At 32.0% G+C, this 211,381-nt stretch overlaps 18 protein-coding genes, 7 long non-coding RNA genes and 1 pseudogene across 50 annotated transcripts; 13 read left to right on the top strand and 13 right to left on the bottom strand.

Moving 5' to 3' along the window:
- Nucleotides 1-1,513: 1,513 nt before the first annotated feature.
- On the bottom strand, nucleotides 1,514-11,769 carry LOC126916544 (leucine-rich repeat-containing protein 15-like). 4 transcript variants are annotated; one of them, XM_050722458.1, is made up of 4 exons: nucleotides 10,742-11,144; nucleotides 10,331-10,642; nucleotides 6,702-7,097; nucleotides 1,514-5,405 (listed from the first exon to the last, which is right to left on the bottom strand). In XM_050722458.1, the coding sequence occupies exons 2-4, from the start codon at nucleotides 10,357-10,359 to the stop codon at nucleotides 3,761-3,763; spliced, it is 2,070 nt and encodes a 689-aa protein (XP_050578415.1). In that variant the 5' UTR covers nucleotides 10,360-10,642; nucleotides 10,742-11,144; the 3' UTR covers nucleotides 1,514-3,760. The 4 variants fall into 4 exon arrangements, with proteins under 4 accessions (XP_050578415.1, XP_050578418.1, XP_050578416.1 ...); XM_050722461.1 differs by lacking the exons at nucleotides 10,331-10,642; nucleotides 10,742-11,144 and adding an exon at nucleotides 11,655-11,769; XM_050722459.1 differs by lacking the exons at nucleotides 10,331-10,642; nucleotides 10,742-11,144 and adding an exon at nucleotides 11,376-11,540.
- Nucleotides 11,770-15,110: 3,341 nt separating this feature from the next.
- Nucleotides 15,111-51,775, top strand: LOC126916547 (carboxypeptidase N subunit 2-like). The gene is made up of 2 exons (XM_050722465.1): nucleotides 15,111-15,916; nucleotides 41,868-51,775. Exon 2 carries the CDS (start codon nucleotides 41,900-41,902, stop codon nucleotides 43,763-43,765), a length of 1,866 nt encoding a protein of 621 aa, XP_050578422.1. The 5' UTR covers nucleotides 15,111-15,916; nucleotides 41,868-41,899; the 3' UTR covers nucleotides 43,766-51,775.
- Nucleotides 51,776-52,381: 606 nt separating this feature from the next.
- Nucleotides 52,382-54,825, bottom strand: LOC126916561 (CD2 antigen cytoplasmic tail-binding protein 2 homolog). The gene is made up of 6 exons (XM_050722500.1): nucleotides 54,145-54,825; nucleotides 53,920-54,083; nucleotides 53,461-53,644; nucleotides 53,214-53,395; nucleotides 53,033-53,141; nucleotides 52,382-52,960 (listed from the first exon to the last, which is right to left on the bottom strand). The coding sequence occupies exons 1-6, from the start codon at nucleotides 54,287-54,289 to the stop codon at nucleotides 52,731-52,733; spliced, it is 1,014 nt and encodes a 337-aa protein (XP_050578457.1). The 5' UTR covers nucleotides 54,290-54,825; the 3' UTR covers nucleotides 52,382-52,730.
- A 2,154-nt stretch (nucleotides 54,826-56,979) lies between these two features.
- On the top strand, nucleotides 56,980-58,250 carry LOC126916581 (uncharacterized). The gene is made up of 2 exons (XR_007710660.1): nucleotides 56,980-57,270; nucleotides 57,767-58,250. It is a non-coding gene; the product is annotated as an uncharacterized LOC126916581 (long non-coding RNA).
- On the bottom strand, nucleotides 57,428-60,067 carry LOC126916577 (uncharacterized). The gene is made up of 2 exons (XR_007710654.1): nucleotides 59,657-60,067; nucleotides 57,428-59,534 (listed from the first exon to the last, which is right to left on the bottom strand). It is a non-coding gene; the product is annotated as an uncharacterized LOC126916577 (long non-coding RNA).
- Nucleotides 60,068-60,081: 14 nt separating this feature from the next.
- LOC126916574 (uncharacterized) lies at nucleotides 60,082-62,361 on the top strand. Its single transcript, XR_007710650.1, has 2 exons — nucleotides 60,082-60,319; nucleotides 61,773-62,361. It is a non-coding gene; the product is annotated as an uncharacterized LOC126916574 (long non-coding RNA).
- On the bottom strand, nucleotides 61,146-68,998 carry LOC126916554 (uncharacterized). The gene is made up of 9 exons (XM_050722489.1): nucleotides 68,205-68,998; nucleotides 67,719-67,927; nucleotides 65,261-65,371; nucleotides 65,063-65,144; nucleotides 62,369-62,416; nucleotides 62,114-62,284; nucleotides 61,896-62,040; nucleotides 61,674-61,833; nucleotides 61,146-61,602 (listed from the first exon to the last, which is right to left on the bottom strand). The coding sequence occupies exons 1-9, from the start codon at nucleotides 68,543-68,545 to the stop codon at nucleotides 61,547-61,549; spliced, it is 1,323 nt and encodes a 440-aa protein (XP_050578446.1). The 5' UTR covers nucleotides 68,546-68,998; the 3' UTR covers nucleotides 61,146-61,546.
- Nucleotides 68,999-71,267: 2,269 nt separating this feature from the next.
- Nucleotides 71,268-72,092, bottom strand: LOC126916575 (uncharacterized). Of its 2 annotated transcripts, XR_007710652.1 has the most exons (3): nucleotides 71,849-72,092; nucleotides 71,608-71,734; nucleotides 71,268-71,456 (listed from the first exon to the last, which is right to left on the bottom strand). It is a non-coding gene; the product is annotated as an uncharacterized LOC126916575 (long non-coding RNA). The 2 variants fall into 2 exon arrangements; XR_007710651.1 differs by having other exon boundaries at nucleotides 71,608-72,092.
- A 219-nt stretch (nucleotides 72,093-72,311) lies between these two features.
- LOC126916563 (uncharacterized) lies at nucleotides 72,312-100,740 on the top strand. Of its 3 annotated transcripts, XM_050722505.1 has the most exons (5): nucleotides 72,312-72,555; nucleotides 77,926-79,886; nucleotides 80,016-80,349; nucleotides 97,207-97,412; nucleotides 98,863-100,740. In XM_050722505.1, the coding sequence occupies exons 4-5, from the start codon at nucleotides 97,232-97,234 to the stop codon at nucleotides 99,576-99,578; spliced, it is 897 nt and encodes a 298-aa protein (XP_050578462.1). In that variant the 5' UTR covers nucleotides 72,312-72,555; nucleotides 77,926-79,886; nucleotides 80,016-80,349; nucleotides 97,207-97,231; the 3' UTR covers nucleotides 99,579-100,740. The 3 variants fall into 3 exon arrangements, with proteins under 3 accessions (XP_050578462.1, XP_050578461.1, XP_050578460.1); XM_050722504.1 differs by lacking the exons at nucleotides 72,312-72,555; nucleotides 77,926-79,886; nucleotides 80,016-80,349 and adding an exon at nucleotides 87,425-87,577; XM_050722503.1 differs by lacking the exons at nucleotides 72,312-72,555; nucleotides 77,926-79,886; nucleotides 80,016-80,349 and adding an exon at nucleotides 87,432-87,587.
- On the bottom strand, nucleotides 74,392-77,610 carry LOC126916564 (uncharacterized). The gene is made up of 2 exons (XM_050722506.1): nucleotides 77,086-77,610; nucleotides 74,392-76,896 (listed from the first exon to the last, which is right to left on the bottom strand). The coding sequence occupies exons 1-2, from the start codon at nucleotides 77,278-77,280 to the stop codon at nucleotides 76,435-76,437; spliced, it is 657 nt and encodes a 218-aa protein (XP_050578463.1). The 5' UTR covers nucleotides 77,281-77,610; the 3' UTR covers nucleotides 74,392-76,434.
- Nucleotides 82,200-83,822, bottom strand: LOC126916584 (uncharacterized). The gene is made up of 2 exons (XR_007710662.1): nucleotides 83,288-83,822; nucleotides 82,200-82,525 (listed from the first exon to the last, which is right to left on the bottom strand). It is a non-coding gene; the product is annotated as an uncharacterized LOC126916584 (long non-coding RNA).
- Nucleotides 100,741-103,779: 3,039 nt separating the features above from the next.
- On the top strand, nucleotides 103,780-107,308 carry LOC126916972 (uncharacterized). Its single transcript, XM_050723344.1, has 3 exons — nucleotides 103,780-103,893; nucleotides 104,469-104,653; nucleotides 106,891-107,308. Exons 2-3 carry the CDS (start codon nucleotides 104,648-104,650, stop codon nucleotides 107,257-107,259), a joined length of 375 nt encoding a protein of 124 aa, XP_050579301.1. The 5' UTR covers nucleotides 103,780-103,893; nucleotides 104,469-104,647; the 3' UTR covers nucleotides 107,260-107,308.
- Nucleotides 107,309-108,316: 1,008 nt separating this feature from the next.
- Nucleotides 108,317-111,450, bottom strand: LOC126916971 (flightin). The gene is made up of 3 exons (XM_050723343.1): nucleotides 111,282-111,450; nucleotides 109,499-109,722; nucleotides 108,317-108,598 (listed from the first exon to the last, which is right to left on the bottom strand). The coding sequence occupies exons 2-3, from the start codon at nucleotides 109,708-109,710 to the stop codon at nucleotides 108,355-108,357; spliced, it is 456 nt and encodes a 151-aa protein (XP_050579300.1). The 5' UTR covers nucleotides 109,711-109,722; nucleotides 111,282-111,450; the 3' UTR covers nucleotides 108,317-108,354.
- A 5,190-nt stretch (nucleotides 111,451-116,640) lies between these two features.
- On the top strand, nucleotides 116,641-134,264 carry LOC126916969 (meckelin). 6 transcript variants are annotated; one of them, XM_050723339.1, is made up of 13 exons: nucleotides 116,641-117,062; nucleotides 129,119-129,277; nucleotides 129,601-129,738; nucleotides 129,818-130,012; nucleotides 130,106-130,357; nucleotides 130,493-130,638; nucleotides 130,770-130,935; nucleotides 131,022-131,306; nucleotides 131,383-131,847; nucleotides 131,930-132,189; nucleotides 132,303-132,483; nucleotides 132,565-132,763; nucleotides 132,837-134,264. In XM_050723339.1, exons 2-13 carry the CDS (start codon nucleotides 129,218-129,220, stop codon nucleotides 133,058-133,060), a joined length of 2,571 nt encoding a protein of 856 aa, XP_050579296.1. In that variant the 5' UTR covers nucleotides 116,641-117,062; nucleotides 129,119-129,217; the 3' UTR covers nucleotides 133,061-134,264. The 6 variants fall into 6 exon arrangements, with proteins under 6 accessions (XP_050579296.1, XP_050579298.1, XP_050579295.1 ...); XM_050723341.1 differs by lacking the exon at nucleotides 116,641-117,062 and adding an exon at nucleotides 128,824-128,880; XM_050723338.1 differs by lacking the exon at nucleotides 116,641-117,062 and adding an exon at nucleotides 128,824-128,880 and having other exon boundaries at nucleotides 129,437-129,738.
- LOC126916973 (NADH dehydrogenase [ubiquinone] 1 beta subcomplex subunit 3) lies at nucleotides 134,142-135,519 on the bottom strand. 2 transcript variants are annotated; one of them, XM_050723345.1, is made up of 2 exons: nucleotides 135,360-135,519; nucleotides 134,142-134,582 (listed from the first exon to the last, which is right to left on the bottom strand). In XM_050723345.1, exon 2 carries the CDS (start codon nucleotides 134,561-134,563, stop codon nucleotides 134,246-134,248), a length of 318 nt encoding a protein of 105 aa, XP_050579302.1. In that variant the 5' UTR covers nucleotides 134,564-134,582; nucleotides 135,360-135,519; the 3' UTR covers nucleotides 134,142-134,245. The 2 variants fall into 2 exon arrangements, with proteins under 2 accessions (XP_050579302.1, XP_050579303.1); XM_050723346.1 differs by having other exon boundaries at nucleotides 135,256-135,360.
- Nucleotides 135,520-136,416: 897 nt separating this feature from the next.
- On the top strand, nucleotides 136,417-140,467 carry LOC126916760 (fizzy-related protein homolog). Its single transcript, XM_050722868.1, has one exon. The coding sequence runs from the start codon at nucleotides 136,685-136,687 to the stop codon at nucleotides 138,143-138,145; it is 1,461 nt and encodes a 486-aa protein (XP_050578825.1). The 5' UTR covers nucleotides 136,417-136,684; the 3' UTR covers nucleotides 138,146-140,467.
- A 171-nt stretch (nucleotides 140,468-140,638) lies between these two features.
- On the bottom strand, nucleotides 140,639-143,583 carry LOC126916759 (nucleolar protein 58-like; annotated as a pseudogene).
- Nucleotides 143,584-143,805: 222 nt separating this feature from the next.
- On the bottom strand, nucleotides 143,806-144,271 carry LOC126916766 (uncharacterized). Its single transcript, XR_007710727.1, has 2 exons — nucleotides 144,138-144,271; nucleotides 143,806-144,049 (listed from the first exon to the last, which is right to left on the bottom strand). It is a non-coding gene; the product is annotated as an uncharacterized LOC126916766 (long non-coding RNA).
- Nucleotides 144,272-144,378: 107 nt separating this feature from the next.
- On the top strand, nucleotides 144,379-146,046 carry LOC126916763 (DNA-directed RNA polymerase III subunit RPC7-like). Its single transcript, XM_050722881.1, has 2 exons — nucleotides 144,379-145,787; nucleotides 145,993-146,046. The coding sequence occupies exon 1, from the start codon at nucleotides 144,702-144,704 to the stop codon at nucleotides 145,308-145,310; it is 609 nt and encodes a 202-aa protein (XP_050578838.1). The 5' UTR covers nucleotides 144,379-144,701; the 3' UTR covers nucleotides 145,311-145,787; nucleotides 145,993-146,046.
- A 61-nt stretch (nucleotides 146,047-146,107) lies between these two features.
- On the top strand, nucleotides 146,108-154,228 carry LOC126916757 (WD and tetratricopeptide repeats protein 1-like). Of its 4 annotated transcripts, none has more exons than XM_050722864.1 (14): nucleotides 146,108-146,310; nucleotides 146,629-146,669; nucleotides 146,877-147,007; nucleotides 147,155-147,266; nucleotides 147,415-147,801; nucleotides 147,975-148,092; nucleotides 148,207-148,386; nucleotides 148,623-148,726; nucleotides 148,980-149,107; nucleotides 149,182-149,262; nucleotides 150,485-150,627; nucleotides 152,940-153,084; nucleotides 153,172-153,364; nucleotides 153,487-153,758. In XM_050722864.1, exons 4-14 carry the CDS (start codon nucleotides 147,180-147,182, stop codon nucleotides 153,688-153,690), a joined length of 1,770 nt encoding a protein of 589 aa, XP_050578821.1. In that variant the 5' UTR covers nucleotides 146,108-146,310; nucleotides 146,629-146,669; nucleotides 146,877-147,007; nucleotides 147,155-147,179; the 3' UTR covers nucleotides 153,691-153,758. The 4 variants fall into 4 exon arrangements, with proteins under 4 accessions (XP_050578821.1, XP_050578820.1, XP_050578818.1 ...); XM_050722863.1 differs by having other exon boundaries at nucleotides 146,552-146,669; XM_050722861.1 differs by adding an exon at nucleotides 153,818-154,228 and having other exon boundaries at nucleotides 146,191-146,669; nucleotides 153,487-153,715.
- Nucleotides 154,120-159,386, bottom strand: LOC126916761 (Bardet-Biedl syndrome 5 protein homolog). Of its 5 annotated transcripts, XM_050722869.1 has the most exons (9): nucleotides 159,362-159,386; nucleotides 158,424-158,487; nucleotides 156,930-157,078; nucleotides 156,595-156,644; nucleotides 156,395-156,522; nucleotides 155,084-155,219; nucleotides 154,914-155,015; nucleotides 154,620-154,811; nucleotides 154,120-154,537 (listed from the first exon to the last, which is right to left on the bottom strand). In XM_050722869.1, exons 1-9 carry the CDS (start codon nucleotides 159,369-159,371, stop codon nucleotides 154,334-154,336), a joined length of 1,035 nt encoding a protein of 344 aa, XP_050578826.1. In that variant the 5' UTR covers nucleotides 159,372-159,386; the 3' UTR covers nucleotides 154,120-154,333. The 5 variants fall into 5 exon arrangements, with proteins under 5 accessions (XP_050578826.1, XP_050578830.1, XP_050578828.1 ...); XM_050722873.1 differs by lacking the exons at nucleotides 158,424-158,487; nucleotides 159,362-159,386 and adding an exon at nucleotides 159,107-159,355; XM_050722871.1 differs by lacking the exons at nucleotides 158,424-158,487; nucleotides 159,362-159,386 and adding an exon at nucleotides 158,054-158,272.
- A 139-nt stretch (nucleotides 159,387-159,525) lies between these two features.
- LOC126916758 (uncharacterized) lies at nucleotides 159,526-170,202 on the top strand. Of its 2 annotated transcripts, XM_050722867.1 has the most exons (7): nucleotides 159,526-159,923; nucleotides 160,632-160,942; nucleotides 163,207-163,615; nucleotides 164,256-164,709; nucleotides 164,842-165,275; nucleotides 165,920-166,021; nucleotides 166,187-170,202. In XM_050722867.1, exons 3-7 carry the CDS (start codon nucleotides 163,237-163,239, stop codon nucleotides 166,801-166,803), a joined length of 1,986 nt encoding a protein of 661 aa, XP_050578824.1. In that variant the 5' UTR covers nucleotides 159,526-159,923; nucleotides 160,632-160,942; nucleotides 163,207-163,236; the 3' UTR covers nucleotides 166,804-170,202. The 2 variants fall into 2 exon arrangements, with proteins under 2 accessions (XP_050578824.1, XP_050578823.1); XM_050722866.1 differs by lacking the exon at nucleotides 160,632-160,942.
- Nucleotides 170,203-175,351: 5,149 nt separating this feature from the next.
- Nucleotides 175,352-177,923, bottom strand: LOC126916762 (tRNA selenocysteine 1-associated protein 1). Of its 5 annotated transcripts, none has more exons than XM_050722875.1 (6): nucleotides 177,654-177,917; nucleotides 176,898-176,983; nucleotides 176,605-176,802; nucleotides 176,177-176,499; nucleotides 175,893-176,092; nucleotides 175,352-175,562 (listed from the first exon to the last, which is right to left on the bottom strand). In XM_050722875.1, the coding sequence occupies exons 2-6, from the start codon at nucleotides 176,937-176,939 to the stop codon at nucleotides 175,438-175,440; spliced, it is 888 nt and encodes a 295-aa protein (XP_050578832.1). In that variant the 5' UTR covers nucleotides 176,940-176,983; nucleotides 177,654-177,917; the 3' UTR covers nucleotides 175,352-175,437. The 5 variants fall into 5 exon arrangements, with proteins under 5 accessions (XP_050578832.1, XP_050578834.1, XP_050578833.1 ...); XM_050722877.1 differs by lacking the exon at nucleotides 177,654-177,917 and adding an exon at nucleotides 177,469-177,543; XM_050722876.1 differs by lacking the exon at nucleotides 177,654-177,917 and adding an exon at nucleotides 177,285-177,407.
- Nucleotides 177,367-178,266, top strand: LOC126916765 (uncharacterized). The gene is made up of 2 exons (XR_007710726.1): nucleotides 177,367-177,489; nucleotides 177,602-178,266. It is a non-coding gene; the product is annotated as an uncharacterized LOC126916765 (long non-coding RNA).
- A 3,453-nt stretch (nucleotides 178,267-181,719) lies between these two features.
- On the top strand, nucleotides 181,720-188,337 carry LOC126916764 (ras-related protein Rab-35). 2 transcript variants are annotated; one of them, XM_050722882.1, is made up of 4 exons: nucleotides 181,720-181,883; nucleotides 182,208-182,496; nucleotides 184,909-185,333; nucleotides 186,626-188,337. In XM_050722882.1, the coding sequence occupies exons 2-4, from the start codon at nucleotides 182,445-182,447 to the stop codon at nucleotides 186,752-186,754; spliced, it is 606 nt and encodes a 201-aa protein (XP_050578839.1). In that variant the 5' UTR covers nucleotides 181,720-181,883; nucleotides 182,208-182,444; the 3' UTR covers nucleotides 186,755-188,337. The 2 variants fall into 2 exon arrangements, with proteins under 2 accessions (XP_050578839.1, XP_050578840.1); XM_050722883.1 differs by having other exon boundaries at nucleotides 181,720-181,969.
- A 4,521-nt stretch (nucleotides 188,338-192,858) lies between these two features.
- LOC126916979 (F-box/LRR-repeat protein 14) lies at nucleotides 192,859-195,584 on the top strand. The gene has a single exon (XM_050723356.1). It carries the CDS (start codon nucleotides 193,092-193,094, stop codon nucleotides 194,547-194,549), a length of 1,458 nt encoding a protein of 485 aa, XP_050579313.1. The 5' UTR covers nucleotides 192,859-193,091; the 3' UTR covers nucleotides 194,550-195,584.
- Nucleotides 195,585-211,381: the final 15,797 nt, after the last annotated feature.

Here is a 211,381-nt window from a genome sequence, read left to right as displayed (position 1 = left end):
CGTGCCTTTCGGCTTTGGACGGCTTTCGGTTTTACATCTCTTATACCTATTTCGCTTCTTATATATCTACCTTCCCTTTTATCCACTCTATTATATTGCACTCCCTTAATTATTCTATCTCTAAAAACTAAAACCAACAAAAACTAAAAACTAAAAACTAAAAACTAAAAACTAAAAACTAAAAACTAAAAACTAAAAACTAAAAACTAAAAACTAAAAACTAAAAACTAAAAACTAAAAACTAAAAACTAAAAACTAAAAACTAAAAACTAAAAACTAAAAACTAAAAACTAAAAACTAAAAACTAAAAACTAAAAACTAAAAACTAAAAACTAAAAACTAAAAACTAAAAACTAAAAACTAAAAACTAAAAACTAAAAACTAAAAACTAAAAACTAAAAACTAAAAACTAAAAACTAAAAACTAAAAACTAAAAACTAAAAACTAAAAACTAAAAACTAAAAACTAAAAACTAAAAACTAAAAACTAAAAACTAAAAACTAAAAACTAAAAACTAAAAACTAAAAACTAAAAACTAAAAACTAAAAACTAAAAACTAAAAACTAAAAACTAAAAACTAAAAACTAAAAACTAAAAACTAAAAACTAAAAACTAAAAACTTAAAACTAAAAACTAAAAACTAAAAACTAAAAACTAAAAACTAAAAACTAAAAACTAAAAACTAATGACTAAAAAACTATTGCAACTTTGGTCTTTTGCCTCCTTGCTGTGCTTCCTTCCTGTCGTCCTTCCCCGTCTTGTATTGCCCTTCTCTTCTCTATTATTGCTTTCAGTTCTGTTAGTCCTTCTCCAGTCTCATTTAGTGTTTTTTCTGTGTCCTTTGGTCCTTCTGTTATTGCCAATTCTTCTATTACATGTCTCAGGTTTTCTTCTTTCCTTTTACATAATCTGCATCTTTTTTCTCTCTCTTCTTTCCAGTATTGCCTTGCCTTGGTCTCGTTTCCACATTTGAATCTTGCTAATATTTTTCTGCCCTTCCACTCCATCCTCCCTTCTAAGTACTTTGGTAATTCTTCTTTGGCGATTAAAATAATATTGTATAACTAATATAATAATATTTTATCTATATATATATATATTTTATTTATTATATTTTATCTGTATAACTTGTGTTATAGCTGTGTCATAGTCTGTGTTTATTTTAAGAAGCCGCTAATGATATTGAGTTACAAGATAATAAAATTCTTATTACCATGAGTCGGTAAAATTTGTCTTTTGAATCATCATAATGAAAACATTACGACAAAACTAGTTTCAAAATGTACAATATTATACCTACGGAACAGGATATGAAACTTTATAAAAGGAAAGGAAAAAAATGTTAAAATTAAAGAATATTTTTTTAATGTATTATTATTTTGATTTTGAAAAATCATCGAATAAGTAAACATTTAACTCCGCTACCGATAAACTAAAATCGATAGACAAATAAAATATTGAAAACGATAAAATATTTTATAATTTATCAGGTTAAAAAAAAAGATATAACGCGTACCAAGAAAAATGACTCATTTATTAAATACAGTCTTATACATTTCATGAACATAGTGAAATCGTATCGGCACCTGAATTTACTCATGCTTAATTTAAGCGACAGCAAGATTAAAAAAAACCTCGCTTACATACCTATTCTCTTATAGACCAATATGCACGTATATTTTATTTGATTTCGTACTAGGTATGCTAGCAATGTGCTTTTTCGACGAAAAAGTCATCTTGGTATGTAAACTAGACTCAAATCGTCACTGTCTGATCTAAGGAAGAATGGCCCGGGAATGAGAGTACTCTAAGAGTATCTCATATTTGTTTATACATGGACACCGCCAGAGAATCAGAGAACACTGCGATTGTTGCACATTTTCATTGAAACGGGAAGATAGCGTTTGATTACGGAAAGCACTAGTATACATCCGTGCAAGCAAACATCAAAGTAGTTCAACTTCAAAAGAAGCAAATGTCTCTTGGCGTGTGTCATTAATCGAAAATTAGCAACAAGTGTGAAAAGTAACGTTACTTGCGACAATTATAGTCTAAAATAAATATATTTAACGATTTAACTTAACAAATATATAAAGGATAACAAACGATAAATTTTATAACACCGATCGATCCTCGACTAGTAAAGCGAAGCAAAAATAATTTAACATCATTAAACTAAAGCATGAATAATAAATTAACAATTGAAGAGAAAAAACGTAATAAATCTATCTTTTTGAATAATTTCGTTGTCCATTGATGGTAAAAGTAACTGAGGAGGAAGTAACATATCCAATTAAAAGATATGTCTCCTAAAAACAGATAATGTTTTGGTAACATGATATTGATTATTGAATTTTGAAATTACTGATTATGTTCTTTCTGTAGTCTCTAATTATAATTATTGAAGAGAATACGAACAGGAATAACAAAGTAAAAAATTGCTATAGATCTAATCTATGTTATATAGCTATAATTATTACAGATAGAACTCTGTTAACAATTCTCTGTGAACTGGATTGCACAAACTAATAAATGTCAAAAGAATACATAAAATCGCGTATAATCTCAACTGCACTGCGTTTCTAGTCGAGGGTCAATAATTCGAACAGATAAGTTTGTTTCTGAACGGATCATATTACCTAGCGATGTCCACACTCGTACTTACGTAACACACGCTCGCATATAATAATACGAAAACAATAGATATGTAAGAGTGTACGTACGAGCATGTAAGGGCTTGGTAATTATTAACAATGACGTGGTTACGCGAGGCTAGCACGACTTCACGTCGTTCATCAGCGTTTAAATAGAATCTATGTTCGGTTTCATACAGATAAAAGTTCGGTTTCTTCCTAGAACTTCGTGACTTTATTATGGATACTTACTCTTGACTCAATCGATATTTTCGATTCACGTTTCATTTGAATCTCTTCTGTTCTAGCCTTCGACACTTGTCAATTCAGTTCAACATTATTAACTTCTCGCAAGAAAAAGAGAGTAAGGGTTGGTTCGATCGTTGAGTGAGATTAATTAAAGACATGGCACCATTGTCATGGGAACAACGAATGGTCTTAGACTGGTTTTCGACCATTAATTCCCGGCATCAATGTGAAAAAAGTGTTGGTGAAACACAAAAGAGACTCGAAGCAAAAGGGTGATTGATAATTCGAGAACCTTCCGTTATTCAGGCGATCGATAAATATTTCTTTTTTTACTTTATCACCCCTCGTTGCATTAATCATTCCAACTGACGCTAGACGGATTGCACCACTTTCCAATAAAATACGACTACCGTTTCAACGTATAAACATGTTTCCCTCGAACAGAGGAGGGTTGTTTGTCGGAGATGGTCATCGTTCCTACCTAAGAACGATCGATCACCATCTCCCGTATTATCGTGATTCCATGAAGATGGCGATGCCCATACAGGGTTGAATACAGATTCCATTTAAATGAAACGTACACGAGGTCATATTCTAAACTCCACGTAGAAAATTTTTCAACATCCTGACGTCTGGCACCCGCGTATTACTAACACACCTTAATCCTATCTTGGCTGACGTTGTTAGCTTTCTTCGGAGTAAAATCTTGATAAATTACTTGACGATAGCACATCTTGTACATAGATATACATATGTACATGTGTATGTGCGTATACACCTCGCAATTTCAAGATACGTTACAACTCGCTCTTATGTTTGCCGTGTGTCTTGTCGTAATAGACATTCAGTATCGGATGTTGAAATTTACTCGCTATATATCATGAACTACGACCGCAATTCGACTCGCGAACGTATTTCGCCCAGGTACGGGTGGGAGTTAGGTCACCCTTTCTAGGACGTCGCGGCTCGCTGCTGGTGCGCGCCTGTTCCACGATCTTGCGATAAGTCTCGTCGTCATAGGTACAAGATAAACTCTTTCTCAGTTTCACCCCACCAGTTTCGAAATTCGCCGGCTGACTGCCCACTAGCACGTGCAGATCGTTCTTCACCTGTATCGCCCAGTCCCACATCTCCGTGATGAAGCAATTGCACACGAATGGATTACTCAGCAAATTGACCGACAACAGACGTGGATTCGATCTGAATACTTGTGAATAGATAGTGTTCAAACTGTTGTTACTGAGATCTAGGTGTTCCAGCATTTCTAGCTTCTTTAGAGAGGCCAGATTCTCCGTGCCAGAAATACTGTTATTGGATAAGTTTAATTGGGTGAGACTCCTAGTTGTAGAAAAGAGGTTTTCATTCAGATGTCCCAAGCTGCAGTTGCTTAAATCTAGCATTTCGAGATTGGATAATTGTGTTGGAAGCAGGGGACCATCCTGAGGTACTTCCAGAGCGTTTCCACTGAGCTTGAGTTCGATAATATCGGTACTGACTCGGTCGCCGAACACCTTGGGGTCGATGGGAGTCTTCAGGTCGCAGTTGTTCAGTTCTAAACTCTCCAATCTCGTCAAGTTCGCGAACAATCCCTCTTCCAGGGTATGCAACTTGTTTCCGGATAATATTAATTTCTTTAGCGAAGTCATGTGAGCGAATGTGTTATTTCCAAGATGACCAAGATTACAAAAAGACATATCTAAATATTCTAATGATTCCAGTGGATTTAATAAACTACCAAACGCATCTGACAAAGGATTATGCGAGATATCTAGCTCCTCCAGATGTTCGAATACGTGGAACGTATTAGGCAGACGTTGCAGGCTACAATTACTTAACGAAAGCTTGTGAAGCTTTGGCAAATGACGCAACACGGCTGTCAATTCATTAGCGAACATTGGATTGTTGCTCAAGTTTAATACACGTAGTTTGCTAGCGTTTTTAAAAGCTTCTTCCGATAGACGATCTTGTAAATTGCAATTCGATAAATCTAACGATTGAAGACTGTGGAGATTATGACCCAGCGTGTTTCCAACATCCAAATGGCACAATTCATTATTAGCAAGCACCAACTGCCTGAGGTACAAATTTTTTGCGAAAGCATCGCCTGGCAAATTGGTGATGTTAGTCTTTTTGATGTTCAAGTATTCAAGACGAATCAGAGGTGCTAATACGTTTGTCCAGCTCAATGTATGTAGATCATTTTCCGCCATTTCGAGTTCTCGAAGGTTTTCCAAATGTGCAAACACATCTGGAGAGATGTGGGTTAAGTTGCAAGCGTTTAACTTCAGATATTCCAGATTAGTAAGGTGATCAAAAGGGCCGGGCTTGATCTGTCCGAGTGAATTATGGGATAAGTCGAGTTTATTTAGGTTCGTAGTATTGTAGAAGAATTCCGTATTCAAGTCATGGATGCCACATGAGTTCAGATCGAGGTAGAGCAGAGTGCGACAATTTAAGAAGGGACCTTTTACCTCGCCCAAAGGATTGTTCTGAAGCTCCAGCGAAATTAGACCAGGACTGTCCCTGTAGAAATATTGAGTTTTCATTTATAACGTAATTAGAAGGGCTATAACATGAGCTTAGTTCTTGTAAGTACATAAAATAGCTGATTTTTGTTAATTCTGAAAAAGCCAGAGCGTTCAAACGAAGCAGATTTTGAGCGGCAAATTCGAATTAGTTTAAGAATAAAGCTTCATTATAGCGCTAAACATGAAGGAAAAAGCTACTTCGAAAACCTTCAAACAAAGATGTGATGAAGCTAATGAAATAATAATTAATTGAAACATTAGATCGATATCTGTTTATTGAGTGAAAATGACTTTTCTCCTATGTTACCGATCACTTAATTAAACACATATGATGTCTATACTAGATTTTGTGATACTAGTTGTTTCTAGCGCAGCATTGTTAAAATAGCATGCAACGATTAGAATCGAATTATGTGAAAGATACTCAATTTTATGAAATCAGATTTATTACAGTATGTAATATGTTTGTTTTATTGTATTAACTAAATTTTTCTAAAGAATAAAAATTTCTAAAAAAGGTCAGGCATATTATTTTGAATTTAAGAAATTCAATTCAGGCACATATTTATTATAGTGCTGCAATAAATATACGATAACATAAAAACGAGGAAAATCTATTTCTCTGTATTGTAATAGGTAGATTAATTGATTACGAAATCAATTTAAAGTACATATTTGATGACATATTTTACCAATTTTCCAATTTTCATTTAAAATAAATTCTATGGTTTACTGATCAGTAGTACTTCAATATTTCCTTGGAAATATGTATAATAATCAATGTAAATGTAGAGCAGCAAGACAATGCACATGATTTCGTTATATATGTATAGTAATATCAAATATTACAAGAATAAATTATTCCTAGGTAATATTAAAAAATATAAGCAAGAATAATAGAACTGGAAATTATTAAAATTTAATAATTTAATTGTATCATAAGGTCCTGTAATTTATACCTAAAATTGAATAAAAGTCAATTAACTAACATTTTCTGTTTCAAAATTTCCTGATTTTTAAGTTTAAATATTTTACACAAATTTTCTTAAATTGATTTAATTGAGTAACTGCCAATTTGAAAAATTGAAAATTCCTGCGTTTTATATATAAATCACTACCTACTCATTATGAATAAAAAGTTACAAATATTTTGTTACTACAGATCACTATCTCTAATTTCGTCTTTATATAGCAAACAGGTGCGACGATTCTTATTTATGTACGTACGCGCGTGTAGCAGACGTTATACGCAGAAAATGAACCGAAGAAAAAAATCCGAAAGTGCTCTTACCTAAATGCCTCGGGATCGACATGAGAGATCGCGTTTGATGAAAAGTCCGCCTCCAGTAGATAAATTAATCCAGCAAAGGATTCATACTTGAGCTCGGTCAATCGATTATGTGCCATCTGAAGACGCCTTAGCTTGATCGAAGGTGGAAATGGACCGACCTGTACGATATTGTTACCGTTCATATCTAGAACGTAAATGTTCGGGCTGAGCTCGTCAATCGGTATGCTAGTTAAATTGCTTTCGGAGCAGTCGGTCACCCAGTTGATGCGAAAATAATGACAATGACAGTCTACAGGACACTCTTGTTCCACCAGATCGCCATTATAGGCAAACGTCGATGTACCAAGAATGGCTACTAATAAAAGTAGTCCCAACATCTTGGTAAACACGGGATATCTGTAAATAAAAATAATTGTAAGTAGTTTTAAATGCAGATTTTTATGCATTTATGGGAAATTTAAAGATGTAAAAATGCACAGTATGCAAATAACATATAAAAATATGTAAAATATTCAGAGTATAATGCTCGTTATGGAACAAACCTCCGTCTGGAACAAACCTACTCTTTTATCCGTATTCATAAAAATATGAATTTGCATAAGTATCCGCAAAGATCGTTTGTATAAGTATTTTCATAAATTTAATTATAAGGATCTCAAGCGCTCAATTTATTTTGTACATGCAAAAGGAACAAAATGTGTTCTTTAAATGTTAATGTAATTATTAATTCAAACATAGCTGATATTTATTCGCAGAGAAATTGTCGTGTAATATCAAGAAAAGAATTTAGAATTCAGATTTGGATTCTAATCTGATCGGTTGGTTCTTTTATTCCTTATATTTAATATACAAAGTCACTGCGAAAGTTTGTAAGTTTATCTCCGCAGGCATTCTCGCGAAACTTCACCACGAGCAGGAACATCCTGCTCGACATTTTAAAAGAAACTTCCCCCTGTCTGCAAATACGAGATTTCGTCGTCTTCAAACAAAACGTTCGGCGTTTAAATTTGAATAAAGTTCGATAACTTACAGTTCGGTAACCTACTTCAATAGTTACTCTATATCTATATAACCGTATCTCCAGCATGCGCGTATCTGTGATGTAACACGAGCATAGTCATATAATACTGAAATCTTATTAAAATTACCAATTTCCTTATTTCATTAAGTATTCAGCTGTAAACATATTATATGATACCGGTATGCATTTAATGAATAAAGAAATTAACGAATAATGGTTTTTGTTATCTTATCACGTACCTATTATATACATGTATATACAAATTACGAATGAATACATTGTTGGAGAAAGGAAGAGAAATCATCGCCACCGAGAGACGATGAGATTTACTCTAACCAACTATGACGACGACGATGTTCATTGTAGTGTATTGCCAACAAGATAACTGGCGAGTACTAATGGTTTAAAGCAAGTGGAGCAATTGTCAGTTAGGAACGGACTTTGCAATTGGCGGTCGGTAATTCCGAGCAACAATGCACGGCGCTACAGGTCGTTGAGCCAGAATCGTTAATCGTTCCCGTAAAGCGCTCTTCACTGGTCTTTTCTGATGTTTTCAGATACCTGTTCCCTCTTTTTTTAACAATACAAAAGTATACCATTGAAAAAGTCCTTGTTCGCTGGACAATTATTATCGTTTAAATTCGTTGGTAATTGTAGTTATCTGTTACGAGACTGGAATTTAATTGCCGTGCCATTCTTCTATCGGTAACGATTATCGTCGAAAGAAAAAGCAAGATTTTTGAGGATAAAATATTTTTTATACGTAAATGTAAAATATAAGCCGTTGATTCGATGGAATACAGTGAAAATATTATTATGGAAGACATCCCATTTACAGTACCATCAAACGTACGTTTCTATTCATTACTGTCGGTTCGCTGGTCAAACATATACGCTTGACAGAGGTAATTTTGTATGTATTAAATTCCGAGCACAATCATCTTGATTATGGCGATGAATAACATTTGAGTAAGTTTTCATGTTGGCTACGGAGAAGCGGCTACATACGTACAAAGAAAGGTGGCGACGCTTCTGGCCAGTAGTCAACTTCACAAACGAAGCCCAGAGGAAGGCTTTCCGCCAGAATGCTACGCGTTGCACGCTCTACTGCCCCTTCAGCTTTCTACGTATAGTTTGCCTTCGGCCTAGACCATTACTATCCCCCAAAGAGTCAAAGGGAGTCGAGGGTGTACGAGGAAGTGTATTTTCCCGTTTCGATTCCTCCTTGTGTTTCTCGCTGTTGCCTCGCCTTTGGCGCCATAGATCTTTCGTTTTTAAATTCCATCCGAGCTAGGAGTCCATCTCTCACTGACGCGACGATAGAGACTGTGCGTGAGGGGATCGAGTCATTTGCATTGAGTCTTCCGGCAAGAGCTTCAATTCAATTCATACTTTTTGCAAATACCATCTCCTTTATATATCTATTCTATCTTTCGCACTCGAGATTGTCAAATATTGGAGTGGAAGGGAATACTTCCAGCCGAATTCAAAGGAAATCCGAGTGCTTTCTTTGGCCAGAGTGATTCGGTTTTTCTCATTCTTCAACAGTATATCAACCAGTTTCAGCAGTCGGCTTTTTCCGCTAAAACTTTCTTATCCATCTAAATCGGTAACGTATCAACGATATGTCTCATCACTATGATATTCAAACTGAAATTGCTACGAACCTTGCGCTTGTATTCTCTTAACTCTTTTGACGAGACAGACGATTATGCAACCTATGATATGCTTTATTTCCTGCAGCTTGCAATTTGAATTATTTTTTCAGTGTTTTATCTATTTGATTTCGTAGAATAATATTTAATAATTGTCAAATAATAATGTTTGAGATATTTAATGATATAAAAAGTTGTAGTTTTTCAATTTCATACATTATAAAATATTAACTTCGTGGTACTGATATATATTTATACATCAAAAGTATATTAATATATTTATATACCAAACATGCATCTTTTTGGAAATTTTATATATGTATAAAAGTAGCACACTACTTGTTTTTTAATATAAATTTTATTATTTTTACTTGTATTATTTTTATAAAAATTATAATATAAATTATTTTTACGTTCTTACTGAAATAATAGAGGTAATAGCAGTATTTAAACTAAAAAAACAAGTAGTGCTGCTCTTGATAAGAGAGTAAACTTCCGGTCATTATCAACTGAAACTAACGCACGTAGGCTACATACTTCACTATAGCAAATAAAAAGCAAACACTTTTCGTTACTATCATTCTAAACGAGATATAAGTCGAGACTCCTAAAATTATAACTTTATGAACATGAATTAAACGAAAAAAGAATGTATTATTAGTACATCTTAACTTCGATGCCATCGTTGTTGAACCAAATCAAATAATTAATTAATCGTTCCTTACAATTGCACGAAAGCAGGAATATTTACATTGATTATCATTTTCATGAAAAAAAAAAACCAGTATCAAATGAATATTCATCGTGAAAACCTGGTACAATCCGGGTCATGATGCGAGATTCTAACGATTTACTAGAGAACGTTTCGTCGAGCACGAGTCAATCGGATTCGAAAATACTGATGAGATCGTATCTAGAATTCGATATACAAACTGAAAACACACTTTACATACCGGGAAAGTAGCGTATCCTTCCTTCCCATGGAAGAGTGAGGTTAAATCGCGAACGTCGTCAGGATTTGAACGTGCCACTGGACAAAGATAGATTGAACTGTGAGTTTGCAGGGATCCGGTTAAATTAAACCATGTCTGCCTGACCGAGGTCAGGGTAAAACGTACTGACGCGCACTCTCGTTCTTTCTGCGTCGTATAAGTTTCGCGACGCGCGTCTTTTCGGGGTGTTATGTTTCTCTCTCCCCTCTTTTCTCCTTCACATATGATCACATACACACATAGGCACTGTATTTCATCCTCTCTTGTTGAATACTAATTGAATTATTTAGCCGGTAAATAATAAACAGAAATCTTACGTTTTTGGGTTGTAAGGTATTCTAACCTCCTTAGTCATGAGAAGGCAAAGTTTACCTGCTGAGGAAAATTTGATATCTCGTACACTCTCGAACATCTAATTCGTTCACTAGCTTTATGATTCGACGTTATTTTATGTGATTATGTCCTCGAATCACGGTTAATAATCTCTTGTTAAATGAGAGGGATTCGCAACATGAATCTCGAAATTGTATACACACGAAACGCATGCGCGTTTCAGTTAACCCTTTTCGAAAACGTGTTTCATTCAATTTGTATAATCTTGAGGTTAGCATATAAGACGTGTACTTTCTCGTTTACATAATATATTTATCGCGAACATTAGTGAATTTCTTTCTGGACGTTTCATCATTAGGCAATTTTTAATATCTTCATGATATGACGATATGATGATATTCTGTTGTGCAATCACATTTGACACGTGTTTATTGATTATTCATTATCTACATGAATTACAGTGTACATAAATTTTTTGTGTACTGTAAAATAATTAACAATGTCTCATGTTCTGATTAGATGTGTTCAATGTATCATAAATACGATAATAAATGTGGAATAATAATTGAATCGATTGGTATTTATTTCACATTTGGTGTATATTTGTCACATGAAGCTAAATACCTACATGTTTTTTAGTAAAGGTAAAAATATACTTTTATTAGACTCGTACCTTGTGTATAATTTCTGCTTCTCTATCGATATCTGTTAGTTTATACTACTTAATTGTACAATAACAATTTTAATACTGAATGCTGGAACGATAATGATTAACACTGAAGTAGACACCGGTGACACACACGCGCATGCGTTCTCTATCACTCTCGATGTCCTTAGCAATACATATTTAAATTGAAGATGAATGTCTTAGATTTCATAACTATGCTAGATAAATAGCCTACATGATATTTTTAATCCACGAGTCTTGTTTGCGCATGTAAGATTCACTTACCAAGTATTTTTTTAACGAGATAAACATATACGCAACTTCCGAACAACAATGAGTATCACGTTTCTTTTTCGCATGTTTATACGAATTGTACATACAAGACATACATCCATATAGATATACACATATTCAAGGTGTACAGTGCACAACTTAGGTTAGGGTCAAACCGAGAGATGGGGCAACCAATTGTCTTATTCGAATACCGACTAAAAAATATTTGAAAATTTTCTGTGATAATGATATGTATGTATTATATAAAATCATACTGTTTTTATTTCTATATCGAATAATATTGACCGAAATTGTTTTCTTTAATAGCAAATAAACTTAAGAAGTTATTTTATCAATATAATTACATATACATTTCCTTTGTCAATAAGATAATACATATATGATGCTAATTGCATTAGTGTAATATTTTTGCATCAATTGTCGTAACACAACAAAGGTGCGCATATATTGAATGTCTGTAGAGGACAATGGGAAATCGATATGGCTTGGATGTGGTACGTGTCACTCGTACGTCTGAAAGCGTTTGTTCACGTAGTCAATGCGTGATTGAGTGATGAGTGCAGCACGTCGAATTCTGAAGAATTGCATTCGGTAGAATTGGAAGCGGAGGTCAGGCATTACGCCAGCATTGCGAAATGTCGGGAATAGGGATCTCATGATCTTGACTAGGAACAACGACCTGCCAGTCCCACTCGTATTTCTACGGCAAATGAGAGAGAGAACATTGATTAACTTTGCAATTGACATTAGGTTTCTCGATAACATGGCTTTGAATTATTGCCTAAGATTAATTTCGCCCTTACAACAAGCACGTCATGGTGTTGACTTCATTTTTCCAAGTTTCAAACGAAAGGATTACGAAAACATCGAACATATATTTAATGGCACATAACATGTTTCTTTCTTTCGTAATTAACAACTGGAAATGTTACGTACAGCGTTCGAAGTCTAAACTTTTTTGCTAAAACTAATAAGTGCTTCGTATACATTTTATATTTTACAATCGTTTGTGCTAGTATTTTATATAATTAATTTTATTTATATATATATGTTTATTTAAAGTAATAAATTTTATTGGGAAGTTATTAAAAGTTTCAGTAAATATAACATATTGTTACAATATTTAAAAACGTCGTATTTAAAATCTTTTATGGCTGTTTTATTTAGCTTTTATTTTATTTTTTTCAATTTATTTTATTCAATTTATTCAATTTATTTTATTAAAAAAAGAGAGAATGCAAGAAATATAGCTTACTTATTGACGTATTCATGTACTCACATTAATGAATTAAAAATGTTTAAGCAGTAATATATATACATATATATATATATATATATATATATATATATATACATATATATATATATATATATATATATATTTGGTCAATAATTTTATCTCGTACTATTTGACTCTTCATAGTATATAGCCTGTCATACGCGTTTAAAAACAGATCTTTACGTATATTTCACTTGATATTATCATGTTTATTCATAATACACTAATATAATTATCAAAGCTTTAAGGTCATTACATTGACTTCTGCTTTCATTTATATGTACTCAATAATTAAAAATTAGCATAAATATCTTTGCGGAGAGCGATATTTATTCTATATCTTTGACGTTTCCTTTCTTTATTTTGTCATTTTTAATATTATGTACGCAATAATTTGACAATATAACACATTTCCGAACTGTGCATCGTATTCTGTTATTTCTCCTCTTACTTATATAATTGAAAAATCTACTGTAATTAATATTATTTTTAATATTTTTGATTCATTATTGATGAATTTGAGATTTGCTGGTCTCAAATACATATAAGTTAGTTGTAACTTAAAGAGAAAATACGTACATAATATATAATATGTACATATGTAATCATGAAAAAGAGACATACGGTAACATTATCGACGCAATGAAAATACATATTCATTTGATATGTCGGAACACCAGGTGGCGCTGACTATCTCGATCAGATGTATTCAAATCATTTTTTCATCGGCAGAAAAGAATAACTTCTTTTTAATTATTTTAATCACAGAGGAAAAGTGGACATTTACCAGTTTAGCATTAGATATAAGCGTTATGGTAGAAGAATAAACTATCATTTATCTCTTTTTTCACAACACATGTATTCTTTGCTATCACGGAGGATAATTAGCAAAAGTATGATTTCATATCATACGATCTGCAGCAAAACAAGAGTAAATGAGTAGGAGGTAACCTTTCGACGTGCACACGCCTCGGTGATCTCGGTGAATTAAAACGATAGCCGGTATCGCATGAATGTATCAAATTTAATTAAACCGAGTCACGTTAACGTTTTACTACTGCAAGAACCAGAATGGCGATTATTCTTCTGCTTATAGATTTATGCCGGAATTATAATCGTGAATTCCGTATATTTTTTGGCGCTTATATTCCCCTGAAATTATGTGAGAATGACTTTGGCAAACAGCCAACGTTCCGCGGACTGTGCGGAGACAACATGTACGGAGCAACGAACTTTAGGAAGCATCACTTCGGACAAGATTCTTTCTAGTCGTCCAGATTTTTAATCGTACAACTTATTGGCAGAATACGATGCTTCCTTTCTCCTCTTCCAATTTTAATTATTGTAGGTTATGTTAAGCAAATAGTGTATATAATTTTCTTGCCTTCTTGCTTATTGCAATAACAATAATTAGTAATCAATTTCTCAAGAATTATACAAACATCACTAGATTACAAAGAAACAATCATGAAAATTGTTTTCGAGATTATCATGGTTTTCGATAAGAAACCAAAGATTTCGCTTAACCACCGGTTATTAGAGGTATTGTTCCTCCAACGGAAGCGAGAAACCGCCTCGGGTCATAATATTCCCGGTGTACACGTTACGAATGTGTGAAGAGATAAAGTATTCTCAGTAGTGTGCTCGGAAACATTCTTAACATGGCACGCGAGCAGCCGTAGCCACGAGTATTCAGTTAATTCCACGCAAGTGGTTGCTTTTGTGCCATCAGCGGCGTAACGGCATTGTTGCGATAAAATGAAATTACTCGTATGTGAGTATCATCAAGCGACGTTGAAACTCTTCAATGGAATGATCGTAAGGCGGCTGTGGCTGTAATTCAAGCCGCGACGTGCATCGTTCTTCAGGCAGGACCGATTGCATCGATTTCCCGCGACGCAGCGGTCGATTTTGAATTGTAATTACCGCATTCATCTCGCGTAGCACGTAGCACGCTTAAGCACGCTGCAACGGCAACATACATGCCGCATCCCGGTGCATCTACATAGATGTAATCCATGGACCGGTAACTTTGTTGGAAGTAATTTTCGCCGAGTAAGAATAATTTCGTGTTCACACGTCGCTTGGAGCTTTCGTCAGTCGAAGTTAGGGCGCTGCCTAGGCTGGAGGTTAGGGTTGGCTGGAGTCGAGAGAGGAGCCATGGAGGTTTGGGGTTAACGGTATGGTGGTACTGGCGACGACGGTGGTGGTGGTGGTGATGGTGGTGGTGTGGTATGGTAGTGGTGGTGGAAATGGTGGTGGTGAGAGAGCAACTGCGCAGATCCCAAAGTCTTTCAGCCGCGAGTACGTAGGCAAACTCCGATTCAGTAAGGACTGACTGTTCCCGTTTGCAGTGCAGCTCGAAATCTCAGGGAGAAACCGCGGTCTTTCGTCCTCTCTTTTTCCTTCTCTTTCTCTCTCTGTCTCTGTCTTCCTATCTTTCTATCCACTCTGTCTTTGTTTTCCGTCTGTACCATCCTACTCTAGCCATCCACTCTCTTCTCTCGCGTCTTTTGTTGTTAGTTCCTCTCACCGCGGTAAAGTACGTGTTTAACTTTTTCCGTTTGACCGACTGTCTGTCTGTCTCTGACACGAAGTTCGTGGCACGAACTACTGTTTCGATTCTTTTTCGAAGCCATTCCGGTACACGCTAGATTGCTGTTCGTGGACCGATGTACTACACGAGCGAGCGAGGCTCGTGTCTCGCGCAAATTCCAACTGTTCCCCATGGTTAGTCACGTGGCTGGCCAGTGATTCGAGGAAATCTGGTTGGCTTCGTTTCGGGATACCGTACGAACGGTGCGTTCCGGATGAAAGGTGCGTGTGCCAGTTGATCAACGCTCGTTCGACCGTTCGACTCGGCTCGTACAACTCGGAATCGAAGTCCCGAGGACGTGTGTGCAAAATCGACGGTGGACCGCAGGTCGATGTGCACAACTCTGGAGAGACGTACTGAAACTCCACGTCTGTCGGTGTAAGTATATCTAACCACCCTTTTCTTTCACGCTGACAATGAGTCACGGACGTATCCGCCTCTGGCGGCGAGTCAGCTGTACGCCAAATGAAACGATTGTTTTTCTTTTCTCACGTAATCATATAAAATAAATTTGTACGTGTTCTGTTTAGTTAAATGTAATTGTAGTTCTATTTCGTTGGCTTCTTTTGTTACTAAGAGTGTATTTATATGGTTCCAAAAGACCTCAAAGCAATCGTTTGCCAAAGAATAGTTCAAAGCTAAAGACTAATTTATAGAAAATCGAACTACGAAATTTTTGTACATGTTAGAAACATGTTATTCCTCTCGTTACAAAGGGCGTATTTATACAGCCTCAAAGGTAATCATCAACAACTATTTACTAAAGAACAGTTAGTATTTATTTGCCTCAAAGGAAAATCATTTGTCAAAAGCGTATATATACATTTTCTTTAATATAGAATCATCTTTATTTACATTTACATCCATTATACTATAATTAATTATACGAATATATTTTTATTATGTTAACAAAAATAATTTCAACTTGCATCGAATAGTACCGTAGTAAAAGAGTTAACAACGTATTATCACATAATAAGTTATTCATTCTTTCCATTGAAGATTTGAATTAATTGTTATAAGAGATTAATTATACTTTATCTCGTTTACCGAGCGTATTTTAATGTATCGGCTACATACATAGCTCTATCCCCTCATAACGACCTTTCAGAGCCATTAACTTATTAAAAGATTAATAATCATGTAATATACATTATACGATGGTAGAATGATTTATAAAATTAATTCTCATATGATAGTGTCCACAAATAGGACGTTTCATCCCCTACATGATAACCAACGGCAAAATTCGATTCAGCAACACCTGCCGGTGCAGGGCGTCGATATTTTATTCGAGCAACAAACCCTCGCTGCATCGACGACGCGATTAAGATCTCCTTAACCGGCGGCAATTTTCGATGAACGATCAAACAGGCGCGGGAACGAATATTATTACCAGGCAAAGGTTAATATGATTTCGCAAAAATCCGTGGTCACAAAAGCCGACACGGTTCAATGGTTTATCGTTAAACGTGAATATAACTGCAGGCAACGGGTGAATCGAGCCAGCCAGTCACCGATTCCGTGGACTGTTAAATATATTACATCGCTTCTATCGCGAGAAAACATATAAGCTCGAACTTCATAATTATTATAATTTCCTGACCCGTTTTGCGCATAGATCGAACTGATATTGTTAGCGAAATTCTGCAAGTTACAAATACTAATAAATACCATTACATAACGGTAACTACAAATAAAGTTCTGCAATAGTTAATTTTAGCAAGATAATTGAAGAGATCGTAACGAAAGTGAGTGAAAAATTATAAAAATTATTTATGCAGCATATGTCTATAATCGAAAACCTGATACTTGTCGATTCACTAAATTTACTAGTCAGTAAATTATTGTGCGAGAGAGCTCCGATATCGAGAGAGTGGAAGAGGGGATGGTCGACCGTACAGGGGAATGGAGATATACTTCTAATCCTGATAACTCTCTTTCACAGGGGTGGAACCCGTTAATGAAATGCACCCTTACCCCGTTCTCTGGATATTACTATTTTTCCATGGAAAAGCCGACCGAAAATATTCTTGGCGATTATTAACATCGGCTTATATCGCGCTGCCAGGTATTAAATACGCAACGGAATGCGCGTTTTCGACCTTCCCTTTCTTCCGTCCTTCGCGTTGTCTCTTCCCCTTTTTCATTAATCCCTCCGTGGAATTAAATTGTTGCCCGTGTTACATGGTGGTTAACGGGAAAATCGGTGAAGTTAGAGGACTTTGGTGCTGTGACTCCCTGAGACGATACTCCTCCAAGTAGTCTCAGCGAAGTTCATAAATCATGCGTGCGTCCACTTGCTCCTCATCGACAAACACTTGCACCCGTGCCACTTCTGGTTTGAATGTCTGATTAATAATGCCCGATGTGTACTCTATGCGAAGCAAATTGCCTTGGTCTCGCGGAATTGCGTTTAATATCGCGACGGGAAGGTTCTCCCCTTCCGGCCACCGATCTTCATCGTCGAACATGCTCGTCCTATTGTTTGCCTTTCTTGCTCACCGTCTACTTGGGCCTCGTTCTTTACTTGGAAACAACGAGACGTAATGTTTAATTAAATAATGGTTTAGAAATGATTTCGTGTTTAATTGGACGTGCTGGTTTAGTACTGTTGTTAAATTAAATATCGAATACTATGTTGTCAATAACAATACGGTATTGGAATAATAGTACGTTCAATTAAATCTCATTTAGCGATAGTAATACTAAATGAAGGTATATTCTAAGTACGTTAATATGTAAAAAGATTATAATCGAAATGCTACATAAAACTAAAACATTTTGTTATAGTATTTTTAAAGGCTTCTATCTTACGTATATTTTTCTAAGATTTTTACGGGAAATGAAACGATTTGTGGATACGTAAATATTTGATTTTTAATACACGGTCACCACTATACGACTAGACACATTTTTTTCTACGCAAAAAAAATAAATCCACAAGGCAGAATAAAATTTTGTCGGGTTCGATGATATCGCGAATTAATTTCTCTGTATATTTGTATTATTTTTTATATTTCCTACGTTTGATAATTGGCAAGGTATCAAGTGATTCACTTTTGCAATTCGTTTTATTAGTTCAACAGTGTAATCATTTTAAGGAGATTTTGTTGGGATTTCTGGGTTTGATATTGCTCGATTTTTATCCATGGAATCGCATTAAATTCATCGTCCATTGCAATAACGACTGTCGAACAATTAAAAGGAAAAATATGAATTTGATACTTGAAAAAATAAAAAAACAGAAATGAAATACATAAAAATGCATTTATTGAGAACAGCTCTCGCGAAGCGCTTTAACTTTCCTTTAAAATCGTTTTTTATATCATCGATAATTTTATATTCTATATCTTTATATCTGACGCTCGATGAATTTTCTTTATACTACAAACATAAGGATAAAACTGATGCATTTATTTAAGAACACCCCCAACAAATTGTAAGAGATATTTTGAATTTTATCTTTTAATTTATTATCGTAGAAGAATAAGCTATGGTAAATAATCGCTTTTTTAAATTGAGAAACAACTTTGCTATACACAATGTAAACCGCAAAGCTTAGTCACCTTAAAATTAATGAAAAATATACGAAAGTTATGGATCGTACTGATCAAACGAGATTTACAAAAAATGTACTAACACTAAACATGTAAAAAATATTCGATCGTAAACTTATGAAATCAAATAATTCTTCCAATCTGCAAATCTACCGGGAATCCATTCTGTCCAATTAAAAACAGTAAGCTCTCGTTGCAAACAAAGCCAGCAGATTTCACACAATTAAAGCGGAGGTTTGAATGCAGCATCCGATACGATTGCTTTCGAATCGATCTCCGAGAATTGGAAGAGTCCAGAACGAGCTCTCTAGTCTCGCAGTAAGACTAAAGAAACGGATTCAAGGTATGATTATCTGGAATCTCGCGCTTGTTTCGTCGTTGATGTTTTTATCGTTAGAGGTAAAATACGATGAAAATATGGGGAATGGAGGAATGAAATAAAAATTGCGAAACAGTGAGGGTAGGAGCCCCCCGAGAAATTTTAATAACCGCAAGGGATATCGGCCCTGGCTACTTTTTCGAACCCGGAATGGTCGATCGACTTCCAACTCACTCGTGGTAAATCACACAACTCTAACACCTGGCCTCTGTGTGTTCTTCGCTCATGGATGAACGCATTCGCCTCGTGCACGCTCTGCACTCTGATTAGTTTCCTCCTGGTTGGAGAAAAGGTATTCCTGAGAGCGATCGCATTTAAAAACCGTGGCCTGTGAAAATGGGCCACAAATGCGCCGGGCAAAAAGGCCCGAAGGGAGAGAGATGAAAGTGCACCGAGACAGTTTATGTCCGCGTAGGAATTTTCGCAGCTTCCAACCGAGCGGCAGCGCCGTGTTGCATCCGGCAGAGAGGGATGAAAGAAAGAAGCGTTTTCACTGTAGTTATAAACGTAGGACGGAATAGATGTATCGTGGCTTCTTCTTACGCTGTGTATTCAACGTTGTTCGGAAACAGTGAGACGATTGTCAACATTTAATGACCACTCTATGATTTTCTTACGAACACTGCTTGTAGACTCGTATACATTTTTCGACATTTGTGAAAAAAATATTTTATGTATCTACCATACAGTATTTACAAGTATTTTGGTATATTTCGCTTTAGGGGGCGGAAATTTTCTTCCATTTTGTGAATCGATTAGAAATCGGATAATGCTTTGTTGAAAGAATTTTAGCTTGTCGAAAAGGTCGCAAGCTGAATGCTATTACCTGTTTTTTATTCAAGATATAAATCTTCTTTGTTTGCGCTGTTGGAAATGAAGGAGGTTTTGATGGATGTATTTAGCCGTTGTCGAGTATTACGAGAATGAAAACGAAAAAAGAGAATAGGATTTCAATGGTGTTTGATACAGGATCAGGAAGATTTGTTGGCAAGGTATCGGAAATTTGTAGTTGATTGTTCAAGATTTATTGGTAAATATAACGGTATAGGGCGCCAAGGGTATTTAAAGTGTCATAGAATTTGCCATCTATGATACTCTTTTCTAGTACGTTCGACGACTTTTATAAAAAATTCCAAGTGCGAAAAATAACATTGATTGAACTTATACTGTTCTCATAAAAAACTAGTTCAAGGGACTTATATACTGAAATACGGGCAACTTTTGACAAGTAACAATGATACGTAATTTTCTAACTCGTCTGTATCCTCAGGCGATACGCAATAAAAAAGCAGAATAGCAATAAAAAGGACCGGTCTTCAGAGAAAATCTGATTGCATCTTTTTTGCACGTGTCCGTTCGTAAACTCAATTATTCGTTCCTTTGTCGACTTGATCGAAGAACAAGAGGGGCGTGGAAAAAAGAAATACCGGCGGCGGCGGTAAGGGACGTAAGTAGCAAGGAAGTCCACCTGGTGTCCCTTGATGCATCCTCGTTGGAAGGCATTTGCTTGTGGCTATTGACGCCGCCTCGCCTCTCGACCGGAGAGGAGATTGTATTCTCGCGAGCGGTCGAATTAAGCGGTCGTAGGGCGCGAAGCACGGTGGAAAAGCCGGAGGGCTATAAATACAAGGATAGGGGAGGGTAGGTGAAACGGAGGTGGAGAGACAGTGTCCTCGGCACAATGCGTGCCGCACCAATCCTATTTTCAGAGATACACATCTCTCCCTCCATTCGAACGGAGAGAAAAAGCGCGAGACAGAAATGAGAGCGGGGAACTTGGAAAGAGAGAGAGAGTGCGAATAGAGGACACGAAGAAATAGAGGATGGATAGGGACATAACCGCTTTATCCCCGCGTCGAATCGTTTCTTCGAGGTGGCTGCAGCTGTCTCGACGCTTCTTTAAAGTTCATCTTTCTCTGACTTCAACATCCGATCTCCGGGAACATTAGAAATGTAGAGTACGCGATCAAGGATGCCGAAATCGTCGTTTCCGTCCCCGAGACACCCGTTCAATCGCTCTTAATGCCTTTCAATGCACGCCACGCGATTCGTTTCCGTTTTTCATGGACGTGAGTATTTTCGTTCGTGCGTACGGGCACCGAATTCTTCGGAGCAAGCTACAAATCGACGCTCGTAACGTGAATTTTGTTAAAGCATACAAATTAACGATGAATTAATGATTAGAGGAGAAGTTTGTGTTCGTTTCATCAAACCATGCTTCGGTAAGCTTGCTTCTTTGTGTAATATTTTGAAGCAAATGGACATATATAGACACGTAAAAAGAGAAAACGATTTCTTAGCATCTAAAATACCGCACGATATCTGAGAATCGCGGCGCTACCTGTTGTTCATGGAATGTCTTCAAATAGCTAGCAGTCTCCTATATAGAAGGAAGTCTTTATCAACAGGGATAGAACGAACGACTTCATAATTGAAATTATTTCCACGTCGGTGTTGTGGGTGAGATCTCGTTCCGTAACAGATTTCGCTGTTTTCACTTGTCTTTACGTCCATGTTACACATGTACATACACACGTACGCGCGCATACACACACACACACATACACATGTACGCACACGTAGCTCGTTCATTCACGCGTGCACACAGGCACACGTAAATACACGTGAGAAGCTCGATAAGGGAAGATTTATCGGCGAACTTGCCGTATATAGAGAACGTACACATACGTTTTAACTGTTACGGCAGTTCGCAGTCACTTTTCGCGGCTGGTGTCCTACGATTTAAGTTTCAGGGGAACGGCAGAGGCGGACGAGGATAGGTTCTCCCGTTGGTGAACTTGTACCTTGCACTTCAACTTTATGCACGACACTTTGAAGGGCGGATATCGTGTTTGCCTTTGTTACCAACTTTGTTTGCCGACTGGCTTTGTTTACAGCCCTCTAGGTGGTAGGTCACGGCTCAGGAAATCCACTTGAGAAAGATTTCTTTTGTCTACGGCAATTGCGCCATTAATTGACTCGGGGGCCCACAACAAACGAGTCTCCGCGTATTCTACCCCCGTGGAACAATGCGATTACTTACCACACGACCAACAACATTGTGGAATCGAACAAAGGAATCGGAAAGAATCTCATGGGAACACACGCCCTGATAGCCAATAAAATAGCCGCGAGCAACGTACGTCTTGCGGTTTTGTAAATTAATCGTTCGCTCTAATACGATCTTTTTTGGAGAGAAGGGTGCTTTCTTCTCTTGTTTTCTTGGGGCTTCAAGATGGTGTATTGTGCATTGTAGACGATTGTTCAGCCAGTACGTGAATCTTTAAAGGTATATAGCTGATAAAATTCGTCATGTTGAATGTTTGTACATTAGTAATGGAGAAATGGTGGGATTGAAGTATCGTTTCAGGGCGTAGTAGAATTGGTTGATCGTTGGAAGGTCGATAAACGAAATGCTGATTATACGAGTATCAATTGTTCAAAGTAAATAAGCAAACTATGCATGCGTGCATTTATTTATAAATATAGCAGTGCTATTTTTCAGCATATCGTAGAAAATTGGCACTATCGAAACTAGTACTTTGTGACTTTATGACACTGGGAATTTCTTCGTATTTAAATACAATTAGGGAGTTCTCAACAAAAATTTTCGGTAAACAATTTACATAAAAAACATTGAAACGTACAATTCAGTTAAAAATCCCATTAAAATCCAGCGACTATATACGTAAAAGCAACATACATTGTATTCGCAAAGTCATAAATTCATATTTAACGCGATAGTAAAAACCGAAGCGGTAAAAAGCCCGCCGGTATTCCGGCTTTGGGCCGCAAAAAAACTAAGACGCACCACCGTTGTCAGATAACGGAAAATAGAAGTTGCTTGTTTCGCTCGTATTGCGAAACGTCAAACGCAACAATGGGGCATTAACGTTTAAAAGCGGGACAACAATGAAAGATAGTAATTATTTGATAATAATCGACGATATCCATCGACTATCTGTCTACGATGTGTCGTTTGCGCGACAGCATTAAAAGGGAAAGAAGCAACGCGTTTAATCTCCGGTTTCCCGTAACCGCAACAAACTAATCGAACAGCCCACAAAATACACCTGTAATTGGATCCACTGCATCCTGACTGACAGATGGAGGGTATTCCCTGTATGAAAATAGGTAGCAAAAAAAGAAAGGGAAAAGAAAAGAAGAATGGAAGGTTCTGAAGGCGAGAGACAGGAAGTTCTCGGGAAGACAGGAAACAAAGTGCGGTGAGGATGGCAACAGAGGGAGAAAGTTTGTAGTTACACTTTTAAGACGAAGGCACATCAAGATTTTCTGCTGCTTCAGTCATGGAACTTGTCTTATTAGATGTTTAAGACTGTCCACTTGGACGTACTTAGTAATAATATGAATAGAAGAAGGTTCAGAGTCATGATTTTTATATTTATGATTGGTATGATATGAATTTTATTCTAATGAAAGAAATTGTAGTTAGCTAACTACTTTTTAATTTAGTTGTAACTTCTCATATTTTTATCCGAAATTACTGAGTTGAATAAGAGCAGGAATATTTGTTTGGTATTTAATTTGTTATGACTTTGATAATGTTATTCAGTTTTAACGAATTAAATAAAGAAATGAAATTTATCCAACTTGAATACCAAAGAGAAATTATATTTGCATCCTTAAAGTGATAATCAATTTATTACGCTTTTTTACACTTACAATCTCATTCTGAAATGTACATGAAACGTGAAATGAAACATGAAATTTACATGGAAATGAATCTTAACTTTTCACATGACAGCTAATCTATTAAAGAAGAAATTTCAGGAAAAATTTATTACGGTAATATATCAGGAAAACAACACGTCATATTAATTCGCAGAAAGAACCGGGCAGAAAAGCTGTTCGTCGAAAGGATTTACCACTACCCAATTGTACATAACTCAAACGTTATAGCTTCATTTTTATACATCGGCTTACATCGAAGCACGAAGTAACGACATTGTAACATTTACCGAATTAAACCGGCTCTCTAACACCCATAGCTTCCCTCATCGTAATTTTTTCGTCATACAAACGCTTCCGTTCCCCGCTGTAAATCACAGCGTGGAACGTCGTACGCGTGAACGTTCCTATATTTCATCGCCGATAAAAACTGGACTTATCGAGCGTAGAATAAAAACGAAGAAAGGGGAAAAAGGAAACGAGAGAAAATCACCCAGGGAATTAACATTCGGGTCGTAAAGTAAATCATACGGCGTAAAATTAGGGGCCGTTAAAAACTCCTCCCTCGAAACGTTCGGGCGATACATGGAAAAAATGGCTGGACGATGAAACACGATAAATCCGTGACTTCTAGACCACTCGGATTGCATACATCGTGAATCTAAATTCGTGGTACAGGTGAAATCAGACGGATTCTATAGATGAAAGTGAGATGAAAATAATTCCACGTGTAGGTAAATTTCTATAATTGAAGAATGTTGTCCTATATGCAAAAAACAAGTTAAAAGTAAAATTGTTTCGTTTAAGGTCTTGTTATGAAGAAAATAGAGTTTGAATATGTTTACACGTACTAAAAATTTGTTTAAAAATTAATTTTCTCGGGAACAAGTTTGAACGAATAAATTTTGTTCTGCATCTCTGATTTATTTTTGCATACAGAATAACCTCCTATGGATTGTCTATTGCTAGTTACGTATAGTTAAGAAATGGACAAATTCACGCTATAAAATTTCCCTAATTTACACGATCAATTGAGACCCATAATATAGTGTATACAGTATACATGTTGTCCAGAAGAGCAAATAAAGAAGTATGAATGCACAACTAACGTTGTCATCGGCGATTAATGCAATGTTAATTAGCCGTGTCTCGCAATGGGGTGCGTACCGTACCAATTATATCGCGGTTGTATTAGTACCGCTTTTCGTTCAGGCTTCGTGGCCTGTTGCGATCGAAACGCTGCTAAATAATTCAACAATATAGTTGCAGCGTTAGCAAGCTAGCGCACGCTGGCTGATAAAGAGTTGAAAATCACGGAACGGGTGGAAAAAGGTGATTTTTTCAGCGGGAAGCCGGCCGCGAGACTATCGATTGCGTCTTGAAACGCGCGTACGACGACACGCGGAGCGGATTACACCGGAAAGACGCGTCGCGATCGCGTTACCATGCAAACCAACTTAGCACTCTGTCTGTGCGGCGGCATTTTCGATCTCTCAAGGCTGCAGGATGTCGTAAATATTTGTTGTTCGATGGAAAAAAAGAGAAGAAGAATAAAAGAGCAACGATTCTTTCGTGGAATGGGGGTCGTGATTAATATTCATTAGAAATGGGGAAAAAAGGACAAAGGAGGGAAATACAATAAAAGGGAAAACAGGGGGGCAAACGAGGAGAAGGATAGAGGCGACCACTGAAAGAGGCACTCGCGCGTCGACAATAAAAATGATATCGCGCACAGTATGAAAAGCAAAGGGTGTGACTGCTGGACGACGGAGGTGGTGGTCGTAGTACGAGCATGCAGCCGGCTCGAGAGAGGATGAACGAACCGGGAACTCGCGCGGATTCTCTACGGGTATCTTTAATATCTTTAATCCACACCCCTACGCGGGAACGCTGAACAGAGGAAGTATGCATGTGCACAGGGAGCACCCCATGCTATACATCGTACAGAGAGCTCGTAGACATGCTCACGGGGGGTGAGCTCCTCTGTGTTTGAGCTACGCAGGCGCGGTTTATCGACTGCCGCATATATATACACGGAAGCAGAGAGAAAGAGAGAAAAGAGCGAGAAAAGCGTTTCGTTTCGTTTCGTTTCGTTTCGTTTCGCAGTAACCCGAACAATTTCTCTGGCCGTGCAGGATCCTCCTCTCTCTTCTCTTTGTTCGTCTACCGTTCGTCTCGGCTCCGGATATTTGTCCGGATTGCAATTGCACGGGGCTTTTTCCTACTCGTTTTCCACCCCCTCGTGGGACACCACGCTTCTCCGCCTTTGCTTTCTTCGGTCATTCTTCTAATGCTCTCGCCTATTTCCCCTGTTCTTTTTCGGTGTTCTTCTTTGCTACCTCCAACACCACTCTCTCCTCGGTTTTACGCGACGTTTTCCTTCCTCTGGCATCGTCTCGATCTCCGCGTAAAGCAATATTTCACAGAGAATGGACGCGAAGTCCAACCAGGAGTTTACGATACTGCGGTAAAATCGTTTCGAGATGCTCGATGACCGATCAAGCGGCGGCATCCCTTCTCGAAATACGAACCGAATACAGGTAGCTATCTGCTTGGTTTTTTATCTGAGTCTACGTATATACGGGGTGTTCTGTAGACAAAAGAGGGATGAATAATAGGCTTATAAAATATATAATATCACGTGTTCTCTTTTATTTAATACAATAAACACAAACGTAAATAAAAATACTAATCTACTAAGGAATCCCCTAATACTCAGACAAATATTCAAACTTAATTTTCTCTAAAACAAAATCACGTGCAAAAAAAGATGTCTTCTACGTTTTCTGCTTATTTTTTAAATTACCTCTTCCATTTGTATCACCAGTTAAAAGACATCCTATATACATATAGATACAAGCGCGTGTTAGAGAGAATGAGTCGCGAACATTGCGCATCCAGTCCTTTTCTTTCGAGACCATTCGCATCCCCTGGCTCTATCAGGATACCAATTTCGCTCGAGTTCCACGCAGGGCTGATGTCGAGTCTCGTGATTTGCATAATTTTCTGGCAACCACTGGGAAGCATCTTCGAACGGGAGCACGGATGACTTGGACGACGGAGCTGAATAACGTTTTCGACGGACCTCCTCGTTCTCCCTCAGCGCGCCTGTTGATCGTTTTATGAAAATTTCATGACACGGCCATCGTGATGGGATGGGTCGTTCGACCTCCTCGTAATACCTCTTCGCTCTGTACGCGTTATAATATTCGATCTGGGCTAGAGAGGGTTCATTACGAAAATCGCCGAGGGCGATTGCCGCAATCGTGCGCGCCTTTTCGATTATATCGATATAGGATGGGCCTGTGTAAGGTATAAATCGCTCGGGAAACATCTGTCCTCCGGCGTAGAAATTCCAGCCTCCTTCCGTTCCCTCAAAAATATTGCCCTTCTCCCATGACCACTCGGTAGGACCGGTAAATTAATAGCCGTTTGGTTCGTTAAACGGCGTTAAATCCGAGGGTGTTCGCTGTCGAACCTCTTATTCGAACCTTGTAACGAGTTATCGGGGCCCATTTCGAATCGAGCAGCTGTCTCTCGAAAATGTAAATGTGCCTGGTATTTATTGTTTCCACTCCCTTTTTCTTCTTCCCCGCCTTCTTCTTCTTTTTTCTTCGTCCAAGGGTTCGTGACCATCGAAGAGAGACCACATGCAGAAATTTTCCTTTTCTCTGAAAACTCTCTCCCTTCGTTATTTTTATTCATTAGAAATAAGAACTGCCCATGTTGAAAGGATATGTGTCGTAATTAAGACAACATTAGTAATTAATCATTTTCGTTATTAGAATTCTCTCTCGTCTCCCAATTTCACGAAAAAAGATGAAAAATGTTAAAAGCTTCAACTTAACTGAATCGAGTTTAATTCGATGGTCAGAGAGTGCATTCTATTCTCCAGCTGTCAAATCGAAGAAGGAAAATCCCTTAGGAACAGGTGATAGACCAGGGACCAACAGGTAGGAATCCGAGTCCATCAGTGCGGGTCAAGAAATGCATAAATTAAAGTAGGGGCGCGCGCTAAAGGGTCCACTTCCCTGGCTGAGAACCTGTAATTTATTCTCGACGACTACGTCGTCGTTCAACGAGGCTAAGAGGACTATTCATTAAGACGAGCCAGCGTCTGCTTAAAGCGAGAACCGTTCTCATCTTGGTTTTACCGATTTCGCGGCTCTCGATTTGGGGCTAGTCTTTTCTTTTTTTCTTTTTTTTTTTTTGTTTCTTTTCCTTGGTTCCCTAAGTTTTTTAACTCTCGATAATTTCGTTTGACTTGGAAGTTACACGATTCCTGTGTCTGGATTGGGTTAGGCGAAATAAACTGTTGCTAAACTTTCAGAGATATATATATCATACTTACGAACCTGTTGGCTCATTTGATGGTCGGAAACTGCTTCAGTGCGGAATTAAAAATTTATAAAATGTGATTAATTTTTGTTAGCTCTTTTGATTTGACTTTAACAATTTCGATTTTGACAATTAAATTTAGAATTTATAGTCTACAACCAAAGAAGAAAGTGCTGTTTATTAACAGTATTTGCTACTAATCATTAATTGCCTATTAATTTGTACATTTTGATAAAATCATATACCGTTACCATAAATTTACTGAAATTTGTACTAAACAATAGTTTAAAAAACTATATATTTTCGAGATATTTTGATAGAACACTCATAATAGCTAGCTCGATAGACCAATCGTATAATTCACTTCACATTGACTATCTGTAATGTATCTTAATTTAAAAATTAGTACGAAATAATTACATATTGGCCAGAAAGCATATGAATCAAATCGGCCTATGGGATTATGAGGGTTAATTCTAGTAAATGCAAAATCTGTTTCTGATAAAAACGTAACAGTGTATTGTAAAGCAAACAGGCTCTGAGAATTATTACGTTTAAAATATCCATAATAATCCATGTGACAAATTAATTCGTTTTTTTTTCTTTTTTTTACTTGATCAATTGAAATAAAAAAATACATGCATATGTTTGATGAAATATGCGTACAAAGACCATTTATCTTCAAGGTATAAGGCATTGTAGTCTATCTATGATTATTTATGGATCTCCACAAAGGAAGAGGAATTCATCGTATCAATCATACGATGTATCTATCGGTGTCAGAACGATAAACAGAAAGGTTGTCTAAAGATGAAAGAATGCTATGAGATAATCTATGTAGCCTACCTTTAGAGATTAGGTCTAAGGAGATGGGTTCAACTGTTTCTAAAAATGAACGGTAGATATTTCGAACATCTATTGTAGAACGAAGTTTTGTGTTGTCCGACTAAATGGAATCTCTTGTTACTTTGGGACAAACAATTTTTATATTCAGTATTTTTATTAAGCATTATTCTTAGTTAAGTATGTTGTTATTCAGTATTTTTATTTACCTTCATGTATACTAAGTGTCTTTAGAACTTGGCATAACCGTTTTTAAAGCTATACGTTTTAACTTTTTAATACTTATTATTACCGTGTCGTAATATTTTACCATAATATGCCATTTTTGTGCCAACAAGCGATCTATTTATAATAATTGCCCCTATTTATTTAGAGTGGGGGAAAAGGTGAAAAGAAAATATTAGAAAAATTGTGACAGACAATATGGACTTAATTTTCGTTTTCTTTTTTTTTTTTCTTTTTCTTGTAAGAAAATATTAGAAAAATTGTGACAGACAATTGGACCTAATTTTCGTTTTCTTTTTTTTTTTCTTTTTCTTGTAAGGAAAAGAAATTCCAATCACAAAGGCTTAACTAGGGAAAGGTGTAATAGAGCGAATATTTCAAATGGATGAAACCTGCGATCTGTTTAACCAGGAAATATCCATAACGGATACCGATCCGTTGGTGTTTTTACACGAATAACAAACAATCCCGATTTCGTGCAAAGTGTCCAATGATATTAACGTTTAATCAGTTAGTGTATACGCTAGATCTAGGGTAATTGCTATACTGGAGCATTTATAACATCGCGTTCTTTCGGTTTCGTGTACACAACGTACGTGGCTCATGCATATTCGCGTTTTAGCGATAAGCAATAACGAGCACCTTTAATTTCGCTATGGATTCGAATAAAGCGAGATAGAAAGGTATTTTCAATTCATAACGACTGTGTTTTCATTTGCATCGTTCTGTTACGTTGTAAGAGTAATAATTAGTTTCTAAATTGCAATTATGTTACGAGTGCAGTACGAGTTGCTGCTCTCCCGATGGAGATCTCGTGAATTTAAAGAGAATTTAATTTCTTTCTTTCACGTTTTGTTCCAATTCATATTGTGATGTCATCGTGAGGTAACAGATTTTAAATTAAAGTGATTAAATGAATATCTAAAATCTTGCATAAATTATAAATTCAGATCAATAACTCTTGTATATCTGCTAAAACATTTATTTAATCTTTAAATCGAAATAAAATGCTTTTACCTTAATTCGTGCTCGCAATGCGCAACACATTTTATATAATTTAAATGGATTTTATAATCCGTTATAATTCATATCTCTAAATAATCTTCTATCTGTTCAAATGTGAAAAATCAAGAAACTCATAGCACATCACGCATCCATTATACCTACATTAAATTGTAATTTTCCAGTTTACAATTTTATGAAAATTTTGCATTTTCCTACAAAACTTTACAACTTTTCTTTCTTTTAAATACAAAGAAATATATTAGACAAATTACACTGTTCAACAAATTTTTATTTTTTTCCGATTTTGCAAACTTCGGTACAATTTTTGCACAATTTTTCGAACTATACACGAGCCTGCAAACCGTTTTTTCTTTAATGTTACTCAATGCCGGCGGGTAATGGTCGCGCGCATTTAGCGGTTTCGTTATACCGAATGGCATGCGAGGCAACCGCTAATGTTGAGTACCACTGCCACCGCAGCGTGTGTTGTCAAACTGTTTCATCTTTTTATTGGAATCAGAACATAATTTTCTAGTTTTTCTTGATGCTTTCCTTAGCAAAGATACCTGTTCTATCGCGTGTTGTAGCTAGATTTTGTGCTGAATTTTTTAAATAAACTGAAAAATATAAGCAAAAAATGCATTTTATGTGTTATTTTAATTTTTATTATTATTTAAACATATTCAAATGTTTATAATGCAATGACAATACGATATTGTAAAAGCACATAATGCTTGCAAAATTGAAAATTTGCAATCGTTTCTTTTAAATTGATTTTTTCGAAAGCTATAAGTTCTAGGAAAAAACGGTTTAGAGATTTGTGTTTAACTCGCAAAAGTGTTCTAAGAAGCAAAATTTCTTTACGTATAATAGAAATATTATATATAATAAAATATTAAAAATATTAAAAATTAAATATTACATACAACAAAAATAAACCATCGAAATTTACGCAAAAATAGTTAAAAAAGTAAATATAATAATCTTTGAACAGAATCCGCCTCATCTTTGTAAATTTTGTCATATTAATTCGAAAGAATTTCAAAGACTATGTACTCGTGTGATAACAGAAGACGCTGAGAAAGCATAACCTTCGAGTAAATTAAATAACTCACGAGTGCCTCGCGTGTCGCATCAATTTGCATCCCGTTATTATTCCAACGGAACGATCAACTTCCGAACAACAATGTTACAAGTTCACGGACCATTAAGCGAGCAAATGAATTTTACGTACAAAGCGCGTCGTATCGCGTATACGTAGAATTTTACCCATCCCGACAACCTAGTTCGAAGTTAGTCGTCGCTTAATGACTTTTCTTTTGACGCGGCAAGAAAATGGAGCGTGTTGTGGATTATCACTCTCGTTCCGCCAAAAATTGCGCTTAATGACTTTTACCGCCGCCTCTGTGGCGACGAAGATGCCCGAATACGAGCCCAAAGCATCTATTTCCTCCTTTATATTCGCTGCTGGTCAAAGATTTTCACTTTTACGATGTTATATACCAAAAAATAATTTTACATACAATACATATTTTTATACTGCGAGACTTTATATACGTAGAACTCACGTAAAAAGCGTTATATACTTAAGAAACACTCCTCCTTTATAAGTATTAGGATTCCTGCTGATCTCATGCAATACATTTCTGATAAAGTGCACCAAGTTTGCGATAATCTTTCGTAGGATTTTAGTTGACTAAAAATAACCTTTTTATAGAGTATACAAAGATTTGTTATACGCAGTGAACGTGTTAAAGAGTATTCGATGACACTCGAGACGTGTAGAATGAATAGGGATCTTGTATAAATTGAGATTGCTGCCTACAAAAATTAGAACCATTCATTGCTCACATAGACAGATGCTTATTTGTCACTAGAAGAGGCATGAAATGCGGTCATGGAGCATAATGATTCCTCCAATTTGGTAAATTGAGCCGACTGCGTTTCTTTTATATTTGTGGAGCTGAAACTCGAAGTTTTTTTTAGAACGAGAGAGAAAGAAGCTTATGAGGACAAAGAAAATAAAAAATGTTCGAGGACGTCACGATTGTACCGTGTGATTAATAAACTGCGAATATTTACGTAAATTAATATCTTTGCGAATTATAACAATGAAAGAGATGAAATCTAAATAGAATAGGATTTGTACACATGTTGCCAAACCAGATCTTGATTATTGTACGTTGCAAAATATTCTACGTTCTTATAATTTCATATCTAAACTAATTCTTCAATTTATGGAGATATTCTATTTACGTCGAGAGCTCATCCGGGCAATGCGTCCGCTTTGACAAAGTGTTAGACATCGATTTCTTTACTTTAAATTGACATCGCAGTAATAGGTAAACGATACTGTATCTAGGACAAGTTAATGGAATAATCTGCTGAAAAATGTCTAAATTTTCTTACAATTAAATACAGAAACTCTTCACATTATCCAAAAAAATTCCATAAAATAAAGAAAATAAATTCTCCGTGTCTTAATCTTCATCCTTGTTACCTACATAATGGAAATGATAATATATTTTAGCTCCTATTCTTTAAACAAATCTGTCAATATATTGTATAATCATCGTGTCCCAGAAACTGAATAAAAAAATTAATAAAAAAATAAAAAAATTCTTGTCGTTCGAACAAGAAACACGTCGATCTATTACTGAAACGTCGATAAAGCGAAAATAATACGCTCACAGAGATCCAAGGTGTATTAGAAGTAAAAAGTGAATCAACTCTAAAAGTTCTACAAAACACAGAAAAATAATTTTTCCGACAACTTTTTCTTCCACTATTCACTTTATAAAAAATATCATTTACCATTTATTTTATCTTGAATCTACGTTTCTGATTGTATCTCAGGACCACCCTATCGTAAAAACCAAGCTCAACAGGACAGAAAACTTGTTATCGTTCCAACGAGAAGCCAGTCGGTCTCTTGAAATCGGTATCGAAATTGGTATATGCACCAACGATAAAGGAAAGTTGGATATAGTGTTCAGAGCGCGAAAAGCCTGTAGCTCGTGTAGCTCGTAGCCATCGCTGCGGGGTGTAGCCTACACCACCCTGCGGTTAGCCAAGAGCTGGTATGAGTTTGGCTCATCTTCAGTTCAGTTTCGGAGCCACCAAGGCTGGAACGAGATGAGTTGGAAACGGAAAAGAGTGGAGGGGATCCCTGTAAATTGAATGACTTGCCCCGTTATATGTTGCCCTCACCGGTTTTCTTTGCTTTATACCATTCTCAGAAATTGGCCAGAACCCGCGCTCAGATTCCATTATAGACAAGAAGTCAACGCACAACCTAGCCAGCTCGTTCGATGCCATTTCCGTATGTATTATGCATGGCCCAGACAAATTTCGTTATCCGTGGGCAGATAAGAAAACGCCGTCATTTATTATTTATTTTCCCTCTATCGGTAAACGGGAAAAATCCCCGATCCGGTCGCGACTACTGAATATTTTAAGGTGCTTTTCATGGGGAAAAATGGGAACTAAAGAGGACAACTATAACACGAAATACAAATTATTAGACATATCTGGAAGCTTTGATTATGTGAAAAGCCATTATTCGTTCGTTCGTGGATCTGTTCTTAATGCGTCGATTGAAAATTGAAAACGAGACCTTTTGTCCCGAGGGCTTATGACACTTTTAACCGGTTTCGTTATATCAGTTCGCTGAAATCAACCGCTCGAAATTGATCGCTCTTTAAGCGCGATTTAGACGAACGATTTCCCGGCAATTTTATTCGTTTTTAATTGAAATTTTAACGCCGAGAATTAAAAGGGGATAGAAAGTCGCTTTGATACGAAAAATGGCAAATTTTTGGTGTATTTAAAGATCACAAAGGGAAAGTACGATGACCATTTTTTTTTGTGTTAGGAGAGAAATTTTTATATTCGATATACTGTCAATCAAACATGTATTATCAAAATCCATTTCCTGTTTGATTTTAAGGTTGAATGTATTTTTTCATTGTCCCTTTGCTTTATAAAAGACAAAAGTCCTTAAAATGGATTTTTACCTTAAAAACTTTTTTCATCGTCAACAAATTAATCGCTATCGTGTATTGATGTCTGTGGTATTGGTTTCGAATTAATAATAAAATCATCCAAATATATAATGTTAATAATATTTATCGTATTCGATACTAAAAGCATCAACGTACATAGAATGGAAATTTGATCTGTACTTTTCCAATAGAAAGATAGAAAATTTCTGATTAACAAGTTGAGTGCCGCGCTATTTTCGTCCGATTTTTAGCTCAAGCTACCTGCACCGCTAATGGTAATCTATCACTCTATCACTTGGTTTACATGCGCTGAAAACATGGGTGGTTTGAATCGAAAGTTCAGCGTGGCCTATATATGTACACCCCACGCAATACTAAACGTATTAAAAACAAAACTTGGTCGAATCGAATCAAATAATATGAACCACTTTTTAAATCGTAAAATAGAGACTGGCAGTTGTGTTTTTAAACGTAGGAGGATCTTATTAAGATACCGTCTCAAGATGTTGTTAAACCACGTAAATGTGCCAAAACTATCGTACGTCTCCACGGTGGAGCCAAGTTTTATAAGCTATTCTAAGCAATCTGATGTTTGCCCGAAGTTACGAATTGTATCATGCGAACTCGACAACTGTAACAGCTAAGTTTCGCCACTCAGGTCTCGGTACAGTAACGGTCCAGTCTTTTTGCAAAACTTGCTCAAGAAAGGTCTTATCTTTGGCAAATAGCGCGCCCAGCAGAGTCGTTGTAATTAAACTTGTTATTAACGTACTCCTTTGGCAACATTAATGGAAAGAAATACTTCGCTTATTCCCCTAAAATAAGTATGACGTTCGACTTGATATACATAGCTTGATCTACAAATAAGAAATTGAAACTCATAATGACGTAGCGTGATATAAGATAACGTTTCGATTATATAAATTATATTTGTACTGCGGATGTTTATGCAATATCATATTTTTATGAACGTAACTAAATAAGTGTAACTTCAATAGAGATTTAGCGCACTCACTCGATATTATAACAACTTCTTTATTCTACACGTGTTATATATTTTTGCATATTATGTACATTCGATGCATTCTCGTACTTTTCCATAAATTTTCCATAAATGCATAAACATCCTTAGTCTAGTAAGTTCATCTAAACGCAATAATGAGATGTCATATAACACAACAGAACGCGTTCAAAAGGTATCTCAGAGAGCAACAACTAAAATAAACTAATCGAACGAAGCAATAAAACGCTATAAGGAGGTACCTACTCCGTCGTTGAAAGCCATGTAATACGGACCTAATTTCACGGAAGCGACCAACACAAATATTTTCCCCAGGCAAGGATCGTTTCGGCTAATACAGCAGCCCTTCACCCTTATCGTCCTCTGCTCGTAGACAAGTGTTGTTTATCAGACTGATGTCACTTATAGCGATGGCCAGAAAGCCCGAATTTCGAGGTAATCACGCTCCCCTTGATCCGGGCTTCGCGGGCACCCATCGGTTTCACCCTCGTCTTCACGACTTTCGTCGTCTTCCTCCATCCCCTGCGAAGACATCCTCGCTTCGTGGAAAATCCGCTGTCTGGTCCAGCTACGACTCGATAGCTAGGACGAGAACGAAAAAGAGGAGCGAGAGAAAAAACCAGCGACTGATTTCCCGGAGAAAATAACGCTCGACCTGCCATACGGGATATTACATACTGCGGATGTTAACGTTCACCCCTGTTATATTTTTGTTCTCTCTTCTTTTTTCCCCTTTTTTTTTCTTTCTCTTTTGCTTTTTTCTTTCTTTCTTTTTTTGCTGCCGCGAGGTCGCGGGTCCTAGGAGAGGGAGCAGAAACAGAGAACGGGGGACATATAGCTCTGTCAGATAGCGGAATGCTGTAAATCTGTGCATTATACATGACAGCGAGATCAGCGCCATTTGTTATTCCGGGTTAGAGAGAAAGGGGGTGCAGGGCGCAGAAAAGGGGACGTGAAAAATTACTGGCACGACCAGCACTTACCGAAACGAGACGTTTTCGGATTCGTTGGTTGGAACACTTGCCAGGGGACTAGTTACGGAATTGAAATTATCGACAATGGCCACGCGTTAATGTTTCGTGGTGGTGGTCGTCGACGGTGATCTCGCGACCGCGTTCCTACAAAATGCTCCTTTTGTGAAACGCGATTCCTTTTGTCCACGCCATCCTGCAACGCCGAGTGAATCAAAGTGTTTGAACGCCCGTGGTTAGATCTTTGTGTTGGCCTCTCTAGTCTTTTTTCTTTTCTTTTTTTATTTATTCAATGGGTCAATGCTGGGGGCTGATCGTTTCGATGTAAACGTTAAATCAGATTCCGTAGGAATGGATTCCTTTGGTCCATTTTAAACGCCTCGATCAGCTTTCGAGGTTTTGGGATTCGATATTATGGTAATGATATTATAATTCGTAATTTTAATAACTTTAGTATCTGGACACTGTACAACTTTTACTTTGTCGCACTGTAATTCTGACGTATTCACATATTATGATTTTGATACATTTTTACGATGAGGAAAGAAAATGTTTAATCGCAAATTGCATTAACGCATATGGTCTACTTGGGAAGAGTATAATTTTATTTTACTGAAATTGTATTTTACTGAAATAAACGATAATGTTTCGAAACTGTAGTTAAAATATACACAGAATTCGTTTGATGCATTAATAAATTCAAAATATATTCATATATTTATGATAATAATTCAATATTTCACATATTCTATTAAACTTTGTTTTCAGAGTACTTGGTTCCATTATTCCGTCATTATTGTAGTTTATTATGCGACTCTACATTGTAGGTTAAAAATAACGGCAATTCACTACTTCTGAAGAGTTGGTAGAAGACTAGTCAGAAAATATTCATCGAATCAATGAAATGGCTCTGGACTTGAAGTTGTAGGCTGGGTTGAAGTAACTTTCAAAGTTAGAAACCTTTGCGATATTACTAACAATAAGAAGATTTACAATGGATGCAAAACAACCAGTTTGTGTATATTTCCAAGTATCTTGAAAATAGACATCGTGGAAAAAAGATGAAGCATTCTCCAAGTTTAGAAAATTGATTTAAAAAGTTAAAAAATTTATTATAATTAGTAATTATATTACAATAAATATCACATTCTATAAAAGAAAATTGATCGGAATGAATAAATATTTCTATTTATTTCGATTTACTGTTTAACCGCAAGCATAATAAAGATATAAATGTACAAATAGACGTTCGTTGATTTAATTAAACTCGCATAATTAGTTTTAGATCATCGTTGTTTCCCAGCATCCAGCGAATTCGGTCTTGGAAAGTAAATATTCAATAATTCTCGTGCAATTTCCGTAGTTATCTCATTCCATAACTATTTATCACTCTCAAGCGTTCGTAATCAAATTAAAAGCGTTCTACCAGCAAAATTCAGATTAAAAGCTGCTCGTTGGCTCGATTAGGCGTCAGGCGTCCCTGACATCTGCTGATCGCCATTATTTCCCAACACTAAACTTACATCAATAACTTCTCGAAATTCAACCACGTAACGCATTACCATCACAAGGCTTCCATAATTTTGGTACTTCTCTCGTTTTCGTATACGCCACGCTTTTCATTTTTAATTTAATCCTTGACTTTCCAACTTCTCAATCGCAAAGTGTTTTCTATAGTTCCCCGCGGTTAAAGTACACATTAGAGCATGTTTATTCCGGCGTTAAAAATGTTTTCAACGTAAATGTAAATGCCGGTGACCGCAGGTTGACTTGATTAAAAGCGAATCGCGACTCGAGAAATATTCAGAGACACTGTCAGAAGAACCCGCTTAACCGCGCGTCCTCGAGGAAACTCAAATCGTTCTATCGCTAAAAGACTACCTCTGAAAAAAAGAAAAAGAAAAAACTGGCCGAGCAATTCGAGCAAATTTCGCGTTCGGTTTTCCCAGTTATTCCCGATGATGAGTACTCGAACGAACAACTTTACTGCTCTGTGTTCGCCATGCACACGCCCGCGTTCACACACTGTCGAGATAATAAAAACGACCGGTCGAATAAAGTTTTTATCGGCTTGTTAATTTTCGAAGCGGCCGCGGCAACGAGGCTCACGCGATTCGCTTTTGAAACTATTCCTCGCTGCTTATCATTGTTCCTTTCGCGCCGTATTCCCCACGAGGGACTAATGTTATTTATTCTGCAATGCATGGAAAAAAGTTAACACACAAATGCTTCGCTATTCTGCGTAAATACCAATATACATATGTACATACATACACACACGTGTACGATGTATTATACACGACGGAGTAGCCGGACGCAACGGTGGACGGGCAAAATCTGAACACGAATTGAACATGCAGGTGTCCGTAAATAAACTCGTTGCATCGAGTTTGTTGCGGCGAACCGTTGGAACGTGAAGGGTGGTTACGCTTTCGCGGCTTGTTCGCCCGCTACAAAGCCTCGCCCGTGGACCGGGGCTTTTTATTTCGCGAAACTGTTTAGCCCGGTCCCAACGCCTTCGGTTGGGGAATATCGTTTACATAATTACAACGGCCAACCAGCGAGCGCGCCAACCGGAAGAGCCGCTCTTCCACAGCGTGCGTGTATGTATTATATTGCGGACCAGTATGCAATAACGAAAGGAGGAAAGGTTATTTTAAGTCCAACAACTTACGCGCAACCATTAAAGGTTATAGGTCTCTATTCAATATTAAAGCACTGGCTCTCGTGGTATGGTAGACAACGTTCCTATTACACAATAGCAAAGAACAACAATCACATCGGAAGGTGGACGTTGCTGAGGATGGGACGGAAGTTAGCGAGTTGTGATTCAAACATAAGCAATCGTGGGAAAACGTCTTTATCCGAGGGAAAGTATAGGAAAGCGGCGACTATGGTTATAGAAAGTTGAGTGGTCGCGTAACTCGAAACTTTCGCGGACTTAGGGTACGATTCTAAGGTTCTTTTAGTTCCCGTATGCGACTATGTATACGTGTGGTGAGCTGGCCTTCTGGCATTGGACCAATGACATGTTGTTGAATTCATTTTATAAAGGGAGAGACAGGCCAGCCAGTTTCTACGTGGACTGTTTCCAATAGGCGCGATTCGATCGTTGGTGGATAAAAAAAAAAAAAGGAAAATTGATTCGATGTTTAGCATATTGAGAATGCTCGACGTGCTTCGAATGGATAAAATGGCGGAGGCGTTGGTTATAACCGGCCTGTAGTACTTCGTGCTATTTTTTCCCTTTTTTTTCATGTAGTTGGTCAAGCTGTTTAAGTGTCTCTGGACGCTATTATCTCGTTGATGGCAGCGGGGGGAAATACACGGAATGGCAATGAGAATGAGAAATTTATGAGCAAAAGTCGAATGTGTACTTATATATAATTTAATAACTCTATAAACGTGCATACCATGATATTGATTTGCTGATGGTAATCAATATTAAGATACCGTTGTGCCGATCCCATTTTCCTTCGTTTACGTTACGGTACTACCTATTTTATTACAGTACCATGACTCCGTTTATACGCTCTCTCTCTCTCACACACACACACATAACACTCTCACTTCATCTCTCTTTCTCTCTCTCTTTCTCTCTGTATACACATAAGCTGGATTTCTATTACTTTTCTTAGAATTTGCGCCTGTAATTTGTGAACCGTATCTCGGGTAATTTGAATCAGCGCTGGAACGAAGCACGATCTCTTCATCTTACAAAGAGCATAATTTTCTCTCGCGCAGCGTGTCCCTGAAAGTAAGGACAAAACAACGTTAGATATATTTAAAACACCGATTTAAAATGATTAAAAATACAAGAAATTATTCAGTTCCTTTTTTATTTTCATTTATTTGTATATTTTTCTCTGTATTAAACGCAGTCAGTTTTGTGTAAAATGTTCTCCGGCAACAGATCTGCAAAACTGTCGGCTACACGCGTTGTCAATCCCACGCAGTGTCATGAACTGTTTTCTATATATAAACACTCTGTTAATGTAGATGTTTTTAATAAAATGATATTATAAATCAAAGAAAAATTCACAAAGCTTTTAACACGATTTTTGGCAAGAATAACATTTTTTGCATTATTCTCTTTTCCTTTTTCATTTCACACCTATATAGATACATTATACGATAACATTTCCTAATTAAACCTTCATTGTTTCATAAATTGCGGGCGTTTATTTTGATATTACCATTTGTATGAGATTTTTTGCCATGTTTCTCTGAATATTCATTTCAAATGGGGTAGTTACGTTACGGTCTACAAGCTGCAACATAATATGTGAGGCTCATTTGGAAATTGTATCTGGCACTTGAAAACAATCATTTTTGCTTTCCAGTAACTCGCGTCCGCTTATCTGTGGCACCAGGTGTTCCAAATGACCACCATGTATTTTAACAAGTCTTATTCTTTTAACATATCCAGCTGTTACTAGAATTTGCTGGCAGCCTTGTTTAATTCGTTACAAGACTCCCTCCTGATTATTAATGAAAGCTGTTGCAGATAACGCGTCTAAAATAGGGTCAACGACTAAAATTCTGCTGAATTATTTCTTACAAAATAACTGAATAACAAAATTATAGAAATTTGTAAATGTTTAATATCTTTAATATTTAAAATTTGCTAATAATTTTCTATCAGTCATTCGCTTTATATCTCCTTTAAGGGGTCTTTGAGAAATATTTATATTCAGATTGATTTTATCTCATTAATTGGTTGAAAATATAACCCTTTTTAGCGACTACCTAATGAAATTACGTGGAAATTATTGAATGGGAAAGTCCTTCGAGTTGGGTTGTTTCCCCAGCAATCCTGAAAGAAAAATAATGACTCGTTTCGAATTTACGATGTCTACCGTGATTACAAGTTCAGCCGAGTTTTACGTCTCTGTGCCTTGCCAACGGACAATGGCAGCCTCGGCAAACACTCGTTTCAATTACATACAAACATGTTAGGGCTTGATTGAGCCAGAGATATTTTAAAGTGAATTTTTGTTTTCTTTTATTAGCAATCTGACGTTACCGCGACTATGTAGAATTTATATTTTATACATTAATTAGCAGTTTAAATTTTAGGTTCGGTAGAAAATAGGGCGAATGTAAGATACAGAAGATAAGTGTAAAAACAAGGTCATTTTTTTGCAAAAACGTCGAAATAAATTACTACTATATAGCAGTAGAAACGAACTTACTTTTACTAAAGAATTTACTTTGAATTTATTATCCACATCTACTTGAATTTTATTTTGTTGGTTTATTTACTATATTATCGTTTTATTACAATGTTACAGGGCAGTTCCAGTCGAGGAGGAGTTCATATGGAATGGCATCACGTGGACCGTCGACGACGACGCTGCCAACCGCGATAGCGTTGGCCGTCGCGATGTCAGTGATGGCGAACGGTCTTTGTCCAACGCAATGCCATTGCGACGACGAGAGCTTGCACGCGTCCTGTGCTTACGCAAGCCTCGAGGTCGTTCCGATCCAATTGAACCCGGAGATCAGACACTTGGATCTGTCCAACAATCGTGTCGGCAATATTCACCTGTCGTTCGGTTTCTACGGTAACCTGGAAACGCTTGATCTCACGTCGAACGCTATCCACACGTTGGGCTCGGACAATTTCGTCTTCCAAAAGAATCTGGTCACATTGAACGTAAGCAGTAACGCCGTCAGAGCCTTGGCCAAGAATTCCTTGCAAGGTTTAGACTCTTTGAAGGAATTAAACTTAGCCAGCAACAATATCTCCGATATGGACGAGCAAGCGTTCAAAACCACCAGTGAACTAGAAATCTTGAATCTAAGCGACAACTCGATCACCAGTTTGCCAGAAGGATTATTAAAAAATCTGCACAAAATCCGGACGTTGATCTTGCACGGTAACTTTCTGTTAGAGATCCCCACCGACAATTTAGCTCTGGCTCCGAGCTTGGAGAACGTCGACCTATCCGACAATTTGATCCAGGAGCTTGACAGGGACTCGTTGCCGTCGTTGCCCTTGTTAGTATCGTTAAACCTGGCGAACAACGTTATCAGAAATATTGCTGACGACGCGTTCGACCGATTACCTGACCTACTGCACCTAGATCTGTCCGGAAACAATCTGACATCCGTACCCACGTCCGCACTGGCTAGGCTGAACGTTTTATCGAACCTGATTCTTAGTCGTAATCCACTAGGTACTTTAGAAGCCGGTGGATTTCGCAATCTATTTGAGCTAAGAAGCCTGGAGCTGAACGATTGCACGATCATTAACGTGCACGCGCGAGCGTTCGCTGACAACGTGAACCTGGAACGAATCTCGTTGGATGGTAATCGAGGTTTGAAAGAGCTACCAGCAAGGGTTCTCTATAGCGCCAGATATCTGAAATGGGTCTCTCTACGTCGATGCAGCCTGTCGACCCTGCAGCCCACGCAATTCCCTGTGGACGGCCTGTCGTCTCTTCGCGTCGGTGGCAATCCCCTGGTCTGCAATTGCTCTGTGCACTGGCTGTGGAACGTTATCAGAGCGGAAGAGCGGCGGAACGAGTCGAGGCTCGAGTTAGATACCCACGATATCATCTGTACCGACGAGGAATTCGCCGGGAAAGCCCTAATCGCTCTGTCGGAGGGTTCGTTGCGGTGTCGGCTCAATCCTCTCTATCTGTCGTTGTCAGTAGCCGGTTGTGTAGCCGCGACGGCGACTATTATGGCGCTGATAGCGCATGTGACGCGGTCCAAGAGGAAGAAACGTCTGGCGTACGCGGCGCCCAATCGACCGGAATTCCTTGTCTACGTGGGCAGGAACAACGACGAACTGGACAAGAATGCGGAATCGTACAGCAGACGGCTGTTGGCTCGGAACGAGGACACGCCGTACGATACTCCACGCGGGAAGCCGGGACAAAGAAGCCCGCAACCGCAGGATACGAACATCTACGAGACGCCTAGGTACACCAGACCGACGACTAATCGTCGCGATACTGGCACCGATCCGACGTTTGCCAGGCAGGCGGAAGAGGGTGTATACGCGGTGGCTGACGTCACCGATCTTCGCGACGAACCACCGGAAGTGCTGTCGCTTTATCGCATGCAGAGCCCCGCAGCTCCCAGATCGAACGTTCACCGACTGGATTATGGTTATGATTACGAGTACGATTACGATTACGAACCGCCGCTTCCTCAAAAACCTCACGTGGTGTTCGTTTGAGAGAACGGCAGCGTCTTAACGCTGCCCGATCTGTGAGAACAGAGATGGTTCTCAACCCTCTGGAGATTACCGAGATCCGTAACACGAAGAAACCGAGCCGCTAGCTCTTCGTTCAGGGAGAAGATACTTTCCGAATCCCACGGAGAAGATTCATAGAGGAAATGGATTACCTAGTGACGCGTGCTAGTTTCGTCTTGTACTTCGGTCACGTCCGGGGATTACGGAAGAAATTCCAGTAGCGACAGTCTCGCGCGCTAGATCTATCGTTGTTGCGAGCTAGTAGAGAACAGAGGGAGGGAGGAGGGTGCTTTGGACAAGACCTTAATAGGGCTGGATCTATTCTGACTGATTGGCCAAGATCAAACGTGATACGGTAATCCTTCCTTCACCGAAAGTATCGATTCTGTCGTCCATAAGAGGTATGCATGGAGTCGAGGCATACTCTCTCCTTCTATCTCTCTCTCTCTCTCTCTCTTTCTCTCTATCTGATCCTTCTCTCTGTCCGATGAAATTTAACGCGTTGCTCGCGGATGGTAAATCGGTTAAAATCATTCGACTACGGATATACTATGCCCACCATAGAATCTTCAGCATCATCAAGAGAATAGCATTCCATCGTCCATCGCGCAGAAACGGGGACAGATGGTGGACTAGACTCGTGGTGGACGAGCTGAAAATGAAATGTCTTCCGAGAGATAGTCGCGCCGCTGGAGAACAGCAGAATGCATTTTCGCTGGGGGAACGCAATCTGACTCGGAATGTAAATTGTACGGCGCATAAACGTGGCCACCGTTGTATTACACAGGGACTGGGAATAGGGAGGCTACGGGAACGTATTTATTTTCACGGATTGCGTCGGATTCCGTTGGTTCAGTGCAAATGCTGGGCGCCGTGTTCCGAGGCGGGCGTTCATTTCGCATTTAAACGTAGTGACAAATCAAATCAAAGCAGCGTCTCGTTAGTCCGTTTAAACCCTCCCTAGACTAGCATCCCAAGATTACTCTTCCTCTCTCACTCGCGTCTTCACCAAACGTGTATCTGTCTGTCCCTTTCTTAACCCTAATTTCGCTTTTCCCCTCTTTGTTCGTTCGTCATTCCTTTAACTGTCTGTCTATCTTCGTCCACGTTTCCCTTTGTCGATTCACCGTTCGAACAACTGTCCGCGTCCTTTAGAGGAACATTGACAAGATTTTTGCGAGACGGTCGGCTACCTCAAGCACAAGCGATTTACATAAGCAAGAAACGAGTTGAAAGAATGAAGGATCGCTGGGCGTTGTTAAATCCGCGTTCCTTCATCCTTTCGTTCGCTGTTTCTTTATCTTTCTCTTATCTGTCTTTATATCTTTGTATAAGGCGTATACACACACTTACAGATACGTGTATTAACGAACACACACGCTAAGCATAACCACACGTTAAAACATACACCGAAGGGAGCAAAAGACACAATGTTAGAATTCGTAAAAACTGGACGGTTCCTTTTTCCTTTCCGCTTGAACCCGCTGAAGTCGAGTGAAGAGGGCCGTTTTCAGATGAACATTGTAAATTGAAGCAATAATAGACGCGACCTTTACCGTTAGGAAACACATTACGATCGCACCGAGGTATATTTAGACACGAGAATTTCACGTTTATACAGACTTAAGCGTACTATATATGATGATATATATAAATGATATATATATATATTTATTTATTAATTTATGATGTTAAGTTTGGAAAAGATGTTACGTTTTGAATACGAGAAAAAAAAATATACTTGATGCATCAACAAGAACATGCGTACGTATCCATCACGAAGCATCGATCGAACTTTCGAATTCGTGTATCAATGTGTACGAGTATGCTTTCAATCGTAAGTAACTGGACCTATAATAATAATCGTGGTAGATTTTATTTATTCATCCTGCATCGTTCATTATCACAGGTTAATTACCATATTTAATTTAGACCTAAAAAATATAAAATATGTAAAACAGAAAAGAAATTGGCAGAAGATATCTAAGTTAAGAAGCAATCAATCTCAAATGTAAATTCGTTCAAATTATTGAAATTATCCTAAATTTATTGAGTGTCCAGCGACTTATGGAGGGAAATATATTTTTTATTTACATAAATGTACATTGTGCACCCAGAAAATCGTAATTCGTGACACGTAATGTGTCGCAAGGATTACTACGCGGACTCCGTTAGTACGATCATCTGGATAACTCGGCCGTGTGCGTATTGCCGTCGTTATGCGCGTCCTCGAAATGCAACGCGTCTAGAAATTTAATGGAATATCGAATTCCTGCTGATTAAAGTCTCCAAGCGCGATGGCTCCTCGAAGGAGAAGGTTGAAAGTTAAATATTCAATTCGCCACGGTAAACCTTCGCCCGAGCCTTCGTTCGCTCGCTCGAAAACCTCGGATTGCTGTAAGATTTCGGGAATAACAATTCCATCGTGAATTTGCCGGAATAATAGCGCCTCGATTCGCGGAACGAGGTCAGAGCGAACGGTATTATTCTCTTAGAACGTCACGTCCGATTGGCTTAGGCGATTTTTTATTATGTTTATCTTCTATCGAAATATCAGGACTAAACGGATGATAGATTAAATCGACTGTTCCGAGTTAATTAAGTTTTATTTAAGAATAACTTTATTTTAATAATACATACGTAAATTCAATTACTTAAGAATTTAAGATGCCTTGTGAGAAAAATGAAAGATCATTCGATTTTAACAAAATAGATAAAATTCGATTGTTGAAACTTAAAAGTTAATTCGTTTTATATTTAATTACACCTTCTTATCAAAAATATAACTTTACAATAATTTAGTGAAATAATCCAAGTATTAGTATGCAAACGTAAATATATGAATTTATTATTTAAAATCGCGTCTGTGTATCATTTCGCAGAAGGCTATAGCGGTTAAGCCATATTTACGTTTATAGGATCGATATAGAAGTTGTTTTGGTAATAACAATTTACCATAGGCTTATTATTTTGTGAAAAATATCTACGACCGTGATTCTACTTTTTCGCGATACATTTATCCTTAAACCTCTCAGGGCGCAATGTAAACCAATATCTCACGCTTTCCTTAAAACCTGATTTCAAGGGGTCCGTAAGTAGTAAAAACGATTTTTATCAGACCCGTATAGAATCTATCGATCGAGAGTTAAATTCTCGATGGAATAACCTCCGTATAAAATAAACTCGCATAAAACTTGAAAACCCTGACACACCAGGATACGAAACGGAATTCAAAAGCAAAAGAACTGCCAACGATAAATAATAACCGTATTCCATTGAAGTTCACCACAAAGCTTTGACTTTATACTATGTATTTATACCGTGTGTTCTAGGTTTCTCCCGTAAAATGGTATTAGTATATTCTGTGAGTAAAAGTAAGAAGAAATTTCAATGAAATTCCAATAAATAAATTTTCAAAATCTATAAATTCTAATCAAACTTGCCGATAAATGATTTACAAGCCCATTTGTACGACGATTTTTTTCTTATTTTCACTCACAGTTATCTTCCGTTCTAAATAGAAGTTTTAATAAAATTCCAATTGATAAATTTTTTGAATACAAAAATCCAAATTAAACGTTTATTACGAGAAGCTACGTTTATACAACACTATTTCTTATTTCTACTCGCACAATGAATATCGGTCTGCAAAAAGAAGCACACACATACCGGGACATCCCGCAATGTCAAAGATGTACAAATGAACGAAGCGCAATCCGGAAAAGGGGCTCAAATAGAATTTACGGAGCGAATCCAGCCGGGGCGGCCGAATTTGAACAGTTCCCCCGACGCTCGACCGTTTAATTTACGCCGGGATCGAATCGTCCCGATAGCCAGCAGGCTACATAAAGAATCGGAAATGGCTAAGCACAGCCGAATGAAATATTCGTGCCACCTGTAAGAACGCGATCCTGACGCGCTGGTGAAAGCGGTCAGAATACATCCGACGATCCCTTTCGCGTATTACTTCCGCGCCCCTCGGTGATCGGCTGGCAGACAGCTGTGAAAAATTAATTTTCCCCGAAGCAGCCGATCCCTCGGCAGTCGACTCGAATCGAGGGTGAAAACAGTGAAAACAGAAAACAGCTACGGTCCCACTGACCCAGAAGCCGTGGTTCTCCCGTTCATGGACCATCGTCCGACCGTCCATCACTTTCAGAAAACTTTCCAAGTTTCGACAGCGAAGTTCGCAACCGATTGTCACGGCCAGGCCGGAAACTTACTCGCAAGAATAGATCCGCCGGGTATAGAGGCGATTTGATAACGCGGCGATTTTTCAATTCCCGTTTCATTTTCCGCCGATCAACGACAATAGAATCAAACTTCCCGAGCTGTCCGGAGTTCTATAATCTGCACGTAAAATTACAGACGTCTGACATTGCCAAGTTCTTCGTGTATGATCGCGTAAAAGTGCTTCAAGGGAATTTAAGTTGGAAATTGAACATACAGATTTGCTGATTTAAATGTTTGCATTAAATTGTTGTTTTAACGAGGAAATTCGATGAATATCGTGCAGTTATAAACATAGTTAATTTATATTTAATCGAAATGTTATAAGAATAATGTAAGGAAAATGAGAATATTTAACAAAGATATCTAATATTGTAATATTCCCTAAATCAAACAATCCTGATACAAGTAATATTTCCATGTTCTTAATAACCTGAGAATAAATTTCATGCATACGCCTAAACCGATTACACCACGTGATACATAACTTAGTCCCATTTCGACCAGCCTGCTACACCCAGATTAATTCGATTCGGATTAAGCAAGCGTTCGAAGGCACGACTAAAGCGGGGCAAAGAAAATGAGCCCAGTAGAAGGGAAGTTTCGACCGAAGGAAATCTAGATTAAAGAGCAATCAGAGAAAAAAACGAAGAGAAAGGGAAACTGAAAATGAAAAGAACGAACGGGGAGAAAAGAAAAAGCGAGTCACCGGACCACCCTCTGACAAGCCAAAATATTAGATTTGAGAGCATTTCATTGGACCCACTTTCCCGGTCGGTTAGCCAAGATTCCACGGTGGCATTTCGCCCGACTCGTTAGTCATGGTAGTTAGTCATGTTACACGGATCTCGCCCAAGGAACGAAGAAGAGAAAGATGAAAAAGAGGGAAGCTGTGCTCGAGCAGACGGAGAGCCGGTAGGTCGCGCGAGAAGAAACCAAAAAACGGCCTACCTCTGTTCCTTCTTCGTTCTTCGCGGTGTCCCTTTCTCTGTTTTTTCCTTTCTCCTTCTCTCTCTCTCTATCTCTCTCTCTCTCTCTTTCTCTCTCTTCTCCCTCACCTTTTTTCCTTTCCGGTTTCGTGTCACGGGGATCTCGATGCGTTCGAGGCGCGCCCCATCGACGGCTATTTTTGTATGTACATAGAGACAAGAGCTGCGCAACGTCGAATGCACATCACGTTCCTCAGACGCGTAAACGTCCATCTTCAATGTCCGTTGTTTTTTGCTGTTCATTACTCCCGGCTCCTTTTATCTTGTCTGTCTCTTGAACTTTGTCCATCTGTCTGTCTACGATAATATCTCCGCCGGTTTCATAACAACGATGCGAGAAAATACAGTTGTTAAACGATTTCGGGATTCTCTCGAACGCAGCTTCCGCTGCTTCGTAACGAACCAAAGCGTGACAGCGTGCCGCGTATCACGATGAAGATGATGATGACCGGGCGTCGTCGCTCGATCGCTCGAGTGCTGGTCCCTCGTTCACTCGAGTCTTCATCGATGCTAATGCGGCGGTGTCGCCTGGGTTTCTTGCTGTGTTTGAGAAAAGTCTGTCGAATATATCAGTGACGTGCAATATTTTATACTTCGTTCAGAATATTGCCTATCTGCGATATTAACTTAATTATACAAATACGTACTTGTACTCGAAACATTGCCAGCTAGACGAATTATAGAAATTTTGAAAAATTTCATCTTTGGAAAATTGGCGATTATAGATATTGAAAATGAAGATCACTGCAATTTTTCTATAAATATTATTGAAGTATGGTTGTATACTTGAAATTCTTTTCACTTGTTAACGTATTCAGCTTGCAAAAAAAATAAGTAGATTGCCGCTCTACAAATGACGATATCGCATGCGATTAAATTTCCAACATTCCCCAGAGAATAAGTGTGAATTCGAGATAACTGTATCGTAATCTGCTGTCAGTTTATGAAGTACGAGATACCTCGCGATTCGGAGCAAATTAATGCCGATTTATTATATTAATCCCCGAATAACAACTGAAAAGCAATTTATCCCGATTACAACGATTCTCTATTTACACGCGAGATTCCACAGTATATTCGAACGATACTTTCTCAAACACTAGGACACCTGTCTAGTTCAGCCGCGTATTCATGTATCTGACGTTTAATGGAGCTATAGTAACCTGTAGACTACTTAAGATTAGAGTTAAGACAATATCGACGCGGACGTTTCATTTTCCTCGAGCGTCTATCACACAGTTCGTATACATAATTACTTCGTTACATGCAATTTGGGTATATTACGTGCGTTTATGAAACCGGCTTACGAATGCGTCCACTGTTTGTGCCATTTTTACCTTTTCTTCGTCCCCTATCTGATTTATTTCCTAGGCCCCCTTGCACAATTATTTACCAACTAATAATATCAATGAATTAACAAGTTACAAGTTATAGGATATAGACGTTTGTTTTATAATTTTACTTGTTAATTGCTAAACTTACTTGTAGAATTTTATTTATCTCGTTAGTAGACTGCGGATTTTTATGTATATATGGGAAAATTAAAAGTGCAAAGAGACACGGAATGCGCATAATATGCAAAAGTAAATGAAATATTCAAAGTGCAACACTCGTTATCATATTTAGTAATTCTTTAGTTGTGTTAATAAAAATATGAATTTGCATAAATATCCGCAGCCCACATTTTTTCTCGCTCATTACTAAACTCGTTCCTATTACTGGACAATTTATTAATGCTGATAAATTATAATTTGTAACTTGTAAAATGTCACGAATAATATTAATTTAATTGCGCACGAGGGCCGTGATCATTTGTATCCTGATTGTGCTGCGAAAATCAAAGAGAAAACTAGTGTAACTTGTTTCGTCGTGAATGTACCGCCTGTACCTATGTGAATTTTTCCTGTAAATATTAGTATAATAGTTTCGTGTGTTCATAGAGTTCATAGCTGTTCTTTATGTACAGCCTCTAGCTTCGCCTTTTCTTCTCGCTTCCGTTATTCTTGTTTCCTTTCGTCTGTTATTCTGTTCTCTCCTTTTCTTTTCTTTCTCGTCAAACATAGAGACGAAAATTGAAAATATCGACACGAAGTCGGTGATTTTTGCATTTCGCTGATTCGCAGAATTTTTCCGTAAAATCGCTGAGCATGGAATTGGTCATTTCCGCGGGAATATCGCGTTGAACTATTATTTTTCCTTGACGCGGTATATCTCTGAATTTAATAATCCTTTCGAAAACTTTCTGCCACCTTTTTCTTAGGTCGAGCGGTGTATAGCGAGAAATGGCAAATCTCGAACACAAACTAAATAGACCGACTGATCTTTTCCGACGTTTAATATAACTTAGACATACTGCATCGCATACGTGCACATTCGTATTTTCTACAAACGACCGTGCGTAGGATTTTTTCAAGTTTTGATTAGTTGAGAAGTTGACCAGTCAACTTTTATCACAAAGCTAACATTACTAGAACGAACCCTCGTCTTGTGTACCGTTTCAATACTCTCCGCGAAATTTCCATTAAATTTCGCGGTGGAGCTACGAATTTATACACTTAATAATTATATATAAATTAATTATAATATAAATTACAAAATATATACATACTACTACCATTATAGTAGTACGTATATACATGCATACTCACGGGTAAATATGTATGTACGATTTACTTACATACACGAAATATTTTAAGTAACCATATAGAAATTTCATACATTGCTAATAAAAATGTTTAAGATATCTAATAAAGTTATATTGTATATTCAGTAATATGTGTGCTATTTGTCCGGTATGTAGATGAAATGCCTGTTAACTCCCTTTTATTTTGCGTTGTTTTATTACGTATGTATACATATGGAATATTACGTGTAGATATCTCAATCCTGTGTTTTATATATCTCTATGTGCTTATCTTGTAACGTTTAATTACGATATTTTTACGTTTTATCGAATGTTTACTTATTCTGATTTTATGTTGAACGTACTAAAATAAAAGCCAAGAATCAAAGATTTTTCAGAATTTATTTTCTTGAAGATCTAGAAGCTCGAATGTAAAGAACATCGAGTTGCACTCTGTTGAATAAACAGGGGTAGTCGCAAGGTTTTTATGCGCGGTACAAATAGATTTACTTTAGGGATAAAATCCTATTTAAAAATACCACGTCGTGTGGACCATAAATTCTGCCACCCCTATCTTACTATTGGGTATGCACAGGAAGTTCCCAAAGTGTAAGTTCTTTTCTTTTCTCTCGATTTAAGTAGCATACCGGATGGTCTTTAGTCAGGCATTAATAAAAACATCTGAAATACATCAATAAAGGTAGATGTCTCTAAAATTTAAAAGAGCAAAATAACAGATACATAGAAAAAAGTAAATAGGTTTCCACGATAGTTTTATTTATGCGATATGTATCAAGAATGGACAATTGTTATTTTATACAATTTAGTCACATGGAATGAGTTATTACTCGGTATTATTACTAACAATACTTTTCTTTCTTAAATACAGAGAAACACAGTTTCTATATTTGATATTTGTTATATTATAGTTTCAAAATGCCAGAGTATGTGTTCATCAAAGTATGTAATTATACTGTACATATTGACAGGTAGTTAGCCTATATTTTATTACATAAAACATTGTTTCTCATTGTATTTATCATCAAAAAATTACAGTTATATACTAGTTCTTTTATCAAATGAGGTATCAAACAAGAACAAAACATCACAGATAAAGTTCGAAATCCACTCTTGCAGCATCATAAAACTGATTATTTTGACCCGTTCTTCGCACCCAAGCTCCACTTTTAAAATAACCTTCCCTTGCCCATGCATTCATTTCCTCACTTGTATGAGGACCATAAACTTCTGCATTTTCATCTTGTGACCATTTTAATTCCCATGTTACTTCTTTAGCTTCGTCTGCTTCAGAATTATCAATTCCTTTATTATTACCTAAAAGAAAATAAACATAATATATAATATCAGAAAATTATATAGGATAACATTCTCAGAAAAAATAATTACTTTCATTCTCATCCAATTTTGCTTTCTCTTTTATGTCAAAATCATCAGCATACATATCCAACTCTGCTTCCTGTTTTGAAGGATGAGCATGTTTATCTCCTAGCTCAACCTATGAAAACCATATTATAGTTAGGTTATTAAAAGTTTTTAATATCTATCATATTTTGTCATGTGCAATTACCTTCTTTTTTATTTGCTCGTAACTTTCTTGATATATATCCATATTTCCAGTACGAGTTAACAATTCATTTGCCAATTCTGTTAATTTTGTTATACTAATAGAATTTTGATCATCCTCTATCGGTTTCTTTTCCTGTTTTCTTTTCCATCTCTCTGCAGTAGTTAATCTTTTTTTTCCTTTTCCTTTAAATAATTGTAATGATGAACACATTCTTTCAAATGTAACTTAATCAACTAAATATAGCTACCAAGCCTGCACAAAGCCTTAGAAACAGTTTCTCCAGGTTGTAAGTATTCCAATATTTGTTTATAAACCTGAGTTGGATTGAACATTATATCTGGATCTTCATCTTCACTATCGCTATGTGCCAGTCCAAGTGTTTTACTGCTTTGGCTTTCCTTCTTTACACTTGCTGTAGAACTCGGTTTGATCTATCAAGATTACGCCTTAGTAATGTTTTGCATTACTGAGTAAACAAGGCAGGTTTACAGATAATTTTATTTGTTTGCTGTATGGAAACATATTCTGATATTTCAATATGCAAAAGTCCAAGAGCAAGAAAAACATTAGAAACATGAAAGCAAATTTACATTTTATTTTAAACTACCAGGACTTCAATTCGTATTATACAATTATGCAAATTTAGGGGATTAGTTCTGTCACATATTCTAAGATTAAAATCATTTGACCAACTAGTTTTACAAACCTGCATCCAATCAATGTTGTCTAACCAATTATCTCTAATTTCTTTTTCTTTGTTCCAAAGATAATGGCCTTGTTTGTCAAAATGTCCTTCTTCTAATTCCTCTTTCATATTAAATGCTGTAAACCCCACATTTGTTTCTGGAGCACTTGGTCCATCTTCGGCACCTAATAATCATATACAGATGTTTTACATCATGTTAAACAAATTTTTCATATTTTTACGTACCTTCAATTTCATCATCGCTCATTATATTGTAATTATCCTCGTTAGCATCATCATCTTCTTCATCCGAATCTAACGAGTTTTTTACTGGTGCTTTTCTAACATTATTATCTTCTAATTCATCAAATTTACGTTTATACATTTTCATATATTGTGAGTAATGTATTGTGAGTAATCGATAATAAAAAATATCCGTCTTTTACTTTATCGTAATAACTTATTATTGACTCTTCCAGCACGTACAGTGAAATATAATCTTTTATTGGACGTTTTTTCACAGTTTTCGAGAAAAATATTATTTAATTTTGTATAATAATAATTATATTGTATTTCTAGAATGTCTAACAAACAAATTTCAGGAAAACATATTTAAATACAAACGGTAACAGTACAATTTAAACAGTACAATTATGTATAAAGTATTTAACTACGTTCAGGTTAGGTTAACTTTTGGGCAGAGTAAGTAAGCTGGTAACCACGGTCCACGGTCGTATACACAGATCTGGCACAATCTCAGATCTTGAGCACAATCAAATAAACAAGTTTGGACACACGCTAGGGAAAATCGTCCATTTTTTGAATTAAAAAATGTCAAGATGGAGGATAAAAGAAGGTTTCGTTATGCGAGACAGACAGAAATGAGTAGAATACCTCTGTCTCTGTCTGACACACTCATAGCATGTCAAGCATGCGCAGAGCAAAATCCTTCTTATTTTCCGCGTTGATTTTTTACGGCACAACTTTCGAATGAGTTTTTCTGTTTTCGGAACGAATATACAAGCAGAGGGGAAATGACAGTGTGTTAATACCTATAAGGTTCAATTGACCCTCGAGAAGTATTGCACCAAGCGGCTAAGTATTGTACTGATTCAACTCTAGCATAGACAAAAACCTATTTATTTCCACACTAGTGTGTAACGTACATATAACAAAAACCTATTTAATTTTATGGTCGCACGTAAAAATTCATATTTTTCTATCCGAAATATACAAGTATAAGAATAACAGAATCGCGTAGTAATCAAAATGAGTTGACCTAAGAAAAAGAAATTAATTTTTTACTATATCGCATCGCGTCGATGTTTTTGTTATAATAAAACCTAATTTCATTTTAATAGTAATCTCACTAGTTGATGGCCAGCGAATAATACATATTTCTGACATATCTGTTTGCAAAACAAATTGACTGTAGAAAGATTTCACACGTAACGATTGATTTGTGATCCACGACTTTTACCCATGTTACTTATATTAACTGAGTAAAATTTATTAATTTCATGAATTTTATATGAATTTGACACTATGTTAATGTGCTATAGTGTATCATGTTCGTGTTTCTATCACCCCTTAAACATCCAAGGTTTTGTCCTAACAGTTAGGATCTAGCTGGCTCTATTGCGCTGAGACAAATTCGACCAACCGATCAGCAGTCAAAAGAGAAAGTTTAATAAGCCCATTCAATGCCTCATTTCAATCAGGAAAATTTTACCAATATGTTAATGAAATTTTTATTACCAGAAAATTAAAAATAAAAATTTTTCGTCGTTGTATTAGTGTTGCCTCACTGATACAAAAGCGTAAGCGATCTTACTGTGCGACCTTCTTGAGTGTCTAGGATTTAGTCAATGTTTAGAGCACGCCATGAAGCGATCAACGATCCTAGTCCTGGAACGCAGGACGTGCGATGGCTGTCGAATAATATTTGCGACTGGTTTTCAAAATGTTTTTGTCCGTAGCATTTACATATTAATTAATTGGGTATATTAAATTTTGTGTCATTTAGTAGTACTTTCATATGACTATGACTCATGTAAGAAAATACCAAAAGCGAATTCAAGGGAGTCACGTTTACAGCACGTTCTATAAATTCAGAAATGTCGAACTCGCGTAGTTTTATTTTGACGTTCGTCCACGTCGATGATTGTACAAAAGATACTCGAATATACCAGACATCGCAGTTGCAAAATGTCGGAGCCCTCTGGTTCATATCACCGTACGGGGAGGGCTTAATTTATGGCACCCTCAAATGTTAATGCTTCTCTTTTCATATCCGAAAGTGACGAAGGCCAGGTGGCCATCCCAGGCGTTCGAATTTCACATTTTCTTACAGTCGTATATTTTAATAAATATAAGAATAGATAAATCACGTTGTGGGCTTTCGTGGGCAAACGTAACTGCCGTACCGACTTAGAAACTCGACATTGATTTAAGCATCCTTTACTCATAAACGATGAGCATTTGATAAAGTATTTACTAAAAAAGAATTAGTAGAGCCAAACAGCACACATAGCAAATGCGTGTGTCCAGTAGAGATGATAGATAATTGCTTAGGTGCTTCAATAATACGTATGAATATGTGTGTATTGAATTACAGATATATACATATAAAGAAATAGATGAGTGAACAAAACTGCGGCGACGACATCTCGTAGGCGTATCAGTAATGAAAGTAAAAGGTAAAAATCGTGGATCACAAATTAGTTATGACATTAAATCTTGTCTGCATAAAATCATACAAAACAAATAAATCACGTCAGAAATATTATTCGCAACCTATCAACTACTGAAATTACTATAAATATTGAATTAAATATTAAATTAATAAACTACATTGAAATAATATTTGAATTTTTTTATAACAAAAACATCTTTACAAGGAAAGTAACTTTAATGTTAAATGTAAAAACTATTATGTATGGAAAATATATTAAAATTACTGTACCATTCCATTAATCCATTACCTTTTCAGGGGAAAGATTTTCTTTTCTTCTCCAAAAAAAATATAATAAGCTAAGTTAAGTTTAATTATTGTGCGATTTTGTTATTCTCATACTTGTCTATCTTGGATAGAATAGCATAAACTTTTCTGTAGAACCGCACAGTGAAATAAGCTTTTGTAGTGTGGAACCACAGCGAGTATACCTCGTTTGTGGTGGAACTAAACAGGTTCTTGTATATGCTAGCGTGAAACCAAACAGTGCAAATCACTAACTTTATCGGTTCTTGTATATACTAGCGTGGAACGCCTTCAGCACTTGACCGCTTGGTGCAGCACTTGTACGGTGAAATAACTAAAATAATGGGCGTGAGCTATGGTCGTATACACAAGTCTGGACTCCAGTGGAGGAGGTAAGGCTCTAAATATCGGAAGCTACGTTGTACATATCGGCCATCATAGAACACTGCCATCGTGAAGTTACGATTTTGTATTCAACATCATCGTTATATAAACTAAAGAATATAAACTAAACCATTGAACTTACTCAATGACTAAACTAAACCAATCTTCATAATTTTTCACAATTTATTTAAAATAAGTATGTATACAGGGTTTCATTTGGTACAGAAAACTGCTGTTTAAGTAAATATTAATTATAAATCATTATTAAATATGCATTATTATCTTCAATAAAAAAAAAGTTAACAAAATTGCATCCCCTAAATCAAGTATATACACATATATTTAATGTAATGTAATGTTGTTTCGTATAGTAATTCAACTTGTGAGGCTCCAACATCTTTGAATTTCTTCGTTCGTCTTTGTACGCAATTTGATTCTAAGTAAAACGACTGGTAATATCCCCACTCAATTTTCATTATTGTGACATCCTAATGCGGTTTTCAGTGAGCGACGCTACCGTTCGACCAATCCGTTTGACGCTAGGTGGTAGACAGTGGTTGGTACATTGTTGACATCCGACGATGGAGAACCTTGTCCTTGAAAACCCTATCAGTTGTGATAGTTTCGGGTATTCCGGATCGTGAAACCTACCCTTTGAAGAATTTTTCAGCGTCCGCCCTCACAAAGTCGCCATTCACCATTCTTTTTGGATATCATGTAAAAAGGGCTCGCCCATTGATTTGAGGACAGTTGGCAAATCTCCTTCCTGGTCGCATCCTCAAATCCTTCTTTCCCGCGTTTTTTTGCGATTGGTTATCCTTTAGTGCAAATGAAATACTGATGCCACCTGTTCTGAACACGTGTCTTTGTGATTTAGTAATATCGATAAATTTTTATAACAGTTTGCTGTACTTATTTGAGGGGTCTATCGTGGAAATAATATTTATTCGCCTAATGAAACCGAATGAAAATGAAAATGAAAACTTAATTGTGTGTTTCCGTTGATAATTCTGTTACTGCTTAAATCTACCCATAGATTTTATATATCATCTTAAAAACCATAACATCTTAGAAAAAATCAGCGCCTATGGTACTCTGATGAACCTCTTCGATACGATGCGCCACTATAGTGGCTTTTGCGGGTATTATATTACGACGCGCCAATATAGTGGCTCACTCTACTGACTCATTCACTTATCGTTTGAACTAAATGACGTATTTCATTTGTCTTGCTTCACACTTTTTTTATCCTTGCAATGTTTTATAACAGTGTTAACAATATGCAGCCAGAATATATAGTCTTTATTTTTGATACACCAGTGTCAGATGTCAATTGTTACTTTTCGTTAAAATAAATATACCATTATTAGATACTCTGTTTAACATGTCGATCCGTATCCTTGTAATTTTTTAGAATCCTCAACCTCAGAATGTCGCTTCAAAATAGAAAATGAAGAGCAATTTGAAAAACACTATCGCGTTATAAATGTGAAAATTGTGACGTGGTTCTATGTGTCGTACCGTATTTTAAAATATATCACATTCAATTGTATTATTAATTATTAAAGTAAATTATTAAAGTTAAAGTATATGCATTATCTATCAGATCTTTAAGAAAAATTATAATTTATTTATCAAAAACTTCATTCCAATGTGTTTGCGTAGAGAACAGCATTATTAGTCAAACATTGCAGTGCTGTATCGTTTACGCGTCAAACTCTGAGATACAGAGAAACAGCCCCACACAAAATTCAACCGTACCTAAGAGGTTAATGTTAGCTATTAGAAATTCCTATGAAAATCGAATTTCTACGAATATCGTCGTATGTCGAAAGATCGGGATTTATTTTTTCGGCTTGGTTTTTCCTTCATGGAAATTGCGTATATCAATGATTTTAAGACCCCAGCGATTTCGTCCGTTTTATGGGTTAGTCGTGACAAATCTTGAACATCACTGATTGCAAGAATCGCCCGATCGTTATTTGGAGGTTGTTAAAGGATGAAGGTCCTAAAACGCTCTCATTACATAACCCATCCACTAGATTTCTTAAGCGTTATAAAAAATGGTTTTTCGTCCAAAAATTCATTATTGCGAAGAAGAGCCCTCAACTTGGATTCGCTAAACTTATCAAACGAAGATATAATACGCGCTTTCAGAGTCTCATATTTATCTCTAGTCAATGGGTTTCTAAAGATTTTCGTGACAAGACATGTTATCTTGTTATCATGAAAAGACATGTTATCTTCTTGATTGCGAAGGCCGACTAAATTTCTGTAAATCACAAAATTAAGGTTCTCTTTTCAAAAGAGAGATTGTTTAACCATCGACAATGCGTTAACTACGTTTCATATCAGACATTGCATTTGTTAAAACTCTTTGAGGAAATGTTTTACCTCTTGTCGGAGAATGGTGTAATGGCATTTCGAGGAAATCATGTCGAGATCACCAATTTGTGGGGGTCTTGACAGTTAATTCTAATGATTCAATAACTCTTATAATATAGTAAACACTTTATTTTATAACTTAACTTATTTATTTAACACTTTAACGCTGAACTGAACTTTACAATAGATTCCGATCAAATATTATGTTTGATACGTCTCGATACTTTAGATTCTCGTCTCTAACTGACTAGTTACAAAAAGAATTACGTTGATAATAAAATAGAATAGTTAAAATACATGTACGATGTGATAAAATAACATATAGTAAAGTATGAATATAACAAAGTATTATCATTAATAATTTTGATAACTAAGTTTTCTTTTTCGGTTGATAAAGTAGGGAGTTTCTTTAACTTATTGGTACAGTTGGTAAAGTTGGTACACCATACCTCAATCCAAAGTTAGCGTGAAGTGGCTCTGAAGTCCGCAGCAATCATAATTTTTTAATTGAAGCGCTTTCCTGCAAATAAATTGATCAATATCATTTGATCACTAACCTATCACGAGAGTTTCCAGACGTATATACAGACCTATATATGACCGAGATCAGGAGTCCGGACTCCAAATGTGGAACACGAAAAGGCATTGAATGTCACGGCTATTATTTACCTCGTACGTCATACTGTACATTATTAATTCCAGTGATAATTTATTTTACTTAAAATATCTGTATGTTCTATATATTATTAAATAACTCCAAAAAGTCGTGAAGAATAACTAAATTAGTAACCTGATTTTATCTTATTATATCTTCGTTAAATATCTTCTATCCTGAACTTGCAATTTTGAAAATTTCAATTTTCTCCGATTTTTTGTGCTATGAGAATTAAATGAAACTGATTTAACATAAATAAACGATATTCTCATAAAATGAAAAATAATTACGTATTTGATACAAACTCTTGTAATTTTAGATTGCGATCGCTTATATAAACATGTATTTTCACAAACACAATTACGCAAATAAAACCTAAATAGAGAATGATTTTGTCTTCTAAATATTATAATAAATAGTTTGTTTTGTACAATTTTGCAATTCACATACATTCTATATGTTATGCATTTATAATTCTTATAAATGTATAAACATCCATAATCTAGTCATTAGTATATACTTCAAAAAGGAAGACTTTTAATAGGCTTCTTAATCAGCTCTCTGATACAACGAAAATTAATAAATTAATAAATCAGTATAACAAAAATTTATTTGGAAACTAACAAATTTTTAATAAATATTTTATTAATACATCATTTTTTAATATATCAAATTTACATGAAGTCCACTACCTAAATAAATTTTTAACTCTACTACTATTATATATACCAAAAATAATGAAAATGTATACTAAGGAAACCAATTCTTTTTGTCAAACAACCTCCTTGAAATATATGAACGTAAAGTCTGATATACGATAAATTATTATATATAAAAACTATACACATAAACTATATAAATATATTTTTTAAATTTAATAATACACAATCCATTATCAATTAATACAATTTGAACACAATATTATTATTACCATCTAAAAACATATAAGCAAGTTTCATATACAAATACATCAAATATAAAAAAATTTAAAAAGATTTTGGAAATAATATTAAATATGCTTAAAAATGCACATATTACATTATAATCGGTATTTAAAAAATCAAAGGTCAAAAACAGAATTTCTTTGCCTTCACGATTTTTAAAAATTCTTATGGCTGATAAAAAAATATAAAACATATATCTCATACATTTATAACAATATTTTGAATTAAAGATAATTTGAATTAAAGATAATTCACACTGATACTTTGAAGAATTTTTAATTTTTGTAAAATGTCTGATATTTAATGCGGCAATTTTCCATTCATCATAAATCCTCCATTAATACATTGGCCTAAATCTTATATAAAATACAAATAATTAACACAGTAACTCTTCATGTACTTCATTATGAATTAAAAAAATACATACTAGGATTTGGAAGTGAACAAAATCTATATATATCTGGCTGAATAAATCGTGGTGGAAATGGTCTTAATGGACTCATCATATGCCTAATTCCTCCTAAAGGTGGTACTTGCCTTCGAATTGGAACCAAATGTCCAACCATTATTGGTCTCGGAGGAAAACCCTAATGACCAATGAAATTTAATGTCAGAAGAATTATATTCCACATATAAATTGAATACTTACTCCATAATAAACAGGAACAGGAATGGGTTCAATATAATGTGATGAAGGCAGTGTACGTTCTCCAGACTTATCCCTTTCTCTTCTTTCTCGGAATCGCTCTCTCGATCTTTCTCGATAAGGTCTTTCGTGTTTAGATGATTTGTTGCTTCAATAATATTTATAACATTTAGTTTTCAAGAAACATCATTTTACATTATTTCATATGTTTTATTATGTACCTGTTGTGAGAATCTTTGGCCCATGCTCTTTGTTCTCCTTCCCTTGAATGTGAATTATCTCTATGACTTTTTCTTTTTCGCAGATGCTTTTCCTCTGCAGTGTGCAATTGACTATGTGGCCTGACTTTTTCTTTATACTCTCTACTTCCACCTCTACTATGATCTCTGTCTCTAAATAAATTATACAACACTACAATAAAACTGAAAAATAAACATATTAAACAAATATACAAAATTATAACAAATAATTGGTACCTATCATTTCTATAACTATCCCTGTTATTATGTTTTGAATCTTTATACCTAAAAAAGAATACTTAAGTAACAGAAGTTCAATTTGAAACTTTACATTAAATTAACTTTTAACTAAACATTGTTATATTAAAACATAAAATATAAGTACCATTATTATTAATATATTAACATAATATATTAACGTATTGATTATATTATATAATTTTTATGTTTTAATACAGCAATACTCTGTAAATAATATCTATATTTCACCAAATATTGAATTTATTTATATATAAATTATATAAAAATGGTATAAATTACTAAAAAGAAAAAATAGTTAATAGTAGTAAATATTGATGAATAATCGTGCATTATAACAAGTTAGAAATTATAAGTGCTGAAATTTACTATAAAATGTAAGTAAGAGCAAATAGAATAATTCTCAAAGTAATATTAGACATAAATGTAAAAAATAAACAGATTTGTACAATATTATAAAAAATAACAATTTTATATTCTATTTGTTATACATTTAATTGATTGCTTTGCATAATCCCTAATAACGAATTACGGATTAAATGGCCAAGACAAATGATGATTGGTACATATAGACATTAAATTTACTTTTAGAACTTCAATTGCTTACCTTCTCATGATTGTTATTAATCATTACATCCATAATACTTCACCTGAGCAAAAAACATGTAAAAGTCGCATATGATACGCTAATGTTGGGATAGACAAAAAATATCACTAATAGATTCCATTTATATTAACATGTTAATTAAAAAACCTATATTATAAAGTAACATTTACTAGAAATGACGTGTGAAAATTTTATGAACTAAATTGTTTTTACCAACTAAATGGTTTTTAGATTTCATGAAGAGATAATTACTTTGTATTTATTGGCATGAAAATGACTGATTATTTATAAGATATTTTAACTGAAGTTTATGAGAAGAATATCTATGAAATGCAAGTATGAATTTGAATAGCAATATTGTCATGTAACTAGTTCTAATTCATTCTTTATTCATATGATAGAAATTATTCTATTATATTATTACATTTTTCTTGAAGAAGAAAAAAGAAACGAAATGTATACTCTGTCTAATCAACAAAACTTGATTATATTTACTACCTCGTATCGTTAAATAGATTATATATAGCCAAATTAAAAAAGAAAACATAAGCATTGGTAGTGACATTATCAAGCATATGCATACAGATATATTGCGAATCAAATTCCTTTTACTCTTTTTATACCAAAACTTCATTGAAGTAACAATTACACCATATCCCTCCACTTAGTGGAGATGGAAGAGAAGTCGAGCTTTTAGCAGCTTAGAGTTACCTTTTTCACCGAGTTTCCACTTCTGATACATTCAAAAAAAAAAAAAAAAAAAAAAAAAGAAACAGGCATAAGCTGGAACAAAACAGACTATAGTAACACAAAGCATATACCTGAAATAAAAGTCACATAGCACAATTAAATATAAGATACGAATTTAGTAATACATGTTCATTATGATCATAAATGTTCTAATAACATTTATAAATGTTACATACATTATTTCTATATTCCTATATGTTAAATATATATGATAATGATTTATTACTTACTTACTAATCTAAATTTGTGAAGTATAGTATTTCAATAAAATATATAATATTAAATGAAAATATTACTATTAATAATAAAATATTATTATTATTATTATATTATATAAAAATGTTATATAAGTAAATAATTATATCCATTATTTTTATAAATATATATATATATATATATATTCCATTTTGTGCAAGAGGTCATGAAAATAAGCAAATTAATACTAGTCGAATCATAATAAAAATTAAGTTAGTATATTGCGGTATGTTTATATACTGGGTATATATGTGTGAAGTATGTAAATATTAATATTTATGTAAGATATATGTAATAAGTATCAATAACCTTTTTTTGTAATAGGCTATGGGCCTAAAATGCAGATAGCGGTACTATATAACCATTTAGTGATTACTAAAGGTGTTTGTGCAAGATGTAGAAAAAACAACTTTAAAGAGGATTGTAGCGTGATTTTACACCTTCGAATCAGTGGAGATTTATAAAAAAAAAAGTTGATATGGTAGATAAAGCCAGTTTAAGAATTACTAAAGTTTTAATATTCTTTTCCCGGCAGAAGGGGTCAAGCTTTTTGCAAAGTTTGCATAGTTTATTTGTTTAGTTTTGCATAGTTTATTTGACACTTTTCTTTCTTGTAAAAGTAGAATTCGTTGCAATAATGTGACCGTAAATTTCAAGGTCAAGGTCATTATATATGAACTTTTTTTACACATTTTCACCGATGCGAAGGTATAGAATCGCGCAACGATCTTCTTTACACTTACTTTCTTTACCCCCTGTACAAATCTGCATTTTCCTATGACACATCTTTTTTATTATGGTCTATATTTCATTGTCATGGTATTAGATTTTTGTCATATAAAAGGACTGCCAAAATATATAAAACACAATATACTTTGATTTAATTAATTAGTCCATAAATGTCATAATAAGCATAATGATGTACATGATGCACATAGTGTGTACAAAAGATACCTTCTATAAACACTATGTAGCAATACTTTTATCATATCCATGGTAAAATTACTATATCCATTTGGTTTAATAACCAATACATAAACACATGCATTAATATATCAAACCTGGTATGATGGGATGATCTATATCGAGGACTTCGACTCCTTGAAGAAGTAGTATATTTTTTATTTGCTTCCGGCTTGTTTTCTAAAAATTAAACATCATTTTTTACAATGAAAATACAATTTTGATACACATAAAAGATATCTTATCAATTTCAAAAAAATAACGACAACAGGTTTAAATTTTTAATATGAACAAACCCAAATTTTCATTATTTATAGCAACAACTGTACGATGTTCCACAATTTCTTCTGTTTTAACTCTTGCGCTTTTTATTTCTTCTCTCTCAAATATAGATTTGGATCCCTCTCCTATGGTTAAATAAATTTATTTATAAATAGAAAATCTAAAGTACATGTATATGAAGAAAGCAATTAAGCAGTACTAGCAGCTGTGACAGACCTTAGAAATCTTAAGGTTGATATGTAAATAAACTGACCGCTTCTGAAAGATTGTAAGCCAGGACATTTTATAATAGATGTATGAAGTGAATGAAACGGTAAAATGGTATAAAAGAAATAAAAATATAATTATCTTTCACTTTAAATTGCTGATTCTATAATAGTATTGTATATATCAATAATGTAAAAAAGATATATATTTACTATTAAAAATATAAATCACATTAAATGATTGTTAATTTATGATTGCTACATATATAAATTCTTTAGATTAATTGCACAAATGAACATATATGGCATACAATTTTTTTTTTTGGTGCCAGAAATCATAAAACAATTTTATATACGTGAATCCATAATTATAAGAGAAATTAGTTATGAAAATACAATCTTTACTTTATGTTATTCTGTATATACTTTATTATATATACGATATATATTTTAAACTAAGAACTAACGATTTCTTTCAGATTTTATGAATTTCAAGAAACTCAAACTTCCATTAAAATTTTAGCTAAAAAATAATAGCAGTTTTCTTATGAGAAAATTTTGGTAAATTGAAGAATTGTCAAGATGTTTTATATGCTGTGTCTTCTATGGTGATTAGAAAATCTTCCATTTTGTTGATATTTGTATGACTGTATAGTTTGATTATTATTTTCTTCAAATATATTTGATTATAACTAATTATTATATTATAACACATTACATTTTGCAATCAAAAAAGTATCTTTAAGTAAAAATTTGATATTAATTACTTTTCCAATTTCCTATTGTTTACAGAATAATATTTTGTAACATTCTTGTTATATTATTTAAATCTTTATATATAAAAAAGTAGAAACCTGGAGATATTTGTAGTAATGAGTTACGTATAATACTGAAAGTTTATAAAATTTGCAAATCAAGTTCTATTTCAATGCCACCAGGCTGAAATAAAACTACTTATCTATACAGAAGCCAATCAATTCAAATAGATTAAGTGAAAAATGCTTCTATTTCATTATAGAATTTTTAGATGTGGTAATTTTAACCTCTTAACATGCAACGTCGCGTTGAAGACGTGGTACGTCGATCGAGCCAAATATAGACAACACGTGTGAGAGATGTGATACATGGTTGTTATTGACTTATTATTTACTTCAAGATACTGAATCTTTTTTGTTCAATGATCAATTGATAGTAATTATTTATCAAACATCTTGCAAAATAAAATTAGTTGTATCTTACACATGCATTTATACATTAAAAGACATGTGCGATTTGCACAACTTCGAACGCCCAGCCAAACCGTCAAATGGCTCGACGTGTGACTGACCATGTTATTGCTTATGGTATGTGTTATTGTAACTTTAATCGTAAGGCAATTAATTAGTTAATTGGTTACTTTTGAATATAATTTTCATTCTTCAGTTGTAGAATCATGAGCCTTGGGAATGAAATTTCAATGAAAAGATTCCATAACTTTATCCTTCCGCCACTGTTGAATTAAATATATATTTAATATATCACCATAAAATGTAAAATCTTCTAATTAAACCTTTGCGTTTCTAGACATGTTGACATTCCAAAAGTAAAGCATATGGAGAATCCACAAAATGGAATAAGAATTTGAAGTACAGTTTTGCAATAGATCATTTTTTTATATGTAACATTAGTTCTATTATACTGTTATTCCAAAACATACTTCTTTTGTATAGACTCGATGACAAAAAAAGAAGATGTAAAGCAGCAAACAAAGAATAAAATCAATCTTAGGACACTGAAGATATAAAAACATTGTGCTTACGTATTGCACATTAAATGTTCAATATCCAGTTATCCAAATCCAACGTTGCATTCCAAATTTTCTTCATCCTTGGTGAATCAAATACATATTATTAAATTTAAAGTTACGCATAACTTGCATTGAATATTATAGAACACAATATGATTGCAAATCCACCATCTTCATGTCCATAAAAACTTCTATATAATGTCATCATTCTTCAGATGTTACAATAAGTAAAGTGAAGATTTTGCTATCCATAATTAAATTTCAAACATATAGGAAAAAGAAAAAAAAATAGAACATATGATTATCAATTTTACAATACAAAGCATACAATATGTTGGAATATGAATTTATAAATTATGGTTGTTGGAAAATTCCAAAAGGAATTATCTTCCGAGTTGAATTCGTATACTCCTTTAGCATTTCTTCATTGGATGATTGAAAGTTGTTAGGTAATTATAGAAAAAAACAATATTTATTTACCCTCTCTTCTTTTGACCAAAACATCTTCAAAATTGATAATATCTCGTTGTAGATCATCAGTTGTTGCTTCGTCTAGTACATTTCTCTGAATATCTTCTGTGAATGAATTTCTGTGAATACATACTTTGATTCTTCGTAGTTCTGATGCATTAACTTGTATGCCTTCTAGTCCTTTAAATAATGGTGTTGTACCATCTGATGGCTCTAATCTATAATGCAAATGAAAGTTTTATCATCCATAATTTAATATACTTGAATTTACTAAATTATAATCTTCTTCATAAATTAAGAACTAAATTATATCTTTGAGCATCAGATAAACATGTACCTAGTTGCTACACAATTAGTGAAGTAATTTAAATCTTATATATATATGGCATCATAATATATCCTCTACACATTTGCCTTGAAATTAATTTTTATTTATATTTAAGACAATTTCATTTAACTGTTTAAAGTAAAGTGCTTTGCATTACTCATACTTACTTTTTAGATAATATAGATGTATTAGATGTATTTGATGTAGCAACAGTTCTCTGTTGACTTTCCGGGGATTTACTTTTATTCTTATTGCTACTGTGATGTGAAAATCTACCCATGGACAGTGGTAAACCTTTCTCGAGAGCACGGCGTATTTCATATTCTAAGATCTTCTTCTCCTTCAACCTTTCATGTTCTCGTAGCATTTGTTGTTCTATAATCCATTTTTCACGCTTACGTCGTAATCTTTCTTCTTCTGTTCTTCGTAAACCAATCTCATAATTTTCTCTGCGTGATGATCTCAATTTTTCATCACGATAAGAATGATTCGACACGTTTCGTTTCATTTCCCAAAGAAGAAAAGTTTCATATGCAATTAGGCTAGTCTGCAGTCTTTTTTAAGGTAAGGTAACTTAAGATTCAGATATGTACGTTAGATCCAAACAATATACAAAGTAATATCTAGTTATTACACAGAAAAATTTCCAAAATAGAAGATAAGTACATCAAATAAAATGATAAAAATTATGTGAGTAGAGAAGTTGTCGTGTTAAACGCGAAGAAATAAATTTCACACACACTAATATAATAGCTCATAAACTGCAAAAATTTGACGAATAAATGCTTACATTACTAGCAATATACGAAAAATGAGAGGGTTCACACTTATGATTTGGATTGTTCTCGAACTAGTGCTGCACCACGCGGACCATACTAGAAAATGACCCACGCTAGTATATACAAAATCCTAGAAAGTTAGGGTTCTGCCTTGTTTAGTTGCACCAGAGAAGTAATTTTTTCTTTCCTTAGCTGCACACTGGCGTAGACGAAAACTTATTTAATTGTATGGTTCTGCGGAAAAGGTCATATCTACTTTTCGATATGAGATAAACAAATATGAAAATAATAAAATGACGCAATAATTAAACTGATTGTAAGTTGTCTAAGAAAGAGAAGTTAATTGTTTACTATATTTTTTTGAAGAAGAGAGAATATTCCCATTCAAACGATAATGGATCAGTGGAATGATGCAATAATTTTAATGTATTTTCCATATATCATTTAGATTTAACATTAAGCCTTGGCAATCAGCATGTTTATTGTACAGGCATGAATATTTTTTATCGTCACATGGAACCACATATTTTTTTCCTTGGTAGGTAAGTGGCGTTTCTTAAAACGAATCCAATGACCTGCACATTAAGTTATTTTATTGCTGTAAAATGTTAAAAATTTATCACTTCCTAAGGAATCAAATGACCCAGAGTCGCTAGCTACCGGCTATTAGGTTACTGCAAATGACGTAACCAAATATTGAATTTCTTATCTTCCATGATGCTCATCTAATTACGAAATATTACTGAATCGTGAAAACTCACTTTAGTCAATGTACTTTAGTCGAAGAATTGGAGTAGTAAACATATGTATGACAGTTTCATTTTGTTCTTTGGTATTTAAATTTTTAAACTAAACTTTTTTTCCGAATACCAATCTTTTTTAATTTGTTTTGCATCTTCTGGTAGTACTCAATGAATATGATATACTACATGTCGCACCATATAATATTACATCTGAGATATAACAGTTTTTAGTGGACTTTAGAGCCAAAATTCAAGTCTAAAGACGGTCTCCAGATGAAAACCTAGTCCACATTGACAATTGTCGGCAGATATACGTTCACACTAAATCTATAAACGTTGGTCACGCTATGCGATGATGAGATTTATGACCCGGTGTTTGTATTGAGGCGAGGAAAGGCGGAAGTAGAGAATTTGAAAATACATGTTGGTTGTCAAAATGTCATAAAGAAATGTTTAGAAATCGAACAAAGACCAACTTCATTTTTTGTAATAGAACTATACTATTTTTAATACATTAAATCAATCTGTTATTGCGTTTCCGATAAAAATTTATTCCGCTATGTATTTGTGTAAAAAACTATTAGAATCGAAGAAACAAATTTTTGGAAAAGTTGAAAAACATAAATAAAATCATTAAATTCTTGATTTCTGTTAAATATGTATGTGTATCATTATATGATAGAACATTTTTTCGCCATTTTAATATTAATTATTTATGTTTATTAGAATACAGGTTTCAAAGGAGAAGAAAATCCAACCTCTATCATATACACATACATTACATTAGGTAGCAAGAGGGCGTCCGAGAGTTCGATTAACGGTTCGCAGGCAAAAAATAATAAAGAGCATAGAGTTTAAGGAAAGTAAAAGATTATGTTAATTCCAAAAAATTTCGCATCGCTGGATTATCCTTGGTTATAAATAGTTGTCATTTCCTTAAATTATTTTTAAAGGTTCGATGGTTTTACAATCGTATTGTTACGTTCCAACACATGTGTTCTATCTCCAGCATATTCTCAACTCATCGACGCCCATCCGAAATCAGATACCCAGCACCCTCTCACACTCCTAGTGGAAGAACGACTCCCATTATCTGCAGGTAGTCTACATACACCTTTAATCAACAATCTGCGGATAATGTATGCAGACAATATCTGTCAGTTCGTATGAGCGAAATTGAATTGTCTTATAGGAATGAAAAAGGACGAATAATATTGGTTGGGCCACATATATAACCCTTATCCGACTATGTTATTATGTTATGCTATTGTAACATACATTACCATGCTATTTGACAAATCGGCTCATATATTGATAATGAAGCGGTATACCGTGACAGCAAATTAACAAATACGAAACACACGAATTGTACGAACATCTTGTACTTAGCAACTTTTAAAATCCATTCTTTACGAAGGAGATCATTTTCTTTCGAAGAGTGATACAAATAATGTCTTTGACGTTAACCGTTGTTGCATTTGACATAGGCACATATATCCACTGATTTAACCTTCCTTTACAAATACATGACATAAAAACTTGAAATAAACTACAAAAAACAACGCACACGTCCGTGAAAACATATCTACAAAAATAACAATCAAATTAATAAGCAAATAATTTAAAGTAGTTAATTAAGTAAAAATGAATGAAAATTAGAATTAGTTAAAGATATTTTTACTGGAAAATTTTCAACTAAGAAGGATGATTTTGGTCAAGATGTGTTTATTTGTGTTAGATACATATTTGATTGTTTGCGGTAGACAACATATTGATAAATTTCCGTAAATTTTGTTTTTACAAGGTTCGTGAAAAATTCGACTTTTACTGAAGACTTATTTTCGGCGCCGTGAAGAAATCAAAAATTTGTTCAGACGCCACCAATGACGGAACATCCCTACAAAATGTAAAAGATTTCATTTTTATAAATCTGTCTATTGCAGAATAATCGTTGGATATATATAAAAAGAATAAACATTGAATTGATAATCTGCTCTTTTTCGAAGTTGGTTAAAAACGTCATCTAGCGATTATGTGTGTTTACGTACTGTTCATGAATTGTTTACTAGCGAAGGTGAAGATAGACACATTTTATATGGCTGTCTGCTGTCCATCGCACAGTGTAGGGGCCCCTCATACGCCTGTTTCCCCAGGCGTTCGCCGCACAGCATGTTCCTTTGTCGCCAAAAAAAAAAAAAAAAAAAAAAAACAATGGACAGACGACATTATTTAGAGGAATCGACAATCCGAGTGTTTGGTATATTCTCACAATCACCAATATTTCTGTACCATGGTAACAACAATGATGATGGTGGAAACGGCGCTTATTTTCCGGGAGACAATTTCATAAAACACGTCTTAATATTAAAATTAAAAAAAAAATGCAATTTTTAACCTTTTTAATATAACTTCACAGCCATTTTTTGTGCGAAAATACTGCCACTTTCAATTTTTCCCCAATGTTAGCTATTTTGAAGGCTAATTGGATAGGTCAATCGCTGTCTTAGGATAACCAATAGCGTTTACCTTCTGTTTCTACTAATGCTGTCTCTACCAATAAACTTGCAAACATTCTAAACGTAAACCCCACTCTTATCCCTAAGTTTATAACGAATCTTGGAAAAAACAAATTTTAGAGAGATTTATAAGTTTGCCGTCTATCCCAGCCAATCCAATCTAACATCTAACATATACATATAAAGAATTATTCTTGACCGCAAGCATTTTCTTATTTGCTTGTTTATTTGTGTTTTTTTATTCATTTCATTGTATTTTATTTTCTTTATTTCATTTTTGTAGCTACGTTTTCGCAGATTTGTGCGTTGTTTTTTATAGTGTGTTTCATGTATTTTACATTATGAAATCGCAGAAGAGATTTAAATTACTGGATATTTGCGCTTATGTCAACTGTAACAAGAGCCGAAATGAAGGATATCATCTGTATCCCTTCCCGAAAGGAGACAATCCGCTTCTTAAAGAATGGATTTCAAAAATTGGTAATTACAAGGTGTTCGTACTGTGCATATATATGTTTCGTATTTGTTAATTTGCTATATTAACACAATAATGCCGGGTATTTTTTCGGTTATATCTCATCTCTGGGCATCATCTTTAAAAACTATTTTTCCGTTATCTGATAGTAATCGATGAACAAAGGCAATATATAGCAGTTTTTAATCTAGGAATCCATTGGTTCAAATGTTTTGCGTCTTTAAAGTTTGGTACTTTCAACCTACTGTATGGTTTACTTTAACGTGATGACCGTTTAGAGGGTAAATTGTATTATTTATTTAAACATATATTGTGTTCAGAGTAACGGTACACCGCTCTATTATCAATATTATGTATATGACCCGACTTGTCAAATAACATTTAAATAAAATTTATACAGAGTTATCCATTTAATTCGGAACTTGCGCTTGCGAGAAAATATGAGAATGACAACAGTATAACGTATATGCTTACTACTATAGTCAAATATTACTCGCAATCTATGAGCTGTTGCTATAATTAGGCGAGAACACAGAGCGGTTTGGTTGGAGCCGAAGGACTTTAATTTGCTGTCATAATAAGGGGAAGACGACCGCTGAAAAAGCGAGTCACGCGTTTACACTCGATGATTTCATATCCCTGCGCACTCCCGAAACTTCGAAACAATTCCCACAATACTGCTTATATTTTTCCATCTCCATATGACAGTATCCAATTACGCTCATAATATTAACAAAGGCGAACAATGCATAAAACAAAAAAAGTCATACGGAATAACCTTAACAATGCATTTCTGGACCGATGCAATAGATTCTTGGACAATTAAACCGTAATTTCGAGATTCAAACTCGTTATGTCTTGCCTCCATTTATCGAATACAAGAAACATACGATAATTGCACAAAACGATCCCCTGAATAATTGCACACTCGTCATTCCCTCTACGGAGGGGGGGGGGAGGGGCGGTTCCCCTGACAAAAGCTTAAAATGGCTCGCTGCGATCGAGTAGTGTAACATGATCAAATATCCATGATATCGTTGAGATAATGTATCTAAGCGTTGATTTAAAAGTGAAACTTTTCTTATTTTTGACTTCTAAAAATTAATCTTTTACTAGCGTATTTGCGAGATTTTTTCGATTAAATTGAGTACTTAAATATGTTCCAAATTATACCGTGTTTGGTGCCACTTTAATCAGAAAGATGTAAGAAACATATTGGTAAAAGTTTCATTAATCACAAATTGAAAATATTGAAAGAAAGAAAACAAGCAAATTTGAGTCTTGAGTTAAAAGGTTTGACTTATTGCAGGTATTTATATGTTGCCAACTTTGACTCTTCGTTCCTCTTTCTCTTTCACTCTAGTTTTTAAGTTTTCTTTTTTTAAGTTCGACAGATCTAATATCTCAGTTTCCAAAAATAGTATCGTTTCCATATCTGCATAATTGCAACACTCAAATCCCGATTCTTATGTAATTATCGAATGTTTCCTGTATCATAAAAAAGCGCAATAATAGTTGAGAAAAAGTTGTGCCTGGAGACGAAGTTCAGTCATTTTTTCAATTAAAATATACTCACGGTAGTGGCATTTATTGATGATATCTTAGGATTTACTGTAAAACAGTTACATAGATTTTCTTTATTGAACGTCCACTACCGACCACAGAGATAGTGGCGGGTAATATTACTTTATCCGAGATCGGATATCGATGATCAATCCAAAAATAAAACTTTTATATTACTGGCCCTTTTTTATGAAATTTTTATCATGTCCGTAATATTTTTCTCATTAAAATGTCACGAAACACGATATAATTGGTTAAAATTAACGAACTAGTGTAGGTTTTCTCGTAAACGAAAAACGAAGACTGATAAAATTTATTTGAATCGACCATAATTTATGTTACAATGCACAGATATAAGTATACAATGTATAAACATGAAAATTTGATAAGATTCATATAACAACAATACAATTCTCGTTTATGTATTATATATATGTAAACTCCCTAGAGTTCAGGTGGAATAGGGATTCTTTTTGTTTTACGGGCAACCATTTTTGAGAGGCACGCATTTTCCCAAACGGACGGACAAAGAGTTACGTTAGAGACAGATAAGGTTACAGAATAGTTATTTAAGATTTTAAAGACTGAAGAAGAAAGATCGGTAGCTCAGAACGTTGAACCGTATTTTTAATATTTTCTCTGTTTTCTTTTTGATCTTGGATTATATCTTGGATTATCTTGTTTTTTTATAATATTTGCTACTTTCAAAACATCTTCTTCATTCTCAAAACTTTCTAAGACGGGGTTCCTGGATAGTGCGTCTGCCTCTATGTTGTGTTTTCCTGGAGAGTAGATGATCTTGAAGTCGTACTGCAACAAGTAGTGCATCAGGTCTCCTAAAGTTTCATCGGTTCTTGCCTTGATTCTTATTGATTCCAACGGTTTATGATCTGAAAGGACAGTGAAATATCTACCAATTAACCAATGTTGCTAGTACTGAATCGCCTCTTTAATAGCAAGACATTCAAGGTGGATTGCTTTTCTCTTTACCTCTGTTGGTTTCAATTTTCTCAAAAAGTACGCGACCGGGTGTAACATCCCATTGTCTCGAGGTTGCTTTAAAACTGCCCCTAAGCCGTCTTCACTTCCATCTGTATAAATGAATACTTCTTTGTTATGGTCGTATATTGAAAGGATCGGGCTTGAACAGAGGTATTCCTTAATCTTTTGAAATGACTTTTCATATTCTCCATTCCAAATAAATTCTGTGTTTTTTCTTAGTAATTTGTGTAGTGGTTTCAAGAATTTATTTTTCCGAGTAGTTGTCTCACATTCTTCTTGTTTTTTGGACGTTCAAATTCACGTATCGCTTTGAAAAATGGTTGTCCGTAAAACAAAAGAGGATCGCTCTGTCCGTGAAACAAAGCCTGTCGTGCTACCCGTAAAACAAAAAGAATCCCTATCCCACGTGAACTCTGGGGAGTTTACACCTCCCCTCTTCGTGTTGACAATTACATCGTTAATTGTCTTCCCTATAAGGAATCAGCTTACTTGAGTGGAAGAAATTCCCTTCAGATCTCCGATTACCGTTATCCACTTCATATATGGAATTTGAAATCCTTCTCCGAATTTTGAAAGGTCCTTTCCTAATTTCTTCCAGCTTATTTCTATTTAGTTTGTTTCCATTGTGGGTGAAGACCATATCACCAATTTTAAATTCGTGTTCTCTTCTTTTTTTATCGTATTTCTGTTTGTTGGTTTCGAAATTTCTTGTTGAGTTTTTGAATGCTTCTTCTCTGTCTCTTTTTAGGTTTATCTTATTCTCCATTATTCCCTTAGGGACGATTTCAATTATTTTTCCATACAGTAAATGATTTGGAGCAAATCCTGTTACACTGTGTCTGGTGTTATTTTACTCTTCTATGCTTTCTTCTGCGATTTTTGTTCAGTTTCTCTTTTTTTTTGTCTGAATTGATTTCACATCTGATCCTGTTTACTAATGTTTGATTTACCCTTTCGTTCAATCCATTGGAGGATGGACAGTCTGTCGAGGTGAAAATTAATTTAATGTTCTTCTTTCTTGTGTACTCTTGAACTTTTTTGGATGTCATTACTGGGTATCAGTCTGCAAGGATAATTTTTATGGAATCAGTTTCTCCTGTCGAGTCTATAAGTTTTGTGATATCGTCTGAGCGTTGTGTTTTTGACGTGGACATAAAAACGGCCCTTGAAAAATGATCAATAGGTATGTGCATATATTTTTTTGGTGAGTTGTTATTGGGTGGTGGATCTGACTTTCTGTCCAATCTTGCATTACTCTCTTGTGTTTTTTTTCTTTTCTGATCTTCATATTGCCCCAAAAGTCCGATTAAGTCATTTGTCTATTGTACCGCTTCTTTATCGATTTTGTCTTGAATGCATATAGGTAATCTAATAACAATTAGATTTATCCTTGTCTCTTCGGAAGTCTTCCTCCTTACTTCCAATATTAACCGTTCCTTTTTAATGGCATATTCGGTGAACGAACCTGAAATGTATTTAAAATTACAAGCGTATCGTACTGCAGACCAACCTTTATTGCTAAAAGCTTTTAGAAATGCCGCCTTCCAGTTTTCCCAGTTGTATTCTTTATCCTTCAGCAGATTTGTCTGATACCATTCTGATGCTGTATTTCCCAAATATTTCTTCAAATTCTTGATTCTTTTTTCGTCGTTTTGGATTTCGTACTTTTCACATTCCGTTTCATACTCTAATATCCAAACCGTGGCTTTCTGTGTTCCATCAAATTGTTTTATGGCGAAGTCCGTGCCTTCTCTCTCATGCATGTTTTGTTTCTGGAAGATCTCTAATAATCTTTCTATTTGAAGACTTTCTATTTGAAACTTCTCGGTTTCGGTCTTTATTTTCCTTGTGGAGATGACTTCCGATTCTTCTAAGTAAATATCTCGAAACACGAAGTTTAAACTTGTATCGATGTATGACGCTGCCGTTGCGTCATCCATCGTGATTGCAATGTTTCTGTAATGGCCTACCTTGGTTAAACTGTTTGCGGCTTTCTTCATTATCGATAAACTGAATAACTGCGGATGATGATCTCTTGCTTGATATTCTGGGGGAAAGACATAACATACTTCGTCTTTTGGTTTTCTTATGGATTCTATGTATTCTATTTTCTCCCCTCTTGCGTTCTCGTTCATGACGATACGTAGCTTCATTTCTAACGGCATGGCGTAATGAAAATCGATTTGTAAGATCGTAAATCTTGGGATAATTCAGGGATCGATTCTGTAATTTGAAAATCGAGTATTGATTTTCGACGTCCTGAGCTACCGATCTTTCTTCTTCAGTCTTTAAAATCTTAAATAACTATTCTGTAACCTTGTCTGTCTCTAACGTAACTCTCTGTCCCTCCGTTTGGGAAAATGCGTGCCTCTCAAAAATAGTTGTCCGTAAAACAAAAGAGGATCGCTCTGTCCGTGAAACAAAGCTTGTCGTGCTACCCGTAAAACAAAAAGAATCCCTATCCCACGTGAACTCTAGGGAGTTTACATATATATGTGAGGAAAAAAAGAAAATTTAGGCTTGCATTACACGGGTGTCTAAGGCTGAATGCATGGCATACCTATGAGCACTCTGTATATCCTATTGATTGCGCCTGTAACATATACGCGTGTATATCTCAATTGGAAATAAATGTCAAATGAAGCACTAAACGCGATATTTTCCTTGTTTCCCGCCAGCCAGACAATTTTGGTATAAAACGAGATACTTTGTTTCCTGACATCAATATGTTCTACTCCTTTCATCTATATTATTTTCTATTACTATCTATACGTACTACTCTTTTAACAGGAAATGTACTCTTTTAACAGGAAATCCAGCTTTAGAACATTATGCCGACTCCAGTTTAAGAAAAATGGGCGTTTGTGCCGATCATTTTTTACCCGAAATGTTCCAACCAAATCTTACAAAATATACGAAAATAAGAAAGTTGAAGATGAATGCCATACCCGAACCACCAAAAAATTTATCAGTAAATGAAGAAAAAGAACATGTACAAGCAAGTCAGCCCGTAATCAAAAAACAGCGGATGAAAAAAAAAATGAAAGAGGAAGAAGAACGACATCAATATCACCACCACTACCATCAACAACAGCAAGAGGCAAAAGAAAGAGAGGTAGAAGAAGAAGGAGAAAATGAATTATTTATTAATAAACCAATACTGAACAATACAAAGCTGCCGTTAATATTCTCTGACTATGATGATTCAATGGAATGGGCAGAGGAAATGAAATTGGAAAACGAATGTACTCAGCTATTGAAAAAAAATAAAAGTTTGAAAATACAAATAAAATATCTCAAACGAAAGTTCGAAAGAATCAAGAGATCCAGAGATCGATACTATAAACTTTTATGTAATGCAGAAGCTATCGATAAATTTTTACACAGACATGAATGCGAAAATGACGCCACAAGAGCACTTGTTAAGCCGCAGCTGGAAAGTGCTAAGCATAAAATACGCAACCTAAGAACGAAATGAGTGCGAGGAGAGCAATTAGAACAATGATCGTGAACTACGGTCGTATACATAAGTCTAGAGTGTCGAAGATGATCCACACCATCATAAGCAAGAATCTATAAGTTAGGTATCTGCAATGTTTGGTTTCACGCTACAGATAAAAGAAACAATTTAATTACACCACAAACGAGATATACTTGTTATAGTTCCACATTACAAGAGAATTAATCTTAGATGACTCAGAAAGAGATCAATCCTTTATTATATATATATATATATTTAAGTAAAATAAAGGAACTCTTTCCTTTCAAACAATAATGGATCTGTGGGATAATTCAATAATTTTAATATATCCCCAGTAGACAATAGCTTTTTAGATTTAACATTAAACCTACTATCTTCAGGATAATGTTTTTTTATAATTAAACTTAAATTTTATTTTAATAATAATTTCAGCAGTTAGTAGGGTGTGAATGACATTTCTGACGTGATATAACGAGATTTTATATTATTTTTTCATCAATAGTATTTCATGCTTCAATAATTTTGTAATTTTATTATATTTTTGATTTTTCGAATAAATCCGAAGAACTAGTATTCTCCATATGTTTTCAATCTGATTTACGTCAGGAGAACTAGCAGGTCATTCCAGAAGAGGTATATTGCTTTTCGTAAACCAGTGTAAAGTATGTATCTATTATTTTAAAATATATTTGACGGGTTTCAAAAGCAAGATATTTCGTCATTTAAATAACAACTCAGATAACCATCTTCTACAATTGGCAACCCCGACGTGCGAAAAGCGATTTCAAAGCGAACGTGTTACAATCGGTACGACGAGTACAAGCGGAGCCGACTGTGTGTCGATCGAATAAGATCAAGTAGATGCGGTGAACACACCGCTCCGCGTACCGTCGTTCTGGCCTCACGACGTTGCGAAGCTGCCCGGATTACTAGCGATAAGACGAAATTCCACGCTGCCGTCACAAATATTACAGCGCAGCATGTGCAGTTAGTCCGGGACATATTGTTCGACCCGCCGGAGACAGGACAGTATGAACACCTCAAAAAGGAGCTGATAAGGAGACTGGCAGACTTGGACTCCATGAGGGTGTGGAAACGGAACCTACTACTACGACGAACGACGTTTCACGGTGGTGGACGTTAGCACGCCTATCATCGGCATGGACTTCTTAAGCTACTATGGGTTACTGGTCGACCCTTGAAATCGCCGCCACAACGACAAGACCAGCAACTTATCAACAATAAGATACACGGGCACGACTGAGACTGTATCGAGCAAAACAATCGTCGGTAAGTTGAGGTATCACCGACATCTCGTTGAATTTTCGGATGCGACTCGTCCACTCCTTCGGTAGAGACAAAATAAGACATAGCGTGGTACATCATATCAAAAACCACGCCTGGACTTTCCGTTTTCAGCGAACCTCGACGCCTCGCCTCCGATCGACGCAAGCAGGTGAAGGCGGGTTTGAGACGATGACCGAGCAAGAAGTGATGCGGCCAGTGAAAAGTCCATGGGCATCGCCTCTGTACGTCATACTAAAGAAGAACGGAGGCCTACGACACCGCGGCGACCGTGCGTTGAACGCCTGCATCGTACCGACAGATATCCACCGCCGCTATCGAAGACGTCGCGCAACATCTGCACGGGTTTGACAAGTGACCGACGCTTTACCCTGCATCGAAACAACAAACCCGCAGATGCCGAACTCTCGCAACCGCACATAAAAACGACGACCGAAGTCGTACGACCGTATGTATAACAAAAAAACTGTGTAAACCTATTGTAAATATAATATAAGAAACGTTATCATTGGTAGGGGGGGGGGGGGTGATGTAGCGGCACATGAGATAGAGGACAATTCAAATCATGTTGTGTTTTGCATCGGAGTATCAACATTGCTAGGACATACATAATGTAATAATAAATAAACTCCGGGCAAAACAATGCCGCCGCTACGTACAACCGTCAAACGAAGACGAATTTGAATTTTCCGGTACTCTCTCGACCAGTATAAATAGACGACCATGTTCTCTAGAAGTCAGTCAATCATGCGAATCAATACTAGTTTTTCAGTCTCAGTTTCGAGCGATTTTAATAGCAAACAATGCACAGTCTTAGCTAACATCCTCTGTATCTATTATTTTAAAATATATTTGACGGGTTTCAAAAGCAAGATATCTCATCATTTAAATAACAACTCTATCCTCTTGTCCTCCTCTATCAATACGAGCCGACTTATGAATGAATGCATTAAAAATTAAATATTGATAAGTTCTAAAGGATTGTAAATAATCTTGTAGCACATCTGTATAGCTACTACTATTTATTCTATTTGAACAGAGTTTTTGCCGGAAGCTGAAAAGCACACAAAAATCATAACAGAATATCTTACAAAGTTGTGTTTTGAAAAACATTTCTTTTCTTTTCTGAGGTCGTGCCAATAATAATTATAGCCATCGGGCCATCTGGACTAGATATTTTTTCTTCGCTGAATACTACATACATACAAGAAAAATTTTTATTGCAAAACTTTGAGGGATTTTTTTACAATTTTAGGAGAATTTTATTATAATTTTGAGAGAGAAAAAAGTCATATTTATTGTTTTCCAATACCTGTTCACATTTTCCTTTGCAAGCACAAATTTTTTTTTCATTATTAATAATCTATAATTTTGGTGCCGATTTCATTTTCAAGATTACAATGTTGGATAATTTTGTAGTAAGTATGACCAGAATGGTGTTTCTTGATGCATTTATATTACTTTCATTTATAATATCCGACAGTGACTTTGATGATCAGATGTTATTTTCAGTACTTTTCGTTCATCTCATGGAGATAATTGTTTCGGCTGGCCTGACCTTTTCTTTTCTCCATGATTACATCTTTTCGTAACATAATCTGCAATTACACTCTTCAATCGATTCAGAAGTTTACGATATAACCATATCCTTTACCTTCAAGGTAAAGAGCATCTATCATTGTCTTTCTTTTATCGGAAAGTTGTTTTTCATAAGGGATTCTAATTTAGAAATGTTGTAACGAACACCAAATGTCAAAAAAGATGACAAGCAAACGAATAAACGACTGCAATGTGGACAATAAAAACGGCAAAGATTAGTATATTAATGAAATGCTCAAGATTTAATTCTTTCTCTTCTGTAGCACTTTCTTTTCTAAGTCTATTATATACATCAATTGTTGTTTAAAACTTATTTAAACTATCCTATATATTACTTTAAAACAGAACATAGGTACAATTTTTTCCTAAACTGACAAAATATCTCAATGTAGTAGGGTTAGTATATTTCTGATGTGCTATATTGTAGATTACTCACGAGCGATACTTCTTCCGAAGTACACAATGGCTTTTTTGTTTACATACTTAACAATAAAGATAATGACATGTAATGGTACGAGAGTAAAAAAAAAAAAAAGGAGAAAGAATAATGTGCTTCTGTGCTATGGTGTGTCATGCTCGTGTCTATTTACATTGCCCATTAAATGAGTGTAAGACTTAGGCTCTCAGCCTATGCTTTATCAGTTTTGTTATTCTTTAGCGACAAATACGATGAAGGAAGATTCATAAGCACAATCAACATAATCGAATTTTATAACAATATTTATAATAATTAATGCAGTACATATAAAAATACACATAAAAATAGCTTTATTTATACATGAAATATAGATCTATTATGTGCGTCCTCCACTAGTCGCTGTCGAACATGGGAAAAATCCGCTTTTTCGTGTTTTACCTTAATGAACAATAACCCTAAGGAAAGTTTCGACTTGAAAGATGTTTGATGGCAATTAAGGGTCTTGACAGTAAAGTAAAAGATGCTAAATCTCCATGATGGTTCTTCAAACCTATTAGGGGTCCGAATAAGTATGACCAAGAGATAGATTACGGTTTACGATAGGTCCCTGGACATAACAACATAGAACAGTTATTTAGCAACGCGAAGAAATAATAGGAGATAATTGATAATTGCAAAAAATAAGTGAATAATACGAAATCGCACTTCAGCGCCACGGAGGTCACCCGTGACCTCAGTGAGATAAATTCATTAATGATGATTATACGCCGTAACATATCTCTTGTAGGTATTTCAACATTATATGTATCGCGTAATAAAAAATGGAGCCACGGCCAAACCTTGTAAAATTGGCGTGGCATTCAACGAGTTAAAGATAGGTAGAAATGAAATACTATTTGCCAGTTAGTTTTCAAAATGTTTTTGTTCATAGCATTTACATACAAGTCCAAGTATATTAAATTTTGTTTCAGTTAGTAGTAAATACTTTTACATGACTGTGATCTCCTTGCGACCTAACCGTAAAAATATATTTTCTAACTGAAATTATGATGTATTTGTAAGAAAACACGAATCTTCGAACGCTTGCAACAGTTGCCTAGATTTCATCATCCCGAGTTCTAAAAAGAGATAGGGAAAACACTTGAGGGTACCGTAAATTATGTTCTCTTTTTTACGATATCATGGACTAGCTGATCCCGGTGATGACTAGCGTATTTGGACATTCCTTGTAGAATTGCTAAAACGAGCGAACGGAATATACTATCTTACGCGTATTCTACTATTCTGGTTAAATGTAATATTTCGTATAAATCGAACCACATTTGTAATATGTGGATTATATTTTTTTAAAATTCACTTATATATTTACCCTTTACTTTTTCGTACTATTCGGTTAGGACACATATATTTGTGGTCTTGTTGGTATAAAATGGTATAAAATAATTTTGTTTGTTACGTATACCCGACGATCTCACTTTGTTTCCGAGATACGGAAATCTGTAATAATTACAGGAAGTTTGAGACGCAAGTTTTGCAATTATGCAGATGTAGAAACGATATTATTTCTGGAAACTGAGTTTTTAAACGTGCCGCTCTTAGAAAAAGAAACTTAGAAACGAGAATGAAAGAAAAAGAGAACTGAGAATCATCTTACATTAATGAAATAAAAAATATAAGAGGTGTATATTTCTTGTTTATCACCGGTACGAATCATAACTAAATCAGAAATTGTTTCGAGCGATCAGTTTCAGAAAATAGTGGGGATAGTTTGCGAACAAATTCCTTTAAAGGGATTTTGTGTTTACTGGGTGGTACGGATATAGGAAATTATGATCTTGGACAGGCTTGGAAAAAGTCAGTGATTTCAGCTATGGTGAAGAATGATGCGTTATTGTCTCTTTCGCTCCTTTGATTACGTCTCGATCGGTATTTGCGGTTGTGTCATAGCATAACCTTGTTTGTATTAGGGTACAAAAACGCAAGTCACGTCGAGCGTTATTTTATGAAGTACCTGAATCACAAGTTTTGTAAAGTTTAATTTTAATTCTACAGGACTGTCTCGTATATGCTAATGTCTTTTTCTGTATCTGTGAAAAAAATATTTTGCTAATTGTAAATAAATTAGAATGAAAATCTTTAAAAAGCATTTCAAATCCAAGTACAAAAAGTTTCAAAAAGTGTAAACGCATGATGTAGGTAGATGATATTGAGGATATTTAAATGGATAGTTAAGCATTAAAGCATTTGTAAAAAGTGATTGTTAACAAATTTTAAATTATAACATAGTAGAAAAAATGTTCAAAGCGTTAAGAATGATAAATATCGAATGAAGTAGAGAAAGTGTCATGATACTTGTAAAAGTGCGAAGCAACATTGTATTTCCATACATGATTAATTTTTAAATACATAATCGCTGTGCACTATAAGGCTGGTGAATCCAAAGTCCCTCCGTATTCTCGTCTATATCTAACTCTAGTTTTAGCAGTAACTCATAGATGGCGCAAGTAATGTTATAGTAAGCGTACATATGGTTATGTTGCCATTTTCCAAGGCTTGAGCCCGCGGGTTTCAAGTTACGTTGGTGACTCTGCATATATCTATACTGCATTGTACCTGTTACATGAAGTCAGCCTAAACAGACTTTTGCAACACTAACCTAGTGTATAAATATAAGAGATGCGGTTCATGTTACTCTATTCAGAGAGGAAACTTCTTTCTTGGTTTGTAGCGCTGTTGCAGACGACGCAGTAATATTATGACGTCACATGTTCGTCGGTAAAAGAATTTTTAATTGTTTGTAACTGTCTTATTTCTAATAATTTTTGAAACAGGAAATATCTGTCTATAATGTTATCTTCGTGAATTCATTTACATAATTAGTTAAAAATGTGCAAATACCGAATTCATACCAATACGCACTTATCCATAATTATAGTTCCTAATTGAAAGATATAAATAGTCATGCCTACGATTTTTATACACCTGATAATATGATGTTATTGGTGTAAAGCTAACATTGAATGAACAATGTATTAACATGATACTAGTATATAAGAATAAAGCTTTTATTTCAGTCAAATTAGTCTCAAAAGCCAAATTCAACATTAAATGGTATCTGAAATTTTCTTACGCGAACTTATAAAAATCATGTTCAGGAAGAAATCCTATATATTTACCATTCGAGATTTCTTACACGGATTTTGTAAACAGAAGTTAACGAATAAGTTTAGCATATAACAACGTGCCAAAAGTTAGCTATAAGAGCTGTATGTATTAAAAGTATTTATCGAATGAGATGTTACAATTGGTTAATTCCTTGAGCCGTAAATAAATGAAAACCGTCCAAAATCACATTATTTTCAATCACTTATTATGTAAAATGAGTGAGTATGCAAAGTTGAAACTTTGTGAAAATGTAGCTTTTTTCATTTGTAAAAAGTGTGCAAGATTTCATCCCCAAATGTTTATTAACTTTTACAAAAAGTTATTTAACAATTAAAAAGGCGTCTTCGTAGAACTTAATTTCTACAATTTTCGGAAGTCGTACAGCAACTGATGGCGATTTTTTCTACTCTGGAAGAGTTGCACTATCATGTATAACTCGAAACAAATCGATTTTTTAATTGTAAACTATTTTAAACAATGGCGTCAGAAACTGTACATCATTTTACTGTTTATAAGTATATTAACATTAAAGAGACACGTTTATAGTATAAATAATATAACATTATCATTAATATTTATATTTAAAAAGTAAAAATTATTAGAATTTAATGATACAGATTAAAATAAATGCATAATTATAATAAAAATGACTAAAAATCTTTAATTATTTAATAATAAAGTTACAATTCTATCTTTCTTAATATTTGTTATAAAAATATATAGAGAAAATGTTAATGATTATGATCCACGGTAAACAAATATAAATTCCTATTCTGAAATCAATTTATTCATTAAGCATAACTTTCGGAAATTGTAGAAATTAAGTTCTAAGAAGACGCCTTTTAGTTGCCAAATATCTTTTTGCAGAAACTAGTAAATATCGGGTGAAATATTGGGGAAATTTTGCACACTTTTTACGAATGAAAAAATACTACATTTTCACAAAGTTTCAACTTTGTATATTCAATTTCACATGAATAATTAACGACTGAAAATAGTGCGATTTTGGATGATTCTTATTTATTTATGGCTCAACGAATTAATCAATGCTAACACGTGACGTCTCATTTGATAGATGTTTTTAATACAATTTTTATTAAATTTATTTATTTGAAAATACTATTGTTATTGCGACCCGATTACTAGATTCGTTGTTATATACAAAACCCTGTTTTCGTCACCTTTGGAAATTGTTTACAAATTGTTCACAAAATCCATCCAGCAAATCCTGAGTGAAAAATATATGGGATTCTTCTCTGAACATGATATATATGATATAATAAGTATATAGGTAATACAATCTATCGATATCATCATCGCGCAAGAATATTTCAGATATTATTTAATATTGCGTAAAAGACTAATTTGACTGGGTTGTTTAGTGCATAGCTCTTTAGGTAATACGCATATTGACTTTGTTATGACTAATAATAAATAGCCAATAAGTTAGGTGAATTAAGTTAAAGAAATATAAATACAGAATTAGATAAAGTTGAACATGGAATTCTAGGAGGTTGGATGAATAAATTACCTATGCACCACGAATTAGCTTTACACTTCTTAAAGTAAAATTGTGATTTTCCCTGAAACGTATATATAAATATATACACAATTTATAACATTACTCTGCTTGGAGGTTCTACAATACATGTACGATTATTAATAGTTGTTCGATACTATATACTCGCTATCACAATACATAAACATATGTGTCATACATTGGTAATAGAAAACGTGTAAAATACCACGCATTAGATTTCAAATACATGTACATATATTTAGTATTAGTCATACACTAATTCTAGAAGATACATAAAAGCGTGCCATAAAAGTATGTATCTATATATGTATATATATAATACACCTATCAGGTATGTATACTTATTATATGTACTATGTACTATAACGTTATATCATCTTATTGTTAGTGCTATGTACTTAACATGAGCAAATTCTTTTATAATGTGCAGCTTTAGGCGTAAAATGCCTCAAGCTAAAATGGCTTGGATCAGTAGTTTTGTTAACAAAAATAATGTTGACGATGCTAAGCTTTGAATGGCACGTAATATTTTTGGAAGCCATTTTTCATATTATTCAAAATAACGCGAATATACTTAGATGGATGTGTTTAATGTTTTACTGATTATATCGTACGATTCTATTTTAAATTTTACATTCATTTTTATAATTGATATTAACTAATACACATGTATAAAAAATATTTGACCGTTGTATGTACTTGTTGTTATTAAATTAAGATTACGTAATAAGGTGATCAAATATTATGAAAGTAGATATTTGATAAAGACAAAAAATGATTGATGTATAGTTTTATCGAGTACAAGTAAATTAGTGAGAAATACATATTAGACGAATGAAACAGAATGAAGGGGAAGGGGTAGAATCTTGAAAGGAGTGGGAAATAACGAACGTAACAACGTCTGCGAGAGTCGTGTCGCTACTTCCGAGCAAATAACGTCTTATAGGATACCCTGTAAGTTCAGGTACAAAATATTATAATTTTATAATGCCATACATTTTTTTGTACTTATGTATGCTTGTGTGATGCTTATTAGAATATACATATGTATAAATTAAATTGATTTATTCAAGTAACATTGAATGTATTTAGTACACTGTCATTCGTGAAAAGTGTTCAGTTAAAAATCGCGGATAGGGTAATAATGACAATACTATAATATCTACATTGCTAGTATTGACTTTGACGTGAATATACTATATTAATCTATCATAAAACCTTGCTTTTTTGGGCCTGATGAAAGTTATAACCATAAGACACGTATAAAATAGAAACGTTGCTCTCTATTGTTACTCTCTTCTGATCTTTTTTCATTAGCCTAATTTTCATTTATCTCTATTGTTTATCATATTTCACAACTTCCACGATTTTTTAATTACCTATTTACCTATTTTACGCTAAATAAATTTGATCAAAAATTAAAAAATATTTAATTTAATTATATTTATATATTTTTATAATAATTCGAATTACTTATTATATTTTTTTAAATGTTTAAGAAATTCGTTTTAGCATTTTAAATAATTGTATAATATAACTAACATCTGATTACACTTAGTTATTTCAATTACGCTTAAAAGCCGCATTATGTATAATAAAGGTTTTTGAAATATAGACAATAATGGTTGAAATAGAAAGTCGTTAATAAATCTGAAATACTTATTTTTATTGCAAATTATAAAAAAATGATTCGATTGAAATGATTTTGGAATCGATATCATTATTTTAAAACTATGTCTGCAAGCTAAATTTGGTAGTTCTTACGTAACGTGTTAACGAACGCACTCTCACTACTGTATATATGTATGTACTTATTTAGGTATGTACCTACTCTTCGTTTCAAATTAAACTTCATAAAAAAATGCATCATAATTTAATAAATAATTATGCCTTTATAAGACTTATGTTAGTTACGAAGTGAATGATAACAAAATTATTAAAATTATTAAATAACAAAATATTAATGACAATGACAACAATCGTACTAATAATATTAACAAGAATAATAATGATAAAAGTAATATTGATGATAGAAATAACAATAAAAATAAAAATACGAAGAATTTCTATAGTTAATACACGTCGATAAACATTTTAAAAATATTTAATATTTTTCTCATTTCATAAATGTTTTAATGTTCTTCTTAACATAACAAAATATTATTTAAGTAGCTTTGTTGTGCATTAGATACTTAATTTTATATTAAATTTATATTTCTTTAATTGGTAATTGCCTGCTGATAATTATAAATATTATTAAGCTTCATTGACAAGTCAATTTTATTTTGTCGCACACAGTTGGAAAATAAAAATTGTATTTTTTAAATATATGTAAAACCGTAAATATTAATAACTACATACAAAAATGACGATAAATTTCACGTTAAAATTATAAGTAGGTATATTATTTATATTCTTCAAAACATAATATATTCTCCAAAATAGGTAAAATTTTTTAAATAGACATGACGTGTAAAACTTTTGTTTAGTTTAAATAATTGACTTAATAACATTAATTTCTTCATAACTTTTTTAGTGATTGTTATACTAAATTTAAATAATTATAATACGTTACACAACTTAATATTATCTAAGTAATAAAATAAAAAATTAAGTGAAGTATTCAATTTTTACTTGGGAGGGAAATTATAGACAGATGAATGTATATGGATAGATTTGTTATGAGAACAGATCAGAAAAATATTATATCATCAAGTTTTTAAGAAATTGAAATATAATGTTTCATGCCTGGTTGTATTAGAAAAAAAATTAGTCCTAGACTTTAACTTTATATGTTTTACTTGCTATTTACTTAATATGGCATTTTTTATTCTTGTTTCTTATACATGTTTTAATAAATTATCATGTTCTGTTTTGTTGTAAATGTGAAAGGAGTGTTCTTCGAAAACATACATCGTGTTATCTACTTATGATAGTTATTTTGTATAACTCTAATTTAAGTCTATTTTGATTAGTTTGGTAGTCTACTACTAGTCTACTACTTGTATAGTTGAAGTCTACTTGTTTATGTTGTTTCTATGACATTACGTAAATGTTACAAATTACGAAATATTTAATACTGATTTTCACATTTTGTATACTTAAATAGTATTACATAGAAGCAATGTAAAATGTTTACAAGTTGATTGAATCATATCAATTTTATATCTCTTTTTTATTCGTCGCATATCAAAATCTTGCAATACTACAATTGCGTTTGAACTGAATCGATTATAATAACTTGATTTATGCGTGTATACATCTTATACTTAATTTTAAGTTTCTCAGAAATTTCATTGTGATTTTATATTAATATATATACATAATATACTATTCGTAGTACGTAATTTTTTTGTGAAAGCATAGAATATGAGCAAAGAAAGAAAACGATTTTTAAGGAGATTAAGGAAAAATATATCTTCCATATCATAAAATATGAATGTATAACATATTTAAAAATATATAACAAGATAATTGATGTACATCATTATTATAAACCACTACAAACTACTCCTGATAGTTCGTGATAGATCAAGCTATTTTAATGTTGCAAAAATTGAATTAGAAATTTTGTTAGTTATGTATTATATCTATCTTTTCAGAATAAATATTTTAGATTTGATACATTATATATACTGTGATAATTAAATATTTATTCCAATAAATATAAATTAACAGTATGTGATAGAACTTGAAGCATATAAATTTAAAAAAAGTATGTACCACAATTATTATATACAATAATAAGTAAAGATAGTAATATAGGTAAGTAAGTATTCATTGCACCATTCGTACATTTCAATAATTCAATGTTTTCAGATATAATATATGAAAATATAGTATCATATGTATACATATAAATATTATTATTTATTGCCATAAAACTCTATAACATCCATTTATATTTTAAATACGTATTAAATATATCTTACTTAAAATATACTTTAAATTAAAATTTTGATCATAGCGATATATCTTTTACAACATAACAGAACATATATGACTCCGAAGTAATCATTGATTTTAGATAATATCTAGTTGTGTATGAATTTACGTTTATTTGTATTGTTGAGTCAATATAGGAATTGAATATTTGATATAGAAAATCAATACCTTAGTATCGAGCTGTAAGTACAGTATATATCCTATCATTTTAATTGGTTTGAAAGTAAGTGAAATATACTTACGAAAGCGAAAATACTATATTTCTTGCTGGTTCTTACGTAAAACAGAAACGAAATGATTGAATTAGGGGAAGAAAAATATAGAAGTAAATAAATAAATCGAGAGAATAATAAGAATAACAGAGATGAATCTGAAAAAACAATAGGGTCAGACATACTTCGTAATTGAAGGCGGTCGTCCGGGACTTGAGAGTACTATGTGCCAGTTCAGTTCACGGACACCAAATTAGACATGGTCTATTTTTGACCAACTTATAGTTGCTCTCTTGTTCCAATTTACTGGTTACTCATGCTAGAAACTCTATAGCAACATTACACGAGGAATTTAGTATTTCATACATTTTCCATTGAAAAATTGTTTAAAATAAAAAGATTAAATGACATAAAAGGCAATAGGAAAGGAACAACTTCATTTCGAAATTATCATCATCTCCAATTAATCAGTAATATGTTATTTGTAGTTAGGTGATATTACAACAAAAATTTTAACATTTTTTACTTTGCTTATTCATTGTTTCTCCGAAAAAGTTGTTTTCAAAATATAATACAAATGGTGAAATACATACTTGGAATAAAATAATTGGGAAATTTTAATTCCTTTGTAGTGTTTCTCAACAGAGCCTAACCGTTTTATAGTTTAGTTTGATGAAAATAGTTTTTTGGTTTAACGTCTAATTACACATTTGCAACTATTTAATGATGCGACGCCGTTATACATTGCCAACTGGAAAATTATACGTGAAAATGAAATGATCTGGCAACTTGCCATGTATACGTATAACGTATTGTATCTTAATTTAAGATTATACAATAGAAATACAAAAGTATTTGTGTCTCAGATTTTAATACTTAGGTATAGTGTATATTTGTTTAATATTCCATTAACTGAACAATATTTTTTGTTTTTATAATTCAAAAAAGTATCCTATTCTCAGTATTCTCGTCTCACTATTTTTACATCTTTTACGCAACATTAACCCTCCAATTTCCATAGCTCAGATTATGTTACAATATGAAAACTTTTATAATTTATTATCTCTATTCATAAAAACAACAAATTTCGAGAATTTGTTTTAAAATATATGTAAAATATTCTTTATATAAGTATTTGTTTATTTTTAATGAAATTTTAATTATTTTTATATTTTTCTTTGAATAAGATAAATTTGTTTACTATATTTCATTAAATGAAGAAATTCACTGGAAAGTGAATGGTAAACAAATTTGACTTGACAACAAAAATTGAAATAAACGAATAATACAAACAGCAACACGCTAGAGTCATAATATTAATATTATGTACCGTATTGTATTAATATTCAGTATCTTGCGTAGTAAGTAAAGACAGAGGCGTCACTAGATTTCAAAGACAACCGGTCACAAAAACATTTGGACATTGTACAATTTTAACTTCTAAGTTTTATATTTTCAGTAAATGTACAAGGACCAACAAAAATGTATTACATTATGTTACACTATACTACATAGATAATAGGAGAAAAAGAATTTTTGAGTTATTATTTATTGTTGTCTAAATTTTAAAAGAAATAATGAAAAAGAGCGAATTTCTATGTCACAAAAAGTTTCAGACGCAAAATATCCATTCAGAAATTTCTCAGTAATGAAAAGCAAGTGTGAACACATCGGATTGCAAATGTGCATTAGTTTCGTTACTCATTTATTCAGAATGAATAGCAAAAGGGAATATACAAGTTTTGAAATATGATAATTAGTAATATTTCACTACGAACAGAAAAAATCAATTCGTAAAATAACGGATACGTTAAAGAACAATTAAAAAACGATTAAAAAAAGAAGGAACAAAGCAGTATTGATTATTTAAAAAAGCTTATTTTCACTATCACAAAACACCATATTATCAAATATATAGCATACCCAAGTAAATATTAAACTTTAGTGAATAATCACTATTGGTTTTAGTTTTATATGTATCATCTGATTGTTGTTTAATTTTTCATGTACAGTTAGTATTAGTGTCCGAAACTTTTTCTGATATAAAAATTCACTTTCTTTTAGTGCTTATATTAATATTTAGATAAGAATAAATAATAACTAATGATAGCGTAATGTATAATAACATGATGTAATACGTTTTTGTTGGTCCTTGTACATTTACTGAAAATACAGAACTTAGAAATTAAAATTGTACAATGTCCAAATCTTTTTGTCACCGACTCTACACGTACAAACTGAAATATCAGAAAAGTATCAATAAATTCTGTATGTAAATTCAAAACAAAATGTGTATTTACCTTTTTCTTGACATTATGGCAGTAAAATTAACAAGTATTATATGAAATGCTTTTTCAGTGAAAAGTCTGTTAAAAAGAATCAAAAAATGAAGAGTGAAGCACTAGAATAATGTGCTTATACATACTATAGAATACATACAGAGTAGTACATACTCGCGGGCAATTGAAGAGTTCATTTTTATCTAAAAAACCATATAAGTAAAAAGATAACTGCGTAACTAAAGATATAAATTTATATTATAATTTTCAGGACGCAATTTATTTAAATGTTTATCTTGGAAATAGTAAAAAAGAAATATAGTAAAATAAAGTAAAGATTTACTTATGTAAACGATAAAAGTTGATCAAAACTTGTACAGCGCCAATCATTTTTCTTTTCACATACATATCTACATCATAAAGGATATATTCCTAACACATGCCTTGCATTTTGCAGCTGTCTCTTTTGGTTCTTAAATAAAAAAGCAATAATTGAAAGTAAATGAAAATTGCTTTTACGGAAACACCTAAGTTAAGTGACTTTAAACGTATCTCTTCAGCGTTGACATCTTATTGTTACAACAATTAGAACACACGTTTCGAGCCACATTCTAAAATTTTATATAGATTTTATGAAGTGTAAGCTATATATTAAAGATAGATATGAAATTGATTAATTGTTATAACAAGAAGTAAATAGTTAACAGTAGAGAAACATTCTTCTATCATAATGTTGAAGATACAATAAGAATATCAATGTTTTAATTGACTTGCAGCAAGTGTCCAAGTACTTGTGTTCAGTAGTGTATGTATATCCTTCTGCTGTAGCAAAGTGTAGTGTAGGCTTCTAAAGCAATCTACATATGCTAAATGTTGCGTTCTACATGTTGCATGCATTGATTCAGAGGCTTCATGATACGAATTGTATATCAAAAAGTAAAAAAAAAAAATATGAAAACATTGCAAATGATAGTTTTTAAAACTGACATTGGAATTTATGATTGCTTATACGGTTTCCTTTGGGCAAATAAATTCATGGAAGTAATTTATACATTTTTTAAAGAAGTTTCACGGTAATTATGTCTCTGAATAATGAAATTGAAAATTCCGTAAAAGTGGAGTTAATCAGTTTGACTTCTGAGAGGCTTATATGTGTAGATTCGTTGCGACTTGCATCGATACAAGAATTACTACGTACTGCCTTGATTAGAGAACAAAATCCAATATTGATATACAGTGTCATTAAACTTCGGAGTGATGCAATGCATTAGAATTTGACGAGCAATCACGCATCCGTATAACGCAACGACGACGATAGACAAGTATGACTATGACATCCGCCAATCTATCGGTACAGACATTGTTATATTTGATGTGTTCTTGTAGATGTAGTTACACGATCGTAGAATTGATGCCCGTGTTTTGGCGAATTTGAATCCTTTATTATTAAAGATTACTGTACTTATCTATAAAAATTTCGCATTAAATAAGAATCCTTACCAGGCACAGCATAATATTTTTGTATTAATATTATGTGTTTTATTCACTTTATTAAGACCAATAGCCAATATTTAGCAAACCAATATTTTCCTATTTGCTACTTGAGAGTAGCAGCTATCATTTCCCGACATATGTATTGGGTTGTCCGAAAAGTTTCTTTCGTTTCATAAAGCAATAATAGATGAACAACAATTTCTGTTTTATATTATTTTATTGAATTAGGTATGATCCATTTCGTTCTATTTCTATTACTATATTCGTACATAATTTAATAAATTAATATAAAATAAAAAACATTGTGCGTCTATTATTTCCTTATAAAACGAAAGAAACTTTTCGGAAAACCTAATAATACTGCACATTTCATGTTTGTGTCCATACATACTATTTTTTTAAATTGTCATTAAATGGTCACTAAAAGATGGTTCATGCGAAAATAATCAAGAAATTTAGTTTAGTTAGCTTTCAATTGATTGAAAAATGTATAAAACGCACCTTCCATGAAACTTGTTCTTGATATACGATATATCCTTGATCTACTTGATTTAGTTAGTTTTATTCGTACTCGGTATAAAATCAGTTTAATATCGGATATAGATCGAAATTCAGTAGCACTTATTTATGTGCAAATAGGACTCTCCAAATTTTTTATATTCTATCGGCAGCCTAGACACAAAAAGACAATGAACAAAAAAAATGATCCAGAAGCCAAATTGATCAAAGCTACCAGATTTTATGATAGATAGATAGATAGATGGATATTTGATTTCAATTTGGCGGTCAAGAAGTAAAAATAGATTTGGTTTACAATAACTATAGTACAATATACTTACTCATCCACCCACTCTCTCTATACTTATGATAACTTGAGATTAAATCGAAAACTAGAACTGGGACTAAAATTAGAAACATATGATCATAATACTGTATAATTCTGTAACTATGTACGTAATTCTTTTGGCTTATTTTCTCTTTTTTTTATCTTTCCTTAATCGTACCACGCTTCTCAACCATCCCATTACCTTCCATCACCTTTGATCTTTCATTTCCTAATATTTCCCCTAACGTTAATTTCGTTCTGCTTATACGTATACAATCTTCCACTATATGTTTTAAATTTTAACTATCGTATTTCTAGCTCACATATTTTACGTGCCTTGTTCTTTTCTTCCCCTTAGTAATTATTTTCTTTTTCTAAATTTCCGCATCTTGGCTTCCCAAACTTTGTCTCCCTGTTTCTATCTCTTTTTTCAGGTACCTCGGTCTATCTATAGTCTGTATGCGTTTGTATAACTCATTGTACTTTTTTTTTATTATTTAATTTATACTTTACAATTTCTAGCTTTATTGCTAATTAACTTGTAAATTGCTATCCCTAACGAGATACCATCTTCGAGTTTGTCTATTATATTTCTTTACTAAGGTCAGTGGGGTGTTTTCTCACTAGTCTTCTTCATTGTACTTTATTCTTTTTCCATACTATACCCAACTGACTATACCAATTTCTATTCAGGTACTCTGTTTTGTTTCTATGCTCTTTTCTCTTCTTTCTTAGAAACATTCCTCTACTAACAAATGTCCTTCTATTTCATCTAACATTAACTCAAAATTTATCGCTCTTAAATCTGTCCTGATCCTAATTCTCTGTATTTTAATACCTTTCATAACTATACTACTTAAGGCACTATTTCATAATTTATTCTGTATCTTCTTCAGCTCTTCTCTCTCTTTCCATTCAAATATTTCTACTTTAGTAGTGTATCCCCCATCATAAAATGATCAAATAAGTACATTCGTCTTTTGAAATAATCTCTTGAATAGTCTCTTACCTGAGGTTTTGGGGCACTCCTGTTGAGTGTCAGGTTGGTCATCGTGGGGTTTTAGTCGGTAAGTTCGACACTACCCGGCCACTTCCTAAAAGAGCGACGTGGTGTTCATGAGAATTCCCCACGTAAAAAAAAGGGTCTTTTACTAATACTCCAAATTTGCTCCAACACCGTATTTACTCTTTTTACATTTTTTCTAAGATGTCTCATTATACTTTCTCAGATATGTAAAATTTTCCACAGTTTCCATTGCGTCCTTCCCCCCATTTTTACTTTGTTTTTCTATTTTTTTTTCTCTACTTTTAGCAAATATCAAAATCTTTTTTCGTGTGTCCTTTTGTCCCCTTCCCCCTCCCTCTCTCTCCCTCCCTCCCTCTCTCTCTCTCTTTCTCTCTGCCACGATTATTACATCATCCCAATATCCAGAACTTCTCCTCTTCTATCTTTATCCCTCCCACATGTACTTTTTTAATTTCCTCTTCTAGACCAGAGTCGTCTATCGAAAACAACGTAAGGCTCGATATACAGCCCTGCTTCAACCCTTTATAGTTTCAAAATTCCTCTGAGATTTCTTCTCATACCCTTGCTACGTTTATTATCTCTTCGTATATGTATTTTCTTTGTTCTTTCACATATACCCATAATTTACTTCTATCCTCACAGTATCGAAGGTCACACTCTTAGGTCTACAAAAAATATGCATCACAAAATATGTCAAGGTGTATAGAGGTCATTTTATTCCAACGAAGTGCTCTTTGCGAACACTTACAGAGCCGTTAGCTACTTAACAGTTTATTTATGATAAATCTTTGGAATTTCAGGTAGCGAAGAAATAGTTCTATCAAGATGTCAAGGCCAATCCTTAGCAGGCCGCGTACACGCGTATATGGATGCAACTATGACAAAGGAGAATCATATTATAAGCCAATGGTCGACCACTTGGATCGAAAATACAGTTCTCGACCGCTTTTCTCTGAACCAAGAACTTCATTGGCTGACGAGATCGCAGCCCGCCGAGGCGACATCGGTAACATCTTCAGTCGTTTTCCAAAATGGTTTTAAGGGGTGAATTTATCCTAATCCCTTTCTCCTTAACTATTACAACCGTAGTAGTCAATAACTCTTTTCATTGTCAGTAAGAAAATGCTGAATTATTTTTCATTATATTGGTAATTAATGAGTGGCATGTCTGATCCAAGTCCTGATGTGAAATGAATCGAATGTACTGTTCTATACATCTGCTGTTACAGCCACAACAAAATTTTACTCTATAGAGGGTCATCGTAAGAAAATCTTTGCCCTAATAATAAAATAAAATAAAATCGTGACATAAAGCTGCAACGTCTAATGATTTATTATCTCCTGTGACATGATACGAACTTCTGTTATTTGAACGTTATTTCTTCGTATAAAAGTGAGAAAATGAAACTTAATTTTTTATCACTTAGGTTCCACATATGAATAAAATATTAATTACTATTTTTTCCAATTTTAAATTGCTCGTGTATTCTGTTCCTTTATATATTTTAAACTAAAGATAAAATATGTTAATTTAGTTTAATTTCAGTTCTTGTTACAGAAATGGAATAACATTACTTGTGCTATTGTGAAATTACATAGAACCAAGCTAATATATGTGTTTATTACATAGATATGTATTATAAATAACCTACATTATGAGCATGTCGAGATTACATTTCCAGTTTCGTTTACGGATATTTAAAAAAAAATTATTCAAAATTTGGAAAGAACGATACATATCATTATTACCGACAATGAAAACATTATCATTAATTACAGGCATTGATTACATATTATAATGTATTTATATCGTATGTTATTGAAATTCATTCATATTAATTTATGTTCTTCATTTTTCGATTTAACTATCTTTTTATGTCAATTTATATGCATGTAATAGGAGAAAATCAATAGATTTTACGAAACACTCAATTTAACTATATGATATAAAATAAAATGAAATATAAGTAGTTCTCTCTCTCCAGACAAATATCGAATTCAATCATTGAATATTTTGTTTACGAACATAGTAACAAATATTTGATATACAGATTCTATTTAAGTACATATTTTAATAAATAATTGTTTCCCATTTGTATCCCATTAGAAAGTTGTTACTTGGAACTGTAACAATTCTTGTTACCAAGCTTATTTATCGGAAAAGAGTAAATATAGAAATAAACTATGAATCCCCAATCGATAAATTGTAACGGAATTGAGTGTAATTATAATTAAACCGTTTATCGATATCTACTTGTCGATTATTTATTCTATTACGCAGCGAATGGCAGCGTATTTACATCGACCTAAAAACGGTTTCATTGCAATAAAATGGTGGACTTTTAAAGAGAGTTTCAATTCAGATAACATTTATTTTTTCATTGGTCAAATATAATACATACCTACATATGTATAAGTGTAATAGTGTACATATGTTGAGATATCGGTTTTTACAGGCACGCATGACCTCTCTGGTCCTCGCAACACTTCCTTTGGGCGTGACCTTGACCTTGAATTAGATCCTTCCATTCGCGCCTCCCAATTGCCATTACCTTCCTTGACTACCGACAACTTGTTCCCCGAAGACGAGGATATTGTCTACGACAGCCGTGGTCAGCGCAGTCGACGTCGATTCGCTGAAAATTTTGCCAACGATGTCGTAGCGACGACGCAACATCTGAAAACGAAACTGGCCACGTTCGGATTAGAGGATGAGGTCGATGCTGCATTAAGAAAACCACGACGCCTACGTCAAGGACAGGATCAAATTGATAGTATTCTCAGTTCAAGGAAAAATCTACAAGATATAAAATCAATTAGCGAAGAGGCAGAAACTACGTTTAAAAGACGTTCGAAGCTGTTTGACGAAACCGATCGATTAGAAGAGAGTAAACCAATGCTTACGAAATGGTCGAAATTAATTAACGAGGACGAAAGTTCAGTGTCCGCTAATGCTGCTGCGACAAGGGCTATGCAAACCAAAGCTCGTTTAAATGACCTTGAGTCTGAAATGGAAGAGCTTGCAGAGAGACAAGCAAAAAGAGAACGCAGGGCAGCTGCTCTCAGGGCATTGATCAACGAAAATATGTCCGATACGGAAAATCTCCAAGAACAATCTGTTCTTAGCAAGAAGGTTTCCATCCGTGAACACTCTGAGAAACACGTCCTCTGAACAAGAATGAATATTTATAACTCAAATATGAGAATATTCCCTCGTTATTTACCATTTACTTTCGATCAATTGACTATCATTTGTTCCTAATGATCCTGCAGATGTTGTTTGTATTATATGTACTATTTGAATATTCGATCACTTTTAATTGACAGTGCATAGGTGCAACAGAAACAATGATATATTCACATTACACGAATAATACAGATATTTGTATAAAATTATTTATGTAGTATAAATACATTGGCAATATCATGGAAATACAATTTCAATCGGATTATCGTTTATTTTATATGCCCAGGAATATATAACATGTGCAGAGAGTTCTTGTATGTATTAAAAGCTATGCTACACGACCATAATATAAATATACGCATATACATATGTACGCACGCATACGATACCAGCAAGTACACGCAGATATACTTATTACAGCGCACATATTTATTATTTTACGTACACTAGTTTATACAGTATTATCGAAAAACTATATAATTGTAAATTTTATTGGATTTTCGATTATAATTCTGTAATTTTTATGAAGGCAAAAGATAAGTTAAGAGTTTCTTCCTATTTATTGTCTACTTTAAAATTAGAAAATCATATTTTTAATAAAATATTGTTGAATCACTCATTAGTTAAAATGATATTAAATGATATTAGTTAAAATAGCAGAACGTGAATCTTTGAAACTTGATATTTTTTTAATAATTGTATAGACAAACACTCATTTCCTTGTCGTCGTTGTTTTTTAAATATTAAGTACTAATTGTTTGTTTTTCTTGATATGAGAATGCATTTTTCAAATAGAGCATTTTTCAAACAGTTAAAATTTATCAATGGAAAAGCAAAAGTATACTTTCGACTAAATACATAGTATCCAATCAAAGTTAGCAAATAGAACGTAACTTATGTATGCAATATGTTCAATACCTTGTTGAATAATCAATATTTCGTTTTCGCAAATTTTACGCAAAATAAAACCGTATAGTACTTATATGTATAAAATTAAGCGAAGAATTTATTTTATTTCTACTCTTTCTTTTATAGACTAGAGTCAAATCACAACATAGTGTGCCAGAGAAAAATATTGTCCTAACCTTACTATATGTATTTCTGTTAATCTCTCTTATTTGTAAATAAATTTCACTGTTCCAATGTATCCTGAACATATAATGTGTTTGCATGTTGTATACCTACCCATATATGCAAGAACGATTCCTTTTTGTATACTATGTTTTCTGTTTATATTATGAGAATACCTTTAACTTTTTGTTTTTAATGTATATTAGGAGAATTCTTGATCACAGATTCTTGAAAATTTGTATATCTTTTTTTTTTTGTTTCATCTTTTCTTATTATTACAATCTATTAAACAATTCACAGCTCTTGGAACATAATCGAATAATAATAGAATTACTCTCAAAAGTATTAACATTCTTACTTATAAAAAAGATTCTGTAACTTACATCAAAAGTGTTCGTGACAATGCTAAAGGTAAGTCGGAGGGCAGTAACGTCATTATGCACACTTTGAGGCATTGGTCATCTCTTCGACAAATACATTATTCATTTTCACAAGCTCTCTTATTTGCTAACTGTAGGCTAAATTTTTGTTATGAATGATTTGAAACAAAAGAGTGTCTGACTCATTGTTTACGTTTAAATACATTGTAGTTATACGAGTACATACGATATATAGTATAGCATAGTATATACAAGTACATACATGTATATTCATTAAATCACAAATTACTATTTTCCGCTTAATTGATCTTATCAGTTCATACAGAAACAAGCAACAGACATCGAAATATGGACCAAAATGTAGATTTATTACAATTAGAAGCCGATGGATAGTAGAAAACTGCAATTTTCATCATTTTTAACCGTTTCTGGCTCATAGCAACATTAACCGATTTCAATGAACTTTTCAGAATGTATATAGCTAATTAATAGTATGCATATAACTCTTCAAAATGTGTTATTTAAATTTTCATTACAGCCCCATATAATAAAGTTGTAGAAGGTGACTTTTATTTCTTTCTTCGCGCTTTTGATCAAACGCTTTTTTCCAAATTTTTTGTACATGTTCGACCGTTCGCGGAGAGACGCGGTCGCGGTAGATCGCGCCAACGAGAGTCGTAAATTCTCGTTACGATACGATAATCGGCGCCAGTCATAATCAGTCGATCCCCTATTCGGTTAAGAGAATAAAGATGGTTGAAACGATGGTAACACTGAGTTAACAGGTTAAAATATACACTTTATTCCAACAACCATTAAGATTTAAATATTTACGCGTGGTGCGTGTAGATGTGTTCTCAGCGAAGCGTAAATAGCAAGTTAACACTTAGCCAACCGCATGCACCACAGCGAGCTATACGTTTCCACCGCGCATTTTTCCAAGTATCGAGGACTAACATTCACTACTTAAAAAACAAAGAAGTCTAAGAATTATTTAAGTGATTAATTATATTTTGCGGTAATGATTTTATTTAACGATTTCACATATTGTTTATACAAAATATCAAATTAAAAGTATATATTAAAAGTATAAAAAAATATAGGTAAAATTAAGATCATTAAAGATGACTAAAGATAAATAACACAACTTGAACTTGAAATTAAAAATTCATAATGCATTTTAATATTTTTTTGCAGTGTAGTATCGTTCGATTATAACTTTATTTAATCATAACTGATAATGTAACTTTTTAATTAAGATATTGAATGCCACGGGGGCCACCGGTGACCGACGCGCCAAGATTTGTAAAAACACATGATTTAAACAAATGTCAACAGTAATAAATTTGTTATTTTTTCCATCGTTACTACAATGATGTAATGAAATTAATTCAGTATAAAACATATAAAAATAATTTTATTTATATATGAAATATAGATCTATTATGTGCACCCCCATCAGTGGCTGTCGAACATGAATCGCACGAAATCGCAATTCATTAATGATGATTATACATCGTAACATATCTCTTGTAAGTAATATTTCAACATTATATGTATCGCATAATAAAAACTTCATCGTGGCGCCACGGGCTATCTCTGTAAAACTAGCGTGGCATTCGACGTGTTAATTTTAACACCACTAAATTGGTGTATTTTATTATATACTGTACTTTATAAAAGTAGAAAAAGTGACGCAATTAATTGGGAACAATAACTGATAATAACAACAAAAAAAAAGAAAACGCGTTGCTAAAATCAGAAAGGGAGATCGGAGAAGTTCGGCGACGATGCTGTCGCGGAGGAAAATTAGTAATGAGTATGCTTAGCGCACGGGACATCGGATTCGTTGATGGCAATTTTGGTTAGGAAAGTGAGAGCAACGGTCATTGTTGCTAATTGGATAAGGAAAAGGCTGGTGAATCAGGATGGGTGTGTCAGGATGGGTGCTGACCATCCCTAACCAAAGGTCGCCTATGGATAGCATTGTACATGGGAAAACCCGCTTTCCTGTGTTTTCTCGGACTGGACAATAAATATAAGGAATACTTCAATTTAAAAAATACTTGTATGGTCTTAAGGTCCTTAAGTTTATTGAGGGTCGGCTATAAGCGTGTTTACACATCAAGTAGCCATTTTGCCCGAGATATGGAGTGTGGTTTGTGTAGAGGGTCGGGACGTAATAGTACATGTCATCTAATCAACTACATAATCTTTCTAACTCCTCAAAAAAATTCAAGTCTTTGATCCAGTTTGAAAAATATCATTCTGCTTTGAAGGACATTCGAATACTTTCGTGAGCGACTGTATTTTGTCAATGACGATAAAAGTTGGTCGATACTAGTTATTCGAATAATCATATACTCATGCAAAATAATCTATCGTATATAAATATCGCATCGTATAGAACATAATATTCATTTACTTGCTTTCGATACTCAAATTAATCAATATTAATTTACCCAGTAACTAGACACGAAGCTATCATACGCTAGGGTTGAGATTTACGATCATAAGAAAGAAGCAAATCCAGGTGGTTCAATTGCAATGTTGTACATGTCATAAATAATATATTGTAATATGGGAAAAATCTCAATGTACTTCAGGTACAAAGCAATATAAGTGCTGACCATATCCTTTATGACACGGGGTAATTAAATATGGTGTATACACAGTGTATGTATGGTCCATACACAGACATACCAAAACCGTAGTATAAAAGCCAGCCGTCAGTCAATCTCAAAAACAGTTCTGAACAGTCTTGCACGCAGTACTGTAGAAGAAGATTCACTACGAGTCACTAAACTAAATTTGTGCTAAAATTGTGCATCATGAGTGGACAAGTTATTGTAAGTTTCCGAGTTGTTAGTTATTAGTTGTTAGTTGTTGTTAGTTGTTAGTTGTTACTTAATTTTATAAAGAAATTGAAGAAAATTAGGGGCATCTTCAAAACAATCAAAGTTGAAAACTTATCAAGTGTGCATACATAAATTTGTGATTAGAAAGAAATAAACAATCAAAATCAACAAAACGATCATAAATCAACAGGCGATTATTCTGTATATGAAAATAAGTAAAAAATCTACGTTGCTATTTTACAAAAAGTTAAATATGACGTGTTTAGGGGTATTCCAAGAATTAGTCTAGTAAACGCGTATCTGTCTTTTCAAATTCGATTTTCTCTAAAATTAGACTTAAAACGAAAAAATTTCACTCAATATTTTCGATTTCTTTCCACGTATAAAACAATCTCCTTCAGTAATATTTAGTGAGAATACCTTTCAACTGAAGTTGTTTAAAATATTTTCTTCAAAAACTATAGTTTTTATCATACTATTATACATATACCATTTGTTAACTGTAAATTAATTATAAAATGTTATTTGATGCCAAGTTGTCTAATATTATCATTCAAATACTTTAGATTCTCACAATGTATCTGGATACCGCAATGACCTATTCGATGACTTGGGTTATATATCTGAGCGAGGAATCGAAGACGATTTTGAAGATAATTTTGTCATCAGCCAACGGCGTTATAAGGAACGTGCGGCCGCTGCGTTTACCGAAGATCTGGCGGAATTGAGGCGTAAACGAAGGGACATGCAGGTTATATTATTTACATAATATAAAAAAATCAGTTGAATTTCAATTAAATTTCAAAATCATGGTCAATTTGGCGATATATTTTTTAAACAAATCTCTATCCACTCAGATATAAAATCACCTTAAAATCATCTCATATACATTATATATATATGTCGGATCGTCGTTAAGATTTGAGTTAGGGTTGAGGGCGTGAAACGAATTCCTATTGGCGCTAGACGGGATCATTATGCAATAGAGGAGATATTTACTAGTGCAAATATGACTATGATGGAATTGGACAAGTAATCGGATAATTAGGTACTCGAGAAGCTAATGACAATGATCCTGGGCTCACTAACGAATCCGCGGTCAAGGGGATGACGGACTCTACTTTTCCTCAGCGTCTAAGTTGTACTCAATGTTAATGCACGAGGCAATCACTACGTATCTGAGAGTTACTTGAATCGTCTTTGAGATCGTACCGGAGAGTGGTTCTCCATCACGGTAACGCTGTCGAGGAAAACTATGATGGGTGTGCCCAAGGGCACGAAATCATCGGATTCGTGGAGAAAAGCCTTCATTCGGAAAGTGAGGGAAATTGGCGTTACTGTTAATTGGTCAATTTCCATGTTGGTGGTTAGGGAAGGGTGCTAGCCGCCCTTAAGAGAAAGTTCGAGAAGAGGAAGCGTCGTTGGTGAGAAAAATAGATTTCTCCTATTTTCTCGTAGTTGGGACGAGGACTGTTTGTCGGTTTGAAGGACTTTAGTTAAACAGACCTTAAGATTTATAGCAGGTCCTCGGGCTAGCTGAACATGTACTGTGGAGACGCGTCGACATCTGGTAATCATCTTACTCAAAGAATAGAGTCTGCGTGTGGCGAGCCACGGGACAGAAATCGTTGAAATGCTTACCGTCGTGCCCCGTCCTAAGTATTTCTTTTAAGGAGAGCTATAGGGTTACTTCATGCCTTTGTTAGACAAAACGTTCATCCCTTGACCGCGACTACGTTCGGCGACTGATTGTCGCCTCGAGCCCGAGCTCACTATCATAAATCTCAAATAAGTACAGTCGAATCGAATGACAACAGTTTCTTAATTCGGCTATGGTGAAATCCAAATTACAATACTAGGGGTCTTCCCAGAGTTCCGAAGGGAAGGTTCCAGTATTCTTTCATCTCCGACATATATATATATGTCGGAGAGTCAGTAGGATTAGAGGTGTGGGCAGGCAACGAATCTTCACCAGTAGTAGCCATTGTCGAGGTGTGATCCAGAGTTTATTAACACAGGTAGGGAAATGTGAGACTTGACAAATAAACTGCGGCGGTTAGGTACTCGCGATGCGAATGACAATGGTCTGAGGTCCGATAACGAATACGCGGTCAACGGGACTCTTTTATCCTTTACTCGTCGGCAACGCCTAGGTGGTACTCTCAGTTAGCACGCGAAGTAAGCACTCTATCGAAATGATGAAATCGTACTCGAAGCTCTCTCAGTGACGCGGTTTAGGAAAAACTGATCCACTCTCTAGCGGCACCAGGTCTTTTATATTCGTGGAGACAAGTCTTCGTTCGGAGAGTGAGGGAAATTGCCGTTGTTGTTAATTGATCAGTCTTTGGAAGTGTCCTTCACGGAAAAGACCGTTTGCCTATTTTCGTTAATCAAGGTTTAGGGTTTATGACGGGTCATTAGGCTGGCTGCAGATGTTTTGCGAATATGTCTCGACGACCGGCAATTGACCTACCCATAAAATAGGGTCTGCTTATGGCGAGCCATGAGACAGAAACCATTCGTGTGCTTACTGTCGAGTGCCGTTACAACTATTTCTTTTTATGGAGGGCTATAGACTTTTCCATGACTTTGTTAGAAAATGTTCGTCCCTTGACCGCGGCTACGTTCGGTGACTGGTTGTCACCTCGAACCCAAACTCATTCTCATAGATTGCAGGCAATTACAATTGGGCTGAAGGACGGTGATTGTTTAACTACGGCTATGGCGGAATCCAAACTACAATATTAGGGGTTTTTCCCCGGTTTTCGACGGAAGGCTCCGGTGTCTCTCCATCTCCGACATATATATATATATATATATATATATATATATATATATATATATATATATATATAATACCGTTGAATCTTTTATTTTGAATGAATAAATGAGTAATATATGAAAATCTGTTTATAAATTTGTATAAGTTTCATTAAATAACGATATTACAAGAATTTCATAAATTTATGCTGTCACTTATCTTTGCAGGATCGTATCTTCGATGTCATCGACTTGAATGCAGAAATCGAGAAAGCTAGAAATACTCTCGAACAAGCGGATATTGCTTTTCAACAACACGCAACAAAATTCGATAATACAGATACCTGCGATGACACCAGATTAAAAAAATTCCCTAATATGGAAATTTTAACAGAAAAACCACGGCCGAAAACTATAAAATTTATAAAAGTCCCTAATATTGATATAGAATCGTGTATGCCACAACCTATAAAATCAAGAAGAGACAAAATCAATTCAATAATGGAACCAAATGAAATTGCAAATCCATTAAATACCATTGCATTGCTACCGTTAAAAAGGAAATTCTCAAATAAAAAGAAAAGTGTTTCGTTTTAAAAAATTCAGTGAATATTTTAAATTATTATTGTATGTCATATAAAATGTACCCATGTTATTTAATATTAATATTTCAATAAAACATATATATATAAACCACTAGAAAATGTTGTTTTCATAAACATTTGTAGTTTTAATAAACAGCATGAAGTATACCACATGTAACCGAAAAGAAAATGGTTGAAAAACATGACTATGAAATAACATTTTTTCATTAGGAGACCATAATGAATGAGAATGCAAAAGTCCTTTGACAAACAGCGGTCTGAATATGATAAATTTTCGAAAAATTTTTAAGAACGAATTTCTTGGGAAACGGCAGGAATTTTTTATCGAGATTTGGCATTATTCTGAAATTTATCTATGTTATGAAAAGTTCCTACAATACCAAAATTCATTTGCAAAGGTTTGAATCTATATTAGACGTATCTCATTGATTTAAAATATGTATATGTAGTTAAATTTACTTTATAACGATATTGCGATGACATACATACATTGTAATAGGTGTATGCAGAATTTGATGTTTAGATATAATACATAGCTTATATATATGTGTATGTCATACGTAAATACGTATATACATATGATGTAAGTAGGTATATAATATGTATACATATAAGTTACTAAAAAAAATTAAGTGGTCATATAACAGTATAATGAAGGAACTTATACAAATAGGATAAAATGTACTTTTTTTACAGTGTTTCTTAATGACACAGTCTGTATACTTAGCATAATACAATCTTTATACAAAATTAAGAGATAGAGGTTTGAATTTTCTGTGGAATTAAATATAGATAATGACTTCTGGTTTATTATGGTTTATTTATTAGTTGAAGAAATAAGAAATATTCCTCTAGTTCATTTTTGTAGTAAGAAAATCAATTTGGAAAATATTCAATACATAAAATTGGTATTAGTATTCATAAAAAAATATAGATACGTTTGGGTAAATAATTAATATTATTAGAAATTTGGTATTATAAATTTCATATAGATAAAAACGACTGTAATATACTTTACATCTATGCTGCATATGTCAATTCTGCCAATATATCATTAAGTTATATAGCTTTATTATCAAAAAATAATTTACAAAATTTTCTGATACTTCAAACTATAATATGCTCGAGTGTGGTAACTGTAATATCTAGGTTCATGTCTCATATTAATTATATATTTCATATCTGCAGATCGTTTGAAACTCTTGTCGGTATTCTTTTCGTCGTAAGTCCTCATTGCTCGTTCAGCCCACTCTTGTGCTCTTGGGGGTTCTCGAAATATGCCTTTCTCCCGTTGGTTCAGATAATCAATGACATCGTTGTAATAATTTTTTCTGAAGAAAAAAAGAATCAAAAATTCATAGAAATATACTTATAGTACCTAATTATAGTTATTGTCATCGTTTACATTAAAAGAATTTATAAATCTTATGAAATATCTTTTTCAATTGTTAAAATTATAGCAACTTTTAAATTAGAAGAATTATTCTAGATGTATTATAAATCTTCTCTAAAACTATTTTATGCACTTTTTGTGCATCCCTATGTTTAAATTCTGATGACTGGTGGCGAATTAATATAAACAAATTGTATAATATTAAATATTATTCGCTAGTTTATTTTTATTAAATAAATATTGAAATCTTGATAGTATCTGTTCTCCTAATAAAATAGTGAAACTACTTTCAATAGCTGAATTAAATTCGTTGGATATATTCACAGTACCTAAATTTGATTTCAACCTCAATTTGGCATTACAATTGAAGGAGCTACTGAAATAAAAAGACAACTCCACTTGTCAATAATTTATAATATATAAGATTATAATATAGTAAACCAACAAGAATCAACTCAATCAAATTACTTTTCCAAACCTGCCATAAAGTCATAATCGACCAATATTCATAGTAATAAACTTTGCCACTCTTTTAAGTATGAACCCATACCTCCCTTTCTCATCCAATAAAGATAATTTAAACATTGAGATACCCTCTTATTGTTGCAGACTCTCTAATTATAAAAAGAGAAAAATAAATAGTTTTGTAATTGTAATTAAAATTAGTCAATTTTTTTTTAAATTCTTTATAAAAATTTATTCCATATTTAAAGTAATTTAAAAAATTCATAACTTTAAAAATATTGATATTTCAATTTTTAAATGACTATTTGTAATGTAGAACTTTATCAATAAAATGTGAAATATTAATTAATTGAGTTACAATAAAACCCCATACCTATACTCATAAAGGTACGCGTAATTAAGAAAGAGAGGGCGAACCCAATGGTGATTGTAGTGCGGTGGTTCAATTTTTTCTAATTTGATTTTTGGTTTCTCTCCAGTCGCTGCATCACCAGCTGGGGCGGCTGTTTCTGCAGATGCTTCAGGAGCTTCTTCCGCCGGGGTTTCTTCGATATCCCATGGCGCTGCTTCCTCATCTGCCCACATATTTGTTCACGTCTGTCAAAAGTAATATATATATATTAAATATATATATTAAAAGTAATATATATGAGATATAACAACACTTTTCCCTCTTCTTCCTCTAAACTCTTTTTTTATACAGTGAAATTGTGTATATTATTTTGATTTCATAGATATATGTATTGTTATACTTATATATGTATGTATGAGTCAACAACCGAAATGTTCAGGTTTGTTCGAAAGAAAAAGAAATATCAATTATATTTTTTATTTATATTGGTTGAACATATTATTGTTCTATATATATAACTAATAGTTTATAGAAAGATCTAACGGATCTCATTTATTTCAAAGACTCGTTCGCATATTTTAAACACTTATCAATGTTTGGTAGCCTTCTTTCTAAGTAGATGTTACAACTAGTACTCTCGATTGATATATTTAGCTAATGAGATATATTTAACGAATGAAAGCAGGTCACGTTAAAGTACAACAAACTGTTTGATTGTGACATCGATTCCTATTTATTATAGCAGAATGCTTTATTTATCTAACAATCTAATTAAATCAATTGTCAATTGTGTCATGATTTTGAAATAATTCCCATATGTATTACGATATAATCATACATGTATGAAAAAGCAAATCAATTTTTAATAGCTCATAATACATTCCCAATTATTCGCAAGCAACATACAAACTTTAGAAATAAAAATAGCTACAAAAGACTAAATATGTAGTGTAAATATTAAAAGTGCAATTACTGTGAAAATATTTAAGAAACAGACGTAAGAAAATGGAAGCAGGAAGAGGAGAAACAGAGACAGTATTGGAGGAAAAAGTAAGAAAGAACTAGACGAGAAGAATAAAAAGGAAAATAAAGGAAATGTGGGGTAGGAGTGTGAGGAGAGAAAACACGGCAAAGAGAATAGGAAAAGGGAACAAACAAAAGATAGTTCGGTAATAAGAGATAAACAGATTCTGCTGTACTTCAGATCTTAAATCTGAAAATTATTAGGTTGTAACATAAGTAAATTCAATTAAACTTAATATTTTTCTTTATTTGACCGAACCTATTTAAGTTACAACCCAATATATTTATAAATAGATACGATAGATACTAGGTCTTAAGTTTATATGTATGATATATTTATACTACCGAGTAGAGAGAAGTAGATAAAGTAGATAAAAAAACCAAAACCCCCAAGGTCCGAAAAAGCAAATAAGATATCAATGAATAAATATTAAAGGTAATCGATTAACTGTTCATAAAATTGTTTTTATAGTTTTATTAAACTAATAGAATTTCACTAAGCTTAGTAAAAGTTACTATCCAGTCTATCGGTCAACTTTAGCTGTCAACATTCAAATTCAAACTTATTAAAGGATTTATACGATAATGTCACGGCAATATCACTTTCAACAAAATATTACGTTCCTCTTCTTTTATTTTTCTACTTGATTTATTGCACATAAAACAAAATGTGACTTCTTCACTTTCGGACGATTTCACAATAGATTATCATTACCTCACTTATAATTTCAGCTTGTCAATTATACAATATAACGTGTTACAATATTTGAGAAGATAATACCTGTGATACGATAGTCACTCCACTAAACACTTCTTGAGACTGAAAAAAATACTCCCGCGGACTTTGCCTTGTTTCGCTTTTATTTTAGCTTATAAGATTTTCCTTGCCTTCCCACCGGTCTTCCCTTTAAGTAAAAGAAGAGTGCCCCTCTCCGAAAGAACAGTGGCAAAGAAACGATTTAGAGGGAGGATAGAGGGAAGAGAGGTGGATTTTTGGCAGCTAAACTACTGTAATCGTTATCACGCAAGACAACGATCAATTTAATAATCATTGGCCAATTTTACGACTCTGTATCGAACGATCTCTGTCTTGGTACGAATTCATTTGATTAAAGCTTAAAGTAACAATTTATGCCATTACACGCAATGAAAGTTGTAGTATATCAAAACATTGCAATTAAAGATGCTTAATTTATGAGAAAAATATAAAGACATAAAAAGATTTAAGCGGTAATGTCAAATTATATATATATATAGTTTTTTATTAAATTAGTTTTTTTCTAAACTATCATTAATTCTTTTATTTCAAATAATTTATTTTTTGCCAATAGCAATATTTATTTTTTTTCTATTATTTAACATCAAAAATGTATATTTAAATGCTTTTATGTTTATACACATTATACGTAGGTATATGTATTGCCAGATATTTCCTATAAGCACAAGCTAACAAATATTTAACCATTAAAAATGGAATACTATATTAAGTTACTGCATTCCTTGATTGTCTTTTCTAAGAGATGAAATGCTGACAACTCTTTATATTTTACGTTTCCTGATTTAGGAATACTTTCCTTGAGGCATTTATCTATTTATATTAAAAAAATATTTTATATTTATCACAAGCAACATTAACTTGAAAACATCGTATGCATTCAAATAATCTCTCATATACATTGACCACAAAAAGTATTTGAGGATCATTTTACTTATTACTGGATTTGTATCTTACTTCATTAAAACCAGCTACATTTGTTAAATATACTTCTATCATTTAGAAGTATATTCATAGAAGGATAAAAATTTGATATTATGAAAATAAATTTTTTTAGCGAATTGAGTAGATTACGTACGTAACAAATTTATATCAAAATAACGTAAATCTATAAAAACAATAGCATATTTATGCCAGATTTATGTGTATTCAAGGAAACGTGCACGCGCGCGTGTGTGTGTGTGTAATATACACATACCGCAAACATATACTGCAAATGTATATATAAATATAAGCAATCCTTTCTTTTTTAATTGTTTTATTCATCCTTGCAAAGTAATTCTTCGTTATTCTTCAATTCTATTATTTCGTTTCCAATATAATTGTATGTAAGAGTATATGCTTTGCAATGTATGACCGTCATTGTAAGTTCAGTTTATTTATAAATTTGCCGCTATAGAAGGCTTAAACACGTATCAAAGAATGTAGCATTATGTCGAAATAGAAGCATTGACATCGTACCCTGGTTTAGTTACTATTCACAATACTAATCACAAGCTACGTTAAAGACATATATTATTCACAAAACTGGCGTTTATTATAGTATATTTGTCTGAAATTGTCATATATAAAATATAAAAAGCAAAGAACACTGAAAGCATGCAATAATACTATTCTTTTCTAAGCATTGAGATTGGTAGAATTTTTTCTTCATAATAAGATGGAGTAGACTTATCAGTGTTCTATTTTATCATAGAAAGAGAATTATTGGCGATAATAAATTTAATAGATCATTTAAAATTTTATCTATATAGGTATGTATATAATCGAACGTATATATATACATATATTATATACTATACATACAAAGGTATTTCAACAAGAATCTTAACGGTGTATTTATGGGACATTACTCTAATATAGTTGCAAAAAGTTGAATTTATTTTTCTAAACTTTCTTAAAGTTTCCAGTATGTAGAATATCATATGAAAACAGTTTATCGATCATCAATACCATGAAGAAGTTACAAGATTGGATGAGTGAGTGACTCGTAGCAGGGTTTAACAGAATGGCCTTGCGGAGTAGAACGAAATGACTTCGTTAGTACATGAATTCGTTACAAAAAACGATACCATATTATTGACAAGAAAAATGTATAAGATCCTGTTTAAAAAAAAGAACTTGACCTCAATATCTTCCTACTATTCTACTGCGAAAAAAGCTATTTGTACCGCGTTGTATCCCCCGTCACATCAAACAAGCTTTGTAAGAACATTCTTTTGATATCTTTAGTACTTAACGAGACATTTTAACGTACATGGTTAATATATTTATCCTATATACAGGGTGATTCATAAATACATGTTAATATTTAAGAGATGGGGACAGAATATTTATCGGAATATCACGAAAATAAGTAAAAGACATCTTATGAACATATGTATGTTCTACATAGCTTAGTTTTCGAGTTACAGACATTTAATGAAAATATTCAAAGTGTCCGTCTTGTGCCTCAACACACGCTGCTTAATATTAAGTTCTGTACTCGCTCGAAAATATCATGTATTCTTCAAATAACCTCAAAACCATTTTGTCGAAGATTAAAACCGAATTTACACAATTTTATTTTGAGAAAACACCACGGATGATTCATTTAAAAGCACCGTTCTCATCCTTGTTTCATCCGCAGTGTTTCTCCAGAGTAAACAGTGAATAGAGCAGAGCCAAGCTCTATTTTGGTTAAATAGTGAAACAACACTGACACGTATAAACCGCATACTGAATGCATATTCGGGCAACCAGTTCTAAACCAGTCTAATTAACCTCCAAAATACCTAAAATCGAGAAAAATTGTAAACAACAATTTTATTGCACAGAATGGTTCGGTAAGTAATTGGAAATGAAACATGAGTTCGAAACTCATAAAAAGTTGAGCGTCATTGTTTAAAAATGACATAAACGAGCTTTTCGCATATGGAAAGAAATGTAATAATTTTACAGAAAAAGGATTCTATAGGAATATAGGAATATAGCCATAGCTCTATTGGAATATAGCCATTGGAAAGATCTGTAAAATGATATCCATAAAGTTAAAATCGACCGATACGTTGACTTGCAACAAAACAAAATACCGTCAACATTTTCTTAAAGACTCTCTAATTATAACATTGTATCGAAAATTACATATTTAAAAAATTTTAATTATATAACGTTTGTTATTGTCACGTAAAATGTCATTTATGTCATTTATAAATAGTGAACAAGAGATATAAAAATAAGAAACCAAAAAACTAAAAATGTTGAGCTTGAATATAATTTTTGAAAGAATTGATCGTATTATCTGTCAATACCTTATTGGGCTGACTCAGATTTTTAAAAATCATCGTTTTACGTCAATTTGTTGCTGAGATAATGTAGGTACCAGCAGTTTGAAAGCGCAAATTCAATTTTAGGCGTGTTCGCAAATAGACCGACGCATGTCGCCACTGTTCCCACTGCGCATTTTAATTGATTTTATTATCGATTCGCTAAAAATTAAAAGAATTGTTCCTTTTAGAGGAAAGAAACATATTTATTTTCCAGAACCATTTTTGGATGGTTTAATTTAGAAATATCACTTCATTTCAAAATGTATACGATAGTGCAACTCTTAAAGAATAGAAAGCATGCTTACCGCTTCCTATACAACTTATCAAAGCTATAGAAACTTAACTTCTACGGAGACCTTTTGGGATGAAGTGAACAATTTTGTGCAAAATCTAACAAAAATTTCAAGCTGAAATTTGGCACACTTTTTTATCATTACCAAGATCATGTTTTATTAAAATTTTAAAGTCGTGCGTTCAAACCTCTATGAATAACAAACGAGTGAAAATGAGGTCTATTTTGACAGTTTTTATTTTGTTACAAGTCAACGTCTCGATCGATTTTGATCTTATAGGTCTCATTTTGCCGATCTTTCCTACATTATGCCTGCATTTCTCAATCTAAATTTTTTTCTGTAAGATCACTATTTATCTACTTTATATCTTTTTATACGCGAAAAACCTGTTTTTCGTGCCTATATGCCTTTTTTTTAGCAACAATGCCCAACTTTTCATAAATTTTCAACACATACATTTCATTTCAAATGATCTTCCGAACCATTTTGTGTAAAAAAATTACTTTTACAATTTTTTCCGATTCAAAGTCTAATTCGACTGGTTTATTCGCATTTCGTATATATTTCGTAGACATATGGTAAAATAAATATAAGTATGAATACAGATAAACTAGAATTTCGATTTTTTGCAAATTAACAAATATAATCGTCATTGATATTTGAATACCGCTCCCGATTAGCTGTACATTCTAAAACCGGCAACGTGCTTTCATGGAAAGTTGTTTCATATGCATTTTATATGTTTCCCTTACAATAAATAACATCATTAAATTTTTGGTTATTGTCAAATATTAACAATCATTTGAAAATTTGTCCGTCATTATAATATTAATTAGCCATATTAATATATCCGCGGTAACTCTAGACACTGGACAGTCTTTTAATTCCTAACGAACTTTTCTTATATTATTATTTTCCGACATATGAGGAAGTTCGCTTTTTTAAGCAGCACTATATGTTTCTCTATGAATCATCTGATAGTACTTCTGAAGACAGGTTCATTAGCCTTTCATCTATACAATTTCAATTAGTTTTTGAAGTATTGAGCTTACAAATTTACTGATTTTTAGAGAAGAAACTTTGTTGGAATAGGAAGCTCGGATGGTGCTACATGTTAAACATTGCCTTTTGAAACAGATACAAAAACTCTGTATCAAGACGGCAATTCAACATGGCATACAGGCACAGCTTGAATTAGCGCTCACAATCAGCGGATATATTGAGATACCAGGCACTTCGAATATTTTCATTAATCATTCATAACTCAAAAACTAAGATATATATATGTAGTATCCAAGTGGGTCTTAGAGAGAAAGGACAAGTAATGATGTTTTGATTTAATATATATATTTCGAAGCAACGAAATGATTACAATGCTGTTCTACGTTCTATTCTCGCATGCGGCTTTCTGCTTCCCAATTCAAGCTCTGCCCACTCCGCACACTCCGCACACTCCGCACACTCTGCACTTTACCCGTTCTTCGGAACAGGTATCCCGAAACCCCCGTGGTCAAGGTCACGCAGCCTTTTCACGAAAACTGTCCACTTAAAGGACCCAACGGTACATTGATGCTAAACGGTACTTTGTTTACAGTTCGGCCGATACCTTAGGCCTTTTGTCCCCGATACTACATATATACCCCGTTACTAGCTAACGTGAGGACCCGCAATAAATCTTAAGATTTAGTCAAGCAAAGTCCTTCACATAGACAAGTAGTCTTTGTTGCAACTACGGGAATATAGGAGAAACCTATCTTCCACGAACAATGCCCCTCGTCAACAACCTCCCCTCAAGGGCGGCCAGCATCTCTTTCAAAACGCCGATATGGAGATCGACCAATTAGCAACAGCGCTAATTTCCCTCACCTTTGGAACGAAAGCTTTCTTTGACGAATCCGAGGATCTCATGTCCTTAGACCCACCCATTATAGTTTTCCTCGACGGCATCGTCGAGACGGAGAGTTACTCTCCGGTACGATCTCGACGACGATTCAAGTAACTCTCGGATACGTAGTGATTGCCCCATGCATTAACATTGAGTACAACTTAGACGCTAAAGAAGAGTAGAGTTCGTCATCCCGTTGACCGTGGATTCGTTATTGAGCCTAGGATCATCGTCATTAGCTTCTCGAGTATCAAATTATCACGATTACTTGTCCAATTCCATCATGGTCATGTTTGCACTGGTAAATATCTCCTCTATTGCATAATGATCACGTCTAGCGTCAATAGGGATTCGTTTTACGCCCTTAACCCTAACTTTAATCGTAACGCCAACCCGACATCAGAAGTGGGATCAGTGCCGATTATAACAGTGTTAGAACTTACGACCATCGTGCGCGAGTAACCCAGTCGCTAGTGCAAAATCGAGTGTGAAACCTAACAAGTTTTCGCTACCACGTTTTAACCCTTAAAATCGCACGTTCCGACCCCGCTGCATGGGGCGCAACTGTCAACCTGATTATGAAAGGAAACCATAATTTCAATAACGAGTGGCGAGTCAACTTCTACGTACTGGAAGCATCATCGGGTAGATCAAGTCATCTGGGTGAGTCGTTTTCATTTTACTCCGATTCGGGAGCCGAGCGTTCACTAATTAAAGAGTCCGTGGCCTCGAGATTTCTGGCAAAAGAATAACTGACATATTAGTAATGCGAGGAGTAGGAAATACTTGTATTAAACATACGCCTCCCATTTGTTCATCGTGTGTATTAATGATTTTTACATTGAAGATAATTTCTCATGTCCTTGCTGATAGTTATGTAAAATATGATATCGCGATTAGTTGCGGAACTCTAAGTCTGGGTTTTGACGTAACATTACACAAAATAGCCTCGCTATGTGTAAAACAAAAATAATTAATGTCTGTAATGAAACCACTGCAAACGAAATCGTCGTTAATGAAGCTGACACTGATGTACATGGTAATAATAAAAGTCGATCAATTTCTCTTCTCGACAAATTCAAAGATTCATTCGTTACGGGTTCCCTACGTATTCGCGTAAATACAGGCCGGCTAGAAATACGATTAATTGATCCTAACATCACCGTACGAGGAAGTCCTTATAGACTTAGCGAGGAGGACCGAAGAGCGGTACGTGAGAAAATAAGCGTTTTAATTAAAGCAAAGATCATAAGGCCTAGTAATTCGCCATTCGCGAGCCCTACGTAACTCGCGAAGAAGAAAACGGCTCAGATAGATTACGAGTGGATCCCTGAGAGCTAAATCAAAGTACCGTCGCGGATCGGCACCCTTTACTCCTTATTGCGGATCAAGTCGCGAGATTGCAAGAGGTGAGATATTTTATTAGCCCGGATATGGCCAGCAGGTTTCACAAAATTCCTATTTATCCTAATTTAGCGAAGTATACAGCGTTCGTTACTCCCGACAGACAATATGAGTAGATAACGATGCCGTTTGAACTGAAGAATTGCGCCGTCCGTCTTTCGGAGGGCCATTCGCAAGGCCCTAGGCGACCTCGCTCATTCGTACGTTGTTATTTATTTCGATAACGTTCTAATTATTGCCGACTCGATAGATCAAGCTTTAGGAAGATTGAACACCGTATTAGATACCCTCGTAAAAGCAGGATTCTCTGTTAACTTTGCGAACTGTTCTTTTCTAAAGACATCGGTTCTAAAGACACCTTAAGTTCTTTACCTGTGCCAACGGCCGTCACACAGTTCAGGCAATTCATAGGGTTAGCTTCGTACTTCCGAAAGTTCATCCCTAAATTCTCGCAGGCGATGAAACCCCTGTATGTGCTCATCTCAAATAACAGAAATATAACTTGGACAGATAGACACGAGAAAATAAGACAACAGGGAGTTTCCGCCCTGACCGACGCGCCGGTGTTAATGATATTCGACCCCAATTACCCGATAGAACTACATACTGACGCTAGCTCGGAGAGTTACGGGGCGATTTTGACGCATCAAATCGAAGGTAAAGGCAAAGTAATAGAGTATTACAGCAAAAGAACTACCCTCGCAGAATCTAGGTACAATTCCTACGAACTAGAGACGTTAGCAGTCGTAAACGCAGTCGAGCATTTCCGTCACTATCTACATGGACGGGAATTTCTTGTCGTCACGGATTGCGACTCGTCGAAAGCGTCGAGTAATAGAGTACATTTAAATGACAGGGACCATAGGTGATGGGCCTACTTGCAGACTTTTGTTTTTTTGACATTATGTATGTGGAAAGTAAACGGACAGCCCATGTAGATTTCTTCTCGCGAAACCCCGTAGACTTAGACCACCGTAAAATTGATAAAATTGCGGAGAAAGAAATCAATCTGGCCGAAATATCGGAATACTGGCTATTAGCCGAACAACGTCGCGATTCTCAAACCTTGGGAATCGTCAAGGAATTGCAAAACGATGAGCTCGCGGAAGACATCGCGAATACATACGAATTACGGTCCGATACTCTTTACCGTAGGATACAAATAAAAGGCAGGACTCTCTGTTTACCTATAGTCCTAAGAGGTTTTAGATAGTCTGTTATTAACCATGTGCACCAGTCAATTATGCACTTAGGTTGGGAGAAAACGCTCGAGAAACTATACGAGTATTACTGGTTCGAAGGGATGGCGAAGTACGTTCGCCGATTCATTGAGAACTGTCATGCTTGTCAAGTTTCGAAAGCTAGTTCAGGTAAGATACAAGCCGAACTACATCCTATACCTAAGACCAGCATACCCTAGCATACGGTCCACATGGACATAACAGGCAAGTTAAGTGGTAAAAGCGATTCAAAGGAGTACGTCATTGTTTTGATCGATGTGTTCACTAAATTCGTATACATGCATCATACTCGTAAGATAGATTCCCGTAACACCATTAAAGCGCTTAAACCCGCTATATTTTTATTCGGAAGTCCCTGCCGGATAATAGCAGATCAGGAAAGATGTTCTAAGGGTAATGAATTTCGAGAATTCTGCGAAAGCAAACGAATTAAAGTTCACTTGATAGCGACCGATGATAGTAGAGCCAATAGACAGGTAGAGCGTGTTATGCGTACATTGAAAATACGTTCACGACAGTAGAAACGACCGGGCGGCCGTGGCAAGACGCGATTGGGGAAATACAGCTGGCGTTGAACTGCACCACCAACCGCACTAATTGATCTAATTCATCTAATTTATCTAATTCTAATTGATCTAATTGTGACTAATTCGAGCCCTTTACAACTACTAATCGGTAGAACAGCGAGACCGTACGACCTATTGCTACCCGACAATATCGAAAAAAGGAAGTCGATATCTCCGATGTAAGACAGCAGGCTGTATAGAACATAGAGAGTAAAGCCCAGTACAACAAAGAAAGATTTGATAGAAACAAAGCTAAAGTGGTTAGGTTTAACCTCGGCGATTTCGTACTACGCAAAAACGAGAAAAGAAACCAAACCAAGCTAGAGCCAAAATTCAAGGGTCCATTCGTAATAACAGAGATTTTGGAAGGAGATATACTTTAAAAAAAAAAAAAAAAAAAAAAAAAAAAAAACGCTAGACCGCAAACGATCGTATAAAGATAGTCATGACAGATTAAGAAAAATGCCGGACAGTTGCGTTCCTGCTGAATTGGACGTCGGTAGTGACGGCAATAACAGTGACCACGACGACATGAGTACCTCGATCTCGGAAGATCCTTAGCACAAAGACCGTAGCACCTTACGGAGTATGTTATGAAGCTCGGTAAAGGGGCAAGTGATGTGTTCACGCGCACCATGAGTTATAGTGTTATGAAGCTCGGTAAAGGGGCAAGTGATGTGTTCACGCGCACCATGAGCTATAGAGTTATGAAGCTCGGTAAAGGGGCAAGTGATGTGTTCACGCGCACCATGAGCTATAGTGTTATGAAGCTCGACTAAGGGGCAAGTGATGTGTTCACGCGCACCATGAACTATAGTGTTATGAAGCTCGACTAAGGGGCAAGTGATGTGTTCACGCGCACCATGAGCTATAGTGTTATGAAGCTCGGTAAAGGGGCAAGTGATGTGTTCACGCGCACCATGAGCTATAGTGTTATGAAGCTCGGTAAAGGGGCAAGTGATGTGTTCACGCGCACCATGAGCTATAGTGTTATGAAGCTCGGTAAAGGGGCAAGTGATGTGTTCACGCGCACCATGAGCTATAGAGTTATGAAGCTCGGTAAAGGGGCAAGTGATGTGTTCACGCGCACCATGAGTTATAGTGTTATGAAGCTCGGTAAAGGGGCAAGTGATGTGTTCACGCGCACCATGAGCTATAGTGTTATGAAGCTCGGTAAAGGGGCAAGTGATGTGTTCACGCGCACCATGAGCTATAGTGTTATGAAGCTCGGTAAAGGGGCAAGTGATGTGTTCACGCGCACCATGAGCTATAGAGTTATGAAGCTCGGTAAAGGGGCAAGTGATGTGTTCACGCGCACCATGAGTTATAGTGTTATGAAGCTCGGTAAAGGGGCAAGTGATGTGTTCACGCGCACCATGAGCTATAGTGTTATGAAGCTCGGTAAAGGGGCAAGTGATGTGTTCACGCGCACCATGAGCTATAGTGTTATGAAGCTCGGTAAAGGGGCAAGTGATGTGTTCACGCGCACCATGAGCTATAGAGTTATGAAGCTCGGTAAAGGGGCAAGTGATGTGTTCACGCGCACCATGAGTTATAGTGTTATGAAGCTCGGTAAAGGGGCAAGTGATGTGTTCACGCGCACCATGAGCTATAGTGTTATGAAGCTCGGTAAAGGGGCAAGTGATGTGTTCACGCGCACCATGAACTATAGTGTTATGAAGCTCGGTAAAGGGGCAAGTGATGTGTTCACGCGCACCATGAGCTATAGAGTTATGAAGCTCGGTAAAGGGGCAAGTGATGTGTTCACGCGCACCATGAGTTACAGTGTTATGAAGCTCGGTAAAGGGGCAAGTGATGTGTTCACGCGCACCATGAGCTATAGTGTTATGAAGCTCGGTAAAGGGGCAAGTGATGTGTTCACGCGCACCATGAGCTATAGTGTTATGAAGCTCGGTAAAGGGGCAAGTGATGTGTTCACGCGCACCATGAGCTATAGAGTTATGAAGCTCGGTAAAGGGGCAAGTGATGTGTTCACGCGCACCATGAGTTATAGTGTTATGAAGCTCGGTAAAGGGGCAAGTGATGTGTTCACGCGCACCATGAGCTATAGTGTTATGAAGCTCGGTAAAGGGGCAAGTGATGTGTTCACGCGCACCATGAGCTATAGTGTTATGAAGCTCGGTAAAGGGGCAAGTGATGTGTTCACGCGCACCATGAGCTATAGTGTTATGAAGCTCGGTAAAGGGGCAAGTGATGTGTTCACGCGCACCATGAGCTATAGAGTTATGAAGCTCGGTAAAGGGGCAAGTGATGTGTTCACGCGCACCATGAGTTATAGTGTTATGAAGCTCGGTAAAGGGGCAAGTGATGTGTTCACGCGCACCATGAGCTATAGTGTTATGAAGCTCGGTAAAGGGGCAAGTGATGTGTTCACGCGCACCATGAGCTATTGTAGTATCGGAAAAGGATAGGATTAGGATGATTTAGATTTGTAAAATTCTCCTAATGCTATTTATTAAGATTAATAAAAATAACAGAGATTAATTGGACAGAGAACGATAAATGTTCAACTTGAACTAAAACACAAAAGTCTTATTCCGTTCGAATCACTCTCGCAACTCTATAACTAACAACTCGATCTCTCTACAACGCTAGCAACTCTATAACTCTCGTCTTCGGCATCTGCACTCGCACGCTCTCGCTTCTCAACTCATACTGCACGCCTTTTGCATTCGTTCTCGCTGGCGTCTCAACTAACTCTACCCTTGGCGTCTCTTTGTCTTTTCTCGTCCCATCGAACACATGTCCCGAAACCCCGTGGCCAGGATCACGCAGGCTCTTTCCACAAAACTGTCCACTTGAAAGGACCGACGACACATTGATGTACTCGACGGCGCCACGACTCTCGCCACTTTGTATACGGTTCGGCCGATATCTTGGGCCTTTTGCCCACGATACTACACTCGGCCATTCCTGACAAATCACATCTGCCCTCAGATGTGCTTATCACTGTTCTCACTATCATCACTAACACCAACGTTCCACCACTTCATGTGGTCGGCTGCAGTGGAAGTCGTGCGCGGTCCCTCGTGTTCGCCTTCTCGTTGCACTACGTAGCGGTCATTTCGCAGGACTTTCACCACACGGTACGGCCCAAGGAACTTTAAACGCAACTTTAACCCAGGACCGCCTTGCGTCCTCTTGATCGCCACCAGATCTCCTGTTTTGTAGATTGTCGCCTTCTTGCGTCTCTTGTTGAACGCCCTTCGCCGACAAGAGGTCGCGTTGATAGCTCGTCTTCGCACTACCTCAAATTCTCTTGCAGCCGCCTTATTCTTGCTTTTGTTTCGCTTCGTAGAATTCGCGACAGAATTTGTTTGTACAACTCTACAATTCGCGCGATGCTCGATGCATCCTACAAAAACTTGATCGCAACCGTCCGTATCGTTTCCACCCGACGCTACTGCGGTTATGTTCGCCGCAACCGATTCATCTAACGAAATTTTGTTCATTACGACGGTATCCTTGAGACAAGCACTCGTGGGAACTGCAACTGCCTGCTTATGTTGCACGTTCTCAACACGAGATAGATCCACTTCACGCGTTCCTGTCTCTATGTCTACTTTAAGGACCTCTGGAAACCCATCGGAATTCTCATTTTTTATTCTATGAATGGAGATATCTCCCCTCTTCATGTTTATCTCGACGGTATCCAAGAAGTCTGTACCTATCAACAACGAGTGTTGCATCGCAGTGTTCGGAACTACGTGTATCGTTATATGATACAATTCACCGTCTATAATAATATCTGTCGGAAATTTGCCGAGCGTAAAATTTCTCTTAGACCCGATACTGTGAAATTCGATAATGTCTCGACTTAACTTAGGCGCTCCGATTTTTACATACTGATTATACCGCATCAAAGTTAACTCGCTACCGGTGTCTATCAGCGCGCTCAGTTCGAAATTTCCGATCTTCACGTCTTTACCACGCTTCGTCGGTAACAATCGAAACACACTACCAACCTCTTTAATGGACTCGCTCAGATTGTCGCACTTCGATGCGATGTGTCCGTACTCTTTACACTTGAAACATTTAGGTCCCTTCGACCTGTTCGGGCACTCTGCACACACATGTTCTTCATCACCGCAGTTGTAGCAACGCGTCTTTCTCGCACTTCCACATTGACTGGGACTGTTGTTTCTCTCAACTCTGGCCGACTTCGCAACCGACTTCGTCCTTCGGCTCTTCTGCTCCTCGTACGCGATTAGCCTCTTCCTTAGCTCCTTGATGGATGCAGCACCATACAGCATAGATTTATGGACTTCTTCGTCTATTATCCCGTCTATGATGTACTCTACTTTGACTTCTTCCTCTATATCGGCATGACTGGCTATTTCCAGCATGCGATACATGTAGGCCAAGCACGCCTCGTCGCTTTTCTTTCTCGTCCCACTAAGCTTTTGGTGTACTTGCCTACTGTTGGACTTTCTGGAGAACTCTCTGATTAGTCCCTTCTTCAGCTCATGCCAAGTCCTGGCATGGCACTCGAAGTTTGCGAATATTTTCGCCGATCCCCTCAGCAGCTTCCTCGCGTAGACTGCCTTCTGACCGTCGGACCACATACACGTGTCCGCGACTTCTTCGAATGATTCGAACCATCGCTCCACGTTTTCACCTTTGTCGCCGCTAAACAATTCTAATGCGTCTTCGACGTCTTTAAAGCTTAATACCGAGACGGTACCTGCCTTTTGGCGATATTCATCACGGTCCGAGCACATCGCTCGCGTACCTCCCTCGTGTTTTATCACGTTTCTCTCATCTTCTTCATTGTCACTTTCGTCGTCGCTTTCTTCTTCCGACGATACGTTGTCTCCTTCCAGGGCCGCCTGTAGCCGTGCGCGTAGTTCAGCTCTCTGTCCACTCCTTAGGTTTCGCTGATTTACCGATTCCTCATCGCGCTTCGATTCCTTCGAAGTTGATTGACCAGCCTTATACGCTCGGTTCAGCCTGGCCATCAGCACTGACTTCGAACCTGATATCGGCAGATTCAGACTTGCGAGCTCATTTCTTAGCTCCTCCAGCGTCGAAACCTCTTCAGTCGAAAACTGTTCCTCTTCACAATTTGCCATTTTCAACTCTTTTTTTTTCAGCACAATTAGTTCCGTTAAACGTGTCGTTCTCTGTCTGGTTTCAATCCCGGCTCGAGCCCCCAATTGTAGTATCGGAAAAGGATAGGATTAGGATGATTTAGATTTGTAAAATTCTCCTAATGCTATTTATTAAGATTAATAAAAATAACAGAGATTAATTGGACAGAGAACGATAAATGTTCAACTTGAACTAAAACACAAAAGTCTTATTCCGTTCGAATCACTCTCGCAACTCTATAACTAACAACTCGATCTCTCTACAACGCTAGCAACTCTATAACTCTCGTCTTCGGCATCTGCACTCGCACGCTCTCGCTTCTCAACTCATACTGCACGCCTTTTGCATTCGTTCTCGCTGGCGTCTCAACTAACTCTACCCTTGGCGTCTCTTTGTCTTTTCTCGTCCCATCGAACACATGTCCCGAAACCCCGTGGCCAGGGTCACGCAGGCTCTTTCCACAAAACTGTCCACTTGAAAGGACCGACGACACATTGATGTACTCGACGGCGCCACGACTCTCGCCACTTTGTATACGGTTCGGCCGATATCTTGGACCTTTTGCCCACGATACTACACTATAGTGTTATGAAGCTCGACTAAGGGGCAAGTGATGTGTTCACGCGCACCATGAGCTATAGTATTATGAAGCTCGGTAAAGGGGCAAGTGATGTGTTCACGCGCATCATGAGCTATAGAGTTATGAAGCTCGGTAAAGGGGCAAGTGATGTGTTCACGCGCACCATGAGCTATAGTGTTATGAAGCTCGACTAAGGGGCAAGTGATGTGTTCACGCGCACCATGAACTATAGTGTTATGAAGCTCGACTAAGGGGCAAGTGATGTGTTCACGCGCACCATGAGCTATAGTGTTATGAAGCTCGACTAAGGGGCAAGTGATGTGTTCACGCGCACCATGAGCTATAGTGTTATGAAGCTCGACTAAGGGGCAAGTGATGTGTTCACGCGCACCATGAGCTATAGTGTTATGAAGCTCGACTAAGGGGCAAGTGATGTGTTCACGCGCACCATGAACTATAGTGTTATGAAGCTCGACTAAGGGGCAAGTGATGTGTTCACGCGCACCATGAGCTATAGTGTTATGAAGCTCGACTAAGGGGCAAGTGATGTGTTCACGCGCACCATGAGCTATAGTGTTATGAAGCTCGACTAAGGGGCAAGTGATGTGTTCACGCGCACCATGAGCTATAGTGTTATGAAGCTCGGTAAAGGGGCAAGTGATGTGTTCACGCGCACCATGAGCTATAGAGTTATGAAGCTCGGTAAAGGGGCAAGTGATGTGTTCACGCGCACCATGAGTTATAGTGTTATGAAGCTCGGTAAAGGGGCAAGTGATGTGTTCACGCGCACCATGAGCTATAGTGTTATGAAGCTCGGTAAAGGGGCAAGTGATGTGTTCACGCGCACCATGAGCTATAGTGTTATGAAGCTCGACTAAGGGGCAAGTGATGTGTTCACGCGCACCATGAGCTATAGTGTTATGAAGCTCGGTAAAGGGGCAAGTGATGTGTTCACGCGCACCATGAGCTATAGAGTTATGAAGCTCGGTAAAGGGGCAAGTGATGTGTTCACGCGCACCATGAGTTATAGTGTTATGAAGCTCGGTAAAGGGGCAAGTGATGTGTTCACGCGCACCATGAGCTATAGTGTTATGAAGCTCGGTAAAGGGGCAAGTGATGTGTTCACGCGCACCATGAGCTATAGTGTTATGAAGCTCGACTAAGGGGCAAGTGATGTGTTCACGCGCACCATGAGCTATAGTATTATGAAGCTCGGTAAAGGGGCAAGTGATGTGTTCACGCGCATCATGAGCTATAGAGTTATGAAGCTCGGTAAAGGAGCAAGTGATGTGTTCACGCGCACCATGAGCTATAGTGTTATGAAGCTCGACTAAGGGGCAAGTGGTGTGTTCACGCGCACCATGAACTATAGTGTTATGAAGCTCGACTAAGGGGCAAGTGATGTGTTCACGCGCACCATGAGCTATAGTGTTATGAAGCTCGACTAAGGGGCAAGTGATGTGTTCACGCGCACCATGAGCTATAGTGTTATGAAGCTCGACTAAGGGGCAAGTGATGTGTTCACGCGCACCATGAGCTATAGTGTTATGAAGCTCGACTAAGGGGCAAGTGATGTGTTCACGCGCACCATGAGCTATAGTGTTATGAAGCTCGGTAAAGGGGCAAGTGATGTGTTCACGCGCACCATGAGCTATAGTGTTATGAAGCTCGGTAAAGGGGCAAGTGATGTGTTCACGCGCACCATGAGCTATAGTGTTACGAAGTTTGGTGCGGTCGTGCGATCTAGAAAAACGAGATCCATTGGGGTGCGAAATCGAGACTGGTCCATTTCGCCGTTATGACCCGACTGATAACCCACAGGATGCAACTAGCACTTCCAATACTAATTACAACGTTACTAATTCATGTTCTCTTCTATTCCTTTTGTTGTCAAACCTCCGAACAAAATTTTGTTGTTACACTGGACCCTCAGCTTATTTAGACATTAAGTTAAATTGTAAACAATGCTAATTGTACCGAACCTAATGTTAGAAAGACTCAATCTTGTAGTTGCACCCGAGGACGTGTGATAGTCCGAATGGTCGTGTCGGAGATGGAAAAACACCGGAACCTCTCCTTGGATTCTCGGGAATACCGTAATGTCGTAATTTAGATTAAACAAATGTCACCCCGATTGTTCGAGATCTAACAAAGGCACAGAGTAACTCTATACCTCTCCTTAAAAGAAATAGTCGTAGCGACACGCGGCAGTAAATATTTCAATGGTTTCTGTCCCGTGGCTCGCCACACGCAGATTCTATACTCCGGGTAAGATGATCTCCAGATGTCAACATACCTCCGCAGTATATGTTTAGCTAACGTGAGGACCCGCAATAAATCTTAAGATTTAGTCCAGCAAAGTCCTTCACATAGACAAGTAGTCTTTGTTGCAACTACGGGAAGATAGGAGAAACCTATCTTCCACGAACAATGCCCCTCGTCAACAACCTCCCCTCAAGGGCGGCCAGCATCTCTTTCAAAACGCCGATATGGAGATCGACCAATTAGCAACAGCGCTAATTTCCCTCACCTTTGGAACGAAAGCTTTCTTTGACGAATCCGAGGATCTCATGTCCTTAGACCCACCCATTATAGTTTTCCTCGACGGCATCGTCGAGACGGAGAGTTACTCTCCGGTACGATCTCGACGACGATTCAAGTAACTCTCGGATACGTAGTGATTGCCCCATGCATTAACATTGAGTACAACTTAGACGCTAAAGAAGAGTAGAGTTCGTCATCCTGTTGACCGTGGATTCGTTATTGAGTCTAGGATCATCGTCATTAGCTTCTCGAGTATCAAATTATCACGATTACTTGTACAATTCCATCATGGTCATGTTTGCACTGGTAAATATCTCCTCTATTGCATAATGATCACGTCTAACGTCAATAGGGATTCGTTTTACGCCCTTAACCCTAACTTTAATCGTAACGCTAACCCGACATGTTCATATACATTTTTTACACGCGCGCGCGTGTGTGTATATGTGTACTTCAATATCTAATATCATATTTGAAATTTTGTATTAGATTTTTTGTTGTACTTTCTTAAAAAATAAAATACGTAAAAGATTATCTACACGTATAAGTAAGATATCACAAACTTTCATAACCGGTTACTATAGAAACGAAAGTCGTACACAAAGTAAGTAAGTACATACATACATATATAGATATCAGATGTATACAAAATGTGTCGCTTTACAAGAAAAGGTATCTTTTTCTATTTCTTAATCTATTCGGTAAATTTTACCCAAATTGTTGCTGTGAGTAAAGAATTATTTGAATATTCTCAACCATCGAAATGTAAAAATAACGAATATTTTGATACCATATCACTTACCTGCATGCCATGTGATGCCAATAAAAATTTAAAACCATCTGTCGACCGTGAGTTTGAAATTAAATTTTTCAACATTTTATTTAAATACTTAAATCATTCCTTTTATAGGATTACGATGTATATGTAACAAATTTAGTAAAAAAGTTGGTTTCAAGGATGGTTATCCCGTATGCATATTTTGTGGCATTAATGCTACAGTAACTTCGGATGGGAACGACTGCGTATCATGTAACACAACGTGTAGATGCGCTCCTAATGAAATACAAGGTAATAATTAAAGCATTTGCAATAGGCAAAAGTATTTATGTATTAGCATTTAAACCAAACTACTTTAAATTATATATTTGTAACATATTATCTATTGATTAAATTGCTGATTCTTTAATTATTTATATTATTGTTAGTTATATTTTAATCATTTTACAGTAGATAGACACTTAGATGGAACGTTATTGGATACTATACATTGTGTTCCGTGTATCAATAATACTTATCCATTTTTGGATGTATCTAAATGCTTGCCCTGCAAAAATTTTGAATATGATTATTATCAGACTGATATGTATTTAACAAAGTACCATTATACACAGGTACAGAATTATTGTTTACATAAAAGTACTTCTGTTGATAAAGAGAATCCAAAACCTGCATTTCAAGTGAAATTTAACAATCAAAACACAAATAATTATTTTAGAAATGAACTTCAAACTGCTGTATATTTTTGTAAGGTAAGAGAAAAATATAATATAAAATAATGGCAAATAAGAATATAAAAATAAGAAAATAATAGTACACACATATTTTTAGAAAAGAGATAAATTAGCATGTGAATATTTATCAAACATATGTGTTTTAAGTCTTTATGCTAATGACATTGCATGCAAGTTCTTTATGCAAAAACAAAGATCACCTACATGGTTATTTTATAATAAAGATGAAGCTACAACTGTATTAAATAGCAAACAAATTACACAAAACTATAGCTTGGTGAAAGGAGACAAGGTATGTAACATATATATATATGTATTTGTAATATTTGTAACAATCTATTACTTAAATGTATAATATTTTATAATATAAACCATATATTTTTAGGATAATATATTAAATTTTACAGTTATAACATTCTCTTTACATGGCAATTTCAAATCAGTTGGTACACCTAATATCCCATGCAATTTGTTGGAACATGTTAAATTTGGTATTAATTTTGAAAAAAAATGTAAATTTACAATTAAAAATTTACTGCACTCAGAGATAGAGTTTCTATCTCCTTACTTAACATTTATAAGAGATAATAAAATTTTAATGTATGCATTGCCTGTATTTGTTAAAAACATTAATCAGGTAAGAAAATCAATTATGAAGTATTCAATAAATTTAAATATAAATACTTGATTATTATATTAAATTGTGATTGGTGTCTTGTATATTATTTTATGAAAGTGTTTTAAAATATATATAATCCTAACAATTTTGCAGAATCATAATAAATTATCAGATTGGCAGTTAGTTCGAAAATTTTTCTTTGTTGATAATATTAGTGGTTTTAAAACATTATATAATCTCACAAGTAACAATGGTGATAAACTATCTGTATTACGTTATATGAAATCTTTAAATGTAATGTGAGTCCTTTACCTGCTTTTTATAATTTGACTTTATCATACAAAATTTGATTTTATCAAACAAATTATATATTAAATTTAACACATTTCTACTAAAATAACAAACTTATATATTGTAATACTTTTCACAGAATTAATATTCAAAGTACAAAGGATAACAATAAAATATTTCCTCCTTTATTAATTATTGAATATGCTGAATTAACATATGAACAGGTTGATAAAATTATAGAAGTTACATTAGATTATAAAATAAAATTTAATCTAGAAGATGACAATATTAATTCACATTTCATGGTAAATATACAAAACAGTAATAAGAAGAAAATAACAATAAGATATAATTATAATATTATTATTGTTATATGTATATGCATTCCTAGATAATTATTGGGATTTTGTCAGGATTAAGTTTCATTTTATCTGGAATAAAAACATGGAAATACAGTAAACAACATCACACTTCTTCTATTAATGTATTTGTACTTATTTGGTTTTTTATTTACACTATGTCTGCTATAGGAAGCATAATTATTTTGTGTTTGGTTATTTTATGCCTATATCTATTTATGTTTTATAAAGGAAAAACAATACCATATATCCTCTTCTCTGAAGTTGTCAATGAAAAGATGATAAAAACATTTAGTACAGTAGCATTTTTTTCTAAAGTAAGTATTTAAACGTAAAATATAAATATACAATTAATTACTTTAAGTATTTAAAATTTATTAATTTTTAATTTAGCTTATAGAAATATTTGGATTTATTTGTCAATATTGGAATATTGATATATTCTTTATTGATTGGGAACAACCAAAAACAATATACAATCAATGTAATGATCTTCCATATGTGCCTATAAATGAATTCCATAATGATAAACTCTCAAGGAATAAATTAAAACATTTGCAAATGTCATCAGAAACAATAACAGCTAAACGCAATAAAATCTTATATAAGTTAAATAAGCATAATAACTTCAAAAATTTTAACAAATCTTTTCCAGTTAACAAGCACAAAACTAATATTTCAATTACAAACTCGATATCAAAAAGTTCTGATCAGATGATAAATAAAAGTAGCAATTTTAATAATTCATCTATTAGTATATGGAGGACATACTTTATTGCAAGTCAGTGGTTAAATCTTCAAACTGAAAGAAAGATAAACATAAAGATACAATTGCTTGTGGTTTTATCTATTTTTCAGGTAAATTACTTTATGTATTTTTTATGCAAGAGTAAGTAGCAAGAAATTAAATGATTAAGATTAAATTTTATATTTCGAATAGGTCATACGACTGTATCCATGGATTCTCGGGATACCAGAATTAATCCCAACATTTTCTGAAGATTGTAATTTTATTTTATATTTTACAATATGTGTCTTAATATATATATTAACTTATTCCATCCAGTGGTTAGTGTTCATTGTATTCTATGAACAATGTATTGCAAACAAAATGCAAGAATTTATAAATGTATGTTCAATTGCAAACATTAGTGTATTTATTTTACCATTTAATTATTATGGTTTTTATATTCATGGAAGGTAATATGTATTAATAAATATAAATATATATGAAAGAAATAAAGTATAAAAGTAAATATAAATATATAGAAGTAAAATGCTTATAATTAAATATTTTCATCATTTCACAACAGATCAGTGCATGGATTTGCAGACACAGACTTACGTACTTTAATTAATGATTTACAAATGGAAAAAAATAATTTATGTGCACATAGAGGTCTTGTACCAGGAACAACTCAACAAACATTTATATTGTACTTAACAAAAAGTTTCAGAATTACTTTTAACAAAAGTTTAGAGCTGATGAATATCGTATGTATAACACAACTTTAGCTAACATTTCTTAAAATTTATTTTGCGAATTAATTATCTATTATTTTTACTTCCTTTTAGGAACCAAGTAATTTTATAAAGACTTATTCAAATTGGGAATATATTTTCAATAATCAATTAAAAGTGAAAGAACATCTATGTAAATATCTAGATCACTGCATAACAAATGAAGACTATGCCATTAAAGAACAAAATTTTTTTGAGAAGTTATTTAGTATAGTATTTTCCTACAACGAAGAGAAATCAATTTTCTATATTGGTAATGTTTCTTTTAATAGAAAAGGAAAAGGAAAAGTAGCTTTAATGATAACTCATATATATAATTTTTGCAGATAATAATTATTCTTTCAGTCAAGTATTATTATATGGAAATGAGTGGTTATTTGCAACATTTGAAATTTCAGTATTTACTTTCATTATTGCGTTATTTAACGATTGTACATTAGCTATTATAATTACAGTATTAGTGTCAATGCTGTTAGTTGTGATAGTAAAAGAAAATGGCAAAAAAAATTTAAATAATCATACATTATTAGATAAATTGTTTTTTATGTAAATGATTTGTATTGTTCAAATATTGTGACATATTTTGTATTTGATACGTTTATATTAACATATAATGCTTATTATTAATTTGTATAGGCTATTTAAAAAATGTATGTCATAGGTTTACCGGATGATTTTACACCTTCCATTTAAACCATAGGTTTAATGAAAATCTGTTTAAAAAAAGTGCATACTGCAAAATGGACGTTGACCTTGAATTTCAAGGCCAAATTTCGTTCTACTCATCACAAGGACAAAACTTATTAAAGGAACCATAGGTCGCAACGTTTCAACTGTTCAAAGTCAAGTTTTACAGTATATACCATTTTTTAACAAATATCCACCGATCTGAAGATGTAAAATCATCCGTGAAAGCTTTTGAATCCTTACAATATGGATTTGTATAATGCAACACGCTGAAAAATTTACAGCAGAGTTTGGCGTTATTTAATTTTTATTATCCAAATAATAAATAAATTATTCAAAACTTTTATTCACAAATAAATTTATTCACAAATATTTAATTATTCGTTAAATTCGTAATTAAAAGTTACTATTTTCCTTTTATTACTTGTATATTCATTCACGAATGACGCAAATAAAATCATAGTGCATATAATCTCGCTATGTATTGTTTAATAAAAAATTAATTACGAACTGTATCATTACATTTGTTAGATTATTTTTATTCACTCCATGAATACAAATAACGCACTATTGGTGAAGACAAATTTTGCGAATAAATAAAATTATTCTTCATTCACAAATAATGATTACTATGTTTATCTTTGTTCGTTATTCATTTGGACAAATTTTGCCTAACTCTGATATGTAACAGTTCTTGTATAATGCAAGAAATAAGATACTTTCATACATGTATAAGTTATAAAGTTTATATTAACATACTGTTGACTGCTCACGAATAAACTCATATTTTCATGCACAAATGCATTGCAACGTTATGCGCGTTAATCTTTACATGAAATAGCTGGTCAACAATATATTAAATAAGAATATATTCCTTATGTTATATGTGAACCAAGAACTGCATGTTTATTGGAACTGAGTGAAAGAATTCATTACTCTCATCATTTAAATCTCAAATTATAATTTATTTCTAAAGCTATAATACATATAACAGTAATTTAAGCTATTTAATATTTTCTGTGTGTACCAAATATGTCTTTATATAATATTAATGATGATCATCATTGTTATGATGTTTATTATGATGTTTGCCATAAGTAATTCCAAAATATTCCTCTACACCTATTGTTACTAAAAATGCTGCAAACCCGACTAGCATACCCCTGGTAACTCCCTTAAATACTCGTAAGAAATGTGAATTACCAGGTAGTCCTGTATAACGCCAAACTTCATTTCTTAACCAAGGATCTTTCAACCCAAGTTTAGCTAGTTCCTCTTGAACCATTTTAAGCTGTGGCACATCTTCTACTTTGTATATATCAGGACTTGGTATTTTTATCGGTGACCCATGACCATGACCTCCCATTTTTTCAAAAAAGTTGTATCTGGAATTAAATTATTAATTTATAATTGAATATTTGAACAATAATCATATGTTACAAAAAATACTTAAAATATAGGGTAAACAAATCTAATTTATAAATGCTATTTTTAGGTAATTAAAACAGATGGGAATACATAACTTTGTTAAGTCAGGCATTAAAATTACTGTAAGGTCAAGTAAATATATACATAATACATAGCATGCTTTTGTATACAAATACAAAATTTTATATAAAATACACTTGTAATAAGATGAATTTAAAGACCTCATATATTGTATAATTTGGAAATACAATAACAAAATATAAGTGAATTTATTATTAATATGAAAATGTATTAGTTTAACACATTACACGTAATTTTCCTGAAAATTTAATCTGTTTATTATACAAAATTTATGGTCAGAATAAAACAAAAAATTTAAAAAAATTATCTAATGTAAAACAAAATTGTAGTTATTGAATAAAATTATTTAATCTTTACATCAACAGAACAACTTATTGTATGTATACAGTTTCAAGCACGTTTCGCATTATGCTTAAAATAAAAACACTTGATATTTTTATATTAATTACTAATAATTTATACAAAAGAAGTTGTACAGCTTATGTAAGCTACAAATTGAGTGTTAAGGTTGGTATATTACATGTAATTTAAAAGCAAAATCCTTATTACCGTCATTTTACAAAGTTAGTTTGATTTCTTAAATAAAGATAAGAATGGTATTTACAGTTTTACAAAAACGAAATATTTATACATACAGAGAGATGTATACATACCTTTAAAAATATCTAAAGATTGTTCGATTATACAATATGGTAATATACATACATATACACACGTCAATTTTGACGTATGCCGCATGCGCAATTTTGTATCTTGGATGTGAATAAATAAAATTTTGACTTCGTTAAATAATGCATATTTTGAATTATTCTTACGATTAAACACATTTAAATTTTAATAAAAATTATGAAATTATTCACAAAATATAATATTTATTAGTAATTTCACAAATACATATTTCGAAATAAACTAAACATTTATCTTAAATAAACATATAATTTTTTAATTATATATTGAATTAAAACGTTAAAATTTATTAGCGAACGTTTACTATTCATGGATATCCATTGAATCATGAATTTTGAGTTATTTAACTATCAATATATATACGAAGTATATACGTACAAAAATAAATATATAATACATAAATATGTGCAGTACATTTTACGTAAATCACATACAATTATGATTTATATGATACTTAATTTAAATTCTAATAATTCTAATATAAAAATATTTTATATATCAACTACTAATAAAATTACAACAATATTTTTGTATGTCCTTAAGCATTTATACATTTTATTTATAAAATTTAAATTATATATTGTATATATAAGATATACCAATATATAATTTATGATGTAAACGTTATTTCGTTTTTATTACATGAAAGAAAATAATTGCACTTTTAATTTCCCCTAATTGTAATTTAGAAGGGCAAATAACTAAAACAATAATTTCTAAAACGTTACTTAATGTTATTAATTTACATTATTATAGCACAGAAGTAGATATAGTATATGATTGGTCCTATCATTGAATATATTATGATATATAAAATTTGGAATCAACTTGATAATGATAATACATAATATTATTGCATACATAATATATATATTATTATTATTGTATACATAATATACACATAACAAATGACGTATCTAAATTCTTCATTTATATTCTTTAAAAAGTACGTTATACAACAACATTTTACTGTAATTTTGTTAGTAGTCACTAGGTGGGTACTCATTCGAGTACAGCTTTTTACACAGTCACTTGCCTATCTGTTTTTAAACATAGCGCTTTGAACTAAGCTTTTCGATTGGAGAATCACGTTCAACCTCCTTATTTCCGCATCAAAAATTTTCCAAGTTGACGTTGAATAGAGATTCTACGGGACAGTTTGCTCAATTTCATCAGTACCGTGTTTTGTATGAAAAATGACAATGGACGTGCAATTTACGTAATCTAAAGAAGAACAATCGTGTATGGTGAATAATTATGTGAGTAAATGTGAAAGAGTAGCATTAAAAAAATGTTTCACCACGAATACGAGAAACGGCTGTTAAAGTCAAACAGCGAGAGCCATATAGATAGTCTAGCAAGTCCTGGACTTCACCCATCAGTATATTTTTCGCCAACTAAAATGATGAATAATAGTTTCGATCGATTTATACCAACACGGTCAGGCAATAATTACCAAACAACATTTTCGATGATATCAGAGAACAATCGAAATGGTATAGTCACAAAGAAGACTCGCGAGAATGGAGAAAGTAACCGCGATGGTATTGCCTATTCTTGTCTCTTAAAAAATGAACTGCTTGGAGCAAGCATAGAAGATGTAAAAGGACAATGTGAAGAACGAAGAGTATTATCACCAGTGGTTACCAGAAATCTTTTTAAATACATTACACCTACGAAAGACCACACACTATTAGATCAAAGTTCACCTTATTCTTTGTCACCATTGAGTGCCAAAAGTCAAAAACTTTTAAGATCTCCAAGAAAAGCAACAAGGAAGATTTCCAGAATACCTTTCAAAGTACTAGATGCCCCTGAACTGCAAGATGACTTTTATTTAAACCTTGTTGATTGGTCTTCTCAAAATGTTCTCAGTGTTGGTCTAGGTAGCTGTGTCTATTTGTGGTCTGCATGTACCAGCCAGGTGACTAGACTATGTGATTTATCCAGTGATGGTAATAGTGTAACATCAGTTGCTTGGAATGAAAGAGGAAATCTAGTTGCAGTTGGTACACATTTGGGCTATATCCAAGTATGGGATGTAGCTGTGAGTAAACAAGTAAGCAAGTTACAAGGACATAGTGCGAGAGTTGGAGCTCTAGCTTGGAATGGTGAAGTTTTATCATCTGGTAGTAGAGATAGGTTAATATTACAAAGAGATGTTAGAACTCCTTGTGTTGTGAGTGAAAGACGTTTAGGAGCTCATAGACAAGAAGTCTGTGGACTCAAATGGTCTCCAGATAATCAATATTTAGCCTCTGGTGGAAATGACAATCGTCTTTATGTATGGAACTTACATTCCCTTTCACCGATACAAACATATACTGAACATCTGGCAGCTGTCAAAGCTATCGCATGGTCTCCACATCATCATGGCCTTTTAGCTTCTGGTGGTGGTACAGCAGACAGATGCATTAGATTTTGGAATACACTAACTGGTCAACCAATGCAGTGTGTAGATACTGGTTCTCAAGTTTGTAATTTGGCTTGGAGTAAGCACAGTTCAGAACTAGTCAGTACACATGGTTATTCTCAAAACCAAATTCTGGTGTGGAAATATCCCAGTCTAACTCAAGTTGCAAAATTAACAGGACATTCATATAGAGTTTTATATTTAGCTATGTCACCAGACGGTGAAGCTATTGTAACTGGTGCTGGAGATGAAACTTTACGTTTTTGGAATGTGTTCAGTAAAGCACGTAGTCAGAAAGAAAATAAGTCTGTATTAAACCTCTTTACTAGTATTCGATAAATTAATATAAAAAAAATTATGATATTATGTATAATACATAATATATGCACTATTCTAGTATTCTGAAAAATTATAAGATATATAACGTATATAACTAATAATTTACAAACATTTAGTTATAAATAAAAACATTTTGAAATTTATTAAGATTAAGTTTATATGCACAGCCTATTGTTCATTAATTTTTATGTGCAATAAGTTATTCATAAAATCATGCCCTTATAAGGAAAAACAAAGATCATATATAATTTTTATGTATTTTTCACACAAATAGTTTTATGTCCAAAGCGTTAAAATTTATATTTCAAGAATGCAACATCTATTTTTTTAACATTTTTTATATTTTATCTTATTACACAATATTACATACAGATAATTAGTCATTTATATGTTTTATTCATTTTAACAAAATTCAATGACTAAGTATTTAATAATTTACTTTAGATATACCGTACTGTAAAACATAAGGCAAAGAAAATGGAATATTATAGTATTGTTGTTAATTTTGAATTGCAATATTGCAGTTTCTTTTAAGGGCATATTATACACTGTGTGTGCGCGCCTGTGTGTGTGTAAGAGAGAGAGAGAGGGAGATTCCAAATATTTATAATTTTTAATTTTTTATAAAATCTACAGATTTTCAAAGAATATTTCTTACAACCTTATCAAAATTTATTATATATATGAAATTTATATAGAAAAACTTATATATATAAAAAGGTTGTATTATAATTATCAATTATTTTTCCTCCAAAACGACTTATATTAATTTATATTTTGCAGCAGCAAATTGTACAAATAAATTGAAATATGATTTATAAAATAAATTCATTTATTTATATAAAAATAATATATTGATATATACTTACCTGTATATTCTAAAAGAAATTAGAAAACAGTTAATAAAAATACTATAAACATTCTAGTGCAGTAGAATTTAAAATTTATATTGTATAGTTCTCAAAGAGTATGTATAATCTATTTTCCCAAATCTTAAAAAATACTTTAAAGTATATGTAAAAGGAAATAAATATATTCTGACATTAAATTATGATGTGATTTTTTTATAAAAGTGTTTGTAAATTATATGACCTTATTGTATCATAATTGATATGATACATTGGAATGAATTAATATAAGTGCATATATCAGTAATTTTAAATATTATTGTTTTCTTTTTTAAATATTGATATGATACTATATAAGATTCTAATATCATAGTAATATTTAAATGGAAAATACAAAAAACTATAGCTTATATTTTGTACAAACTCAATTTAGAAATAGAAATTTAAACACTAACATATATGGAATGATTACGCTTAGTTTATGAAATTATGATAAATGTATATTACATTCAATGTAAATATACATATACACATAAATATTACTCATATTATTCAAAATATGGAAAAGATGTTTGATTTAGAGAAGAAAATACAATGTTGAGTTTGAACTTTTTGAAAAAGAGATATATGTAATTATTACACATAATTGCTGTAATATTTTAAAACATTCAATAAATAAAATACATAATTATAACATAAATTCAAATCAATGGGAATATCCATATGTATATGTATCTACATTGCCTTATGTTGTTAAATGTATAAATATACAGTATATTTATGGCTGTCATGATTTTTTAGGAACTTTTAGTAATCTAATAAAAAAATGTTCCAAACAAATGTTGATCAGTCCTGAATCAATAACAAGTTGCAATGTAAAACTAGCTTGAAACCTTTTTTTAACAAAAAGTTGTGGTCATCTGCACTTTTTGGAAGTTACGTTTCTCCCAGAACTGCTTGTTTTCAATAATTTACTTAAAAAATCATTCTAAAATATAAAAAAAGCTCCTTATTAACGTCTAAATTAAATGTAAACAAATTTCGATGATATCTTATAATTGAATATAAACAGTAAATACACTTGTTATAGATTCCACTTCTGATTCATTACATGTAAACGTATTATCATTAAATTTATTTTAAATGCATCAGTACAACAATTATTATCCAAATATTTATAAATTATTTATAGAGATATTCATAATTAGATAATACATACATGCAGAATTATGAATTTACAAAATTTAAACTTCGAAGTGTGTTATTAAAAGAAATAGATAATAATGAGTAAATGTCAATGATGTTTTAAGACATATATGGTATTAAAAAAGATATATAAAAATGAAGAAAACACTAAAGCACTAATACTGAGCATATTTCTAAATATTAACTAAACTATTTACTGATTATTCTTTATTCAATGCTTGAAATATTTGTATTTTAATAATACATCTTACAAAGCACAGACTCACAATCATTTTTATACACTTATCTTCAGATTGTATGATTATATTATTTATATTTAAAAGTATATAATTGAATTCTATTATAAAAACATAATTTGATATATGTATATTTAAAGAAAATTAATTTTTTAATTATATATAAGTTTACAATCGATAATGAACAGTTATGTTTTAAAAAAATTACTTTTTTAAATTGCATATGTTGAAAAAATTTCATTCATCTTGAGATTTCTTTTTCTTTTTTTTTTTTTTCTTTTTTTTTCTTTTTTCACTTATAACTTTTTCTTCATTTGTAAATGTAGTCTCTTCAATCTCCTGAGCCTCATCTTTTTTCTTCTTTTTCTTCTTTATTTGCTCTATAACAAAAAAAAAACAATTTTGTATGTATATTAAATTTGTACATATTATATTTTCTACTTGTAATTTTATTCATATATTATAGATTTAAAATTCATAAAATAGATAAAAGAAAAACTAACCCCCTGATATCCCAGGAATATTTTCTACTGCTTTCTCTCCTTCTTCTTCACATTTAAAGGTTGATTCAATATTATCTTCTATATCCTGTACTTTACTTTTTTTCTTCTTTTTCTTTGTCAGAACTTCTTCTGACTGAGCTACTTCCTGAGTTACTGATTCATCTATGCTGTCACTAACTTCCTTCTTTTTCTTTTTCTTAGGCATTTCTTCATCTGGCTTTGTAATTTCTTCAATCAGCGTTTTTTTATCTTCAATTTCAAAATATTTTCTTTTTCCATGTCGAAGAGTTATATCCTCATTAACAGAATACTGAATATATTCAGTTTTAGTATGATACTTCTCAAATTTGGCTTTTGCTTTACCTGTACCACTAATTCTACGAAAATTCCCTTCTTCTAAAAGCCTTAAACGTGCTTCCAATTTAGCTTTATGTTCAGCACCAAGATCAAAGCTGCCATCTTCTCCTAATGCATCTACTCTAGTTGCTAATGAAGCTTTAGCAGCTAGCATTCTGGACATCTTCGCCTTGTTTTTTGTTGAAGATTGTCCAACAAGTTGTGCATGATAAATTAAACCATATTTTGGTGTATCTTTTTTTGACTTTAATGCTCTAAAGAGAGCTTTTTCAGCACCAAGTATTTACACAGTAGATGCTGGATGCTTAGCAAGATTAATTAAAGACCCAGCATGTGAGATTAAATGAGCTCCCACTAACTCTCCAACAAGAACAGCTAAATTTGGTGCCATTGCCATCATTCTTGCTTTAAGATAATCATATAATTGTGTTCTATATTGAGAAATTTCAATAACTTGATCGCATAAATATTGAATATTTAAAATATCATCTTCAGAGATTTCAGTTCCCATAGATATCTCAGCAGCCTCTTTTACTTTTTCCTCTACATCTTCTGATAATATATCAGATAAATCTGAATTTATAGTATTCTCTCTAATTCCAATTACTTTTACTGTTTTAACAAATACTATATTATCTGTAATAATCTTTCCAAGTTCTGGAAAGTGCCAGCCATACCATTCATGACAACGCATAACATAGTTATTTAATTCTTTGTCTAAATCATCCAACAAACAAACAGCTTGTATTATCATAGTATCAATTTTATCAGGTGAAAATTTCAATTTGTACCTAGAAAGGCTATGTGCTAAACCTAATGCCATTGCTGTTATTTCTTTCTTAGGTAAACCAGTCAATAAACTATCCATCTGGCTTCTTATACATCTCATTAATTCTTGTATAGCAGTATTGCTGACACTAGACAAACTCAGTTTATCCTTTATATCATTACCTAGCTTAGCGTCAACTATAGCTAGTTGTTCTTGAAGTTCATTGCAATGTTTTTTAAGCATCTTCTTTAATGAATTACAAAGTTTACCTTCTACTGCAGCAGTTGTAGCTACAAGGGCTTCAGTAGTGTCGGCAAACTTTTCAAAGTGTTCCAACTTCACTCTGTAATGCAAGATATTTAATATTAAAATTAAAATTAAAATTGTTCTGAATGCAATATCTTGAACTATCGAATTTGTTACTTCTATTAAAGGTATTAATGCATTTTTTAACAACAGAAATTATCAAAATTATTATAGTGCAAAATTAAAGTCAAAAACATCAACTTACATCTTACTAGCTGCTTCAGGTGTTTCAAAATCATGATAAAGATTTTCTATTTCTGTTAACTTATCTTTATCAAGTAACTGTAAGAAACAAACAAGATTTTATGGTACATATTTAAACCAATAAGTTATTTACACCGTATTTAAAACATAAGAAGATACTTAAATTGTTAAAATAAACCTAAAAATTATTAGCAGCACGAATACGTGCAACATTTTTTAGGTTAAGTATTAAGTTACAGCTTTTAATATAATTTACCTTGAAAATTGCATATCCCGCAGGAGTTTCAAATAACACTAACATTTTGGTTAATTTACTTTCGCGGTTAGAAATATCGTATTAATGTTTTTAACCATTTTCACGTTTATGATAAAAGGCGCCAACTAATTAATTATAATTTCATAAAACATCCGTAAGCAATAAGCACACATGTATACATAGCCATGTATACATAAGTCCGGCAACTGCAATGGAAGGGGATTGATGAGGGTATCATCATTTTGGTATCATATTTAATTATTAAGCTGCATAACGGTGCTGTCATGAAACTTCCAAAACCACACGTACATGTCATCATTCATCAATCATCAATGAAAACTCGCTAGGGAAAACCGTCTGAAAGTTGAGTTACGGAAAATCAACATCGAAGACATTAAAGTTTTCTTGTCTTCCATGTTGATTTATCATGACTCATTTTTCGGACGGTTCCTTCTATACATTTGGTTTCGGTAGAAATCAAGCATGTCAATCGAGTGTCAACATCGAAGTCTGTTTATATGATCGTGCTTTCACAGTATATGAGTTTATACGATCGTAATATGAACTATGAATGAAGTAAATATAGCGTACTAATAAATCATACATTAGTTATTAATTTTTATTAATTTATTAGTTATTAATACACGTACAAGTATACAGTATTTTTACAATACTGATCTCCACGCCTTAAGACTAGTATTTTTGGATTCTACTTGAATTTTACATTCTGTAAGAAATTATCGTATCATGTAAAAAGAAGTTACAAATTCGGTAAGTTAAATATTTTATTCATAGAAAATAAATTTAACATGTTCGAAAATAAAATTCAAAAGTTGTACTAAATGTTGTACATAATATGAGTTACATTATTATTCAGACATGATGATATTTAAAGTATTATTGATGTATTTATAATAATATTAACAAATCTATATTAACTAATTTTGCTTCTTGATACATTAAAACAAATATTACTGTTGTTAAAAATATGTATTTTATTTATTTAATATATTCAATTTAAGCTTTCTTACATAATCTGACTATTAAATATTACTGAGATTATATCTATGTATCATATTATAAACTGAAGATTGAGTATATTACTGAAGTATATACTAAACTATATCACTACTCATGTTCTTGCAGAGATCAGTTACAAATATGTAAGACAGAATTAGCTGCTGAACTCTTCGATTTTGTCAAATATCATTCTTATTTCCTGATTATTAAAGTAAAAAATAGCTTATAGTCCAAAATGTCTGAAGTAATTTTCTAAAGTACTGATATTTCATATTTTTCATACTCACATTTAAGCTGAAAAATTACCAGAGTAATTAAACACATATATTCTTGTAACTACTAATAAATTTGAAATAAACATTGCTTTTTTCTATCCTACTGAATATAATAATAAGATAAATATATAATACTATCATGGCGGGACATGGCAGGGGAAGAGGTTGTAACGTAAATCACGTCAAAACCAGGACACACACACACTGCGGGCAGGATGGTGTCACGATCGGCATACTTCGAAACCGATGGACCGATGATGGAGACACATGGCGGCCTTGGCGACAATGTATATTGCCGAAGTGCCTAAAGGTTCATCTATGTCCTAACGGTCCTTCCACCAAATGTTCTAGAAGCGTAGCAACGGTCACGTACGCCTACAGGGTAGTGGGGATAATGAGGGATGACAAACAAAGAAGGAACAGATGTTACCGAAAGTAAAAATATTGTGAGAGCCTCAGTCTCGAACGGTCACGGCTAGAGCTCAGAAGTGTCTTATAGGTGTATAAACGAGGAAAAAATAGTTCTCTTCTTTCTTTTAAATTTCATTTTATTTTACGTGATAAGGTAAACCTCCCATGTCAATCAGTACGGAACAATTAGGCTTTGTTAAAGGAGAAGCATTACCTCCACCAGTTTTACAACCTGCATTAAAATATCCCCTTTTACAATATAAACCACTGCCTTTAAATATTACTAAAGAAAAGATTTATTTGTTAGAATTAAAGAAAGGATATGCAGAATATATGAGAGGATCGCCTAACAATGTTTTGCCTTTAGTAATTAAAAAAAATATTGAGAGGTATTCAGATCGATATCAAGACTTGATTACTGATAAAAGTAGTTATGAGAGTAGGTATGATTGGAGCAGAATGCCTGTAGAATTAAAGTCTCAATTGCGAAAACGTAAAGGACAAAAATGTGAGAACCTACAGACAAAACGTAAGAACATTGAGATAGAGTTGGAAGAATTAGAAAAAAAAGAGAGTTTGGAACAAAGTGATGCAGAAGAAGAAGAAAAAGAGGAGGAAGAAGCAGAAGGAAAGGATGATGAGCAAACAGAAGATGAGGAAGAAGAACTAGATGAGGAAATGGATGAGGGAACTGATTACGCAAATAATTATTTCGATAATGGAGAAGGTTATGATGATGAAGACGATGATTTAGATGATGGGCCGATTTATTAAGATAGTTTCTACAAGAATCAAAAATTTCCATTTCAGATACTATTTTATTTAAATACCACAATTTTTTATCTTAAAAATTACTTGCTAAGATCCTTATCTTTCTGTTTCAATTTAGAAAATTTGATAATTTTATATGTATGTGAGATGTAATTTTATCATATATATATATTATATATATATAAAAGTACATAGAAATATTTTTAAATAAATAGATCACTTAAAAAAGATACAAATTAATCTTTTCCTAATTTTTCCTTGATTAAATTAAATTATTTATACTTTATAAAGTACAGATTAATACATTTTATGTTTCATAATAATATTAGAAAGGTTTATAAACTTTTTAACTCGTTAAATTATCAGTATATATATATATATATATTAATATTTAATACAATAGAATATGTGTTTGTATATTGCATAATAGCAGTAATAATAATAAATCCCATGACAGGAATAATAATAAATATAATAAATGTAAATACTTACGTGAATATTATGTGGTATATGAATTTGTTAGGTTTTTTTTAGGTTAAAAATATAATGACATTTAAAATATTTATTGTCAAATTAAAAGGATTCATAAACAAAGATATACGTACAGATATATTTTACATAAGTGAAGAAAATTTAATATATAGATCAGATTTATTACTATTCTAGATTAATTTAATTATTATAGATGTCAAACCTGAACAGACAAATCAAGTAATAGAGGACACGTAAGAAATGAAAATGGAAGCAAGACTTGATATACAGAGAATTATATCTCCACATCAGTTGTTCTAAAAGATAACAAATAATTGCAAAATTGGTTCATATGTGAACTCAAAATAATGAATATGATACATAAATAAATATATGTATATATATAGACATACATATATATACATATATCAACTATACGATAGAATGTGATAAAGTACAAAAGTTATGTTAAGTTCATGGTATTGTGTAAAAGGACAGCAGTGCAAGAACGTTTCAATAACATTTTGATGATGTATGAACAAGTAACGACTTATTAACTGTTTTGTATCTTGTTTTATCGCGTTAATTTTAAGTTAAGTATTCTTGTCCGGCTTTCGGAAAACTAATTTTTACACTTTCAATACAATAATACCTCTATATGAGAGGTTATATTTTACAAAACACATAATTACACACATTTACATCTTTTACTAAAAAAGTTCAAACGTAATATATTAAATAAAAATGACAATAAATTTTCTTATGATTTTCAGAGGATATTTAATTTTTTTAGTACAATAAGTGATATATGAAATAAACATAGAAATGCTTCCTAACATACATGATAAAGATTACAGAGTTTTGGATTTAGTACGTCAACGTGAAATACGGGTACGTTAATATATATAATAATATATAATTACGCATTTCTTTATCTATTTATTTAGTTGTAAATATATTAATATTTATTATTTCTTAATATAAGTTTAACAGTTTTTCATAATGTTTTTATATGTTAGTATAAACTTTATTATTTTTTAAACATGCTTTATATAAAAGTAAATTGATGTTTAATTCTATTTAAATTATTTTATTTAGGATTCAGTGGCATATGCAGTTTCTCAGAAGTTACATGTGACAGAAAATTTGATATCCCGGTTAGGACTTGAAAAAGAATTAGTTGGTCATACAGGATGTGTTAATTGTTTAGAATGGAATGAAAGTGGGCAGTAAGTATTTTTTAAATAACATAAAACACAGTCATAGACTAACATCATAGAATTATTGAGAATAAATGTAAATATCTGTAGATAATGAGAAAATTAAATATAAATTAACTATAAGTTATATGTTTATGTATTAACATATATTTTTAGAATTCTTGCTTCTGCATCTGATGATATGAATATTATATTATGGGATCCATTTCGATATGAAAAAAAGTTAATACTTCGTACACGTCATCATGGAAATATATTTTCTGTTAAGGTAATTTGATATTATATATGTAATCTTATACTAAAATCTTGTACTAAAATTTTAATTTAAATAGTTATTAATTCCTATAAGTTTTAAATTCTCAGAGTTTTGGAGATCAACAATGAGAAAAGAATACAATCCTTTTTCTGTTTTGTAGTTCATGCCAAAATCAAATGATAGGATATTGGTATCAGGTGCTGGAGATGGCAAAGTACGAGTTCGTGATCTTACGCTTCTTGAACCAATATTTTCATGTAATTGTCATATAGGTCGTGTAAAACGTATTGCTACTGCGACTACTGTACCTTTTCTTTTTTGGAGTGCTGCAGAAGATGGTCTTATTTTACAATATGATATTCGTGCTCCTCATAGTTGCAAAAGCAATGACTGTAATAGTGTATTAGTAAATCTTGTTAATCATGCTGGTCGATATGCAGAAGGCAAGTGTATTTCTGTGAATCCAAAAAAACCTGAACTAATAGCTATTGGAGCCAATGATGCATATATACGAATGTATGACCGTAGAATGATTAAGCTTTCTCAGGTAATTACAAAACAAAAACTAAACATTCAAGAAATTTATGTATAAAAATAGTTTTATTTGAAAGAGCCTTATTCTTAAACTATGATATATTTGAAATAAACACTAATATAAACCAACATTAAATGATTGAGCAAGAAAAATTAATTTTTCTTTATATGTTGTTTTGACGATAGGTGCCTATTTCGTCTCCACATAATAACTGGACAAGAGGAAATGTATGTATACGTCTAGCTGGTGGAGGTGATCCAGATGAGAATGTACCACTGGGTTGCGCACAGTACTTTATCGCGGGTTCGTTCGTACGATCAGAAATAGCGTACGCGACTCCTTTACCCTTATCTTCCTCTTTTGTTATATATTACACGATCACTCTAACGAAAACTATTAATGTTTGATATTGAGCAGGCCATCTGCATTCTCGGCAACGTGACAGTAATAGAAGTCTCACTACTACATATTTAACCTTCAGTGCTGACGGAAACGAGCTACTTGTTAACATGGGTGGTGAACAAATTTATTTATTTGACATCAATAATCCAAAAAATTTGAAGACTTGCTTTGGTTACTCCTCAAATATGTATTTGGGTAATGATTATAATTATTACAATGTTTTATATTTTGTGAATTATGACTTTTTAAACATTTCGAAAATATAATAGGAAATATATATAAATGGTTATCATCATAAAATACCAGTTATAATTGGAATAATAACTTTTATATTAAATTTTATATTGTTCGCTATCTACTACAATCTTAGATAAATTAAGTTATATCTTAAATTTATACGCAACTTTAAATTCGTTAAAAACTGCTAATAGGAGATTTTGAAAAGTGCAATATGGCAAATCATGAAGATATTACAGATTTTACTAACAAAAACATTAAGATCCTACCACCACACGTTGAAGAATTAAAACGTCAAGTAAGTTTACTCGTTTTATATAAATTCTATTTTATAGTTAAAAATATAAAATAAATAATTTTCTTTTATTGAACAATATTTTAAACAATGATTATAATAAATTATTATAGAAAAAACGGTTAAAAATTGCATAATATTAATTTGGAATAATTTACTCGATTTATTTAATTAAATAATTCTTTATTATATTTGAAAATAATTAAATGAGTTAATTATGTTCCTTTTCTTCTCTTATTATTGTTTCTCTTTGTAGGCAAATGAAAGCTTTGAACAACAAAAGTACACATTGGCAATTAATTTATACAATAAAGCAATCTGTTATTGTCCTACTGCTGCTGTGCTTTTTGCTAACAGAGCTGCAGCATATATGAAAAGAACTTGGTATGATCTCTTCACTATTATACTTTTTATATTTCTGGATGTAGATTTTGAATAGAGTTGTACATAATTTACAGGGATGGTGATATATATGCTGCTCTTAAAGATTGTCAAACAACATTGCTTCTTGATCCTGGACATGTAAAGGCTCATTTTAGGTAATAACGATCTGTGAATATATGTACATATATGATAACATATTCAGATTGATTAAATGTAATATGTATAATATAATGTTGTATACAGGATGTATCTTCTAAGATTAACCATCATTTTTCAGGCAGTTCTAATTTAACAATAATACTGTTTCATTGGCCATGATTTACAGCTGTTGATCTAACTTTTGTTCAAAACATTTATTTAGCATATTATTCGAAATGCCTGGAAATTGGTAATTAATTTTAGAAGATTTAACATACATGTAATATGTATATTGTATGCAGAGTGTGTCGTATAAGATATGCCACCTGAATAACACTTTCAATTATGGAAACAAGATAAAATGTTTGAAACAAAAGTTATTTGGCCCCAACTAATATGAAATGGTAAAAGCTTTTTAACAGATGGACATGCTTAGAAGATTTGTAACATCATCTCTTTTGAAACATAATATTTCGGTTTTAATACCAGAATCATACTCAATCAATTCAAAATGTATGGATATGTTGTTGGTCTCTTAAAATTCTTCTATAACTGTATGCTTAAAACGTAGAACGAGGTAGTTAAAGCCGCTCAGGAAATCTGTCTCGGTACAAACATAGGCCTGATATATTCGTCGGCTTCACTGTAAATGAAAACTATTTTTGTGAGCAACTAAGTGATTGCGGATTTTGTCATTAGGTAGTATTGACAAAATACGCAATCACTTAGTTGCCAACCCAATATATCTACTTTTCTCTTTTCTGAATGCAAAAATGTAGACTAATGACAGTTTAAAGATGTTATCATTTGAAACTTAATATCAGTTTCCTACTCGTATTACTATTTACATAACTGTGAAGAGATTTTGATGATAAATGTTTTCACAAAATTTGTTTACATTTTGTATTGAGTATGATTCTGTTAATAAAGTCAAGAATACTCTGTTTTAGAAACATTCATCATGAATTTTAATTTCTCATATATTACTGCGTCCGTAACCTTTAATGATCTTGTATGACTAGGGTCATTATCTTGAGGAACGGTACAATTATAGATGTCCAAAAACATATAGTTTCATTTAAAAAGATGAAATTTCAAATAACTTTTGTTTTAAACATTTCTTCTTACCTCAACAACTGAAAGTGTTAGACAGATGGCTTGTTTTACGTGATTCATTCTGTATACATATATACACATATGTGTACATACATATATATATACGCATATACATATTTATAGATTGGCTCGTTGTCTCTTTGATTTACATCAATCAGTTGAAGCTGATAAAATAATTAAAGAATTTCAACAAAAATTTCCGGAATATGCATCTAACTCTGCGTGTAAGGCATTAAAAATGGATATAAAAGAAGCTATAGATTCTGGTATGTCTTTTTTCGTTACATTATATTCAAGGTTGATGTGATATGTATACATATACATATTTTATATATGTATGTATATATATACATATATAGGATGTTTTTACTAAACTTGTTTCAGATTAATTTTTTTGAATCTATGATAAGAACTTGCAAATTTTTATATTATATTTTACACAAAAAAATCTCCTTATTTACTGCAAGAAAGTTATTGAGAGTAATATTAAAGTGTAAAAATGAAGTTTATCTCATAAATTTTTTAATAAGAATGGACATCTATGAAATACGAAATTTTTATTTTCATGTTAAACTGGATATTTTTTATCTCAACAAGTTTTTACAGTAATCTGTTCTTTGAGACTGGAGGATTAAAGTATTATTTATAACTAAAAAGTAGTTCAGTTCACTAAAGAATTAGAATGAATTAATAATTATTACTCATTTAATACATAACATATTTGTCTACCAAGCACAAGAAGTTTTATTAATCACAATAAATAATGATAGAAAAGTGGAATAAAAATCCTTTTATTCTACAACGTTTATATATTGTAGTAGAATTTCATTATATCATCCTTATATTATATATAATACGTAATATAAGTCTAATAATGTCATAACAGTCAATAAAAATATACAAACAATGTACATAATATTCATAACATCCATATAAAAACAAATTTGGAATATATACTAAATATATTAACATTAAGAAAGAAGTTAAAAGGGATTCTATGAGACAAACAAAGTATTCAAAAACATATCTTTCTCCTTTAAATCCATTTTTCTGAACATTGTATATACATACACGTATGTGTACATATATACAACACATATATACACATATATGACATACAAATACATATATACATACATGTATTGAAATCACATATAGACAAAGAAAAATATTTTGTAAGATTTCTGATTTTGTGAATGATTTTACACATGATTTATTCATCTTACAGTTTCCATTGATAAATAATAAAATTCTGCTTATTAATTATTTCAATATTACGAAATATTGCCTTGTTTAAGAAAACAAACATTTAAAAGGAGTACGTTATCTAGTTTCATTTTTACATGTATCCAGATATAAAATAGTATTCAGTACACCATATTGATATCATTTAATTCTAGTATAATAAGCAGTGATATAAATATAACATAATATGTCACTAAAAATTTTTCCTACTAATGTATTATTTATATTATTTTCAAGGATTACTTGCCTGGTACAGCTAAAATATTTACTAATAGCGATATCATAACAAAATATTTTCTCTCATTCTTTTAATTTTTTTTTAAATTTCCAAATTCTCCCAAATAATTTCCTAAATGAATAAAAAACATAAGATTTTATTTGGATATATAATTGTATGTAGTATTGTCGCGCATATTTCCTTAAAACAGACATTCATGAATTTAACTATTAGATTATACATTGTTTCTTTATATTTATATATCTTTTATCTCTTCTTCTAGCTCTTCTTCTAGATATATTTATATCTGTTCACTTTTACTTCATAAATAAGTTTGCATGCTTTTTAATTATTAATAGTATCCTAATTTAATTCTAAAGAAGTTACTATTTTAAAAATTTGTTAAAACTGAAAAATATTTAATTTAATATAAAAATTAATATTATATATTACATACAATTTACTTGCATTAAATATATTAAAGGTATTTTCATCTTTACTCCTCCATGTAGTTTCATAGGGAATAAGATCTTCTTATGGTGAATGAAAGAAGTCTCAAGGTCCTATTTCTTTCATAATGTCACAGATATTAATCTATAGTAGAATATATATATTGGGGTGGCAACTAGGTTATTGCGGATTTTGTCATTAGGTTGTATTGACAAAATCCGCAATCACTTAGTTACCAACCCAATATCCTTTAACAAAACATCTTAAACATATACATAATACAACAATTAAATCTATTGTTTTATATTATGGACATTGTAGAATATAAGAACTATATAAAATTAGTGCTTTTTCTTTAAATTTTTATATTTTTGCACATCAAGTATAACATTTTAAGGTAATTAAATATGAAAAAATAAAATAAATATGTATTCAGTACAAAAAGTATGTTTTACAGAAATATAAAGGAAAAGTAAAAGAAAGCCATTTGACTTAATATACTTTTTATATTTTATAATATGCACATGAAATATGAATGAATCTAAATATCACATCACATTTGTTTTCACATTTGTTACATAATAGTATACTAACAATATATTTTTTATGTTCATTCTTTCAAAATATTTTTTCAATTGGTAATTAATGTAATTATTATACAATCAGGTAGAGATATTGATATGAATCAATTAATGATTCAAATATCAGAATATGAACAAGAATGGCGACGTAATACAATTGATTACAAAATGAGGTTTTGTGGGCATTGTAACACTACAACTGATATAAAGGAAGCTAATTTCTTTGGGAAGTAAGTACATTTTAAAAATAATTCATAAATAATTTTGAAAGTTTATTAATTAGTAATGCATTTATAATTAATAATTTTTTCTTTAAGCAATGGTCAATATATTGTGGCAGGATCAGATGATGGATCTTTCTTTATTTGGGATCGTAATACTACAAATATTATACGTGTACTAAGAGGAGATGAACGCATTGTAAATTGTCTTCAACCTCATCCATCTACATGCTTACTAGCTACTAGTGGTATTGATCCAGTAGTTAGATTATGGAGTCCTTTACCTGAGGTATATGTTATAATTACTTACCAAAATCTATTTTATTTAAAAAAGATAAATAAATAAGGATTGATATTTATAAAATATTTAATTAATTTTAAGAACTATATTCGAGTATTTATTTGATGTAGGATGGTAGCACAAATGAAAGAGAAATTCAGAATTTAGAAGATGCTGCATCTGCAAATCAAATACGCATGAAAAGCGATCCATTTGAAGTAATGCTTATGAATATGGGGTATAGATTTCCTGTTCAGCAGGCTGAACTGAATGAAGATGGTGATGATAATCAAGATCAATCAATTGTGCAACCTTTAAATTGTAGACCAAGTTAAATTTAAAGACAAAATCTGAAAAGTGGTATGAAATTGCAATTAAACAATTAAAGATTTATTCAGTGTTATATTCTAGAATACTAATGCTTTAATTCCAATTATCTATTTTTTTATCAATTCCTTATAGACGTTGACTTTTCCATAAATAACCTATCAAAAAATATTTGGTAAAGTGTTAAAAATATAAATTTTGAAAAGAGAAGAAAATATTTGTACTAAATAGTTGCGAAATTCCTATCATCGACTTCTTTTATATATAATAAAAATGGGCATAGATATGTGAAGAGATAACACATTAAAAACAGACAATAGTTGTGGTATAATTGATTGTATTTTACACACATAATACTTATATATATATGTTTATTATATCTATGTTTTTTGTATAAATTTAACTGCTAAACATTAAATGGTTCAAAGAAATGAAAATTAGGAAAAAATGTAGAATAATATATTCTATTGTAATAATTTTTTTACATTAATTTAAAATGTTATAATTTTAATTTATAAATAAATAAAAAATTAACTTTTATATTTATTTTATATTCAAAGTTTATGTAATGTATTAGCATTGGTTATGTTCTAAATTTTATATATATAAAGTGCTGTTTACATAATATTTAAAGTTTATTAATGTTATCAGTTAAGTTTGACGCACAAGTTCCCATAGGCTTTGTAGTGTACTAGTTTCTCGAGGTTCTTCTGCTGCAAGACCTAAATAAATCGAAAAAATAGGTTTCCTTTGATTTGAACCTTCAGAGAAATAATAGCCAAACACATTTGAAATTTCAGGTTGATTGTCTTGTATCTCAGATTGTTGTTCTATGTTTAATTGTTGTAATGGAGCCTGTAATAATTAATGGATAATTAATAATAACATATTTATTTATTCAATGCATTTGTTAAAAACTATATTAGCATAATATTACCTCATGTTCAAATGTATAATCAATACCAAAAATAGGAGATTTTTCAAACGCTTTTAATAACATTAAAATTTCTTTATAAACAGTATGAAGTTTTTGGATAGGATTTACTTGAAATCCTAATATATATCCTCCACTGGATTCTGTACTAGTAACGACTAGGGTTGGACCAAATTTTGAATTTTTAACAGTAATCTATTTAAAAAAAAAAAGATCCTCCTTACTATATTTTTTATTAAAAATTTTTAATATGTTCTTATGTATGTACTACATATATTACACAATATATGTACTTACATTTGCTATTATAAGATAAGGAATTGATATATTGAATTGATAATTCATATCAGCAAACCAGACTAAACGTATATTTGTTACAATAAAAGTTCCAACATTTCCCTAACAAAATAAATTTTAAAAATATATTTTTTTTAAACAGTATAAATTATTACAAATAAGAATTCAACCTGTTCTAATGATAAATTCCAAATATCTTGCAAAGTTGAATGAACTGTTTCCAGTGGTAGTAATGTTAATTGCTTATCATTAATTATCCCACTTCTCAATTTAATTTCTCGGTAAATTTTGGATGAAACATATGCTCTGCAACGTTTAAAGTATTGTTTAACATTTTTTTTCTAATTACTTTAATTAATTACTTAATTTCTATAGTTAAATTTTAACTTCACTATAGATAATAAGCAGATAAAGACCTTTCAAATTACATATATTTGTTCTTTTTTAGGAAAAGTTCTATTAAATCAAAATCTTGATAAATTTTATTAAATAAGTTAGTCAAATAACGAATTTATATCATTGTACTTATCAAATTGTGGTAAAGATATAGAACTAATTGTTTTCTCGATAAAGGTCTCCTCTGTGTATAAAATATATTACATAACATACTTACTATTATTAATTAATTATTTCCTACTTCAATAGAAATTCTTTTTTGATTTATTTTTTTATTTCTTTTTCTACATTATTTAATTAATTTTATATTTATTCACTAACCAGATAAACTACACTTTTAATTTATACAATTTTTTAATCTTATAAATTTATTGTATATTAGTAATATATATTGTTGTGTATTTTATTTTGTTATTATACGTATAGTTCTACAAATTGGTTTAAATCTGTTAAAGTATGCATAAGTTATAGAAATATTGTCATTGTTATTAGGATTGTAAAAATACTGTTTTCTAATAAATAATGAATAAAAAACATACAAGTATAATAAGATAATCAAAATGCATGATAAATCAAAATATATGAATTTATCCAGAACACAAAAGCAATGACTAAAAAAATGTAAATAATGATAATAGGAAAAATCCAAGTAAAGTATCATATGTCATATTTTGTAACAGCTAAATTTTCATAAAAATAATTTTTTCATATTTTCAATAAATATAAAAAATAATAAAAGCTTCTATTTAAAAAAAAACAGGAAAATATCATTTTAAAATTAGATACAAAATTCAATTTTTATTAAAAAGAGTTTAACAAAAATCTATTTAAAGTTATTTACCTCAGACATTATGCTTTTAATTTAAAAATAAAAATAAAACATATGAAAGTGTTTTTATTATGCTTAAATATTATTTACACAATCCTAATCATTTAAAATATCCTACGTCCTGATGTTTGTCTTAAATATAAATATCATTTTAAACAATATCATGTTAAAAAGATCGTTTTAAACAATATCATGTAATAAACAATTTGTATAATAAATAATACAAAAATAATAATAAATTTAATAAAAAGTGTACCTGTAAACACCAATAACAGATGTATAATGTCTTGTACTTTTTAAATCTTGATTTGTAAATAGAAATTCATATCTGCAATGTCGGAAGGAAGCTAAAATATGTAACGCTTGCACATGCTTTCCTTGCAGCTACAAAAATGATATGCTTCCATTAATTGCAAAACAAAAATAAAAAATGATGACCTCTTAAAGCATACTAACACTATGTATAGTTTTAGTATTTATTGTTATACAGGTGTTATATCCAATACCTACAGAAAAACATATTTATATGTGATTTATCATTTTTATCATACTTAAATCATACTTTATCTTTATATATGTGTATATTATGTACATAAAAATATTATATTTATATATCTTAAATAGCATTAATAAATTTCAAAATTATAAAATTTAACTTTAATTATTACAAATATGTCAAAAATTTTATTTCACATTAATAAGCATGTGTATGTTTCAGAAATACATAGTTATAAAAATGATTATAAAAGAATATTTGATTCAATGATTTGAATCACTAAATTAATTCATACTTAGATTGATCCTGGGAAGAAACGAAGAGTGCCATATAATTCTGAGATTAGTTATTATAAGTCTTCCAGTATCTCCTGCATTTCCTTTTGAATCTTCTATTAAGTCAAGTTTATCAACATTAAATTCGCCCAATCGTAGCTGCATATGACTAATAAAAATTTAGGACTTTATAAATAATGGACTCTTCATTATTGTTTCTTCGCATAATTTTATATAAAATATTAATTTATATAGTGCTATTCATTTTAACTTTTTTAATTTTCATTTTGATCACACATAAATGCACACGCACGCACTCACTTATTCATATTCTTAATACATATCTACTTATACTCTTACCCTAATTTAGTTGTTAATAATTTTATAAATGGGTGTTTCGTTTAACTAGAAACAATGAAATATCTTTTAAGGAATTGTAGTTATCAAAACTTATTTTTACAAAAGTTATTTGGTGTATAGGGAAATATTAGATGAGACAAACCATTTTTTTGACAAATTGATCTTTTTAAATGGAACCCTGTATTTTTTATTCATAATATGATAGTAGTTGTTGAGACAAATACAACCACCTACTGCATGATGTCATTTCATATCGTAGAATGTCATAAGTTAAATTTGAAGGTTAACGTAAATCAGTAGCTGAGTCCTATGTAGTGTCATTCGGTAGCGTTAGGGCATTAGACAATGCAGTCACGTAGGGTTCAGCCACCGATTTATGTTAATCTTCGGATCTAATTTATGACATTTTACTACATAAAATGACATTGTATCGCAGGTCGTTGTATTCGTTTCAACAAATACTATCATGTATTTGAATAAAATGTACGATTATAGATAAAAATATATAGGATTTCATTTAAAAGAGGTTAGCTTATCTTTGATACTTCCCACACTAATTTTAATTTGTAAAGAAATTATTCATGCCATCTAATGTCTCCCTGTATACCAAACAACTTTTGTAAGAACAATTTTTTAATACCTTCAATTCCTCGTGAGATATTTCACCGTTTCCAGTTAAACGAAACACTTATTACAGTAAATTTCTATTAAAAATATAAATAAAAAATAGAGAAAATGAAAATACGTTTATAATAATTATATTTAAAAGTATAACAATTATTACGTGTAAGAAACATCAAATCGAACTTCATTATCTTGCCACATTTTTGCTAAAAATATAACAATGTACTGTACAATTCAACTATCATAAAAATCAATATCCTTACCATATCTACGAAAGTGTAATACTTAGTATACTTGTTAGTATATATATAAGCATTTAGTAATCTGAAATATTTCCAGACTTCTATTGATTTATTAATTGTCAAGTATGAAATGAAACTAATACAAAATAAATAATTAATTCTAATTAAAAATCGAGAAAAGTTTCAACATTAATACTATATTTTATTATTTAATTTAACACCATTCCAATTCGTGATTTCAAAGATCATTGAACTTGTTTTTATAAAAAATAAATGTTAATTCAATACATACAAAAAAATGTGATCTTGAAATAAAACACGACTATCTTGGGGAACTTCCTTTCTGTTGTCGCTATATAAACGCATATGTTTACAGTAAGAAATAAACGTATTCATACGGTACGTTAGAATATACAAATAAAAAGAGAAATATTTTCTATATTATTAAATATTAGGTTGTTCGGGAAATAATTTCGTTTTTTCATGGGAAAATGGAAAACGATCTTTTCATATTTAAACAAAATTTCATTTTGTTATACAAGTCTGTTAATTTTAATTCAAGCACCTAAATTATTTTCGGTCATTTTAACGATTTTTTCAAGGTCATCGTATTTTTTTTTCATTTTAACATGTATTTTTTATAACATGAAGTGGTAGTCGGTGTTAAGATAAGTTCAACGACCTGCACATCATGGCGAAGAAATCAGTTTCAGTTTCAGTTTTATTACTTCTGCATTCTTCAAACTGAAACTGATTTCTTCGTCTTCAAGGTCACTTCAAGACCATGATGTGCAGGTCGTTGAACTTATCTTAACACCGACTACCACTTCGTGTTATAAAAAATATATGTTAATATGAAAAAAAACGATGACCTTGAAAAAATCGTTAAAATGACCTTTATACGATTTTTTTACCACCATTAGTTGCACGCCTTAAAACCATGTACATTTTATTTAGTCATTTTTTCTTACTTTTAAAAATACTTTTAAAATTAACACCCTATATATCGGTCATTTTGTTCCATTGCTTTTCACCATCTTCCGGACAATTTCAAATTTCCACGTTCATAAAAGTGCTTCTCGCTGTTGTCAAAAAATTAAAGCAAGTGATTTTTATTGCGCTTCAATTGAATCAAAGTTTATACCATTCAGAAAAAAGAGAACGGAACAAATGATCAGTCCGATGGTGCAAAATCAAGAGAGTATGCTGAATATGGTAGCACATACAAAGATACATATCAATATGTGTCCTTAGTACATATTTATAGCTAACACTGCATGTCTGCTTTGACAGTACTTGGTACGATGCGTATATTTCTCCTCCACTGCTCACTGGTACGAGCCAAGATCGTACGATCGCGCATTCCCCTTCTTACCGTGCATTTGCTCGTTTCTCCAATCAAGAACTCTAAACCGAAGACAAAATTAGCAAGTAGTGCAACTATTGGCCACCAGAGGCCCTTATTCTTGGTGTCTGTTTTTGGCTGAATTTCGTTCATAAGCATTGGTGATCTCTCTATTGATCGCTGACTGTGATACGCACTGACTTTGGTATTAATAACAATAGTGATACGACATCAGCGAATGTAATCCGTGCTTTTTGTACGTCACTAATGACGAATGCACATGCGCACGCTTGGATAGTTTCGTTGACAGCGCTATGCGGTCAGTAAAGAAATTATAAATACGACATCAAAATGATGGTACCCCTTCCATAGGAGTTGCTGGCCATGTGTATACCGTATGCATACGTTCTACGTATACGATCGTTGAGAGTCAAGCTGCGTTGGTAAGTAGATGCACATATAACCTTATGCGATAAATTATGATAAGTTAGAGAATTTAGTTTCTTATCAATGTTTAACATAATTAAATTTAGTTATCATTAAATCTGCTAGTATGTTCACTTATCATATTTTTCTGCTTAAAATATTATCTTACTAAGACTTGTCATATTTTTATTACTATTCCATAAATATGTTCATACATATATTTTTTAGCAGTTACAAATATTGTAACAAAAATATTCTTTCTAAAATTAAAGAATAAATAATTATGAATATTAAACTTTCATTTTTTTATTATAAATATATTTGTTTTTGCTGTCATTATTATATTTTGTATTACAAAGGAATAAACAAAATGGAATATTTCTAATTTAAAAAATTGTAAGCTAAAAACTGTGACTCTGTAGCAATTTTATTGTTAGTATTTGGAACGTATAGTAGTTTGAAAAGTATAGTAGTTTTTCTTTCAAATATACGATCATTGTAAATTATGATATATACTTTCATACTTCCTAACAAATTTTTTAAATTCGTTTAGTTTTCGTAATATTTTATGATTTTGTAACATAATGAAATAATTTTAATTATTTATGGTAGAATACTAATTTTATTGTATATATTTAAAAATTTAATAACACTATTTGAAATATTTGAAATATAATTAATATAATATATTTTATAATTTAATGATGATAACTCTCTATATACAGGATACGTGAAAAAGCTTTGGAAATATATAGTACTTGTCAAAACAAGCAAAAATGTCTTAATAAACATAAGTCCAACTCTAATGGTTTTTGATTTAGGAAGATGTTTAATATATAAAACTATAGTTTATAATAAACCAACTACATTGTTATATGTGTTGATACAAGGATTTGAAAACCTGATGCCAAGAGATAAAAGAAATACTGGGGATCTTTCAATATGTTGAACTGTGTGTTGAAATGAATAGGGAGACATAGTGAATATATGGTATAAAGCTTGTATCTTACTGACAGAAGCACTTTATAACTCAGAAGTTAGTGATTTTTGAATCCATGTTTATTAAGATTTTTTGTTTTGAATATTATATGTTTCTAGAGTTTTCCCCAAAGTTTTTTATATACCCTGTACAGACAAGGAATTTACAATTTTCAAAAATTTTATTATGAAGAAAATGGTTTGTAACTTTGGAGTCACAAAAAATGAAATTAGATTAAAAGAATATTGATATATAAGCATATGACTTCGAGATTACATGGCATTATAGAGAATTAATGTATAATATGTGATGATTATCATATTCATTTTAATACTCTTTTTTGTATTATATTGCATTTAGACTTACACCCATTACAATCTTAAACGTGTATAATTAATTTAACTGTCTTATATCTATGTTAATTCTAATTAGTAAAATTTGAACTACTTTATGTTATTTTTCTAAATTCAAGGGTTATCAGTATTCTTTGAACCCGATTACATTCCTTCTTATATTTTTGGGCAATTTAATCTGAGTTTCATTGCATTTTTTACGAAATAATACAGTTTCTTAGTATCTCCCTTCTTTGCTAATTAATAATTTGCTCTGTACTTCTTCATACATTGGATAGGTTTTAATACATACTCTATTTAATATTTAATATGTGTCCTTATTCATTGTTCCTTATTCTTTACTGAAGCCTTCCTGTAAGTCTCAGCTGTGCTTGTACTCTTCTGAATTTTATTGGAAGATCCATTGCTAAGTAATTCTATGCTTAAATTCTTTATAAGCAGTATTGTATATGGATACTTCTGCTTTACTCCTATCTTCTTATATTAGACAATTTCTTATCTTTAACAGTAAAATATTTTTGTTTCTAACTATTTTATCTTTTGCGGCTTGTTTCATCCTTAGGCGGGATTTCTTAGGTGCATCCATTGCACGCGGCTACATCTGACATAGCCTTAAACTAGAACGGGCAATATCCATCGTCTATTTGCGCTAATTGCATACGTTTGACGATCAAAATGTATCGATCAAATCAGTATTTTTTCAAAGCACTATAGACCACTAATTCTTAATCTATAGCCATGAATCAAGAAGCCATGAAATCTTCACACTGCTAGACTCACACATATAAGTTATTATTTTATTATTCGAATATAAAATATTCATTACGAGCATATGTATTTATTTATTTATATTAAATCTTTTCTCTTCAAATTTGAAGGTTGTTGATGAATAATTGATGAGTTTTTTAAATACACATATTTAAAGTATATTATAGATTTAAATTTTAAATTGTCTTGGGGGTTCGTGACAACAAAATATTATTTAAAGGAGCTCGGTGGAAAACAACAGATTAAGATGGAAACTGGTCTAGATGTAAACGCAATGCAATCAAACTGTACCGGACTAATTAGTTTTTTTTATTAAATAATTTTATTTAAAATTATTTCTGTTTAATAAAAAATAATGATAATAAAAATGTGTTCATTTTTTAACAACAATTAATATTGTTAAATATTTTTATTTTAAAAATATAAGTTAATTTTAAAGGTTCAGACATAGGGTTTTCCACATATATTTTTGAAATTACATTCCTTAAAAAAATGCAAAAAGATCGGTTTTTTCAAAGGTTTACTCTAGAATACTTCCTTCATAAAAATTAATAACAATTAATTTTTTATGATAGAATTCAATTGCAAAACCTGTATTTTAATGTTCTATAATGAGTAACTAAAATAATTAGTTAACATTAACCTTAACAGGCCCGGTTAAATTTAATTTAAATTTAATTTAAAAATTTAATTTAAAATTGTACATTCATTGTTATTTCTTTTGTTCATCTAACTGCATGTAAGTTTTTCACCTCCAAATTTCTTATAAATGCATAAAAATTCATATTCTATATTTCATAAATCTATTCATTACATTCAGTACTTCCCATGTTCTTCTGACAACTACTTTTCATGTTCCTACTTGGCAGAGATTTTTGTTTGCCATTTTTAATAACAACTTTAGTGTTTGTAATATGCTCCTCCTTAAAATTTTTTTTGCTAGTTATTGCTATGTCATCCCCTAATGTCATTTTTCAGCTATCATCTTTAAATTTTCTACTTCCATTTCATATTCTGATTAATTTGATCTTACCCCTTTTTAACTTTTCACCTATACTTCCTTACTTATCTTTTCTTTCTTACTCCAATTGCTATTCCATCTTAATCTTATTATTTAAATCGTTCTCTACGTACTGTCGTGTTTTACCTGTATCTCCAAAATCCTCCAACTATAAATTTTGATATTAATCTATGTTACAGAGATTTTAATAAATTAATATATTTAAGAAAATGAAACGAGCACGTATAAAAGCTATGGTTACTGTTCCAACCCGAAGGAAGCCAACACAAGATGTATCCATTACTGAAGACCCTAATTCAATTGAACACAATGAGAAAAATAAAGATATATCTAATGACATTTGTATAACATCACAACAAATTCCAAAAGATGTTTTCCAAGAAACACAAATACAAGATGATACAAAAGATGTAGATGATACAAAAAAATTAATACACCAAATTCAAGAGGTAGGAGACCAAAAAGAGAATGAGGAATTACATGTTGATAATCAATGTAGTGAATATAAGGATGACTCTACAAAAAATTTTGAAAAATCTATGAAAGAAATTGTACATTCCCCAGAAGTTTTAAACACAACACAAATTAGTAAGTATAATGAGCTACATACCATGTTATAAAAATGAATAGCTAGGATTGGAATGAATGACAGTACATAAATGAATATAATAGAATGAATATAATAGGTAGTTATATAAATTTGTACTTTGTATCATTATTGATTTCTAAATTTACTTAAATTTCTACATGAAGTCTTTTTTTAATTTGAAATATGTAAATACATTGTGCATTTGTATTAATACTATGAATGTAATGTGTATTATTTTATAAAGGTAATGATTGTTGCAAATATTCATAAAGATTCTTTTAGATTATTTGCTTAGAATGGAATTGATTTATTTAATATCAGATGAACTTTTTATAACTTATGCATAAGGCACTATTAATTATATAGCTTATTTAAATTTAAAAATTAACGAATATGACATTAAAAAAAAAGAAATCAATTTTTTTTTAAATAATAATAAAGAAGTGATAAATAATGAATAATACAAATTATTATGTGATATTTATTCCTTACATAAAGTAAAGAATATAATATTATAGGTTTTATCATAGATTTATTGAGGAAGATGTGATTATCATAGAAGTTTATCATTGATAGTACGAAGAGCATGGGCCAGAATATTGTCATTGTGAAGAATTGTGATATTTGGTATTGTTTTAGATTCTCCTATAAAATTAACACAAAATCGGACTGGTTTTATGAAACCAACACCAAAATTCGATAATAGTAATAGAATAAGAAGGAATAGTATTCAAGGGAGTGGAGCAAGTACAAGTGAATCTGAAGATGATAGTAGGAGACTATCATGCACTATTGCTAATCATACTAGGAACGATTTAACGCAATCAACAAATAATACAAAAGATGCAGTTACTAATAATATCAAGAATAGTTTAATAACATCCAAAGTAGGACAAAAGAGACGTATTTTAGTTTCAGAATCTGCAAGGAAACTAGCAGAAGCTAGAAGGGAATTTCATTTAAAACATGAAAATAAAACCCCAGATAGAAGCAAACTTACAATGTATGATTTAATTTATTATAATCCTGTTACTAATCCCATGAAAAAGTCTAAAGACTCTGCCATATCAACAAGAAGAGTCTCAGAATGTCAGTAAGTATTCTATTCAGTAAATTATGTAATGTAAATATTTCAAGTGCATTGTAATATGTCTTAATTTTGGAGAAAATAGTTTCATAAAAACAATATATAGGTTGAAATAAAAAAAAATGATTATTTTTACAGATCTGAAGAATTTCAGGAAGAAGAAAATGAAGATGATCCATCATCTACAATGCCAGTACCTCAAGTAAAAGTTGGACCGAATGGTGAATTAATAATAGATGAACAGAGTCTTGTTATAGAGCAAACTAATGCAAAGAAAAGTAGGAAAGTATTAGCAAAAGAAGCTATTATTGATGATGATAATAATGGAAGTGGATTTTATAAAAAGCGTCAGAAAAGTAAAGAATGGTCCGCACGAGAAACTTTAAATTTCTATAGGGCATTAAATACAATTGGTACAGACTTTTTGTTGATGCAAAGTCTTTTTCCTAACAGAACGAGACAGGAAATGAAGATAAAATTTAAGAAAGAAGAGAAAGTAAATAGACATTTGGTTGAAAAAGCTCTTGCATATCATCAAGAATTTGATACTGAAATGCTAGAAAAATCATTAGGTAAATTTGCATATTCTGTATTTATTTTTAAATTGATTGTGATTTATGTTACTTCATGCAAAATATTTTATGAAAAATATAAGATGATTAGATGATAAAATATACATAAATATACATAAAAACTAAACTAAAAAATAAACGTAAAAACTTCATTGCCATTAGTACCAATTGGTACCAATATCTGGTAATACCGATTTGGTATTGATTAAAGAGTAAAAAATTTGTCTTTTACGGCTATATGTATATTTATACACTTATTTAACATTTGATGAAAATTTCTATTTCAACATATTTTAACTTTATCTTACTGCAAATGTGAAAAACAATATTAGTTTGTTGAATTAATCATATTAATTTTAAATTAGTACTCAACTTAACAATAAATTACAACTTTTAAATTATATTTAAATAATATATATAGTATATTTAAAGTATATATTTTAATCCTAAAAATAATTTTGGCAAAGTGAAGTATATAAATTTATACTTATTAACAAAGATACATAACTAAGTGCTGAAAAACTAATATTGTGTTTCTTTATTTATTTTATTGGCTTTGCAGTAAAAGATTGAAATAGAGATTATAAAATTATTAAATAGTTTATTTATTGATTAATATCATGATTTTCATTGTTTATTGACAGCTGCATTTGAAACTTCAGAGAAAGAACTTTTAAGTATAAAAGAAAAACGTAAACAACAAAGGATGAAGAAGAATAAAAAATCAAGGAAACGACGAATAAGTAGTAAGTTAAAAATAAATATAAATATTGAATTTAAAGAATTTTGACATTACACTTGCTCAAATATTTCAAATATTTTCAATTGCTTACATTTTAAAATATCTTTGTTAAAGTGATATATATTTAATAAAGAATGTTAAAGCTACCAGTATATTTATTTATTTGTAGAATTAGCACGCAGTATTGGGATTGAAAGCGAGACTGATAGTGAAGAAGGAGAAGAAGGAGAAGATGAAGGAGAAGAAGAAGAAGAAGGAGAGAAAGAAAAATGCAGCTTGGATTCAATGGTATACAAAGAAAATACAAAATCAAATGGCAAATATCAACAAACATTAAATAAGACAAATAAAAAACTTTATAAAAGACCAAGAGATGAGGAAAAGTTATTGACTGAAAGAGATGACATAGAATCATTAAGTTCATGTAACGATGTTGACAGTGATACTGAAGTTTATCGTGTAAGACCAACAAGATCTGGAAGATTACCAAAAGTAAAAAAATTACAGGGACCTGATATAAATACGTTTGATAATGAAAGGTTAAATTATTGCTCTAATGATCATGAAATTACAATTTCATCAGAAAATGATGCTAAAGTTACAGAGGATTTAATTTTTGACAGTATCAATTCAGAAATTCATCATATAGATCCTCTTAAAACAGTTATACCAAATATCGGTGACGTAGAACCAGGATCCCTTGTTATTTTGTCAAAAGAATCTCTGGAGGAACCAGGTAAAAGTGTTTTGCAAGTTTATATGGTTAGTTCGGACGTTCATCCTTAAGATTTCGAGGAACCTAACATACATATTTCACCAAAACTCTTATAATTTGCAACTGTAATCATTGACTATCAAATGTTAAATCACTTTCAGCAAAAAGAATACTTAGTTTAATTTACATGAAAGTTTTTAAATTAACTTAGTTTAATATACATATATATTTATATCTCTATATCATTTAAAATTTCTACTGAAAATGTCACATATTTGTATATAATATTTAAATTTTTGGTAAGAATTCAAATGCACATGTATATTATCTGTTTATAAAAAAGCACTTGATAGTGTTAGTTCATTGTTTTAGTTAAATTTTTACTTTATTTACTTAAATTTTTTTATTATTAGACTAAAGAAAATTGATTTAATAATTTCTTCATAATGTGATTTGTTTGATACGGGATTATGAAGAAGATGATAAACAGAAATTATAAAGATAAGGACGCAAATATTAAACTTCACAATTATTATAAACGTAATATAGAACAATTAGTTCATGTAAAAAATTTAAAGATTGTTCTATTTGCAATCATTATAAAATTCAAATTGATACATGAATATTAAATACCACTTCTAGATCCACAAGCCAGGTTCGGATGTTTATTCTATCTGTTTTTATATAAATCTAGAATGTCCGATCATAACTGCCTATTAATTATTGCCAGAATATATTGTTATACAGTAGCACATTCTTTGGAGAGTGCCATTTTCCATACAGTGCATTAATTAAGTAATAATAATGCTAATTCTTTAAATCTTGAATGTGGCCTGGAATACATTTCAACTTTTGAATGTAGCCGTGAATTATAAATGTGAATGGTTTGACTGTTATATTCCTAGCTTTTGAGTTATAAATATTTATATAATATTTGTTTTTTATGATTAATTGCGAAACTTAGACAATATGATGATTATTAGATTACTTTCTTAAAAATTCAAACGAATCATATAATATATTTGTAATTTTATAATCTTGTTTGATGCTTTTATGTATTTTTATGTGTATTAAGTTCTGTTAAATAGTTTCCATATATTAGATTTTAGCAACTATCATGATGCATTGAATAAGATTGTAGTATTTAACATACCCTCTTAAGACTATCTATTTTAATTTTTAATTACATTGATGTTATCTGTATTGTATTTTATTATCATTTTCTAAATTGCATAATATTCTGTCACATTGGAGCAATTTGGGAAATATTGTAAAATGCTGATTTTTGTAACATATTTTACATGAACATATTTTGCTTATATATATTTTAATACTAGTTTATTATATATAAATTTTATTAATAGTTGAATTCATCATGACTTTATAAATATCAAGCAAAGAAATATTTTCTGAAAATTTCATTTATGTAAATATGAATTCGGTTGTAATTGAGTTAAATTAATTTTCAAAACTTGACTAAAATGTACAAGCTGCATAAAAAATAAATGTCATGATCACCACTATGAGATTCTATACCTCTGGATCGGTGAAGATTTGTTGAAAAAAGTTTCCGTAAAATTTACCTTGACCTTGAATTTCAAAATCAGATTTTGTTTTACTTACGACATATTCTACTTATCACGAGGACTAAATTTTTCAAAGAAATCACGGGTCGAAACTCAATCGTTCTCTTCAAAAATAATATTTAAAAGCCATCAAAATTAAGCCATGAAGTTAGATGTGTTATTTTATATAGGATGGGTTATCTCACGTGCTAAGGAATAACTTTCTGTTTTCTCATTAATATCACGCTATTTACTTCTTATCTGACTAAGAAAGATAAATAATAAATAATGTCAATAGAAAAGCCAAAGGAGCTGTAACATCATTTTCCAAGGGAACAGTTGAGTTCCAATCAGTGGTTCCTGTAACAAGCTTAGTTCTTATAATGAATAGAATATGATGCACCAAAAAAAATTGACCTTGATATTTAAGGTCACGGTCAATTTTGCTGCAACTTTATTTAACAACTTTTTTAAGCAAATGGTGGTCATGACATTTATTTTGTATGAACTCTGTATATATTTGCATCATTATGATATCGTAATTTGATTTTAATTGTTTAATATACATATTTACCTGTTAATTCTCTATACTCCAAGCTTGACTTATAAGTATAGGATTAGTATCTGTGATGTTATTGCATACTTCTCATGCATTAGCAAGATAAGGTACACTTATGGGAGTTAAAGAACTAAGTATTTCATAATTTTGCCTTTATCATGTTCAACATCCAGGACACCTTCCACAGTTATAAATGAAAAAGTATTTTACTCGTTAAAATCAGATTTATCCCATTAGCAATAAAGAATAATGTGCAAAAATAGCAAATTTGCATTATTCAATAAATGGTATATTTTCCTTGTTTAGAAATATTACTATTGATAAGAAAAGTGCTTGTTCGAAGTTATTAGTACAAAAGTTAAACTAATTTAGTATAATTAGAAAATTAAAATAATATACGTAATAGCAGGAAAGTTTGTATTCAATTACTTTTCAAAGAAAGATTTGGTGAACTTGTAGAACCATTCCGTCCTTTCCGATTTCTATAATTTTTGAATATTTTGTAAAGAACAACATTTTGAATAACTTTTTCGTACACGTGTAACGGGGTCGGTTTCACTTATTTTACAAGATATTCGCAAAAAACTGCAGGTACCACTAGAGTGTATTTCTGTTTATTGTTGTGCGTCTGTGGCTGCGTATGCGTTAGTGTTGATTGCAGGCAGCCTATTTTTGGTTTATAAACAAATATCTACAATATATATCCGAAACTGCAAGAATTGTCTCTTATAATTGACTTAAAAATGAATATCATCAACGTATTGAGTTTGGATTAATTTTCGTAATTTGGCCGCCACGAATCTGGTAACGCTTGCGTGAAATAATAACAAATTAATTACAAAAATAATAGACGAATGAATAATTGGTACTATTTTACAAAATAAAATAATCGTTATATTTCACGGTATCCGGCTGTCTCGCAGTGATATTGAAAAGTTTAATCCAAACTCAGACCCTACTCATTAATGATATTCACTTTTAATTGAGTTATAACTTATAAAAAGATTGCATTTCTTACAGCTCTGTTTATGTACGTTGTGCACGGGGTTTTTACGCTCGTCCAACTCTCTTTTATAAACAGAAAGATAAGCAGCCGGCAATCGGCAACTCATACTAACGCATATGTTGTTACAGATGCACAACTACGGACTCTGTAGTGATACCTGTAGTTTTTTGCGAATATCTCGGAAATTAAGCGAGACCAACAGTAATATATATAAAGAACAATTGCTCAAAATGTTGATTTCTCAAAGTTCTACGAGTTCACCAAAGATTTGTTTATCTTGATTATAAATGTATAAAATGATATACGAATTCATAGTAAATAAAATTTTTTAAAAAGTGTAGTATTAACTTCTTCAAATATAAAAATACAAATTGTAATTAAATTTTGTATAAAGAAATTTAAATTAATTTTGTATATTATGGTGCATAACATATACCTTTTTCTAATAATGTTAAGTTTTTACAATATATTATATGTATATAAAATATATAAATATATACTTAAATATTAATGTTATATATATTCGTTTGTTTATTTATTTTCTGTTAAAGGATTGATTTAAATTTGGTCAAGTTCATACACTGACAAGTTTTTCGGCTTTGAACAATAGCCTTCCTGTGAGATACAAAAATCACATATATTATATACATACAATACATATGTATTGCATATATATGGAGTATATATGTTGATATATATTGGGATAGTAAAACTATCCTAAAGTAAAGTACAAAAGATCGATATATGAAAATATTTAAAAACCAAATATATTTAGAAATGTATATATATATGAATTAATATATTCTTATTTATTTTTCGGCTTCACAACTTTAAAAAAGAACTTGGTTTACATATTTCTAGTTTTTACTCATCCCCTTACAGCTCCTAGAATATCCATCATAATCTGGAACACAACCGTTCACACTTCCATGTCAAAACATATATCCCCTTATATATCCACAAAGCTACAGATTACATATATACATATATCTTTATTTCTCTTAACCTATATAACCTATACTTAACTTATCTATTATCACATATTTTTCTTTGGCTGCAATCACTTCAATAGCTATATTCTTACGCCTTTTCTCCTGAACTCTTAACCACTTTGTTATTGTTTAACTTTACTTTCGTTAACTTTACTTTCTGTCGTATTCTCCTCTCTTAGTAAACTAAAATCTAATCTATAGCTGTCTTTTAACAACTGTTTCAACGTACCTATCTCTAAATTATGTAAAATATATTTCCTTTTTTCTTCTGCCAATCAATAACTGTTTTCCTCTTTCACATTTCCGCATCTTGCCCTTGCCCTTGCCATTAGCCTCTTAATGCCTTCCCTTCCTTCCTTTCCCGGATATTCCGCTTTGTCCACTGTTCTTATGTATTCGTATTTACTATTATATTTGGCGTCCCAGATTTTATTTTATCACAATTGACCTTGCAAATTTTTGATTCTTTCTGTCAGAATTTTTATTAAATAAACTTCCCGCTGCCTCAGATTTTCTACACTTTAGATAGCTGTAACCGCTTCTCCAGAAGTATTCTTTCCCTTTTTCTGCTATTCTCTATTTCATCTATTGTCCTTTCTTTTTCTTTCAGGCATTGTTTAACGAACACTCTACCTACACCTTTTCTAATAACCTCTTCATATCTCAGAGCTCATTCCCTTGCTTCAATCTTCTCTCTCTCACACTTAGTTTCTTCTAATATTATATACTTGGGTGTGCAGTAATCTAAATGTAAGCATTACTTCAACGATTTATTAAGCAACCAAACATAAGCAATCTTCTTTTGAAGTCATCCTTAAACTTTCTTACTTCTATTCCCCAAACTTGTCTCATAGGTACCTTTGCATTCTTTACACGGTTTGTGATATTGCTAAACATAACCCCAAATTGAAGAAAAGAACGCACTACCAAATGCATAAACTCCCCTAGACGAATGTATTGAAAAAGAGATAAATCCCAGCAATTTCTGGAATATGCCTCTCTGGATAGTGTTCGCCACATGGATCCGAAATAGTGAACATTAAATGTAGACTATATCTCTCTTTTGATATATACAGAGCATTTATTTTATTTTAATACTGTGAAATATCTTTTAAGAAAATAATTTTACGAAAAAAATGTTTTAACATTTCTACATCTAGATTCAAATCATTTAGATCGTAGATGATTTTAGAATTCTAATATCTCAAATGATATGAATTTAGTGAAAAATATATTTAAGTATTATAAAAGTACTGAAATTTTCTGTTAGACAAATAATTTTCGTTTTGAATTTTAAAATATTGAATTCTATGATATGAAGTTACAAATTAGATTAGAACAGCATAGTATAGCGTTCATAACGTTCATAACGTTCAATAACGAGTTTCCTGTTGAGTGCCGAAGCATGCAGACGTATGTCTAGTGCTCTGTAACGCCGTGATCTAGTGTCGGCCATCCGTTGATAGTGAATCGAAACAGACATAATCCAAGTGTTTCCTATCTTAGTAGTGAAAAAAATTCCAACGCTCCTAATCTCTACCCGAATCCGATAATGGGCCAAGAATCGCGATCAGGCTCGCTAGAGCAAAACCATAAGTGCAACGCGTTATCTTCTCCGTGGCAAAAGAACAATATATCCCTCTTTACTATCGGCACCAGAAACATTAAAAAGCGTATACTCGAAACAGTTAAAACAAACGCAAACTCTAATCAGAACGAACAGTCAACAAGCTGTGTAACCACCTTCAATAGATATGCAATATTAGAATCCACAAACGATTCCATGGACGTTGCTGATACACTAACTAACCAACATACGCAAAAAAATTCCCCTCCCCCACCTATCTTCGTTGATGATGTCATTGATATACAAGCAATGGTAAAGTCCATTGAGAAAGATATCAACAAAGAGGACTACAAATTAAAGATAAACAATGACCAAGTTAAAATTCTGCCGGCCAACCCAGACTCATATAAAAAGATAATAAAACTACTAAAAAGCTTGAACGCTTACTTTCACACCTATCAACTTAAACAGGAAAGACCTTTTCGAGTGGTACTACGCAACATCCACTACTCGGCTAACTTAGACGAACTGAAGTTCGAACTTCTTAAACTTGGTCATGAAGTAGTTAACATCAGCAACATTAGACATAGGATCTCTAAAAATCCGCTATCCCTATTCTTCGTTGACTTAAAACAAAATTCAAACAACAAACAAATATATAACATAAATCAATTAATGAACTCGATAGTAAAAATCGAACCTCCATTAATAAAAAAGGAGATAGTACAATGCAAAAGGTGCCAAAGGTACGGTCACACACAGAAATACTGCAATCATAATTTCCGCTGTGTCAAATGTGCAGGTACACACCCCACAGACCGGTGCACTAAATCACCAGAAACCCCAGCGAAGTGCATCCATTGTCAAGGAGACCATCCTGCTAACTACAAAGGTTGCTCAGCCTACAAAACCCTATACATAAACAAGTATCCTAAACTCAGAGCCAAAGAGACTACCAATCAAATGCCAAATCCTCCAAAATTCACTACTACTTCAATCTCTTATGCCCAAGCAGTACAAGGAAATCAAAATAATCTGAAAATCCATAGGGATCATTCCCAGAATAGTGTTTCCAATCCACAAAACACGGACAACTTCTCTAGACTCGAAAAATTAATCGAAAAACAATCTGAACAAATAAACAACTTACTATCATTATTAACACTCATCATGGATAAACTAATATGCCCCGACACAAAATAAAACCAAGACGTATAGCTCTTTGGAATGCCAACGGTCTAGCTCAACACAAATTCGAACTAGAACTCTTCCTAAAACAGCAGCAAATCGACATAATGCTCATATCTGAAACCCACTTCATCGACAAAAACTATCTCAAAATAAACGGTTATAAGTTCTACCATACCCAACATCCCAGTGGAAAGGCCCAAGGCAGCACAGGAATCATTATCAAATTCAGTATTAAGCATTATGAGCTTCCATCATTCCAGAAAGACTACCTCCAAGCTATAAACGTAGTAATAGAAAACTGCTATGGTACAATCACCACTTCAGCAGTATATTGCCCTTCCAGATACTCCATTGCTAAAGAAGACTGATAACTTCCTTGACGCTTTGGGCAATGGATTCATAGCTGGAGGAGACTATAATGCCAAACATACCCAATGGGGCAGCAGACTTGTCACAGTAAGAGGAAAAAATCTCCTGAATAGCATAATCACCAACAATCTCAACTACCTCACCATATATGAATCCATATACTGGCCTACTGACACTAACAAAATACTTGATCTACTTGACTTCTTCATAACTAAAAATATCTCCCCAAGATATGTCCAAATCAACTCCACGGCGGAACTCTCTTCTGACCATTCCCCCGTTATAGCAACAGTCAGTTCAACAATAATCGAGAATCCACCTAATGGCTTTATTCATAACCAATTCACCAACTAGCAGCTCTTTAGAGAAGTCTTTAGTCATTCAACTTCAGCCTTAGTTTCACTAAAAACAAATGAAGATATCGAAACAGCCACGGAATACTTAAACACGAGCGTAATAAACGCTATCCGCTCCTCCACGCCTATTAAGACATCTATCGGCAACCATGAATATTCCCATTACGTATTTAAAAAAAATCGTAGAAAAACGTAGACTAAGAAGAGTATGGTAGACTCATAGAACACCGGATGACAAACGCAAACTAAACAACGCAACTAGGAAGTTAACCAAAATCATCAAAATGTATAAAAGTGACTGTTTTCAAAAGTGACTCTGGATAGGAGATTAAAGCGGAAACAACACATCACAGACAAATCGAAGCAACTCAAGGACAAACCTAAAAAATTTTATTGTCTCATTGGCTGTCGTTCCAACCTAAGAACAAAATTAAAACCTAAAAACAAAATTACAAGAACAAAACCTGTCTGGACCTACGGAATCCAACTATGGGGAACAGCAAGTAATTCCAACATTGAAATACTCCAATGTTTCCAATTGAAAACGCTAAGATCCCTAATAAATGCACCCTGGTATGTCACCAACGAAGCAATACATCGCGATCTCAAGATACCCACAGTCAAAGAAGAAATATCAAAATATAGCAATAGATATAGCAAAAGAGTCATCAAACATCGAAACTAAATTACTAACACGTCAGACCAGATCCACAGACTAAAAAAGCACTACCTGTTAGACCTAAGCACAAGATTTAACTAGATATTCAGATTAAGTAATATTTACTTATTTATAATAATTATCTATAAATTATACTTATCTATAATAAGTATTAACTTGTTATAAATAATTAGCCATGTCACTGCGCCACGCCAGAAAAAATTACTTATAATTCTTAATGCGAGAATTGATAGTAAAATAAAAAGTAATTTAAAAAAAATATATATATTAATAACAATCAATCGCGTTTATAATAAAATAGAAATAAATTTCGTTTTACAAGCTTATGTTACAAGTTATATTTATATATAAGTTATATATTTATTTAAATTGTCAATAAAAATACATAGTGTGTATGTTGTACAAGTATAGCAAAAAAGTTCTAATAACATAATTCTAAGGTGTCACATGGTATCCATTTTGAACTTTCTAATGCGTCCCACAAGTTATAATCTTGTTCTATTATTTCTCTATTAAGTTTATCAATGTCTATGGGAACAGAATGTTCTATAAATAAAAGAAAAATTATGTTCACTATACAAAATAATGAATGCATATTATAGTAAAAATTTCCAAGTATATTTTATGTTTCGTTAGTTAAGAAAATTTAAAAATATACTTATAATAATATAAATTATTTATTCTTGAAAATTAAACTAAGTTTTTTCGTTTAGAGCAAAAGCATAAAACTGAGTAAACTTTTTTAGATTGTACATTAAATATTATTCACTAAATAAAGCATATCGTCAATGATATTAGTCAGAATAAGGTTAATGCTATGATAAGTATTTATCAATGAAATGATATTGCTATATTTATAAAAGATGTGTTTCATACCAATTAATTCCAATTCATCTTCTTCAGGTTTCTGATCAGATATATAGCTATTATATCCATCTGATGTAGGTTCACTTTCATAATAACCTTGTTGCCATGCACTGTAACTGTTCCAGTAAGATGATGTGTCATAGTAATTGTAAGCATCTGAATTTAAATTTGATGGTGTATATTCTGATGATGATTGTGGAGGTGTTGACCTGAAGAATAGGAAACTTATTTATTGATACTATATTATAATTTATGTTTTATAGATAAAAAATTAAAGTATGATTTGCACACACCCTGATAATTTATTCCAAGGCCTTGGAACAGCATTGCAAATTTTCAATGATTTTGTTCCTAATCCTCTATATCCATTCATAGTAACTAAACTATTCTTCTGCTCTTCTTCATTAGCAAATCTGACAAAACCATATCCTTTACTAAATCCAGAACTGTCTAAAATTACTTTTGCTGTTCTAATTGAATTATATTTAGCAGCAAATGCTCTATATAAAGAATAATCATCTACATCTGTTGATAAATCTCCAACCCAAATACTAAATTCTCTTTCTGTTGTTGGTTTTCCTGTGGTACTAGCATGATTTAATCGGAATCTTACAGCCTAAAATATAGAAGGCATAGAAGTTCAAACTGATGCATATATTAATATAAATAAAAATACAATAATTTATCAAAAAGATTGCATTAAAAATTTTTAAATCCTTACTGGATTTGAACCAGGTATCACTTTGCCATTTAATTTATGCATTGCATCTAGTGCCATTTCATCAGTTGGAAAATGTACAAAGCAATAACCTGCAGGTTCACCAGTGTAACGGTTTCTCATTACTTTCACTGTTTGCGGTTGTTCTCCCATTTTATGAAAAGCATTCATTATAAAACTTTCTGTCATATATGGTTCTAACTAAAACAAAATATACTTTCAACTTCATTGTAAAACATAGATACAAAATATAAAAAATATATTTTTGTATAAAATAATAAGTAGTCTTTACTTACACCACCCATCCATAATTGACATAATACCATAGGTCCAGACATTTTCTTGTTTATAATTGTTTAAAACAGAAAAATCTCGTAAAATTCTGCAATGAAACAAAACAATTTATAATTTTCATCACTTAAATGATGGCTATCCAGTTTACCTATTTCTATACAAATAGGACTAATATTATATTTATGTATTTAATTTTGTGCTATAATCTCGTTAATGTACTATCAATTATTATGAACATAATATAATGCATATGTATAAGACGTAATGTTTTATTAAAGTTGTTTACTATAAGAAGAGGTTAGAATCTAGATAAATTAACTCTAGTCTAAATTTGGATTCATTTAAACTAATATAAATTTAAGTAAAAAGATGTTATGTTATGAACTTACTGTTTTCATTAGATTTCTACTTTAGTAACTATTACTTTGTAGTAATTAATATAATAATGATTATATAAACCGTAATTATTTTAAATAAATTTTGCTCTCTTTACTCTCGAATAAGTATGCTTGTAATGGTTATTTGTTTCTATATAAAATAATTAACAAACATTATTTATCATTTAAATATTACTTATGTAGTATTCAGCAAATGGTACGTAAGTAAGATAGTAAATAAGAAACATAAAGAGTAAAGTAACGAATATTGCTAGTTAGCGTCTAACCTCAAATAAATCACGATTATAATTTTAAATGTCAACTTTTAGGAAAACTATTTCGAAAAAATTAAGATTTCTAAAAATATGGTGGTATACTTGCTTATAATAATAATTTTTATGGAATTAATCCTTGCATCTCATCTTGTTTCAACATATAAAAGCTGCTTTAGATACAGTACTTGAAATGTTAAGACGTGTTAAGACATAATTTGGATTGAATAATTGCGAGAAAGCTCTGTAGTAATTGATTTTTGTATAATAATTGCAATTTGTTAACAATTTTAATAATAATGAATGTCAAAATTGAGATTTCATATTTATATACAAAAAAATATTTCTGATTACTTTAATGATATGATGATTAACTAAGAAAAATTATTTATCAAAGTATTGATGTATAAGTTTTCACAGTCAAGAAATTGGGTTAATAACCTTTTTGCCTCAAAAAATAAAACATTTTTCATAATGTAATCCATATATTGCCTATGAAATAGTAAAAAATAATGGATTTCAATGGGATTAAAACTATTGATTAAAACTATTGGAACGTTTTTTTTTAATAAATATATTTTGTAAGAAACCATGAGAATTTTTATATCTATATACCTAACTTTTTCATATTATTTCCCTGAATGGCTCATTTAAATTTCATGAAGAAATTATTCCAAAATAGATGTATTGTATTATTAATAAATTTGCTTAGCTTGAAAATATATCCATTCTTTTATTTCTAAATATTTCATACTGTGATTAAACCATATGAATTTCATTACATGAACATATTTATTGGTGTCATATTTGATATTAATGACATAGTTATCTAGAATGGATAAATGCTATTGAGAGAGAAAAAATTTGTACATGGATGTTATATTGTAAAATCCAAAGTTTGGCTAATAGTTTTTATTTCTCTATAATGTAAATTTATACTTTCCAATATCAATTTCTAACTTAATTGTAAAAATAAGTATATATTGCAAACAAAATTATTTTTATTTGAATATTTTTTAGTCTTTATGGTGATTTTGCACGTATTCAAATGTAACAGTTTAGAAAAAATGTTCAAATTATTATCCTATAATATCAATGTATTTTTAAACTTGACTTATTTATCAAATTTAAATTAACAAATTTTAGAATATATCACTTTTTAAACAAATAGGTGTATCAAGAACTACATGTAAGATCTATACATAAGATCTACAACTTTTCTGCCACAGAAGACTTAGAATTTACACACAGACGTAGAACAAATCTAAGCATATTACAGATAAGTAAGAACATTTATTCTGACTACTGCTTTGGTCATCCATAATACAGAAATAAGAATCCATAATATGGTCATCCATAATACAGAGCTAAGAAAACAGTGCATGACAAATGTAAATCCAGTAAATATTTTTTTTATGAAAATATTTAAGACAAAATGAAGATCATATGAAGAATCTTTATTGAGAGTTTTATAGAAAAGAAAAAATGACTTAACTGATATAAGAACAAATTTTGTACTATCAAATCTTATTTAAATACTCATTAAACTTGACAGACTAATATTCAAATCATAAGTTTAAATATATTTACAAATACTAATATTACAATATTTAGAAATATGTATATAGGGTATCCCGTGTAACTAGGATAAACTACAGTTCTGAAACTGTAGAAGCAAGACAAAATTTTCATTAGACAAAATTAAATAGTTTTGAACAATATATGACCTGGTGTATATATTCATTCTGAAAGTGATGCCATTTTAAAGATTTTAAGATCATCTCTATTTTTTTAAATAGACTTATAAATTTTTGTATAAATATATTAATTGATGTGTCTTTTAATTTTCTATATAATACAAGGGTATTAGAAAACTTGTGTCCAAAAATGTTTAGTTTAAAAGATATTTTAATTTTAATTTAAATTGAGTATGAAAGATAAAAAAAACATAAACATAAAATACAGTGTCTTCCCTTGTCCTCCATATGGTAAGTTTTACAAGATTAAAGTTAAAATATCTTTTAAACTAGTTAATTTTTTACTTCTATATTAATACTTTTCTAATAGAGAATATAAGGTTCCATCGATTAATGTATATAAAATTTTATAAATTTTTATTTTAAAAAGATAGATGATTTTTATACATATATTCAAAACCATTTTTATAGTAGACATCTACACCAAATCATATATAATTTTTAATTTTGTCTAATTCTTTTCTATCTTCTATGTTTCAGGACTATGGTTTGTCTTAAATAATATGGGATGCCCTCTGGAAAGATTGTGGAATTTACAATTATAGAATGTTGTTATAATTTGTTTTATGTTTTCAAATTTGATACAACTTATTACTGCCATAATGTTAGTGTTTGGTAAGAATACCATTTCTGTTGTATAAAAAAACTTCTATTACATTCTTGATTGTGTAAATAATTTTATGAGTCCCGACTAATCACTTAATTGTTTATATCACTATTAATTTTATGGCAAAGCGATTTTTTTTATATAAATATTATCATCACAGTCAACTTTTTCTTTAATGATACAAAAGTTTAAAGTTTTGATACATTATTAATGATTTCATTAAGAATAATAATAATTTATCAGAATCTATGTATACAGAAATATGAAAATACAAAAAGTTTACTAAGATAAGTTACTAAATTATAATATATATATATAAAACTTCCAGTTCTTAATAATCTTTCCATAAACAATAAATGTATTTAATATTTATGTTATAAAAGCAATTTCTACTAAATCCATCTTGAAACTGTGATATAAATACAGTGAGTCACAAAAATATTCAAATAGTTAACATGGAATTTTTTATGAATATATTATATGTGCTATACAAATCTCTTAAAAATTTTGTTGATATTGTAATGAAACATGACGATTGCAAGTATAACAGTAGAATTTGAAACCAATCCAGAAATGCATTTAGAAGTTGCAAGGCATTTATTTTAAATATACATTTAGTAAAGAATTAATATACAACATGAATAGTAGTCTTAAACAATAATTAACGCTAAAGATTATATATTATGCCTTATGATTTATTAATATAGCGAAAGGCTGACTGTTTAAATATCTTGGTGATCTTTGTGAAGTATATACTTTCAATAAATATATCTTGTAACTTGTATATTTTATATATTATATATTTTCTATTTTCTATTTTATCGCATTGCACAAGCAATGAATTTGAAATTATCACATGATAGTTTAGCTCTAAATAAAAGCATTTTTACTTTGGTTAATGTGCCAACAGCAATTAGAACAATGCTCTATACATTTAAAATATATTAATATCATATCACAAATAGTAAAAAATTAAGTCTTGGTTTGAATTTTATCTATCAATTCTGGAAAATTTTTTTGTATATTTCTTTTTAATACATAATTGCAGTACGTAAAGATGCGATAATGTAGTATATATTTTTCCATATAATATTATATAAAACATGTTCCTGTATATATAATTTTCTTATGTTTATAAAAATTACATAGCTTTCTTAATAAAAATAAGCTTCTTAGGATAATTATAATCTACCTATAATCAAGTATCTAATCAGATACTTGATATATAAGTTATTTGTTCTTTTCCATATTTCCTTTTCCAGAAAAATTGTAATAGTTGTGTAGGAAAGAGTTAGAATTTGTACACCTTAAGTAAGAATAAGAATAATACAATAGTAAGTAATACTTTGGGATAACCTTCAATTAGATGAGTCCTTAAGAAAACTACATTTTACTCCTGCATATGCATATATAAATTATTAACAAATTTTGTACAGAATATTCTCCTATTTATGCTAAACATTTAGGGCATTGTAATAAAGATTTATTACGTTACATTAAAGATATTAAAAAGTCGCTGGAGAGACTAGAGTTATAAAGACTACATAACAAACATTTTTTGTATTTTTCTATAAGCTATCATATAAATTAGCAAAATGAACAATTTGGTATTTTAATGTTTATTTACACATTTATAAAAAATATTACAATTTTCTGAAGTCATCGACATCTTTGCAATATTACTCCATAAGGTTAAGAAAAAAAATAGTAAAGAATAAAAGAAATAATAAGTAAGAATAAGATGGAAAAGGAGAAGGAGAGGTAGAGCAAAAGAATCATTACGAATATCTAGTAAATTCTTATATTTTAAATTATTCATACCAGGTTTTCTTTAATATCATACATACATACACATACATATGCATACATATACGTATGCACATATAGTCGTAGTATAATGAGAATTTATAATAGTAAAGGATGAAATAGTGCCATAGGCATGTGGTTACGAATGATATTGATAAATCATGTTCATGTATGTACACATATAGTGTTCCGACATTTGCTATATCTTTACAAATAAATACTTGTCTTTTAATTGAATAGTAATGCAAAATTGTGGTTTGTAATTTATTTAATATTTTGAGATCATTTACTTTTTTGTTAAAAAATATGTGCCTACACACATATTTCTGATAACTTTCTTCTTCTTTAACTTTAATGATAATTATTACTAAATACATTTAAATTTCTTTTCTTTCATAAAAATATGGCTTTTGAAATAAATAAAATGTACTAATTATTATTTTAAATTAATGTGAAATAGTTATCATTGTTAACGAATATAATTTTTCCTCAGTGGTGATAATGAATTGTGATATCACGGCAAATAAACATGGCGCTTATTTGATACCGGAGTCTTTTACTTGGACTAAGCCGCAAACGTTGTTTCAATTTATATCAAGTTAGCAATTTCATTTTCCGCATTTTTTCATAGATAATTCAAACTATTTACGATACGGTGAATGTATCGTCTATATTTCGAACAGTTTTTACGAGGAAACGTTTGATAGACCTGAACGTCATACATGTCAAAATGGCCCGGGAATATGATCATTTATTTAAGCTTCTAATAATAGGAGATAGTGGTAAGTGCACAAATTTTCATTGCTGTTAAATATATTCAATAATAAACAAATATAATTGTACGCTATGATAAGTTAATAATTATACAGAAGAATATAATGCTATTTATATTTTTGATAAAAAATAGACAACATAACTTTATCATAATCAAAATTAGCAGAAAATTATATTTCATATGATAATAACAAAAGAAGAAAATTTCATTCAGGAAATTTTTACTTTTTTAAAACTTCATTAAAATTTGCTATTTACAAGTGATTTTCTTTTTAATGTACAATTAAGAATATACATAAGATTCCTTAGAATTGTATAATTAATATTATTAAGTAAATTAGTAATTTATATGTATTTATATTATATTACAAGTAATTATGATGAACAAGTTCGTAATCTTTACCGTGTAAGAGTCTTTGAAACTTCTGGATATATTATATATTCAAAAATTTTTTGGCAATCTCAAAAAATGCTTTAATATTCAATATTAAATGCAGTTTTATAAAACTTTGATGTTATAATAATATAATAAAATATAAATAATAAAATAGAATGAAGTGTTATTGTGTACTTAATATAAATGAGTCATTAAAATTCCTTTTTTATGAAGACAATAGAAATATGTTTCCTACATATTTTTCCTATTTATTTTATTAAATTAAACATTTTTAAGAATATTATTATAAGAATTAAGCTAATATTTTGTTCAAGATATTATGATATAGCTTATTACAAAGTATTTGAAAGTATACAATTTTAATGAATTTACAAAATTAATTTAAATCTTCAAATTATTTCATTATTTAATGAAAAAAACTATTTTTTGTTACATTTACATAATTTTATGTATATTTCATTAATTTGTATTTATATTTTTGCATTTTATTAAGTTTGTTAACTTACTTTGATTAGTGATAGTAGATTATGTTCAATGTTATGATTTTATTATTAGTTTATCGTACTGATGGTTCCCTCGTTTGAGGAATTATCTTGAAGGCTATAATATCAATAATATACATATATGCAAAGTAAAATAAATGTATATCTTATATGTTCTTGTAATTGTAATATATATTTGATTTTAACTAACGAGAAGAAACAATGATATAATTATTAATTTAGTCATTAACTTTCTTTTTCTAATTTGGGATGAATCTAACAAACCTGAATATTCGTACACATATTTTATTTGAAAACATGTTTAGCACTATAATTTCAATAAATGAAAATGTGCCTATCATATAATATTTCATTTCAGTAAAAGCAATAATATATTATGTCTTACATCAAATTTTATATATTATTATTTGAATTGGTATTAGTAATTAATGTTTGAATTAATATATTTATTGAATTTTTTCTTATTTTAAATATCTTTTAACTTTTTCAAAATATTATAATATCAAGCCTTATCTTAGAGTTTCGTAAAGTTTTGTAATTTAAGGAGTGTCATTCTGTAAGTGTTGATTCTTTCAAAAGTAGTAAATACAGAATTCAAATGAAGTATTTTGTTACAATGTTTAAAGAATCACCCATAATATGCTTTCATCAGACATAATATTAAATACAAATTATTTGATAGTACAGATGTAATTAAAGATAATTAAATGTAAGCTAAGATTATACTATATTACATATTAAAATTATATTAAGATTATTATAAATTGATTAAACAAATGATTTATATAAAATATCTTTGGATAAATGTTACAATTAATTTTTTCCAATACTATTAAATGCATATATAACATATAATGCATCTGTTTTTTATTATTTGCTTATTTAGACATTACTTTCTCAGTTATTTAAAATGCTATTTATTTAAAATTTAACTAATTTTGTTATGTTAGATTGAGAAAATTATTAATTTTTCTAAATTGTTCGAACTCTATGGTTCGTAAATATATTTTTTTGTTGTTTTCTGTCATTGGAATTATTGTTGATTATATATATTATTTCTAATATGTTTTCAAAGAATGAATATCATTTATATTTATACTATAGATATCGTATCTGTCTATTACTAAATTGTGTGTTTATTTTTTTATCACATCTTTGTAATTACACAAAATAAAAATAAATGTTTTAGGTAATGTTGAAGGAAACTATTTGAAAAATGAAGTACTTCCTGATGGATTGATTAAAGATACTCCATTAATAATATTAAAGATTGTAATATATAATAATAAGGCAAAGAAAGTCACTACATTTAGTAAGCTTTGAGAAACTAATTTGTATCATCTTAGCTAGGGCTTTCTCTATTATATAAAAATTATTTTTGTTAATAATAGTTATGTTTTATTTATCATCTATCAGATTATAATAATCTATATTTATTATATTACATAAACATATTTGTATTTATATGAGCTGTATTTGTTAAATTATATTCAACATTTCTTTTTCATTTTTTGTTTAAGGAGTAGGTAAAAGTTCTCTGCTATTACGATTTGCTGACAATACTTTTAATGGCAGTTACATAACGACAATAGGAGTGGATTTTAAAATTCAAACTGTGGATATAGATGGTGAGAGAGTAAAGCTCCAAATTTGGGATACAGCTGGACAAGAACGTTTTCGGACAATAACTTCAACTTACTACAGGGGAACACATGGTGTTATAGTTGTGTATGATGTGACCAGTGGTGATTCTTTTGCTAATGTTAAAAGATGGTTACATGAAATCGAACAAAATTGTGATGTGGTCAACAGGGTACTTGTAGGAAATAAAAATGATGCACCTAATGAAAAGGTGGTATTAACAGAAGATGCACAAAGATTTGCTAATCAAATGGGAATTCAGTTATTTGAAACTTCTGCTAAAGACAATATAAATGTGCAAGAAGTAAGTATGATACAGTATACATATATCTATGATTCATGTTATAACATGTTTTTATAAATAATAATTTGTAAGATATAATATTTGATATAATTCAATGTATTTATATATATATTTTATATTTATTATTAGTAATTGATTATTTCAATGTTGTTTACAGTTTTTTAAATGCCACTATATGATAACCTATCTTTTGAAATTAATGATTGTATTTTTAAATAAGAATATGAACATATTTTAACAATATAGCAATTGCATATATTACTCAGAAACTCATAGACTTTTTGTCTATTTTCCTAACAAATTTTATAAAATAATTTTTCTTTTTAATTTTCATACGATAATTTTCATATGATATTATCTCTTAATAATTTATATTTTTCATTATCTTTTTTTTACTATTACATTTATCAGATTTAAATAGTGTTTGTTACTGCTACGCTAACAGTTGTACTTGTTATGCTACACATATTTTACTACATTGTCTTCATTTATGTAGGTATATGAAGACATAGTATCTATCAGTTTCATATTCTGCATATTTTATAATTTCTTTATAATACGAAATATTCAATAAGAAGACCAACAAAGTTTGTCATTATAATATTATTAAATGCATAATATTATTTTAAATAAGAAATATTGTATACATCATGGTATTTTTTCTTGAATTATGGAAAGTGTATTGATATAAACTACAAATAATTAGGCACTTTCCTATTTAACTTTTGTTTAATTATTTATGTAAAATTTTGTGAAGTTGTGTTTGATGTCGAAATATTGGTTTGTTTTATATATATATTGTTAGAAATTATCATTTTCTGTCCTTATGTATATATGCTGTATTGAATATCGATATTTAAAAATTATATACCAAGGAAATTTACTCCATATATGTACCAAATTTCAAACCAATCAATCATTTAATAAGATTATCTTTTTAGAAAGTTGTATCAAATATCGCAATGAAGAGTATTTTTAAAAAATATACACTTAATATTTTATATTAATACGAATCAAATTGCTGCTTATTTATTTTTAATCTGCTATATTAGTCTTATACAGCCATCTTTTTCTTTCTGTTAAAATGATCATATTTCTATCAAATTTTATTTCTGTAAGAAAGATTATATCATTTCTTTATTTTATGGAGTACTATAGAACTAATTTTTTTAAAAACTAAACTTCAAAGAAACAAATTTTTACTTCTTCTTTAGTACTAAATAAATAAATAAATAAATATGTTAAATTTGACAGTGACATAACTTTAATTTATATCAATTTGTTGCATTTAGATGTTTATGGCTATAACACGGCAAGTATTAAGAACCAAAAAAGAAAGGAAGGAACGACAAGCTATACAAACCAGTGAAACAGTTAATTTAAGGAAAAGCACAAAACAGCATAAAAAGAAGTGTTGTTAACAGAATTGTATAAGCATGCAATCTGTTCTTAATACCATTTAATAGAGTAACAAAAATGAAACAAAACTAAAACAGAGAGCATGCTATAGCAACAAAATGATCATGTAATGTAATACCAACGTTTTTTAAAACTATTAAGTTTTGTATCTAAATTACAACATCGAAGATTGTATTCTCATAGAAATATACTTTGATGCTAGTAATGTTCAATATACATAGGATGCAAATGTTATGAGTGTGTAGTGTTTATTTAGTGAAAGTAACTTTGTAAGTAACACACTTTTCAACAAGCTGCATATTTTGAATGTGGCATTAGGAACATAAAGGCCTATTTATATTGTACAATTTACAATTTACAAAAAATTAGCACAAAAAAGAAAAATGAATTAAATTATATACATAGCTGCTTCTTATCCATTCTTTTTACTGCAAAATATTATTTATAAAGAAAAGTGGTATAAAGTAGAAGATAAAGGAATATATTGTACAAAGCTCAATCTAAATTTATTGAATAAAATGAAAAAACGTAAAATAATGTATGTGAGATTTGAATGATTACGGATAAATTTTTCTTAACAAGTTACCATAATGTGAATTCAACATAGATAAGACGTGCTATTTAATAAACAGAAGACGATCTATCTTCATCAGCAGGTTCAGGCAATTTTGTGCATATTCATTGTACAAAGTTCCTGTAGTTTGATAACGCTTTAGAATGAACTTTACAAATCAAATTGAAATAAACAGTAATATATTTACGGTATAACAGAGGCTAGCTGTTTAATTGATGAAGGAAAGATTACACTGTGTCAATTTAAATATTATAAATTCAATTAAAATATAAACACAGACTATTCATTATTTAAAAACTGAATTAACAAATTGAAAAAAATTAAAACTATTTTTTCAATATGAATATATGTTGTAGACTTCAATTCTGTAAAGTATATCTTGCAATATGTTAATACAATACTATTAGCATTTGTGATTTTTATTTTTATGAACTTAATTCAAATAATTAATTTTTTAAATAATACGAACTGAATTTTTTATTTTGTTCGCAATCAGTTTCATTGTTGAAACTATTATAAGTGTTTCCATTATCATAATAATTTAAGTAAAAATTATTAGCAAATTTTTTAAGTATGTATTACATATAAACAATTAAAGTTAAACATTTTGTAATTATTGAAAAGACAAATTTCTGAACACGTAATAATTTGCCAAGTTTGATAATAAATATGATTGACATATTATATGTGCTATAATAACACAATAAACGTATTTTATCATCTGTGATAATAGTTAGGATATTTATCTAGCTGCCGCTGTAATACCGTTAAGAATAGCTCCGTGAATTATTGTAGTTGATATTACAAATTTTTGGTCAAAATAACATATCTTTCAAATGAGGGAATGAAGCGGCATCCTATAATGTGTAAATATTCTACTTGCCAGTTTTAGTGGCATATTACAAATATTCCAATCAAGCATATTCAATATTGTTTACTGTTATACAGTTATAACATTGTAATATGAATTATTATATACTTTAAAATATAAATAAATAGAATCTACGTGTATATGTGTGTTGTGTGTGAATATACTTCATATTTTTTTTATATTTATTACCTCTCCCATTTTTATTCACATTTAAGTTTTATGATAATTATAAATTAATGCATTGGATATCATGCATTTTTATATACTTTTTTGTTTTCAGAAATTATAGACATAAATATAATATTGCAAAAAAGTTTATAAAAAAATAAAAATCTGTTCGCAAAAATTATTGTTATTAAGTAGTTACTATTAAGGTGTAAAAATCAACAAGAAATATGAACAAGTTTAAATATATTTGTCATGACTAAATCAATTTATTTACAAAAAGTAACATTAAGCATTGATATTAGAAGATGTTAGAATAATTTCTTTTTTGGTTTAACCCCTTTTGTTTTATTTTTGATACCATAAATACAAGATAGTAAATATTAGAAATTTTTGTAAAATAATATATTTTCGTACGCTTCCAATACAATTCCTGCGTTTACAATCCATGCAATACAATCCATGTGTTTCCTTACGCATTACAATACAATTTTTTAAAACTATATCAAAAGTATTTCTGGAATTCTAGGTACGGATAAGAATAAGATTTCAAATAGGGAATATGGATTAAATTAGTTTTTTTTTTACTAATTTTCTTATTAAATTGAATGGTTTTTATTTAAAAAATTTTCTTAATTTTATTTCCAATTTTTATAATGAAGAAAGATATATGGTTCGTAAAGCAAAGTTGTTGATTAAAAACCCTGCATTAAAAGCAACAAATATGTATAACATTACTTTTCCTAAATAACATTATTTTTTATATAATTCAAGATTTGTGATGTATAGCAATATAAACTTTAGTACATTACTAAATGCTAAAATAAATTATTAATCATCTTTGTGAAAGATAAATTTATCTCGTGTATATTTAAATTAATTGCTTATATCTATGTAATTTATGTGAAACTAATACTAAATAATATTATAATAATTATAATATTTCATAGCCATTATATGTTTTATATTCATTCCAAAATTTTGTTGAACTAAAAGTTAACAATAGAAATTAAAAAATACATAGAATCATTAAATATTGATACATAATGAATAATTTTAATTAATAAATTTATATATATGTAGAAATAATAGTACTTGCATAATAAATAAGGATATGTAATAAACATGGAATTATCAACAATCAGTGCATATTATTTATAATGAGTAGGATATAGGAAAATATAAAATTAAAAACAATTAAAGTTTAAGGAATATAAAGCTAACTTTTGTAGTCATATGAGATTTAAATTTTATCCTTAATTTAGTTGATTTAGTTGTTTTGTATTGTAGTTTCAATTCAAATTTAATTATTACATATGGAAAGGTTGCTTTTTAATGATTATTCTTTAAAAACAATTATAAAACTAATGAAGGCATTCTGTAAGGAATAAAGGATTCCTTCGAACCCCTTAAATACAAAAGGGTCGATAATAAGAATGTCAGTAATGGAACTAATGACTATTGTACGATATATCTTTTTTTCTTATTAGGAATGAATTTTCATTTAATGATCAAGTATATGTTATAAGATCAAGTACTATAAATATAATATAATTGTATTATTCAAGTAATTAAAATTACTTACATTATTTTAATTTATAAATCATTAGATATATATGTAAACTTTTTTTTCAAAAATTAAATCTCAAAAGCAGAAGAGAATAAAATTTAAGAAAGAAAAAAAGAGAAAATTGTTTATTCAATTAGATTATGTTTAAAATGTAGTAAAACTTATTGGTAAAGAATAATATAAATTAAAAATAGTAATATGAATTATAAACGGTTTAAGAAATATTCGGTAAAATATTATCTAATATCGCTGAAACAAAAATTATCTATTATATATCTGTATACACACATATATGTATAGATGCAAATATAAATTGTGTAACCTCACATTTTTTAAAGGAGAATCTGTAATATTTGTATATAAAAAGAATAATATAAAAATTTTTACATGTAGCCACATAAATTAATAAGAATTACATATAACGTATTGTTATAGACGTGTAAAATTATATACAGTGTAATTTATACATATATTATGATACTAGTATTGTTATCCATACTTACATACTATATATATATACATACATAGGTACATACATATATATATACATACATCATACACACATACATACATATATACATATCCTTTGTCAGTAAACTCTAAAATCTGTAGCACTCATATATTTTAAATTGATTTTACTCAACGTGTTTCCTGTTTTGACGAAAAGAAATATTATTAAATAACTTTAATTGTATGAAATATTTATCACATTGGTTAATATTAAGTTGAGCAGTTACATAATATTTTATATATATATAATACACAAAGCAACGTGTAAATATATATACATACACGTGCCACGCAGCATATAAACGCGTAGTAACATTATATAGTAGGTAATTCATATATATATTACCTACTATACATCAGAGTCAATATATATTTGAGTCAAATACTGGTAAAATTCTAGTTTATGTATTATTATTTTGTATATTACACAAAAATATTACCTCTAAACATATTCAATTTTTCTAACGTATACTATTGTAATAGTTTCATTTATAATAATTTCTCTTAAATAATTACTTTTAAATATAGACTATATGTTACAGAACTTTACCATTTTAAAAATAAGCTATGTTAATTAAAATATGGGAGATATTTTATGCGTAATGAAGTTTATGAACTGATTATTCCAAATTTACTTATAATTTTCATGTAATGTCATTGTAACATTGTCTCGCTTTGTTTTGCCTGTAAAATGTTTCATCTATCTAACAGTATATAAATTTTTGTAATTATTCTCTATTTCTTAAATAATATATTAATAGAAATATATCTTATATATATATTTATAATGAATTTTTATTTTACTTTCTCATATGCAACTATTTACTATTTCGTAATGTTATGTAATTCCAATTAAAATAAGTTATACGAAAATAATGTTGTAACTGTTTAATTTCTCATGAAGATTATCGATAATTATTAAAACGTTACAATACAGGATAAAAAACGTAAGGAACGAATTCCATTTCTTTCCTTTTCCAAATTAATAATGAAGAAAAAAGTATTGTAAAATAAAGAAAATCAAAATCAATGAAAAAAGGTTGTATAAAATAAGAATACAGTATGTAGTAAAATTTAAGGAAAGGTGTTCTAGCAACGTGGTTCGGAATACACGGTGTCGTACCCCCACCTCCTGACGAAAACTTAAAAATGCCGCCGCAGCGCAACCCGAATCGATATTCGCCAACGTAGTCACGTGACTGAGACTTGAGTGCTGGCAGCCAATCGGGATTTTGCTAGAATGAAGTTTGCTCTCCTTCTATAACAGAGCGACGACACGACATCTAACTTTAGGTAACTGGAACAACAGTTCGCGACTGGCAGCGCACCGGTTTATGTTTTGGCAATGTGTCTCGTTTTGAAGCCAGTAAGCCAGTTACGCGAGTGGTTTTGTGACACGTTTAACCGTTAAGGCAGTGAATACAAAGACATTATCACAATATCAGAGTGTGGAAAAGAATCAATTTGACGCTTGACATAATTTGTTCGTAATTTGTTTTTACCTGAAAAGGAGATAACGGCGGTGTGCGTGTGAGTATCGCTGATACTCGTATCGCGTCTAAGAAAAAGTAATAACTGTGGTAAAGAGAGCAGAATCGAAAAGAAATCAACGATCGCAAGCGAGAAAAAGTTCAGAATAGTGAGGGGAAGTGCTGGTGGGGTGATAACAAACATCGACGAAAGAGAAAGAAAAATTTACTACACATTGTACGCACGACACGCACGACGTATGCGTATGCACACGTATATAGATACGCGCGCTTGCGGGCGCGCTTACAGATACAGATACGTAATAACGTTATATACACAGGCAGTCAAGCACACGCACGCACACGCGCGCGCGCGTGCGCGCGTGTGTGTATGTACTCTATAGTAGATGAATATATACACGTATTTGTACATATATAGAAAGAAAAGAAGAAGAGAAGGACGGTGTGAGGGAGGTTAAAGGAGGGAGCTTGGGGAAGGAGCGAGGGAACGAGCGAGTAAGGGAGAGAAATATAGTGAACAAGAAAGAAGGAAGAAAGCGAAACGCGTGGAAGAAGGGAAATAGGAATCGAAAAATACGGTAGTGTTACATGTGATATGCGGTGTTTCGCGAGTGCTAAGCGATCCGCGTGGGACAGAAAATCGTAAAGCAAAACAATCGACGAACTTTCTCCCTTTTGTTTCGTTTTGTTAGTTAGAATGGGTTTACCGTTGCTGATAAATTTAATCAAACGATCGGTACGACAAAAAAGTAAACTGTTCAAGACTGATTATCGTCGATCTCGAATTAATATTTAGACGAAAGAATTGAAGATTGTACTTGAAATATGAATCGTGCATGGTACAAGATCGTTGAGTGCGAGGAAGAAGGAGAATAGCGGTGCATGGAAGAAAGGAAAAGCGAGAGTCAGAGGTGTGAAGAGATGATTCCATAAAGACGGACTGGAGGATATTGAGGAAGGGAAGGGAAAGGAAGGGAAAGGAAGGAAAGGAAAGGAAAGGAAAGAGAAGGGAGAGGAAGAGACAGTAAGGCAAAGGAAACGGGAAAAAAAGAAACAAAGAGAAGAAAGAAGGAAACGTGCGTGAAAATAATTGTGAAGGCTAGAAGTTTTTGAAAAACGTGTATATGTGTGTGCGCGTGTGTATATATCAGTGGGCAAGATGGAGGAAAGTCAGCTGTTGATGACGGAACTTCCGGCATTGACGCCAAGTCGCGGCACAACGTTGCTTCATCGTTCAGGACATTATTATCAGTTACACCAGCCGCACCTGGCTGCGATACCGACGTCGCCGCAGAATCAGGGGATTCTTTATAACTCAAGTAACGCGCCGTCACATTATAACAGCGGTGCGACGACTGGCCTACCGGTGTACGCGCAAGGTCTCTCGTCGAGGCAACAACCGCAAGTAACTGCTCGTGGTACTGTCACAGTACCGAGCACGCATATCTCTTGCCTGTATCCTGAAATATTGGCGTTGATCTTTAGCTACCTGGAGGTCAGGGATAAAGGACGCGCTGCCCAAGTATGTACCGCGTGGAGAGACGCGGCATATTACCGGTCTGTCTGGCGAGGGGTTGAGGCCAGGTTACACCTAAGAAAGCAGGCCCCGGCATTATTTGCTAGCTTGGTAAGAAGAGGGGTAAAAAGGGTCCAGGTATTGTCATTGCGAAGAGGTCTCGGCGATGTTTTGAAAGGCGTGCCGAACTTGGAGGCCTTGAATCTTTCAGGTTGCTATAATATCACCGATGTAGGCTTAATCAACGCTTTCTGTCAAGAATATGCCACGCTTATCGAGCTGAATCTTTCACTGTGCAAACAAGTGTCGGATATTTCTCTCGGTAGGATAGTGCAGTATTTAAAAAATCTCGAGCATTTAGAACTCGGTGGTTGCTGTAACATTACAAACGGAGGGCTTCTCTGTATAGCATGGAATTTGAAAAAGTTAAAAAGACTCGATTTACGAAGCTGTTGGCAAGTATCTGATTTGGGTATCGCTCATTTGGCTGGTGTAAATCGAGAATCAGCCGGGGGAAATCTCGCGTTGGAGCATTTGAGTCTTCAAGATTGTCAGCGGTTGAGCGACGAAGCCCTCAGGCACGTGTCGATCGGTTTAACTACCTTGAAATCCATTAACCTTTCGTTTTGTGTGTGTATCACCGATTCGGGGTTGAAACATCTGGCCAAGATGTCTAGCTTGCGCGAACTGAATCTTCGATCCTGCGATAATATCTCCGACATCGGTATGGCTTATCTCGCGGAAGGTGGCAGCAGGATTTCCTCGTTGGATGTATCGTTCTGCGACAAGATTGGAGATCAAGCGCTTGTTCACATTTCCCAAGGATTGTTTAATTTAAAATTACTTTCTCTCTCTGCCTGTCAAATCAGCGACGAAGGTATCTGTAAGATCGCAAAGACCTTGCACGATCTCGAAACACTGAACATCGGCCAGTGCAGCAGATTAACGGATAAAGGACTCTACACCATTGCCGAGAGTATGAAACATTTGAAATGTATCGATCTTTATGGATGCACCAGGATAAGTACCAACGGTCTAGAGAGGATTATGAAGTTGCCGCAATTGAGTACGTTAAATCTTGGCCTTTGGCACGTGCGGTGATGGCTTTTTCTCAACCGTACTACATGCACTATTTGCGTCCCTATATTCGTACGAGTATTCGACGAACGTGTTTCCTCGGTGCCTGCGAAACATCGCCGGATGCCATGCCGATTTTATACTTGTATTTCTCCTAATTATTTTCTCTTTTAATTCTTTTCTTTTTCTTTACCAACGTCCTTAACACTTCTTCTCCATCCCACCCCGCCTACTCCGCGTCTTCTTATATACTATTTTTTATACGCTATCCTATCAAATCATTTATGGACAGCAGTAGCAACAGCAGCAGATTCCTTGTCTTTTTTTCCTTTTTGATCATGCGGCGATTGTGTAAGGTGTCTCACACTCATTTTTTCTTCTTCTCTTGCCATCCTTGCGTATCGTGTCAAAGACAAATTTTTACAATTTTCGATCATTAATGTTACAATGTGACAAACAAGGTTCGTTAATCATCGGTTCGATATACATATATACTTTATTTTTCAGAACAAAAACTTTTTCTCAAATTTTCAGTGCTTCGTTCATCCCGCACTTACTGCGATATCGATATATCAATATTCAATATATTTATATCATTGGAAACTAATTTCATTTACGATAAATATGCAGCATTCGCGTATGTTCGAAAACTCATTCGTTTCTTTAATCGTACGTTTGTTTCCTTTGTCATAACCTTATTGGAACTAATAAACGTCGAAGATTTAGTTACACTCTAGTCTAACGTTTACGCTCTTTTCGTGCTCTCCAAAGCGTTCTGCATATGCACGCAATGGAAAACGCGTATTGAGCTGTTTCTTTATTTCTTTATTTCTTTATTCCATTATCGTGTCAAGAAATATGCTTATTTTCTTAAATATACGTACATGTGTACATACATATGTACATACGAATCTGATACGTAAATCTTTGTCTCTTTAACGAACGAAATATCGTAACAATTTAACTAAGGTGTTATACTTGATCGATTAGAATCATCCGCCGCTCTCTCGGTCTCTTTGCAATATTTTATACATTTTTCATCTTCTACATAAACGTATATACTTATGTTATATATATGTATTTGTATTTACACGCATATACCTACGTGTATACAACAATACATGCACGAAGTAGGTAATCGGTCAAATATTTTCTGTTACCAAACGTTTTGTCATCGCAATTGCGTATTGTTTTCGATTGATCTCTTTGTACGAACATTACCAAGTCCTTTACATAAAAAGACCCAAGTTTTTCAATTTATTTCTTAAACATAATTTCACGTAGATACCTTTAGTTAGAACCTTGCTAGTTTCTCATTACCACCTGTTATTTTTTTTATTCATGTGCCTTCTATAACGAGATCGTTGTATTTGTTATTCGAGCGAAGATCTTTTTGTCGAATCATCGTAATTATTTAACATATTACGCATACCAAAGAATACGGAGATTAGAATAATACTATAATCGCCTGATTCGTTCGTTTTCAACGTGATTCGATTATTTTAATATAGATAGTATGTAGAGACACACTCGTTATGTTTGCCTGATTAGCGAAAATCGTTGCTTTTTTCTTCATAATATAAGTTCGAATTTAGTATCATAGTAAGAAAAATGTTATCGAATACATACGATTTGCTAAACTTCAGGTTATATGATACGATTATTTTGTCTGTACAGATATTCCATAATATCAAACATGCTTTTATTCTATATAAATGATATTGAAACATATATCTGTTCCTTAAAAGCATATAAATACATACCAGCAAAGAGAAGAAAAAGAAACGAGAAAAAGAGGTGAGCGCGAGGAACGAAAAAGATTAGTACGTTGTATTATATCTGATTTAGCAAATTTTCTGTTATCGTAGGCAAAAATTAGGTGATATTCTATATACGAACTGAAGAAGATAAAAATAATGTGTAGATATAAAACAAAGTATGCATATAGCAATAAACAAAATCAAATTTAATAGCATATAATTTAATCGTATCAATTTCATTCGTCCGGACAAGTTACAAACAGAATATGTATTAGAATTACAAGAAGCAATCTGCGTTGTTATGTCAATGTTGAATTCGAATGAAATAGCATAATTCGAATAGCAAAATTATTTGTTTTAACGTTTTATTTGATTATGATAAATCTAAGTATATACGTCCATATGTCCATCTTTTCGGAGGATGTCATATTTCGGATAATTTTATTTAAAACATATATTGGGCTTTTCCTTTTTAATTTCTATATTGTGCATTTGCACTTTTTGTTATTTGTAATCGGAAGAAATTACAATTACTATTCGCGTAGATAGCTTATCGAAAAAGTTATAACGCATTTGACTAGGATTTTTAGATGCATTATCGTTAAGTATCTTTATATTAGCTTTTTAATGTTATGTTCGACTATTATTGTTATGGATAAAGATAGATAGTAAATTCTGAAGAAAATTAAGTATTGATGACGAAGTAATTATCAACATGACTTTAGCAAGGATCATCATTTGTATTAGAAATATACAATCTAATTTTTACTTTTGATAATACATGTATACGATTTTTATCTCTTTTAATGATTTATATAATTATTTCTTTACACTCTAAGCAATTAATTATATATTTCTTTTCTATATTTATGTATCCGTGTGCGCAGTATTTTATAACTGCATTGTGCACAACTCTAACATTAATGTTTCCGTTTTCTGTTTTATTTGACTTTCTTTTTAAACATTTTGATCGATAGATCTAATAGATAATAATATCTATGTACATATATATATTTTAGTTCTATGTTCTTAAAAGGTTATTTTTCAGATGAGACACCAACTTTCAATCTTTTTCTTATTCTGAATTTTTGCATACTTTTTCAAGTTATAATTCTATTTAATGAATTTTATTTGGTCAACTAATATAAGAGCTGCTTCAAAAACGCTCATATCTTTGATGTGTAATAAAAAAAATTTAACGTCCCTTTCTAAGTTCTGTCTTTTCCAAGATATATCTTTTAGTGGTTATTTTATATTTATTTTTCAAAATGTTTTGTCGTAACTCTACACCTTCTTAAAGTAAAAAGATTGCATGTATCTATATTTTCGACTAGAATATTATTAAATATTTCTAACAATCGTTCATAGACACGTTTGTATTTACGTACTCAACACTAAAATGTAGAAAATGCTGAATCTTGATCATTCGTTGCTATATACGTACATCGCATGTTTTCAAAAAAAACTTATGCAAATAATTTGAAAAATGTTCATTTACGATTTCAGCAATAGATGCAGCATAGATTTCAATTTTCAATTAACACAAATCAACTTAATTATGAGCATATACTAGCGCTCTTACTATTACTCGGATCTGCCGAATGTGATACTCGGGTACTCACTGAATTCACATCCAGGTATCCGAATATAACTGACTACTTGGTTACTCGCTCGATTTAGATCTCAGTATCCGAATACTTGATTACTTCTGTACCAACATCCAAAGGGTGGTGTGGCATACTTCTGAGGTACAAGGTCTTTTGCCAGGTGATAATAAAGCATCCATAACAACAACAATAATAATAATAACAATCCACGAATGGATTGGTCGAAATAAGGACACCTTTCCAACGCCGTTGCTAAGGAACTTGCCACATTCTAAAAAAAATTAATAAGAGGAACTCTTTCGGGATGACGCGAGAAGGTGTCACCCTGAACTTTATTCATGCAGAATCCACTTCGCGCCCCACTCGGACAAAAGTATGACAGTATTCGCTCCGTTCGATGTAGAAAGCCGAGATAAGCTATGTATACATAGACATATCAGTTGACAGTTTTCTTCTTCGTTATCATTAGCCCACAGACAGTCGTTATATAAAACAATAAATAAGTTAGTCATAGCCATGGGATAGTTTTCATTACAGTTACTCCTTAAAATTGAGGTTGTTTAAGGAATAAATGATTTGAATAAATACACAAAGTAATTAACGATCACCTTACGTGATCATAGGCCATGATGCTAGTTTATAATTTCTAAGGACATCTTCTTTGTCTTCCTTGATGATTTAGAGCACTGCCTCTTTGCATCTGATCATCACTGGTAGGACAACAGCTGTAGCTGCATTTACTCTTCGTTTAATGAACTCCGCGGTATCTTTGTACTTTTGATTTTGTCCTTGTACACTTTATTCAAGTTATTTTTGTCTTCATAGTATACTTTAACGTCTACTGTAAACCGTAACACGATCTGTAATGACTGCATCAGATTGACACAGCTGACTCATTACATTCATCAGTGGTTCTTTGAATATCGTGCACCGTTTAACAGTTTTTTCGATGATCAAGTCGTATATCTCGTTGTGTCTTCTTATCCTCTACGTCTTAATATATACATATATAATATATATATACATATATATTATATATAATATATACATATATAATATATACATATATAATATATACATATATAATATATACATATATAATATATATACATATATAATATATACATATATAATATATACATGCCTAATATGTAGCCCTGGTAAACTCTAGGTTTGGACTTCACATCTTCTGCATCTGAAATGAATACTGTTTCTAACTCTTCTTAAAGCTACCCTTATCCCATGGTGGGTCACTCTAGTAAATCCATAGATGCGGCGTATTTCTTAACAATACTATATTAATATTACTAATATTAAATTTAGTTTCCTTAAGCTAAACTCAAATATATAAGAAAAGCTTCATATATATTTGAATAATTATGAAAGAAAAGTTGAACCCGGATACTCCAGTACTCATGCTTATATTTAGGTAGTGCGGATGGTAAGAGCCCTAGCATATAACTTAACTTATTTTTGCACAATATGTTTTGAACAATACAATATTTGAACTTTAAAGAATTATTAGTATTTGGCCTCTAAATCTTTGGCTTTTAAAACAGCATTAATTGATATATTTTCCGTTAAATTTCGATAATATTTAATATCGTTGTTTTTAAATCCAGAATCGTATAAATCGCTTATTCGTATTTTTGATAATTATAATTTCCGACAGGGTTTAGATTGAAATTTTATGTTAACTAATCCAAAGTAAAAAGTTGTTGAATTTTTAGCCAATTCTGTATGGCTTCTCCGTACCTTTTTCAATGAACGATAATATAATAATTCCATTTAGAGTACTAGTATTATTATTAGTGTACTAGTAGTACTAGTACAAAGTACTATTATTAACTTTTATCTCATCAAATTAGATAATTCGTTTTTGATAAATATATCATATTCGGTTTTAATATTTCCTTGTAGATACTAAATTAAGTTTAATATTCTTCTTTCATAACATTAACTTTTTCCTTTTTTTTTTTTTGTAAGTTTCTTGAACTTATTTACGTGTGTAACACACACACACACACACACACACACACGTACATACATAATATTATATATATTAATATTATATATATTAATATATATATAATATTATATTAATATATTAATATTATATATATTATATATATTATATATTATATGTATTATATAATATATATATTAATTACATGTTATAATTATTTTGTTACAAGATTATGTTGTTATTAGTTTTTTACTAATTCGATATATTACTTGTTTTCATAAATTCATTATGATAACGATATAATATATATGTATAATATATATATAATTTATGAAAACAAGTAATATATCGAATTAGTAAAAAAACTAATAACAACAAAATAATTATAACATGTAAGGAAAAAATATCTAGAATCGAATTGATAGTTTACACATTTTCTTATAGATTTTCAAAGTTGTCTTTCTCAAAGTTAAATATTTTTTTGAAAGCTTCTTTTTCTAGCGTGTTATTTCTACTTGCTATTTCTGACGTCTTTTTTGTTCATATTAATAATGATCAGTATTCGTTATTTACATTCAGACAATTGAAAATATAAAAAGAAGATGTAAAATATATTCGAATGATATAGGAAATGATGTAATTTTTTAGTGGAGAACTCTAAAAATGAAAGAACAACGTTTGTCGTTTAAATGTTTTTATGTTAGAGTTGGGTTATTATCAACAAAACAGGACGTGTTAATTTTAAATTCATTAATTATCGTGATACTACCGATAATGCATACTTACGTTCTAGCAAATAATAAATTTGTTAGGAACTGCTAGTCAAATGCACAGACATTTTTGTTCGAATTAATGTATATCAAATATTTGTCAACCTACGACTAACAATAAGTTAAGAGATAAAGTACAGTTGATTTATATTTTTAAATTATAATATTTTTACGAATTTTATTTAATTTTTATTGATAAAAAGTATGTATATCAATTCGTTTTTTCACATTGACTTGTTATTTTCATATTTGGCAAACTTATCTCATATCGATGATGATAAATTGATAGTTGTATATAACTTCTGTTCCTAAGTATTATTTTACCACAGTTGTATGTTACCATGCTCATTTAAATCAACAGTTTCTAAAGGATGCATATCTAATATCTAGAGACGTATATACATGAATATATTTGTGTACGCCTTGTTTTTGCAGGTCAATTTTTTATATTGAATGTTTGTAAAAAGGCTATCTCATTACTCACTTCAAATTGAGAAATTGTAAAATACAACTTTGTTATAGAAAATTATACGTAAATTCATTGTGACAGTTACTAGTAACTGTTGTTATTAGCCGTTGCTGACATGCAGAAACATGGCAAATATCTTTATAAACAATTATTGACGATTCACTATTGACGTCAAACGTGTTGACACTGCGAAAAGTAATTGCGTTTGTTAATATTTTATAATATATTTCTTTAAATGTTAATACATTTCATTTGTATTTTTACAAATATGTTTTTTTCAATATCCCACATACACTCACTCATGCTCACGCCCACTCACATACATAATTATTATAATTATTTTTACGATATTTTTATGTATGTATATAATTTTTATAAAATTCTTCATACATTATATTTTTTTATTATATGCACTGTACTCTAGTTGCACGTATATCAATTATATTATATCAATTTTTTTCCTTTTATATTTCGTAAATTTTTAAAATTAATGTAAATTTCTTGAAATCACATTTATTCTTTTCGATCGGTTACGGTAGAAAAGGTTTGAATTGATTATGATAATTTAAATATTGAATCGCTGGAAAGCCTTTATTATACCAGGCATATAAACCACGTAATAGGTAACTAATAAAAGATAAATTGGTAATTTTAAGTGGAAAGTAACAGTCTCTGATAACACAGATAATATTACGCCAATTATGTGTTCTCCGTATTGATGATACATTTAATATAGTGCAAATTCGCTAAAGGATTACAAGAAAAATACAATTTTGGGAGCTAAAAACAGTATTCTGAATCTGCTGGCGAGCCTGTATGTTCGTCAAAATTAGTGAATACGAATCGGGCCATAAACGTTTCGACAGTGTGACTGATCTTGTTATTTTTCTACGTTTATAAATTAAGCATATACATGCATATGTTGTTACTGAATTAATTTTATAGTTCTTCAAAAAGAGTTTACGAACCAATCCGAGCCGAGTCGAATTGAATCATGTCGAAACAGATTCATTTTTCTTTATTCGATGCTACATTTATTTACAACGAATAGGGAAGTTGAATCGAATCATACGACTCTTGCGTTTTAATATATCGTGCCGTAGAAGTACGTGTATTTAAATGAGAATTCTTGTATAATAACTCTAAAGTCAACTGATAATATGGAACTAAACTTTCTTGAGATGTAAGAAGATATTCAATTATAGAAAACATTTTTTATTGTTTATCGGACAGTGTACAGTGTACAATCAATTGCTATTGGCGTGGGATGTAGCATTTGTCATATTCACTAAAAGACAAAAAATGAACAATTTCCGTACAATTAGATAATTTGTACTAGCATTATACTTATTTCTAAAAAGAACATCGAGAATCGAAAAAGTTCTAGTTTGGAAGTAAAATGAACTCTTTTCGACAGGTAAGTTGACTTTATATAAGTCATATAATAGATATAATTTTCAATGAAGTTTATTATAAGATGAGTGATCTTCGTTTGGAATTAATCACCCTATTAATTTTCAGTTATTCTTGCACGCCAATTTAGAAAAAAATAATTTCGCGAAAGCAAGCTTAAATTTCTAATGACATTTTTCTAGAAAAAACAAGAAAAACAAAAATTTTTAGATGAGTTAGATGTCTATAGTAGAAAAATCAATCAAAATGTTAGTTTACTACTTTGATTTATTTGTATTTTGTATGCGAGACCTTCTTTAAGCTAGATGCTGAATAAACGCACTTACAATACTCTCTACAGTACGTGCTGTAGGTTTCCTTAACTTTAGATTTAGGAATTAAACTTATTTTTAGCTAATATTTACTTTTGTTTTCCTTATTTCCATACTTTACTTTTACAAACAATATTCTTTTCTTCTCTCTTTCTTAAGTACATTGGTAGATCTTGTGTGACATATTTATCCTATATTCTATTATATCTAACTCTGTTTTTCTATTTTTGTATACACATCTCTTTCCTTGCCAGTTAATTCCTGGCTTGTGTTTATGTTTTCTTCTAATTCTTCTCTGTTTTCTTCTTCTTAGTTTAATCTTACATAAAGCTCGTATTCGGTTCTTCTTCAGTGTTCTTCTCTACTCGCACCTATTTTTCTTTTCTCTTTCTTTCTTTTTTATACATTCAGAAGTTCAAAGCTCCCCTCCTGTGGTTTTTGATTCTTACCTCTTTTCTTTTTGTTTCTTTTAACATTATACATTTTGGAATGCTCCTATCTATTATAGCTCTACGTAGTACCTATTTTATGTATGTATTTTGTCTGTATTCTTCTTATACTTTTTTTCTTTTCCCATTCTCAAACTTCCGATACCTATGCTACTATTGATTTTTATTAATAAAAATGGTTTTATCATTCATCTAAATTTATTGAAATTTCGGTATTTAAACGGTTTTATATCCTGCAGTTCTTCTCTTTCTATAACCATTTCTTTTGTTTCTTGCCCCTCCCTTTCCTTCTACGTATTATTATTCCTTGTTTTCCTACACTTAAGTTTAGATTCCTTTTGTATGGGAAGTTTTTACACGTTTTTCACGTTTAACCAATTTCTCCCTCGGTCTTCTGCCCCAAACGCTGTACAATTCATATGCCAAAATATATTAATGATAATTATTAAATATATAATATAATTCATTGTTTAACTGCCCTCAGATTGGATATAAATTTTTAATCGGTTTCACACGCTTTGAATTAATTTTGTCGTATATTCATGTATTAATTTCTATAGTGTTATCAAATTATTGACAAACAAAATTTTACTTTAGATGCTTATATGCCTAAGTAATAGGAACTAATTTGAAATAAAGACGTTTTATTATATTATAATTGGTTAAACTAAATATAAATGAAGGGTAAGGGAGAAAAAGAAGGACTATCACCAAACATGTTTATTCAAAAAATCCAGTTTTAATTTTAACTTTTTTAGTCTACTAGTCCATAAGTAAACAACTTTCAATGAATTTAACTGTTTTGTTTATAAAATGAAGTTTATACATTAATTAAACATTACAAAAAGAAATATTAAAGTAGTAATTATCTTAATGTAATTGCAATTCTTGTCAAATTTGGGCACCATAAATATTGAAATAAAATAAGTGATTCCATTATTAGTGAAACTATTATTACTTGAAAGAAAAAAATGCCACTCGTTAATGCTCATTAATACCCATTGACTCTTTTTTCATTTCTTATGTATGTATTTTAATATACGTAATGTAAAATCATCTTATAAAATCGCGGAGTCTCAGATGTGCATAATTTTTTTAGGACTGTAAGGTCTTGGTATCTTGCTTTTGAAATAGCTAACAATTCTGTGTATGCTTTGTTGGGAAATTCTTACTTTCTTATTTATCTTTCTTTGTTTTATTGTCTCGTCTTCTTTTTTATTGACGATAACACTGCTTAATTAACAGCCATTATAAACAGCTGGGTAAGAAATAAACCTAGGTTTATCACATAATATTCGTAATTCTCTTACTTGTTGAATGAAAAATGGACATATGGACATAGACGTATGGTCTTGACAAATCTTTCTCGCAGGAAGAATGTTCATTCCCTTATATTTTGATTTACTTTTACAACTTGAAGGGCTTACTTCGTACATCTCGCAGTATATTGACCCAGTCCTTTGGTGACTCCATCCTCGTCTTCTGATTAACTCCATATTTTTATCGTATTTTAAATAAATATGAATGTCATCTAATAAAGAAAGTAACATGAATCGAATTCAATTTTTTGAACTCGTGAACAATACAGAGAAGATATTTGGGTACGGGTAGTACCCATATAGAGAATAACGATTTTTTGTTTGCGATTGAGTTTTCGAGAAAATTAAGTTTGAAAATTCTTCGTATGCGTGAGTACTTGCCACGCATTTAACTTAAGTGTACACACTATACGCTAGTATTATATTTTGACGATATTCTGAAGTAAATTGATTAATTTTATTTTAGCGGAATTAAAACTTACATTAATGAGGACATTATCGAAATTGTCGCGCGTCTTGCCGTAAACAAATTGCTTGTCGAATCATGGAAACATGGACTAATGCCAATGAATTTTGAGTTCGTATTTCTTCAGTTGCTTTATAATTATTCATGATTCCTATGCTATTCGACATACACGAATTCTTTCATGCGACTCCATGAAGAAATGTGCAATGAAGTGAGGTCCGGTGATTTGCTGGCATACAAAATCAATTTTCTGTTAAAACCAAGCATGGCATTGCTAATGTTTACATGATCATAAACACATGAACAAGCTAATCTAATACCATTATAGTAGTATCAGTTAAGTCAACAGCGTGGCGAATGCCCTTGTACACGAAGAAATTTCAAACTTAATTTTCTCAGAAACTAGGTCGTAACCAAAATATCGTTATTCTATATCTTCGATCGATTTTTTCATAAAGAACCCACTCATTTTCGATCGTACTACTTGTACCAAAACACCCTGTATAATGAAGTAATCTAATTACAGTGACATTCTCGTTCTGTCCGTCACATCGCGTTTTTTGAATCACAAAAGATAATGTAAATAAGGGACATTTTGCTACAAAATATTGTATTAAAAGAAGAAAGGATCGAAGAAACTCTATCTGAACCTTTCTTTCCTAAAAACTTTAGATAGGTAAAAAACTGAAGTAAATGTATGAACGATCTTTTCCTGAAGTAAATGTATGAACGTTGAACGAGAAATCTGTCTCCTGTAATAAACATCATTCTTCGTTATGTTAGACAATGAAATATTTTGTTTTAGAGTACATTTCTATTGCCTCGAAGTCGAAGTTGCTGCTGAACTCTCACCTACATTCGAGCAGTCCGTTTTCTCTCATAAAATAAACATAAACTTGATATGAAATATTTTAATCATCATAAAAGATCTCAAACATTTTAGAAACATTCAACTTTCAAATATGTGCATATAATTTTTTAGAGTTTTATAGAGTATAGTGATTCAGCCTTCTTCAAAAGGAAACAATGTGTTCTCGGATTCGCTTTTTTTTTATTTTAATTTTCATTTAATTTCTAATGTTCTGAAGAGTGTTGGCCTCTTTTATCGAGTGTAGGTGTTTTATCAATTTTAAAATACCTTCGAATTTGCTCTAATGCATGAATCGAAATAAATCGACATAAACAGATGTCTATTTCTTGAACGATATTTTCTCCTTTTATTCTGATTTTATATCGAAATGTTACACCATGTTACAATGACACTTATCGCTTTCAACAATAAGAGACATGCGTTGATTGAATGTAGACTGCTAAATTTATCGCAATAGCTTGTCTTTCTTCAGCATTTCTAGTGTCAAAACAGTTTAGACCTTCACATCTGAAGTTTTCGTTTGCTTCGTGGAATTAAAGTCTTAGCCTTTTCACAATTGTTATAAACTAATTGTCACTCAAAATCAGTCTATCTATTTTGCATCTCTTCTGGCTTCTCTTTGGCATCACTACTTTACATTAGATTCGATCTTTTCATCTGAACTCACATCGTATGGAAAATCACGATAAAGAAAGATAAATACGATTTTTTACACGCTACTAGACTATCTTACGCTCGCTAGACAAAGAGACCTATAAAACGGAGAATCACGAAAAATGAACATTCCTCGTTTCTGCCTCTTGCTCTTCAAATACGATTACAACAGTAAAGAGGAAAGTGAAATAAGAAAGATAAATAAATAATAATAAGGGCATAAGGATAGATGAGTAATAAAAAAAAGAATAGTTGATAAAAATGTTAAGGACAAAAGGAAATATTAATGATAATTGTAAAGAAAATTTGGATATACACATAGTAACGCCCGAATTGAAGATTGTTCACGTGTGATCAGCGATAGGAGGAAGGAGAACGTGCGCAGATTTTTATAAGATAAGCATCCCGAGGTCGAGTAATACAGTAGAGCCACACGATGGTGGTGACATTTCCTCTTGAATGTTAGGTGACGCACGCGCAATGACGCCTGTTACGTTACTTCGTCGTTCTCGCGTGATCCAGCAGGTATAACCTCGTTGACCAACGTTACATGTGCCTCTGATTCGTATTCTCAAAAACGCACGCGTAATGTCACTGTGTGTATCGGAAAATGCAGGATGGTACATCAAAGAGATTTTCTTTTTTATGGTCTTTTTTCGTAACATTTTCCCTTTTTTTTAATTTTATTCTGTTATAAAAGCATATTAACCACGTGTATATATAGCATGCAAAATACGACTACCAGTCGACAGTAGATTATTATGGAGTTAAACATTATATACGGATTTTAATAGTTCGATGAATTGAGATCCCAAGCGTGCAAGTTGTTCAATTCGCTGTTGAATTTTGCAATATTGCTTGTAGCAATCTGATGTTAAGTATTCATGTCAGACATACAGTTATGTACTTTAAAGCGACGAACGGATTGTGGAATTTATAAATATTTTGATTTCACAACGGCGTAACGTGTACGAGTACGAATATTTTTCTGACGTTACACCTGCAACGATTTGTTTAAATTGCCATTTTAAATACATCAAAATGAATTAGTGTTTTGTAATAAACGATATATAAATCAGAAGCTTAATTAATAGAGCTATATACAGGGTGTTCATCGTAATGGTTGCTACGATTCTTCTGGTATTTTCAGTCATCTGATAAGAAAATGTTTCGAAAATTAGTCAGCACTTACTGTCAACTGGCAACAAATAGCAAAAATAGAAATAGTCGTAAATTTGTTGATTCAATACAAGATCGAAATTTGCCTGTATCTGGATCTTCTTTAGTGATACTATTCGTTTCTTTATTTAGTATCGAAGATAACATCGAGAGGAATTCAACGATATCATGAACTATTGTTTTTCTCTAGTAACTTTATGAAAAGATCGATTTAAAGTGTAACAAATTTCCTCATTAACAAGTATTTCAGTTATGGAAGTATCCAGTAATGCTTTCTGTCGAATCAATTAAAAATGCTTTTCAATCAACAGTTCAATTTCTTCGTCTTCTAATAACAAAAAAGTTCTGCACTCGCGTCATCAAATATGCGTACGTTCATATAAACATTATCAACAAATTCTCTTTTCGCAAACGACAAACAGTCGCTAGTGTGTGCGCAGCTTTACTGAATGCAAACGGTATAAACGTATTTGTCAAAGATTGCTTCTCTTGCCATGGTACATGTTTATACTGTTGTAATAAGTGTATTTTAAACTTGTCAGTTTAGTAAAAGCGATGTTTATTTGTTATAGTTGATATATTATTATTGTACTGTGTATGCAGAATATATGCACGGAAAATAGCGGATTTGTACAGACAACGATATTCGGATTATCTCAATTACAGAATACTAATATATATGTATTTTGTACTAATATATGCAGTTTTGACTGATTCTCTTAAGAAATTATTGAGGAAACACAGCCGTGTTGAATTCGCTCCGTATAGTCATCAACATTAGATAAAAGATATCATATGGTGTCATGTAAAGAAGTAAAAGTTTATTTGATTTGAACTATCAGAGTTTATATGTACATGGTGAGTCAATAAACAGAACTATCTAGAATAACTCGTTACCTATTGGTTTCATCGAAAAACGTTTCAAATGAATTATGTTGGAAGGGACAACTGACGTTGTCTTTGTTCTTCATACACTAAATTTAACAAATTAAAGTTAAAATATCTGTCAAATTAATAATTTTTCGGTATAAATAAGTAAATACTTTCTTTGTAGAGAATGTCCAGGATCGATTAATGTCACTGAAAATATACTATACCATTTAAGAAATTCAAGGTCACCTTGACATGTCAGAAAATAAAACTGTATCCATTCGATGACTCCCTTCAAATGGAACATAATTCATTTAAGACGTTTTTCGATCAAACAAACAGAGAACGAGTTATTTTAGATAGTATTTTTTATTGACCCACTCTGTATGTATTTAATCTGTTTTTAAGTAATACATGGTCATCACTGTATTTACAAAATTATTATTAGTATCTTATGCATTAATTCTTTTTATCCGCAGTATGTTCCAAAAAGTTCAGGCAAGATTTTGGATATAAATTTAATGTGTCATAGAAAAGGAGGAAAGGGAATAATGTTCGTGTAAAGATATAGTCGTGAAAAGTAAATTGTCAGGTTTGAAAAATCAGATTTTATTACTTCAAAACCAAATTATTAATATTAAATATTAAATATTAGATAAATGGAAAATCTTGCTACAATCAAATTAAAGGTGTATTGTTAAATATATAAGCAAGAAAAAATTTGAAAATATTCTTACAACATTTAAGAAAATAGACGTTTATTTTGAATATAATTCGAAAGGTATCTAAGTTAATGATATGATTAATCTACATAAAATAAAAAAGATACGTATGCCTATGCATTCTAATATGACACTCTAACATTTTTTACTACGAATAACGGCTTAGTTTTTTTCAGATAGAATTAATAAAATTATTAGCGATGTTGTTACCTATTTGCAATGTCTCTTACAATTTAGAGTTATTATTTCTCGAACTCTTTTTTAAATAATCCCATAAATGTCTCATGGGTTTGAAATCCAGACATTGGAGTCGCAAGATAAATTTTCTAATTAAATGCTTCTGTACAAATTTTTTTATAGAATTTTGATATATCCTTGATTTTTCAAAGTACCGACTTTGATGAAATATATAAGTAAATTAACGACTCTAAATATCGAGAGCAGCCCCATGTCATTATGGATCCACTATAATGCTTAATAATAAGCACAATTAAATTTGAATGCTTCATGACAGTTTTTTTTAGACATATGTATATCTATATCCACGCATATTTTATAGTAATATTATAAAGACATAAGGTCCCTTTCTATTTTTTCGAAGTAATTTCAGGAACTATTTAACCGATTTGAGTATCGTAATAATATTCACTGTTGAAAAATACATTTCCTTCAGATGGACATAGACTATATTTTATTACGCTTACTCCTCAGGGAAGCAATGCGACGCAAATCGGATTAACGCAACTTGATTTCTTCCATACAATTATATCGATTTTTATGTCAAATGACGGTGAATTTTGAATCGCGCAGTTTGTGCGTTCGAAACGGCAGCTTACAGAAAGCTGGGAGGGGATAGAGACAATGTTGCGATGCTACGAAGTTACTTTGCGTCGCACTCAAGATGTTTCCGAGATCCAGTTACATATATCGTTTGTCTGATCGTGCGATTATTAGTTATTATTTTGTATTTACTATTATCATATATATTATTATATATTATTAGCTTCATCACATGCTGTACGGATTCGCTGCTTCAAATGTTTTATGTTTTCAATTAACATATCGACCGTTTATTTTAAATGATTCATAGGAAAAAAGATAAGGAACGTGAATCAGAAGACCGAGATGACTAGTGAATAGCTTTATAAGTAATCAGTCACTGTTCTTTGAATTTTGTACTTAAATATTCTCCAATAACCTGAGTACTGCAAGATGGATATCCATCTTATTAATTCATTGGGAAACAATTGTAATAATATGGAAACTTAATAACTGCTACAAATTGTGTCCAAAACTGGCTAGCAGTTGATTTCAGTTAATGTAAATATATATTATGAACTTTTTGTTTCTTAATATCATATTGATTGCACGTTTAACAATAAATTAATAATGTTTAATGTTATTTAATATTTTACAATTTAACAATTTATGTTAACAATGTTCTTCAATGATTAACGATTCAACAATTTCACAACATTATGTATACAATGTATTCTCTTCTTTTTCATAAACAAGTTATATTCAAATTTTCGCTTTCCTGATAACGATATTTATATATATTACGTTTCCTATAGAATTGAAAATCGAATGCTAACAAATTATTATTAATATCATGTTAAAGTAAACAGAACCTTTCAATTATCTACATTTTACTATGAGACAAAGAACATAATTTACACCAAAAAGTACATGTACTTGAATACTGTTGTGGAGTACTTAGTGATTGAAAATTAGATTAGGACCCTTGAAAACACAAACAAAGTACATATACATACATATATGTATCATAAGTATGTACAACATGCAACTTCAGTAAACGCGACTGTACACATCGCGATAGACTTGTTGATGAAACAATGTATTACACATCACTACGGTATGTCGTTGTATTGACGAAGAATAATAGCAACACTCGATACTGTCCAGGTTTTCTTTACTGTTTACTCACCAAGAGAATAGTTGATCGTACTATCTTCGCGATTTTACGAATAGTCTTATATTTTAAATGAAACACCGACTGGTATAAGAAT

The sequence above is a fragment of the Bombus affinis genome, chromosome 5, assembly GCF_024516045.1.
Source record: "Bombus affinis isolate iyBomAffi1 chromosome 5, iyBomAffi1.2, whole genome shotgun sequence".
In the NCBI taxonomy this organism is placed as follows: domain Eukaryota; kingdom Metazoa; phylum Arthropoda; class Insecta; order Hymenoptera; family Apidae; genus Bombus; species Bombus affinis.
This window is presented reverse-complemented; position numbering and strand designations above follow the sequence as displayed.

Excerpts from the sequence above, each read along its gene's own strand:
- LOC126916544 (XM_050722457.1), bottom strand. The coding sequence starts at position 10,359 with ATGGGAAGGAAGGATACGCTACTTTCCCG. Across the intron at positions 7,098-10,330 it reads AAGGATACGCTACTTTCCCG|ATATCCCGTGTTTACCAAGA; the intron begins GTATGTAAAGTG and ends TTTTATTTACAG. Across the intron at positions 5,406-6,701 it reads GTCGATCCCGAGGCATTTAG|GGACAGTCCTGGTCTAATTT; the intron begins GTAAGAGCACTT and ends ATATTTCTACAG.
- LOC126916547 (XM_050722465.1), top strand. The coding sequence starts at position 41,900 with ATGGCATCACGTGGACCGTCGACGACGACGCTGCCAACCGCGATAGCG.
- LOC126916561 (XM_050722500.1), bottom strand. The coding sequence starts at position 54,289 with ATGAAAATGTATAAACGTAAATTTGATGAATTAGAAGATAATAATGTT. Across the intron at positions 54,084-54,144 it reads GAGCGATGATGAAATTGAAG|GTGCCGAAGATGGACCAAGT; the intron begins GTACGTAAAAAT and ends TATGATTATTAG. Across the intron at positions 53,396-53,460 it reads TAAGGCTTTGTGCAGGCTTG|GAAAAGGAAAAAAAAGATTA; the intron begins GTAGCTATATTT and ends AATTATTTAAAG.
- LOC126916554 (XM_050722489.1), bottom strand. The coding sequence starts at position 68,545 with ATGAAACGAAACGTGTCGAATCATTCTTATCGTGATGAAAAATTGAGA. Across the intron at positions 61,834-61,895 it reads CTGTTCCTGTTTATTATGGA|GGTTTTCCTCCGAGACCAAT; the intron begins GTAAGTATTCAA and ends ATTGGTCATTAG. Across the intron at positions 61,603-61,673 it reads TTGTTCACTTCCAAATCCTA|ATTTAGGCCAATGTATTAAT; the intron begins GTATGTATTTTT and ends ATTTTATATAAG.
- LOC126916564 (XM_050722506.1), bottom strand. The coding sequence starts at position 77,280 with ATGCCGTTAGAAATGAAGCTACGTATCGTCATGAACGAGAACGCAAGA. Across the intron at positions 76,897-77,085 it reads CCGCAAACAGTTTAACCAAG|ATCTTCCAGAAACAAAACAT; the intron begins GTAGGCCATTAC and ends AGATTATTAGAG.
- LOC126916563 (XM_050722505.1), top strand. The coding sequence starts at position 97,232 with ATGTCAAGGCCAATCCTTAGCAGGCCGCGTACACGCGTATATGGATGC. Across the intron at positions 97,413-98,862 it reads AGCCCGCCGAGGCGACATCG|GCACGCATGACCTCTCTGGT; the intron begins GTAACATCTTCA and ends CGGTTTTTACAG.
- LOC126916971 (XM_050723343.1), bottom strand. The coding sequence starts at position 109,710 with ATGTGGGCAGATGAGGAAGCAGCGCCATGGGATATCGAAGAAACCCCG. Across the intron at positions 108,599-109,498 it reads GCGTACCTTTATGAGTATAG|AAAAAATTATTACAACGATG; the intron begins GTATGGGGTTTT and ends TTTTTTCTTCAG.
- LOC126916969 (XM_050723336.1), top strand. The coding sequence starts at position 128,859 with ATGTGTCGCTTTACAAGAAAAGGTATCTTTTTCTATTTCTTAATCTAT. Across the intron at positions 129,739-129,817 it reads CTGCTGTATATTTTTGTAAG|AAAAGAGATAAATTAGCATG; the intron begins GTAAGAGAAAAA and ends ACATATTTTTAG. Across the intron at positions 130,639-130,769 it reads ATGAAATCTTTAAATGTAAT|AATTAATATTCAAAGTACAA; the intron begins GTGAGTCCTTTA and ends TACTTTTCACAG.
- LOC126916973 (XM_050723345.1), bottom strand. The coding sequence starts at position 134,563 with ATGGGAGGTCATGGTCATGGGTCACCGATAAAAATACCAAGTCCTGAT.
- LOC126916760 (XM_050722868.1), top strand. The coding sequence starts at position 136,685 with ATGTTTCACCACGAATACGAGAAACGGCTGTTAAAGTCAAACAGCGAG.
- LOC126916763 (XM_050722881.1), top strand. The coding sequence starts at position 144,702 with ATGTCAATCAGTACGGAACAATTAGGCTTTGTTAAAGGAGAAGCATTA.
- LOC126916757 (XM_050722861.1), top strand. The coding sequence starts at position 146,604 with ATGCTTCCTAACATACATGATAAAGATTACAGAGTTTTGGATTTAGTA. Across the intron at positions 147,267-147,414 it reads GAAATATATTTTCTGTTAAG|TTCATGCCAAAATCAAATGA; the intron begins GTAATTTGATAT and ends TCTGTTTTGTAG. Across the intron at positions 148,093-148,206 it reads CGCACAGTACTTTATCGCGG|GCCATCTGCATTCTCGGCAA; the intron begins GTTCGTTCGTAC and ends GATATTGAGCAG.
- LOC126916761 (XM_050722869.1), bottom strand. Across the intron at positions 156,523-156,594 it reads ATACTAAAACTATACATAGT|CTGCAAGGAAAGCATGTGCA; the intron begins GTTAGTATGCTT and ends TCATTTTTGTAG. Across the intron at positions 155,220-156,394 it reads TCTGTTATTGGTGTTTACAG|AGCATATGTTTCATCCAAAA; the intron begins GTACACTTTTTA and ends TAAACGTTGCAG.
- LOC126916758 (XM_050722866.1), top strand. The coding sequence starts at position 163,237 with ATGAAACGAGCACGTATAAAAGCTATGGTTACTGTTCCAACCCGAAGG. Across the intron at positions 163,616-164,255 it reads TTTAAACACAACACAAATTA|ATTCTCCTATAAAATTAACA; the intron begins GTAAGTATAATG and ends GTATTGTTTTAG. Across the intron at positions 164,710-164,841 it reads AGAAGAGTCTCAGAATGTCA|ATCTGAAGAATTTCAGGAAG; the intron begins GTAAGTATTCTA and ends TTATTTTTACAG.
- LOC126916762 (XM_050722875.1), bottom strand. The coding sequence starts at position 176,939 with ATGTCTGGACCTATGGTATTATGTCAATTATGGATGGGTGGT. Across the intron at positions 176,500-176,604 it reads TGATACCTGGTTCAAATCCA|GCTGTAAGATTCCGATTAAA; the intron begins GTAAGGATTTAA and ends TCTATATTTTAG. Across the intron at positions 175,563-175,892 it reads AGATGAATTGGAATTAATTG|AACATTCTGTTCCCATAGAC; the intron begins GTATGAAACACA and ends TTTTATTTATAG.
- LOC126916764 (XM_050722882.1), top strand. The coding sequence starts at position 182,445 with ATGGCCCGGGAATATGATCATTTATTTAAGCTTCTAATAATAGGAGAT. Across the intron at positions 182,497-184,908 it reads TCTAATAATAGGAGATAGTG|GAGTAGGTAAAAGTTCTCTG; the intron begins GTAAGTGCACAA and ends TTTTTGTTTAAG. Across the intron at positions 185,334-186,625 it reads ACAATATAAATGTGCAAGAA|ATGTTTATGGCTATAACACG; the intron begins GTAAGTATGATA and ends TGTTGCATTTAG.
- LOC126916979 (XM_050723356.1), top strand. The coding sequence starts at position 193,092 with ATGGAGGAAAGTCAGCTGTTGATGACGGAACTTCCGGCATTGACGCCA.